The 285,370-nt window shown below is 48.4% G+C and overlaps 18 protein-coding genes and 1 non-coding gene across 21 annotated transcripts; 8 read left to right on the forward strand and 11 right to left on the reverse strand.

Annotated features, from left to right (window-relative positions):
- Positions 1–297: 297 nt before the first annotated feature.
- On the reverse strand, positions 298–96,355 carry LOC128723048 (nuclear hormone receptor FTZ-F1). The gene is made up of 13 exons (XM_053816752.1): positions 96,279–96,355; positions 92,616–92,815; positions 91,163–91,570; positions 89,946–91,126; positions 73,862–73,873; positions 36,411–36,611; positions 36,057–36,269; positions 9,638–9,885; positions 9,198–9,559; positions 8,143–8,341; positions 845–1,103; positions 637–737; positions 298–553 (listed from the first exon to the last, which is right to left on the reverse strand). Exons 3-13 carry the CDS (start codon positions 91,342–91,344, stop codon positions 407–409), a joined length of 3,105 nt encoding a protein of 1,034 aa, XP_053672727.1. The 5' UTR covers positions 91,345–91,570; positions 92,616–92,815; positions 96,279–96,355; the 3' UTR covers positions 298–406.
- A 3,920-nt stretch (positions 96,356–100,275) lies between these two features.
- Positions 100,276–103,161, reverse strand: LOC128723049 (probable medium-chain specific acyl-CoA dehydrogenase, mitochondrial). The gene is made up of 4 exons (XM_053816754.1): positions 103,019–103,161; positions 101,575–101,833; positions 101,406–101,506; positions 100,276–101,338 (listed from the first exon to the last, which is right to left on the reverse strand). The coding sequence occupies exons 1-4, from the start codon at positions 103,031–103,033 to the stop codon at positions 100,454–100,456; spliced, it is 1,260 nt and encodes a 419-aa protein (XP_053672729.1). The 5' UTR covers positions 103,034–103,161; the 3' UTR covers positions 100,276–100,453.
- Positions 103,162–103,955: 794 nt separating this feature from the next.
- LOC128723051 (brachyurin-like) lies at positions 103,956–104,861 on the reverse strand. Its single transcript, XM_053816756.1, has one exon. It carries the CDS (start codon positions 104,847–104,849, stop codon positions 103,956–103,958), a length of 894 nt encoding a protein of 297 aa, XP_053672731.1. The 5' UTR covers positions 104,850–104,861.
- LOC128723050 (brachyurin-like) lies at positions 104,740–106,585 on the forward strand. The gene is made up of 2 exons (XM_053816755.1): positions 104,740–104,753; positions 105,691–106,585. Exon 2 carries the CDS (start codon positions 105,692–105,694, stop codon positions 106,583–106,585), a length of 894 nt encoding a protein of 297 aa, XP_053672730.1. The 5' UTR covers positions 104,740–104,753; position 105,691.
- A 4,161-nt stretch (positions 106,586–110,746) lies between these two features.
- On the forward strand, positions 110,747–111,661 carry LOC128723234 (brachyurin-like). The gene has a single exon (XM_053816952.1). The coding sequence runs from the start codon at positions 110,759–110,761 to the stop codon at positions 111,659–111,661; it is 903 nt and encodes a 300-aa protein (XP_053672927.1). The 5' UTR covers positions 110,747–110,758.
- Positions 111,662–112,266: 605 nt separating this feature from the next.
- LOC128723233 (brachyurin-like) lies at positions 112,267–113,184 on the reverse strand. Its single transcript, XM_053816951.1, has one exon. The coding sequence runs from the start codon at positions 113,167–113,169 to the stop codon at positions 112,267–112,269; it is 903 nt and encodes a 300-aa protein (XP_053672926.1). The 5' UTR covers positions 113,170–113,184.
- Positions 113,185–114,895: 1,711 nt separating this feature from the next.
- Positions 114,896–121,728, reverse strand: LOC128723231 (staphylococcal nuclease domain-containing protein 1). The gene is made up of 8 exons (XM_053816949.1): positions 121,589–121,728; positions 121,220–121,385; positions 119,835–119,959; positions 118,624–119,751; positions 117,305–118,313; positions 116,636–116,817; positions 116,193–116,319; positions 114,896–116,106 (listed from the first exon to the last, which is right to left on the reverse strand). Exons 2-8 carry the CDS (start codon positions 121,292–121,294, stop codon positions 115,996–115,998), a joined length of 2,757 nt encoding a protein of 918 aa, XP_053672924.1. The 5' UTR covers positions 121,295–121,385; positions 121,589–121,728; the 3' UTR covers positions 114,896–115,995.
- Positions 121,729–122,395: 667 nt separating this feature from the next.
- LOC128724817 (EEF1A lysine methyltransferase 2) lies at positions 122,396–123,213 on the reverse strand. Its single transcript, XM_053818539.1, has 2 exons — positions 122,935–123,213; positions 122,396–122,868 (listed from the first exon to the last, which is right to left on the reverse strand). The coding sequence occupies exons 1-2, from the start codon at positions 123,140–123,142 to the stop codon at positions 122,396–122,398; spliced, it is 681 nt and encodes a 226-aa protein (XP_053674514.1). The 5' UTR covers positions 123,143–123,213.
- Positions 123,214–124,246: 1,033 nt separating this feature from the next.
- LOC128723232 (ras-interacting protein RIP3) lies at positions 124,247–172,657 on the reverse strand. The gene is made up of 6 exons (XM_053816950.1): positions 172,631–172,657; positions 170,401–170,656; positions 131,393–131,846; positions 128,570–128,707; positions 127,848–128,033; positions 124,247–126,643 (listed from the first exon to the last, which is right to left on the reverse strand). Exons 3-6 carry the CDS (start codon positions 131,844–131,846, stop codon positions 126,624–126,626), a joined length of 798 nt encoding a protein of 265 aa, XP_053672925.1. The 5' UTR covers positions 170,401–170,656; positions 172,631–172,657; the 3' UTR covers positions 124,247–126,623.
- A 27,229-nt stretch (positions 172,658–199,886) lies between these two features.
- On the forward strand, positions 199,887–207,564 carry LOC128725426 (uncharacterized). Its single transcript, XM_053819165.1, has 4 exons — positions 199,887–199,944; positions 200,806–201,093; positions 201,200–201,300; positions 207,415–207,564. The coding sequence occupies exons 2-4, from the start codon at positions 200,904–200,906 to the stop codon at positions 207,562–207,564; spliced, it is 441 nt and encodes a 146-aa protein (XP_053675140.1). The 5' UTR covers positions 199,887–199,944; positions 200,806–200,903.
- Positions 200,525–200,596, forward strand: Trnap-ugg (transfer RNA proline (anticodon UGG)). Its single transcript has one exon. It is a non-coding gene; the product is annotated as a tRNA-Pro (tRNA).
- A 36-nt stretch (positions 207,565–207,600) lies between the features above and the next one.
- Positions 207,601–207,774, forward strand: LOC128725427 (uncharacterized). Its single transcript, XM_053819166.1, has one exon. It carries the CDS (start codon positions 207,601–207,603, stop codon positions 207,772–207,774), a length of 174 nt encoding a protein of 57 aa, XP_053675141.1.
- Positions 207,775–212,375: 4,601 nt separating this feature from the next.
- LOC128727379 (PAN2-PAN3 deadenylation complex subunit PAN3) lies at positions 212,376–216,254 on the reverse strand. Its single transcript, XM_053821289.1, has 15 exons — positions 216,189–216,254; positions 216,027–216,119; positions 215,628–215,931; positions 215,435–215,535; positions 214,770–214,908; positions 214,511–214,657; positions 214,302–214,445; positions 214,104–214,220; positions 213,884–214,004; positions 213,683–213,805; positions 213,486–213,615; positions 213,254–213,390; positions 212,991–213,182; positions 212,748–212,910; positions 212,376–212,684 (listed from the first exon to the last, which is right to left on the reverse strand). The coding sequence occupies exons 1-15, from the start codon at positions 216,252–216,254 to the stop codon at positions 212,568–212,570; spliced, it is 2,094 nt and encodes a 697-aa protein (XP_053677264.1). The 3' UTR covers positions 212,376–212,567.
- Positions 216,255–226,147: 9,893 nt separating this feature from the next.
- LOC128727627 (G-protein coupled receptor 52) lies at positions 226,148–240,999 on the reverse strand. The gene is made up of 5 exons (XM_053821557.1): positions 240,883–240,999; positions 239,565–240,384; positions 231,430–231,920; positions 231,096–231,354; positions 226,148–228,493 (listed from the first exon to the last, which is right to left on the reverse strand). The coding sequence occupies exons 3-5, from the start codon at positions 231,596–231,598 to the stop codon at positions 227,917–227,919; spliced, it is 1,005 nt and encodes a 334-aa protein (XP_053677532.1). The 5' UTR covers positions 231,599–231,920; positions 239,565–240,384; positions 240,883–240,999; the 3' UTR covers positions 226,148–227,916.
- Positions 241,000–248,964: 7,965 nt separating this feature from the next.
- LOC128722969 (fibrillin-2) lies at positions 248,965–257,834 on the forward strand. Of its 3 annotated transcripts, XM_053816668.1 has the most exons (8): positions 248,965–250,002; positions 256,100–256,102; positions 256,671–256,766; positions 256,856–256,941; positions 257,014–257,235; positions 257,300–257,397; positions 257,459–257,554; positions 257,642–257,834. In XM_053816668.1, exons 1-8 carry the CDS (start codon positions 249,461–249,463, stop codon positions 257,684–257,686), a joined length of 1,188 nt encoding a protein of 395 aa, XP_053672643.1. In that variant the 5' UTR covers positions 248,965–249,460; the 3' UTR covers positions 257,687–257,834. The 3 variants fall into 3 exon arrangements, with proteins under 3 accessions (XP_053672643.1, XP_053672641.1, XP_053672642.1); XM_053816666.1 differs by lacking the exon at positions 256,100–256,102; XM_053816667.1 differs by lacking the exon at positions 256,100–256,102 and having other exon boundaries at positions 256,674–256,766.
- A 181-nt stretch (positions 257,835–258,015) lies between these two features.
- LOC128722968 (uncharacterized) lies at positions 258,016–259,825 on the reverse strand. The gene is made up of 2 exons (XM_053816665.1): positions 259,585–259,825; positions 258,016–259,214 (listed from the first exon to the last, which is right to left on the reverse strand). The coding sequence occupies exons 1-2, from the start codon at positions 259,761–259,763 to the stop codon at positions 258,050–258,052; spliced, it is 1,344 nt and encodes a 447-aa protein (XP_053672640.1). The 5' UTR covers positions 259,764–259,825; the 3' UTR covers positions 258,016–258,049.
- An 811-nt stretch (positions 259,826–260,636) lies between these two features.
- On the forward strand, positions 260,637–262,000 carry LOC128722874 (syntaxin-17). The gene is made up of 2 exons (XM_053816556.1): positions 260,637–261,086; positions 261,164–262,000. Exons 1-2 carry the CDS (start codon positions 260,765–260,767, stop codon positions 261,778–261,780), a joined length of 939 nt encoding a protein of 312 aa, XP_053672531.1. The 5' UTR covers positions 260,637–260,764; the 3' UTR covers positions 261,781–262,000.
- A 1-nt stretch (position 262,001) lies between these two features.
- LOC128722875 (protein LLP homolog) lies at positions 262,002–262,739 on the reverse strand. Its single transcript, XM_053816557.1, has 2 exons — positions 262,417–262,739; positions 262,002–262,319 (listed from the first exon to the last, which is right to left on the reverse strand). The coding sequence occupies exons 1-2, from the start codon at positions 262,585–262,587 to the stop codon at positions 262,023–262,025; spliced, it is 468 nt and encodes a 155-aa protein (XP_053672532.1). The 5' UTR covers positions 262,588–262,739; the 3' UTR covers positions 262,002–262,022.
- A 17,227-nt stretch (positions 262,740–279,966) lies between these two features.
- LOC128723237 (carboxypeptidase N subunit 2-like) lies at positions 279,967–281,408 on the forward strand. The gene is made up of 2 exons (XM_053816954.1): positions 279,967–279,992; positions 280,081–281,408. Exons 1-2 carry the CDS (start codon positions 279,967–279,969, stop codon positions 281,363–281,365), a joined length of 1,311 nt encoding a protein of 436 aa, XP_053672929.1. The 3' UTR covers positions 281,366–281,408.
- Positions 281,409–285,370: the final 3,962 nt, after the last annotated feature.

Raw genomic sequence — 285,370 nt, forward strand, 5'->3', positions numbered from 1 at the left:
TACCGCCCTGGATGTGTGTTCTTCGTAAGGGTTGTGTCTGTGTGTACACGTTTGTGTGTACCCCAGTGGAAGTGTATGTGTGGTGTGGTGTGTGTGTATGTGCTTCAAAAAACGAGAAAGCAGTAGTGGTGGTTTTACTTTACAAAACGAAAAAACTCCCTTCCGATCGTGACGACGACGCGCATCAAGGATCCTCCGGTGTTTGAGTGGGGCGTTCCAGTTTTTTTGGCGTACGGGCGAATGAACAAAACCAATCCAGGAAATCGTGTCCGTAGCTTGGCTGGTTCCACAGGATTCCGGTGGGCTCGCGAACGATTCATTCCTCCAGCACACCCAATCGGTTGCCACTTCCGGGGTGATGTCGTTGCACTGGTCGCGATGGAGGCGAGGGTTCAACCATCCAGCTTCATTTCCGCTTGGCGTGAAGCATCTCCATCAGGAGCGTCTGCGATGGGGCGCTGCCGGCGCAATGCTTGATGTACAGGTGCTCCTCACCGCGAGCTGCCATTCCGTGGATCTCCGGAATAATACTGAGCAACTTACTGAACTTATCCTGCAGGGTGGAGCGAAAAACCGGCGCGTTAGTATTTGGAAGCAAAACCCGGGTGCTTATGGGGGAGCTACTTCGCTACTTACAGGCACCGACGGATAACAGGTAAGCGTGTAGTCCAGCAGGGCCGCCTGCACGTTCTCGTAGCCCTCGACGACCGTCTTTCGGTTGGTGATCCCCCGGACATCTGCTGAAAAGCGAAAGCGTTAGAACCGGAAACGAATTAGACCAAAACCATCTCCCGATCAGTAGCAAAAAAAAAAAAAACTCGCCGTGTAGCCGACCAATACGTACCTGGATTCAGCAGCAGCAAAAACTTCATGCAGATGTAATCGCCGACGTCGAACTTGAGCTCCTGCAGCTTGTTCTGCAGCTCGTTGAAGTGCTCCGCCAGGCTCGGTACGCCCAGCAGCCCTAAACCTAAGAGATCAAACTTCTGCCCGTTGTGCAGGGTGGTGTCGTCCGGCAGCCCGTTGTGCAGGCGCTGGTGTATGTGATCCAGCACCAGCATGTCCGACCAGCTGTTCTGCAGCAGCTTCATCTGATCGTCCACCTGGAAGAGCGAAAGGGAAAGCGAACCGTTTAGTGGCCGAACGAATCGAAACCGGTCAAATTCGAGACACCGAAGCGATCGTCGATGTCCTTCGCGGCGTGGAAGAGAAAGACTTGAGAGCACGGCTTGCACAACAATCCAGTTCGGTGTTCGAAAGTTTCGAGCATCGGATCGGAGAAGACCATCTCCCCGCGGTAGGGACCGGAGATCGTCGACAAAAATGCTACGCTGGAGTTGTGCGATCGGTCGCACAACAATCACTTGACCATGGCCCAGATTTTCACTTCAATCTTGACGCTCAATCCCCGTTCTTCGGACGCGCCGGTTACGGTTGCCTCACCACGGAATTTCTTGCGCATCGAGTTCGGTTTTGGATTGCCTTTTTTTCTGTCTTTTCTTTTCTTCTTCAACTCAGTGCAGCCAGTTTGTTTGCTTTTTTGGTTTCGCATCCAAATGGCGGGTTCGCAAAAATTATACCAATAGTGTTCACTTATTTTGCTGCCGTTTTGCTACCTCTTACGGCGTTTGGAGGTTTTCCTTTTTTCGGCGAGCCAAATTTTCCACTCTTCCCACCAAGGTGAGGCAAAACTGCTGCACTAATGATGCGAACAATATTGGAAAGTCGATTGTAAAGATATGCAATTTTTACCGCTTCATGAAGCTAATTTCGCAACAAAAAAAAAACAAATAAATCCACTTGGCATGCCCCAATGTATGTGATTTTTTTGTAAGAAAAACCTCAACCAAATCCATCGAGTTCCCTTCAGTAGGCTCACTACAGCTGTATTGCGTCCTTGCGCCACCAAAGGTCCACCACACACCGCATGTCGATCCACTCAGCAAGATTGAAATGGGGAGCAGATTTAATCCATTGCACGGGTATTGAATAAAACCCCCCCCCCCCCCCCCTAGTTCCCACGCACTCCCAGTCCCCACAGCGGGTGCAGGAATAATTTCCCATCGAAGCATGCCTTTGTATGTCCTTTTTTGTTGCCTTTTTGCCTCCCATCCGTTTCGTCCTTTCTGAAGCGCCTCTACCGCGTTGACCCATTGACCCAGTTTAGACGCGCGAGGAATTTATTTTCAGCCGCACCCCCGTGGCGGTATTAGCCCTCCCGATGAAAGTGATATGAGTGCCTTGCTGCTTTGCTCCAAGAGCCCATGCCTATACACTTGCGATGTGCATGTCGCACAAAATAGCAGCAAATTACGGTGCATCTCCCGTGCCCGGTCGGGTGCTTGTTTGGAGAGCCGGGCTCATCAGCAGCCCCAAAAGCGATAGTAGCAGCAAAAAAAAAAAAGGATGCTAGAAAATAAAACAAAAGTGAAAGCATCCAGATGGGCGAGAACCGTCCTATCCTGTAGCGAGCCCAAGGGACGCACATTACGGTGCATGGTTCCGCTCCTTGTCAGCGGATATTTTGCGCCTCGTTTGCCTCGAGAGCCCGGTCTGTTCGGGGGTTAGCACTTTTTCACACTTCTGCCGGCCGCCCTTGGTTGCAAAAGCCGATGGCTATTTGTTGCTTGCTTTGCTGCACCATAGTCCTTTTGCACCATAAAAGCATTCTCTCCCAACGAGCTATCCAGCAGGTGGGGCGGGAGTTTAAGAAACATAATATCCTAAACAAGCAAACTCCGGTGCACCATCAATCTCGGGCATGGGATGATGGGCATATGAGAAGAACTAAAAATGGGGCTTCTACACACGGATGGCGGATGGCGACGGCAGCGTGTGTGCTACTTTCTGCACGGGCATCTTTTGTGGGTGAAGCCAAAGAATCTAAAACAGGACGACGGGCTCGGGATTCGACGCTGCTGCTGGCATTCGTTGAAAGTGGGCCGGTAGGAACAACAAAAAAAAAACAACAAGGATACACACAAAAACAGGAGCAAAACAAGGCTCTCGAAGGTAAAGTAGAACGAATTCCGCTTCGGTACGCAATGTAGGTCCCCGTCGTTTGGGGAAGGAGAGCACGAGCGAAGCATTTACTTAAGGTATCCTTTTACAGCAAAAAACCCGTAGCCACTGGTCGGTACGGGCCTGCCTTTTGAGGGTTCGCTCGTGCACTAAATTGACCGCTCGCTCTGGTTGGGTGGTATTTGATGGGAAATTAAAAACGTGACAAATTCTTTTACATTTTTATGTGAGCTCGTGCATCGTAAACGAGTCGGTTTCGGGTTTGCAGATGTGGCTTGAAGATATTTTTGAAAAAACAAATCCCTCAGAGACCACTTGCGACCTAGCCGATTGCGTTTGCTTTGCGAATAGACGAAACGAGGGATTATTTGCATCCACCAAACACAGAACACGCAGCACCACGTTACATCCTGTTTACGTCAGTCGGTCGCTAGTTCGTGGCCTGGGAGTAAGACCGCCCGATGTTCCTAGCCGTAAGTAACTGGCGGCACGTTGGTCCGTTTCTAACCTGGCCCGCCAATGAATCATCGCCAATGTCCCCGAAAGGTACCTCATCTCGAAAGGGATTTCCCGATGGGCGAAAACAACGACCGCTTCAAACCGGAACACCACCACAACCCGGCAGCGCGTGCACAGGTATTTAAAGTGTCTGGTTCGTAAACAAACATCGCGTTTCCCGTTCTACGCTCATCGCCGTTAATAGCGTCGCGTAAACGGTGGAACAAAAACCCTCGAAAAGGGACCGACCGGGTGGCCTTCGGTTGTCTCGAGACGGAGCGCGCGATGTAATGCATGTAATTATGCTGTCGAACCGGGCAGCGCTTTTAAGCGATCGCGCATGCTTCGGTCCGGTACCGATCGGTCGATCCGTACAAGGAACTTGCGCGCGTTTGTCGCAAACAAACCGTAGCAAAGCTCCAAATTAGGCCCGAAAAACAGCTCCGTCTGGATCTACGTCGGGAGCTGTGGCTTTTAAAAAGGCCATCCGGCCATCCGAAGCCAACTGCATTGCGAAACTGCAACTGCTTTTGAGCGATCCTGGGCGCGTGGGTTGGCTCTTAACGGACCACCCTCGGTGTGGTGCGCCGAAACACACGGGAAAGCATAAATCACCAAATCATGCGAAAGCAGGAGTTTGATTTATGCTACCCAGCACGTGGCTGAGGTATCTCTCTCTCTCTCTCTCTGTCTCTCACATGTTCACCAAATAAGATGAAGGGGTTATTAATAACTTTTGGTGATGTTTTTTTTTTGCACAAACCTCACTTCAAAAAAACGGACGCTTGCAAGCAAATTTTTGTTGATGTGTTTTTTTTTTGAGTGTGTGTTTCATCTCTCGCCAATTCCACGCTCCATCCCCTAACCAGGCCCGTTGACCCCCCGGTGGGTGATGGCTTAAAATTAGTCGAATTTGTCTGCTCTCACTCTCGTTGCGACATCGAAAACGAACGCGCCACGCCACGGGTTCCTTTTGCGTTTGCGCCACCGGTACCACGCAACGCACGCAGAAGAGGAGGGCAGTATAAATAAATATATATAAAAAATATATATAGCTGGTGGCAAGCGAATCAAACACAAGGAAAAAAAAAGGCCAAAGAAACCCCGCTGCGCATCGGGGCGTGGAAACGGCGCGCTCTCATCACGACGCCGCCGGTGGTGGTGGTGAAATCGTGCAACCTTGACACGGATAACCGACGGACCGCCACGCGTGGACCGGCGCGTCGAAAAAAAAAAGGGAAACCCGCGGGGAAAAGGTAACGAAACACGGGCGAGATTCATCGCCGGTTGCGTCTTTACGCATCTCGCGTGAGACGAAAGTCCAGCTCCGTTTGCGATCGTCAAACGGCACAGGATGGAAAGTGAAATTGGGTAAGGAACAAGTTCTGCTGGGAACAGAAGGAGTCGCGTGCGCCTCCATCGTCCCTTCTAATCGTAGGGGTGGTGAATTATTAATTGAACAAAAAATTCTCCACTTGATCTTTGGAGGGAGCTTCAGGGGACTACACAAATTTTAATTGGAATTTTATATTTGTTTGAAAGCTAACCCAAAAACCCGGCTATGATGGCTTTAAATCTCGATGAAGAACTTGATGCAGAGACCAGGCTGCAGTGACATGGCTGTCAGAGGAAGTGTACATTCGAAATTAGAACACATTTTTTACGCATTCGAGGTAATGTCGCTGTCAACCATTTTCCAAAGCCTACTAGCATCCATTTTAGTACAATAATGTACTAAACTTTTGAGATTGGATCTAAAAGCACATTTCAAAAGTATGTCACAATTTTTCCACGTTCCAGAAACGGGTTAAGTTCAAAATCGGCCATTCCAGTGGCAGTCAACAGGAAGGCTGCTTCAGTTAGCCCGCCCAAACCCTTCGCTGCCTGTGTGCGTTTGTGGGCCCGTGTGTCCTGACGAGGTACGAGGAAGAATGTGTCTGGTCCGGAAAGTCGGCCAGGAGCGGAATGTCAGTAGCCACAGCCAGCGGCCACTCACGCTACAGCACACGAAGCGCGCCATGAAATTAGGTTAAATACCTTCAATCGATTCAATTACATAATGTAGAACGCAAGCGTGCACACATGCACACTCCCGCGCACGGTAGAGGATTTACCTATTTATTCGTGTGCTGTTTTATTTTTTTGCGCCATTACAAACCATCGGTCAGAATACGTCGTGGGTGCTAGCTTTAGCACGAAGAAAAATTGGTATTAGTGTTTTTCGCTTCATTTTTAATCCATCCCCTCGCAACCCCGTTTCCAAGCGGGCCCAATACCCCACCCGCGCTGGTACTTCCGAAGTTCCGCTGGATTCCGGTCAGCGAAGGGCCTACCAACACACGTTCAGAGACCTGGGGTGCAATTGCAACCGTGCGAATTGAGCGGCGAATTTTTTTCGCTTTGTTTCTAGTGTGTGTTGCCACTGCGATCGCTTTCAATGTACGGGCGCTTTATTCGTGTGCGCACGCGAGTAAATTATCCGATGGTGCAAGCGATGCAAGAAATGCATTTTCCGCGCACCCATACCAGCTGTTCTGGCCCCGAGAAGCGACTTCGGACCGGTCGAGCCTCCGATTATTGCGGAAGGCAGAACGGTTGGGCCCAACACCGGGAGGAAATGGGCTTGTGTTTTGTGCAGTAGTTGGTTGGTTTTTTGTTCCTTTCGAACACATTTGCTTTGTCTTTGAGGCTCTAAGCACTCGCAAACGTGTGTGGGAGAGTTATGCGCCTCGAAGAACTCACGCTCCCTAGCGCTACAGAAGGAAATCGCCTCCATTAGCAGCCAAACGGTGCACTCTTGCCATCCGCACAGAGGCTCTGCTCTGTTGGAGGAAACATGAACAACATCAGCAAAAGGCATGAAGCAAAAACTTGATATTGCACTTGAACGCATTGCACCCGAACAGAGTGCGAGGGAGGGGGTGTTCAAGCAACCCCTACCACCCCCATGGTTCGAACCGCGCGGGTGGTTTTGGGTGGAATTGGGTGCAAACGAGGGCAAAACGTTCGGTTTCACGCTGCTGATGATGAACCGTGTCGGTGTTGCACTGAATTGATGGTTGCGAATGGAGCCTTGCCTTAGAGGCAGCCCGCGAACGCAATCCGGCGCATGGGGCAAGTTGTTTTTCGTGTTTTTTTTTTCAAATTAAGCACCCTCTCGGTCTCGGCCTAGAGATAAGTATTCGGTCAGCTTTTGACAGATGCCCACTCCTCTGGCTACTAGATGTATCCCCGTGGCTGGGGGAATTTCCATGACAATGGCAACGCAGGAAATCACTAGGGCAATGGTTGAGAGATGCTGTCTCCTTTCATCTGTTCTTTTCTATTGCTTGTTTTGGTGTGTAAATATTAATTTTTCTTTTGCTACCGCACGGGACACATCATGTATCTCATTTGACCTAGTTCGGTTAACGAGCTTACATTGTGAGCATAACGCGCTGACAATCGAATTGATTTTCTGGCGGGTTTCTGTAATGTGAGTGTTTTTTTTTGCTATTTGGAGCACTTCTTAAAACATGTGTTAAGGAAATTTTTCGGATCTTCGTCCCATTAACCTGTTGTGACCTCGCGCATTCTTTCCTCGCAAAAAAAAAAAAACAAGCCGATGGGATTGCAACGGTCGGTACGGAAACGCCCCAAATACCGACGCCAGAAACAGGTTAAGCTTGGCCACACCGACGGTTCTGGTTCTCCTTGCCGCCAAGGTGCAGCTTATAGTGGCCACCCCAAGTGCTGGTGAGCTGGTAGCCATTAATTGTGGTGTCTATGTCAACGAGTTCAACGGGTGAATGAAGTGTTTAGCAGTTGACCAAACAAAACTCACAAACCACCGTACGGGATTTTACTACGCAAAAGCGTAATAAACGCACACGCTCGCGTCCGTGGCGCAGCATAGCTCAGGCTGATTTGTTGTGGCGCGCATAAATGCGCCACCCCTTATTGCCACCCCTATACGCGTGGTGGAGCGGGAGAGAAAATCCATTCAATGTGTATAAAGGCGAGCTCTTATAAAGCAGGCAACAGCGAGCTCCTACTCTTCGACGGTGGGCAACATTTGGTACCATTTGAAAATTCACTTTTTTGCTCTCGATTCGACCAGCCAGCTCGAGCGTCTTTGGCGACGTTTATTTTCGAGCACAAAGCACGCACCCTCACGTGCGGTCCGGCCCCATACGCATTGGCAGGCGCGTGCGTAAGTGTGCGTTGACGAGTTGCCATTTTTTTGTGTTGATTCATTTTTTTTCCTTTTCAATTCAACCTCCTCTCGACACTCGTTTTCAGCCTTTTTTTCTCTCCCTCTCTCTGTCTCTCTCTCTTGTTCATTCATTTTTAATGCACATGTTCGGCTCAGTTTCACAAGTAGGTCAGCGAATGAAATTGAGAGTGAGTCGTTTGTGGGGTCGCGACTTTTTGCTGTCTCTTAACCCTCGTGCGGCTCTTGGGGCTGGAACAAGAAGGAGGCTGGATTTCCGAAACCCAAACCGGGCGAGCCGGGAAAGAAAGGCGATCTTCTCGATGCGATCGATCGTAAAAAAAACTCCCCAACCTGCAGTTGATCATGTTGGAGGATGAACGGAAGGCGCAGATCAAACGAGAGGCATACATTTTCACCTTTACACTTACCTTTAAATCCTTGAAGAATATCGTGTTTCGCGCCCAATCGACCTGGGAGAACAGATTTTGGTCTAATACTTTGCACATCAGCTCGAACAGGTCGACCTCGCACTGATTGTAGGACTGGCTCTGGAGCAGCGAGAACAGCGACGTCTGCCATTCGCGATCGTCGATCGACTGGACGAACTCGCGGATCATCGGCGATACCCTGGAGGTGGCGAATTTCACGGGTTCGGGAAGCACAATTTTGACGTAACGGGCCAGAACAGGGTGTGAGGTGGTGTGATTTTTGTTTTGTTTCATTCCGAGGCCGAAAGCGAGCAGGAAGCGGTTTGTTTGTTTGTCCAAGTGTTGCAGCATTTTGCCACCACGTGTTTCGCAGACGGGGGTTTTTTTATTTGCAGTTCGGTGCGGGGTCGGCATGAGGATACGGAGAAAATTGGGAGAAATAGAGAACACGAAGAAAAACTATTAATCAATGCTGCTCGTGGGAAAGCATGTTATGAGGTAATATGATATTGGGTTAGGATAGTTTGTATTTTTTTTTATAAAAATAGATAACGAAACGGAAAGTAAAAGGAAATGAATAGAATAGCTGATAGTTCAACATGCTGTTAAAAGTAGAACCAATTCTACGAGAAATGAATCGAATATTGTTAATGTTTCAATACCAAAGAGCAGAAAACCAGAGGTATGAAAATGTAACAAAAATTTCGTTAACTCAATGTTAAAAAAACTAAACAATGATGAAAATCGTAGTGGATCATTTAGAAACGTTGGATCCTAATATCCTGGCGTGGCTTAAAAATTCATATCAACATCTCTCATTCAAGCGTTTAATTTAAAAACACAGTTAATGAACTCCAAGCCACGTCGAAAAAAAATCCCAACGCGGCTCGCGTTCGGAAACCCGATCGGAGAGAATCATTTCCTTAGCCGGCTGTTAGTGGTGAGATTGCATAGATGCGAAGAAGGACGTTATATCAGGCTATATCAGGCAGGGAAAACCAACGACTTCGCGAGTGCCAGCCGTGGCTAATTGAAGGAAGCAAAACGACACTAGCCTTAGGGTGTCGGCCGGGTTGCCGGAATCGGCCGTGCTGGTGGGATTCGAGTCAAAGCTGAACGCCTTCGGGCTGAGCGAGTGTGGCGAGGCGGTCGTCGAGTTAGCGCTCATCCAGAGCTTCGAGTCGGACAGCGGATTCTGGATGCTGGTTGCGCTGGAGTTGGAACCACCGGTGCCTGCACCGGACCCATTGCCACCGCCTCCGCCATTACCGCCTCCACCACCACCACCACCGCCACCGCCGCCGTTGCCACCGACTCCACTGCTGCTGAGCGATATCGTCGTCTGCGGGTTAACCTGACCAAGGGCGATCGCGATCGGGCTCGGTGAGCTGTCTGGAGACGACGTCAGGGATGAGACCTGTTGGGGGAGATCGAACGAAAAATGGGTTTAGGAGCAGGTTCTGCGAGAAAGCGCACGAACAAGTAGCCTACGAACCTGTGGTATCTGAATTTCCTGCTTGATGTGCATGCTCGAGTACGGCTGGTGGTAGTCCAGACCCTGCAATTGCGGTGAGACGCCGTCCGATCCGAGAGTTCCGATGCCAACACCACCACCGATCGAGCCACGGAGGGCCTGAAGGGCGAGCTGACGTTGGCGCATGATCTGTAGCTTTCGCGCTCGGTCTCGCTTGTACATGGGTCCGAATTTGTTACGTCCTCCACGCATCCTATCGGCTCGCACGGCTGCGATTTGTCGGTAAGGAAATGAAAGAACAAAATGCGCTACATTAGTACACATACATAGATTGATTCGGTTTCGTGGGGTTGCATCATCTCTGCTTGGCGTGAGGGCAAGAAGAAGATTCGGTAAAATAGGTCATGAAAACAGAATGACGCCCTGAAGCTTTGCGTAACACGATCCCTTTCGGTGCGGGTCCATCTTTTCTAGGAAACGCGAGAGCAGCATGTTCCTTTCATCCTTATTCCGCCTGCCAGAAGAGATCTTTCATCAAATGTTTTTATTGGCAACAAAAAAACATAGCCCCGAGATGGATTACGATTTAGGCTCACAACCCTTACGATGATGCGATCGGTAAACTCAACGATGCTCGTTAACTGCTCGTAAAACTCAACGATGCATCGTCGGAAAGGCCTTCCCGGAAAGGGACGCTTACGAGAATCCTGACCATCCTGCCGCGAATCTAACGGATCCGCAACGACTCACGATCGGAATTTTGGGGGGGATGATGCCCACGTGCTTTCGTCGTCGTCTCAGCTAACTCTCTGCGCGCAGGACAACGTCGTTTCATTATTTTTTTGTCCATTTTTATGGTTGCAACCTGGTTTTTTTTTGTTGATCTTTCATCAGAGAGAGTTTACATCAAAGAGTGGTTGACGGATTTCAGCTCTACGCTCATCTGCACCGAGCGGGTTATTAAATGTCCGCCCTTTGATTCTTTCCCCAAAATTATACGGATTGTACCGTTCTCACGACTCTGCACGATGCAGTTGCTACCATGCGAGGCCCACGGGCTCGAATCGGAAAAGGATCGCCGCCAAACGGTCGCCAAGGACCGTTATAAGGGATGGGATCTCTAGCCTTTAAGCTTTTGCCGCCAAAATCCTCCTAGAGGAGAGTTTCGATAACATCCAAAATGCGTTATGATTCCCCCCAAAAGAAGAAGATATTCTCTTCCATCGTCCAGTACGTTTTTAAGTTAAGTTAATGACTCGCGACTGTCTTTTCTGTCGCATTTCGTTACGCAACTCAGAGCAGGTGATGATCGCTGCACGCTAATAGCGAGTTGTGCTCGCAAGCCTTGTGCCTTATTAATTGAAGTTCCATTTCCAGTGACCAGGCAGGAAAACAACTGGGACATTCGCAACACACACACAACACAATACAAGCTGCACCAAAAGAACGTGGGCAACCGACGATTAATCGACGATACTTTTCACTCTTTTTTCAACCATTTCCAGCCAACGTACGTGCGTGTGAAGAGCGTATTAATTTTTTACGGCATTAATTTTGCCACCACCAATTAACCGCACAAACGGTCGGTTATCATAATATTCGCGAACGTTGCGGTTTCATGCAACGGTATGCTGCAGCCGTGCGTTCTTTCCGGGCCCTTTCCTCTGTCTGCATCGGCAGCCAGCGCCCCAACCCCATCGAAGGGTAAGGTGCTTCCGGAATGAAATTGGACGCGCAGCATGGTTTTGGGAAAATATTGTTCGTTTTCGTTTCGCTGTCCCGTTGGAAACCGTTACACGACCACCCCACCCGTTTGGGGAGTGAGGGCTCTCGAAAGGGCTCTGCCGAAGCAAAGTTGTTCAATGTTTTGGGCAAACAAGGTTTAGCGCCCGTTGCACGCGACTGTGTGTTGCCAATATTTGAAACCGTTATAAGGGCTTGCTTGTTGCGGTGAAAAGTTCGTTCTTGTTGCTTTTACCACACGCCGCGGAAGGTTAGAGCGTGGTTAAGCCTCGCGGGAAAGGTGACTGTGTCAGCTTCTTCGTTTATTTTCGGTGCCGTTCCTGCTTTGTTATTCATTTAATCGCCTGAAGAAAGCGGACGCGAGCGGTCGCGTTCTTAGTGTCGCTTCGTGGTACGGCTTGAGCCGAAAGCGAAAGTAAGAATTTTTGTGTGAAAGCTGCTGCTGCCCTTTTTGGTGGCGGTGGTGTTTTATTTTTATTGTTCCAAGACTCGCGTTCCAGGATGACCTAGTTTTAATAAGCAGCGAGTAACAGGGGGAAATTAATGCGAAGAGGAAAACCGTGCACTTTCGTTAGAAGGTGTACTTAATTGTCTACAGGCGAGCAAAAAACAGGTGGGGAAAACGAACAGTTCATTATATGTTATCAACGCAAGGGTGTGCGCTATATATATTTCTGAACACGCTTCGAAGTTCGAAGCACACGGATTTTATGTATTTGAATGCTTTCGATTGCACACAACAGGATGTGACATCTGTCAAAATATCAATTATACAGGATTGCTTTGATTTACATATGTCCATGCAAAAAAAAATAGCGAAGTTGAGCTTTCTCTTTGGGTCTTGAATTTACAACCCAAAACGCTGAACTCAACACACACACACGTGAAAGGACCGCGACAAAGCTGGGTCACAGTTTTATGCTGCAAACCATGCATAATGTCAATCCGGCCTTTTTCCTTTTTTTCTCCCTCCACAGTGCTCATCTCCGTGTGGGGCTTTCGCTAATTTTATGATACTGTTTTCGGTGTCCTTCGACCGCTGGAGGCGTCGAAGTTTGCGTTGGCCCAGTTGTGAGGCGAACCGCAACGTGAGCTTCCCTTCTACCGAGCCTCGAGTGTGGGGGTCCACGAGGATGCATACATAACGGGTCTTTGAGTCATTAAATTTTATGCTACAGAACCCGCACGCCGACCAGGCGTCAGGGATGGATGATCGTTTGCCTTTGCCAAGAACCGATCGGACCGGATGGTTAGCAGCCTGGAACGGTGTACCGATGCCGTGCCCGAAAAAAGTGCCGTACTTGTTGCACATGCACTTCCCGTTTTGCTGTGTTCTGACATTATTTTTTTTTTGGGTGAAAGGGTAGTGAAACCCGAAAAAAAAAACACATTCCATTATATGCCCTCAAGCATCGGAGCCCTACGATCGCACCACCTTTGCAGACGAGCCGCGTTCATCCTCTACCCACACACACACACGGGCGTCACGGGCCCTTCACACTTCACGTTTGGTCTCGGTTTCGGTTCAGCGCGTGCTAATTCTGCACTCCCATTTCCTCGGGCAAACCACCCCTTTTGGGGGTTTTCCCTGAGCGCATCCTTTCATGGTGATGGATGCACGGGACAGCAAATGCGAACCGAATGGAGAGAAAGTTTTTGCCGAATACAACGTAAAAATATACTCCCCAATTGGCTCCCCAAAATGAGCTCACTTTGCGCCGTTCGTTTGAGTTATTTTCGCACTGATCGCTCCCCAAAAAGGGCCACGCATAAAGGGAGAGCAAGAGGTGGAGGATTTCCGGTGCGAGTTTTTTTTCTCTCTTTATATTCTTTTTTTATGCTGTTGAAGGGAAGCAAAACTGCATCGCATTATCTCGTGACAGTTCTTATGCAACGCGGGCCGAAACTCGGGACGGGTCCGGTAACGGAGCGAGAAAGCCAACCCCATAATAGAACCCTTTTCGGGGCAGTATCACACCACCCACACCCCCTATCGAGTTCCCGGAGACGTACTGCGATAAAATGCAGTGGGAAATAAATTTGGCACACAAACACTCGCCGACAACAAAGCGACAAGGGTGACCAGAATTGGTTGCGCGAGTTCGCGCGTAGTTCGCGCTTTCGCAATGCATTCTGCACTCGATCCAACCGTCTGGATGCAGCTTTCGTCATTTCTGTCGCCGTGTTTAACTGCACCCGCTCGAGAGTTATTGTTTATGAGGGGCGAGCGTAAAATGACCCCCATGAGGGACCGCCGGGTGGATGATGGAGCGTGAATTAAATATGACCCACCCCGTAAACAATGACCACCGCCAGGCCAATTCTCCGGTGGCGGATTGTTCCGTAGCCCACTCCCATCGAGTTCCCAACTAATGTTGCTGGTGTGTGCCGTAACACATAATCGAATTAGCCCCCCCGATGGACGTTTTCGCCGAGGAAAAAAACAATCCCCGTAAGAAGTGCCTTTGCAGCCTCTCCCACGTCGAAAGAGTGTGTGTGTCCAATTTGTTGTAGCGTCATTTTTTTTTTGGTCGCGCGTTTTTGTTGCGCCTTTGTTGCGAACCGCGGTTGTGTGGACACACGGGACAGCGTTTATGTTGGGCTCTGAGCCACGACACTGGCTGGCAAACGCTCATAATTCACACCGCGTCGAGTGCAAACCAATGTTTGTTGCTGAGCGAACGGCGTGGTGCGAATTGATTTCTAGTGCCTCGCACTAATCGCGGCGAGTGGCTGCAAGTTTGACAAGCTTGCAGGACGCGTCACTTGCATTAGTCTCGTGGTCGTGGTCGTGTCCTAATGGACCACCATCATTAGGGTGCGCCACTCAAAAGTAGGCTAAAGCATAAAAATTAACGCTCGAATGGGTGCATAAATCTGGCCGGGTCGACGAGTGGCAAAAGAAAAACCTAAGAATCAATTGCTAACGAACCACCCTCGCCGGTGGTGTGACAGGGACACCCTTTCCTTCCAATAGGGTAGTGCTTTTGTGCATTACCATAATCGTTAAGCCAAACGAATGGTGAGCGCGTAAAATCGATCGCATATCGTTTGTCGACAGCATTACAATGCATCCAATGCCCGATGTCCGACTTTCCGAATGCTTTCTCGTCGAGCTATCGTATCAAACGAACGCGTTCCACCCTCAACAACGGGCAAGGTCAGCATCATGCACAAGCTTCAGCAGCTGCAGCATCATTGCACCGTTGCAATCCGGTCCAAACGGGCGCATAATGCCGGTTTGTGGGGTGGGATTTTCACTTTCATTACCATCCCCATCTCCCCCAACGCTCCATGCTAGCCATTGATTCAGGGGCGCCGGAGAAAGAAACCACCCCCCTAATGCCCTCCTCTCCGGTTACCACCAACCATTACGTCACCACCAGGCCCCGGTCGGCTCGCGTGAAAAGCGAAAAAGAGGCCAAAAGGAAAACTAACGATGATTAATAGTTAACTCTATTACTTCATGCCGCGCGGTTTCGCTAGCTTTTTCCTCCGCTCTCTCTCTCTCTCTCTCTCTCACATGCTGCTTTCTAACCCCTTTTTCATTGGGGGGAACCGACAGACACACACACACACACACACACACACATATATACACAGCCCGCAGAAAGAAGCACAGCTAAAACGGTTCAATGTCAGCGGTTCGCTCCAGCTGCGGCGTCTCGTGGGTCGCTGCGTGTCACGATTTTTCTTTGCAACCACCTCCCATGGCCCTTTTCTGGCCCCTTGGCGGGAAGGGGTTTGGCACAGGCACAACGGGACGGTCGCACTGGGACTATTACCGTTGGTAATAGAGAAGAGAAATTGCGGCACCCGAACCACCGGCCGCAATCTGGGCCAATGTCAAGGCGGCCGTGGTTGTCTCGAAGGAAGCACGCTGGAATGGGAGGATTTTTGCTCGAACGCAGCCCCCTTTACCTTTACCGGGAGGGATGGTTCGCATTCCCCGGGGAGGGGGAGTTGGAAAATATAATTAGGTGTTATTTGTTTCGCCACGGACAAACGAACGTCGTCGAGACGCTTCTGGGTTGGGGGTGTTTTGTAGCGTTTTATCTTGAGGGAATAAGCGGGGGAAAAAAAGATGCTGGTGCTCTTGGACACTCTTGAGAGTACGAAGAAAAGGCTCTTAAGGGAGTTGAGGCAAAATAGCGTGTAACGTAAAGCAGCACATTCGTTTAGTTACATTTTAAACATAACCCTTTTGTAGGGCCCATATGAAGCCACGCGTAATGTAAGTCACTTTCGCTCAATATGGTAACGCTAGAGGCTGCGAAATCATCCCCCTATTGACAGCATCTCTTGATCGAGCGATCTCCGGTGTCTCTTCTTCACTCTCTTGTGCTCTTTCTCTTTCTCTCTCTCTCTCTCTCTCTCTCTTTCTGCCCTTTCGACTACCGGTTCTTCGTTGGCATAATGTTTCACAATTCACCTACCCCGTATGTGCAGCTGCACCCAGACCTGACGATGGATCGCTCGGATCGCAAGATCGCCTGCCAATTGCAACAGCGCCGTACCAAAACCAACATCTCGTGTGCCTTCACTCGCTCCCGTGGTTACGTTTTTAGCACCCTTCACGAGGTGGAAATGGACGTACTTGTTAGTGTGTGATCTTTTGCACACCAGTTCCTAGAGGAAGTGCCATTCGTCCACACCACCACGCGGCAGTCGTTCAATGTCGACAAATGCACTTGCCGGCACTCTCCGAGCATGCGTGACGCAATAGAGTTGAGAGGGAAAAACGCGCTACCCTTGTCCATGGAGATGATGTGAAGAGGAGGTTCAACAGGTTGAGCGGTGTGCAAACGGCTGGATCGGCGAGAAGTAGTTTAAAAATGCGTGAGGATGGCATTGCATAAAATATATCAACAAACGATGGTTGCTCAATCATGCGCCAAACCTAACATCGTCCAGCTGTTAAATGCTCTTTCAAACAGATTGTGTACGGGGATGTGATAAAAAATACTCTTTAGCGATTGGGGGAGTTTTCCCTCGATTTGCATCTATTTTAACATCTCAAAGCCGCTCCAACACGCTCCAACACGAAGATCGATAAGTTAAAGATGCGCCACCCGAATCGGCGACAAAATGGAAACCCAACCGTGGCGTCTTGCTACTCCGCCTAATGAAAGCAGCACGCGAGCCGCCCGAATTTGGGTCAAGGTGGCCAAAATCAATACCGACTGCCTGCTCGGTTTGGGGTGTCTTGACGGTGGCGTTGTTGTTTGGTTGTTTCTTATTTTTCATCCCTATCGCACCAACACCGGTGAATCTCCGGGCGAGGGTCGCTGTTGGTTCGCCTGGATGGGCGCATTATACATTATCGGTATGACATTTTCGACCCAACCGAGTTTTTCTAGCATGGTCACGCGAAGCCATCTCTATCCGACCGCGTGTTTTGCATTTGCATTTAGCCGCGTGCGGTATTTTTCCGCACTGGAAAACTGTTTGCTTGCCAAACAATTGAGGGGGTAAGGTAAAAAAAAGCATTAGCTGCACGAGAGTTGCAATAAATTTAATAATTCAACCGAATTGCGATCATCTCGACCGATGGAAAACACGATCAGCGCGATGAAGACAAACATTGAACTCAAATCAAGCACCCGCGGGCGGGATTGCGAAAGCGTATCGTTAATTTTCCTTCTTCTAGCGATGAAGGTTGCGAACTCTCTGGGAGGGAAAATATGTTCCATCGATTGCTCAATTACCATATTTCGGACCGTACCCGCACGATGCACTAATTCGAGCCCCCCTTCGAGTCGCCTTTTCCGAGTCGTGCGTGAAAATTTCTTCACCAACCTCTCTCGATCGAGCGCGCGCTCTCAATGCCACCGAAATCCGAGGAAAATCTCACACCAAAACCGATGGCTCGAGGGTGATGGATGACCAGCAAATTTCCCAATTTGCCAAACAAATCGACATCGAATGGGTCGGCACTGATGCCACGATCATCATGATGCTGATGATGATGATGATGATGAGCTTTCATGATGAATATGACAAACCTCCAAATTAGGCTGGCCTCCGAGATTGAGAGGGGAGCTTTTTCGATCTGGCGAACCGTTTGGTGATCTTACCGCTGCCTAGCTGCCGTTGAGCAATGGCAGATCGATCGAGTACGATCGACGTGGACACAAAAAGGCATCACCAAGAAAAAAAAGCCCAACAGAGACTGGCGGTGTAAAAAGCGTGCCAGCGCCAATCGGCCACAAAGTCAAACAAAACACGCTCTCGCAGGCTTACGTAATCGACTCCGGGGAGGGGTTTACGGTACCCAGACCAGAGGGTGGTCAGATGGGTAGGTGGTTTGCAGCAGTTCACGTCTCCGTCACCTCGTTCGGAAGCACGCACTCGCACGCTCTCTCACGTCCGGGCGGACTGATCGTACGAGCGTGCTGGCGGGAAATTGCGAGGGATCTTGGCGGGAGGTGCTTCTTCCAAAATGACAGCTCTCGCTCGATCGCTAATGTCATTAGCAAATGACCACACGCACACATGCACGCACGCGCCGTCACCAAACGTGATCGATTGCCGGATTACGATGGCACCGTTTACTGAATCAACAAACATGACAGCGAGTTAGCGCGAACGGCGTGGCTGCGTTTGTGATGTGATTCGCAAGTGAAGGAACAACGGAGGATCTCGAAGGTGCAAAGGACTCAACGCAGCCTAATGCCAGCATCTTTTCATTTGCTTGTAATTTCAGGTGATTCTTAACACCACCGAAAGTCAATTTAAACGGCACCAAAAAGCATACACCGCCGTCTCGATAGAATTTCAAATTGAAATTCGTGTCATTTATGCATCATGTAACACTAACCTAGTTGTCGCGTTACAAAACGCACACTTTTTGAGCCCATCATCAGCGCACTTGAAGCAAAGGCAACCGCAAAGGCGCTAAGTGCAGCTGTGATCGGAACAAGTCGACCCGGCGGCGCATAATTGCAAAACTGCAATCCATCACGCGGAGGTAGTGAACACTCTCGACAGGCTTGTCGGTGTCTTCTCCACGGTGCGATCTTCTTTTCGCCAGAGGTCGCAGCACACACACACACACACACGCTCATGATCGTCGCAGCAAACATTGTGCAATGCAGCGCGTGTCGCTTCTTCGCACCCATTTGCGAATTCGAGTGCACCGCCGAGGGGTGCACTTTCCATGCCTCATTAATGCACCATTGCATGAGCATAAGCCGCCCAAAGTGTGTCCCTCGCGTGCCGCGCAATTCCCTCGCCTCTAAAAAGGGGAAGTAGTTCCGCCGGGTGGCCCTTTTATTTTGCGCACGCAACCGTTGCAGCAGGCAAATATTGAATAATGCGCGTTCGATGAATTGATGGTGCCGGTGCTGTCAATGCTGCCATTACCCAAGAGCATCGGAGCGTGTGGACACATAGTTCACACCTCGCTGCGATGCCTAATGTCGGTGCCATGAGATGAGATGAAGCAATGGTGCTTTTTTTTCTCTCTCTCGAACGTGCATGCTGCTGCTGGATGCGCAAGTGAATCATTCGCAGCCGTTGTGAAAGAAGTCACGACGTCGCGATAATTAGAACATGCAACTTAACGAATGGAAAACAAAAGGCAAGAAGAGAAAAATGTTCGAGAACATCCAATCGAGAAGGTCCCACAACGGTGGGCTCATGAAAGCCAGTTAAATGCGCCTTACACGTGGTATCATGGAGCAGCCAGGTACTTTGTAAAACCCGTTTTCAGTACCACCGTTTTCGGGTTTTCGCGTTCTAATTGCTTCCGTGTAACAAATGCTAAAATAAACGATAAAATAAACAGCATCCCACCCATTCCACCGCATCGTGGCTGTTGTTTATCAACTCAAGTGTCTTCGATCGGGTTGTTGTCTCCGGAAACATAGCCGAAAGTGATCTGTGAGGGGAAAAGAACCACCACGATGGCAAGAAGAAGCACGACAAGGCACTCACAATAACATCAGCTCCCGAAAAGCCACCGGTTATGGAACGTACCAGTAACACCAAAGCAAAAAAAAACGGTCCAAAACAAAACGAATAAACAACACTCGGCTCCACGGTGGCGTGAAGGGGATGGAATTGCCACATGAAACGCGGGAGGAAAGAAATAGGAGACACAAAAAAAAACAAATACAAGAATGAACAGAAACCCGACGCGCCAACGCGCAAAACTGGCACAATCGCTAATCTTATCACCTAATAACGCTACGCAATGTAAACAAATTCAAACCGACGGGGAGAGAGAGAGAGAGAAAGAGATAGAGAGAAAGAGAGATGAAGGCGGCAAAACCGGCACACCACGTAAGAGCTTGCTCTAGATTTGGGGCTTTCGGTTCTCACGCCCTCGCCGACGGGTAGTGGCACAAGGTTCTGGATGCTTTTGAGCGACGAGTAAACAACACTCGATCGAGTTAGTTGCAACCAAATGCACCTTAGTCCCGTGACCTGAATGGAAATCCTTTGCGCTCTCGTAGCTTCGTTCGACCGATCGGTTGCGGGATTGGGTTTTTTTTCTGTCGGGAAACAACGGAAAAATGAACCTACCCACACTGAGAAGAAAAGCACAATATTCCACGAAAACGCGGTAATAATGCCGGCGTGTCGGCGAAAAAAAAATCACTTTGGGTCGCAGATAATGGTGCTTCAAACACGTCCCCAATCCCGTTGGTATGAGTGTGCTATCGGACCACAGATAACACACAGCCCCGCAGCACCGAGTGGTCGTATATTTTCATTTGTGAGGCGGCTTTTTTTTTTGCTGGTCGGGATTACTTTCGTTAGAGTAACTTTTAGACACACACACACAAAATGGCATCAAATCATCCACACTGACAAGGCAGGCAAGCAGTAGGTCAAGGTCACATTGTTCGATAGATCGCCACCACCCCGAGGTGTGTGTCTGTGTTTCCGTCCTAGAAATGGGACCACCGGTCGCATCTTCCACCCTCCCACACACGCACACAGAAAAAGATCGTGTCTCCCTCCGTGGACGAAACGTGGACAACAATGGGAGCAACAAGTGAACGGGCATATCTGGGACGCACCCATCCCAACCACGTCACCATCGTCAGTGACGTCTCGAATTCGACCCCATTCGGTGGGGAACGTCTGCAAACGCAACGGCTCGAAAGGGGGATGTGCATTCTTTCTGTCCGGGTTCGCATGCCTCGAGGCGTGAATCACGCTCTATCTCGCATCGGCGAGACGCCGCTCATGATTGCAGACGCTCTTTTGCGATTGATTGATGCAAAATGGCATCGGGAAACGGAGTGTGAGCGCCCAAACAAAGAAAGAAAACTGCCGACCGGAAGTGGAAGTCGGGAAGTTTAAAATTGGTGCACCGCAATTGGTACTCAACGGGTAGAAGGATGACACCACTCACGCATTTATTGTAGGACGGGGATTTAAACGTACCTGAAGAGGAGAAAAGAAAAGGGAGAAAGAAAAAAACGCACACATTAGTGTGAATGTTTCGATGTGATTTTCCGAACGTACTCTAGGGTCGATGAATGGCATGAATGATGATCTGATCCGATGGCGGAGTAATTTAATTTTATCCTTCGCAAAATTCAGAGGAACGGCAAATGTACTAACAAGCCAAACGAGAATGATGGAGCCGCCTGGTACTTTTTAAAAAAATCTCACTTAAAATCGTCTCGAAACGACAGTAAGCTTTAGTCAATTAAGCTTGCAATGAGTCAATAATTAAAATCTGCTCTCCCGAAACACGATCCCGTTCGTTTTCGGCTCTAATTTTGAGAATAATCTTCTCACGCCGAAACCATAATGCACACAAATACCTGCTCGTTAAGCTTGCAGGACTTGCAGTAAATATACGTTTTCCGGAAATCTCCACCGCGAGTCGTTAATCATTCTCATCAACCGGTTGCACCAGCGAGCGATTTATTGCAGCGAAACGACAGAGCAGAACAAAGACCGCGTGAACCTGACACTCGAGCTAAAAATCAGGTCAAACTTCTCCGGTCCGGAGTCGATAATTAAAATGTGACTCAACTTCCACCGCGCAGGTGAATCGCAAATCGGAAGCTCGACACAATCGCCACCGGCACGTGGTAAACACGAAACAAATACGGCGTGATGAATAAAAAAAAACAAGAGTACGGAATACCAAAAAAGAAAGAAAAGGAGGCACGAGAAATCAGGATCGTTACCCATCGTGGGGGTGAATAATATCGCGGAGTTTCGCAAAGCGCTCATTAAATTGCATTTGCACAAACAAACAAAAAAATAGGTCACGGTGGAAAGCATCCTGAAAGCTGAAACCACTGCACGCCAGCTGGAGCGGCAGCTCTCAAGAGGTTTGGAGAAGGCTTTTCGTGTTAAATCAATACACCACTAATGAGTTTTGATCGAAAGTTTTCACCGCAAGGTGGCAAGGTGTGTTGGAACCTGCAAGGATTAAACGGAACAGCTGGGTTCAAAAGCTCGCAAGGTTGCTAAAACACCCAAACCACATCATAAACCGATTGCAGTTAAGCTACGTTAAGTGCCGTTGACATCAGTGCACCTGCAGCAAAAGGTTGAAAAGTCAGTATTTTCAACTCCATCTTGTGTTGCACTCGCTACAAAGCCCACCAGTGGATGGGGCAAAGAACTCAACAACAGGTACTGGACCCACGCTAGCACGACAAACACGGCCATAGCTCGCTAGGAGCGTTTAAGCTTTCCTTCGTCGGTCGCTATCTTAGGCGCCCCCGTTCTGTGCTCGATAGCTCGAAACGCGATGCTCCAGTGCACCGGCGGGGAGGAGTGCACTGCACGGAATGCAGTCGGAACAACTCGAAACTTGCCCCTCGTAGGGTAGTCCAAACCAAAGCCGAGGCTGGCGCTCTCGCTTGCCTCACTAGTGCTGCCCCCAAAATGGTCATAAAATTCATCGACCTGATTGAAAGAAGCGGAGAAAAAAAAAGCAACACAACCACAACCACCCCCTGCTGGGGTTGGGAGACGTTGGAAAATTGAGAAAAAAAATGCCATAAAAACACTCCACCAGCCGTACGAGATGAAGAACGCAATGCAAAAAAAAAAAACAAGCAGCAACAGTTGCACACTAGAACTGCACCTTCCTCCCCATCTGGTTGTGAGTAGTGTGTATGTGTGTGTGTTTGTGTGTGCGGGCACAGTTGCACAATTGCATCGCGCGTTGCACTCGCGGTATGCAGCCGCAAAGGCGCGGGCAAACGGTTGCAAACCACTGGGGCCAATCCGGATGCACCGCGGGAGGGCAGGGTTTACCGCCGTTAATGCAATGGAAATAATATAAAAAAAACATCACAACACAACATCAACCAACCCTCTACCGAAACCAAAACACACACACACACGCACGCTCACAAGTGCATTGGGAGAACCGCAAAAAAAAATCACCGCAACCTAAAGAACGATCGCAGCCGGGTTTTGGAGTGGGGCTGACCGGGTCGTGATGGAACGAGATTTTCCCAAAGACCGGCTTGACATTCCAGCCGCCACCCTCTCCCATCGCGAGAGGGGTAGTTGTTCTTTGGCCAACCCTTTCCACCTGCCTTTTTTTCTGCTTGCTTGCTCGCAAAAAAAAACCTGAAACAGCACGTACGTATGCGCGAAGGTGCGCGATCGTGTCACCGATTTCTGCATCATGACAGGGCGCATTTGTTTTTGCCACTTGTCCGTTGTCTCGATCTCGTGTCGCTTTTTGTTTTTCTTTTTGTTTTGCTGTTGTTTCGATCGATCGATAAGGTGTAAAGCGGCTTTGGTCCCAGAGCAAGGTGCTACATTTCCTTTCGATCGATCTTTCTCGGGTTGGGGCGAAGAGAATTAGAATATTTTGATTTAAACATGGCTCCTTGGGGCTAGCTCTTTCGAACCATGAGCTAGGGTTTAGGCTGAGAAAACAATAGTTTCTCTTTAATCAATCACAACTAGCACAAAAAAAATCCACCCCTAGTGAAACAATGTTGCGAGCGGTTTGTTGTTCTCATTCTCAAACGGAAGGCGGCGGTTTCGATTTCACCACGTGCTTCCGATCGAGGCTGCAGCTCTTGGGCAACACACGGCCCTTTTGCTATCGAGCTGAACAACTATCGAGACCCGCCACCGATTTCGTCAACTGCGGTAATCAGGCGTGCAAAAAGCTCACACAAGCTCAAATCCATACGCGTCGGGTGCTGCATGCGCTACACGTTCTTTTTTTCTTCTCTCTTTCGATCGGAACCGGTGTTTGGTGGGTGCGTTTGCATCGCGCAATCGCACCACGCGAATGTAGGGGTGCAAGAGAAACCGCACAAAACAATCGACCGAGGGAAAGTGTGCAACTGCACGCCGGAAAGTGCAGGGGGATTCGGAACACAAGCGAGGTGACGCGAGGTTCGGCTCATTTCCTTCCTTCACGTTGTGGGGGTGCAGCATTAGGTAGCGGGAGTGACTTGGTGGGTGGTGGGAGAGTAGGAAACCCCTTGACATAACCTCAACCGTTGCGGTTTGAAGCTGGCAGAAGAAGGCGCCACCGGACCGGGGGTTCGAGAACGCGTTGAGTTATTGCTGCGGCAGCAACAAAATCTTCACCTTATCTCTCTCTCTCTCTCTCTCTCTCTCTCTATCTTTCACTCTCGCGCTCTTCTTTTCGCTTGGTATTGGAGCTACATTTCGCGTAAAAGTACGCAATAAGCAAACGCATCGCAAGCTACCAAATAATGAGAACTTGCGTTGAGGAAGTTTCCTTGGCGTGCCAATGAAGGTGAGGAAAATTGCACACGCCTCGGAAACGGATGCAGTAATCTAGCGGGGTGAGTTTGTGCGAAACACGAGAACGAAAGTAAATTTACTACACACAACACGCAAAGCATTGTTCTTCGGGTGCTGTCGAAAGTCTTATCCAGCGCAAGCTGCTTTTCAATCTCTTTTTTTTTTCGTCGCTCTCCCTTATAGCCGGCGCTGTTTGGCCACACCGAAGTGTGATTGATTGACACGACGACGCACGTCGTTACCGAAAGGGCTGGAAATGCGATCGACCTAATGGACGGCTCAATTTTCCTGCCAAACTTACACCGTTGGGGTTGCCGTTCGGTGGGGATCAAGGATGAACGGGGATTATTTTTGAAACGTCTGTTACTGCCAACAGCTTAACGTGGATTAGGTTAGTATGTTGGTTGGCATGGGGGAGGTATATTAAATCGAGCATTTTAAATCGAGTGCGTATTGCATACGCCCAAAAGTCTTATAACGAGAATAAAATTGGAATTTTTCGTTGACCACAGAACTTTTTAAACAAGAATTGTAGCTTACAGATCGTTCATCATCCTGTATGAATGCAAGTATTTCACCTTACCACTCAAATTGATGATTCATTTTACTAAAACTGGTCTATTTAAAAGCAATTTGTATCTGAGCACACAGCAGCCATACGATCAAATCTACGAGGTTGGCTTCCCAACTGACGTAATGTTTGTTTGAAGAAAATAAAACGAAACAAAACAAAACAACTACATACAGCCGGGGTTATAGAAGAGAACAACCCCCCTCCAAATCGCCAATAAACTCACCACGAACCTACCACGAGAAATAGTGCAAAAAAAAAGGAAGCGAACTCAAAAATAAACTCCCTCCGATAGCGAGCTTGTCTGCAGATCCACCCGGTGGTGGTTCCGTCGGTCGGGTGCAGTTTTCGCCAGCATGCGAGCCACCCTGTACCGTTGTTGGGGAGATGTTGTCATGGAGAATATGCCTCCCCACCGCAGGATATCGGGCACGCGCGCGCACAAACCAAGAGACGAAGCGCAGGGCGCGACAGTGAGGAAGGTCTTGAGTGGAGCGAGAGAACGAGAGAGAGAGAGAGAGAGAGAGAGAGAGCGAGAGACGCGCTTGTTCCTTCCGTTCGCGGTCTAGGCTTGAGGTGGCTTGAGCGCTCTCACTCTCGCATGACCTACTTGCGCGCCGTCCGTACACGATTAATCAATGCATAACTTTGAAAGCGAAAAACGGCGAGGAAAGAGCGACACCAAAAAAAAAAACGAAAAAGAAAACCCAACCCCTACCCGTGCACACACACACGTATGAAATAAAAAAAAAAAGAACACAGGCGCTACGAAATCGCGCCGCGTGTGCCAGTGTGTGCCGGCATTTTAGACTTCTCCCCCATCGGGCGTGCTCTCTCGCTCACTCGAGTGGGTTCTCGCTCTCGCATTCTCATCACGTGCCGCCGTTTGCCTCACGCACCCCCAATCCAAGCACTCCCCTACCCCAAAAAACTCACCCCTAACCGACACACTACCAACCCCTACTCAACTCGCCGTTACTCACGCTTGCGATGCTCGCAAAGCAACCGGTTTGTTGCACTTCCATGAGGAAAGTGAGGAAACACCGAACCCATTTCCACCTTCCTCACCCCGTTCCACCTGACCAGGTGCGGGCCGGTCCGTGTGACGGACGCAATAGCAAGGGTAGCAACATCAACAACAACAACAAAAAACCCACCCCCTTTCAGAGACGCCATTGAGAGTGAGAGCAATGGCGCGGCATGAGAGTTACCTCATCGTGTGCGCGGAGTGAGAAGCGGGCGCGATTTCGTCACACAAAGCTGCCTGGTGAGGAGCTGGTCCGTCGGTGAGCAGCTGTGAGTGAGCCTCGGTGATGAAATGCATCTTCGGTGGGCAATCGTTGGGGGAGGCCGTGGCCAAAACCACGGCCAAAAGTGGGAAATAATAACCGTTTTGTTGGAGGAAAAACTTCCTCCCGAATTGGTTGCTTATCGCACGCATGATGGTGAGACGTGACGTGAGATGAATGTCTCCATTTGCTCACTATCGAGTATGCAATGAAATCACTCTTAAGGACCTCCTTCGTGGTAAAGGGGTTGCTAATTTTGCTACTCCTTTTATTCAGCTGCATTTCGAGGGAGCTGAAAGGCAAGTAAAAAACAAACAAAACTCACCCCGCACACGGCTGTCAAATGGCAGGAAAACAATAACAAATCCCACTCAAAACACACACCCTTTGCTAAGGGGTGAGAGTTTGGTGAGAAGAAGAAACACAACACTCGTATCAATCCCACGCGGACCAGCCGTTTCTCGCCTCAGCGTACCGACAACGACGACGACAACGACGACGAGCGACCCGTTTGCAATGAAATCGAAAGTGTGTTGCCACTCTCCTTCCTTCCTTCCCTCCCGGTTTCCCTCTCCTCCTCCCGTCCCGTACGTCACCATTTCCTTACGTTCGAGCGCGGTGTCTGTGTGAAGGTTCGCGCAGCGCAACTCTCCTACGCGACTCGCGTTCGCGCGCGTATGGTGATGTCGACGTCATGTGCGCATGCATTGTCGTCTCGATAGGGGTTGAGCCACCCTTTTGGGTTCCCCAGCCCCGTACCGCGCCCCGGTGGCCCCCTTTTTGTTCGATGGGTTTCATTGATATTATTACTGTTATGATTCACATTTTTCACGACCGACACCGCTGACCAACAAGGGTGTGGGTGGGGGGTGGGGGGAGGGGGGGGAGGTTAGTCTACAATTTTACGATTTTATAAGTACACCCCTTCTGCTGGGTTCTGCCAGCTCCTCCTTTACGCCCCTCTTAGGGGGAGGGTTGAGCGTGCGCGCGTCATTTTAAATCGCTCCCATTTTTTTCCCTCAATGGCGGCGCACACGCGTCTCCCTTAGGATTCTTTTTCTTCGCTGTTGTTAGCTGCGTGTTTGGCTTTATTTTCCAAACAAACGAAACGAATGAACGCAAAAAGAGAAGCACACAGAAAAGGAAAAATGCCACCCTCCGGAATGCCCTATAGACACAGTTTTGAACAACCACGGCACGGGGGAGTGCGTTTACGATAATTTTTGTTTTCCTCTGGGGAGGGAGCTTCGCAGGGTCCGTGGGCGGTTTTCGGGTGGCAAGGCCCACGCGTGCGTGCGTGTGTGTGTGTGTGTATGTTATGTCACAGCATAACGGCAATCAGGATCGTCAAAGCAAGCCGTGTGACTGGCATGACAATGCGAAACCCTTCACGATGGGGAGAAAAACAAAATGCTACCGCTGCTGTCACTTTCCTGCGCGCCTACTAAGGGAGTGTTTTATTTTTTTTGTATTCGCGTCTCTTGAGCCGCTTCACCAATAGGCCATAGCGAGACTGCGATGTTATTAATGCATGTTCGTGCCTGTCCAAAGCGACCAGCCAGAGCCACCCTACCTGAGACACGCACACACAAACACCGTGCTCGGGTGATGGATTTGATGAAAGGGCAATTAAAATTCTTTCCCGCGAGGCCGCCAAAAAAAACCTCCCTCTCCCGACCGTGCTACTGGCCGGCCTGTAGGTGTGAACCTGTTGCGTGTCCACGCTGTCAAAAACGCGTTGAAGTGCAACGCGTCGAGCGAATGGAACTGGGCGAGAATTCAGCACGCTTAGAAGTCGATTCACCCGCTGCACCCCGGGGTTTGGTGGTTTTTAGAGGGCCCTCCACCATCAGCGCGGAAGAGGGAAAGGAGGCACAGCAAACAACACGAAATGGCGGCCTTTTTTAATTTTAATATCTCTCCTTTATCCGCCGCCGAACGAGAAACGAGTTCATCGCAACGAACAACTACAAAAAAATAAAAATAACGAGTTCATAAAATCCGCACGAGCACACCCCACATCGATGGAAGCCGTCCCCCCGTCGTGCGAGGGTGGTCCTCCCCAATCTCTCTCTCTCTCTCGTGGGGTGAAGGGTTGAGATGGAGGAGAATCTAGGTCACCCACACAGTGGCGAATTGCGCCAGTAGGGGTGGCAAACAAAAAAATTGGTGGCACTCACGCGCCCCGTGTCCTTTTTGCTCGCAAGCGCTCTCTTTTCGCACGAACGGGCGTGTTTTCTCTCGCTCCTTTTACCCCCAGCACTGGTCCTTCTTCTGTCCCTACCACTGGCACTGGCGGTGGTGCACGTTCTGATGCACTCGCCGTTTTCCCTAACCTCACACAATCTCGAAGGAAAACCGCCCGTAAAACAACGCACACAGCCGCACGACACGGCACGGTTCGTTCTTTGGGTGCTCACGGTGGTATTCTGCCTTCAAAAGGCCCCTCCATCTCCCTTGGAAATGGAAACACGCTGTGGCCGTTTTGGGGTCGAAACGGAGTGGAACCCTACAGTGCGTGACGGATTTTGGCAACCGGGTGGCACCGTTTGGTTGGTGAAATGGCAGGCACAATAATGGCAATTAAAACACGAGGTTCGAACAGGTCTAAAAATAAAGATTTAGTGCGGATTGCACTCCATCGGGGGCGAGTATCACGGCCACAAACAAGCGTGCCTGGATTCGAATTGGCGTGGAAATGTGCTCCATTGTCTCGCGATTGTACCGAATTAATCACCCCCTTCCTTGGTCGGTGTCCACAATGCCACAGATCGATTGTGGCGGGGGAGCGTTCTGGGTGACACCAATAGGCAGCCACAAATTGGTGCTGCCTTGGTGTCGGTGAAACCCTCCCGAAGAACGAAATTCCTGCTCAAGCAAAACCCACCCTTCCAGTGCCGGTTTGGTGAGCAAACGCCACCACGACCGTAGAAGCCAGCTAATGCACTAAGACTTGCCTCGCAGCAAAAGAAACTAATCGCAACATTGCGCCACCATTAGAACGCGCGCGTTCGGGGGCATGCTCGTTTGCGAAACTGCCCAGCAAGAACACGTACACCGTGGGCTTTGAGAGGCAACAAAAGCGACCATTTTGCTTGAGAAGATTGCATTGGTAGCAAAGAAGCGATTTAATGAATTGCAATGCAATGGTTCTGTAGGATTGAGGCATTTACTGTGGTTATTTTGTTGTGGTACAAATTTTCTAGCTAATCTTTATACCAATGAATAAATGAAATAGTCAGAAAGCATTACAAGTATTACAGCACAACAAAGAGGTTATGTTATCTTACAAGATTTTTGTCTGTGCTTTGTTACTTTCACAACACCTGCGCAGCTCTTCGTTTGCTCAAACGAAACCGCTTTCAACAAATAAACATCACTGTCTGGCGGCTTTGTCAATTTAGCTTTGTCTCAAACACGCACGCCAAACATCTTGCCGCCGTGGAGACAAAACGTCCCTCCATTTCCACCCACCCACAAGCGCGGCATTTCCCGGCATCCGTTTCAAGGTTGGCCGTAAAAGAGAGGAAAAAAAACACCATCACCACGAAACGGAAGCGACGGAGCACGCTCTCATTCAGTGGCAAATACGTCGCCAAACATTCGGTGAACGTGGCCCGAGAGTCGTCCTTTCTGCGTCGTTACGTTGTTTCCTTTCCCTTAGCGGAAGCGAAAAACTAGCGAGCTGCCTTGGGCGCGTGAAAGAGAGCTCGACGTTGGTCGGCTAATGTTTGAAAGTTTTTCTTCGCTCGCACCGTGACCTTGGGCTAGATTTCGGCTTCGACATCCGACCGGAGCGGAGCGAAAAGGCACCGCACCATCGGACGTGAGGGCGCCTTTTTTCCGGGAGCCGTATTTTTGGTGGGGTGCGAGATTTTCCGGCATCGATTATGAGTCGATTATTCGACAGCGAGTGGCGCCGTACGAGGATTCACAAATAAACACCAGATGGTGCAGAGTGACGAGAAGGAAGTGATGCTTATGCTTCTATTTTGTTGAGCCAACATAAATGCTAGATGATTTTTTGAATAGAAAAAGTAGCAATAAGCATGTAAAAGGTAATCGTAATCGCTTCCTGTTTCAGCTCGCCAAAAGAGTATGCAAACTCCCAAACGAATCATTACGGAGTTTTCCGACAACTGCGCGAAAAACACAACCCATTTCCACATCCCCAAACCATCAGCTTTATGCTCATAATTTTCCACTTCCGGCCGGCAGAGCGGCAAGAAACAAGTGCTCCCTTTTGCAAACCCGAAGCCCGAAGCGATCGAGGATAAGCCGTTAACTGGGGCAGCACACAAGAGGAAAAAAAAAAGGATTGTGCGCTTCCCTTTTCGGGCAGCAGCAGCAGCAAAACTACAGAAACAAACAACAAACCCCCGAACCCCGGGTATCCCTCGTTCGTGCGGAAAACGCCAACACCGGGGACACGTACCGGGTTGCGAGGGGATGGTTTGTGAGCGGCATTGCCGGTTGGCAAAAATCGATACGCGATGCAACAAACGATTGCCCTCGAATTTTCGCACAAGAAGCAAACGGAAACCGAATACCGTCGACTGGCCGGCTGGCTTACGGGAGCGAGCGAGGATTCGGGAAAATCGGGGTCGGAAACTTCGACCGGGGTTGGGCGAAAATCGCCCTGCCGGGAAAATCAAGGTCAAGCAAAGGGGACAAGCGCTTTCCCACTCACACTAGGGCGCACTTGTCTTGTGCCGTTCTCTTGCTGCACCCCCATCGGAATTGGCTCCACGCTTTGTGGCCTCTGTTGTAAAGAGAACGCACCGAGTGTGCTGGGCATCGTGAACGCTGGATTATCCTGCTTCTGCTGCAGCAGTCGCAGAAACCGGAACCGGCACGCGAAAAACAGATCGATAAATCGTCCCAGCAGCATTTCGAAGCGGGAGAGGATAAGGAAACGCAGCACATCCGGTGCTTCCGGACGGCGGTTCTGGTGGAGAAATGCGAACAAATCCCAGACTCCCGGACGGCAAACAATGGAGCCAGGGATGCAAATGGATGTATGAGTGTGTGTGTGTGTGTGTGGCGGTATGTGCAGTGGCTGTTTGCAGTGGGTTTTTGGAGAGGATAACGTTGTAATAAGTACCCGTAGCTAACGGGGAAGCTTCATGATGTGAGCAAAAAAAAAAAGAAGGACGCAAGGATGTACGACGACGCGACACGCTGGTTCGCTTGGTCTTGTTGACCTTGGACCACATTCACCGGCAGATTGTCCCTTGGTGAAGAGGACATGCGACGACATGTGCCTTGTGTGGAGCAGAACATCGGTGAAAATTACACCAGCTCGCATGAATTTACAAAACTTCCGTGGTTCGGAAAGACGAATGGCTCCACAGTGGGGCTGCTGCACCGAGCGTGGGTGCTGCTTTTTCCACGGATTTATTAGAGCCGCTCGCAGGATAAATAATGGTTCCACGAGGACAACGCGCCTTATTCTTTTTTGTTGCTGGAATATGTTCGTTCTAATGGTGGTTCAAAAGAGGAAAAAACTATGCAATAACTGCACTTGAAAAGTGTGTGTGAGTGTGTGTGCGGAAAATGAAAGCAAAATCCTTGCTTTGAAAAATTAGCGCACTGCAACGTGGCCAAGTAAAGCAGGAGCGTAAGGATTCTTCCATCTATGCAACACGATTTATTGCAACTCGTGTAGTTAGAAGACTGGTAAGCACAAAAAACAAACGTAAAACGCTGCATGATGCAGTGCTCTTGCATTCACTACTCCAACGAGCGCATTTCTCGTGTGATAAGAACAATCATCAGTATTTTCTTCAACTTCTTCTGCATCTCACTTCCTCGCAATCACCCTTTCGCAAACCCGTCAAAAAGCACAAAAACAAAACACATCCCGGTTCCTTTGAGCGCGAAAATAATGGCCTAGGTGGATGTTTCCGCCTACATTCTACGGCTTCAAAACTTCTGCTCGTTACCATAGCGACAGCGGCGTATTTGTTCCCGTCGTCATCACATCACACGCCTCGTGTGATGCTTTATTTCAGCTGCATTTATGACAGATTGCCGTGGAGTGAAACGAAGAAAAATGTTCTTCGATTTGTTTCAACGGATGGGGAGCGAGAAAAAAAACGCAACATAATTCCGTGCATTTTTTGTCCCCAACGTTTGCCTCGTTCGGATTATGAAAATACCACGTGACGGGTATATATTGACGCGCGGAATGTACGAGGTATGCAAATAGCACAAGCATTTCAAGACACCCTCGGTGCGTAAAAATTGCATTCTCGTTCGGTTTAATAAATCGGTACTATATAAATGAAAAAAAAAACCCTCATTTGCAACCATACATACCTCAAAGCGGCTGATAAAACGGGATCCGAATGAGTAGTGAAAAAAAAAAATCGCGGGAAAAATTCCATATGGAATAAATTAAAGCTAAACCATCGTTTACCAACTTAAACTCTCGCACGGCACGTCAATAAAAACGCACAACGCCAGAAAGGCAGTGGAACGAAAGGAACAAAACGAAAATGAAGGAACCGCACAGGACGAGCGCGAAAAGTGAAACAAAACCTCGAGAGAGAGAGAGAGAGAGAGAGAGAGAGAGAGAGAGAGCCAGCAATCCACACACCAACGAAGAACGTTGCCGCCATGGACACCCAACTCACCCCCCAAACATCATCCCCAATGGCGGCGGTAGAATGATATCATTCGACGCGAGAACAACGCGAACTAGGTCATTAGTGGGGCTCGCGTCCCGCGTCGGTTGTGTGTGTGCCGGGGAAGCAGCAGAACGTGCCGCGAGCGCAGAACACACGAGAGCAAGAATAAGGAGAAGGAGGCGTGTGAGAAGAAAAAAAAAAGAGCGTAAAATAAAAACACACACCCCATTCGCAGGACACAACCGCAACCTCAATCCGGGCCGCTTTGGGGTAGGTCGTGCCAGCGATGCACCAAGCCGAGTGGCATTGGGCATCCGTTGCATCCTCGCAAACGGACAAGCACACTCACACACGCGCGTTTTGGGAATGGGGGGAGTTCTTTGCGTTCTTGTGTGCATATTGAAATTTTTGCTCTGCGTGTGTAAATGGGCGAATGCAAGGAATAACGACGCAGCCGGCGGTGCATTCCGGTGCATCAAGATGCACGGCACGTACTCGTGGAAAGGAAGAACTGAACCACGAGGGTGAGGTGATTCGGTTTTGCATACATTATTGGCGTAGGTTCTTTATCACGGTTTGATTTTCCTGCGGCTGACGAATCCTGCCGTGGGGAAATTACACTAAAAATCATCCAGCTCAAAAGCTGCACTGAGCGTGTTTTGAACACCCAACATTTGCTAACCATTGCGGTGAGGGTGGTTTGCTAACATTTCACGCCATTTGGTTTGTGTCTCCGTGGCCTTTGAAAACGTTCGCTTGAGCGGAATATGCCATCTTCCCCCTGAGGCGCATTCTGCCTGAACACCAGCCAGCAGAAGTGGGGGAGGTTAAGGCAAAGATCGCACGCCTTCGTACAATCGAACGAATTAAAGCGCGAGCTTCAAAATGGGGTCAGAAAAATCGGCTCGATCGAAAATCGCAAGCCGGGTGGCGTTTGGTTGAATGGCGCCGGTCTAAGGTTGGCGAAAAATGCGGTGCGCGGTCACAACCGCCGGTATCGTGGTGGTTTCCTTCCTTGAATTGGCCGCGATCTCGGCATATCCTTCCATTCTTTTTCTTCCTTTTTCCGGCCCATCTTCGAGCCGATTCGATTCTCTGTCCTTGCTGACGCACTCGCGTCGGGTTCGTTCCTACCACTCTGCGTACAGCACGGTTATGACCCCAATAAGGCTTCACACAATTACCATAATTGCATCCAATCGGCAAGCTGGCCCTTCGGACTGCAGGCTAGCTGCTAGCGTAGTGGGTTGGTGTGAGTCGAAGGGATGATTTTCGAGTTGAAAACGAGCCGCGACGAGACAGAGACAATCGAAGGCAGAAGCAATGGGGCTCCTGTTCTATCACACAGTGTGCGGAAATGGAGGATCTTGATTGTACAAGAAAGTGCATCAGTATAACGAACTGATGATGTGCATTTAGATCGACAAAAACATACCGTTTTCAATTATTTTAATACATCCCGGCTCTTGCTTATGCAATCTACTAGCCGAAAGTAAGAACCCTCGCCTGTTGGTGTGGAATTGTACGCTTTCCATTCCGAAACCTGCTCCAGCAAAAACCAGGCAAGTGAGGCGAAATTATTGGCACCGAAAGTTTGACAACTCGTAAACGATCTCTAGCCATCGTCAGCGGTGGTGTAATACCAGCGCGCACTGGGAAACCAGCCAGCGAAGGGGAGCGTTTTCTTTGCGAGTGAAGCAACCGGCAGACCCCCGAAAAAGAGGCCCGAAACGAAAAAGGCAAAACAGGTGGCTCACGCATGGAGAATAAGGCAAGGAAAATGAGATAATGCACCGCAACTATCGCAAGAGGGAGCAAACAAAGGCGAACTACATCAAGCCATTCGCAGGGCGACCGAGAGAAAGAGAGAGAATGAAGCAAAACTGCAACAATCGTCAACGTGTGACAACGGATGACAGAGGTGAGCGCGAAAAAAAACCAACCCCCCAAAAAACCTCCCTCTCCAATTGCGGGGACCCGAAAACGGGGTCGCGGTTGATGAGAAAGCCAGCGAATGTGCGCGCTCGCTTTCTCACTCGCGCACACCCGTGATACACATTATTACGCCACAAACCTGTTCATCAGAAAATTTCGGCCCTCTCTCATCCCGTCCACCCCTTAAACTATCACAAATCACATCTCGTTAACTGGTGGGGTGTTCCAGCCCCCAACAACAACAACAACAAAAATCCACGCTCCCAGTGAGAACCAACAACCGCCATAGTGAGACACGATCGCTCACGCTCACGCACTCACTCGCTTACGCACGCAGCTCACCATGCCGATCCTGGCTTTCTTGGTTGCTGCAGTGTGCAGCCCTTGCCCTCGTTTTTTCTGCGCCACACGCACCCAAAAATGGCGGCCCAGTGCCTCCGTCAGGTGGAGACCGGTCTGCTCGCGCGCGCAACGGTGACCGGTTGCCGAAATTTCACTTTCGATTTCGGCAATCGAGCGGCTCGATCACGGTGGTGTACGGTGTAAGGGTGCATGCAGGGTTAGGCCACCACCGAGGCTAGTCGGGCAACTTTTCAACTCGTTCCTCGAGACTACACGTGCCCGCGCGTGTGTGTGTGTGTGTGTGTGTGCGTTTGTTTCCCTTCCTTCTTAATCGACTTTTGCCGCACGGTCTACCTGTCCTGCAACACTCTCAGACACAAGCGACTTTTGGGGTGGGGGGTGAGATTTGGAAATTTTGGCCACGCACGCACACCGTACCGTGGTACCGGTTCGAGAGCGTACCGACCGAAGACCCCTTCGATGATGGAGGATCAGGTGTTTCAGGCGGGTTCACGTCACACGGATTGTGCGATAACTGGCCGTACTTCGTAATCAGGCGATCCTCGGGTCCCACGAGAATCTCCTACCCCAGTATGGTTGAGCGAGCGGGTTTCGGGTGAACTCCGCGATCCCGTTGGGTCGTTTTACAACCGCAGGTTAAAAGGGAAACTGAGGTTACCCGTAGACACAAAAAAAAGGCCAGGCTTATTGCACCATCGTAGGAGTGTGCAAAGGCAAAAGGGGTTTTAAACATGCATAGAAATCAACAATAAAATATTCACACAAAAAAAAACACATAATTTAAAGTTAGTCTTATTTAGAGTCTGGGAAAAATGTACCGGTATGTTAACAGTCAACAGTAAGTTATGGATCGAATAACAAATAAAATCTGCCAACTTCTTGTACTGAGGTAGAAGTACAAGATCATCCTCAAATTGATATAGCTCGAGGATATTGTTCATTTGAAAGAATAGCTAACTTCTCACGACAAACCATTTGAGTTAACAACAGCTCTAGAGGTTCCAGCTAGAACGTTTGAACCACGAAAACGTCAAGTAAACCCTAAACCCACAACTGAGCAGTGCGTGAAATATTTCAACCTAGAAAAAGAAGGATCACCTTGAGCGGCCATGAGATGAAAGCGTGATGAGGATCCTGCGTGAAAAGGATGAAGAAACAACATCGCGTGATCGCGCACTTACCTTCTAGCTTCATGCCGACCTCGAGACACTTCTGGAAGCGGCAGTACGGGCAGCGCTTCCGCTGCGTCTTGTCGATGTGACACTGCCGCTCGGCAACGCACGTGTAGACCTTCTTGTTCTGGACGGTGCGCTTGAAGAAGCCCTTGCACGATTCGCACGTTAGTAGCCCGTAGTGGTAGCCGGACACCTTGTCGCCGCACACCGGGCACAGCTCTTCAATGAAATATTTCAAATCAGTTTGATCGCATTGCATGGCGGACACGACGCTCAGACTATTGAGTGCGGTTGTGTGCTCAATGAGGCTGCCGCCGGACGCGCCTCCACTACTACTACAACTACCAGTTGCGCTAGTACCTGAGGCCGGTATCGCCAGATAGGCTGCTGCCGCTGCCGCTGCCGCCGAGGATGTACCGCCCGTTGGTTGACCGCCACCAACTTGACCACCTCCGTTGCTGCTGCCGTTGCTGTTGCCGCCTCCGCCGCCACCGCCACCACCACCACCACCACCCCCGTCGCTTCCGGTGTGATGGTAAGGACCTCCGGCACCACCACCGCCTGTGGGAACGTGCGAGAACATTGAGTACGCGGACGTTGGTCCACCCGAGCCGTCATGAAAACCGCCATAGAGGGCGCTGTAACCGCCGCCGTTCGATTGCGAATGCGACTGTCCGCCATTGCCGTTGCCGGTGGTACCGCCTGCACCACCTCCACCGGTCCCATGTCCCATGTGACCGTGCTGCTGCTGATGATGATGATGATGATGATGATGATGATGACCACCATTGCTGCCCGTACCACCCCCATTATTGTTGTTGTGATGCGACGGCAGGTTGTTGTTGTTGCTGGTGCTGTTGTTGTTGTTGTTGTTGTTGTTGCTCGATACCAGCAGCAACCCGGTGGGCGTACCGTAGCCACCACCACCGTTTCCGGTTCCAGGTCCTGTTCCACCACCACCACCACCACCACCACCACCGCCACCATACTGCGGAGGTGGCATACTGGTGTTCTGGCCATTGCCACCCGAATTGGCCGCCGAAGCGGCCGCCGCTAGGGACAGGAGCTGCGTGTTACCAGCGGTTCCACCACCACCACCCGGTGGAGGGCTGCCCGGTTCGCTGAGCATCGAGTACTGCGACATATTCAGCGACATGAACACGGTCGAGTGCTGCTGATCCATGTCCAGTAACATTTTATCGCGGGTTTATTTTTTTGTTTGTTCTGTGTTTTTTTTTTTTTTGTTTTTCCGCAGCCTAGTTCACTCTCTCGAGAGGTTGCTAGCTGAAGAACCGGCGCCTGTCGTCGGTGTCCACTGTTTCGCGTATCCTTTGCGCTGCCGTCGCGATCCTCACCCGTCTAACGGTCGGTGTACAAAATGCCACACTTGTGGCAGGTTCTGTGTTTTTTGTTGTTGCGAAGATTTACGATTTTTCTTATGTACACAAAAATCGTGTTGAACAACGTTGTAGAACGCGGGGGTTTATTTTCTGTACAACTGCAGGCGTTAAGACGCGCCTTTTGTTTTCCTTCTTATCACGAAGGGTTATGAATAACTTTTTTTTTGTATTTTATTTTACAAGGATGCTCCCTTCTACACACTATCGATCACTGATGGGCCCGTTCTGTTCACCGTCGAGAAAATTGAATAAAAACCACACACACTCACGCACACGTTCACACACGCGCACGTTTTAAACGCGCCAGGATATACGCTCTGTAACAATTTCAAGAGGGGGGTAGTGGTTTTGTGGGGATTAAAAAAAAATCAAGCAAATATACGGACGGATCAAATCGGTTGGTTGGCGGTGGTGTTTTGTCGATCACACATGATATTCCCCTGCCGTATCTTCTTCGCGTCGTTGGCGCTTCGGTTATCCCGCGAGTGTTATCCTTTGGGTAAATGTTGCGCACCAAAACAATTCACAGCAATCGCGATCGCGATCGTTTTCGGTTTTTTGTTGTAATTTTTCAATATTTTCTTTAACACGCACAGACACACGCACAAAAAAAAACGATGATAACAGTAACCAACAGAAAAAAAACGATCACAGCTGTTAAGGCCCGGGTCGGGTTTCTTCTTGCTACCACGTACGGTTGGAGACAAAATTCGAAACAACAAAAATCCACAATCGCTCAAGTCAGGGAAAGGGGAGCTGTTGCTCGACGTGCGATGGGCGAAACACAAGCACACGTACACGCAAACGCACACACAACTCACATCCGTGCAGGAAAGCGCACGCACTTCCAAATTGGCGACACATTCACTTTCGTGGTTCCAGTAAAAAAACAATAAAATAACACGCTCGCACTCCTCGCTGAAGGATCCTTCCTTTTTTCAGGCTCCCCCGGATCCTTGCACGATCGCGATCACTTGAAAACGCGCGCGATCCTCCCGCATGGGTTTGTAGCTTGCATCAGTTCAAGCTTCTGCCGCTGACGGTGGTAGACGTTCGCCCGCTCGGACCACACCACGCTAATTGGATGCAAAGTTAAGCCACTGCCGCGCAAGTAAAACGGAGCTCGCAACCTATTTTCACGTTCCCACCGGCACACCGGAATCGGAACACCAAATGACGCGATAACAGACGAAAAAACCAAAAAAAAAAAAAAAGGAGTGCAAATCGATTCCCGGATCACGCCCGTTCGACCCGACAACAACACCGCGGTGTGTTAGTTTTGTTCCTTCGAAACCCGTGCAGGATGTCCTGCGAAACGGCGCCACTCGTTTGTCACGATACGCGTGTGCTCTACGCCAGCACGGAAAACTAGCTCTTGAGTATCCTTTTCAATGAGCTTCAGCACAGCGTTCTACTGCGATTGAGTTGTCAGTTTTCGGGGGATGTTCTCCCCCCGGAACCGGAGGATCGTCCTTATCCGATCGTTCTTTTCAAACTGTGCAGCTCACACACCACAACCATCCACCGGTGGTTATCGTTGGCGATCGTCCTGCGGAATGGGTGCCACCTTGGTGGACACATCGCGTTCCCAAGGAACACACACGCGGATGGGCTGGGCCCAAGGAACACCAGTGCACCTGGATCGTCCACTTGTACGGTTTCTAATGCCACTCGATCCTGGGTCGGCTGCGCGTAACTGCACTCGATTTTGGTGGACCTTAATTAATCCTTATCTAATGCGGCACACGCTAGAACAGCTGTTGGCTGGCGCGCGCGCGCTTTTCCAGGACAGTAGGTCACGGATCTTCGTCACCGACACAGTTTGCACAGAGAGCCTTTGCGCGTGTGTGAGAGTGCATCGATTTCGAAGCTCCCGGTACGGTAGCACTACGTACACGAAAAAAAAAAATAACCACCGTCACATGTATGGGGGCCACCGCACAACGTCGTCCTAATTCTCGTCCGCCCGACGAATGTGAACTGATACACAGCCTTTTTCTTGCTTTTGAATAGCGAATGCTTTGTTTATAGAACCGATGGGTCACACGGAAGGAGTAAATCAAAGATCGCACAAAACACCACGAACCACTGGGAACCGAAGAACAGTTCAGAGCGAAAGGATTAGCGCACCCTTAGTTTGACCGGGAAATGCTCCCTCGAAAACGAAACGACCTGCGAGCCTGGACGTTCCGGACGTCGCGGTATTAGCTCCGGTTGTGCCGCTGCAGCAGTCGCTGGCAAATGTTGCGGCCAGATCGCGACCACGGTGCTGCTGTGGGGCGGCGGTGTGAACCCAAGCCACAACGAACGTCGACGGTGTAGAGCTCCGTGAAGGCTCGCGAGGCGCGCACGATCGAGCGAGAATTACGACTTACGGCAAACATGGGCTACGATATACTAAACTGCCACCATTCGAAAAATACCAACAACCGAACGGCTGGCCGAAACCGTCCCAAAAACGCACGCCCCGCTCACACACGGGTTCTCGGGCTGTATCGTTCCGTCTCGCTTGCGCTAGAGGGAAAAAGGCCTGCCGGAGTGGCGTGCGTGGCCCGTGAGTTACCACACTTCGATCGGAACTGCACGGCACTCGGACACGTGAGCGCGAGAGTGAGGAGTTCGTGAGTGCGTTGAGATAGAGAGCGAGACAGAGAACACCAGCAGCTCGTGAAGGAGAAAAAGGACAAAAACCGTGTCACGACGTCGTCCCCTTTAGCCTACTAACACCGAAACCAACCAAAAGGGGAGCTGAGCGAAAGAAAACGAGAGCGAGAGAGAATGACAGAAAACGTGAGTGAGAACCCCCTCCGAAAGGGAAACACGGTTTCTTTTTTGTTTTTCTCTCGTCCCCAACCATTTTTCGTTAACTCTCGCTCTCACTTGGCCCAGTTTTGGATCGCGATGGTTCCCACCACCATTTTTGCGCGTTTGTCTCTTTCTCACGTCAATTTTTGTCTCGCTCTTTGGGGATCCCTTTGCGCACGAGTAGCACTCACGCACATGTTTGTGAGAGCGTGAGCGAGCAGGAGTACACCACAACGCTCTGCCTTCTCGCTCACTCGTTCACTTTCAGTTTCAGTGGGTGCGGAGCGTGCACTCACGGGTGGCAACGGTGAAAGAGATGGAGCGTGAGTCAACGTTTAACGCCACTCAGTGCGGTTCGAGCCGGTTGGCGATCGCGCGTGTGAGAGAGCACGATGTAGCGCGTGAGTGAGATGCAAGGTATGAAGTAATACCTGACCCTTGCTGGCGGTTGTGGCAATGTGCGGCAGTGGAAAAGGTAGCAAAAGGGGGCTCTCGAAACTGCCGCCAAGCAACGGGAGGATGAATTACCGGATCCTCAACCGTACAGGTACAGGTAGAATAGCGGGCAGGGTCAAACGCGGTGGAAGCGTGGAAATTTAACTACATTTTCCGCACGCCCGCCCCAAACGCCGCGAGAGTTTTCGTTTACCAACACATTATGTCACCTGGGCAGCTGGGAGATCTCGCTCAACATGACACACATAAACCGAACGTCAGGCTAATCCAAGGGCAACTTGGATTGATTGTGACAGAACTGTCAATCGATTAGTGTCGCCCTATCTATCGGTTGGTGTTTAGTCGATTTTCCCTTTCACGGTGATCCTCAACCTGATTTTGGTAACAGGATGGATGCAATGCTAAAGGTCTGTAAACTGCACACCACAGGCATAATGAGGATCAAGTGCATTCTGTCATCGGTTCCGGTCGTAATAGCCAAATTGTCAACAGGTCATTAAGCAGCGCGCTCACTCTCTCTCTCTCCTGATGAGATCGAAACCGTTAGGGGTTGCGGAAAATCGAACTTCCTTTCGAGCCCACGATCGGGCAAGAATGAACCTGACCGCGTGAAGAAATCGCCGCACCGGTGCGAAGGTGACGTAGTTCGAACACGCGCGCGCACCTCGCACATGGCTCATGTAATAAGTGAAAGTGGCGCGGTTCGTCTCGTTTAACACGCTCGTTGGTGGTAATAATCATCGGAAAAGGTAACACGGAACGACAATGCTGATGGTGGGTGCTGCCGGTCGTCGTCATCGTCATCATCATCGTAGTCGTCGTCGCCGTTGTCGTCGTCGTTGTGGCTTTGGTGATAGCGAGCGATGACGGCGACCTACTTTTGCAGCTTGTCTGTGTCTCACATCCCCCACTCTCTACCCCGTACGGGTAGCCAGGGTTGATTCAGGTCTATGTTAAACCGTGCCAACTAACCACCAACACCACCATCTGACGAACGCATCGCCCAAACCAGGGAGGGAGGTTGGAATCTCGATCCGCCGGATTTGGGCTTTTACATCCACCTCCGCGCTCGCGCCAATTACCATTGCGACGGGGGTTCTCTCTCTCTCTCTCTCTCTCTCTCTCTCTCGCTATCTCTCTCATTTGCGTACGATCGCAGGAAGAACCTCTTCCATTAGCCATTAGTGAGCAGAAGGCCAGCGATTCTGTGGATGGTGATGCACTTCGGTTTAGATGAATCCCTTTTTTCAGGGAGGCGTAATTAAAGCGCCAAATTGTACGCCTTCTTCGCTCATCCCGGAGACTCTTCTTAACGTCCGTTGGCGTTTGAGCAAGTCATCTTGTTCACGAACGCCTTGGCAGTAGCGTTTGTGCAGCATCATAGTGCGAGGAAATTAACATTAATAATGCTATGAGTGAGTTGTGGCTGCTGAGCTTCAAACCGGAACCCGAAACTGATCCTCGTTGAGTATCGTTGAACGGTGGATTGAGCTGGCAACACCTGGATAAGAGCTTCTGTCTAGAAGAGATGTTCTGTGGGACACGTGCGAGACACTTGGCAATATTGTTTCTATTTTTTAGCGACAGTGTGCGATAGTAAAGGAACTGAAAAGTGTTTTTTTTTCTTGCAATGCAAACACTTGTCAATAATAATAGCTGCAGGTAACTATCACCAGTGTTCATCGAGGGTGCGTTATTTTCCCCGACCGGACAACCTGATCGTATGCACCGGTCGTATCGTACTTTCGCGACTCATAAACCATCTGCCAATACCGTAAACAGCTGTAGTAACTGCTGGTGAGGCTCCGGATGTGTAAAATGGTCCCATTTGACACTTTTCCTTCCCAGACAGCCCGTCCGGGTGCGTGAGATCTGACACCCGAGATGGAGAGAGAGAAAACAACGCACGCACCGAGCCCCACGAAAGCAAGAGTATAGAGACAGACTCCCTTTTTTTCGCGAAACCAGCACGCAGGAGTACGCACGCAAGAAGCAGGAACGCAAAACCGCACGTCTTACGCGTGGTGCAAAATGGTCCCTCGAAATTGAACGAAAACTTCCAAAAAAAGCGAAGTGAAATGGTGCAGATAGATAGCCCACCGCGTACCGTGGATCGTTGCATAATGGCCGATGGTGATGGGGACATTTTGTTGGTTCTCCGTTTGTCTGCTTTTGTTCGCTTTCTTACTCTCTCTCTCTCCTTGCCCGAAAATTCAATTTTACCTTCCATCCAACCATGGGAACGGACGGTCCCTGGTGTACGGCGCGGAAGTGCTAATGAGTAACGAGGAAGCAAACTGCTGCTTTGGCGATTAGGAGGAGTTGGCACGAGTTATTTATGGAAGCAATCAGCGATCGGTGAGAAATCATTTTCCAGCTTCTTTGCTGACGGTTCGTTCATTTTTTTTTGTGTGCCCAATTGCCCCAGCAGGATGTGTGCGATGAACAAATGTGATCGCGATGCATTTTTTACTCATTTATGCTTTTACAAACATGCTGAAAATATAATCGAGATGCAGCCTTGTTTTTCGTAAAGGTGTACTAAATGTGTGCGCTGTATCTTCGACACAGAAAATCAACCAAATAACAGCTGGAAATAAGCCACATGAAGGAAAACTCGGGAAGCGACGGTTATACAACCAAATCACAGACCGTTTCCTGCCTCAGGATTCGTCTCGAACGCCAGTGCCCAAAATTCGAGCCAGACAAAACCCTAGACTGGTGACGTAACGACGATCGCCTTCAGGGTGTCTCCTGATTCCGAGCCCTTCCGTTGCTGCAAGATTAACCCTTTTTGGCCACCCGAACGTAGCGTAACTTCTTCCACCAAACGGCCCCATGTGATGGGAGATCGTTTTTTTGTTGTGGTCGTTTCTTGTCCCACCCTTGGTTGCGTCTTTCTGGGGAATTGCTGGGTGCATTTTCTGCGAAATCTACCAGGCTCGCCCTCGCGCGCGCGTTTCCGCGAGTTGGGCAGGATAAAACACACTTTCACGTGGCGCGGCAATCTGCTTTCTTTCGCATGCCCTGTTTCCACCGGCTTTTCCTTTTTTTTCTCCTTTTTTTCCCTCATGCAAGCCTCGTCTATAATTCCTGCAAACCACGGTCCTAGTGATGGATTTTATTTTCCCAATGTTCCCTGCCTGAACTGTTCGGTTGTGGCGATCGACGCCGCCGAGAATAGGCTGTTGGACGGACGGACCCCTTTTCGGGTCGGCACATCTTGATTTATTTTGATCACCATTGGATTCTCCCCCTCCCACCACGTGTTGCATCGTGCATGGTCGGAGGAAAAGGATCAAAAAAGCCCTGGTGCTGTAATGCGAAAAAAAAAGGCCACACAAAGAACGCTCAGCTAAAACAGAGACGCGAGGATTATGCGAAACCCGCCCGTTGAAGGCCCACACAACTGGGACCTTTTGGGGCGGCGAATTTTCGCTTCGCCCGACAGCAGTTTTTTTATAACGACCGATTTCATTTTCTGTATCTTCAAAGTGATCCTCCAGCCAATGCAACGAGCCGGCCAAAAGGGTCCAAGCAGCCCTCTGCCGACGCCAATTAGGGGCCACCTTTTTTTTATATCCACGTAGGTCCGCCGCTGGAGAAAGGAGTCACCGGTCGGATGGAGTCTCAGTTGAAAGTGGAAATATGTGAGTGAGGTTTTTGGTTTTCTTCTTCCCTTTTCTCGCTGTCGTCTGGTGGTTAAGCCAACGACCAACCCTTTCCCTCGCGGAAGGATTGCGAACCGACCGAACGGGGTTATTCGTTTCGCGAAATATTTAACGTAACTGTAAACTTCAGCCCTGCAGTATGCAGGTAGTCGCTGGCTCCAAAAATGCTATTCGGGGTTTTATGGTGCGGTCCGTTGCTCCTCATTCTTTCTTGGATAAAATTTCCATTTCGCTAAAACCATGTTCATTTGAGGCTATTAAAGGCGGCGCTAGAGCCACGTCATAATCTTTGCGTTTGTTTGTTCTGTTTCGGCAGTGATACATAGATCACCGCCGATCAAGCATCGCGGAGAAATTCAAACACCAGCGGCTATCCGCCAAAGGGGTCCGCTTTTGACGATCGACTTTGAAGATGCTCCCTTAAACCGCTCAACTCTGGGATTCGCTTCTGGGAAGGATTGCAAACGGAGTATTGTTTTAGCGTTAATTTTCGAGGAAACTGCAGCCATGACCCAGAATGGCATGAGAGATTCCTGCACCATTAACTGCGAAATGAGCTAGGGACTGCCCTTTACACACGGCGAGATCGGGAACCATGTTTCCAGTGCTCGTTCGCAGACTTCGGTTAGATCTATCATCGAAAAAGGAAATTATGAACGATCGTTAAAATGTCATTTAACGATCACGGTCCTCTATTTTTAAAATAGGTTTTTTTTATTGCATCAATAAACAACCCGTTCGTACGAAAAACTGCCTGAGAAGGCTTTCGCGTTTTAGGAAAAACAAAAATAAACATTCTTTGAAAAACGATCAGCGTCTCAAAAGAATATTTAAGCAAACATTTGTAAAGCTAAATTAGGAGAATAGAAATTAGGCTGAATATTTGTACAGGGAGAATGTGCAGGGATTTCATCTGTACCACTGATTCCCTACCAAAAACTGGGTATACCTCCTGAACCAGCTCGAAGCCACACCGACACGGCACAAAAAGCAGGCAAGCTAAGCAAAAAGAAAATAACCCACCCCAGTCGCCGCTTTCGCTTTCATTTTCAACGGAGGAATTGCGTGAAACACCATTTCACGTTTGCGCTTCACTTTAACCCACCGCCCCACGTGGCCACCTTTCGCCACAGCCCTCCCTCCCAGAGGGTGGGAGATTTCATTTCCGTTTGCGCGAATCACTTTCGGTTTCGTTTCACTGTCAGCAGCAGCATCACGGGAACATGAAAGCGATTGTGAGAGCTCTCGAAACGTGAGATGAGCTCAGGCATGCTTAGCTCACCACCGATAGGGAGGGATTCTCGCAGGCGTGAGAGTGAGCAGAACGGAAATCCCGTCCCACTGAGATCAAACGTAGTCAGTGTAGGGAAATTACAACACACTGGTCGTAAAACCACGTTTAATAGATCCGGTCAGTGATGTAGACTAGGCCAAATCGTCAACACACACGCAGTCGGATGTATGCGAGATGAGCGGAACAGTGAGATCACAGGAGGCGAGTGCCGGCAATCAGCGCGACAACTCATCAAGCGTCTCTCACCACGTGAGCCGCCAGCGAGATAGCATCTCACACAGCAGTACAGTGAGAGTGAGAGCGAAGCTGTTGTGGTTCGCATTCGCTCACACGCTACTCGCTGTCCTACTGACCTACTTTTTTTTCGAGGGGCTTCGTCGTTGGTAGTGGCGCGCGCGAGCAAACGACCAGGTCCGATAGCGCTTGCCAGAGCCGCATTGACGAGATGACGCTTGAATGACGCCGATGACGCCGAATGACGATGACGGTGGTGTGTCGTGTCTCGCTACTACCGCTTGCAAGCCGCCACGACAGCTGGACGATTCGCGTGACATTTAATTGATAAATAAGCAATAACCCAATCGCACTAAAAATGGATCGATTTAATTCCATCCTCCCGTGTGGAACCGCAGGTTTTCCCTCTCTATCCCTCTCTCTGTTCCTTCTTCGTTGGGTGGCTAATATCGGTGGGTACGGTCTCCTCCTGCCTACCGGTTCCGTTTTTACGCACGCACGAAATAACGCAGCAACCATTTCCCAATCGACGGCGAGAGTGCCCGCGTATGCCGCAACAACCGCGACCGCGAGACACGGAGCAGACGGTTTTCGATTTTATTTTCGACCCACCACGCGTGCATCCCTCCCGCTCTGGGGGTGAGCGAGGGTGGTCGTTCTGGGCAGGAGCCCTCCGCGCACCACCGCCAGAGGGGGAAGTTGTTGGTTTATCACAAAAGATATTGTGCCAGGGCAGTGATGTAAACTGTCCAGCGATGGCGCGCCCCAACGCATAGTGCGTATACGCACGCACGAACGGCTCTCCCGTGTGTGTGTGTGTGTGAGGGTGTTGGTGTGTGGGATGAAAGCTCCCACGGAGGGTGGTTTATTGGTCCCGCGAGGAGCTGAAAAGCTGTCGTCATGGTTCGATTTGCTGGAAGCGCGGACAGCGTGAGGGGAAAATTTACTTATCGGCTAACCTTTAGAGTTACACGTATAAACGCCTGGCCCGGTTTTTAGGAGCTGCTCTCGATTTCGAATCCCACGCTTTCGATCGTGACGAGTGAGTAAAAACGTTTTGTGCTGTGATATATGGCTATCGCAAGGGAGTTACGATAATTTGTGGAAAAGCCCTTGGAAGGGTTTTACGGAAGAGACATTTTCATGACTAAAAGTCTATCAACTGTTGGAAAGGTGTATAAGACGAATTCAAATACTTTCGTTTCAAAAATATCGAAAAATCTCAGGACTGAAACAAGTTGCAAAATCAATGAATATTTCCTCCCATTTCTGACCCCATCTCGAGCCTTTTCGGGTTGTTAATATTATATTAAATGATACAATAAAACTAGGCGCTTCGTGTTTGCTTTTTGCTAATCACTTTGAATGCCACCAGAATCAGAGCGTCACCGAAAGGGCATTCTTCGTGATCTTCTGACTTTGTGTCGCAAACAAAAACCCACAAAACCCCTCCGCTCCGGGTGACATTGATCCAATTAATGCTAAAACCAGCAACGATGCTGCACCGCGCAGACTCAAACACGAATGCGCGCTGATAGCCACCCATTACTCGCCTATTAAGGGTCGCTTTTCAGATGCTAAACACCCTAACCAAACGCCAGCAGTACCGAGTGTGGGATGTGAGATTGTCAATCCACACGGATCGGTGGTTCGGATTTCATTTCCAAACTACCCCTCGCAGCTCTCCAACTCGTATACCTGTTTGTTTTGATGCTGCCAGAGCAATTATTTCGCCCAAGCGCACCCCTAAACTGCGTTAGCACAAATAATCAAGCCCGTAGCGGTTCGCGGAGGGTGCGTATAGCGATTGGATCTAAAAACTCGCTCTAGCGTCAAACCGCCCCAGCGCAGAGCAAACAAAGGAAACTGCTCTCTTTGCGTTTTTGGTGGCGGAAAAATTTCGACACCATCAATCCGGTTTTGTAGCGCGTTGGAGAGGAAAAAAAACAACAAAAAGTGTCGCACGAAACGACGCCGAAATAAAATCCCAGGCCCATCTGCTCACGGTCGCGCTCGGGTTTTTGGTGGCGTTTTATTTTTCCCACACAGCACCGTGGACCTCAGATCCAGCGGAGAAAATTCGCTCGTTTATTAATTCGGCTGCTCTGTCCATCACTGGGACGACCCAAAATGTTTCGTACGCTTGGAGGCTTGAAGGCTGAGAGCCAATTGCAATTGCAACATGACAAAGCTTCATGGCGAGAGCTCAATTAATTTTGTTTGATTAAAAATACATGCTAGCGCGAAACAACAACTCCACCAGCAGCAGCAGCAGCAGCAGAAGCATCGGACTGGAATGAGGAAAATCCCTCGCCAAGGACACCGTAATTGCTGTGGCAGAATGAATTCTTCATACGAGCAAAAAATCACATATCTATGGGACCTTTTTTTGTTTTGGGTCGAGCACCCTTCTTTCGCAGCGGGTTGTTGAAATAAAACACGGAACTTCGAAGGGTCAGTGCATAAAATGCAAATGGCTGCGCAAAAAACCTAGTTGTGTGAGGTTCACTTGTGCTTAAAAATGCAAACGCTCTAAACCGATGACAACCGACCGCTTGTTTGGTAGCTTTTGGGAGAAAATCTATCGATGCTGGTGTGTCCCGCGTTTGGGCGTATTTCTCTCTTTCTCTGTCCCACCTTTGGCATTCACTTTGCATCCATAAATGTCCTTTCTACGGGTTCGCATCGTAAAACCGGGTTGGGTTGTAAAATCGGGGAACGCTGCCTCGCCTACACTTGGGAGTGAAATATTCAACAAGTCACTTTTCGTTGATGATCGGTTTAGGTACACCAACGATATGGAAAGGTCCTGCCAGAAAGAGAATAGCTGTACGATTTTACAGGTAGATTCTACGCGTTTTTTTTTGTGTTGTAAAAATATTCTATTTGCTTTTTTTGCATATCCACAGTAACAAACAATCGTATAACAAAACCAAGAAACAACCATTTTGAACATAAATATTCTCATCAAAGTAGGCGTCGTATACAATATATGTATTCCATCCCCGTAGCAACGTATACCGCACATAGCAATTCGAATGTTAGCAGAACACTTTTGAGAGCATTTCAAGAATTTATGTATAGATCCATTCGAGGATGATGTTAGGAAAAGTTCTCCGACATAGAAAAAACGAAGCATGAATCCAAAAATATTCTTAAAAGCCGTTAGGTTCCTGCAATGCTATCGATGCTAGGAAAGATCATCCCATTTCCTAATCGCCAGCAACCTGAAGCTATATTTTATTGCTTTACAATTCACGTATCGTTCGCTCTTCCGTGCTTTCCTTACCACCGAGGAGATTTCCATCCCCTGGATGTGTGTATCTTTTTTTTTTTACAACACGCATTATTCCATTCCCACCATCCTTCCGCTTACCAACGGACACCAGCGAAATGCTTTCTTCCAGCAATTGAACTAAACTCGATTCTATTCACCTTCCTTCTACCGGCACCGTCACACCGGTTCGGGGCCCTGGCTTCCCTCTAATTATCTCGGGGGAAAAACGGACCGCGGAGGATTCATAAACCGAACCCAATGCACCAATGTGCACCTCCGACCGAAGCCCCATAAGAAAGGCAAAGGCCTACGATGACTTTCAATCGAAACCCAGAATCCTGCAGCATGCCGGGGAAGCCAAAACCGGCAGCGTAGCGCCGTAAAAGGCGGTAATTATCCTTTTGCTTATCCTGCCCCGGGGAAAATACAACACACTTTCGGTCGGTGTGCCGGAGCTTCCCTCGAACCTCGGCAATTGACTACCAATTAGCGTAAATATTATGTAAATATTCTACCCACATCCAAGCCCAAACCCAAACCCGGAGAAGCGAAGATCATCCGCAGCAGACTCGGTGAACTGCGACTTTTTTCCGGGTACATCAATTCGCCCATCATAAAAGATTTTCCAAACTACCTTCCCAGGGGACGCGTTTACGCGACAAGGCGTGCAATATATTCGTGCGTCCAATTGTCCCCAGATCAAACGGGACCGTCCTGAAAGAAGGCGGGCGCGAGTAAAACAACGACAGGGGCTTGTACATGAGAAAAACAAACAAACAAACAAACCCCTGGTGGGTGAAAATTGTACCCCCGTCCAACAGAAAGCATCCCCAGGCCGAGAACGGGAATGAAGTCAAATCAGCGACCCATCCGCATCCGTCGTAAATGAAAGGGGAAAAAGAATCCTTTCGGACCAACCCCATTTCGACACACCGAACTGTGCTGGTCGAGTGAGTGTGAGTGTCTGAAGATCGAAAAATTAGAAACGAAAGTGCAACAGGACGAGCCCGGTGTTGATCGAATTGCTGCAAGGAAGCCGAAATCAATTACGAAAATCAACAGCGTCCGTGGGAGAGAAAGTCGATTTGATTTATGCCCCTCGTGCCGTTTTAAATTCACTCCCTTCGCGGCTACCCGATTACGACAGCAGTCGACAGTCTTTACCGGATCCTCGAGCCGCGATCGTGCGGGGGCCAGCAAAAAGGAACGGCCAAATATGTACCAAAACAAAAAACGTAAATCGAACCTCGTAGGAGGAAACTACTTTCATCCGGCGGCGGCGGCGGCGTAACCGCGTCTAGAAATCGGCCGAACGGTGGCACGACGCGGCTTTTGCAGGACCTTTCGCCTTGGACAAAAGGCTAATAATAAAGAAACGTGACCGGCGCGCGATCGCGCACACGCGCGGGCTCCTTGCGCTGATCTATGCGGATCCTTTAGGTCTTTTTTTGTTCCTTGTGGTGGTGGTTTCGTGGGTGCTCCTTTCGATTCATGGCCGCACATCGGACACAACTCGTCGCTTTTTGCCCGCCTTGCACTCTCTCGTGCGCGCTCACTGATTGCGATTGCATTTCGGTGCAATTTTCGATCCCCATTTGCTACCCCCACGATTGGGTGCACGATCGACGGGTTGGTTGGATGAAATCTGATAAAAAAATCCTCGCAACCGACGCGAAAGGCGGCGGACGTGCCCGCCTAGATCCCGCGCCACAGAATGGAGGGAAAAAGATTCCTCGAAATGGAGGCGTTTTTTTTCCTCGCTTGGAAAAAAAATACCCCCAAAACCCAGCCACACCAAAAGAATCGATCGAACCGTCCGTCGATGCCACCGAAGGACGACGTACCGGGAAAAAGAGACGGAGCCGGATCGAGAAAACTTTCCAAAAAACCCGCCCGTACTCCCGAGCTAGCGGGATTATAGGGCTGCACCAGGGAACCGTGTCGCGTTGCGCAATCGTTGCCGAGAGTTGAATTGAGTGAGCTGCAGACCGTGCTCCTGGCTGGGAAACGGGCACAGGACACCGAAACGAATGCGCATCGAAAGGAAAAGCCCTTCCCACGGATGCTGGATACGGAGGAGGGGGGGCTCGCAGGCCGAATGATCGCGCACGATCCTTTCCATTTGCACTTGCACTTTCTGCATCTACCTTTAGTGAGCAAGAAGGTTTACGTTACTCCTTTGAGTTCGTTTGTTCGATATGTCCTGAAAAAATGGCACATTTCTACACATTTTTCAAATACTCGACTACCTTTACCAGTGTCCCTTTAGGATCATTTTGAGAACCCACGATTTTGATTCTTTTTATCGCTATCACGTTCATCTCAGTCTACCACACAGTCGGTTGCAAGTGAAAGGAACGTAATATCGCATTGTGCTGTCCTTTCTAGTGGTTCTTCCACAGACTTATCGCTTCGTAGCCCCATTGACGATCGAGTGCCCGCCAGGACCACGGTCCGTCGTCAACCATTTCCCCCAGGCACCGCACGAGAAGTGCATAATTCGATTCATATTGTGCACACACACACACACACACACACTCACGATCCTCGCTCACCACCGGACGGATGGTGCGCCTTTTGTAGATTGAACGGTGTGTTGTGGCGAGTGTACGTTTTTTTTGTTGTTGTTGTCAGAGGTTTGTTTTTGCAATGCACACAATTGCAGCTTACATTCAATTATGGTATGACCCAGAAAACCAGACGCGAGTAGTGAGCCAACGTGAGCGAAATGAAACCAAGAGGAAAATATCCGACGACGAAGACAACGCGCGATGAAGGCGAAGACAAACAACAAAACAAAAAAGCCAACAAAACACGGCCCCGAAATAAGAGAGCAACAGCAGGAGTAGCGGCGGCGGCAAAAAAAAAGTGCACAGCAAAATTGCGAACCGGCTTGCATGCAGCAGCCGCCGAAAACCAAAAAAAAAATCGAGAGTGAAAACGCTGGCGAGTTGAGATAAAGAAGGCAAAAAAAAAGCTTAAGAAAACCCGCCACCCATTCCGAACGGAGCGCGAAAAGGCCGCATCCGATGGGGCTGGTGCGCTTTTGACTGCATTCACGTGTCTGCAAAGTGCAACGAGCGGATGTGGCAGGATGAGGACGAAAAGGAAGCAACAAAAAAAAACCACCACACGGCTCGGGCGGCGATCGTGCATGTAAGGAACTGTCGCGCAGGATGGCGGCTCGCAGATCGCAGCTTGAGACTGGCTCAAATGGCATCACGCATTGGCAAGGTGGCGCGCAACATTTTCCGTCCTTTTTTATTTGCTTCTTTTCCCCCACTCGATGCAAATAAACGCACCCATTGCTCATGCGGTTATGATGCTCGTATTTCACCCATCGACAATAACAAAAAAAAATCATAACCTTTACTTCACGCAGCCGTAAACGGGCGGCGACAAGCAAGGCATGGAAAATGGGTTCCCTCTCCCACGAAGCGAAAAGGGCCAGGCAGGACCACGATCGGACCGCCCGGTCACGATCCGCGCGATTGTGAAACGGTATCGCGCGAACATTTGTTTTAAAATGTGTGACAAAAATTGCGGCACGGCGGGTTATTACCGTGCAGAAGGCAAAAAAAAAGGGATGCGCTCGGAATACTTTAGGAGTCGAGCTGAAGAACCTTTTGGCAGACGGGGAGATCCGCACGAAATGGTGAAAGCGATCGTCTTGAAACGTTTTAAAGCAACACAACAAAAGCAGGACAAAAAGTAGAGCACTAAGCAAACCACCTTATTCGAAAACACGCCGGAAGGCGAGTGTTCGATCCGACGGTTTGGGGGGCTCGTCATTTGAGTGAGAAGAATTTTCGCACCGATTTGGAAGCAAAGCTCTAATCTCACATGCCTAGAGCTGGGGAACCGCGCCAAACTAATTGTGTCTAAATTTAGTGCGTACGGAAAAATACGGCTACGGCCGAAAGAATGTTTCTATTTAGGAGCCGGAAACACGACGAGGAACCAAATTAGATGTGCAGTTGAAATGAGCGCAGCCAGCAACAAAATCGTTCCTTCGGAGGAAATCTCTACCACCTTTTGAAATGCTTCATGTTTCTGGGCGGTTAAGAAATTCCGAAAAAAAAATTCAACTACAATTCCAAAAAAAAGCCCCCAACCCCCACATACGTACGCTATGGCTCATTAGGCTACGGAGCCTTCCGTCAGCACTCTCGCCACGGCTTCTTGATCAGCCACGAGCCTGCCGCTCGTTTAGAAACTCGTCTCGTCAAAGCGGCAACCACACGGTGCCCGATTGCGGCACACTTAATGAGCTACCATCATTCTGCATTATGCTCGCGATCGCTCGCCTCATCCTCCTCATCAAGCCCACCGACCAGCGATCGTCATCTTGAGCGCCAGCAAACCATCGAAAGAAGGCTTACAAATCGACGCGGGAAAAACGGTTGACCCCAACTGGGGAGGTTAGAGTTTGCCAGGCCACGTGCTCTTAAGTGAGTTGGCTTTTTTTTTATTCACTGCTAGTGGTAGGATGGCCACTTTGAGGTGACAAAACGATGCACATCGCGCACCGAACGCGGCCAACCGAATGTGCAACCGAAATTTGGATGATGCCGAAACGAAATGCGGCCCACCCCGGGGGTGGGGGCATGTGGCGGAAAAGCGTTGCGAAAATTGGCCTTTTTTTTTGGGGAGGGCCATTTGCCTCCTATTTTTTCTATCGACACGCCTCGTCGTGGATGTGCAGATGTAAAGTAATTTCGAACGTGCCAACCCAATTGCATTGACAATAAAACATTGATCCTGCGCGGAAGGAATGGGAGGGCGGGAAGGAGAGAGGAAGGGGGGTGACCTTTTGTTGAGCGCCAGCGTAAGTGGCTTCTTTCGTCTGCGGCCTTTTGCCGCGCCTTTAACGCCATCATAATTGTTTTTTCTAGGCTTCTTTTTGCTCTAACACGCGTAATACACGGCGCACGCGAGACGCACATGCACGCATTTCACAACGCAGCACGTGATCGTCGATGGAGGTTTTCTTTCCCCGCAGTTGTGCATTGTGATTTTTTGTTTTTCATTTTCGTTCAACCCTCTTTAACCCTAGCTCGCTTCCAGTGTAGGGGCTACCATTGTCAAACGCCCCGGGAGTGACAAATGTGAGTTCCTAATTTGGCTAAATGAATCAGTTTCTGCTTTCTTCACTCGTTGGCTGCTTCCTTTTGATGCTGACGAAAGTCGGTTCGTTGGTACAAGCTCGATGTTTCGTGTCTCTTTTGGGATGAAACGTGAATTCCACCGAACAGTATGGTGTGCTTGAGTTTGGATGAAAATGCCTTAAACTCACGAAACAGCAACGTTCAACAGTTGCACGATGCGTTTATGATTTCTGTGCGCTTTGGTCGGTTTTTTTTACACCTTTTGTAGGCTTACTTCACTAATCCCCGTAGCCTTATTCTATGCTGCTCTAGCTTAATCAATGAGCGGATTAGTCTAGAGCTGCAAGAAAAAAAAGGGGCTAGTACCCAACTAATCGACTTTCAAATTCAACGGCCCACCGTTCCGGTCCGATTGATTCGCGCGGCTCATTCTAATCACGTGCCGTTCGATTCACGGCCATCACCGTCGTGGTGGTATGAATTTGAGCTCCACCAGAGCGCGCTGTGGGCTGATTTAAGTTGAGCCTAGTTTACGCATGTGTACGCAGCACGAGGCTGAACTGGTCACAGGCCCAAGTCACCTTAAATTACCCCAATTTTTCGGGGGATTTGCGAAAAGAAATAACGCTGCGACAAAGTGCAAGTCAAAGACGCCAGGCTGAGGAGGTGTTAATTTGGAAGCTTTGCCGTTCGAGATTTGGTTACGTTTTCTGTCAGTCGTGCTTTATTTTGTCATGTCACCTGAGATGGGTGAAGACGAAAAAAAAAAACCTTAGCCATTCCCCACCCAAAACCTAAAAAGGGGAACACGCACACTACAATGCGCCTTGTGTTATGCAATGTTTACTCTCCGCGCGATCTCGGGCTCCAGGTTTTGAGGCAAATTTGCTGAAGATGAAACCTATTTGGGGAGTAACGAAATCTTCCAAAAGGAGTGGAAACAAAAAAGAAACCATCCATAAGGCAAACTTTGGACAACTGGAGATGGAAGAGAACTGACACTCGATCGGTTGCGCTTCATTCATCGAGCCGTTTTAACTGGTGCGTTAGAGGATTGTTCCTGTTTTTGGCAACGATCTCTATTTTTGGATGATCGGAGACCGAGATATCGGACGCATCGGAACATCTGTTAGTACCAAAAGAAGCAACTGTTTACATAGAGAACGAAACAACTGTTTTGCAGGCATTCTGAGAGCGAAAGAAACATTCTTGTTACCGATCATCTTGATTTGAAGTTAAAATTATATCTCAATTCAATGAGCTTAAAAACGAACAGAACTCTACTAAAAATTGGGGAAAAAAAGACACTCTTCTTGCTGTCGTTTATCATACACAAAATGTTTCTTTACCTTCCAATGATCAACAGCCCTTCAGGCGATCGAAACCCTTCGAAACGCACGATCGTACGCAATCGCACCCGTTTGGATGTCTCGAAGCAGAAGCCCTAAGGGCTTGGACTTTAAATTTATCTCCAACCTACCGTCTGGTGTCCTGCCCGGGAGCCCTTTTCCGTCGAGGTCTAGGTTTATCCCCGCCACAACTTCACATCCCCATAAATCCTCCCCTTCCTCTTGGTGCCTTGGGGCTCGGACTCCTTCTCTAGCAACACAACACCACACTAATTAACGTTCTCGAGCATTCGATTTCATTTCGTCTCCGTTCCATCTTGCGTCTCCTCGTATCTGCTCAATAGAGCGATCATCTTTCTCTTTCTCTCTTGCCATTCTGTCTTTCTTCTCATGCTCTCTTCACTCCGGTCCATCCATCCGGTTGAGAGTTAGCAGCACGTTTGGTTGCGGAATCGCTTGCAACATCGCTCGTTCGCGCGCACACACACATCACGCACATACACCGACGTGCTCGGACAGCTTTATTTCGGCAGTAAATAATCCGCAAATCCCACCGCCCTCCCATTTCCACCCTTACTACTAACCCCAACCATTAAATTATCTCAAATCCGTTGCAAAGTTGTGTGAATGTGTGCGTTTTTTAGTGATCCTAAAAAACGTTCAAACTACTTTGAGTTTAGATTTCTAGTTGAGAAGCAAAACAAAAAAAAAAGGTAGTATGAAGGACCATGCCGCCGCACGCCTACCTCCACCACACACTCTGCCACCGCGTCGTCTTTGCATCCTGAAAGCCATTTCCGAAAGTGTACGATTTCCAAACACCCCTCCCAAACCACGATCGGCCCCACCGTGTAGTGGTCAAAGTAAGGTATACTACGTTGGTTGGTTTTTTTTCTTTCTTCACTAGCCCGCTCTATTCAAGAAAGAAAGACGAGAATCCACTCCACAAGTGTCTCCGCGTTGAGGGTTTGGGGAGGCGATTTCACTCTCAATTTTACGCTACCAACACACCCGAACACGGAAAGCCACCTCAGCCAAAAAACTAACTAGCTCCCCCCAATTTTTCCACCCGCAAAAGGGGGTTTGTTTCCGAAACGGCGCCAGATGAGTGGCGATGAGATGCGAACATACGAGCAGGCTCTCAGTGTGCGATTCACGATCGAAACGCAACCCTCGCTTCTACAGCAGAAAGGGTGCGTGGAAGATCGAGCTTAGGGAAGGGTGCGATCTCACCCCCGAGAGAACCACCCCACACACATACCCGCTTTGCGACAAAACGCACAGCTTCAATCGCTTGATGAGGATGAGAAAGAGAGAGAGAGATGAGAAAAAAACACCCTCACACACACGCAGACTTGAAAACTCACGGCCTTTTTAGCATCGCCCGCGTGTTTCCCCATCACCACGGGCGAGTATTTCCCAGCTCGCTCACACCCAAAGAGCCCTCACGCTCAGTCCTGCTCACTCTCTACCTCTCATGCTCACGATCTCGTGCTTACTCGCTCGCACAATTCGCCTTCGCCTACTTTGTCTATGAATAGAAACGCTTCACTACGCGTCGCGGGGGCCTGATTGCGCAATCTCCATCGAGAGTGAAAATTGGCCAAGTGCAGTAGGCCATCGGCGGAAAGTGGGTCGCACACAGTGACGCGCGTTTCGTGGCCGCCTGACTAGCGCCGCCACCCACCCACCCACCCACTCAGCGCCCACCCGACCTAATGCTGCCCAAATAATCAGCAGAGCACGCCATGATGCCGTTTTTGGGGCCCTACGAGATTAAACGTTCGCGGGCACGGTTTGGGGTGGTGGGTGGGGTTGGTCGTGAGGTGTTAAAGTCCGCGGAAAGGCGCAGTTGAGTTGAAGCAGTGAAAAAAAAATGTAGTGAGTCTGTACACCTTTCGACGCGAGTTGGACTGCTAACGGATGTCCGATTGTCGGTTCGTTTCCTTTCCTTTTACATAATTCGTTCCTTTGGGGGCTGTTTGGGGGTTTAGCGATATGTGGGAGGTGCTGGTCACGTAAGTATTTGGTCCCTCGCGTATTTGAAAGGTGTGCCTGTACACGTGCCAGATCCAGGAGGGCAGCATTTAGTACCATTAAGCTTTTACCTTACTTTAGTATAATAAAAAAACATATCATGTAGTTACCCTTTTTTTACATATACCATTGGGACATTAACACTTATTCATTTTAATAGTTTGCTATTTTGATTAGCTGCAGGATTCTAAGAGGCTTTAGAAACCCTTTCATATCTTAAATGCATGACATTTAGAGGAAGCCAAAATTTTATTTATATGTATATTGTTTCCAAAAGAAGAGCAGTAATCGATTGCAATCCCATAAATTGTTATTTCCCATTCGAAAACTTGTCGGTAAATAAATTAACTGCTTTGCTACACACCATTGGGCATGGCAGATGGCAGCGCAAAAGGGAAAAGAAAAGCTGCCCATCGTGTTCCGATACGGCACACAGCGACGGAACATATCGTCCGGTTCGAGGCAGTTTCGAGGTACGAAGGAAAAAAAATAAAAACAAAATCGCCCATACACAGTGTCTCGCATATCTCCATGGCTCACTTTTTTTTTGTCGAGTTTCACCCCCAACGTTCAGCTCCATCATCTCGCGATTGTCCGAGGTCGGGGATTGGTTGCGTAAAAACCGTCCCCACCGATGGCGTGGCGTTGAAGAGGAAAACCGAAAAAAAAAGAACGTCGCCCAGGGAGGAGAGTAGTAAAAAAAGAAAACCACGAAGCAAACATATGGACTGGTCCCCCCCCCCCCTTTTTCGTGTCGCATCCGTCCCTTAAACGCTCACCATATGCTTAGGCACGTCCATGCCGTGCCGGGTCTTATCAGCGGAGAATGGCTTATTTCAGGCCCCGGTTGGGTTGTGGCTTTTATCGTCGATCTTAAAACACGTCGTTTAACGTCGCCGCCGTGATTCGGGATGGGCAGAGCTGTCATCGAACGCTGTATCGGCGTAGGGCGTAAGATCGGAAACACAAAGCGCGTTCAATTATCATCTTGGCGGTTGCGACATGGCGATATCTTTGAGTAAATGGGTCTTTACGTTTGAACGGTTTTGAAAGTTTTCAATTTTCGGTTTGGACGAGCCCACACTTTGAGTAGGTGGGGCAGGCAGCATTAGGTCTGCATCGCAGTTCCTGAGGCAACTTTGATGTGTTGAAAGGGGCAACATATCTCCCAGCTTGCTTAGGGTGGATAGAAATGAAGGAAATGAAGAAAAAATCCTCTCACGTTTAAATTCAAAGATGAATGTTTCTGTATTAAAATAAATCCCGATTGTTGAGAGATTTATAACATCAAAAATTTTACTTACATAAAGCATACTTCAAATAGAAATATCATGTTAACATGAAATAAAACCTTATCAAAACCTTTAAAATAACCAAATCTCTATTCAAACTCACATAATGAAAATGTAGTTTCACACAAAAGTGGGAAAATTAAGCTCCATTTCCCTCACACAGCAGCATGATTTACAATTTCCGTTTGCTAAGGGCAAATTGCAACCGGCGGAAGACACATTTTCGTGGCTATCTTTCCATCGCTCAAGATAGAGAACGACAACAACAAAAAACTGCACCGTAGAAGCTCTCCCACAATTAAGCACTATTTTTACCAACCCCAGCCAGAGCCAAAGGTCTAGAGCAATGAAGCCACCGCCGTTGCGGCTGCACTCGACTTAACGCTGCTCAACGCCACCGGTTGCGAAATCAGTCGATGCGGAACCGATTCTCCCAGGAGGGCTTGTGCCCGGAATTGATTTCCATTTCAGGCGGTGAAGAACGCGTGGAATAGCAGGAAGAAGGTGAAGATGGAACTTTCACCAGACGCAACGACGGACGTCCAGAGTCCTCAACCTGTAGACGTGCGAACGAAACCGAGCGCTGGCTCAGAACGGAGCTGGACAGTGGAAAGCCTACCAGACCGTAACCGAGTCGAGGTGGAGGATGAAAATGGTTCGACGGTACCGTTTTTTATTGCCGTCCCACGACGCCGATGCGCCGGTGGTCACAGGACCGAATCCTTCGCCAACACCACACACCCTTTGGAGCTTGCCGGCGGAGAAGCTCATAAAAATGAAAGCGTGTGCAGTTCCGGGCGTTTGGTGTTTTTTTTTCTCTTCATATTGTATTTAGGTGGTGCTATCCGGCGACACCGGAAAGAATGGAGCAATCACGATGGGCAGAAAGCTTCACAGGGATCATCTTTTGAGGCAGCCAGGGAGAAACTATCACACCGCAAGTGTGCCTCAACAATTGTGTTAAGGTGTTTCAGAAACACCTTTAGAGAATGGAAGCATTGAGAAGTTGTTCCTATTACTCCATTTAAGAATGACACCATCACTGCATTTTATGATTCAAAAAGAGACGAAAATTAGAGTCAGAGATCACGTTCTATGTCGTAGGAAACTGAAGACCCAAGAATGTTTGAAGAGCCATTGAATGCTTCTCGCTGCAATTGCAAAGAATCCAACATTGTATACGTTTAAAAAGCACTCAATCAAACAAGCCCAGAAAGCGCCTGTATAAGCCTCGCACACAAGATTAATCAATCAAAAATTTCATCACACGACTGTGCAGGAGGCTTTACGAGGCTTTTCATCGATGCGAACGAAAACTCATTACACCGGCGTTTGTTCCGATGCCAGCGAAGGGCAGGCACGTTTTTCTTCGTTCCTACAAAGTAATGCCGCACATCCACCCCGATGGGGATAATTTGACGCCGAGTGTCAAACCGAACCGGGGGGTTGGGGTTTGCTGAAATACAAAAAAAAACAGCCACGTCAACGCATTACCCCCCTGAACTGCGCGAAACCCAAATTGACACGCTTCACGCCGCACACACAAACACACACACGGCATCATAACGAATTATGATGATCGATTCGCGCGTCCACACGTTCGGCAGTAATAACGGCACAACTGCAACATCCAAATGTTCGTTGCATGGTTCAGGAGAAGTCGAGCAAGAAGAAAAAGAAGAAGGAAAAAAAAAACACCCCAAACCAAAAACAAACCATAAGTCACCACCCCATCCGCGGGCGGCCGTAAGGAGTTCTCGTGCGCGCCCGATTGCACCATGGAATAATAATAAGTTGCATTTTCGGATGCTTGAATATTCATGCCACATTTTTTTTCGCGTTGTTCTCTCCCCCCTTCGGTTTCGGAGGCTCGCACGTTCGGTGTAGGGTTGAAAAAAAAGAGCATAAACTGAAACAAAAATGAAACCGTAATCAGCCAGAGCGTGGGGTCGCCGGTTGAGAAAATGCCTCCCAAAAAAACACCAACTCCCACTACCAGCGAGGAGGCGGCTCTGTTCTTCTTTTTTTTCTTCCACTCCCACTAGCCGGTTCTTAGTTTTCTTCGCCGTCGGATTGTCAGCAGAAACCCTAAAACCAAAGTAGGTCAGTGGTATAAATTTTATAGCCATTGTGTTATGAATCTGTACGCCGGTTCTGCGGCGGGCAGTGTTTCATATTTTGTTGCCGTGTAATTTTTTGCAGTTGTTGTTGTTGTTGTTGTTGCTTTTCCCCTCTCTTTCGGGCGTTCTTTTCAAGCCGTTCGACATTTCCTTCGGGCGGCACGTTCATGCGGCTGCATTTCGTGCTGCAACGCCCGATGCACGATCCTTTGGAGCCCTGCAGCGGAATCGCCTGAAGGAGCAGCGTTCGTTTTGGGATGTTTAAAATTTTGGAACCTTCGCAACCGCGATACCGCAGAAGATTTATGGAGTGCGGGTTTATGCGTTTTGGTTGTAACGTTTAGCTGACTTTCCATTACCGGGACGATAATGAAGCAGGGCTGGCCGTTATTTTGCGCAAGCATTGCATCTCACGCACTGTGCAGATGAAGAAAAAAAAAGGCGAGCTCGAACGACACACGTGGGTTCAGCTGGAATGCAATTATGCTTCTGACACCCTTTGGGAAACGAAAAAAGCCACGCTCTGGGACCACACAATTTGCATTTTAAAACGAAACAAATAAATTTAATACGCGAAAGTAAACCAGTGAGCCATAAAAAGAAGCCCTGTAGCGTGTTCGTCTCTAGATCACAATTTTTGACACAATTTTTGGAAAAAAAATCATTTTAAAAAACAGCACACTCGTATTGTGTATACCGAGTAAACGATCGCTTAAAGAACATGGTAAACACAACTGGTACTGATTCGAATCTGCATCCTGAACGAGCGAACGAGCATTGTTCGCAACAGATGTTAATAAGGATTAGTGTAGCTGCAACCTTCAAAATAATCGTTCGTAATTAAGTGGGCAGCAAGAAAAGAGGGAAAGAAAAACATCCTCCCAAGGGGGGTTCACCAAAAGAGTCTGGCGCTTAATGAAGCCCGCGTTCCGTCTCAAGGGCTCGCCTTAATCACTCACACAGGTTGCACCGGCACACGCATTCTGTGACGCACAAAAATAGCCTACCCGCCGCCGTGGCCATCCCCGTTGCCTCTTGTCGACGTTTGTCGGTTTTCTTAAAATAGATGAAAAATAGAAAATCAAAAAAAGACACACACACACAAGGCACAGAAAGGTGGCCAGAAAAAGACGCAACCACGCGCACGCACCCTTTTGCAGTAAAAAAGGCAACACAAAAAACACGGGCAACAAAATCGCTCCACCAAACCCGACCGCCAGTGGGGTGGTTCGTGCGCGGTTTCACATTCTTGACGGGGCGGCCTAACCTCGGGCCCGTTTTCTAAACTAGGTCTAGTGTACGAGGGCAGCCACTTCTCGCGTGTGCCCTTCTCGCGCCCATTCGCGCTCCCGTCGTCTGTGTGCGCGATCTAATCCCGGCGCGATCTCTTGCGCGTCTCGTGACGCGCGATGGTGCAGCGAATGCACTGCCTCGCCAGCGTGCAGGAGATGCGGTTTTTTTTGTTGCTGCTGTTGTTGCAGATGCACCCTAGCTTAAAGTGTAGGTAGAGGAGCGCCTGGTGGAGTGCGCGTGCGCAGGGTAAGCCGTCAATGGCAGCGATTTGCGTGCAGAAATCAACAAAACGCGGCCCATGGCCCAGGGGATACACCGAAAGGGGTGCTGCTCACGTTGGTTGTCGAGGTGAGGCAGTTTGGTTGGGTACTTTAACTTAATTAAAGATGATTTACCATCGTAGGGGCATGGGGCCACATGGATGTGGTTTTTCACAGGGCGAGGAAATTGGAACAGTTTTGCTTTGGAAGGAGCAAAATGGCACTTTTCTACAAGACAAATGACATTGGAACTTGATGGAATTGAATAATATCACATGGAGTGCCGAATAATATTCTCGCCTACCACAGAAGTAATTCAGCATTCTTTCCAGCAGATTGATGCAGAATCTCATTTATTTTAATGTACTAATTATTTGCTAAATCGTTGCAAAACATAATGAAAGCTGCAAATTAAAAAAAAATACAATCCCAATTATGTGTTCTAACGAAGTTATTAAAGCCCAAAAATGAAGGTTGAATAAAAATTACACCAATGCTGTTTATAGCTCCATTTTAATTCACATCACCACAATATTTCCCCACGGCTTTGTCTTCAAGCTTCAGTTTAGTGGCACCAATAGTAAAAAAAAAAAACAGAGCGAGCTATCTCTCCCTAACCTTCAAAACTGATGCAGGCCATAGACGAATGTTAAACGAACGTTACACGACCGTTCTCTCTCCCTCTCTGTGCATTTTCCACCTCCCACAGCGAAGCTAAACAAATCGTCCATTGACGGTATTGTTCCATCGCTCGCAAGGTTATGCATTACCATTCGGAATAGTTGCTAGACGATAAAACACAAAACACACCAACAACACACATAAAAACAAAAGCAAGTAGAAAACGCATCCGGCAGCCGCAACCCCCTTTCGAGGCTCAAGTACACGCTGCAATCAGATGAACTTCGGAGAATGCAGCTTGTCAAACACGAACGGCGTTGTCGGCGGGAAAAGAGGCACTCACCCAGGGTGTGCATGGGGCAAGGGTGGTGGAAATAAACGATCATACAGAACTTGACCTAAAATTCAATTACAACGCCGAAGACGACGCAATGCCTCGTGGCATTGAGGGCGGCGCAGTTGGAACAGAATAAACTACTTTCCTCGCCCCGCAGGAAACGACTCCTTTTTCTTGTACGCAACGCCACCGCGTGAAGTGTTCTAATATCGCACCGAAACCACGCACACAAGTACTAAACCCACCCCACCCCCCTTAGCGTCGTCGTCGTAGCCTTTCACACCGAGGGCATCTTTCTAAGCCACGGAACGATGGCGCCATATGACGAGAGCCTGACATTGACCGCCTTTTGCTTTCCTCCAGGCACGCCACCCGGCACAGCTTGAACTGCATAATAATGCAGTCGCCGGAGTGGGGGCGGACTAAAGGAGGGAATTCGTGTGTGTGTGTGTCTGGCATTGCACCATGCGCCCCACGCCGGAGTGTGGTTCGAATTTCCACCCCGACGCGTGGTGTTGAGCTTTTCTTTTCACCCTCTCGCCGGGTATTTTCTATCGCTTTTCTCTCATGCAGCCACACTAAATTACTACGACTTCCGATGGAGCTGGGAAGTCGAAAAAGGGAAAAGCGTTTGCGTGCTCGTACTTTCACTCATTATTACGAAATCTCGTAAACGGGTTGTGAAATTAAAATCAAATAAAATCAGCTCCAATCGAAAAGTAAACCAATAGTTGTTCTAATAAATGAGCGTTAACTTTAAACGTTATGTCAAGGCATGAAATATCGTACAAAATTCTACCCATTATCAGCGTATTGCGTAAGCGCTTCAAAGTTCCAGCCTTTTAATAAAGTACCTCCAATTCCGGTTGGATTTTCTCGCTTTTCCAAGTGGGGCAAAAAGGGAGTAGTGCACAAAAACCAATCCGCCAATAAATCCAACCCGCGCGAGACCGTTTGTTATGCGACCCGGGAGGATTTATTTCCATTCACAGCCAATGCCATCATGCCGGCATTCCCCGGCTCCACCATTCAGCCAACGCAACGCGCACTCACACGTGAAGCAAAGCGCGCGCCCGTGTAGATGCAACGCTGCAACTGCAGGCGGTGCTGCAGCAACGGGGCAACCGTTTGGCATAGAAAAACAAACCAGCAACACACCCAACCCTGCCTGGGAGGCGCGCTTAAAGCGAAGAAGGACAAAAAAGAAAGAAACTAACAAGAGAGCCAAAACGAGCTCAAGTGCAATGTGTTTTCAGGTCAATGTTGTCAACTATTAGTCGCCGGCTAGTGCCGTGGTAGTGAAGTGCACGAGGGAGCCGTATTTCGTAGCGCCGTGCATTAGAGAGGAGAGGCAGTAAAATATTACTATATACCCATTGGAAGTTGTTGTTTTTGTCCCACCATATTTATGACTGCAATTAATTGAAGCGAATGTATTACAAAACATTTGCAGAATTTGCTTTTTTCTTTTAGTACAAACATATCCACTTTTTCAACCCAACACACGTGTGGTAAGTTCCTTTGCGTGGCTCATTTATCGTTAATTTGAATACGATGAAAATATTAACAGTCAGCTCGCTTCCAGACAACAGGCAGGCACGAACTGCCAAGGCCGGCGATCGAGACACCCAGCAACGTAGACAAACGTGTATCAGAAATGCCTTCCCAATTCAAAAGACGCTTCAATGGGGTGGGTTTCCCTCACAACGGCCATCCTCTTGCTGCTGGCGGCACATAATTAGTAGTGAACCGGTAAACCGGTACTCCGAGCCGAGAGGTCTATAAATATTTCAACCACCACACCGCACCGGGGGGATTGGGTTTGGATCGGGTTTTTGGAGGCGAGCTCCCGTCAAAGTCACAACCGTTGTTTTGAGAAGAAAAAAAGCGGACGGAGCGCTCAACTAGCCCCGGTCAGCTGGTTGGAAACTAAAAGTAGAAAATTATCCGTAGAAAAACGTAAAACAAAACACTCAAAAAATCCTACCACAGCAGGCGGGCCAAAAATACAGTCGCAAACGTTAAGGACCCAATCAGAGCTATGTAAGCCCTTCGTCAGGGCACACTCTGCCCTAAAGGTGGTGGACAAGAAACAAAAAAGGATTAAGTGTGTGAGCGGGACCGAGAGAGCAGAAACATGATCAATTTAGTAAACCGTACGCATCAAAAGCAGAGCGCCGGTGGCAAGGGCAGGAGGGCCGGAAGAAGGAGGGTGTCCACCGAAGGCGGGGGGGTTAGGCGCACCGACGGGGCGAGGGAAAAGCTTCGTTAATATGAATATAAAACAGCACGCTGGGCCCAAGCTGGGCTATTTGTGTCAAGGCCGCTTAGAATATGACAGCCCGCTACGAGTCCGATTGGACGCGGCCTCACGCGAAGGGCGGTGGGGAGGGGGGGAGGATTTGGGGGCGAGTGAGGTGGTGCCAACAACAACATACATCGAATCCACGGATAGGTGTAACGACTACGTAACTGAACCGTTCAAGAACGACAATTTTGCCACAATTCCAATAAATAATATTAATTTAGTACAAAGATGCACTTAGATTTGTCGTGACTTAGTAGGCTGTGAAGGTTGTGACAGCAAAGGTGTCAAATAGGTGCCATTTCAAACGTTTCAGCGACATTAGACTTGAGTTACCTAACTGGTAAAAACCAGCCAAAGTATGCATTGGAAAAACTGAAATAGAAAATGCTGCCTTGCTATGAAATAATTCTTTTTCACATAATATAAATTAGTATGTATAAGTATGTTAAAAACTAATGGAACCACATGACCTGCATTGATTATGGTGCTGCAATTATCTAACAAACCATCTGCATTACGAACGCACGAAATAGACGCACAAAAAAACCAGTCCCATTTCCAAAATAGCCACGAGTGACTTGAGGATGACATCGACGGGAAACCCGCGAGCCGTGTTTGCTAACCACCACACGGCGCTTCATTTCGATTCGCTCACGGATTCGCTTGATGAAACGCTTCATCCATGATCGATTTTGCAAACGATCGATTGGTGGAATTTTCTCGTTTCGTTTTTTTTTTCGGTGATTTATCACCCCAGCGTGTGTGTTTGTATGTGTGTGTGTGATCAATCAGAAAATCGATTTCGGCAGCCACTAAGAGGTGTCTGCCGTACGGATGGAATACGCTCGATGGTGACGAGAAGCCACAAACCGCTCTGCAGTGATCTTTCCAGCAACCCCTAACCCCAGCGGACCGTTTCGTGAGGTTTCTAGTAGCCCCGTGATCGCAAGTGATCGCAAGTGATCGTGCCGTTACAGGCTCCATTTGAGTGCACCAGCTCGGGCAGCACATCGTCACAACCGGTGGTGGCTGGAGTGGAGGTGATGGCGATGGTGCACTCAGGTGCTAAGTGTGCCAAGGACATTTTCTCAATCTCGGTTCGCTTCGCTTCGCATCGGGTCTCTCTGTCCGGTCGGAACCGGTGGTCTCTTGTGTACGTGCGATGCTATTAGGTTGATTTGGTTTTTACGCGTTTCGTTGCTTCGATGCTACACGATCGAGCTTCCATTCTTTCCCAAGTTTTTATTTGCTCTCATTGTTTCTTTTTGTTCATCGCTTGCTTTTGCTGCTTTCTGCGCTTCATCTGTTGCGTGCGAATTCACTTTTATTGTGGCGTTGCTCATTCTTTGCACATCTCTCGGGGATTGTGTTTTTTTTTTCGCGTTTTGTTTCAATTTTTGAATTTATTATTCTTTCAAAGACGGCCGCTTTTAAGGCAGTAAATGTTGCGCAGCAGTTTAGAAATATTTTTATAGTTTGCTTTTGTAATTGACACCACGCAGAAAAAAGGCTTCAAAACTTCAAACCAACACAATCACGAAAGAAGAAACTCTATCACAGTAGATCGATCTACCACGATAACACCATGCTGCCGCCGTGTGCCTTAATTCATCAACCCGCCCAGTTCGCGCGGTTTAATCAGCGATTCCAAGCCAGCGACAACTCGATACCGATACCGGTGGAGAAGCCGTTGTTGGTTGCGACACATTTCTTCTCCTTTAAGCACGGGCGCTATTTTTACTACCAGTCTCTCCACCGGACCACGGAGCCCAATTCGGACAGGTTCTCGAACCAGCGGACCTTTCCCTAGAGACCTCAGTCCTCTGCGCTCGGTCACTTGCAGCCAACCTGTCACAAGCGCGTCTAGGCCCCTCTCGGAGCGGACGATCCGCCAAGCGTCAGATGTGGACCCAACCGCGAGCGGATCAAGAGCGAAAGGCACGCTTTGCACCACCGCAGACGAAATGCTGTAGTGAAGTAGTCCATACAAGGACACCCGCCCCGTGGCAGGCCGACTGGAGACATATGTCCGAGCGTAAAATCACGCAAGCCACACCAAACTCCGGCTTTAGCTGCCATAGCGGTGAACCCAACGAGACCCCAACATCGGAGTCGCCTCTTCAGCTCAAGAGACTGACGCTGGGGCACGTGTTTTGCTCTGTCAACCTCCCCAATTGTGTCATAACGCATCTCTCGGCCGGGGTTTTCGTACGCCGTTTATTTGTTTTCGTATGTTTTCCCTCCCGTCTTTCCGAGCAACCGCACACCCTTCTGGTCGCGCTCGGTTTTGTGCTGGCGAAACGCACTTAACGCAAACATTACATGCATCTTTGCGCTGCAAAACAAGCGAGCCGTATTTGAATGATAATACGCGTGCAGGGCCTGCCTGCCGGTCTCGTAGGCGTAATTGCAATCCTCCGGTGTCGGTAAAATAAACAGTGCATTTGCGGAGGTACGTTTGGGCCCCTCCGGGGGGTTTTGCAACAACGTCCCTGGCTCTGAGCAAAGTTAAAAAGCAGAAACTAAAAGCGCGCAGCATTGACAGAGAGAGAGAGAGAGAGAGAGGATTGTTTTTCGTCAGTGATAGCGCTTGGATGCGACGTTTTGGACGTTTAGTTAAGACGAAAATGATGCGTTCCTTTTCCCAGCTACCGGTACGCTGAATACCACACAATTATCGTGTCTTGCGTCGTTTGAAACACGATTGATTCATCTCTCGCGGGGCCAGCGTTTGCCAACGAATCGCCAAAAAAAAGGCTCGTTACATCTTCGAGCTTCCTCAGCAGAAACCAACCCCCTCGGGAGGGTGGAAAATTGGGCCCTCCCCATGTCATGCGAGTGCGAGAGAAAAGCGCAATCAGATGATTGCCGTGATTGATCTATTAAGCCGATCGATCGCGACCCAGTACACGACTGATTGACGTCCGCGACGTCGATCATGGCACGAGAATGGGGAGGAACGTTAAAAAATTGAATAAAAAAAAGGAGTACGCACAAAAACCAACCCTTCGTATGAGCTCGGAACAGCACGCGCTTTCATCCACACGCGCATGCATCCCTTAGAAACGGGGCCAGACTGGGGTGCTGGAGCTGACCCAAAGGTGCCAAAGGAAACCCTCTCCCCCCAACGACGGGGACGGAGGAGTAACCCGGCAATTGTGAATGGCAAATCGGCTCCGGTGAGTGATTGGCGGGCGGGGCGAGGCAATCCGGCACCGGTTACGGCTCCACTCGATTAGGTTCAGACGTCGCGCCAAACGTCCAAAGGAAAAGGCACTCCAACTCGCCATACTTTAAACGCACGCACGCAAAAGAATAATCAGCGATCGCGAAGAGAACGAACGCAACCGCCGGTGGGCTTGGGAAAAGCGGGGAAATCGAAAGCGAAACCGGGCGAGGAAAGAGACAGACGAACGGACGGACGACAAGAAGCAAATCGGTGGCCAATGAAGAAAGAGCGCAAAAAAAAAATAGCACAAAATGAGGTCAAGCTCAATTAAAACATTAAAAGCCCGGCGATGATGGCTGGATTCGCCACCACCACCGCCGCCACCTTATGCAACGGTGTCTGCCTCACGCACCAACCAGCACACATACACACACACACACATACATCCGCAAACCCATTGGAGGTGGAGAAGCAAAGGGGTCGATCTGTCTGGGTCGGTGGGGCTATTGTTTAATGGCATCGCCAGGGTGTGCTTGCTGAGCCTTGTTTCTCTCTCTCTCTCTCTGTTTTTTCACCTCTACTGATGTTGTAGCGATTTGCAAATGATGTTTTTTCAACCCTCCCCTCTGTTCGAGATGGGGTTTATTTCCACCGACAGAAGAGGGGTTGTAATGGAGCTTTGGATATGGGTACGTGTGTGTGTGTTTGTTTGAAAATGAAAAATACCTAATGTCCGCCCGCGGGGCTCATAAAACTCACAAGTAATATCCGCTTGAGTGACTGTACGGGGTATTGGCAATTTCCTGGAAAAGCTATCATTTTTCTCTTGTGTTTTTCAATAAATCCCCACAGGTTTAAAACTTTCACAAATGAAGGCATAATGAAGCTCTCCCAATTGAGCCATAACCGTACAGGTTTAGATCGGTTATCAATTTGAGTGGAAAGTTGTTTTAAAAAGATGAGCGTTTTTTAATCCCGATCCGCGATCTACGAAACGATCCTCCAGGATCAAACTCTCTTTTAACCCTCATTTAAATCAACCTATCGCATAGCAGCTTTTATTTATTTTATGCCCAAAAATACAATCTGAAAAAACTACACAAATACGCACTGCGATGCGTTTCATTCGATTCGAACGCAAACCCAATCCTCTCCGATGGGTGGTTTATGATTTTACTGTGCTTGTAAAAAAAAATCACAGACACACACACACACCCACTTCCCATCAATCGATCGCAAGATTTGGCCCACCACCACCGTTCGTCTATGCCCTTGTGCGTAGCGGGTTGAATTTCGCAAAAAAAAAAAAACAGGCTACGCACAGAAACAAGACCTCACCGGCAGAGTTTCGCGGCACGTGAAGTTCAAAGTCCAAACCCCACCGCCATCAAGACGATCGTGTCTCTGTTGCTTTTCGTACGAGTTTCAAACATAAACACGCACGCTCACATAAAAAAGCGATGGGTAATTTCGATCAGTAGCTTTCTCGATTCGTCTTTTTTGTTAGGAAAAAAAAAGATCAAGTGCGGTAATCTCGCAAGAAAGAAAATGATCTATAGGATTTGTTAGCGTCCCTCTGCTGCATGTGGTGCACGAACAGAAAAGCCCTGCATCTAAAATGCATATTATTTTGTGCACCCAAAGCGAGCGTTCCAAAGCGATCAAATGTGCAGCAAAACATACGGCAGGAAATGTCCATTCAGCAAACAAGCACCGGGAGGAAGCGCAGCGAAATGACCCACCAAGCATTTACGCTAATGAAGATGCACTGCAACATTCTTCCTCGTTTCAGCGGCCACCGTGGACTTTCTTCGCCCCCAAAAAGCTCTTGGGCGGGAAATGAAGCAATATCACACTCAGCTCAGGGAAAGAGAGCAGTTGAAATAATAAGCAAATCTCGCCCGACCCTTGTCCCTTTGCGAGGGGCTCGTTTTGGTTTGGAAAGGAAAGGAAAAACAACACACAAACACGAGCCCCAAACTGTTGCGCCACGACGTGTGCTAAGGGATGAGTCAGCTTGAGAAATGTTTGCCACCCAACGGGGCGTGAGGAGCTTTCGAGGGAGAGAATCACAACGTACTGGAAAAGAAAAACATACACACACACAAAACAATAGCAATCCGGAACAGCAATGAAAGTGCTTCTGCTTTCTTTCAGCACCGGTGAGTTCTGAAGCGGCTTCTTGGGCTTCTGCTTTCCCAAACAGGTTACGAGTGTTTTGGAAAACATTTCTTTCACCCAAATGCTGTGGACAGAACAGCGACAACAACAGCGGCACTTGGTGCATGCTGACGAGTTGCTTCATCGGGGAAATGGGTAAAAAAACCTCCCGCAATGCTTTCATCGTTCTCGGGATGGAATAGAATTTTTGTTTCCTTATTTATGTTCTCACTCAGCCCGTGCTGGAGAAAGCTGACCAAATGCTGACCGTCAAGAGTGCTGGTTGTCTGGGCGGAGAAAGGAAAAAGTTTTCCACTCGCTTCGCCAGTTCCGGGGTTAGTTTGGTGATGTTATTATTTGAGCCATTTCATCCTCGCGCACGGTTGCACAAACGCGGCACGGAAGTTCGCGACGATCGTGAAGAAAAGTGGGGCCCACCCTTTAGAAGTGCTTTCATTTCTAAAAAAGCGAGATTGTTTTTCCTTTCAGCTCTTATTTTTTCTATGCCATTGTTTTTTTGTGTGTTCCCGCTTACGAGTACATAGTCGACGTTCTGAGGCGAACTGCAAGGTTTCAATTGTTCCCGTTTTGTGTTCCGTGTTGTGAGTCAGCATCAGTTGGAAGTGCAGCGAGTCACGAGTTGGGCACAAATGAGCAGCAACAATGCACACAGAACGACTAACGGGAAGCTTAACGAGCGAGAATTGTGTTGGGTAAGGAATGTTCAACTTCTATCGCGTCTTAATCGCAATTAGTGTTCAACTTGGAAACCATATACTAAGTAATCTTCTGACTATTATCAGCTATCTGATGTTAAACTAGAATTGCTCAAGTTACAGTAACAAAATGATTTTAAAAAAAAATCAAGAAACCTTCGATTGCGTCAATGGGCAATTAATTATTCCCACTCGCAACACGGACAGGCGACAATTTATCACCTTCAAACGACGTCCTCTCGGGTTGGTTGATTTATAGCTGAACTAGCTCCATAATCATGCCTTTTTCGAAAGAAATAGAGCGCAACCGTTCACAGGTGCCCATCATGATCGTGAGCAGGCTTTCGCTGTCTTTTAACATGACTAGTGTGAGAACGACGGAAGGTTTGTTTGGAATAAAGTCTCCGACTAACAACCTCCAAATAAATTTGGGGTTCCATCCCTAATTCTGGAACTACTCCTTTTCTCAAGCCTTACGTAACGTTCCTGCCAGCGAGGAAGATGGGATTCCCAAAAACCTACAGCATCGCTTCGATTGCCACAATCGAGCTCTTTTTAACGATCGACCGATCGAAAACCAGCCCGCCGTTTATCTCGATCCGTAACCCCACAAAAGGACACCGCGCATATTGGGGTGAGGGTGAATTTTGTTTCAAATTTGAAGCATTAATTTAGTCCACCTCGCCCCCCCCCCCCCCCCCCCCCCAGTTCACCAGGAATCGGCTCGGGAATCACCGAAACGCTCGCTGCAAGGAGTTGCGCGATCAACGGTTACGCATCCACCACGCGGAACCCCAGCGCGTGTTCCGATGCGTGTGTGTCTCAATAGCCCGTCCGGGAAGGAGTGGGGATGCGTGTAAATTATTGTCGCCAGCCGAAAATATATATCGCAATCGCAGCGCGCAATCCCCCTCTTTCATTCATCATCCTTTTTTCGGGTCCGATATTCGAGAGCTACGAGCGAGAGACAACAGTAAAGACCTCCTCCTGCAACCGACCACGCGGGTATCAGTACGCAGGAAGGGATTTATGTAACACGCGTCCATTTCAACGCGTGCCCCTTTGCGCGGTTGCCAGGGCACGTTTCTGTTTCGCGTTTGGGATTATGCTTTGTGTCGATTTTGAGACGCACCGGAACGAATCGGAAGGTGACAGCAACTCCGTTCCCTGACATGGTAAAGCGTATAATTTTTGGGAACCATGATCACCGGTGCGAGGTTGCCTGATGTATCACCAACAACATCAATTATCTGGCGCGCCCCCGGTTCGTAGTGCACTAATTGAATATGACAGTGATTTGGCAGCCTTTTCAAATGTGTACCAACCGTGAATATTTACGCGTAATTTTTTTTTTTCTCGAATGAATATCAAACTAGCTGCCGTTCTGTTTGCTTAAGCATTACCACCATGCCCCCAGGTAAGCTCGTGCACATCGTCGAGAACAATAGATCGCGGATTGTGCATTTGTTGCATCACCTCATCCTCACGTCAGGTGGGCAAAGTAGAGGTGGAAAAGCGTGCTGCTCTAAAATCAGCTTTCGCTTAAAACCAGAACGGAACTCCGACAAAGCGTGTGACCTTTAAAAGCCGCTGAAAATGAAAAGCAAAACAAAAACGCGAGAAAAATGATGTAAAGCTCGCCCACGATACGCGTTTTCCCAGGGATGGAAAACTCTCCACACTCGGCCACTTGGACAATGTTGCTCTAAATTCTAGCGCACACACGGCCAACAAGGGGTACGGCATCTCGTGAAAACTGGGCTACATGCAACACACACCGACTGCCGGATGTAATCGAGCGGATCTCGGCCGGTGTTCCATATCGTTCGCGACCAGCCAAACAATGGCAAGAACAGCCCTTTTTCACGCGTATCGCATTACGCAACGCAAAACGCCGAGAGAACCACCACCACCACCTACTAAAGCACACCGATAGTGCACGAACACACACACACACATACGTAATGAAACGGAAGAAGAGGGTGGCTAAAAAATCCCTACCGGCCCCACCTGCAACATGGGGCGCCTCGTTGTTGCGCGTATTGTAACGAATCATTCATGGCGCGGTGAGCTGGCGTACTCACGCACGCAAAGTGTTCCACCCCCACGTTCGGTAGGCTTCGCGCGTAGTTATTACATGCGCTCGCCCCTCGATCGAGAGCCCATCCGCTGGGAAAAGGGGTGGTTTGTAAAGTATTGTACGGTTTCCACTTCCGAATCGAATCATTTTCCGAAACACGCACCCGTGTGCCGTAAACGGGCACACACGCGCAAACGTTGCTAGTTTCCTCTCTGCGCAATCGACGCAGCAAGCACTAGTGAATCGAAAGTGAGAGTCGCTCTCGCTGCCGCTCTTGCCCATTGTTGGGGTGCTATATTACGCAGCTCGTGTAACGGGTGGATTGCATGTGCACCGCCCCCTTGTCCTTTCCGGCGCACACTTCACCGGTCGGACTTAGGAAAACGTAATGTTTCATATAATTTCGTTATTTATGAGGTGGTGGGACAAATACTAAACCCTTACCTGTCAGGGGGGCGTCACAAAAAGTTTCTTTGTGGAAAAATTTAAGTGATTCTGAAATAAGATGATTTATGCTGTCATTCTGTCAATGCAGTTAAGTAGACAACTTTTTAGTACATTTTTAGTACAAAAGTCAAGTGCCAAGCGTTACAGCGAAAAAATTTGACAACCACTCCATAGTAGGCTGCAAAATGTGTTCAAATTAGACTCACTTTTAGATGAAAAACACACGAACTGCAAGGGTTAATACTTCATGATGAATAATACCACGCAACCCGACCGCAATGGGCTACCTTTCCTACCCACTTCCGATAAGGCCAACACGCGCTCGTCACTTCCTCTACCACGGCTAAATGATTCCCGCACCGACCAACCCTTCCGACACACCAACGCCACCACCGAAGTCTGGCCTACTAACCTGTTGGCAGTGATACCGTTTTCACTTTCTTTTCGAGCCTCTCGGCAGGGAGTAATCGGTGATTCGGTAGGCTCTCGTAGCGGGTGGCGTGTGGAGGTGTGGCACGATACGGTGTACGGTAAGTGCATGTGGCCACTCGAAAAGGAGCGAGTGAAACCAAACACACTTATCGAAGGTACCGAAATTCCCTCCCAAAGCACTGCGTGACCTTCTTACGGCCAGCTGTTACACACCCTTTTTGGATATTCGGTGAAACTTTTGTTGGTAGCAACTAACTTTTTTCCCAACAGCCAAGTGTTGATGAAGGGTATGGTTTTAGGACCAGTGATGGAGGGTAATAATAGCGATATCAAGCAAGCTATAATAACCCCACTAACTCGTACTAAAATAGGACGAAATATGCTGGTAATGGGATGGCTATCAGAAGGAAAAAATTATATAAAAACCTAAGAACGTATAATAACAACACAGTGTAGATTTTATGGTAAAAATCAAGCAACACTTTAAGTCTAGCCATTCAAAAAAAGGCACACACCACCCAGACTAATGCTTTTCGTCCGTGTGCTTGACTTTCGAACCGGATGTCTGCGTGCGTTTCCATTTTGCTTCAACTCAGCTGCATCTCATCTCTCGGCGCAAGGAAGGAAAAACCCTCACTCAATGCGTGACTGTGCACCGCGCATTAGTCACTTTTGGCTTTTGGAAGCCCTTGAGTCTGCACGAAACGAGATTGCGATGAGCGGAAAGATGTTTCACAAACTCGCGAAAGGGAATGAACATGTCCACTGGAACAAAAAATTGGAGCACACATGGGCCACGAGATGAGACGATCGCATCCACAAACCCGTCTCGAAGGGATGCAACCGTGCAGCATATGCAACCACCCAAGGTCAGACGACGGAGACGTCGAAGAGAAACAAAAAAAAGGATACATTTGGGATCAGCATCCGCCGTCTGCAACTGTTTCATCCCGCAGGGCACTTGCATTGGGTTCACATTTTTACGGCTTACAAATATAGATTCCGACGTCGCCATTTCCGTCTGGCTTTCGCTTCCAATGGAGGTGGAAAAAAATACCATAGCTTCTGCTCTGGTGTCGTCTTCGGTTTTAAGATGATCTATTCCGGAGCAACTCCCCGAACCGACTCCATCAGCCCCTGCCATGCACGCGCAAATGTCACCCGTTGGGTGGGGTGTAAATGACGGCCCCGAGAGCTGGCTGGAAAATGCAAAAAAAAAAACGCATCCACAACCTCCGGAGCCAGCGCAGGTTGGTTCGAAGCAGAAAACTGCACCAAAGTCCACGACTGTACACGACGGTATTAGTACGAGCCCGGGCCGTGGTGTTGTGCCGCCGGCGAAGATGCAGAGTGAGAGTGGCTTGGCAAGAAGCAGACGAAGACGAAGAAAAGGCGCACACACTATGTAATTTATGTCATGGTCAGACGGTAAATAAAATGCATTTAATGGCACTCCGGGCTCGGCCGCTTCATAGGCTGCGGTGTGTTCTCCTCCGGTGGCTTGGCGTTGCTTTGTGGGGTTGTTTTTATTTTCCTTTTTTCCTTTTTGAAGCGATTTTATTTGTCTAGTACATTTCCAACACCCTTCTCGTCTTCTCCTTCGCTTACCTCTCTTTACCACAGTTTTCTCTTTTATTTCTGTTACTCATTGCGTTACGTTTTTTTTTTGCTTCATTTCATGCTGCGCCATTTGCGTCAGTGCGTTTTGTATGCACGCTTAGCGTACGTACCCTTGCGTTTTTTCTCCTCGCTGGTGATGGTCAGCAGAGGATTTTTTTTCCTTAATAAATCATGCGTAAATCTTCTAAACAATGGCGAAGCGCGTCTATTGCGCGAGGTGTTTGAAAACCGCGCGAGGTGGTGTTTCTTCCCACGCAATAGAAGAAACTATCCATCGACGTGGTTTCCACGCAGCGATGGGCAGCCCATTTTAAATTAATCTAATCTTATCAAGCTCCCAAATGCACAACGGAATTGATATGATTTTTTTTTCTTCTTCTGAAGCCCCGATTAAATGGTTCGCCCAAGTTATAGTTTTTCCAGTCTCGCGGATTCCAATCCCTACGCGTACAAAATCATTTAAATTTTAGATTCAAACGTAGGGCACTTAGATTAACTCATTCCGTGACACATCACGGATGCCATCACACGTTCGCCTCCCCCCCCTTCCTCTAACCCTCTCCCCACCAATCCACAACCTCGAAACGTAACACACCGTAACGCAACACTCAACGTCACCGGTGACGTAGCTCAAGCCACTGTAACGGCTCGAAAAGTCTGTCAGGGTCAGTCGGTTTTGGTGTCAATGTTTACCGAGCCCAGCAGCGGAGGGGCGGCAAATGGTTAGCGGGGGTAAGGAGGTGAATAAAAAAAAAGTACAATGCAAGATCATGTCGATTTTGTGGATGTGAAAACGAAACCCTCCCCATTTGGTGGATGGGTTTTTTTTGATGATTTTGTGCGTGAAACGCCCCTTCGGTAGCAAGTAAAGGGGGAGTTTATCCGTGCGCTTAACACGAGAAAGGACTCACCTGTAAAGCTTAACTTCACGTTAATGCTACACGCGCGTTCTTCGCGGGGGAGGTAGCCTTTTGGTAATAATTCCGGTGGTGAGCGAGTAAACGTAAAGGCAGGAAAAGCAGGTCCCCCAAAAGGATTGTGGAGCCAAAATACAACCCAATGTACATCCTGTAGCCTCATTTCTGAAGCGCTTTCTGGTACGACGGTGCTAGTTGGTCGAGTTTTTAGTTCCACCCCGACACCGCCAAACAAATCCAGATCAAGGGCCTCGCATACTCGTTAACGATTCCAATCATTCACTAACGGATGAATGGAGAGCCATAAAACGGGGCCGCGGCTAGTGGCTACTATTTTACGGCAGGTACTTAAGTGAACCGGTCTTAACTGGTGCTTTATTTTTTGTTGATTTTTTTTTCGATGAAGTAATTTTGTTGTTCCAAACCGAACTGATGCTATCAGTAGTGGGAGGGGATCTCAGTGCGGGTGTTTACTGATAAGAGAAACGCAATATGCCGCGGAGTTCGTCCGTTAGTGGACGAACCATGTTTATCTGCTTATACGGAGACGCAATTACTAGCATGAGGCAACGTTGCAATATTTTAACGATTTCTCTATAAAATGGGCATAAATCATCAATAAGAAATAATGTTAAATTGAGTTATAAATACGCACATATGATACCTTTTTTATTATTATGGTGCCCTATGACTTGGCTGTTTAACATTAACAGATTAAATTTACAAAATCTATGGGCATTTCCTCCCATTGCATGCCTTATCCCGGGCTAACTCGGTTGAAGACCTGCTCATGTTGGTAAAACATATTTAATGCACTTTCACTCAAAACACATTAGGCAACATTGCAATAAGAAATAATGTTAAATTGTGTTGTAAAAAGGTACATCTGATTATGGTGCCTTATGACCGGACTGTTAACCATTAACAGACTTACAAATTTACAAAATCCATGGGCATTTCCTCCCATTGCTTGCCTTATCCCGGGCTTACTCGGTTGAACACCTGCTGATATTGGTAAAACATACTTAATGCACTTAGACCCAAAACACATTAGCATTTAAATAAAAATCAAACCCATTTCGTCCACCTTGCAATCATCATCCAGTTACGCTCCTATACCTAACACCCGCACTGGCGTCACTTAATGGGCTAATAAACCGGCGACTTCTCACCATACGCCGTTAACTTCACCGTCATGTGGTCCACTGGAGCTGAGCAGAGATGTAAAATTGCATCAGAACGGCTCGATAAACGCAACCGCTGAACACTGCAAGCGCAAGTTTTGCATGTACCTCGATGCATTCTGCTGTGAGAAAACACGTTCGAGCGCAAATAAAACACGTCATGACATTAACTGGTAAAAAAAGGAAACACACAGTTCCAACAGTTGTATCATGACTAATGTTTGCTCGGTGCGTTAAGAACTCTTTCCGATTTGATTAATCCCAGTGAAGAAGCGAGTGAGAAATTTTCAAAAAGCATGAACTGTTGGCAATTAAATATAGTTTCTTTATGCGAGTGGAGAACGAAAAAAAGCGAGGAAATTTTTACTCAATCATTTCCACTCTGCTCATCCGCCGCTAGAGCTGATGTAAAATCACAAACCGGAGTTTTGCGATCCTCTTCAGACGCCTGCTTTGTGAGCCGTCTGCCCATTCCTGTTCGGTGCTTCATCGAAGGGAGCTTCTTTCTCGGTTCTTAGCGCTCTTGGCAAACCCGCGCCGGGTTACGTTTTCAAAACGACGGAACGCGTGCGTTCATCGAAGGAAGAAAAATCGAGAGTGAAAGACGCAAAAAACCGGTCCCGCCAGGCTCGGACGAAAGCGAACCTGCGTAAGTGCCGGCTACGGATGACGTGTGCTCATCTCGCTCTCTCATTGACGTGTTCTCTCTCTTTCTCTCTCTCTCTCACACATGCTCAGATCCGATCACACTCTCTCACTCTCCCTCTTTCGCTTAGCACGGCTGTAGTGCGTTTGCTTAAGCTACGCACCCGAAATGTAAATATTTTTTCGATGCCCGGTGCGATTCCACCCGTTTGTGGGGGGTTTCTCTCGCCCGTCGCCATCGCCTTTTACTACACACGCACACACACCACACACGGAACATGTGTTCTACCCCAGACTCCCCCAGTACTCGCTCTCTCTCTCTCTCTCTCTCATATGGTCCTCACAGCTCTCTCGCTCCACCACGGCGTGAGGAGAGTTTGGGGAGCCTCTCTCTCGCTTACGCACCCGACGCCTGATTGGAATGCGTGTTAGTAGGCCAAGGACGACGCGCCACCGTTCGGAAACAGAAAAACCAAAACCAGACACCACGGAGCACCACGAAATCGATTTACCGTTTGGTCAGCATCGGGAGGGTGATGTCCGGCTGGGTGGCTGTAGCGGGGGGAGGGCAAAAGGGCTTGGGGTGGTCAAGTTAGCACCGAATTGAGAGATTCTTTCTCCTTCTCGCACGTGCCGCGATTGTGTGTCCGCTCTCACGCACTGCTGGGGCTTTTTGGTTAGTTCCTCGGTTAGCCAACGCAGCGCGCTTCGAGGACACAGATTAGTGGACGTAGATTTTTTTTTCGTATTCTTTTACTAGTAAAATTTGGTTTCGAAACTACGCGATCATTTGACAGACCGGATTTGCCTCCATCTTATCAAAAAATCGTCAATTTAGCGCATTTATTTGATAGTTTGGGCACGCTTATCACCTAAGAATCACATTGTATAGCATGATAAACGTAACAAGTAGTACACAGACCAATCTCAGTTTGTTGTATTAATCAAATTTATGAGACGCGTGCATCCACTCGTGCTTTGTAAACACACACTCCCGATGCAAGTGCGGCAATGCACTTTTCGCTCCTTCCATCAACCGCAGTGTTACGTAACGGCTTATCAGCTTACACTCGCTGTGGTCTGCTGCTCTTTTTGATAACTCAACATTATTGTACCGCCATCGCTGTTATCACAGCTGTGAAATAAAAAGAATGAATGACGTTTTGGTCGTGCGGTTATTCTGAAGCATCCAAATCATGAGTTGAATATTATTCCAGTAGAAAGAATCCACGAAAAGATACCAGTTTCTATCAAAACAATGCAGAACGAACGCATAAATGAAAAAAAGTCGCTTCAAATTGCCTCAATGGATGTTTTCTGCCATAATGGAGAAGCCTGGTACTTTATGCGTGCTACCTGTCAAGATGACATTTGCGAAACAGGTGCAAAATATTGCCTTTCAGTCACCGTCCAGATGCGCATTATGCCCAACAGTACGTATGACTTGGCTTGGCCTGTAAACCCGAGCAACGGGCTCCAAATATTTCAATCTAGTCATCCACGGCCGCTATTACACCACGCTTACTCTGAGCACGATCAATAAAAGTGCATTACCGACGATGTGGCGTATTGTTCGGTTGCCTGTATTTTTTTTTGTTGCTTCTTCACAACATCCTTTCCACACACACATGCAAAAATCGTTACTGCAGAAATGCATCAGATGATGCCTCGCCTGGTGTCAGTATGCGGTATGAAAACGAAAAATTGAGTCCAAACCCTCATCAACGCGCTCACCTACCTAGCCCGTTCGTGCACTTGAGTGCGCCGTGGTACCGTGGTATTGGTGGCGTGCGAGCTAGTTGATAAACGTAGTTCAAAATAGAACGAACAAGCGGCTGCTGGCTGCGCTGCCGCTGACTACTGCAACCATGACCTAGTTCTAGAAAAACCGACGTAAACGAGTACCCCCCGGTGGTGTACGACGATGCGGCGTTGTAAGTCTCGCGATGTACTTACGATGCAACTCCCATACACACACACACACACACACACACACACTCATCCATCCGTGAGGTGGAAGAAAACGAAGCTAACCCGAACGGATGCACCCGAATCTGGCCCACGCGATGGCGCGGTGATTTCCCACGAACGATGCGGCACGTGAATGGAGCGGTTTTTCGCGTGAGCACCGGAGGGGATTTTCCGGATCACTCAATCGTCTGTCCCGTTCCCGTGTGGGCGCCATCTGAGAGGCACTCATTTTCCGAGAGAAAACAATCGCAAGTCACATGCTTGCTCGCTTGCTCGAGAAAAATCGACCTATCGAATTATGCTCCGAGTAATGTTTCACTAACGAGCGAGCGTATGAAGCAAAGAGAATGGAATGCTAAGTAAGCTTATAGCAAAGATCTTCTTAAGCTTTTAACGTTTAATCCATGCAGAAAAACAAATTCATTTTGTAATAAAATCACACATGATGTGTTTGAGTTGGAAATTTCGAGTCATAGTTGTGCGGTACCATGCGCCTCCATCACAGACAAATTCACGGTATGGAGCAAAAGCATAATAAGGAAGAAGCAAAAAGAAAATGACCGTGTCATCAACATCCGATACGCCCAATTTTTTATCGTAATTGCAGCTTTCTCACCATCGATTTCAATGCAGCACCGAAGGAACGAAGTTTTTGTAATAACTACGAATAAAAAAATTATGTTACATCATACATCACCCGTGACCGAATTGGGTCACAGAAAATTTCGTCCTTTATGCTGGGAGTATGCCACGCGATCGCTTTCAAACAGCTGGACTTTAGGCCCCCAAGGCGTCCATTATCATTAAAATTTCACATGATGTATTGCCTCCCGTACCCACGCTAAATGCGAGAAACGATAACGCTAATCCCACCCGAAAAGGACCTCCGAGAGAGCGCGAAAGAGAGCACCCAACGCAAGATTGACCAGCGGCCGATAAATAACATATCTCACAATTCACGCACCCCAGCCCGTGGGCCACCGATGAGAACTCACACGCCTCGACCCCTGGACCACACGGACCTGCCGAATCCTGCCGGTGCCGGTTTACAACTAGCGGATTCGTTACTAGTTCACGGTTACGAGGTGACCCACTAACACCGAAAAGGGGCCCGTTACACAGCGTGATGCTTTAATGGCGAGTGACCCTGGGAGCGTAGATTCTGCGCCTCTCCGTGACTGTAGCAAACCCCAAAAGCCGGACGAAGGTGTCCCCGTGAGCGGCACCGGCAGTTAATAACCACACAAATGGCAGTGTTTAGCATAAATCGTGCCCATTTGTTAAACACCAGATAAAATCAATTATGTATTCCAGCTACTGCATGCTTACCGGGGCGCTAGGGAAACTATAATGGTGCGTCATGAAATGACAAAACATGCGCCAGAAATGACCAAACACGTCGATTTAAAGAATGTAAAGGGATCAAGGTGTTAGAAACGTTGTTGGGCTTCCTAATGCATCTTGGTTAAATAACAGTGTGCGGATAATTAACACTTCTTCGCAATACATAAAAGAGAAGAACATTTACTACTATCTCAAGCATTGTTCAATGTACATGTGTCTATTTTGCATAAAACGCACAATTTTTGTGCACCACAAAAACTGAATGCGTTATGTTTATGCTACCACTAACGTACGGTTCGATTCTAAGCGAAACCGACCGATTAAGCCTTCCTCCGGTACTGGAACGAAATGAAGCCTTCGAAGTGATTACTCCATGTCCAACTCACCCCTAGCTCATCGCTTCACCCCTCCACACAACAGAGACGAATTCAAAATGAAGCTAGTGGCGCCATCTAGCAGAAACTACACGAACTACTCTAGCACGTATTCGAACCACAATTTTCAACCCCTCAGCGACCGGAAAACGAATCGTCATCCGGGCAGGGAGGTGGGAGCGAGGGAGAACAAGCGAAAGAGAGAGAGAGAGAGAGAGAGAGAGAGAGAGCGAGAGAAGAGCTTTACTGTCTTCCCATCGCTGGACACCTTGCCCCTTTGCAACCCCTAAAGTGTGCGCCACTCGTGGCAAATAAAATCAACCCTCGCCGTCCATCCACCGTCAACAACTACTACAATAACAATAACAATCCTCTCCCAACCCCACCGTTCTCCCTTTTGCAAACCAGTCAGAAGAAAAAGGGAAGCAATGGAGCATGGCAGAGGGTAGGGATGTTTTTTTTTCTCGTTATTATTATTGCTGATGTTGTTTTTCGACGCTCTCGCAGCAAGTAACTATTACAGTGGTGGTCAATCTGCGGGACGATGTTGAAGGAAAAAAAAAACACCACCCCTAGCAGTGGCTAGAGGACGAAGGGATGGTGCGCGTGGAGCTGGGTGAAATAGTGCCCGAATGCAGCGTATCTGTGTGAGTGTAGTAACGCGCAATGGTGGCCTACTCAGCATCGATCCGACGTTCGTCGTTCCTCGCCGTCGACGCCGTTGAGCTAGTGCACATTTAGCACTGGGTGCCTATGTCGCTAGCTTCTGGTTGGTTTTTACGTTAATTTAATTTCCATCGGTCCCTTTTTACAGCCCTATTTTTTATTCTTTTTTTGCGGGCAAACTAAGGGGCGTTTTATGAAGTTTACGAAGCACGCGTGTAAGGCGGATATACTTTATCCTTCTCCATCGTATCATTCTAGCCAGCGCTCACGTACATGTAATTCAACCCTATTTCCCTTATTGTCCAAATTCGTGCTTCTTGCTACAATATTATAGACCAAAACAATGTATGATATCAACAGCATAAAATGCCTCAACGAGAGACTAAAAAAAACTTTAATTGCAAATCATTTCAATGGATTTTCTAAAATTGAATGAAGAACCAAACATCATCTGGATAATTCAGCAATCAACCTCTACGATGATCGATTCTAAATAGAACATTTCATACCCTATGGGTATCCACGTCCGATGAAGCGATTTTACATGTAACTTACAACAGATACAATTACTCACTCGTACGTTGATTCTCAAGCTCCCACCATTCGCTTCAAACCCTAGTTGTAAAGCTGCCACTGTTACTCATAACGGCGGGAGCAAATAGTTACATTACTATGAGCCAGGAAAGGTGTTTGGAAAATATACAAATGTTCAAGAAATTTGCATTACTTAAAGAATAATCTAGCGACAAAATACAGCCTAGTGGCTGCTAGGATCGTACATACAATTCACGATAAGATCATACACAAATTGATTTGTTTACAGCGTTCCAATGGCTTGACCACGGGATGCATTAAAGACACATAAATATGGGGGCGACAATCGATGCCCTAAAATAAATTGAGCAAACCCCGAAACCGTCCCAATTGTAACGGTTCACTGGTGGTCAATGTTTGTACACCAGCCAGCCCAGACATCGCAATGTGGCGCATGCTGATCGCGAGCCCGTGTAAAATGTTACAACCCTGGGTTCACTTAACGCCTGCCTGCAGTTGGTGCGACCGGAGAAGCGCCATTTTTGGCCAAACAAGCAGCAGCAGATCGCACACTGGGTGTGTGTGTGTGTGTCTGGCACCAAAACGAGGAAGAGAACCGAAGCTGCAAAGAAGCATTGGACCGAACCGGCAAACAGCTACCGGTTCACCTTGAAATCGCTCGAGGGCTCGAGACTCGTCGGTTGGAGCGAGACGGCCGAACCTCATCGGTAAGACGCCTCTGTTGCTGAAGAATGGTACACCGGGTAAGGGGTAGCGTGACTGCATCCTTTCGGGGTGAGTTCTTCCGGTTTGGTGAAAACGCCACAGTGAAAAAATAAACCCCATAAACAAGCCATGTTGCGATTGAGGTGAAGAAATGCGACGAAATTTTGTCATAAATAATGTACCAACTATAGAACCTCGTGACGTAACCAAAAAGGCGTGTCGGAAATTGAAGTGCCTTATTTTACCGATTGGCATTAGAAGTTGCAGTACAGCTCTAACCTTCCAAGCCGGAAAGCCACGTATGACGCGCGAGCATCATTCGCATGCATTGAATAGGAAATTCGTTTCCCCCCTATCGGGCTCGTATTATCGATGCACTGCGTGTCTGGAAGGTGGCTTCATGCAAATGTATGAAGAAATAAACAGCAACCGCTGGACCACTAGCAAATCGAATCCGCCGACTAATGCACGGCAAGCACCAGCTGCAATCGGCGGTCTGCAGCACAACTCAAACAATGCACTAAAAATGAGTAACATATTTTTAAAGATTTAAAATTAGTTTTTAAATACCATATTATGTAGAAAAGATTCCTTATGAGAATAGTACAATTGCCCCTCTATTTCACTTCAACGTCCTCGAATAACATCAGAAGAGCCAATGTCGCAGACTTACATAACATTTCGATGGGCTAATGATACGTTAGCATGAAGCCCTCATCGCATCCAACTCCGGGCCGGTGTCGACGAAAGCTTTGAATATCATTATTTTAAGCAAGGCGAACGCGAGGCTCTCCTATTTTTGTCAATATATCGATTTATTTCCATCGAAAGCTACATTTTTCTTTTTGGGTATCCTACGGTCCGTTAGAGTATTGGCTTTGAACCGTTCGAATGAGAAACGAGCGAATTTTATCGGCTAAGAACATTTATTGCCCGGGAATGAGCAATTCCCGTGAGCATATCCTTGCGGTTGAATATGCGGGAAGAGTTCCCCAAAAACGAATTAACAGCAGGAAAGAAAAACCCTCGAAAGTGTAAAAATAGAAAACCATGCCACAAAAACCACGAGCAACATAATTTCGCCCTATGTTTTGATTCCCATTCCTCCAGAACGCCGTTAATTCCAACGATCCACCTTCCCAATACCCTCAAGGGGCACGTTTATGAGTGTGCGCTTATGTTGCGGTATGTTGTGTGCCTGTTTTCGTTCAATTCCTTTCGATTCGTACGCGAGATCGCGCTCCGATCCGAACAGAAAACTAAGAATCCGTGAGCGAGAAGAACATCCCAGACGGATAGCGGGGGGAATAACGCACAACTTCTGGAACCTCTGGAAGGTATGGTGCTGCTTCTGCATAGCGGAACGCTGTGTGGCAACAGATCGCATACGGTAGAAGGGGTACGAGAAAAACCGGTTCCGGTTCTCGAGAACCGGCTCGACGAAAGTGAATTCCGTGTGGCTCCCGTCGCATGTGGCTCACGGATTGCCGCCATAAAACCGAAAGCCAAAACAAGGAAGTGGTCGTTCGGTTCGAACGCGCGATGCCTTTACGAACAAAGACTTGCGCTGGAGTTTACTGGTTGGATTTATGAAGAGATCGCTGCCCCTGGCTCACTTCCGCATAGGATTCTGAGTTGAAGCGAAAATAAGCGATATTTCTTCTCCTAGCAATTAAAGGAGATTTATGACAGGAAATGAAATGTTTTGCTGTAGACATAGAAATCCTGAATAAAATGAATAAAATGAAATGATAGAAATCCTGAAACGTAATATATGCAACCATGCATGAGAGCAGGCATCGATTTTACTCGAATTAATCAACCATATTCGGTATGAAAGCAACTGTTCCTTCAACCAACAAAATACCACAAAGTTTCATCGAGTTTAGATTCCCTACAACATTGCTTATTGTACGAGACATTTCTGCCTTTGTTGAGATTCAAATAGGTCCGCTGATCTCCTACCAAATGATTGCATTTAAAGCCTCCAAACACCATGGTTTCTCACGCTTCAGCTTGGGTGTAGTAAAAAAGATATACGAAACTAATCTAGACATTAAATTCGATGTCTTTCTTTTTCTCCCATTTTCGTCCCTCTATTTTTCTAGCGTCATTTTACTTTGCCCGTTCCAGTCAATGTTTCACTTTCTCTCTGGCATCTGCCACGCGCAACAGGATCTTAATTATCCTTCGCTTCGGAAATTCAAATTAAAAATCAATCTACCTCACCCACCACCAATAATGTAGGTCATCGAATGGAGCTGGCTTTGCGTCATATCTAGGCTGCTCCTGCCGGTTGCGTGCGAATCCTTCCCACCGCGCAAACATGCCCCGAACGCATCAACGGGTGAGCCAAAAATTCCACCATCACGCCTCGCGTGGAGAGTATTTTCGTGCGGTGCCATTTTTTATTATTGCACACCCTTCTGCCCACCAACAGAGCGGCCCTTTCAGACCTATCACCCCCAACCCGCCAGCCGGAAATTCGAGACGATTGCATTGCGATACGAAAAGTAGGTCACGAGCAGGTGGACACCCTGCACCCTTCTATTGCATCATCGCGCGCCCTCCACGAGCAGTCCCTCCGATTGCACACTGATTAGTGCCACGCGCGCACAACCCGAGCTTGCTGCTGGCCAAATAGGCGGAGCCTTCGTGGCCCCGTGTGTGAGCGAGATATGGGAAAAGAAAGCCCACCACCGCAGGTGCTGATAACGGATGGGCTCCCTCACCGTGTTGTGGAGGCGCGTAGAGGTTGGTGGCGTTGCGAACGAGAACACCCCATGCGAAAGGTCCTTGTGTTAGGTCGCCGCTATCGTACGAACACGGCTCTATCGTCGTAGTAGAGGCACATGGCATCGTTTTGACATGCGCACAAGCTCTGCTCCTGGCATGGAAACCCGCAAGTGTTACACTCACACTACGTTCCGGTGGTTCGGAAAAACGGGAAAAATGCCAAACGTGCGGCCGAGAAGCAATATTGGTTAAGGTCAAGTAAGTGCCCTTTATGCGCTGGGTCTAGGACACCGAGCGCCGGGGTTTTATTTACTTCCTCGTCTCGGGCAACTCGGGCACTAACACGGTAACGCTGTCATTGCAAGCTGTCAAAAAAATAAACAGGCGTTACAGGCAAGGTTTTGGGACTAGCTTACTGGGTTACTAAGATGGAAAATCTTGCCCCAAAATGGGTTGATGCAATGCATGATAACGCATTTGAATAGTAAAGTAGATTCAACATGATAATAGTTTGTATTTTGCATCAAATCATGCTCATATAAATGCTTCCGAAAGATAAAATTTTCTAACAAAGAAAATAGGTGAACTCTTTTCAGCCTTCCAAACGGGCTGGGCCCCATTTAGCATAACCGCAAAACCGGGATAACGAAAAATTCCAAACTCCACACGGACGTCATCAACCTTTACCATGACCCATCCCTTCCACGTGGATGCTCGGGCAGGCCCAGGGAAGGTGGATAGCAAGGATACAGCGGTAGCGTCGCTGACCTACTTTCGGGTGGTTCGGTTAGCAACAAAGAGATACAATCTGGTACCGAAATTTGGGAGGGAAAATCTAAAACACTGTCCGTGCTCACTCACACGCGTTTGCTCTCTTTCTCTCAGGCAGAACTGCCGAGAGGAGCACGAAACCGCTTATGTACCAGCCACCATCACACTAGCATCCTTCTCGCATATCCCGCATTTCCCGCTCCGCATTTGAAATAACACTTTCCACGCAGGACCATTTCCATGGCAGCCCGGTCCCGCTGGAAAAGCCTTCAAACGGTGTGTCCCAGCCGCGTTCGTGTGCGTCCAAATCACGCTCGCACTCACACACCAAACCGTCTACGTTTTCTCGATCAGCAGGCGCACCACCTTCCGGAAAAACGCGACTCCGGGGAGGTCAGGAGCGAAACTAGAGCGTACCTAGACCCCGCGAACCGGTCCCGTGCTGCGACCGTCGCAAGTGTCAAGTTCAACGTTAGTATTGGGGTTAGGGTTTTGAGTACACTGCCACTAGGGCAAGGTTCGGTCGAGCGCTAGGGCATGGCTAGCGTTTGCTGGTCGTATCGATCTGTGAGCTTCCGGGTGTAAGCGTTACACACAGCGTTACGACTCCATCGTGTGTGCACGTTTTGCTCGCTCGTGCAGCCCCTGGGAAAGCGGACGGAGCAATTGGTGATGTCTATTTTCGTTTGCAAACCGATTCCACACTGGCCGGAAGAACTTCGCACCAAACCAGAGCAATCAATATGGAGGGGATGCGCGTGATTTCTTTTACCTATTTTTTGTTGTTGTTGTTATTGCTACACAGCGCATTTGTTTCGCTTTGCCCGTGATAATTTCATGAAGAGTCCTAAAAATATGCTCCCTCGTTTGCCCTCCTCGCACACGCTTTTTTTTCTCGGTGTCTCTAATCGAATTCAAATTTCGAATTTCCACCGATTCCATACGTCAGCACCAATTTTCACCCCCAGATTGTGGATGGTGTAGTGTGGCATTTAATTTAACCGAGCCTAGCTTACATCCGCCTTCGAGTGGGGTGGAAACTCACGCGCTCCCACACAAAAACACACATACACACGTGCATGCACGCAATCGTTTTGTATTGAGCACTGGAAATAGGATTTTCCAAACACCCTGGCCGAGGGAGCGTTCAAAGATGACATGAACATTCGTTGGCGAATGGAGCAAAGTGATTCTTTGGGATAAAACGCTTGATATAACATATTCATGTATGATATATGAAGTATGCATGTTTGCTAAAGCAACCCATGACTTTTTGACAGCAAATTAGTGACGAAATAAATAAACACATTCGGAAGGTTTCATTTATTATCCCTCCAGTCAGTACTCCTAACCGTTTTACAAGATTACTCTAAGAAACGATGGCTGAAATTCGACGATAATCTCGCAGGACTTTGCAGTCGCATTCGCAATCGAAACGACGAGCTACAGTAGTGGACAAACATTTCCTCGCTCAACTCGAGGCAGTACCCCGAAATGAGCAAAAAAAAACATTTAAAATAAAAACAAAAGCTTCCACTTACCGTCCGAATCCTCACCGAAGCTGCCACCGTCATCCTCCGGAATCTTGATCTCGATCGCCTCGGTCAGGTGTGAGGTGCCGTTACTCGCTCCCAACTCCGACATAACGACACCAGCCTCGGTACTAGCAACTCCTGCACTACTCCCGACAGCCGCAACCGCAACGGCCGCCGTGGCAGTAGTGGAAGTGCTGCCAATCGAACACGAGGACGTCGCCGACGAAGACGTACAGGAGGAGGACGACGACGAGGGTGCCGATGCTGCGGATGTGGTAGAGGACGCTGGTGATCGCGTAGTCACCGCCAGGACACAGGATGTCGTAGCCGCCGTTAGAGGCAGGATCGTCGCACCCGGAACGAGCGTAATACTGGACGAGGAGGAACTCGGTTGCTGCTGCTGGTGTGAATGATGAGGTCCTTGCAGAGGATCACCACAAAGGAGCGTCCCATCGGGACCGACGGTTGCGGCCACCATCGAAACTACATGATCCTCGACCTCATCCACTCCCACCCCATCCACCCCGACACTGGTGGCACCGGCGAGTGTGCTAAGGAGCGTGTCCTCATCCGTCACCACCCGACCATCGATCACCGATTCCACCACGTCGTCGGGGGTGAGAGCGATGAGAGTGGCTGCTGTCGTTGCCACCGTCGTAGTTGTGATTGGATCCTGCCCAAGGAGCAGATCCGAAACACCACTAGAGCTGGCCTGCACCAGTAGAGGTGATCCGTGACTCGAACCACTCACGATCACGTTCGTGGAGGAACTTGGCTGATGATGCTGCTGCTGTGACTGAGAATGATGCACGTGATGATGATGATGATGTTGCTGCTGGTGCTGCTGCTGCGACTGCTGGTGTTGCTGATGCATATGGTGATGATGATGATGATGATGGTGTTGCGGGTGCCCATGTTGCAGGTGATGCTGCTGTTGCTGCTGCTGCTGCTGCTGCTGCATAGTGTGGTGCATGCCTGCACCCGAACCGGTAACGATTATTTTGGTAGCCACTGTAGACAAGTTTGACGTTGCGTGCTGTAACGCTTGCTGGGAATGTTGCGGATGGTGGAGCTGCTGCTGCTGCTGTGGTGGTGGTGCCTGCAGCTGCTGGTGACCATGGAAAGCTGCACCGTGATGGCCACTCGTGAGAAGGAGATCCTGCTGCACCACCACATCGTACAGGGCGCTCGAAACCGCCGTCACCGAGGAGGAAGACGACGACGACGACGACGACGAGGACGATGCAGATGATGACGATGAGGACGCGGATGAGGACGATGAGGCCACTCCGGGACCGGGTGTGGGTGAGGTGGACAGCAGCATACCACCACCGTTCGCGTACACGATGTTCGAGGTCGCTTTGGGCGAGGACGAACTAGCCGTCGAGGTCGCTTCCTCGTGCATCCCTCGTGCAGGGTTAGTTTGCCGTGTGGTAAATGTTGCTTTTACTTCTTCACTTTTTTTTTTGGTTGCTTTTTACACACTTCTTCCTTTTCTTCTTCTTTCCCTCCCCACAGGGCCCACTAGAGCCCTTCAACTTCCTTTTCGCACTTGCTTTTCCGGCCGGGGCCACTTTTACACGCGGACGCACCTCACTGGATCACAAACGGCACGCTGTCACGGGCTAGGACTGGGATTTCGTCAAAAAGGAAAGAAAAACCGAAAATGAAACCACCTCCACGTGCACGTTACCATTACCACCCCCTGTCACGGGCACTGGAAAATCACGCACACAAAACACTGCAACACTCCGTCGAGCGTCAGGATCTAGCGGGTTTTTCCAGGCCGCTTTTTCCCGTGCGTCCAGCTTTGGCTGCAACTCGCATTCGAATGTGAACGGGCACACCTGAACGTGTCGAGTCGGTGACAATAATTAGGACACTTGCACGAGCCTCACATATTGCCGCGCTCGTTTGGGAAGTGTCCCGGAGTGCTGAGTGGAAAAACCAATTTCCCGATTTCACCCCCGCATCCGTTTCACTTACACACGGCACGAGAACCCTCACGAGAACCCATTTACATCGAACTTGGCTCGACTAAATCCCAGCCAGTACAATCTGCTTCCTGTGTGCCGTTGTCGTCGCACAACACCTCAGGACACATCCCGGTGTGCTCGTCCTCGTGAACGGTGTCAGCTTTACAATGCAACGATGGCCGATTGCAGCGCGCACCGATACACTGACACGAGCGGAAAAGCGTCGTTACAAGGTGGCTTCAAAATGAGGCCACCCAGAAACCACCGACACACACACACACACACTGGATCACGGACGAGCTGGATGCTGTGGAGTGCATCCTTTCGTGCATCCAACCGGGCCACGGTCAGGGTGCAGCTTTACAGCTGGTGTGCGATGACTGTTACGACGGACTGCGCAAGTATATAGTTCAAGGTCGCAGGCGAAAAAACAAAAACCTCCCTGCCCCTTCTGAAAGGAATGGGGGAGCAGTGTGGTTTGTTGCAATTTTGCACCGGTTCAGCACCGCGATGCAACCGTTACGGGTGCGTTACGCGTTTGACAGTTCACTCGCAGTAGCCCGGCGTAACGGGGGGAACGATTCCCTCGACTCTGCTAGTGTCACAAACGCAAGGATACAAGCATACTTATTTACAAGCAACAAGCATTTACAAGGAACAAGCATACTTATTTACTTAATTAACACATACACTTCCGTACCCATTTTGATGCCTGGTGGTGTTTTAAATAACACGCTCGTGACGGGATTTACACGCCCGTTGTAACACATCTCGGCTTGGGAGGATTGGTCTCGGATAAACACCACCTGCCTAAGGTATCATTTTTTTCCCCACACGCGCGCGCACACACACACACACTCTTGGTAACGGGGTAAAATAAGCACTTTGGTTCACTTTCAGCTGTGGAAATGAGGAGAGAAAAATAACCGATAAAACCACGAACACAATTTAGCGGCTACTTAATTCACTGATATAGATTGAATTTTGCTTAAAACTCTAGTTGCACGGTCGCACGCGGTTGCACTGTATACTATTTCCAGCACCTGGACCGACGTATTTTCGTTCACTTCACACTGCGTGAGACCCTGGGAGTAATGTAACAATGCACCACCACCGCACAGGGATGAGCTTTGGGGGGCAGTCACAAAATAACAGAAAAAAACACACATCCACCGTAAGGATCAAATATTTCCACTGATTTTAGATCCATCGGGGTGGCGTGTGCGTCACCCCATGGGCAGGTGTTCTCACTCTCGCACGCACTTCTAACTGGCCCGTCTCGCTCCGTCGGGGTGACACATTGAAACAGTGACCTACACTAAGCTAGGGCGGTGGGCGAGCTCGAGAGGGGTGGAACAAAATCTAAACCACACGCAATACACACGAAACTCGCTCCCTAAATTTCGCACACACTAACGAGCGTTGCGTACACGGCCGTTTTGAACTGATAACACAAGCAGGATAGCCTCGCTGGCAAATGTAATGCTCTCTCTCGTTCTCCCTTGGTGTAAAATGTAACGAGGCCTCGAAATTTTGTCACTTCACATAATCGAAACTCTCGTTACACGCGTTACAACGGCCATGCCTACTTGGATGCCGTCACCTCGCACCGATAGCATGGGTGGGGAGTTAGAAAAAAACCGAAAAACTATACGTAATACGCTGGGAAAACCTGAAGGGAAGTGAGTTGTGCACTTGCTGTTTTCGTAAAATTCGTCCCATGCACACTTTCGCTATCGTTTTTTTTTTCCTTTCTTGGACTTGGGATTGCAAGGAAACGTCAAAGATCCTGTAGGGTTCCTGTCACTCTCTCTCTCCCTCTTTCTCTCTCACTCACTCGCAGCAGTATGATCGCCCGAAACACGAGAGCGCACACCTCCGCCGACAGGAGCAGCACACGTTCGTCTGGCCAGTCCGTTCCAGCCCGCCAGGATACACAGCGGCGGTGACAGCGCGGACACGGCGGTGCTCGGCACAAAAACCCGACAGCAAACCGAAACACATAACGGGGATGGGTGGAAAGCGGATAGTCCCCCCCTTCTCCCAAGCGGAAAACGACCCCCAAAAACGCGAAGGCGAAGGCCGACACTCGCCCGTCAGACACGCGCGTGTGTCCTTTGCCTTACGCAAGGTGGCTCAAGTAAACAAGGCAACGCGAGGCACATGCCCACCAACACGCACAACACGAAGCCATACTCACGAAGGGATTCCCAACAAGGATGGAAACGGGAGAACAAAAAAAGCCACTCGCAAACAGTAGCAGCGACGGAATAAATAAAAACATACTGAAACGGCGTTCCCACAACTCGATGGCTGGAGAGAAAAAGAATTATTCGCGCGTGCGCACGCACTTGCCTTCCCCACCCAGAACAGGCGAGCCCCATCGTGCTATCCTGCTTCAGCCGCTTCATCCGTTTCTCTTCCACGGATGTGGCCGCTCTCACCCACGACCCCGGGGAGGATTTACATGCACATTTTTTCTTTCGATTTCGGGATCGCTGCTGCTGCTGCTGCTGCTTCCCGCCCAACCGACGAGCATATGTAGGTCTTTAGGCCAGAACCATCCCCCGCGCGAAAACTAACACACGCGCGCACATGCACCACAATCGCACGCGACACCCGGTGCACACGCGTGTGTGTGGCCGTTTTGGGGCACGTTCTTGGTGTCCGGTGCCAGGAACCGGATGCTGGGGAACAAATCCGCGCGTTTCGGTTTCGTGTAGGGGAAAAAGCAAAAATTGCATCGCACGTTGGCGGAACGATGACTAACACACACACACAGTCTCCAATGGGAACACGGAATGAAGTTAGAACGGCTTAGAAGTGTCACGTTTACGTTCACTGCGAAATTTAACAGGTGCCTAGCGTAAGGACGAACACTAGCGAGTGCTTGACAGATGGTCGCGTACACGTTCCAACACCGGTCGAAAGTACTCCTGCAAGCAAGATGAGTGTGCCACCGTCATCACCATCTGCACTTAGTATACGGGTGTCATTACACACGCGCCTAGCCTAACGAATAGTGCCGTGCCTTTGAGTGTGGTATTACGCATTCGCTATTGAACTTCACCGTCAGGCGCGTACGTTGGTAGTGGTACACTGGGTGGAAAGGGGCCACCCATAATATAAACAACGGCAGACTCCCTGGCCTGGCCTGGCCTGGCCTGGGTAGGTGCAAGGGCCTGCGACACGTTGGAGACGATTTCCGCGTCTCTCGAGCTCCACTGCGCGGATCATACACACAAACACACAAGGGGTGGCGCGTACTACCAACGGGGTGTAGTATCTCTCGCCGACTGGCGTGTATGCGTCATTCAAAACCCACAGCACAAGCCCCAGCCGCGGCGCGAAACAACACGCGGAAACGAATCCGCGACACGGCACTATTTTCGCACGAACACACCGATGGTCGGTCAGCTTAGCTTCCTTTACTTGTTTTTTTTTTCTTTCTCTTGCTTGTTTCTGCGAAGGTCCCACGTTTTTGTGCCAAATCTTCTTCCCGGTGATGCGAAACCGGCCTGCTCGCCTGTTGCTGCTTTGCCGTCACTGCTGGGACAGCCTCCCGATGGGTTTTGATCGCATTTTTGGATGCTGCCCGCTGTACTGTGAGGAACTGTCAAAACAATAAAAAAAAACACCACGGCGCCACCGGCTGTCGAGGCAGGAATTTGGCCAACTTTGATCACTAGCCGCAGCTTGCTGAGCGGCTGTCGTTTCGCAAAACGTCAAACATAGAGCTTGTACGTTTTCTTTTTCGTTTCCCCGTGCACGCGAGATAAAGCGAGAGAGCAAAAAAGCATGGACCATCACGGACACGGCATCTAAACTTAGTAGCATGCAGCAAGTGTGGGTAATTCGCATTCGCAAAATACATTTCGCATATTCGGCGCTTCGTGTGTGTCTTGTTTTTTTGGCGGAAGAATGTCACCGATCGAAAATAAACCCGCCATTGGCACGGACACGCCACAACCGGACACAGGAGCAGTAGCCCTCCAAAAAAAAGGACGAAACAAAAGCAAAACAATCACTACGGGCAGGATTTCCGTCGAGCGGCGATCGAACCAATCGGCACCATTTTGCAAACACGAATGCACGCACGCACGCACGCACCGACGAGGGCGAAAAGAGGAATGGCGGATCCGTTCGATCGAAAGAAAGGAAGAAAAAAAAACTTTCGCTCTCGATTCCTTTCGCCCGTGTGCTTTATGGTGGGTTTTCTCCACATCCCACGCGGCCATCGCGAAACCGTTCTAAAGAACCTTTTTTTTCCTCCCCCCACTCCGTTCTGAGCCGAGGTTTCGTATTGGTTCACTTTCGCGCACGCGAGCAAAAAAAAAACCCCGTCAATAAGTGCGCTAATTACACTGCTGTTACACCTCGCGACACCGACAACGGACGGAACACAGCCCCGGGACCGGGCGGGCGGACGTTTGTTTCACGGTCGCGCACTGACACATACTGACGATGGATTCTAAAATATTTAGATATTTTTTAGAACGCTACTCTCCGCTCCTCCCAACACAACCGGGTCCGCACGAAACCCCTCCCGTGTTGATCGAGAGCGCGACGAGTGGCGGACCGGTGAAGGGTAACGCGGAAAGAAGATCACCACATCGCATTGGCCGGCTCGCGATAGACACACACACGCGCGAGAAGGCGCTAGGGAAAAAAAAGGGGAGCCCGCGGGATCTGCGGTGCGCGAGAGTGTGCGTCGGGATGAGGCACAGAATTTGTAATAAAAATCGAAATGAAGTACAGTGCTGTGCGAAACGAGCGCACACTTTCGGTTTTTTTTTGTGTGCGAGGTTTCGCTTGGTGGAAAGTGCACGTGTGTTTTGCTGTTTGATGAAACCAAACACGTGCTGTTGATTCATTTGCAACGTGTTGCTGACAAATGATTGCAATTGAAAACTACTTTTAGACCACCAAAACAAGCATGCATTTGTATATATGCAAGGTACAGGCTTGCCTGTACAGTAAATAAATGTGAAACAAATGTAATTTAAAAAAAAACACGTTATTCTTAAAACGTACAAAGGAAAAATGGCCACAGCCTCATGGCGTTCAGCACTGTACGCTGCACACATTCACGTCCTTTGCCACGCATCCGAACCCCAAACCCAACCATTTGTTCGGGTAGAGGGGAGAGCGCGGAAGCGTTGTAGAAACACCACAAAAAAAAACAAATTAAAAAAAGAGTAAAAAAATCATACGCAACGAAACGCGCGCTGCGCGCACACTTGCGTATCAAAATGCTGCACAAAAGATACATGATGACGACGCGACGTTCTTACCGTGCCGTTTGTCTCGCTCACTCTATGCCCTTTACGCTTCTCTCGCTCTCGCAACTTTTCTCTCTCTCTCTCTCGCTCTCTTTCGTTCTCTCACGGGCTTTTTCCCACCACCGGCAGGATGTGGGGTGGAACACGTGTTGCTATTGTGTTGGTTGCGTGCTCCCCTTGCGCGGTTGCACCCCTCCAGCAACACCAAATAATCAACATCGGTGGAAAACAAGGTGGCTCAATGCGAGACGCAAAATGCTAAAAACAACAACAAAAAAGCGATGTCTTCGTTGTGTAGGTTACATTAGCGAACAGTTTCCGGGCAGAGAGAACGCACGCGGGTTGGGGTTGAAAATTAGGTAAAGGAGATTTTTGCACCGGTCTCTTCCCCTATTGCACCGGGACTAGGCGCATCCATCGGTGTTTTGCAGCGCGGGAAGTTGTCGTTGAATGGACCGGTTAATCGGGAGCTCGCCCGTGACATCATCGCGTGATTGTCAAATGTCAACAAAAAGACATCTAATTTCCATCCAAGCAACCCAAGCTAGCCGGTGCAAAGCAGTCTGAAAGCACCACAAGCACACCGATTGGGAGTTGCCTAATCGTTGGCCGCCTTACAAGAACCCAACCGCGATAATGCGAAACTGCATCCCGTTCGGCGACGTTTGTGACCAACATTTGAAATGCACAGCCAAAATGCACACCAGCACACGGACCAATCGGGACGGCGCGATAACGGACCGCAGGGAAACGTGGATCGAGCTCCACGCACACGCATCCAGGGGTGGTGGAGAAAAGCCAACCCCCCATCGCTTTGCTACCAACAACGAGTGAAGCAGGCGCGGTTCGACACATTGCCAAAAACTAAACACCCTGCGGCGAAGGGTATCGCGAAAATATAGCGCACACTTTTCCCACCCCTAGTGCACGTGTGTGTGTGTGTTTTTGTGTGCGATTGCGAAAAAGCGGTTCCAGTCCAGAGGGGTTGTGAGATTCGCTCACCCCCCATGAGGTACGAATACGCACGAATGCGCCGGTTTATATCTAATCAAAAGCCCGACAAATGGCACGCCAGAACGAGAGCGAACCCGGGCGGTGTGTGTGAGGGGCACACCAAAGGGGGTGGGTGAGGAATATGGGAGGGGTGGTTACGGAAAGGGGATGAAGAATAATTTTGCAACCCCGATTTGGCGGCACCCGGCTGTGCTCGAGGGGATGTTCTTATTCCCAACACACACAACCAGAACAAAGCAACCCTCCCGTCGGGGATGTTTGCATTCGTGTGCGTGTGTGTGTGTGCGCGCGTGTTATTGTTATTAGTATTATTTTTGAAACCACCCCACATTCGTACACGCTCGCGGAAGCATACCAAAACATATTGTCCTTCTCGCTTTCATTTCCCCGCGCCCATCAACTCATCACACAGTGGTGGTAGTGATCGATCTAAGCCTCTTCCGTACGCGGAATGTGTGCCCTGCTCCGCCCCAGAGGGTTGTCACGAACGGGGGCTGGGGGTTGCTGATCGCGCCGGCAATGCAAAGGGGGTTGAAATAAGCGCGTGTGTGCGTGTGTGAGAGGGAAAACGACAACCGTCTCGCCGGTAGTGAGAGTGAACGAAAGAGAAAGGACGCAAGAGTACGAGAGAGAGAGTGGGAATGCCGGCTGGCTGGTTTACAAGTCTCACAGAAACATACTGACACACATAATCTTGATCTTGGTCCCGACTGGCCTATTCACTGTCACTGTCAATGGGGCAAAGTGGGAAAATGGGGTTGGAATGGTGTTGTTGGTAGGGGTTGAGAACGCGGGGTGGGCATGGTTTCTTTTTTATGACGATCGTCAGAACCATTCGTGCGCGGTGGGAAAAGTCTTTAGAACAATTTCGTGTTTTCAACACGGCGGTAGTGATACAGCCAAGTATTTAAACGTGTTTTTTTTTCATGATATTAATAAATTTAAATTTTAAGGCATTAAACATAATCTCCATGATTTCATTTAATTCAATTGAAAAGATTTTTTAACTAATTCTTATCCATTATTCCAAGAAACGAGAAAAACACCTGTGATACTTGTTTTCAATATACCCGCGATCGCAGAAAAGACGAAAAGAATATGAAGCGTCAGAGCAACGAAAGCCACGATTCGCTAGAATGAAAATGCTGCAAGCGGAGAGGGATGGAGAAATAGTAAATAACTCCATAAGCGTCTGCTAAAACATCCCCAGGAAACCCAAATTGAGTACGTTTCCATTTGTATTAGTGCCATATGATCGCTTACACCAGTTCCGATGATCGTCGCGAGGTTTCCTGACGTAGTGATTCGATCCTCTATCCTTCCTCAGTCTCGTGTTTCGCGACTGCAACACTATCAGCGGCTATTTGCGAAATTCGCTTTCCGCATCGACGTACCGTTTTTGATAACTGACGGTGTGCGGAAAGTGCAATGGAGGCGCACGTGAAATTATGAATGAAATCACATGGGTTGCAGTTTGAGCCATGGCTGAACGCAAATCATTTTTTGAAGTTTAAAATTCATCATTTCACTACACTGCATAATTAACCAAAATAGTGAGATAGTTTAATCGGCTAGCAACATGCATAAATCCGATAAAGCGACTGAATCAAACGTGAGAGCTGCATGTTCTTTGCTGCTACACATGAGTATTTTCCCCTGGGAGACTTTGAATAATACTAGATTAGTTATTCAATATAATTTAATATAAAATCGTATATATATATTTTAACAAATAAATAGTAAAAAATGAATATAGTTAAACGAATTTCATTTAATTACAAAATGATCAAAATCTAGATTTTAATTAAATTGAAAATGAAATGAATCATAAATTCATCAAATAATCATATAAATAGTAACATAGAATAATATAAAAATTATGCAACTAAAATTTAGTATTGTTTGTTAATTAAAAACCTAAAAAGCCCTTTCTCAAATATTGTTTTTAGAACACACTCTTAAATGTTTACGCCTGAAAGATATGCAATCGTACAGCGGTAATTGCAAACCAATTGAAATATTTCACTGACCGGCTATTTAATGTTCTTTCGAGTTTTGTTAGTTTTATTTTAGGAAAATATACAATTTATTTAGCACCCAGTCTATGTGATGATAACTTTACTATGGTAAACATTTAACAAACCTAAAAAAGTCATAAAAATAGAAAAAGAATAATGCACGTGATAGATAGTGTTGATGTGATCGAGCCCACTGGTCCTGAAAAAGCAAGCGATGTCCTAGCTTACGCTTGCTGCTTGGCAGCCTCAATCATGTTGCGCGATATGATCAACCGCTGGATCTGCGAAGTGCCCTCGTAGATCTGGTAAATCTTAGCATCGCGCATCAGCTTCTCTACGGGGTACTCGCTGTTGAATCCGTTTCCACCGAACACCTGCACCGCATCGGTAGCGATCTTGTTCGCAATGTCCGACGCGTAGCACTTGGCAATCGAGGCGTAATAACTGTTCCGGCGGCCCTGGTCCACCTCCCAGGCGGACTTCATCGTGATGAGGCGCGCCGTCTCAACACCGATCGCCATATCAGCCAGCATGAACGAAACGGCCTGGTGGGCAGCGATCGGTACACCGAACGTCTTGCGTTCCAGCGAGTACTTTAGGGCTTCGTCCAGACAACGCTGAGCCAACCCGACGGCCCCGGCCGCAACCGGAGGACGCGTTTTGTCGAACGTTCCCATCGCGATCTTGAACCCTGCGCCCTCCCCAACCAGCACGTTCTCCTTCGGCACGCGCACATCCTCGAACGTGATGCCGCGTGTGTCGGAGGCACGCTGACCCATGTTCTGCTCTTTGCGACCGGGCGTCAATCCGGGAGTGTCCCGTTCGACGATAAATCCGGTGAACGCCTTCGAGGCAGGACACTTCGGGTCGGGATTGGTACGGGCGAGCACGAAGTACCAATTCGCAACGCCACCGTTCGTGATCCACATCTTCTGACCGTTCAGGATGTACTCGTCGCCTTTCTTCTCGGCGCGGGTTTTCACACCATTCACGTCCGAGCCAGCACCCGGTTCCGTTACGCAGTAAGCCGCCACCAACGGCTCCTCGAGCAGCCGGCCGAGGTACTTTTTCTGCTGCTCCTTGTTACCGGCGATGATAACAGGAGTTTGCTGCAAATGAACGGGGTAGCACTGGTAATGCACAGTGTCTTCAGATCGCAACAAGCATGCCGCTTACCCCGAGACCGCTAGCCTCGATCGCCGTCATAATTCCGGTGCAACCGTACGCGAACTGTTCCGCCACCAGACAGCTGGTCACGATCGACATTTCGGTGCCACCTGTAACGAAGCGGCGCATCGGATGAGCCGGTCTGCATGCCGCTTTGGAGCTGCCGTATTTGCCTTACCGATTTCTGCCGGAATGTGGCTGTTGGTGAGTCCGAGCTCCCATGCCTTCTTGATGACGGCCCACGGGTACTCGCCGGTCTTGTCATGGTGTGCCGCAACGGGGATGATCTCTTCCCGGACGAACTTCTTGGTGAGCTCTACAATTTCACGCTGCTCGTCGCTCAACGCGAAGCTCGGACCTGTCAGGGACACATCCAGGGCAGGGGCCGCTTTAGACGATAGGGCACGGCAGGCGGGCCGTGCAGCAAATTTCATGAACTGAAATGCATCGAATTTGGATAATGGAGCCGTTACTGAGGCGCTGGAGCCTGCTTCTTCGTTGGGCGAAAATGGCACACGCGATTTAGTGATATAACCATTCTTGGGTTTTCAACTGTACAATTTATATGCCCGTCTGTCTCCTTACAACAGTTGCAACAATGTATAGAGGTTCACATCTCATGTATCTCTCAAAAATGTGTCATAGAAACAGTTTCATAACTGCACTACATAAGATACAAGGCTTTAGTGACCACTTTCAACTCTGTACTCCTACCACTTGGTGTTGTAGTTCGGCCTTTTTCGTAGGCACGTTTACAGGACCCGATATCTATCGGTTTCACTTTGTTCCTTTTGGTTTCAGCGGGTGGCTTTCCCGCCTGAACCATTAGGTTCCGATGCAGCGATAATCGCGGACAGGATCGTTTTAGCCGGCAAATGTAAACAGTTTATACCCGTAGGTAAACAACAACAAACCAAGCTTCGTCTGTCAAAGATTTGTTTTGGTTTTGCTGCTGAAATTGCAAATAATTTGGAAACGCTTGTTCGCTTCTGCAAAAGCTGGATTTTTTTTACCAACAAAACGCTTATCTACAAAAACCGCGACTCATTGCGGTCGTTCGTTTACGAACGGCATGAAACCCCATTCTTCTTGCAGCGCACCTGGATCACAAGACCACCGCTCTGGTGTGTCGTCTCGTTCCAACAGATAAGACTACGTTCAACCGGTTTTTTATCAATTCCGTCGCACATCGATGGATGTGGGATTTGCAACGAAATCCCTCAACCACCTCAATACGGGCTTAAATTCGACTTACACGCTTTTGACGGGCTTACGCTTTACCGCAGCCGTATTGAAGGTACACTTTCACTGAATGATTCCAGCTCCCATTTCCGCAACCAGGAAAAAGGCAATCTATGGCCTACATTTGACACGGGCCAAACGTAACCGATAAGAACCAGCAAGCAGCGGATGATGACAAGCGATAGCGCCCGAGATGAGCGGACCAAGGGGTACCGGTTACGATCCAAAGTCCAAGTAGGCAGAAATTTGCCGACAAGCCAGCACAACAACTACACCCCTACCACAGCGATCAAAGGTCGTCGTACAAGTTGGGTGAAGGAGAAATCCTCGTGCGAATGGCCACGCGCAACTTGCGAAAACTATCGACTAAAAAAACATACCTGGGAAAGTGCCATGTTGATGCTGTCGTCGTGCTATGGTTAGCGTTGAAATCTGCGAAACGATAGGCACTAGAATGTTACCGGAGTATTAACGCAGCCACTTGCAGCAGATGTGGAAATAGACGAAGAAAATGATTGCGACTGTTTCGAGATGGCTGTATATTTATACGGAACTGAATGGTGAGACATGAGAATGAGACCCCGGTAAGACGCTCACTGACAGCTCTTGTCGCTCACTGTCGAGAAATGTCAAAAAGTATGACACTTCGACGGTAAGTCACAGTGAGACCATAATAATACTAACCGGAATTATTTAGCAGTGGAATTAAAGCAGAAAAGTATTGAAGTGTGTAAGTGTTTTTGGCAAGTTTTTTTTTTTATTCTTATGTGTACTGTTGGTTAATGATGTAAAAAAAAGTTGAAAATATAATTGGCCACATATTATGATATATCACAATACAAACAAACAATAAATCAACTAAATTTTTTACTAAGCCGAATGTATAATAACAGAGCTGTAAAAAGTATGTAAAATTTCAACGATCCGAAAAATAAGAAACAATAACATGCCTTCAGTTACAAGGTTACGATCATACTGTCGGAGAGTTGCGTACAAGCGAGTAGCTTATGCTATTGATTGTACGCAAGCTGCTTACGAATGCAATGCATGCAATGATAACAATATAATGCATATGCAATTTATGCCGTTGGAAATCAAATATGTTTTTATTATATCCTGGTACTGGAAATCAAATATGTTTTTATTATATCATGGCACATCCCCACCAAATTGAATTTTAAAACTCAAAATAGTGTATTTGCCTTTTTCTCAAGTGCACAACGTCAATGCTTTGACTCAGCTTAATTTGAAAGCGTAATAAAGACCCACATTTATTTCCTTTGAAGGAAAAGCTTTTATTCCTGCTAGATATAGATTTTAGGGAGCGGCAACGTAGTCCGAGTTGGCCTCGATGAAGTCCAGGAAGAAGGACACACGAGCGTACACCGATGGCATACCGATCGAGCAACCGGCAGCCGATCCGAAGGACACAATACCGACCTGGAGGCTTCCACCGTCCTGGACGGCGAGCGGGCCACCGGAGTCACCGTTGCAAGCCGAGCGACCACCTTCTCCGCTCAGGCAAATGTTCTGGGGCTGGATAAGGACAGTGTTCCACTGGGAAATGCAGTCAGCGTTGGTCATGACCGGGTTGCTAGTGAACATGACGACAGCCGAGGTGGCCGTGCTGGCATCCGAGGTACGTCCGAATCCGGACACGGTTCCGGTGAATCCTCCGAACTGGCGGGTGTCCGAGCGGGCAGGCAGGCGAGCTGGCTGCACACGGTCGTTGAAGGTGATCGGCGAGTTCAGACGAACGACGGCGATGTCATTGCGGATGTTGGTCGGGGTGTACTGCGGGTGAGCAGAAATTCCAGCGGTCGTGAAGTCAATGCGCTGCTGGGTCGGTTCCACCACGTTGCGGTTGTGAGCTCCGATGATGGCAGTTCCACTGAGAGCCAGAGTCGTGGCGCCAGAGATGACACAATGGGCAGCGGTCAGGATGTAGTTGTTGGTCAGGACGGATCCTCCGCACAGACCAGTTCCGGTGGGGAAGTTGCTCAGCAGAGCAATCTGGTACGGGAACTGACCGGGAGTGGCCTCCTGGCCGTTGGTGACACGGTGCGGGGGCTGGGCATAACGGTACACCTGCAGCTCAGCCGGAAGACGAGCCCAGTAGTGATCGAATTCCTCGATCGGGCGCACCTTCGACCAGTCGATATCGGCGCTGGCCACAGCGAACAGGGCAACTAGAAGCACGATTGATTTCATCCTGATGACTCTGATTGAAGTCCTTTGCCGAATGCTTCCTTTTTATACTACACTAGCAAATTTTATCAATATTCGGATTATCTCAACCGTGCTATCAGAGACCGGCCTTTCAGTTGGGTAATTCCGGCGATAACAATAATTGAAAGTCACTTGGTGAAAACTTGATTCGCCACAAGACACGTTTGATATCAATGCCGGCACATGATAAACGATCTTATATTGATCATGTAAACAGAATGACGCAAGGATGATGTGAAATTTCATTCACAACGAACTCCTGATTGGGTTTTAGATATTCGGAGCACGGTAAAATAGTAACCAACATCGCGGACTTCTTGATTCGGCAACGAAGTTCGCCATTGCTAATACCTGAGTTATGATTATTTTACATGGATCTAATGATACCTTGACTTTCAGATACTAATGACGCTGTGAATTCCCATTTCTAATACCAAGACTCGCTGTATCGCATTGTTGCTTTCGCCTTCTCTTATCTATGCCGGGTGATAAGTTGTACAGCACTCGTATTCCAAAAAAAGCTGACGTACTCCAAGGATTCACTTTATCAATGAAACCGTAGAGCCTTTCACTGCCGTTTCACGATCATCAATCGTGATCAATTGTGGTTGGTATTTCCGATACAATTTCCCATACGCTATCAAGACATGCAAGTACCGTACAATGCATACAGTCATGATCGGAAATACCCAGCACGAAAATGTTCGGAGGCAGGTATTTTGATAAAACTGCCTTAGATTGTTAATCTTAGTGATAAGCGTGCAAGCTGCGTTTGCTATATAAAAAGAGAGTCCGGAGGGATGTTTTCAATCAGAGTCATCAGGATGAAATCGATCGTGCTTCTAGTTGCCCTGTTCGCTGTGGCCAGCGCCGATATCGATTGGTCGAAGGTGCGCCCGATCGAGGAATTCGATCACTACTGGGCTCGTCTGCCTCCGTCGCTGCAGATCTACCGTTATGCTCAGCCATCGCACCGTGTCACCAACGGCCAGGAGGCCACTCCCGGTCAGTTCCCGTACCAGATTGCTCTGCTGAGCAACTTCGCCACCGGAACTGGTCTGTGCGGAGGATCCGTCCTGACCAACAACTACATCCTGACCGCTGCCCATTGTGTCATCTCTGGCGCCACGACTCTGGCTCTCAGTGGAACTGCCATCATCGGAGCTCACAACCGCAACGTGGTGGAACCGACCCAGCAGCGCATTGACTTCACGACCGCTGGAATTTCTGCTCACCCGCAGTACACCCCGACCAACATCCGCAATGACATCGCCGTCGTTCGTCTGAACTCGCCGATCACCTTCAACGACCGTGTGCAGCCGGCTCGCCTGCCTGCCCGCTCGGACACTCGCCAGTTCGGAGGATTCACCGGAACCGTGTCCGGATTCGGACGTACCTCGGATGCCAGCCAGGATACCTCGGCTGTCGTCATGTTCACTAGCAACCCGGTCATGACCAACGCTGACTGCATTTCCCAGTGGAACACGGTCCTTATCCAGCCCCAAAACATTTGCCTGAGCGGAGAAGGTGGTCGCTCATCGTGCAACGGTGACTCCGGTGGCCCGCTCGCCGTCCAGGACGGTGGAAGCCTCCAGGTCGGTATTGTGTCCTTCGGATCGGCTGCCGGTTGCTCGATCGGTATGCCATCAGTGTACGCTCGTGTGTCCTTCTTCCTGGACTTCATCGAGGCCAACTCGGACTACGTTGCCGCTCCTTAAAACATCGAACATGCAATAAAACGAATGCGTAATTGTTGCAATGAAATTAGGTTCATAATTTCATTGTAAGAATTGGTAAACAACATACAATATCATATTGTTCCTCATGATTCAAACGCTGGAAAGAAATTACATGTATAACATTGAAAGTATTAATCAAGTTAATATCTTGGTTTTTATACCTCGGTGGATGCAATAATTTAATTTATTTAAATGTATAACTCTACACACGAAAATAAAACTTGTCCAAAGAGGAGTAAAGAGATCTTTTTGGATGAGTCAACGTGTGATCGTTATACGCAACGATTTAATGTTCACCACACCACCGATCGATAAGGTAACGCTAGCAAAAAAGCAAAAGTAAGGGTGGCTTACATTAGTTGTAAAACTTTTTTTTTGTTGCAAAAATTAAGCTCAAGTTGACAGGGTGTATAACACGTTATAACGACAATTTAATTCTATTGCAGAAAAAAGAAATTCAAGCTGCTAACATCATAGCTCCATTAGCCTGATTGCTGGGGGTAGTGCATCGATGAGACTGCTTAATTGTACATCGACAGCCACTTTAAATGGCCATTCGTACGACAACATTCTATCGAAGAGTACTCTACATTGCAGATCAAGAAGCATACACAAATGAGCAGAACAACCGTGTTTAGGTAGTGCGAATAGAACGTAGTTAATCTAGCCTTCGTAAGAAGCAGTTAAAGGACCATTCGTTGAATTCCAGGTTCCTGATGCTGTGTATGTCTACCGTGCGTGTCACCACACTACAAGTCAAGTGTCACGCAACCCACTGTGAAATCATCAATCTAAAAACCATAGAAGAAGCCTTCGTCAATCGATATGTGCCAAAAACGCACTTATTGATGTTGTACACAAACTTGCAACTCGAAGCTATTGGGAAAAAGTTTATAGAAAAATTACCAAACTTTACCACCACAATTTACATAGAGCATTCGCTGAAATTAAGAATGATTCGTTTCCCTGCCGTTTCGCTACAAGAGCTTCATGTTAAGCATACTAGCTTAGAAGGTATTGCCTTCGAAGAGAATCACCATCTAACCGAAGTGATCGTTGCACAAAGTAGAATATCAAGGATTCCAAAGACAGTACGTAACTTGCACGCTTTAGAACTATTAGAAATCAGCCGTAGCAATATACGGGAATTGAACATAGCTGATTTTTGTGAAAACGATATGCTATCGTCCATAGTGCTTGATAGAAACAAGATACGATCTATTGTGAACACGGCGTCGGAACAATGCAAACTGTTTCATACTCTCGAGGATTTTTACCTTTCCTCAAACTTGTTGCTAACGGTGAAGCTGGATATGTTCAATCCATTTAACATTCTAAAAAAGCTCGATCTTCGTAGCAATCGGATAGAACAGCTGGGCGGTAGTTTTACTAATAACGCGTTGACGGAATTCGTAGCAGCTGGAAATGGACTGAAATCTGTTAACGTGTGTGACTGGAACCTTCCGAAGCTGAGTAAACTTACGCTCTCTTTCAACGCTTTGACCGCGATTCCCGATTGCTTGGGGCGTTTCAAGAATGTCGAACTGTTGTCGTTTTCAGCCAACAACCTTTCCTACTTCAACATTGACAGCGTAGCCGATATGGATAGTCTGACTGAGTTGAATCTTTCAGAAAACGTGCTCTCCTCTGTAGTGCTAAACAGCAGACGATTTCCAAAAATGCTTAAAGCCATCCATATAGACAACAACATGTTGACGGAACTGAACCTTTCCTACATTCCGGTGCCATCGCTACAGATTTACGCCCAGCTGAATCTCATTTCCAGCTTCGATATTAACAGTACATCACCTAATGTCACGGTTCTAACTTTGTTTGATAATCCAATGGATTGTACGTGGAGATCACCGTTGGAAAGGGAACGGGTACAATGCATCGTACAAGTTTATACACCATCGACAATAGTGCTGAACATTAGCGCGGGCTTGAAGGCAGTGTATTCAAATTAACTACAAACATTAGTGCGATGCTTTTTATAGCATCGATTCATTTAATCGAAAAAATTTAAAAGAGAAACAATTTTTGAAATGTTTCTTTACTAATTGGTGAAAGAAAAACTTCCCACTGACATAGAAAACAATTCTCATGGATCAGATTAATGAGCATTATTCTGCGGCATTATAGGGTTGCGTTTGCAGCACGACTTCTTACGACCGTCGTGAATGACTTACAAGCGCTTCGATAAGTCGTAGTCCTTTTTATAGAACTACAGCTTTCTCACAAGACTTAGAGACGTTCGCAAAATAAGAGCTGTTTCATTTTATGACCCGATAAACGGTCGAGTAATCTATCAAATCTATACCACTGCGTATTGCGTTTGCCACTTGTGATAACGGAGATGTCGCTTAATCGAAATAAAAGAAAAAGAATGCTTCTTCTCTAGCGATTGGGTCTTCGGTGATGAGTGTTTCACGCGATTTAAGACGTAATCGCTCAGCTAGGAAATTCCCGTGTTTTGTAAAAAACAAATTGGGAGGCGGTTATTCTTGATTTACCCTGTTATTATCGGGGTTTGTTAAGGATATTCCTTATCGGTCATAACAAAGACCGGAGCGTCATAGAGGGAGAGGGAAACGACATGATGACGTTTTTTATAGGCCAGGGTTATGTACTTCTGTAGGCCTGTAGTAGTTCGTTCAGCTTTATCATTCATAATCTGTAAGGTCTGCTTTTTGCATATTATAACACTATTAAATTAAATATACCTGCATATTATAACACTATTAAATTGCTTGCTAGGTGTAGTGAATCGATGTGGCTACTTAATTTCATATCAACAGCCACCTAGAAAAGACATTCAAACGGAAACGTCCGATCGAAGATCATCTGAACATGCTACATACGGATGAGGACCCTGTTTCAAAATGAACAGAGCATCCGTGTTTAGGTAGTGAGACTACTTATATGATCGAGTTAAATAAAGGATTCGTTAGATTCCAGGTTTCTGGTACTATTTATGGGTACCGTGCGCATCATCAGACTAAAAGCCAAGTGTCATGAAAAGTACTGTGAACCAGTACGTTCCAAAAACGCGCCTTTTGATTATGTATACAAACTTGCAGCTTAAAGCCATTGGCAGAAGGTTTATAGAAAAATTACCAATTATAATTTAAAATTTTGAATACTATTTGGAGAAAGAAAAAATTTCTCCTTGACCTAGATTACAAATGTCATGCATTTGAGTAATGACTTGTAATCTATCTGGTACTGTCTGGCTAATGTGCATTATTATGCGACATGGGATTAGCTCTGCAGGACTTTTTACAATCGTCGTCAATACCTTACAAGCGCCATAGACCTTTTAATATAACTTGACCAACAGTTCCCTCACAGGACTTATCAATGTCCCCAAACAAGCGCTATATCATTTTACAACCCCATAAAAGGCCCACTAACCTACCAAATCTATACCTCTGCGTTTGGTGTCTGTCTTTGCTGATAACTGAGCTGTCGTTTGATCGAAATAACAAAAAACAGTACTTCTTGCGTTTGTGCGTTCAATTAAGGAAGCTTATCGCGCTGTTCTCGGTAATCACGCAACTAGGAGTTTCCCGTGTTTGCAAAGTCAAATTGGAGAGCGGGTATTTTCGATTTACCCGTTTATCGACGGTGGTGTTTTAAGGATATTCCTTATCATATTGGTAGCATTTCCTAGGCTGTATCAAGATTATCGCCCACAACAATGACCCGAACGTCATAGTCAGTCACAGTGATATGACTTGATGACGTTTTTGATAGCCGAGTTATGTACTTCTGGAGGCCTGTAGTAGTACGTTCAATATTATCATTCGTATAATCTGTTTGCTCTGCTTTTGGCATATGCTTTCAAGGCACATTTTACACCATCATGCATTCATTTGGCATCTGGAACCAACACGAACTGCGAGTCACTGACGCAAGAGACTCGTATTTTTGCTACTGGCACTCCTGTTGTCCTGTATATGATGCCAACAATGTGTTATGGTTGTATTTATATTATCACTGGCAAAACCCCGCGGAATTCTCGGCTTCCAGATTAAGGTTTATCGTATCGCAATACCACCGGAGACGTAGGACATATCGTTAAGATTCCCTTGTAGCACCGTGTATATAAGGGGCGAGCTTAAACGATGGTTTACTTCATTTAGCGTCAAGATGAAAACCATCGTGCTTCTAGTCGCCCTGTTCGCTGTTGCCACCCAGGCATGGGTCGACATCGATTGGTCGAAGGTTCGCCCGATCGAGGAGTTCGATCACTACTGGGCTCGTCTGCCGGCTGAGCTGCAGGTGTACCGTCATGCTCAACCATCGCACCGTGTCACCAACGGCCAGGAGGCTACTCCCGGTCAGTTCCCGTACCAGATTGCCCTCATCAGTGAGTTCATCATCTCTAGTGGCTTGTGCGGAGGTTCCGTCCTGACGAACAACTTCATCTTGACCGCTGCTCACTGCGTGGTCGGTACGGCTGGCATTCTGGCTACCGGTGGTACTGCCATCATCGGAGCTCACAACCGCAACGTGGCTGAGGCGACCCAGCAGCGCATTCGATTCTCGGGCCCGGGAGTGTTCCCGCATCCGCTGTACAGCTCCGCCAACATCCGTAATGACATCGCCGTCGTGCGTCTGGACTCGCCGATCACCTTCAACGACCGTGTGCAGCCGGTTCGCCTGCCTGCCCGTTCGGACACTCGCCAGTTCGGTGGTTTCATCGGAACCGTATCTGGATTCGGTCGCACCTCGGATGCCAATCAGGCCACCTCGGATGTTGTTATGTTCACGACCAACCCGGTCATGACTAACGCCGATTGCATTGCCCAGTGGAATGCTGTTCTTATCGAACCCCAGAACGTGTGCCTGAGCGGAGAAGGTGGTCGCTCGGCTTGCAACGGTGACTCCGGTGGCCCGCTGGCCGTTCAGGAAGGTGGAAGCCTCCAGATCGGTATTGTGTCCTTCGGATCGGCTGCCGGCTGCTCGATCGGTATGCCATCGGTGTACGCTCGCGTGTCCTTCTTCCTGGACTGGATTGAGGCCAACTCTGACTTCGTTGTCAGTGCCTAAAGCTGCGATAACAATACGGCATGTACATAATAAATCTGCTTTCTAACAATTAACCTGATCGACAAGAATTCATTTCATAAAAAACTTCTGCTGATGATCTTCCTTTTTCAATTTCGAAGAGGTATTTTGCATCAACGTTCCGTTTGGACTTAAAAATGTAACAGATTGGAAAGCATTTTCCTCGGTGCTAGCATTTGATCCATAATAGGTTAAGACTTCGAAGGTTTGAAGGTTCAATCATCTATCTGTAGCATTGGCTAGTTTATCTTCAAAGTCCCTACTGTACAAGTTGATTCTCGAAGTCCCCAATCTTGCGTGTCAGGAGGCTCTCTCTAGCACTACATTATAAAGTGGATAACCCTTTGGCAAAGATTTTTTACAGAACCAGGCGTGTGCTGGTGCTTGAAATCAACAAAGCAATGCATGAACGAGCTTCGATATCATCTCCGAAATGTGCTGCTAGATTTGGTAGGCTGTTTCACGTATTCCTAATTTGATTGCGATATATGTAACTACTATCAACTGATTTCATTCGTATCAAGCTAATTTCGTTTGCTTTATGTTCGAGTAAATGTTTTATTTCAGGTCACATTATCGATACCAGTTTAGGGACGAGCCACGAAGTCAGAGTTGGCCTCGATCCATCCAAGGAAGAAGGACACACGAGCGTACACTGATGGCATACCGATCGAGCAACCGGCGGCCGATCCGAAGGACACAATACCGATCTGGAGGCTTCCACCGTCCTGGACGGCCAACGGACCACCGGAGTCACCGTTGCACGATGAGCGACCACCATCTCCGCTCAGGCACACGTTCTGGGGCTGGATAAGGGCGGTGTTCCAACGAGCAATGCAGTCAGCGTTGGTCATGACCGGGTTGGTCGTGAACCTGACGACAGCCGACGTTGCCTGGGTAGCATCCGAGGTACGTCCGAATCCAGACACGGTTCCGGTCATTCCTCCGAACTGGCGAGTGTCCGAGCGGGCAGGCAGGCGAGCTGGCTGTACACGGTCGTTGAAGGTGATCGGCGAGTTCAGACGAACGACGGCAATGTCGTTACGGATGTTCGTGGTGGTGTACTGCGGGTGACGGACAATGCCACCGGTCGAGAAACGGATGCGTTGCTGCGTCGGCTCCTGGACATTACGGTTGTGGGCTCCAATGATGGCAGTACCGCCGGTAGCCAGGGTCGTGGCACCAGACACAACACAGTGAGCAGCGGTCAGGATGTAGTTGTTAGTCAAGACGGAACCTCCGCACAGACCAGTGCCAGTGGCGAACTCGCTGAGCAGAGCAATCTGGTACGGGAACTGACCGGGAGTAGCCTCCTGGCCGTTGGTGATGCGATGCACGGGACGAAGCTCACGGTACACCTGCAGCTCAGCCGGCAAACGCTCCCAGTAGTGATCGAAGTCCTCGATCGGGCGCACCTTGGACCAATCGATATCGATCCATTCCGCGCTGGCGACGGCGAACAGGGCAACTAGAAGCACGAAGGTTTTCATCTTGACGCACAATAATGTGCTTCAGGGTTGCGACTCGCCACTTTTATACCCAAAATTCTCCCACTAATTGGCAGTGTTTAGTGCGGTGAGAAAATAGGGAAATCGTTCGATAAGCCGTCCGATAACTCGAAACTAACTCGAAAACCGGTACTGCGTGTCACTGGGGCGAAGGATCTGAATTATGTTCATTGTTTGATAAGAATGTCCCCATCAAAACACAAAACCCCGGTAAAGGATTTTGTCGCGCGACAGCGTAATCCTGAGATTCGCGATTAATGGCATCTGAAAAAAGTTTAGATAGCGCATACACCAAGATAACGGCAGGTTCATGCTAGACTAGCTGTATGTGCTTTTGCTATTTGACGTGAATAATTTTTTTCTCACGTTGAGTGTATCAGTCGCCGAGTGTATAATAAACCAACGCTGATAACATTTACAAAAAAGGTTTTACAACCCTGTCGCACTTGAACGAATCGATAAGATAGTTTTAAGGAAGTGGCAGGAGTTGCTTTGCCGAAAAACCATAAATCTTCCATAGCAAATGGTGTAATGTTTATTTCAACATCTGCTACTTCCAGGGTTTTCGAGATTTTATGTTTGACTTTGTAAAATCAGTTTGTTCAAGACCATCGATCGGACAGGACTTGATTAGTATTTTTCATCCATCTCAAACGTGTGTTCTGCCATAATGTAATTAAACGCTTTAAGTTGCTCCTGTTTTTGATGTTTTATAAATTTCAGCAATATCCCAAACAGAATACGTATTATTGTTATTGTTATTTACTTAAGAACGGCCTGGCCGTATTTAGATTTGGACATTTTTTTGTTAACTGAAAGGCATTTCCTCCCAACAGGCGCAGATAGCCTTATCCCGGGCTGACTCGGTTAGAATACGTATTTGTGGTATAGATCTTTTTCAAAGGTTTCCATCATCTTGGAAGGTCAACGGACCAACGGTGGCTTGTGTTCTAAGGCTGAAGATAAAAGCATCATCGTCATAAAGATTTTATCTAGAAAGAATTTCCCCGCACAAAACCGTTGATCGTGAATTCAAGAACTCACAGGAATATACATTATCGGTTAGATACACAGCTCTAAGGAATGGAGGATCACATACTGAAATAATGTATGATTACAGCTGCAAAAGTAGACACAGAGGCTAGCACACAAAAAATTGCTTTATGATGATAGCTTTTTCAACAGAATGGCTCGCTTAAGATAGTCTCTTGAGCTTAGAAAAAAATGGGCAAATTATTTTGCTAGTTAAATGCTTTACAGCATTATAGTCCTCATATTTATAGCATTCACAAATATGTGTTTATAGCACATGCGTAGCGAATATAATTTTATGGTACTTTATGGTGGTTTCAGTACCAGCTAAGAATGCACTTTTATAGGTTTGGTTTCGAAATCGAACAAGGAATGTGTTATTTTCAGAAAAAGTCCGTGATTAAAATTAATATTAATTAAAACCATACGATAGAAAATCAATACTTCTAAGGATGGAGATCAAATTCTGTTCAACTAAAACATATTTAATGCAAAACACGCAACTGAACGCAACGTGTTGACACTAATTTTTTTTTTGCCAGACGTTGGGCCCGATAGAAATTTCGATCTGGAATATTGATTTTCTATCGTCTAGGGTCTAAAATTCGGACAAATACAGTCAATTCGATATCATCATCAATCGATACGCAAGACAAACACTTTAACGCTAGGTTAGTACAGTTTTATAATGTCAGGATAAATTTTATTTCCACCATGAACTGAACCAAGACAAAAAAAAGTAATGTGAAAAAACAGTTTAAAAAGATTCTTTATGACAATCAGGCAAATGGAAGATATAAGGCGTTACGCGTAAATCGTAAAAAATAAACACATATTTGTGAAAACTAATGGCTAAATGTGAACGTCCGGTAAGGGGCTAATTCATTGCTGCCGGCGGTTATATGCTGTAGGATGGATCACCTCCTCGCGTGTTGGCTCTTACTGTACACACATCTCAAGATGATCGACGAGGAGTAATTCATCTTGTTTTGTTGTATGTGCTGGATATTCTCACGTCGCCACGATCGCGAGCAACAGCTCTCGTCGTTATTGGACCGACGCAACCGAATTTCGGATCGTTGTTTTCCTCATGGTGCTTTACACAGGGGGTGTGTTGGTGGTTAGTAGATATGCAGTAGGCGCGAGTATTAGCATTTGCCGTCCGACCACTTCGGACGCAACGTACGAGGGGATTGCTTGCTGCCGTTGCCTGCCGTGCTTGCTAATCAAATGGTGGTTAATGGTTTTCCGGCCTCAGTTCTATCTCGCGCTGCTCTGCACCGGTATAGCGCAAGGCAGAGAGCACGTGCGAGTGAATTGCTTCGTACGTTCAAAAAATGTTTTTGCTTGTTTTTCTTTTATCTCACATTATATAGTGTACTTTTTTTTTACTGAATATATCGATAGGCAGGTGTGTTATGTTTCATTTTTATGCGCCCAAAAACGATCTCCGTCCAGTCTTGTCCATGTAGTATCAATTGCCGAACGTGAATCTATATAAACGGTTCAACCGCGTCACAGCTCACAAGCGACAACGCCACTATAGACTCGTATGATCACATGTACCATGTGCCGAATTGAGGTGAAATATTTCCGCCAGTGTACTACTGTCTGTACTCCCACCCTTCAATATGCCGAGGAACATGTACCGAACTACAACACAGAAACAGAGGAGAATACGACGTACCTGGGAGGACTTGTACGGCATGGTGACGTGATCGTGACTAGACAAATCTCGGTTCTGAGCAGCATTTGGCAGGACGGAAGACCATCCCGTTAACGGCTAAGGCCGAACTCGCCGGCCTGATCCTCGGTGCTGTCACCGTACTGCCAAATGCCCTTATGTTCTTTGCGAGCCTTCTGCTCGGCGTCCTTATAGTCCGCAACCTGCAACAATAAAAGACGATTGCATTAGTCCAAGACGAACTCGGTGAGGTAATACAAATAATAGAAAATCGTTGCCAGGTACATACCAGCTTGGCCACCCTGGGATCCTTCTTGTTCTTGTCCGCGATCAAGTAACCATCGGCAATCAAATCTTCGCCGATGTCGGCTTTAGTGCTGGGGTCGGCCAGAGTCACGTATTCCGTGCCAGACACGCTGAAAAGAGAACAAGCAAACGTTAAAATGAATGAAATGAAGAGCAAATTAGTACTTCAGATTCGCATATAAAGCAGTCTGATCTCGAACGTATTTTGTAAAACCTATTTAAGGCAGCACACAGTACTGGCATGAGCTGTATGCGCTTTCGAAGGTCGGTTCGGAAACAAGCACAGCTCCTTCCCTTTCGTTTCTATTGGCAATGATCTAGAAGATTTGACTAGGGCGCTTTGTGCTTAATAGCCACATCTTTGGCATATCATTGCCATCAGGTTTTTTATCCTTATCATCATCGCAGCTACGCTTATAAACTTACCGATACTCCACGTTCATGTTGAGCGTTCGGTTCAGCACGTCTTGAGAGAACGCCTTCACGGCCTCGGTGCGATCGTCGGCGTCAACCGGCAGGAGCAGCAGCGCGGGTACGTACAGATGCGCGAATGGTTTCTCCGAGGTGAACGTCTGCGGGAGCATTGCAAGGCGGGTTGCGGGAACAGTCTGTGATTGTAATGTGAGAAAAAAAATTATAAACGAATGAAGTTTGATATGTTCCATTCATTAAATCCTTAGATAATTGATGTGTAATGCTGTCCGAGACGAGCGCAGCTAAATGCTGATGATCGCAGGATGCAATACACGGCACTCTCGCAACCTGAGAGTATACGTTCCGTTGCCGTACGCAGCACCATGCACAACCCATGGTCGAAAGGAAAAAGCACTACTTACGTACGAGTAAAAGAACATTACCGTAGCGTTCATGCGTTCAACCGATTCGGGTACGGCTTGTGCTACGTGCCACTGGTTCCGGAACCCCTTAGGCGGAGGTTTCGCGTGCGGTAAAGCATCACTAATCCAGGGCTCTCTCGAGAATTCTCTAGCAAGCTTATGACTCAAGCATTTCTTTCGGGATCGTAGAAATGGATCTAAGGAGCTTGCGATCGATTGCACATCGACACCCGCGCGGGGTCTCATCTCTCACACTTACCTCACGATTACCGTAGTCGATGTAGAAAATCGACACGTTGCCACCCTTCTCCACCTTCTCGACCTTCGCGCGGTACCATTCATTGTCCTCGGAGAACTTGGCCGCGCAGAGATCGCCACGTCTCGGTGCGTACGAACCCGTCACTGGCGGCATCGCCTTGAAGTCCTGCCGCAGCTTCGTCATGAGCTCCTCTAACTTGGCGCCTTGGTTTGCATGCTGAGCGTAGAACTGCAGATCAGGCGTGACCTCCGTTACGACGACGCTCTCGTACTTGACCTTACGCTCGACGGGTACGTTGACGTCCGGCATGTCATCGGTATCGTCCTTCTCCTCCTCTGTTACCGTCTTTTCCACGTAATCCTTCCAAATGTTCTTCCTCTGCGCCTTAGCCTTGGCTTCAGCGTCCCGCAGTGCGCGATAGTAGTCCGATTTCTCCGCCGTAAAGTGCACCTCCGCCAGACCCTCTTCGACGAGTGCCACGGACAGGTTGACGTTGTGATCGGTAAACAACCAGCCGATCACACTCGTCGCCTGCTTGTCGGTCGTATCGATCTTGACGCTCACATCCCGCTGTAGAACACGTTCGCGGGTGAACTGCAGGGCATCGTCACCGTACGGTTCCGCTTCCTGGGCAGGCGCGCTACCGATCGCGGGACGGGACGAGCGACGACAGCTGATGCCAGCGAGCAGGAATGTAACCAGGCAGCTTTCCTTCGGGCAGTAGAGTCGCAGGCGCGATCCGCTAGCGACGAACTCAACGATCGCTTCGGTGCGGAGGGCTCGCTGCCACGACGGCAGGTAGTGGTGCTTGATGCGGGAATGATCCGTCGTCAGATCGTTAATGCGGTGCGAAGGTGTTTGCTTTTTCGCGTGCATACCCTTCTGACCCTTGATGGCCTGCTCTTGGGCGGCGCGCAGTTTGTCGTACTCGGGCGAACGCTGCTCATCATCCTGCCGGTAGTTGATCACCGTCGCCAAGCCCTTCTCGAGCATTGCCTCAGCAACATTCCTTTAAAAGAAACATGTTAGAAAATGATGAATGATATTAAACATTCGGAAATGGAATTGGAAACTCTTAAATCGGAAATGGAATTAATGTTTGAAATGCTAGTCAAACATAGTGATCAACGAACAGTTGTATCGCAAAATCCTAGTGATAATGCTGCTATTATTAAAGCAAGAATCATTTTTCAGACCATTGCGACGAAGTTAATGTTCCACCAACTAATCATATCACTTCCCATGGGTTGTAGGGGATAATGTATAACCTATATGGTGGTTACCTAAATTCGTAAGTATTAAAGAAAACCGTTACTTACTGCTCATCCAGACGAACCGTGTAGCAGTACTTCTCGGGGTAGTTGTCGCGGGCGGGAGCAACATAATCCAAAGTACACGTCACCCGCTTGCTGATCAGCTTCTTGCGCAGGAATTCGCGGGCTTCGAACATGTAAGGAATGTCGTACAGAGGGCGTGAGTTCTTGCCACGGGGACCATCGTCCTCCTTCGGGCGCGGGGGACGAATCGACGAGAAGAACACCTTCTTCGTCACGGTGCCAACCTTCACCGAGATGGCGTCTCCGTTGTACACCTCCATCACGGTTCCGACTAGCTCCTTGTCCTTGGTGTTGGCCATCGCCGCCGGTGGCTTGTAGTCCTTCCACAGGCGCAGTCGACCCATTTTGGCCTCTCGCTCAGACGCGCGTAGCCGGTCGATACCTTCCTTCACGTACGGTATGCTCCATTCGACGCACTTCGCGAAGCCATTGCGCAGCAGCGACTCGGCGATGTTGCCATCCGGGTAAAGGATCGTACCGAGGAAGTTCGTGTTGCTGTTCGACTCGAGGCGAATCTTCACGTCACGCTGTAGCAGTCGGCTCTCCACGTGGAACCTCGCTTCTTCCGCGTACGGTACATCGGTCGTGTTGTCCGGCTTACCCTCGGCGTCTAGTTTAAAGCCCGGACAACGGATGCCGGACATCATAAGAGTGATGTGCTGGAAAACGCGCGGGCTTGGCATGAGGAATGCACGAACCGTCGAACCATCGCGCACGTGTTCGATGATGGCCTTGATCAGGTGCCCACCGTTTTGGTCGACAAACTGCTTCGGGTTATCGATGTTCCAGGTAATGTTACGAACATGCTCGCCCTCAGGCGCATCGCTCCAGATGCCCTTTCGCGCCCTTCGCGCAGCATCCTCCAGTTCGACCAGGCGGGCATGCTCGGGCGTTTGGCGGACGTTGTCACGTCGCACCGTCACTAGACCCTCGGAGATGATCGACTCAACAATGTTCTCCGAGTTGGGGTCCTTGCCAAGCTTCACGTAGCCATAGAAGCGGTTCGCATTCGGAGGCTTCTCCGAATAGAACCACACCTCCTGTCCGATCAGACGCTGGCGCAGGTACTCACGGGATTCCCAGGCGTAGGGTTGATCCTTCGAACCGTCACTGCAATTAGAACCGAGATCGATCATAACCTCACTGCTCCTCCACGTGGCTTAAAGCAGAATTTTCGATCACGGGATACTCACTTCGATCCGTTGGCTGGTCGGCGGGCAAGCTTGGGTGCAACGACACCGGCAAAGTTAAGCTGCTTCTCACGCGGCGGACCATTGACGGGTTTATCGCGGAGAATCAACGAGTCACCGGAGAGGATCTGATGTGGAATAAAAGAACACGCACGTTTCGATCAGATATCTAATGGCGCCTCACACACTTCCGATCCGCGCGCTGCAGGAAGCACAAATGAAGGATATTTGACAGTGCGACGTGTGGGCAAACATATTTGACGTCAGTGGTGTTAAACCTGATCCAAAAATTGTTTACGATCAAACAACATCAACAATCATAATATAAGTGCGCCAGCTTTGAACCGGAAAATAAATGTTTGCAATCATTTACGAACGGCAAAATCGATAGTCATCAATAACGAGTAAAAAACTAGATATAATTGAAAGAAACATAATTCAGGTTAGGTTGCTGCACGTGTGCTTCCACCAAGTGTCAAACTAAAAACGATTAAACCTGGCCTAAGCTGAAAATAGCCCAATTTCAGCGCATCCCGTGCATTAAACATTGTGTCAGGCAAAGATGAGAATGTTACTGTAAACTACACTTCGTCATTGCAATAATAAACATTTTTTGTGCATAATACGATTTTTGTTTGAATAACCATCAAATATAGAGAATTAGCTATGAATAGTTATATTAAATCCGTATAAAACGTACACTTTAATTGAACAATGTATAAAATTTTTATAAACCATTACGAAATATTTGAAACATATGGAAATATGTATACAAAAATAGTTTTCCAAATTGCTGCATAGGAACTAGTTTAAAAATTAATATGCGTTCACCGTTAACTCATACCAAAAGTCGTGGTAGCTCTTCCCCGAGCGATGTGCACGAGGTGCCTTTCACCATACGTAAAGTCCAGTAGTGGAGGGTTTGTTTCTATCTTGGCGATACGAACATATTCCTTCCACCGTGGCAGAGACGGACACGGCTAACATAAAATTAATGCCAACTTGGCACCAAAACTCACTGCAACATGCCCAGTGAGACGTGAGATGGTGAGCGTGAGAAGTTCGGCCACATCACACACAGCATGTCAGTGAGCCAACGTAGCGTGCAGGCGATAGAAATGTTTCAACGAAGGAACAACGTGAGAAGCGAAAAATTCCTTCATTGATTTTGGGAGCCACAATTTTTCTTTTAGTTTTTGAACGGTTTTCCACCTAGAACCGCTCCCATAATGATAATATTATGTTGATTGAGTTTAAAACTACACAGCCTCTAATCTGAGAGGCCGTTCGATTGTCAACTTCAGTCATAAATCCTGTCGTAAATCGTGCCACATAGCCGTTCCTGCGGGATCACATGCAATTGATAGCGAATAAGAAATGTACCATACCTGCTTCACAATGCCTTTCTTCAATACAGGAGGTGGGGCAGGCGTAGCGGCGGCGGGGGCTGTAGCGGCACTCATCTTGCGGGTCGTTCAGCTACGTTGTTCAACGAAACTTTCTTTTTTTCTCGGGAGTATCACTACGGGATTTACACCAACTTCAGATTCGACACTATTTGATAATTGGAAAACAAGAGGAAAGCAAAGAAAACTCCAGATAAACCCGAATCACAATCTCCACGGCAGGGGGATGAAAGTATTCCACAAATCCAAGGGGAGGCAACAGCGCTCTCTATCCACCCAGCCTGGATTCTTTATCCTGGGCGAGGGTCGAGAGGTGTAAGCGGAGCTCTGGGATGAAAATGCTCAAAATACCTTTATGCTAAGAACGCGAACAGTTCGTGCGTGATGCTTTCGAAACGGATGATCGCACCAAAACCGCGGAACCGGGCCACACTACCAGCCGTAACAGAGAGAAACGAACCACCGGATTTAGGGTGCACTGGTCACCAAGTCACCACATTGGTACCGGACGGCACCGAATATAGAAAGTGGCGAAGAATTCGGAAACTTTCTGTGACTGAACGGCACTAAAGCCTGAAAGCAAATATCTTCTTTTTTGTGCGAAGCAATACGATGGGCTTTAATTAAATGGGCTTGATTGGAACGAGAGAATTGTCAAATCACACGATTCCGACGTGGCATTTGACAGCGACACTGTCAACAATCGCACAAAGGGATGCTCTCATGATTATGCTATAATGGTTTTCATAGCACGCATACTGCATTTAATTCAGCTATGGATTTCGACTATCTCATGCTAATCTTTATCAAAATTAGTTACTAAATCAGAAAATTTGAGTATTTTCAGAATTAATGATCAGCTATCATTCTGTGTTGAAGTATTTTAAAACACTAAAATGATAGATGACGCTTTGGGTTAATTGATGCCTTGACAATATGTTTATAGCAATAACATTAGTTGGCAGCACTTCATTCAGGAAGTGCGGACATTTTTTATGAGCCAAATTTAAACACACCGTTCTTCCGCTAAATTATAATGTGAATTCTTTAAATTGACTATAATAGAATATTACGATAACTTACTCATGGCATGACTTACCTTCAAGCTAAGTATATTAAAATAGCATCAACGATCAACGTGAAATCCCACGAATCATATTATGCTAGATTTGTTTTTTTATTCTTCGTGAATACTATTGACGTAACGACACTACCCACTTTTCCGCCAAACTTAAACGTTGGTGTTGGTATCACTGTGCGAAGGGTGAACTGTTCACGGAAACTCTGTACTAACTCGCTCTCAGTCCAGTTGCAGGACGTTAGAATAAATAGTCCATCGTCCTGCAGCATTTGATGCACGTTGGCAATGTAGTTTGTTCGCATCGCTTTTGTATCTTCCGGATGTAAGCTAATGGCATCGTACGTACCTTTATCGTGTACGACTTTGAACTGGCCCAATGCAATCACTTCTGATTCGGACATTAAATCGACCACCTGGTAGTCGATGGCGAGCTCCTGATCCTTGCAAATTGCTCTCGATAGCTCAATTGCCTTAGGCGAATAGTCGATACCGGTCAGATTCGTGTAGCCTTCTCGGGCCAGCTCGATTAACATCATACCGTTACCGCATCCTGCAAACGAATGTATCAATCATCAATTTTCTAAACGGAATTACCCTCAATTTTGCATAAAAATACCTAGATCAATGATAGCATCGTCCGTCTTAATCACATCCTCCTGTTTCGCCATCCAGCAGATGATACGGTTTTGGCTATCTTCATCAAACCACACCTCCCCAACGTCCCCATGATCGCGATAGTTTTTGATTTCCCGCATGTAGCTGGATTCCCAAAACTCTTTAGTTCCTAGTTCGGATCCTTCTAGCTCCTCAATCTCATCGCTCATTTTGGCAATTGCGGAATTCTGTTTGTTTGCTTCAATCAACTATGTATAGCACGTATCACACGTATATACTGTATATTTGCGACGGATAAAAATGATTAAATACGATTTTAATTCCACAATATACGACGCTTTGCACGTTGTTTCCACTTGCAACAAACTGACCAAAATAAACTGTCCGGCATTCACAAGAGCACACAGGCCTCTTTGACAATTCACATGTGTCAAATTTAACACATTTCGAAAAAGTCCTTGCTGTCAAAATTTCAACGGTTAGAGTACGTATATATCTCTTTCTCTTAAAAATCTAATTACTAATCAGGATAAAGCAAAATCTCCCGCGATTGCGCGCTGTCGTCAGTCAATAAGTAATTGCGTTTTTTGCAAATCAATCTAAAAGGATCTTATGGTATGGGACGATCTAAATTGAACTTTTGGACTGCATTACATTAGAGCCTGACGATTTTAAAAAATTGCTCAATAGTGAAGCTAATGAACAGCTATCCATAGGTCTATTCATTGTAGCATATTCTTGGATGCTTATATCTACGATACAACCATTACACAAAAACAACGTTTCAATTTCGGATTGAACTGAAATACGCACAAACGCCTCCGTGTACAACATATCACAAAAGAATATGTTTTATTAAGAAATTTGATATTTGAATTTCATGTTTCTGCTGCCGGCCGACTTGCTCGATCTCTGTAATATGGTTCTATTGTTTATGCTACAGTTATTGTATTTTTGTTTTCTCTATATAATTTATACCCAATGGTCAGTAATGAGCAATAACTGATGAGAAAAACTGAATCGACAAATGCTGTGAAATTAGGCTGTGTTCGTCAATTACGGTTTGTGGTAAACCGAGAGTTAAACCATATGAGAGGAAACATTGACAAATGATATCATTCAATAGATTTGGAAATAAAAATGAAAACCATCGTGGACCACGTGGCCTCTCCAATTCCAAACACATTGTACAGATGTACTCTCCGAACGTCGGGCACGCATCGAGAGAAACACGGAAATGGTTCACTCGAAAACACAGCAAAACTCAGAATTCCAAAATACAATCAAGACAAGAGTCATTACTTTTAAATGGATCCTCTTCCTTACTTTGAACTGTCCTTTTTTTACTGTTAAATTGTTAAATACTAAGAATATCTGTATAAGTTTTTCTCTTTTCCTCTTTTCTGAATTATGTGTGAGTGTGTGTGTATGTGTATATGTTTTTAAATCTTCCTTTCAAACATTTTCCTCGCACTATCTCTCCTATCATATTTCCGTCTCTCCCTTTAGCCCAACCGATTTAGCTCAATATCTGCTTAGCGTTTCTTCTATTTCCGATTCTTTTTTACTCAAGTACATAGCATTTGGGTTTTTCCTTGCTGGCTGTGTGTGTGTGTGCATGTGAATAACTTTTATCTGATCCAAGTTGGCCTTTACAAGTTGATGGTTTTGGCTATTTTTTATGCGACCAAAGTTACGTTATTGCGTTTGGCTGTTTTTCATTTTGTTCGCGCTATTTGTCACTATTGGTTTTTACAGTTTGATTTTTTGGCTGCGCTTGGCATCGTCGTCGGTTTGGAGTCGAGGAGCTTCCTATATTGTTAAAATGTGTATGCATTTACCTCCTGCCATTTACCATTTGTTTACTATTACTGTTTTTTTCTTCTTATTATCCTTGTTTCAGAGAACAGCTCTAATGAACCACCAGCCCCTGGTTTTACAATGAATGTGAATACTTTTGTTTACTCTTGTTCACTTCTTTCTCACTCCCCTATCAAACCATTATCATTCCCGTTCGCTAGTGTTCCTTAACATGTTATCAATAAAAGGTTTACTTTCGAGATGAGAACATCAAACATACAAGATAGATGACCACGGCTTTTTTTCTTCCTTTACGACCACTAGTAAGATGGAAGGAATGCACACAATGTATTTTTTCTGTTTCCTTCCCATCCCCGCTATCCTTCCACTGACCGGTTGGCTGTTTCTTGGCATGGTTTAAGGATTCCTGATGAAGGATCTGTTCAAGCAGCACGCCCTTCCTGGACAGATTCCATCCATAGAAGGATCTGTTTGCTGCTCGTAGGATATTTTTGTAAAACATAGCAAAAAAAATTACAGGAAGTATATTTACGCCGTGCCTCACGAAATGGAAGTAATTCGCTTTGGGTTACTTATCTATGCGTCACGCAAAATGGTTTGATTTTTTTTTGTCATTTTAATTTCGCTCAAAAATGCTCTCTACGCAACCACTAGTTTGCTCTAACGTTCTTGAATTACTTGAACCGGCAGCCGTTGCCTGCAATGCTGCAGCTGCTATTTGCCGTTGCAGTGAAACCAGAAAGGACACACACATTCTGAAGCACCCGCAGCGGTAGGACGCTGGAACTTGTCCCAACGTCCCCAAATGGGTTAAACCTTCTTTCGAGCAGCACGTGCACGCCTGTGTTAGCCATTCTGATTTTCTGCTAGCAAAACGTAAACGCCTTAAAAGTCGACAAGTTTTCTACAAGGAATTACGAAGGAGCCCTGGATAGAGTTCTGTATTTGTGTGTGTGCATGTGTGTATATATAATTTGTTTTCTCTGTTTGATGTATGCTATGTTACTGCCCCGCGAATGCTCTCTATTTTACACCATTAATCGATTACGCGTCGTGAACCCGATACAATGCATGTTTATTTGCTATTACTTCAATATCTCGCTCGTCCGAGTAAGGGAAATTAGATTTATTTGATGCAAATGATAAACTGCTTTCCTGCCTTTTCTTCCCGTTGCACTTTTTTGGATGCACACTCGCACACACCCACACACGCACGCACATTAACACTAGGACCTCAAGGGATTCATTTGAGTCCCGTTCTAGATCCACTTGTAACCAACCAACTGTACCTGGTTAGTGTGTTGTGCAGCGTGGAATCGGTGGAAACTGCCGCAGACACGGATAATCGTGCTGTGTATATGCGTTTTTCTTCACCGATCAGCTAATCGGTACGCGAATCCACTAGCGCGTACGTGCGTGCGTGCATGTGCCTGTGCTTGGGTTTTCCGTTCCTTATCTTATGTGTGCTTTTCTCGACATGTTATATAACGCAACCGTACCGGGAGGATGCTCCAAAAGAAAAGCTCCGTCCATCGGATGCCGGCTTTCGAACAGAAACAGGCAGCCATTCGCCTCATGCAAGAACCATCGCACGAGAAGACGAGCCATGGAAAAGAGCAGAAATGAGAGAAAAAAAACAAAACACTCGCATGATCGTGTGCGATTTGTTTGTCCATTTTTTTTGTTGTTTTGTTATAGCATTTTAAGTTTGATTTTTTTGTTTGCTTTTTTTGTTTGTAAAGGAAAAAAATGCTTCAGCTGGTGGAGGCCGATGTGCTTCAGCCGGGAGGATAGAGGTTGCCGCTTTGCCAGCTGCTAACCGCTTCAACCAGCGGAAAATGGCGCCGGTGGCGGCTTGCTGTTGCTCATTTACTGGCGGCTCTTGCGAACTAAATGTGGGAGGCGTGGAAAAGAAAGACAGAAAAGAAAACGAGAATTAGTAAATACGACACGATGGAGCAGAGTGCAGTTAATACATCATTCGAGTGGCTTGAAAATCAACGAGTAGTGTAATTAGTCAAGAAGGCGATTGAAATGCGCACGTGTTTTGATCGCACATGTGATCGTTTGCCGTTGGAGTATTTATTGATGAGGGGCAGTGAAACAAAATTCAATCGAAACCAGTGTAATGGAAAACACGCTGTGTGATCTGTTCGAGAAAATGATGGGATGATCATGATCGTGATGCTTGATGGATCATCTCTGGCTACAAAAGATTGCATTCGCCAAGCTTTTTGTGTGCATAGTGAGCATTTTGCGCAAATATTAATGGTACTTCTCGCCCATTTTTGGGTTGGAGACAACCGTGCTGCAAGATAAACGAAACGGTGCCGCTGGGAGTTGCCTCCGAAATCGCCCAAGCTCGCACACGGTGCCAAGAATGCGTGGTGGTCGCGCTTTATTCCTCACCAGATATAGTGGGTTGAAAGAAAACGTATCTTTAAGAGCCGACACTCGGAGTACGTAGGGAGCGAGAAGAACAACAGAAGAAAACCACGGACACTGAATCAAAATAAAAAAAATACGCATTCCAATGGTACATTTAGGACGACGGATGGTGGTTTCACCGCATGGCTCTCACGGGAACACGCGAGCACTAGAACGCGTTAGGGTTGCTTCTGCTTGTTGTACAGCTTCAGGAACCGCTTTAGCTTCCGCACTGCCCACGCGCAGCAACGTGGGTGATGTTGGCCCCGGGAGGACCAGCAAACAGAAAATATACAAGGAGCAAGAAAACGATAAAACGAAGCGAGAAAAAAGGAAAATTGGGAGCACAAAGATTAAAGACCAAACTGGGACGAAAACTGGCCCGGTGACGCACATTTTAATACAAACACACGTACGGAACGAACGGGAAATGGCAATAGGTGGACGGGGAGGCTTCTCGTGGGTGGAGAGGTGTATATATTTTTGTCCTTATTTCGATTTTTTTTGTCACTAGAGCGCACACACGAAGCGCCATTTTCCACCCACACCTGGTGGGTGGAGAGACTACAAAAAGGAAGGGTAGAAAAAACAGGACGCCTTCCAAAAAGGACGAAACATATGTTGGTGGGAAGGGGTTGCTGTGGGTTGATGGGACCGGGAACTTACCTTTCTCCTTCTTCTCGGCCTTCGGTGGTTTGTTCTGTTTGTCTTTGGACTTGCCCTGGTTGCAGTTTTTGTTGACCACTCTCGTCGTCTGGCAGGTGGCATCGCTGGTCTGCTTCAGGCTGTCCGTGCGGGACATCTGGCCATTGTTGTCGCACTCGGACCAGGCACCCTTATCGTAACGGCAGGCTGCACGGTTGTCGCATAAGAGAGAGAGAGAGAGAGAGAGAAAGTGGGAGTGAAATAAAAACGCAATCATGTAAAGGTCGAGCGGAGGCATTAAAATAAAAATAATAAGATAAGATCGTTGTCCCTCGGGCGGGGTGATGCGTCCGGGGCCGAGTCAATGACAGCGACAATCAAAATTTGAAAAAAAAAACGAGAAAAGGAGAGAGGCCAAGGAGCACTGGGGCAAAAAAAAAATAAAAGGACACCGTATGGTACGGTAATAGTCCTTTTATTGTTGCTCCCGTGCACGCGGGACGGATTTTGTCATCCTTTTTGACATTAAATGGCAAGGATTGTGATTCAAACCGTGACCCTTTCACGCGGGTATGATTTGAGCTCGTTTTTTTTTATGGGAATTTTCAACTCCCCCTCGCCCAATCCATCATCTCGGTTTTCACACAAAAAGCGTCTCCTTGATGTAGGGACTGTGGGTGCTGGGCGGTTAAAGGAAAACAAATCTGACCCCTTTTGTTTCGACCGAGCCAACGGGGACTGACCTTTTTTGCATTTCTTCTGGATGGTGCGGGTCTGGACGCAGGACGATTCGCCCTTCTTCAGCGCGAGCGTCCGGGAACGGGTGTTGGTCTTGGCGTCACACTCGGTCCACGGGCCCTTCGTGTAGCGGCACTGCGAGTCTACGGTCCGGAACAAGGTGTCGATCATTTGCCGTTCCAAGCGCACCGATGTGTGTGTAGAGTTGGGGTTGATATTTTTTTACGTTTCGTTTTGTTTATTATGTCGTCATTTTCGGCATGCCCCGCGTGTTTTTTGAAATAAGGGATCCATGGTGACACGGGAATGACGACGAACGGTAGAGAGAAAGAGATTGGCGAAAAAAGAAAGAAAGAAAGAAAAAAAGACAACAAGGATGTTAATGGATTTTTGAGCACTGTTCCAGCTGCGTTGGGTTGACGCTTTCCGCCATCGTTTGTTAATGTTACCGTTTGTTAGTATGCAACCCTTGTTAGTGAAGGAAACATCCTCAATCAAACGGGTATATTTGTGTCAAAAAAGAAACATACATAAATGAAGGGGAAAAAAACTGGTGAATGATATTAAAAAATGAAAGCACACACGCACACGGAAACACACAAGCTACACACACACAAATTATGGTTGGGAGTTTTTTATTGATAAGTTTATAATAAACTCAATAGTTCGTCGATTAAGCGTAGCGCCGTTAGTAGTTGGAATAGTCCCAGAAAAGGCATGTCATCAAAATAGCTTAATTTCTTTTTGACTTAAATATGATATTGTTGGTTTGCGGTCTTGTCTTTACCTTTAGACCTTTGCCATTTGGCAAATTCAACGTCGCAACTGCTAGCATTGCGAATGATTGTTGAATCATAAATGAAACAGAACTGACTGTTTATACCTTCCATTTTGCATTGCGATTTTTTCAATTAAAACTTCTTCTATCCTTCTTGGAGGATGGTACAAAAAATCACCCTTCATCTGCGTTAGCATACTCTGCACTGATAAGCAATTGTGCCGCAGGATGAACAAGACAAGCGCATCTCGGAAGCGTGCCATTTGTAGCACATTTTATGCATTATTTGCACATTGTACTGCTTTTGTTGTTGTTGTTGTTGTTGTCGCTGCTCCACCCACCGGCTCGTTCGCACCGTCGTACCACAAGTCAAGTGCGGCAAAATAACGCCTCCAACGTTGAACCTCGGGCCGGGTCGGGTCGTTGGACAAACACTTGGCCATTTGGTGCATATCGGTCGTGCCGCTGGACTGGCTGGACACGATGAAAAATGAAAATGGTAATCACGGCGCTCGGATGCACCGGTGCCCGCAGCAGGACGATTTGCGAAAGCAATTTTCATCCCGACGCTGGTGCAGCAAATGGCCACTCTTAGGATGCATTCGTTCTCCGAGAATGAGTGTGTGTGTGTGTCTGGGTGGTTGGGTTGAATTGGGACACGGGTAAGGTATTATTCTGGCCGGTGGACAAACGCAAACAGCGCAAGCTGAGTCGCTATCTGGCAGGGATATTGTTGCATGCTGCCAGGCTCACGTTCTCGTACACTGGTTTGGCAAAGCACGGTAATGTTTGTGAGGGACACTACCTAATTTTGATTAAATTCATTCCACGGGCTTTCAGCGTGACCGCGTGGAGGAGGCGGCTACCCCGGGCATGGGAGGTGTTCTAATACCGCAAAATACACCCACACGCACACACACACTCACATCGAAACATGATCGTTTGCAAAACGGCAGCACCACAAATCGTGCCGGACTCGGACAATTGTTTGAGGTGTTCAAGGAGACCGCTCACGACCCGTCGTGAACCCACGCTCGCTCGTTTAAATGCGGCAGAATTAGGCGTGCAAGCTGCGTGCGTCTAATTAGTGTCTGATCCTTGTGTACGACCGTCGAATCCTTCCCCAGACCGACATGTGTCCTGGGTCGGGTTCCCATCTGTCCCTTCGCTGCAATGGCCACGCGGAGCAGGGTTTGTGGTTTGTTCGTCCCCAGGTTCGCATGTCCTGTTTCGTCCTGACCGAGGTCGAGATCGTACCGACCGGAACCCGCCCCAGCCGATGGGTCCGTTTTTGCACCGTTGGCCAAAAACGAGGGGTCCGTTGTTTGTCCGTTGCGTCCGCTGTCGAATTAGGCGGTAATAAATTAACACGGCAACATGGGTTTTCTTCCACCAGCAGGGTCACACACCCACCCACTCACACGCACACAAAACATGCATACGAAGGGACGGAAGAACTTGCTGCTAATAAATTAACACGAGTGCTGCCCTCGAGCAGGTTCGCGAGCCGTTTTCTTGTTTCACGAGGATACGCTTCCGCCACGCTGCCTGCAAGTGGTCCGTTATGAGGCAAGCATTAGTGTTGAAGCGGAGAAAATGGTACCAATTTGCAAGGAACTCAATTAGCGAGGCGAATGAAGTATGGACCCAGGGAGCCTATGGGAACTTTGGAACCTGCTGTGGTCGATGGGCGGATGTGCGAGAAAGACAATCAATGGCGGTGCTTCAGCTCAGTGGTGATTCTACTCAGCGTTGTGTCTGTTAATTGTCCAATTGTGGTCTATTAATTGTTAGATTTCATACTGCACACTACCGACCACGGCAACCAATGAGCAACATAAACGATGCGACATGAATAAATAAAAAAATAAGAAAGCAAATAACATTTCTCTTTGGTTAGTCACTCCACAAGCGATTAGTAGCATCCTCTCTCCAGGTTGGTTGCGTGCTGAGCGACGCTGATCCTCACGATCGTTGTTAGTCGGTGCATGCGGCCACTCCGAAGCAAAAATGGGGTTCGCACAAACAAAAAAGAACTTTCTTCACTTACTCGGGGCCGGCTCGGCTCGGGTGGAGTCGAGCGCCGGTTTCACCTTTTTCTGGCCCTTGCGACCAACAACGGGCTGTTCAACAACGGGTTGCGGCAGTTGCTGCTGCTGCTGCTGCTGTTGCTGTTGTTGAAGTTGCTGTTGCTGAAGTTGCTGCTGTTGCTGCTGCTGCTGGCGTTGCTGATGCGTGCTGTAATTAGGAACCTTCTCTTTCTTGTGGGACTTCTTACCGGCGGCCGAGCTGCCTCCATTCTTGGTGCCACGCTCGTTGCGGATCAACACCTCCCGATCGTCCTCCTGCCAGATCTCCTTCAGCCCGTTATCGTTGACCGGTAGGGCGGCTTCAGCGGCAGCAACCGACTTCTTCGAGTCGGATGCGGCCGGCGTGCAGTACGTTTGCGTCGGGAAGGTGGACAGCGACACCACCGCCAGGAATGATATTACCAGAATGTTCATCTGAAACGAGTGAAAAACGAGCGCGTTTGTTGTAATATATTCTCGGTAGTGATGAAGCTATGGCACCGTGGTGTGATAACGCGAAACACGTCAGGATGCCAACCAATGGAAGCCCGCTTCCCCAGATGTACGATAAGCTCGGCGTGTGTAACTCATCATCGCAGGCATGATTGAATGTTGTCGAGATATCAGCCTTGATGGGCCCGTTGAACGCACCGTTTTGGTTCTAATTTCCCACCAGGCCCTACGTTTGGATCACCAAAGTGTATTTCACCGCATCATCCATCTTCACCGCAGCTTGACCAGCGTGAGTTGCACGACTCGTGTCCTTAGGGTGTCCCTCCGCCGGAGATGAAAAGCGGACGGAAAGCCGACTTCCATGAGCGATGGTGGTCATTGGCTGCATGATGGATGAATGGATGGCTTCGTTTGCTTGCGCGGGCTTGCTCGCGTGCATGATGAAGGTTTTTGTGATCCATCCGGCTATCCATCCGTGTCGGGGTCTCCAAATCCGTACCACCCGCACACCGGGTGTAATAATAAATTTTAATTATTTTCCGAGCCACCTTCGGGCGCATCTTTTCGCGTTACAACCCACCATCAGAGCGGTGGTCTCTTTCACTCTCGCGGTTTAACATGCCCGGAAGGTGACCGACACACGGGACACGACGTCGCGAACCGGATGTTGGCTGGCACTATGCTTTATTAGCCACCCACACTGCCCATCCCGTGTCGTGGTTGGGATAAAATCTGAAGTGCTGATCTCGGCCTGACCGGATCTAATTTCCGTCCCCGCACGCACGCCCGCTTTTCGAAGGGTAAGGGTTTTCCCCGGTCCAAAGGCTAGTGCATAATTAAAACTGATTGCCTGCACCATCCGTGGTGGGTTCGTGACGCGACCGGCCACCGGTGGAAAGTTATTTTTCTTCCATCGCCCGGCTCGGGGTGTGGTCCTTGGACAGGACGGCAAATGGACGCGGTCGCGTGGAAATTACATTGACCCGTTGTCGCCCGTTGTGTTCGCGTTGGCATTTTCCTGTCCAGCACCACCCACATCTTTGGAAAGCGGGAAGGGATTTATGAAAGTGCTGAAGGCTAACCCGCTAACTGAGCCCGCACGAGCGATGGTGGGAGAAAGATAATTAATAAAAACACAACCACCGATACTGGGTCTGCTGCGACGGAGAGAGCCACATTGTGTTCGTTAGCCTGCGGCTGCGCTTACGGGCGGGAAATGTCAATTAAATTTTAATTCCACCGCGGCTGCAACGCGCCCCAATCTGGTTTGGAGCATTTTTCCAACCCTATGCTACCACTTTGTAGATGGCAACAACTTCGCGATGGACTCGAAAAAAAAAATGAACGAATATTTACACTTAACAGTTGGCCATAGAAAAATCGATACAATGGCGTATGGTGCAATCTGTGTTGTTCGTGGACGAACATCGTAAATCTCGTCCAAATCCAAACATTGCGCCATTTGTAGCGATCGGTCTGGCTGCGGCTAGCCAAATGGTCAAATTTTATGGCCCTCCAAGGCAAAGAGTCGAAGTAAATTGCGAGTCCTCGACGGGGTTCATGTTTACAGAAGGCGCTTTAGTTTCTTTCGAACTGCGGCGCCATCGTTTGCAACCGCCCGGAGCGAGATCGGTGCTCGACTGTTGGCGCTGGATTTATTTGGCACCGTATTTTGAATGCCGAGTGCGAACGGTATTTCAATTTCGTAAACCATAACAAACGCTAAAAGCTCCAATAGCTCGAGGACGTGGTGGATCGCAGTACGAACACAATGCCACAGGGATGCACCGGGACGAGATTCGCATACCGATTTCACTCAAGCTCATGCTCAAGGTTTCATTTATCAGATTTAGCCACAAACTAAGCGAATTGTTTATATCGCATAAACATTTTATGCTCATCTTTACAATTAACTTAAGCTGAGTGGCCACCAGGGAAACCGAGAACAGATGTACTCTGCAGTGGTTGTCATGTTTAATAAATGAAAAAAATGCAATAAGATACGTGCCGCAAACGGTCACGCTTGTGTCGGGTCTGCCGTCGACCTTGTAAATGATAAATAACATCGAATGAAACGGTTCATGTAATTGAAAGCAGAAGACGAAGAGAGGAAAAAAAACAAATGCGAACCGTGGCGTATTTGCTTGCAGCGTGGAAAGCAACCGGAGCAAGAAATAGAGAGTCACAAATGAGAAGACTCGTGGTTCTGCAACAAATGGAACCGGTACTGCGGCACCGTGGGCGGCAGTCGATAAAGATGGTACGTGAAGGGCGAAGAATAATTGCTTTTCTTATGCAAACGGCAGTGTGTATTTTTCATTGCCAATGTTTTACGGGCCTCCGGGCGAATCTTCCCTTTTCTGGAAGATGAGGTGGCCTCGTAGCGATTTAATAAAAGCGTTGATTCAGGCCCGCTCGCTTCTGTCCGTGTCGGGTGTGTGTTTTGTGGGAATTGGAAGCGAAGGAGGATTGGTTGCTGTGCAATCAAATCGTTTCAATTAAAGGTTCTTTAGATCATTTCCGCTATTGACATGGATGGTGATTCTGCAAATTATGCTGTTTGCGTTATGTGAGCTGCAAAACGTTGCGTGTGCGTTAATTAGAAATGGCAACAAGTTCACCGGTTGGACGGTATCGTTCACTCGCACGATCCAAACCTGATTCATCAGCACTCGTTATTGCACCGAGCCGTTCCGTTCCGTTCCTACGAACATCCCAGGTCATTAAGCGCTGGAACTAAATTAATATCCACGTTTGCTTTGCGCGTTGCAACGGTGCGGAATTTTATGGTGGTTGCGCCATTGTTTTCCTTCGGCGAAATGTTTCCCTTTTTTGGCACAAAAAACCACCGGCCGAATTGCGAGTATACGGCGTTCCGATGGGCTCATCACTCGCCCGAGCACCCATTTCGTGCAGCAAATAAAGTTGCTTCACCTAATCAAGCGAAGCAAATCGCAGAAACCAATTTTACGACCACGTAACCTCACGGTTTTATCATCATACGAGCGGGTAAAAGGCTCCGAGCAGGTCCGAACCGCCGAAGGATAAGGGCCATCCGGATGTGAGGCGTATGCGAGCGTCGATGCGGTCGATATCCGACCGGTCAGTGGGTTCCCGGGGTGCCTTGGACCATCGGTACCGGTGGAAATATCACTCGGTCACGTCCTTAATTAAATTTCAACAGGCGCCACCAGGGCGGCGTGCTGTAATCGACTCGCCGCCTTGCTCCGACGGCCACCCATGGTGCCGGTGAGATTTGTTCCGACTCGTTTGCTATCATGATAATCACCACTTGCAATCGTGATTATTTGTGCGCTTTCGATCGTTCGCATTCGAGCGCATCCTAGCCGATCGCTCGAGTGCACCGGATGCTGGACTGTAGAGTTGGTTCACGCGCGTCGTTGGACTGATTGTGTGCTCCCTGTTTGTGTGTATGTGTGTGTATTCCTGTGCAGCCATTTCGCTAATTGATTTGTGCAAATTTGTATGAACTATCAGTACGCAGCCAGTTGTACGGTGTAAACGACTGGGCGCCTCCATTAGAGGGTCGGAGAATTTCAAAAATAATACATATATGAAAAAATTGCGATTTAAAATGAAATAAAGCATTGTTAATAAAAAGCAAGCAAAACTACTTGCAAACGAATCGTAACGAATACGAATCCGTATTATACCTTCATTTCAATAAAATCATCATTTTAATAAAACAGTGGTTGCGTACATGATTTAAAAGATAATATTCAACCGCCATTACGAGAAAAGAAGCTTAAATATCTTCGGGTTAAATTCTCCACACATAATTTTAACGCAAAAAATGAACTGAACTTTTTCCCATCTCTCTGCCATTTCAACTATTTTCCAACACCACCAGAAATCACCATTTCCGGATGGTGAAGCTGGCCCCAAGCGATAAAGAAGGTCCCCAAACGTGACCTCACCTCGGACCGGAAGCGTTTAATTAATAAATCCCTTATAAATCATGGCACTTTTTGCACTCCGCAGCACTTCCCGGCGGTCGATGGTCGATAATGTTCAAACGGTATGAAACGCCGTTGTGGAACTTTGCCGTTTTCTGGACGACCTCGGGTGACTTTCCGTACCGCTGGTGGGCATCGGAAAAGGTGGCCGAATTCGAGTACCGGATCGTCCCTTCTCATGCCCGGGTGCTCTCCAACAGATTTGGGAGGTGAGATTTTTTTTTGCACAGAAACTCGAATGAATTTCCGTAACGTTCCACCACGGTTTGGTTCCTTTTTCGTGAACAAGGTTCGTTCTCGGTGCCTGAGTCTACATCCGTTACGCCCGGCGTTCGCAAACCAGCGGAAAGGACGCACCGGAAGGCGATAGCCCCTCGAGGGGGCAACGAGCAGAAAAAAAACATAGAGAATGTGACCACGATAAAAGGGATAAAAAAGGCGGCAGGTCGGGCTCTTATCCGTTTCCGGTCCGATGGATGATGGTACCAAGGCGGTCACATACATTTCGAGCCTGTGTCCCAGTTCATCGGCTGTGGGCGAATTGAAAATCCGTTCCTCATTCACGGAAGGTCAAAACGAAACGGGTTCGCAAAATGGAGCCACCCATGGTGGGTTAGCTTCTGTTACGTGCCAGGCGCAACCAGAGCTGCGGTAGCGGTAAGTCGAAAAGGTCCGGTAAAGAAAAAAATCGCAGCGAATTTATGCGCAATAAATGGTCCGGTAAGCGAGCACCAAGGTTCTAAATGGAACGCTGAAAGCTGCGAACCGAACGCATGGGAACGAATTCCAGCACCATTCGGTACGGCAAATGAATGGTGTAGCGGTGTCTGCAGGCAGCTTGTGAGAAGAGAATTTTTATTCATTTTCCTCGCATACATATATATATCACCCTTTGCGGGAGTAGAGATAGTGGCTCCGGTTGGCTGGGTATTTCCTTGCACCACGGAACAGATCCAATGGAGACGCCTGGTTGTTCACGTGGCCTTAGATGCACGGGAAGGAATGCAGTCTTGCTTGGGAGGCACATTCCCCACGGTACGGTGAAGAATAATGGCTATCAAATTAGAAACTTTTCCGACCACGATTACGCGACATCCATTTCCGGTTCGTTGCACGTGTTACCTTGACCGCTCGGGCGGAGGAATGAACGTGACTAAACCGGTTCGCATAAAAGAAACGAGTAATAGATTATATTTCAAAAATTAGAAGAAAAAAAAATGCAACGACCAAAGCGCAACCAAAGGTGTGTGCGTGGTGAAAAATGGAGGCATTCAAGGGATAAAGGTGTGTCGCTGCTTCGTGGCGATGGTTCCGTAGACGAGCATCGTTGCATTTGAGACAATATCGGCCGGTGTCACGTTCCATAAATACAGCACACGTTTCTTTGTAGCTGGTTGATAAATGATGCTTGAAATAACATGACATTTCGGGGCCATGGCATGTGAGCAAACGGTAGCGCATTGCAACATACCGATTGTTTAACTGTGTCCGAAAACGTCACAATATATTATGTGATGTTATTCAAGTGTGTATTTTGCGATCTAGATGAGTAGTCAGCTCCGCCACAGAAATAATCAGAAGACAGATAATATGAATTTAATTATGGTTCAGCTAAACAAACAACTTCACTCATTCTGTTGATGTTTCTGCGCAATATTAATCCACTTCTCAACACCAACATGTGCCGCTGTGCTGGTGAACGGGAAAGTTTAATCGAGTTTCAGCTACAAAATTCCGCTTAAATCCTCACCGGATTTTTTCCCTACCAGTTCCGCTAATCGAAATCCAGCGCGATTTTGTTTACTTGTGCTTGATTGAATTTTAATGCAAACAACTTTCCAGCAAAATCACTCCAGCGGGAGCATTCCCGAAGACCACCGGAGCACTGCGAGCCGTTCCGACCATGGTCCCTCCGGTCAGGGACCATTTTCCCGGTACGCAATCGATGCTGGGATGGTGATGATGATTGCCGTTTTGTTATTTTTAATCTATCCTCGCGCTCCACAAGCTCGGTCCGCTCCGGCAACGAAACCGAGCGAGCGTAAACACGAACGCGGCCCCGTCGAGTGGCTAATGTTACAGTTTTTCCGGTGTGCCCGGAGTGCTAGTGGGTGGCCTGTTGGCAACGGCCGATGGAAATCTTTTACCAAACGCCAGATGTTTCTCCGGTGCACACAGACGATCGTACACCGTCCCAGTGATGCATCGGTTGCCATTGTCTGTGTGCGATGAGCCGATTAAAACCGCTGGTTCCCGGAGCGTGGTAGAGCAAGCGAATTGCACCACAAACCCTGGCACAGTCCCGAGAAGCATTTTGTCATTATTATCCTTGGCGTGATGGTGTGCTTCCGGATGCGGTGGCTACGTGTTCAGGCGTCGTTTATTATGACGGCACAATCTAGCGCTTCCGCCGGGGGAAAAGATGCACGTCGAACGCCACGTGAAAGAGAGAAAAAGACACCATTTCTAACACACCGCCGCCGGAGTGGAAACTCGCAAATAAATGACTGTACCGAAGGAACGGCTTCGGATGCTGCAACCGGCAAGTTATCGCAACCGGAACAACAAACTAATCCGTTTTAACGGAGAGAACATAAATAGGTATTTGCTGTTTCCTGCCCGCCTCACGCTCACGGTCCGGAGCCTTTCGCCCGGATGCTTCTCGTATGCCCGGTATCATTTATCTTTCGTGAGCGGGAGAAAGAAAAATGAAGTCAAAAGAAAAACCTCCTTCGGTACCACACAAAAACTCTCACCCCGCCACGGCAGGATGTGGCAAAAATAGACTCATAGGTACGATGAAGAATGTGCATCCGGCTCTGTCCGGGCACCGGTGCGAGTGCCCGTAACTCATCGTGGCACTTTGTGAAGTGCATCCGTTTAGTGTAGGCGTTTTTAGTGGGGTCTTTGAAGCGTCCCATTTGACCAGCAGCTCAGTTGACGGGTTAAAATGGGCTGATGAGATGAAAAATTCAACAGCTTGCAACCCAATTGCATTACATCCATTCCATGACGACCAACCACGTGTGGAGCGATAAAGAAAGAAAGCTTTTAATTATGTTCATCCTACGGCTGGGATGGGATTACATGGCGGCTTATTTGACGCATTAAGGTGAATTATAAATTTGTACGAGAAAACGCAGCGCGCCTAAGGCCAATTCGCGGAAAACAGCCGCTCATTAACGGGCGGGGCAGCAAATTATTCAACGGTGTTTGCATTTGGGCACAACACATGTCGACGCTATTATGTGCAATATGACATCCCAGCAATGTAATCATGCTGACAGTTCTCATTTGCAAAACAAGCAAGCTTGTGTTTTTTTCTGTTGCGGTAATATCGTAATGGTAATACCCATTTCAACGGGATGCAGTGCAATGGCTCGTAAATGTTTGTTTTTATCTTCACAGCTCCCTGCATTCGCCATTCGTATGTGTTTCGTTTCGCTATTGGAACGTTTGACGCTCCACGATGCAAAGTCTATCGTATGAAAAAGCATCATTTGTTGTAGCAGCACTAACAAAAACAACAAAAAAGCTCATTCCCTTTGTAACATATTTCATAAGCCGATTGTTCGGGCAAAACAAACGAACCAAAAAAAAAGAACAATAAAAAGGACACACCAACTTCGAAGGAAAACGGCACGCGGAAACTGTGGCACAATTTTTCACTCCCTCCGAGCCCACATGACCGCAGTGATGCACCGGCATTTCCCGCTGACATGCAGCTAATAGGAAAAGTATTGCGATCCGTCCGTCCGAGCTGTAACGTGGTGTGACTGGTCACCGGTTCCGGTTGTGGGCGATCCAACCTGGGAAACCCGGCACCCCGGGAAGGGCTCTTTCTTCCTGACCAAACCTCCACACGTCGCTGGCAGATGATCGAACGGACATGCAGCCAATTGCACCCTTGGTACCGAAAAGCAATTTCTGCTACTTTCCCTGCAGGATGAAACCCACCCACCCACCCATCCCGTGCATCGTGTGCCTTTTTCCCGATGACAGGCAAAATTTCCCATCGGTTTCGGTCGGTGGGTTGCGGTTTGTCAGTGTGGGCGGAAAGGAAACACGAGCACCAACAGACAACATATTTGGCCCCGGGAGAAAACACAGACATCACACATGCATACACACACACACACACGCTACCTGTGTGCCGGGATGGATGTGGACGTGGATGCACCTTGCGGAAATTGCATCCTTCGATTCGAATGAGCCCTACACCGGTGATGGTGCAGAAATAAACAAGATCAATGATATGAAACCGGCAGCCCTTTTGGTTCGGGGAAAAGGCGCTCCCGGTGGCATTTCGAGATCCGGGATTTCGAAGGGTTTCCTATATTATTGGATTTGAATTTTTCATAAATCTCACCCCAAGGTCTCGGGAGGGCAAAGTCCTCCCCACTGGGATATGCGCGTGGTCACGCTTGTCGTCCTCGAAGTGATGAAGCGGATTTGAAGAAAAACGGATGAACCGCCAGTCTTCCCGTCCAGCCGCGGACCATGTTGGTGTCAAATTTTGAATCGTTCGCCTCACAGGAAAACGCTCCCGCATTTCTTTAGCGTGCGGAATGAAAAAAGTGCAGCCACTTGAAGCGGAATGAAAAATGATGTTCGTTTTTTTTTGTTATGCGAATGGGTTGCGCGTTTCAGCCCCCGGCGGTTGGTGGCTGGTATTTCGATCACCCGAGAGCGATCTGTCCGCGAGGGTTTGTCTAGAGTGGGTTTTAGAGAGTTTTCCATTTAAATAACGCCACTCCGCCGGTCCGCCGCATAGCCATCAACTCGAGCCCCGGTGCCCATTGTGGTGCCGTCCAAAGTTCGTATCAGGCTCGGGAAGATCGAACAGCTCGAAGGAGCTTCATTTGAAATTCAATTTATTTTGAACCGATTTAGATATGTAGGAGTGTATACGTCGATGCCGTCGTGCCCTCGTGGTGCTCGTGTTTTCGATTGGTTTCGCATCGATTGTGGCTCCCAGGTTATCTTCTGCCAATGCGAATGGGTGTGCATGGTTTTTTTTCTCTTCTTTTTGATCGAGAATCAATGCGACAACATCCTCTGATACGAAAATGGCATCCTGCCACGGTGCGAGAGTTCTGCATCAACTTCTACCCCAAAAGGGACAGAGTGGCTTTGCTGCCGTAATGAAACGTGCTCGAACGCTGCGGAGACGGGACTCTGTCGCTCTGTAAAATCTCTGAAGCTAATTTAAAGTTTGTCGGTACGAGACGCTCCAGATAACTTGAGACTAGAGTTTTGTTTAAGAAAAGGAGCCGAGGCAACGCCACCGGCAATCAAATTGATAGTCTTGGAGGTTCATTTTTGGAAGAAATCTATCAATACGAACATTTAAATCTATCAATTTGAATAGTATGATGGTAAAGGTTTGTTAAAAACTGTATAAAAATGTTATGCTGCCTTTTTATGTGCCGAAAAAAGTTCATTCAAATATAAAGAAGTTTTGCATGAAGTTTGCATCGAAATTCCACATGCATGCTTCCAAATCTACCGACCGTACCGATAGAATGCATAAACCGATTCATGCATAAACCATAAAATACGTCGCAGTATTATGGCAACTCCCCTATCAAAGCGCATGTCACTATAATTTATTTCTTATCGTTCCCCGAACCAGCCGGCGCAGTTCGTACGAACTGCACGGTGCATTATAAATCAACCCCGCTGACGAACGATCGAGACGAAATGGAAAGCGCCCTCAGGCAGCGAGAACCGTCGCAATCAAATCCGAAAATCACCCCAATGAAAACGCCAAACACAACCAGCGCCCATAGGGTCGGGATATACGTCCCGTGAAACCATGTTAAGCGTACCCCGGTAAAAGCTGACAAGTCTTCGTTAGCCTGGCCACAAATTAGATGCGCACACAAACTTTACCCGTACGCTCGATATTTCGTGACGGTTATGATTTCATTGTGGCACCGTTCGATGACTGGACTCTGACCAACGAGCTGTCGTACTGTCGTTGCCCATTCTGGTCAGCTTCCGGGCTGGTCAGCAGCACGTCGTCCTTCATCCAATAAACCAAAAGGTCTCAAATAGCCTCGGGTAGGGTTTTGGGAGCGCACTTGAAAATGCTCGCCTCGTCGAATAGCCCTCGATTGGGTGAATGTCGAGGATACCCAGACACGTCCATCGGTAAGCTGGTGGACCGGGGGGAAGCAATCAGTGTCGGAATGAAAAATGAACCGTATGTCTGTTATAGGCTCGGATTATTACAGTCATTTCGATGGTCCCGTCCAGTTACGAGTGGACTTTCCGTGTGACTGCAGCCGCTTTTCGATCGCACACGCATATTAATTCCCCTCCCACGTAGCTGGTTTGCTCACTCAGACACACACACACACACACTCACATCCACATGCACCGTTGGCTTTCCAGCAACCCGATGCGCATGTTAACGGTGGGCATAATTTTGCATCGTTCAATCAAATTGAGCCGAATAACAAAAAATAACGATGACATTCATATGGCGGCTCGCAATCGGGAGCAAATAACGCGCCTGACGCTTTGCCGCATGTGAAATGCGAAATTCAACTGTCATTTGTTTTGATTTGTTTACGCTCGCTTTTTAGCAATAAAAATTACGCCTACTGTGTGCGGCACTCGGTACAGCATGGCAGAGCGACCGGGCGCCTCCATCACGGTTGTCCTGGAAACCGATTTCGCATCGAGGTTCGCCTGTAGTGGCGGGTTTATGGATGGGCTTTTTGTTGTGTAATTGGGTTCGTTTATCTCTTTTATGAGCCGGAAATAAATTGACATCTGAAGTAGCACATCGAACCGGCATCACCCGGACGCCCGGAGGATCGAGCATCTACCATTTTGAATGGTGCCTAGACGCACGCTTTCAGTTGGTGTGAGCTGTCGTGCCGTGAGAGGATGGGGTTTGGATTATGATTATAAATAGATTTATAATGCATACGCATGAAAGTGTAGCCGGGCTTTAATGCAGAGCGTGTCATGCTCAGGAATGTGGAAAGGGATCATAAAAGCGCATGTGGCATATAAATATGATTTAGATTTTTTTGGCTTTCGTCATATTTCACTCTCAGTTCTCAACTAAGAGGAAATTTGCTACTAAGTTCACATTTATATAACATGCTTTGCCACACATTGTTGTTTTTTATTGTAAAAATAATCTATTTAAGAGTTTGATGATTTTTACAAAATAAATGTTCATACAAGTATAGAAAAATCAACATTACCGCATGACAAGCGATGACAAAAGTAACGAAAAAAAATATATATACCATGACAGCAGAGCACGTTTGCTACCAAACGATCTCCCAGTCATGCACGATCCGTATTCGTTCCATGAAGAGCTTTTGCAAGCGAAAAAAAAACAGAACGAAAGCTGAAATGTGCTCACACCGTGTCGTGATTGCGATTTAAGCTTCCGATAATTCCGCGGCAACACGACCGGGCATGGCGTCAGTCGGACGCGCTTCGGAATCGGGAAAACGGGCTCCCGGGGCTTCGATGCCGTAAATGATTCCGATGGGCCCCGGCTGCTCGTTGTCTCGAATGTCGATTGGCAACTATCGAAAGGGATGCCATTTTCTCGGAACGGATCCGTTTCCGGCCATCCAAGCAATTGAACTAACCCACACGCACACACCATGTATGCCGTTTTTGTGCGGAATTTTCTTATCTGACGCCGAATTTTCGGAACTGTTTTGCCCTTTCACGTAGGAACGCTTTTTTTTTCACCAGCTCTTCTTGACAGTCCGTGTACGTGTGCGTGTTTGTGTGCTGGCACGGGAAAACGAGTCAACTCGATGCTCATAAATATTCAATAGCCGCTCAGACGCCCGGCACACAAACGGCAGCCAATAGACAAATTGGAAGATGAATTCCTTTTAACGAAGAACAATCGTGGAAAAGGGATCCCATTTGCGATCTCACGCTCCCTACCGGGTGGTGGGAAGCAATTGCGGGTTCAAAGAATGCGTGTGACCGGTTTTGTTTGTCACCTGGAAACGTGCCGATCGGCCTGAATCTCACCCGAGCAAACCCGGTTCGCTTGGGCGAGATTTCCCAGGCAAGGAGATTTATTTGTGCCCCAAAATCAGCCAGGTAATCGTTCCCACCCGTCGTTTACCGATGGCTGGCACCAATTGGTGTCACCACGCGACACGGTGCTGAAATGTTACGGTGCTTACATCCGAACGGTGTGACCAAATGAGGCGATGTGACACGTTCCGTGGTATCCTCGTGGAAACGGAAGCCTTTGGGCATTTGTTCCGTGGGTGAGATTTAATTTTGTGATGCGTTTCCTTTTTCTTTTTTTTTCTTCCTTCCCCAAGCGTGCTCGTACGGTCGATTCTCGTGAGGACAATCGCTTTTGGCAGAGTCGAAAATAAACTTGAACGCCGGTCGTAATTGCCCGAGCTGTTATCATTAGATTACCGGAAGCGTCCTCCAGCTCGGGTAGGTTGAGGCGGTATACGTGCGTGTGTGTCTGTGTGTGTTCCCCAAGTCCAACCGCAAGCCTCCAATTTCGGCACGGTTGCGACACATTCACGTATCCCGAATCCGTTTTCCGTCGAACGAGAGCCCCGGCGGGACCCGTACGAGGGCGCTCCAATCCAATTCATTACACCCATTGTAGCCGAGGGAAAAGTTTCCATCCGGCGACCTAACGTAATCCCATTTCCCACACACGGAAGCCACGCACACACAAAAGGACGCAGTGTACGAGGGCAAGAAGCGCTACCACTAACATGCGAAGGGAAGAAAAGCTTTCCGTCTTAGCGGCACCGGCTCCGGGAGCTGGATCGCAAATACAGAAATTTTATGCACGTTTCACATATCTATAAATATTTATGGAGCACCATGGGCTACGAAGCCATGGTCGGTGGCGACGACGGAAGGCAAAAGCATCCATTTTGGGGGTGGTGAATCCGATGCTTCGTCCTTGCAGGCAGTGATATTGTTTCCCTCTCGAGCCTAAGGACATGCGGAACGTCAAGCACATGAAGATGGAGAAGCAACCGTTCGAGCTAATGGAAGCCGAACTGAACAACCATGAATCTTGATACCACTGCTGGATGGCATCATTATTAACAGAGACACGAAACCGAAGTTAGTGAATTGAAAAATGTTTCCGACAATATTTGCGCCGACAACGCGCGTACAGTGCCTGTTCAATTAACTCAATCATGTCTCTGAGCCCGGTGGGGGTTGCGTACCTTTTTTTCTTTCTTTCTCTCTCTCTTCTCGAGCTTGTACGTTTATTATAAGCCCCTGGTACACGCTGCCGAAAGTTAGAGAAGGTTAACAATCTAACTTTTTCGTGCTACTTTTCTCTTTGCAGTTCGCGCCCTTCCCGGAAGCGAAAATTGAACGCAAATTACCCATGAACGGGTCGCCATTTTTTTTCTTCGTTCGTGGGCGACGGAAATGTTTAGCGAGCATAAAGAGAGCGCGAAAAAAATTGCCATTACGGCCGTGTTTACCAAATCGGTGGACCGTTTTTCCGATGGCGCTTGGTTCGGATTGCGATTTGGACTCATTTATTGCGCGAGTTTTGTGGCTGCGTGGGCGGGTGTACTTGTTTTATTTTTTTTTCCTTTTCCCATTTTCCACTCGTCGCACTTGGGACGGTCGATGGTTTTTCGTGGAACGGGAAGTAATTTCGAGCAGTACACTCTCGAAGCATTAAAACGCGCGAGGACACAGCGCGGCACTCGAAAGCTCCCAGAAACGGTTTGGAGCGGGTGAAACGAGCGCTTATCCGTATGAAAATTGCGCCAACGCGTAACCATACCGATCCGGACCGGAAGCACGACAAAAGCGTTCTCTCTCTCTTATTCCCGGGAATCGATCTCCGTGAAGTTGTACGCCACCACGCCTTTTTATTGCGTCGACTTAACGTTAATGCGGCTCGTGCGTTTGTTGGGTCCCTTGGGGGGAAGGAAAATCGGGCCGAGCGCTTTCCCACTCAACTGTGGGGAAATTTATGATTTTTCCCACCTAATCCCGAGCTGGAGATGTGCCATGCGCGCACCTTCTCTTGGGTGGCTGAAACAAGCAGCTGAAGGAGCACTTCACGTGCCGCGAGGAACGGTTTTATGTTGCGCCGATTGTACGGTGATGATGGTGATTTGGTTTGGTTGTTCGAACCAGCACCAGCAATTGGCTGGGAAACCAAAAAAAAGGTGTTAATCCCCGACGTTCGAGCGCTTGCTGAAATTCTGCGAACGGTGGAAAGTTCGTGCGACGGTCCCATAATCGACACTCTTACCACGAGCAACACCTCGCAATGACAAATGAATAAGAGGCTCATTAGTAGGTTCTGGGGGACAAAGAAAGCAAGAGAGAAAGAGAGAGAGTAATTTGGAAGCAATCTGCAGAATTTAACGCTACAAGTTTTCCATCAAATACCAGTGCTAAAGCAAAGTTAGTTTTTCCCGGAATTTGAATGCTCTCAATTTGCGGGATGCAAATTGGTATGAATAACACATGCAGAGAGATTTCTTGCCCACGAGCTATACCACATCCGAGTATCACCGATGAGGCGAGAAATTACTTGCAACTTTAACGACGACGACGAGCCGCTGTCATCGTTCTCTCCATTCAAGCAGCTCGACTTGTGGCCTTGTAATTTTCTCCCCGATGCCATTAGACGCAAGAAGTTATCTTCCTGCAACCGGTCCAGGCTACAGTGCCGTCGGTGGTTGTACTTAAAAAGTCGTCCGATCCTGTGCCAACATTGAAGCCGTCTTAAAACCTTCGCCGGATCTGAAGAAAACCCTCGCAAAATGGATTCCCGCCAGCACAGAGAACGGCACCTCGGGGAGGACATAAATATTTATGAGCGCCCAGTGAACGAGCCAAAGCACACTAAAACTATATATAATCTTTTCGTTTCGTTGCCCCAGGCGGCCCGGTTGGTGCATCAAGCCCACCCTGCCTCGAAGCGGGCAGGCTTTTGCGGAAACGCCACAGTGGACACTGTTTACCATAATCACGGCTTTGTTTATCTTTGACACCCGGCCATCGGGAATGCCGAGCACGCAAAACCGGAGCGATGAATATTAAGTCGAGTGGTTCGAATCGAAATCGGTGAGACCTCAGTGAGATGGGTGCTGTGACAAGGACCATAACCGTGTCACGATCGCTGCACGTTGGGTGCGATTTTTCCCAATTTTAATGAGAGCGCCTCCGGTGAAGGCCGTTCGACTACGAGCTCTTTTACGATTCGTTCGCGCGCGCAGGCCTTATTATCGCGAACTTGACAATGGAAGGACCTAGTGCCGAAACATCTAGGTCGAATGGCGAAATTCGGGTCCATTATAACGAACGAGGATCGTTCACAAATGATTATGGGTTGTTAGGCGGGGAAGGTTAAGAAATAAGCGCTATCGAGCTGGAATTAAACGACTAGATAAGCACCCAGTTCTCACCGCTTACAAGGACGAAAGCAACGAGCCAGTTATTATGCGAGACCGAACATTCTTCACCGGCTTCATGAACCATGTCCAAGAACCATTTGAGCGGTGCTAGTGGGAGAAAAAAAACACCGATCCTGATTAGCTCCAGATTTAATCACCAGGAGTTTTCCGACCGTCCTCAGAACCAAGGGAACGCTTTAATGGAAGGACGCGTTTTTCCTTGGCGTGTTGTAATTAGTATTAGGCGGAAAAGGCAAATACTCAGGGTCGTTGTAATTGAGTGCGTGTTTAATTATCGATACTCAACCGTCCCAAAGCTTTAACTAGCCCTGTGCTGAACGTGCGCTTGCGTGGAATGCGAGCGAATTTTAATTGCTCCATTCGCGCACGATCCCGCAGGATATTGCAGGGAGGAAAATGGATTTTTTCCCAACCAAAAAATTGCCACCCCAAATGTGGTACGAACTCTCTCCACGTTCCTTTAATCTACGTTCGGGGTCGGAAACAAGAACGCTTTTGCGAAGGTGTGCATGTAAATGAGGATGACAAAAAAAAACACACCACCACCTGCAAACAAAAACAACAACAATAACAGCAACGCTCCACTCAACCGTCCTTTTCCGTGATCCAGAACACTCCAGACTAGCGCCCTACGATGTCGTTTTCGAACGTGCACGGCATAATTGCGAAGCATGTTTGGCCGCCGCAAAAACTTTCCTCGAACACGCCGTCGAGCTATTCGCCACCACCACCATCGAAAGCATGGAGGTAATTTGTACGTTCGCATGGGAGGCGTGATTTTTATTTCGTGCGCTTTCCACCCCCACCCAAACGCGGGGATGGGCCGCTTTTCCATTACTCGAGGGTGCCCTCCAGCAGCCCGTTTGGAGCGTGGAAATCGTTGCCTTCACCGCGTTCGAGCGCCACTTCCCACACCGGTGGCGCTATTTATGTGCTCTCAGACCCTTGAAAGGGCTCCCGTGCACTTGGGCCAGCCTCCTTTCCATCCCAATGTGCGGCGGGAAAAAAGAATCCCTTCGCGTTTGGTGTGAGGTTAGTGACACCACTTCAACCGGAAGCCGACAGGATATTTCACCAGGTGTAACCGCTGCCACCAGAAGGGGTGCTGGCGATGAACGCGTGCATATTTTGCTCCCTTTTCAAGGCCCACTCGAGCTTGGAGCGGGTTTCCATTTATTTGTCGATTCCATGGCCCGGTCGCGGGTTGGCGCCATCTGAACAGGCCCTCCACGGTCTCTGAAACCTTTCCATTTGCGATCCGGGTGTTGTTGCGAGTGCAACAAAGCCGCCTCCGAAACGCACCCCAGTAAGAGCTCACGCGGATAATAATGGATTTTCTTCCACTTGTCGCGTTTCCACACACGATTATGTATTTGTGCGTACGTACGCACAGGTAGGCTTAGCATTTCCGGTACGAGCGTGCGTGGATATTTTCACGCCTTCCTGCCAAAACGCACGAGTGCGGCGTTGCGTAGCTAATGCGTCATTATCTGAATCCGGTAGAAAGGCAGGAGAGAAAAATAACTCCCAACCTTCCTCATGCTGGAAGCTTCCACGCAGGGGGAAGCTCGGGAAAATCCCCCCCACGGGTGTTTGTGGGGGCGTTCGGGAGCGACAAACATTGTTCTGTAAATTGAAATCACCTGTCTCCCGGTCGTCCCGGAAGTACACCATCCCCTTCCCACAGGGAACGAGGGTGCCTTGGTTGAGGGGTGATTAAATATTTGCCTAGGCACGCTTTAATCAAGGCGCGCACATATATTAGACATGTAAATTGCGCTGTGCGGTGCACTTTCACCTTGTGGCGGGAAAGCTTTTCCCACCGGGAGGAAGCCATTTTCCGGTGTCTTACAACGAAGCGATCGTGCGTCCTTGTCACGCGTCGGATTTATGCTCACCTGCGGAACGGAAAGCGAAAAGAGAAAGATGAAAGGAGGACTCATTTTAATAACTATTAAACTTTTCACCGCGCATGGTGATGCCATGGTTGGGAAGAAAATTGCGTCGCAAGCGGTAAGCGAAACGGTGTGCCAGGGCGGGTGGAATTATTCATGAGTCAGGCAGTGTGGTGTGCGGCTGGAAGCGCTAAATAACTTCTTCGGATAAGCGAATTACATATGCGCGCGTTGTTGGAGGAATCTTCCCACCACAGGGACAGAATTCACTGTTGCGCGTGTTCGAGAGGGGCCAGGTCCTTCGATGTCATTTGAACGAACAACTTTTCCGTTGCGGGAGATTCAGTGTCGAAAAGTTGCGTACCATCGTGTCACGGCACGGTGCTTGAACGTTGTAAGTGAAATTCCAACCCAACCGATATTGAGCATCTTAATGTAGCCAAATGTAAACCAAATGTTTTACGAAGAATCAGGTTACAATGAGCGAACAAAAAAAAACATCACATCCCATGGGTTGGAGTGGCGTTTTCCGAGCTCGGACAATTAAATTGCAACTCACCGCAGGGCAATCATTTATATCGTCTTCCCATAAATCACCGATAAGCGAGTACCCGGGCTTGGTGAGTGAAATTTAAATTGTGATCGCACCCATTTATCGCGGACCCTCTGTTCCTGGGTCCGGACAATCCGTGGCCCACTCCCGAGCTAGGGAAATATCCGATTTGTCGATATTTATCGCACTATTTAATATCGCTTCAACTTTGTTTAATCAATCGCGCTGATTTATCAAAACCCCTTTTTTTCCGGTACGCCCCACCGGAGCTCCACTTTGTGGCGGAAAACGAACCTTGGAGCTTTCGGGCAGCTGACCGCACCGGGTGGGGTCGGGTGGATTTTTAATTAATTTCGAGCAATAAACAATAATCGTCGGTTTTTGGTTCTAATGAATCGCATAAATCACGCTCCTCTCGTCCACCGCGGTTTTCCTGAGTTTCCCGAGCTCGTTTCCCGGCGGGTGGTGGGTTGACGCGGCACGCACCAACCGTAATCTCAACTCATCTTTAGCGGCACATAAATCAAGCCAGCGTGAAGTTGTGCGAGTTGTGGCACCACTTCCGCTAAGCGCCGTCCTAAGGATCGGTTGAAAAGGGACACGATGCCGTCACCGGAGAGCCTTAAATCCAATTAACACATACTCCACGGGGCCCGGGAAAACGCGCGCAGGCGGTCCGTTTGCTTGGACCATTTTCATTTTCACCACTTCCGGCGGACATTCCACGTGGGTGCGTTCCGGGGCCGACCAGTGACCACCGAACGGAAGACACCGGCAGCAAGCCTCGACCCGACTCGACGATAGGAATCTTTTCGGGGTCCCTTAATTGTATTTATTTTATTACGCAGGCTCCTAAAAGGTTGGAGCCATTTTTCGCACAAAGCTCCCTGCAAGGGCCGCCTGTTGCTTCTGCGGGCAGCGGGTGAGTGTGGGTGTGAAGCTGCGGGGAACCACCTCCATCGCCAGCCGTCAATTGGCCACACATCGATCGATCCAAGTGCTTCCGGTGTTTGCCTCCCAGGAACATAATCAATAATCGAGCGCGAACGATGCGGTCCGTCGGCACTCCCCAGCGGCTCATTATGCTTTCATGGCGTGTTCCGCTGGGTGGGTCGGTGTTTTGGACCCAGTCCTTCGTTCTGGTGCCCTTTCCCTTAGACTGAAGACCACGGCCAATAACGAAACGCTTCTTCCCAACCGGCCAACGCAATCGAGCGCCAACACCGGAGATGGCTTCGGTGACACGTGCCACGAATGGAAGAAGAACCATGAGGCCAATGTGGGTGTCTGATGGACATCAATTTGCTACTAATTCAGTGCCGAACCAGTGCCGGCCAGGGCCGCTGTTCTCACGCACCGGGCACCGATAAAACGCAAAATTGTTTACGCCATTCGGTGGCGTGCATTTTTATGATTGGCTGCGGTTGGCTGCGTGCGTGCTCTGCATGCCGAAGTCGTGTTTGATCGCGCTGGCCCACTCACGCTTAATTACGCAAAAATTTCATTAGGTAACAGGCTGAGCTTGGGAAGAAGGAGAATAGATCATAACCACAGAGTGAACAACCCACACACACACCGGAACTGAACGCGCGAGGGAACGGTAAACGAATGAGTGCGTTGCCTTGTTTAGACGCATCGTTTTTTCTAGTTTTCAGTGGTACTGTCGGGTCTCTTCCGGTGGAACACGAGGGCCGGATGTGAACGAAAATAATTCCAACGAAACACAGCGGAAGACAAATGCGACGGGTGAAACACAAATGGCTCGTATCCTCAAAACACAAAACCATCGCGGTTTACCTTTTTCGGGAAAATTCCACTCGCGGGAACATTTGTAGCGATCCGGGGTGTGAAACATTTGAAGTGCTCCGCTTCCGTGCAAAGGATTCGTGCAAAGAAAGCAAAACTCAAAGTAGCAACCATCCAGATACGGATGCCGAGGATAGAATGATAAGGGTACGCGCAGAAAATGTCGCAGCTGTCAGGTGGAAGATGATAAATTATTCTTTAAATTGTTTACCTCCATTAGCTGACAATCGGTCCTGGGTGTGGGCCGCTCGAGAACGGATCTTTCAGCAAGCAACAATACCCGAGCACCCGGGCGTAGCCCATTCGGCGGGGAATCTTTGGCTCCACGCAAGCGTAACGTTAGCTCATCATCCGTTCCATTCCTTGGAGGCTGTCAAATTCTATCGGATTTGCACGACTAGCTGCGTTGAAAGCGTGGAACGTTTCGAAAGGTGATAGAGATACGGATACGGATTCGTTTGGGGTTTTTTTTATTTTCTCGCTCACTTTCACATCCGTGGGTTGAGGAAAATTTTCACCCTCCCAGGTGGCAAGCAAGGGTATGACAGGGTAATCGTATGACAGATGTTGGTCATTTGATGGAAAGCTTCACGCTCGGCCTACTGGACCATTTATCACCAAGTTGAAACAGTACCAAGCAGGCGGGTTTTGTTTTGAGCAAGGTCAATTATCGACTTGTGTCGTCTTATTACTCCCAAGGGTGCAGCAAGCTCGGTTAAAATGATGACAGTCAAGGTCGTATTGGGGTATTGGGAAAAAAAGATCCACCAAGACTTAAAATTCAAAGCAAGTCCGTGCTAACAAAGCCCATTTTGGGTAATACGTCTTCGCGCTATTGTGCACGCATCCTGCATTTCTAATTCCGAATTCGCGTCGAGTTGCCTCAAACAACCCGTACCGTACGGATCGTGCAGCCCGCAGAAGGTGTTAATGCATGAATCATCCATCGTCAAATCTGCGCAGCGGCTGTGATGAATAAAGAAGTAGTATTACCAACCCCCGCTCGCCTAAGTAAATCGTGTGTACACACCCCTTTTTGCGATTCGCCGGTGCCAGACGGTTTTATTGCGCCGCCATAAAAATCGCCATTTTCGATCCCATCGAGCTAATGGGAGTCGGGTCGCCTCCAGGACGACCGGCACCAGGCTCACCAGCTCAACACTCCACCGTACACCGTCATCAACGCAAATTCTCCCGAGTGAACGATTTCACGACGTACTTTCAAGGCAAATTGCGACGACGACAACACTCCACAGCCGATTGATGCCCGGGTACTGGCATATTTTCTCAGCTCCCGATGTTCGCTTTTTTCCCCCCTTTTATTTTTCCTCTCACTCCAGATTACAGACTCGCGCTGTTACAAATGCCGATGATTTTCCCGTCCCAACAGCAGCGTGCAACGGCGACGCGAATCCTGTCCGTGGCGTGCTCCCTGACGTCAAGGCGCAAGGGAAACAAGTGGCACAAATACCGGTAACGGTTCATTAGGTTCACCCGACGGTCTCGCGCGCACAAACCGGGGCGCGCCCTCATAACGGGGATTTTTCCCGACAGTTTGCGCCCTGGTTTTCCGACGCCCCGGGGTCTCCAACGGCAGCTGGAACTCGGTGACGGGTATTGCAAAAAAAAAAACTGATGGGCGCCATTTCGCGACCATCCACAACTCGGGAGGGAATTCGCTTTACCGGGAACAGTGTCGAGCGCATTTTCCCTTGAACAATGGCACCGGTATTATGGGCTGCGAGAGATTGGGAAATTGGTGGCTCCGGGTTGTGACGCACGGCGCACTTGTCATGTCGCCGGCAAAGCGGGCGACGTGAGCTTCGCAACATTTTTGGGCAACACGCAATCAACTTTGTTACGTTCCGAGAAACATCTCGAAGCCGGGACGCGGTAACTCGTGATGGAGCCAAATCGTCGTCGGCCAAAAATGATAAAACACCAGCCAAGGGTGGCCACTATCTTGCGCCCTGTCGTGATGAGTTCGCCTTTTTCCACGTGTGATGGGGATTTTCTTACATTTTTGTTTCACATGTTTGTCCCTCTTCGGCTTTGTGCTTCCAAAGGAGAGCGGTTTGTTTCTGGAGCAGCTTCGCATGTTCGTGAGCGTTCTTATTTTAGGCCAGCGATCCTGAGATGGGCGAGAATTTGTCAAACAGGCCCAAGTATATTTTGTCAGCTTAATGCTGCCCCTTATTTGCTTTTTTTACTCTCTTCTTCTGCTTCTTTGGGGTCCTTAGCACGCAAGACAACTGCGCCCACGTACACCCGCCCCAGAGGGCAACCGTTTGCGATGGACTTAGCGCGTTCGGGTGCGCGGTTGGCGATTCCTTTGGCAGAGATTTATTTTGCTGCAGAAATGATTTATGGTACCGGACCACGGCAAGACCGTGATGGTGGCGTTTTTTGGGAGGATTTTCTGCCCCCACCACTTTGCTTGTTTTTGGTAGTCATGTGCTTCGTGGTGCGATATCTTTAGAGCAAGCCGGCAACGCTCGAGCGAATTAACTTTTGCTGTCCCATTCGACGGACCGCTCAGTTTCCCGGGCACCAGTGTCCGATCTCTGATCGACCGGTAATCGGACCTTTAACATCGTGCCTGCCAGGAACTTGCCACGGCAAACGGTCTCAACATCCGTGTCTTGCGTTGATAGGCGAGCGTAAGACAAATGATCTACAATTTTATGGTTCACTCGCCAGCTCGGTGGAATCAGATCCCTCGGGAAGGTGGCATGTCGGATGCCTAAAGTAGCGATTCATTCGAGCTTATGTAAGTCCGTGCGGATGGAACACGTATACGGATGAAGTGCGTTACGAAGCCGGTGCGTTGTGTGCACGGTTAATTAGAACTAATAAAGGCCGGATCGTTTCGGTATTGCGTGTCAGTTACGCAACCACTGGAAGGCGAACGCGAATGAACGATTATTCATCAAAAGGATCGGACAACGTGCTTCAACTGGGCTGCAGCAGCCAACAGGCAAGCCGATAATTAGCCGACAGACGGAGATTCAGCGGACGGATTCAGTTTCAATAATTCCGTTTTCAAAGGATGGATTAATTACTTGCCGTTTCCCTTTCCAGCTGGTCGCTCGCAGGATGCAGGATTTGATCACCGTCTCCGTTATGAGATCATCCGAGTGGACAGGGCCGTGCATGGATGATGAATTTTTACACTCCCCCAAGGAGACATCTGTCAAGATGACCTTTTCATCGCCCGTACGTCCTCACGACCCGTGCGCGCCATTTATATGAAACGTCCTGGGAGAGTCGGCGTCTTTTAAAAGACATCCGCCCATTTGGCATCCGCCCATCGGCGCGACCGTTTACGGGAAGCGAACCGGAAACTTTTAATGAACCTCGCGGCGCCACGTTCCACTTCAGTGTTCTGTATGTCCTCTTTGGAGGTTGGCGGGGCCGAAGTGTCCGGGAAAACTAAAGTTCATTTCCACATTCATAGGGCCCATCGAAGAGCGGCAGCCCATTCTTCCGGATCGTTGGTTCGAGGCGTGCAGTATTTTTTTCTCTACCCCAACATCCCGACGGTCGGGTGCTAGTTTTTAATCTCTTAGCGCACGTTCGAAGCCGAGCACGGGGTTACATCATGATCGCCGCCCCTACCCACCCACTATTGTCGAGAGAATGCTGATCTCGAGGGGGAGCTTTTTCTCTTTGCTGAGGCCGCGTTGTTGCCATTTGTGCATTGGCTTGAAATGAAAAATCCATAAGCATGTCAAGCATTTTAATTTCAATTTATTACCACTCGAACGAACGTTGGCCGCTACCCATCACGCCCCTCCTCCCAGGAGACCGATGTGCCACTCGCCCTCGCATCAATCCATCCGGCTCGTTAAACAGCTGGCACAAGCCCGAGTTTGGAGCAGGAAAAGCGGGAGGGTAGTTCCGACTCCCGGGAAAGCGGTGAAGCAACAAGAAGTGAACACAATGCTTCAACAATGGGCTCACCAAGTGCCGGAGGCACGTGGTGGTGGCACGTGGGTTGTTGTGAGCCTGCCGAAGGATTTCGAGCTTTGTTTTCGAGGCAGACCGGGGACTCGGAATCCTTCTCTCCTGGCAGGTGCTGCTGAAAGGTGGGCGGAGGTTTGGCCAAAGCGACAAAACTTTCCACCCCAAAGGAGCCGGCTGAAACTCGCTCAAACCCCTTTTGTTTTGCAGGCCATCGTCGCGACAACTGTGGCATCAACAGCAACAACAACAACAACATCAGCGACGCCATCTGCCAACTGTTTTCAGTTCAGGGTGAGTTTTTCCGAGACACACGGCGCCAGGAGCAGTGGAAAGGAGTGAAAAGCGAAACGTGAAAGGCTTTCAACCATGGTGGAAATGATGAATGATGTGTCGTAAGGGGTGTAGAGGATGTACTTGGGGGTGCGTGTGAAAGCACATACACACACACACACACACGTACACTCACAATAAGCACCAGAAACATAGCTGTTGTGTGTTTTATTTCGTGCTTTATTTTTTGCTCGTATCGTCAACTTCGAAGCTCGATTTCCATTCGCGTTCGGGGAAACGAAACGTAAAGGACATAGCCCCGAATGGGGGTGGTTTGGGAAGCAAAAAGGAGGATTCTATTCGTCGGGATGTTTGGAACGCCAGCAAAATAATAATCCCCGCTGAAGTGCCGCTTAATATGCCGGGCTTTGCTCGTCTGGCACGGAAAAGCAATTCCGCGCCCGGTGAAACCGGTGCCCCTGGAAAGGTGCGGCAGTGTCAATTGTCTGTCTGAGTGTGTCGAGGACGTGGTGGTTCGTGCCGAAGAGAAAAAGCAACGGAGAGAGAAAGAGAGAGTGAAGGTTTGAGTGAGTTTCTGTTGCTTAATTTATGCCCGCCTGCCCTTATTCGGCTGACGAACACGTGTATTGTGTGCGCGTTCGTGGGGAGGCTGTGTTTTGTAAGGAATTAGCGGAAAGTTTTTCTCCACCCATTGGGTGGAATGGGATAAAACACCCACCGAGGAGAGGATCTTATGCAGGTGGTGTTGCTGTTTGGTGTTTGGTCGCAAACGGAAGGGCTCAGGTTCCGTGAAAATCCCACGTAAAGTAGAATGGTGTGAGTTTTTTCATTTGTTTCCCAATGGCCATAGAAAATGCTAGCCGTTTCTCGTTTCCGGTTCGATTGGATTTTGCTGCAGCAGTGCTTTGTTGTTGCGAAGTTGATTACTTCGACACTCGTGGCCACTTTCCCGTGAATCGCGCTGGCACGCTTGAGAGATATTTATTAATCCCTTTTCTTGTTTTCTTTTAAAGTTCCATCAGCGGAAATGGAACTTGTTTGTTAGCGCTTCTTCTGCTCAGAACTGCTTCGCTCGAGGATCGAGTTCCATTCCCGAGTGGCGAAAGTTAGATCCCGTCGATGCAAAGACTAAAACAAGTGTCGAAGAAGAAGAAGAATCGATTGTCACACGGCGTAGAAATACTGGCAAATAACCAAACCCTTCGTGGGCGCACCTCCATTGCACCGGAACTGAACGACGACAACCCGCCCTGCTGGGACGATTCCATCTTTCTCGATTCTCGTTCTCCCTCCATTTCCCGGTTCTTGTGAACGAGTTTTCACCCATTCTGTCGACGGCAGATTTACGGTAACTGACGAGGGTTTTATGAGCGGAATCATGCAAAAGGATCAACGCGCAAATCGGCACCGGAAAAAGGCGGGCGAAGGGACACACGCCTGGCGCCGGATGCTCGTAAGATGCTTCCTCCGAAGGGACGCAAAGGTGACGGCTGTCATCGTTGGGACTGCACAAAGGCAAGCCCCATTGTTCTATGGCCCGGGTGCCGTTAAGCAAAAAGGACACTTTCACCACCGGTCGAAGGTGAAAGCGACAGCACCACCTCGTCAGTTCGTCGTCGGGCTTTACGCTTCACAATGGGTGGGATGCTTTTCTTTTATGATCGGGCGTTCAGTGGGAAATGGGGCCGAAGCACCGAATCGACACAATTTGCCGATATAATTAACTTCCACGCGTGAGGTTTCCCGAGTAGCAGGTGGAAGCCGTAGGGCTGCCTGTGTGAATAGATTCCGGCTGCTTTCGACAGCAGCCCGGGTTATGATAGGTACCGACACGCTTTTGTCAATGTTCTGGCAGGTTGATTCGCATTTACGTTTATTCGTTTCTTTTTTTTTTGTTGGTTGAACCAAAGAAAACCGATCGCACGCGCATGTCCTGTAGCCACAGTTGCCTACATTCAGGCGCGCTAGAGTGCCCCATTTTGTTACTCTTGCTGGCATTTTTCCTCGCTCAAAATGATGCCGTTTATGGAAAGCACATCCAACGGCGTAAAGCCTCACACATGGATGGCGATGATGAAACAACTATGAGCCCTCTTTTATGTCGTGCACATTTCCCACCCGAGCCTCCTTCACACAAGTTTGCTTTTGTTTGCGTTGCCAACGCACACTTGTTGTGGTTCACCGGAAATACCTTTTCGCGGGAAGGAAGGTAGCATATATTCACGTCGCATTCGGCACATCCCGAGAGCCCGGCCATCTATCATTCAAAACACAACAGAACCTACGCTTGCCCTTGTGCCACCTGCTGAAAGGGCGTATTGATTGATGCTGCGCCCAAAACACAACCCAAACGAAGAAAAAAAAAAGGAAGCACGATAGAAAACAACAACCGAGCGACCTTTTCCATGTCCATCAGTCACTGGCGTACGGCGTGCTGGCCCATGATCGGATTAGGGAAACATATATTCGCCATTTATATTTATTGTCGGGCTTTTCGGCCGCCCGAAAAGGCGGCCTTTTGACGTGCTATTTATCTGGCCCCCTTTTTTTGCGAACCAACGCCGGAGACTTTACGATCGATTGATTAGCTATTTATGATCCCGATGGAAACGGCGAGCAGGCGCCCGAGGAAAAGGCGCTACAGGCGGTTCTAATGAACGTTTCGGCTCCGTGCAGCCTCAAATTCAAATAAAGCCTAAACGGGCCTGGGGTTGCCCTGCCCGACCCGAAATAAGGGCACGTTGGCAAATCTCGGCTAACTTTCAAACTGCTGACCTAATTTGGGCTTCCAGGCATCATCCGTCCATCTCGTTGCTATTGAGATAATGAGCCCCTCGTAGAAGCGTTCTACCAGGTTTCGGGGGAGTGAGTTCTGTAATTTACGACTCCATTCCCGTCTCGCTTTATCCAAAATATTGCTTCCTTTCGGTCGGCATCGCTGGCTTCGCCCGATCGGTTTCACTTTTCCTCGAACCGATTGCGAGGGTGGAAAAGCCTGCGAGAGCCACCAGCACACGGGGGTGCAAATGGGAGAGAAGAAAAAGAGAACCAACAAATAAAAAAAAGCACAGTATCGTAAAATAGCTCCAAGCAACACCAAACCGAGCGTCCTCTTTTTTTGGGGCTCCGGATCACCAGGCTGCCGGATTCGTGCCGAACTGACAGGCTGGTAATTAACTGAATTTTCCCAGATCGTTAAGTTTTCCCAATTTGGCCCACTCACACTCACGCGCAAGGTTCTGCTGTTTCGCTCGTTGCCCATCAAGCAGGCCTTGGAAAATTTTGCATGTAGGTTGTTTATCCGAATGTATGCGTGTATGTGTGGTAGGAAACGAGGAATAACAGCAAAAAAAGTGAACACGCCTACGAGAGATTCCTTCAGCAGAAGGGCGACCGCACGGATTCCTTTCCGGGCTTGGGTTTTCCACCATGAGCAGGAGCCCTTTTGGTGGTTGCGTTTTTGCGAGAAGCACAACTTTCACGCGAGTGAAAATGATCCGAAAATTACATCATCAGCTCGTCTTCATCGCGCGCGCCCGCTGTGATGTGGGTGGGCAATACGATTTCCTTTTAGAAGGGGTTTTTTGTGCGAGGGCTTTATGAAGCAAACCAAAACCCCCGGACCCAGCTTCCGGGAAAAAGCCCGACGACGCGCGAGGGCGGCGGATAAAAAAGCGAAAGACATAAAAAAGCCACAAAAAGAAAGCGGCAAATGCCACAAAGTGCCCCACCCGATGGGTTTCGTTTCGTTTGGAGCCATGGGACTGGGACTTTCGGGAAACATCCGGCCGCTTTTCTCTAGCTCTCTCTTCCTCTCTCTCTCTCTCTCTCTCTCTCTCTCTCTCTCTCTCTCGCACGCGCATCTTCCCTCCCGAAATGAGTGCGTTTCCGGTGCGGTGCTCCGGGCGGAACCGAACAATCCCGGACCGAATCTCGGCGCCTTTGGACGAGCGAGCGGAAGCCTAACAAGGACTTCCTCGGGCTGCTGCCTCGGCGTTGTTGCCGCGGGTTTGAAGTTGATAGCTTTTCCGAGGAAGTAACCTTGCGGGCGTTTGTTTTGTTGGGCGTAGCGCGTTCGGCCCATCGGATGGGCTGATTTGTCATGACGGTCGCATTACTGAGGCTTGTACCTAGTCCTTTTTTGGTGTTGGGTTTTTGTTCTACACTCCGGCGTGGTGAGTTTCTCGACTGGCGGGAGCTAATGCACTGATTTGATGTCCCGTGCGGCGCCACGAAGGGCCTTGGGTGGGGTTTGCTAATAAAATCGTTGAGCAACGCTTGGGCCGATTTTAAGACGTAAAACAGCAGGGCCGTTTTATCTTTCGCACGCATTGGAGGTGGAAAACTTTGGAGGTTGTTACACGAGCTTCCGGCACGGGCTCGTTTGGATGAGCCGTCATAAATGGCGTCTTGGCTGGATGGGCCTGTTTATGGGTCATTCGTAGGTTTGGGAATTTCTGGAAGTGTCGCTTGGAAAAAGCATGTCCACTAGTAGCTGGGAGTGTGCTCCTGATAAAACCACATCAAGCCTTTTTTATCATGCATCATGAATCGTAAAATTTTTCCCATAGAGGTTTTTTGTTTAAAAAAAATCCTATCATCACCACCCAAACGAGCGGCATTATCACGTGACAAAATGTAGAATACCCTGATTAAGGTTGGGTGAGACAAAAAAAAAGACAAGGTAATGGAAACCCACAGAAGACCGATCAACGTTTGACATTTAAATTCTCAATTAAACTTGACTGAGTGATACGGGCTGGTGCTTTATCCGACAGTGAACCCCACTCGAGGGAAAATTAAAAGTAAATGCCGAACGCAAAAAAGGGAGAGATCGACTAACGCATTACCGTAATGGAGCGGCTTGGTTAAACTTTGCTCTTACCCCTCGTAACCAATCGATGCGATTCCATTATCGAGCGCAGGGAAATTTAAGTAAAACGGCAAGGGAAAAATGAGAAAAACACCAGCACCGAAAGCTCTTAGTTTTCCAAATCAAATTATCCCCGGCCCACCGCCGGTCGGCGTTTGATATTCCAATATTTGTTCTCGAAACCCCGCGTCGCGTTTGATTTTTGATCCTTCTCCCCCATTTCCAGGCGACCATCCATTTCGCGCGTATCCGTTACTAATTGCTTCCCCGAAAACTTGTCCTTCCCGGTGTGTGCGGGTTCTGCGCTCTCGCGGGACAGATTCAGCCCGAAATTGACTTTTCGCGCCACTTTCCGCACCACTCGTCATCTTGATCGATCGATGATGGGCGATGTTTTTTATTCTATTTCCCCTGTGCACACACACACACATCCACACTCGCGCGTGCCATCCTTGAAGTTCGTTGGCGTCTTTGGCCACCGTTTCCGTGGGGGCCTGACAGGGTGGGTTGGAAATCAAAAGTCCCCTAAACTGTCGTGTCCCGACGATTCGGAAACAATTTCGATTCGATTATATTACGGCCACCCCGCCCTGGTTGACGACCGAGAAGCGATAGAGCCATTGCCCGCTTTTGGCTGTCAACCGAGCTGTCATCCAAAGGGGGACGTGTTTCAGCATCAGCGAGCGAGCGATGTTGGCAAGAGACCGAAGCGATTGGGTATGATCTACGGGGAGGAAAACATTCGCATTCGTTTCTCACACCTTCTCTGGGGGGCTGCGAGTGACAATCTTGGATGCTCTAGAGGGCGATTCGTAGCGTAGAACGTCTAATATGATAATTTAAAAAACGTCACTGCAGCCATTCGATTACTTAGCACTCAACCTTAGCGCTGGGACTGAGGGTTTGAAATCTACGTCTTTAAAAAATATGATAAATGTGTTTTTTCGGAGCTGATAATAAACTGTTTTAGGGATTGAATTGATTTTTCTGTGATACGAACTCAACTAGAAGCAATACGAATAGGAAATTTAATATGCACACATACGATATCGGGAATATTTCCGCAAAAAAGAATGCCCTCATCACACGAGGCAGGCTTGATCTTGAAGAACCAAGACAAAAGAGCTGGCAAAGAACGCTCTAAACGAGCGCTCAAGAGCAATAAAACCTACTACTCATAGGAGCAGTCGGGAGCAGAAACCGAAACCCTGGCACGTAACCAGATGCCGTCGGTGGGATTGCGCGTGCGAATTTATTTATTTTAATATTAGTTGCCCTGTTTCCCGGCTGTCCCGTGGCGGCAGCGACGTCAATCGGGCGCATCGTTCGGAAAATTTTCACCCCCCCCCCACCCAGACACCCATACAATTGGCAATTCAATCGAAACCGGAGAGCGTGTTTCGTTTTGCGCTTCATCACCAAGCACAGCAGCTGTTGAGCCGTTTCGTCGAAACAGCGGCAATGAACGACATGAGGGCACGAGCGTTTAGCGACCGTTTTGGCATTGGCCATCGCTTCCTGGCGGTTGACGCCAAAAAAAAAAAAAAGAAAACTGACTCTTCGGACGAAGTCCTTTCGACGCCGCGTGTAATGGATACGTTCTCCGATCGGGACTGGCATGGTCACGGGCACGCTATGGGTAGCTATTAATTTGCGATACTTTGGATTCGAATCGATCGGTTCGGAAAAAAATATCCTAGCCTTCGCGCAGATGACTCACCGTCGTCCGTTGGCGCTGTAAAACGCGCCAATTACACGCCATTTTTCTCCCATTTCGGTTTGGTTTTAGGATCCACCGGTCCAAACATTCCCGTTGATCGAAAAATTGAAATTCCGCCCATCAGATGCGACGGGTTGGTCCTCCCGTTGGGAACGTGTTTGGCCGCAACACACGACACAATGAGCCGCTTTTTCAATTTGGCAGCCTGCCCGTCCGCGGTTGTGTCACGTAATGCGATACCCTTTTTGGGGGGAACCCTCGGAGGAAGGGTGGTTTAATTTTTGAATAATTATTAGACTTTTATTATTTTTACCGTCCCACGTCGCGCGTTGATGGGAATTTGGCCGTACTTTGGGTCGTTTTCTGGCCGGGTTGTTGGGGGTTTGGAAACGTGCGCATTTTATTGAAAATCGCACAATTGTCTGTCGGAATTGTTGGACCACAATTTATCCCAAAACCGATCGACCTCTTTTGGGATTGGAATTTGTATTTTGAATCGTTTTAGGTAACAAATTCATTCCCCGCTAGCTTGTTGAACCTTTGCAAATATTTATACCCGTTGACGTCAATTGCCCGTTTTGGGAAGTGATTTTTTTTTGTTTTTCACCGTACTTCATCGAACCCACTATGGTACTGGATTATTTCTCAAAAAGCGAACCATTTTTCAATCCTCCTCCTGCCAGCGAGCTCGATTGTCGAGTCCGGTGTTTGATGTCCGTGGCGGGTTTTTTTTCCACCAGATCGTGTGAGGGATTTTGCAACGATCGGGATCAATTTATCACGATCGAAATACCATTCCGCTTCGAACGGAGCAGTTGGAACCGTGCCCGTACCGAACCGCACCGGACAGTGTCGTAAATATCGGGCGTAATCATGCTTTAATGTTTTAATTTATGACGATGTGCCGCGGAAAGCGGAACCGTAATTTATGATGATGTGTGGAGTCAACAAAGTTATGTGCGAATCCTGGTGCGGATGGAGCGCGTTTGTGTACGCCCGGAAAAGCGAACACGCGCGGCACAGCAAAAACGTGCGAGCTAATTCCGCTGAGTGGTGTCGTGCAAAAAGAAGGAGAAGAAGTTTAGTGAGCCAAAAAAAAATGCTTGAAATTTTAATCAGATTTGGGGAAACGCGCCGAAGCCGATGAATTATTTCGTGCCGTGTTGTAATGCGCCCGCAGAAGCTGACCAGCAAAGCTGGCAAAAATCAGCCTCCAATGGTACGGGATAGCGAACAGGCTACGAACAGTGGGTAGAAAGAAACGCCAGCTCCTTGTCGTCGTCGTGCGAACGAAACACGGGGAATCGCACGGGCGCGCGTCGATTGGCAATGGTTTCACCGAACGAGCATAAATTATGTCCCGGTGGAAAATTAGATAATTTATCATCATTAATAACGCATTCGTTATTATACTAATGTGCGTACGGCTATGTCGACCTGCTGCTATTTCCTTCATCGCTTCCTTCCACGACACAGGGACACCGCACAACGGTGCGTTTTTGTGAGCTAAAAAAGCAAAAGCCGTTGCTCCCGAGGATCGCTCTTCCAGCAAAAAAAAATGCATGCAAAAAAGCCGAGCCATTCGTTCGAAACCAAGGAACGATAGAAAGACCCCTTTTTCACGCGAACCAGAATCAATTTCTCCCACACGCATCTGTGGCTTTCCGGGCACCGGAGATGGAGTTTAAGCCACCGCATCATGCATACACAAGCCAGGCCGATAAAGACCCAGCTCCGGTCGGGCAGGATGATGGCCCCATCGCCGGAGGTAAGAATGACCGCGTTGTGATGAAATGGATCGTACGGTGAGCCAAAAAAAAATACAAGAGCTACCTCCTCGGGTCCATTTTTCTCCACCATCATCGTGGATGGCCACGGGCAAAAGAAACTGGGCCACATGCAGGCATATCGGAGGCCAAATGGAGAGAACTTGTCGCCTGCCAGTTCCGAAATGCCATCAGTCGTTCGGGAAAGTCCATTCGATGGGTGTAGTTTTCCAGGGCGCACTCAAAGTGCTTTTCTTGTTCGCTTTCAAACGCACCCGCCCGGGCACCATCTGGGGACTTGTTTTTGTGACCATGACGGTCTCAGTGACGGCATTTAGTGCGCTTCCCAAAAAAAAGAAGAAGAAAAAAACGGAAGAAGGCGAGCCTTGGCAAGTAAAAAAAAAACTGCAACCACAGAGGACCCGTATTCGTCTGCATAAAGCGTGTGTGTACGCTCCATTGAAGCCGTTAGGTGATTGGAGCCTTTCCGTTATCCTTGTCCCGGGAAAAGGAGGCCACCCACATCCCCTCTCCCTCCTGGTGACCATTATCAGAGCGCCATCGGTTCCGTTCGGTGCCACATGCTAACAAGCGCCACCATCGCTTGCCGTTAAGAAGTGTCAGTTAGCATCCTTGACGCCAGCGCCAACGTGACTGTGCATCTTGACGATGCACGATCATGGTCACGTACCGTTAGGGGACGTACTCGAGATAAGGAGACAAAGGCAGCCGGGTTTCGGTTAGTGTTCTGGTTTTGGCACCGGAAGCGGGCTCCGAGTCGGTTAAAGTGATTTAGAGCGCAACCCATTTGCAAGTACCCCATCGCATCCGGGGAAACGTCGGTTTTCCCATTGCAATCGTGCCACAAGGACACTAGGGGGTGGGGGGCAAGGACCTTCACATGCACCGAACGTTCAAGCGCAAGAACTCGTTCGTTTCGGCAGCTTCGGGAAGGAAAATTTGGTTAAAATAAATGTGGAACTGTCTCCGGCAAACGAATGCGCCCCAAAAACCGCCATCATTTCTTCCCCCATTTAATGGAGTGCTGGAGTTTTGTGTGGGTGTGTGTGTGTTTTTTTTGCTCTCCCACTCTTGTGCCGAGTGTGTTTGGTGGAAAAGTTGCGCAAGAAGGTTGTCCTCTTTTGCCAAGCCACGCGTTTCCGAGTGCTTCCAATGATCATAAATAAACCCACCCTCGGCGCGTTCCACGGTCGGCGGTTTAACTCCTTCCGAGCCGCGGGCATCGAAGGAAGATCGGATAAAGTTTTCCATTTCCGAATCGATTGCAATCGCCACCACCCGGAGCGGTTCACCCGAACGGTGATTAATTGAAGAGGTGAATAAATTTATTGTTCACTTCAAAGAAGTGCGCCCATACCTTGCGTCTCACGCTGATAGTGCTTTCTTCACAGCCCGCCACCAGACTCCAGGCGTGACGATGATGATGAGTTTCTTATCTTGTTGCAAGTGTCGGTGGAAAACCACCACCCGCCAGCCCTGGCCGTGGTCGCGCTTACAATGCTCTCACCGTCTTACCTGCAAAGATATTAATGGAAGAATTTTAATAAATGATCTGTCACTTCCATTTCAGTCACGAGAATTGCGAAAGATGGCGCGGATTGGCGAAACACCCGGCTGCCGTGGGGACCGATGAGGCTGCGGGGATCTTTTCCACTTTGATGGAGCACTCTTCAGCAGCTCATTTAGTATGCACCCTTCACGCGAATGGCCACAAATGGGGGGCGAAGATACGCCACCCTACGCCAGACAAGACTCGCAACAAATCGATGGCGAAGTAAACAAAGGGGCCCCGTTAGCACAATATTTAATGCTTCACCGGCCAAACCGTGGGTCTCTTTGGTGGAAAACTGATGGCGAAAGATGGCCACCATTTATCGACCGCTGGTGGCCAACTTTGCGTGGGCATGGGACGAGCGATGGGATGAAATAATTCGTCGTCTGGTCGGTTGTGTCGCATGTATGAAGTCTTGAACCACCGTGAACCTGAGCCCCGGGCATTCGACGCGAGACCAGCGCGGTTTGCTGGCAACCGTCTGCTTTTTGGCACAGTCCACTTTACGGCGCAACTTTTCCCAGCAGAGCTTTAGCCGGGATGGCTCGTGGATGCTTAAACTTTGCACCATGCACCATGTACACGAACGGGGCGGAAAAACATCGAGCCTCGCAAGTGGAACAAACAGCATCACAACGGAAAAAAGAGCCCCACGACCGGACCTGGGATGGCTTTAAAAACATAAAGCCATAAAAGCGCCTCGCCAGCATCCACTGGAGATAGCAAGGAGAAGCAGAATGAAACCAAAAAGCCACAACACCCAGATCCCACTTTTATAACCATCACACACTTTGGCTAAGGAGGAGGATTTTTTTTCCTGCTCGGTCGAGTTATGGCCGCCCCGAAAAGGACAAAAACAAAACTGGGCCGCCACGGCCATCGCCCCGGGGGTCGAGCGATGTGTGAGTCTCGGAACATGGCCAGAGCGCTGGAGCGAGCAACTTCAAAACCGAGCCACGAGATTAAGGACGGCCAGATCAAAGCAATCGTCCAAGCGCTCAAGGGGTTCTTTTCGCGGCATGCTAGATGGAGTGAACGAGTGAGAACGAGCTCGAGAGTGAGAGTGAGAGCGAGAGCTAGTACGATGAGCCAAGATTGCGTCTGGAGTGGATAAAACCCCGGGACGGATTGGTGGTGAAAAATGCACACCAAAAGACGAGCAAACGGAAACACACTTTTCCGACGCTGGCCAGAACGAGAAGGCACGCACACAAATGGAATGCAAGACAACAACAACAACGAAAAAACTACACTTTCTTCCCTCCGGTGGGGTGGAATAAATGAAATTGGAAGAGTCAGGCCAAAGTTTGCCGCGGGCTCAACTCGGCGGAAAACTCCACCCGAGAAAAACGCGCCGGTGACTGTGAGACGCCGTAACGGGCTCCCTCGAGCGGCGTGACGACGAGAAGACGCAGATAAAAAGCAACCAGGATCCTTCTGGTGCTGCTTACCCGCGCCCGACGAACAAGGGAAAGCGCACTAACGGAGGGAAATCTGCCACTCACCGTCTGCCATTTTTTTTCCTTTGCCAGCACCGATTTCCCGCTCTCGAGCTCGCGGCAATAACGGATGACTTATTGTGCCTCATTGATGCGCAGAACATATGCTAATGCCGCGAGGGAGCCAGACTGGGCGGGTAACACGTTAAGCTGCGTGGCTTTATTTTCACCCGCTCGTCCGCTTCTGCAATATCATGGTAATTTTCCACCCACCCCATCCCCGAGGGTGAAAAGCGAATAATTTTCGAAAAGGCATCGCGCGTTCGCTCCGTTAAAACCGTTCCTAATCCCACCCGCGCGTAGGGTCTCGATGGGCACGGATGCTAAGCCTAATGTGGTTTCGCATTTGCAGAACGACGAACCAATTGCTGGGGCTTTTCCGAGGTGGGTCGGGTGTCGGTTTACGTCGCCCTTCTGAAATGGGATTCGAATTAACTTTGGAACGTAAACAAAAAACCAGAAAACACTGGCCGCATTTTGTCGCGATCGAGGGGCACGGTTAGAAATTAAAGCTACGACGGGTTGAATACTACGAAAAAAGGATACCGCCGCGAAGGCAGCCTTATCAGCCACGGCTTCAACCAACGACAAGTTGGCTCGTTCTTATCGTGCAAACCGATCTCGAACGCTCCGAGCGCCGGCGTGTCCTTAGACGGGGGATAACCTTTGCCAAATCTCGCCTCAAAGGCTCGTTACGGTGGAGCTTGAGGCCGAAAAGTTTTTCCCCACCAACAAAAAAAGCCGCGTTGGAAAGGATGAAAGTGGTTATAAAATATTGAACATTCCGCCAACGGATTTCATAAGCTTTCTTTGCCACTTTTGTCCGTCGTCTTGCGCCGGTGTCTTGCGTTTGAAAAACCCCTTCTGTCTCTCTCTCTTTCGCTTTCGTTGTGCTGTCATGGTTCGGAAAAATGGAACCAAAAAAAGCCTCCTTCAGTTGAGGCAAATGTCAAATGACGTCATGAACGAAAGCCGAAATATTCGTGACGTTCAGAAGATTGAAAATCGAGGCGCACTTTTCGTGAGGACGAAATTGCGCCACTGCCGTCACTCGAATCGAGCTGGAATAATTTTATTGAAGCCGATCCGATGCCACCACCCGCAAAGCGTCTTCGCCTTCGCGTGTCCTGGAAAATGAACGAATTTTCCCCACCGGCGTTGGCTTGGGTGGCCTCTTCGTGGGCACGTGGGTTTGTGCTTGAAATCCGATGCCAGTTTCCTCCACTCAGACAGGCGGCTTGGCATGGATTAATTTCGCTTTTCCAGCTGGGCCCCGGGAAAATAACCCCCTTCCCCACGGGTAGCTTAAAGGAAGTGTTGGCCCACACTCTTGCCTATTTGTCACCCGACGGGACTCGGGAAAACCTCTTCCACAGGCGCGTGTGTTTGAAGACAATCGAGCGTCAGATTTCGTTCAAGCTTCCCGGCGTTCCTAGCCAACGAGACGACGGGCCCTTTTGCTTCGAAGGATGCTTGGCCAGATGAGCTCGCACACCCGTTTCACGATGCCGTGTGCCATCGAATGGGAGAGTGTGAAAAGATAAACTACACTTAATGCCTTCTTCACCGGAAGCGTCTTCGCGCGAGCGATTGCCTCAAGCAGTCCCCGGTGGATTACGTCTACTCGCCGTACTCGTGGAAGACTCCTGTCCCGAGTCCCGCTTCGTCGAATCGATTTTATGGACAATGGCCACCATGAGCGAAACGGACACGGACCAACGCAGGACGATCGGTCTTATCGGAAGCGTTCAATCGGCGTTTTCCCTCGACGCTTGCCGACACATTCGCCTCGCCTTTCTAGTTCGGTTTCGATTCCGGGTGGTAGTTCAGATTCGGTTCGTCTCCACACCCACCCATCCACCCCACTCAATTCCCTCCACCCCCCGGGTTTCCAGGGGTGAGTTTTCTTCCAACCATGCTCTCGGCCGGGCGAAGAAAAAGGGGTAGTTTTTGAAGTGGCTCGATTCGAAAAGCTAATCAGATTTATTGCTTCCCTGCGGCCCTTGTGACCCGTCAGTCGACCCCTCCCCCGTGTTCTCGAAGGACACACTTCAGAGCCACCAGAGTCAGCCGGCGTTAGGCCCGTTCCGGCGTTGCGTCGAGTGAAATTGAAATCGAAATATTGATCCCACTTCGGTGCCCCTTCGGTGGCGATGCAACCGGAAGGGTCAAGAAAAAGATTCTAATCTCGAAGTGGAAAAACCTCTCCCACCGAAGAGCTCGCACCGACCCGTAACCCCTCCCAGGGGGCGCCCTTTTCGCCCCGGGACAGATGCCACCCGGACGGAAGGACGGATCGGAAAACGTCTTTTTGATTAAAGATCCTGCATGCGATTAACTATTCATCACGTTTGCGATGGCGCAAATATTGACTGCTAACTAAAGAAGGGTAGAGGTAGGGGAGCTCAATTTTCGACACGATCATGGCGAGGACGTTATCCTGACACACGGCCCAACACACACATATGCTGGCAATACTTATTCGAGTCTTTCGCACAGCGCGTTAAACCAGGTCGAGTAAATCTCCCACTGAGTCGGAGTTGAGCCCGGGAAAGGGATTTCCGCCTTTTGGTGCGCAAGCTCCCCATTCCGTTGGGGGAGTAGCATCCAAAATGGCGTCCGATGGGTCGCGTTTGTGTTCGGTGGAGAAATTTACGGTACCACAAGGCTCGTAAAATTAGCCACCGATTAATTCCGCGTTTCGGTGCAACTGGGGGATGATTTTTTTTTCAACTCCTTTGAACCCCTGGTAAGCCCAAAAGTAGGTGCCACACATAAACGCGTCTTTCTTTTGGAGGTTCTACCACCCCCGGTAAGCCTACACGCCCGCAAGAGATAAGAGAGAGAGAGAGAGAGAGAGTGAGAGCGAGAGAGAGAGAGATAGTATAGAAACAAGGAGATCGTTGACGTCCATAAAACACATTTTATGGCCTGCTGTATATTTATTAACACCCAACCCAAGGATGCCGTGGCCGGTTTTTCATCCCGCGCGGGCGTCAATCTGTGCGGGCGTTTTTTTTTGTCATCGCCCCCGCTACGAGTCTCTTTCTTCTCACCATCGATTCGAAAAATGGAAAGCGCCAAGGTACGAGCGAAAGGCCCACAAACAGGTCCAACGGAAGACCCACGGTCCCGCCCGGACGAGGAGAAGAATTTTGACATTTATCCTTTCGGCTTACCTTCGTTTTTCGATTCCTTCTGCTCGTTCCGATGTGCTGCGCGATAAGAACGTCGTACAAACGGCAAGATGAACGATGAATCAACACCAACGGCCCTTCCGGTGGAAAGGTCAGCCTACAATAACTTCGCTTCGCTGCGGTGGAAAAGCACACTTGCAAGTTTATCGTTCACGGGAAACACACGGTTACGGTTGGCTTTTTTTATTTATTCAGTCACACTTTTGTAACACAACAGATTGAACCACCGGAGCAATTGCTGAAAGTAGAGAAACCATTAGCTACCAGTACCAACCGCGGCCGGATTGTCACTGACGTCGTTCCGGCGCGATCGCAGCCATTTTATCCGACTGATGCGCCATCACAAATTTCACCAGGAGGGGCTCCCGAATTTGGCTCAAATTTACCGCAACGCATCACTGCGCCGGGAGCTGTAGTGCGTTCGTGATTTAATGGGATAGTTAGGTGCTCTGGTTGTTTTACGCCGTTGTCATCGTTACCATCGCGGAGAAATGCATACGTGATGGGTCTGTGAAGCGATTATTGCGCCGTCTGGTGGCGTTGCGCTGCGCCATACTGAGTCAGCCTGATTAAGCTTGTTCGTTCGCTTACTCGCTTTCTAATCGCAAAACGGCATGTCGAGTATGTCGCTTCGCCACAATTGCTTCCGACTCGATGTGACCGGATTGAGCTGGGTTATATATATATATATATTTTTTACTTCTTTATGGGCAAAACGTCAGCCTCAGAGCTGGTGGCACCAAGGCGAAACCAGTCCACCACGTATCAATCTGCACTGCGTGCTCTTATCACGCTTTGTGTTGGGTAGAAAGAAAGCAGAGCAAATACATGTGTACGAACGAACCCATCTAGAAACCGTTACCATGACCGGGATGGGGTCCTGAAGACCAGCAGGGAACCATCTAACACATCAGAACACACATACACACACCAGTGTTTGCGTTCTTCCCTTCCCGGTTAGTCAATTTTCTCCATTGACATTAATACACCCAATTAATGGACCGTTCACGGGATGTGGAATGGTTGCGACCTACTCGCCAGGCCGTTGGGCGACATCGGTGAGTTGAGTTTTCCATTTTCTTCATCTTCACGCAACCACCACCGGGACAGGGAGTCCGGGACAGTCGATTAGGTTGGACGGACTGCTCGCCAGAGGCAACCATTCAATTGAGTGTATTTATCCCTGGGTGGGGTGAGCCAGCGATGCTGATCAGCGGTCAATGGCACCCGTTTCCATCACCCCATGGGGTCTCAGGGAAGCTTACACTAAGAAGAACCTGATGAAGCAACATTAAGACATGGCGAGGCACACTTAAGCTAAAAAAAGCCCTTTCGCGACACCAAAAAATGGTCCATTCTATCGCCGATTGCCATCGATTCGACGCCCAGCCCATTCCAGAACCCGGAACGGGACCAAACGAACGAACGAACGTCGCAGCATCCGTGGCATAGAATTTATGTGCGTTTATGCTTTCGACTGTTTTTCTTGCCCTTTTTGCCACTTCACTCGTTCTTGGGTTTTGCGGTGTTTTTTCTGCGCTCCGCTTTGTGGCACATTCGCGCTTATTTACACACCAGCACACACATACACACACGCGCGCGCACCCGTACACTTCACATCCAGCATCCGACCACCCCCTCGCCACCCCTTTTCGTGCCCAGCATCACTCTTCCCCGGGGAATCTCGAAACCCGCGAAGGAAAAGGAAATACAGCATCGCCGCCAGGCCAATTCTATCTCCGTACGTGGTAGGGGCAAAACGACTCGGGCCCTCCACGGGCGGCCATTTAAAGGCCCGTTGTTTAACCTGCTTCATCCGGATACTCTCGTGTCCCGTGATTGCGTCCCTCGGCTCGCATGAATCCCGTTTGCAAAATGTTGCCTTAGCGTTCGCGATGCCACAAATCGCGCGTCTTCCATCTAGCGTAAGAAGCATGAGGTTCTTTCCCTTTGCGCCGCTTTTTTCTTCACATTCACGCACACGTACACACACACACGCACGAAGGCACGCTTCTGAAGTAGCGAGCGAAAAAAAAGAGTAAAGAAACTATCACTTCGCTGGCCAGCCAGATCTCCGAGATGGTTTTCTTAAGCGTTCTTAGCGTCCACGGTTCGAGAGGTGCAGAATTCTTCAACTTTAACTGGGCACAAGCTTAAGGGTGAAATGGGTGTAACCGCCCGTGTTGGGAGGAGTGGGAGGGCAGTTTCTTACAGCAGCCAGAAGGCAGATATCCTCCAACGACAGCGACACGCAGACCGACCCAACGGACAGGACGAAGATATCTCACTCACTGAATCGGGCTATGCTGGCAATAAGTATGCTCGCGTCGGAAGCCCGTCACCGCGGATCCGTCGTGGGAGGGATAGCTGAGAGAGCGAGAGAGTGCGAGTGCGCGAGAGAGCTCAAACTCTCCCGCGCGCACTATGCACGGATGGCGAGTAGGCCATGATTTGTGGCAAAAAATGGTGGCCGCGTGTTTTCACAACAGTTTTTCTCAACGAGTTTTTGACGTGTCTAATGACTGGTATTATTGCACCAGTTTTCACACACTATTAGGAAATTGTAATAACTCTCTGGCTAAGGACGACTTGCTTCCAATGTCGGTGCAATAAGGATCCTTTGCGTTAATAACAGTCGGGAAAATTATTGGTTTCTTGAACAATTACCGGTGGAAAAACAAGAAAATCCCAAACGAAGTGTTTCTGAAATAAATCAACAGAAAATTGTGCGTGTCCTTCATCCATAGTGCGACTAGATTGCTCGCGAGCTGGTCGATCGCCAGTCGAGAGAAAGAGAGAACACTCAACGCAGCAGTAACGAGAAAAGCCCATCACCCAATGCGTGAGAGACGCCCTTTTTTGCACTCTACAGCATCCAGTGCGAGTGAGACCGACCACTCACTCTCCCAGCGCGAGAAAGAGATAGAACAGAACGTCTCAGTAAGGGCTTCCGTGGTTACTCTCAACCTCTCACTCTCTCTCTCTCTCTCTCGCTTCGGATTCTGCTTCCCGGAGAGATGCTCTGGAGGTGCGCGCTGGCCCGGGCTCGAAAGGCATCCGTCGAAAGCATAATTGACAGCCACCTTCCTCCCACGCGCCCTTTTTTATCTCGCCCACCACCTCACGGTCGGTGTAGGCGGTTATGTTGAAGCGCACCCCCCAAACGAAACCTACCAACAAGGGCACACGCGTGCTGCATGCCGCCTACGGCTGGCTACGGCTGGCATTAAATATTTAGCGATTTTGGCCGCTTCCGAAACCTGCAGCACCGGCAGCACGCGGCCACGGTTTGCGTCGTAGCGCCGCAGTGTGAAGGTTACGCGTGTTGGCTGCCATGGCCGTGGCCGGGGAGACATCGCTGAGAGCACACGGGAGACGTGTGCCTGTCTGGAGGTCCTTTTCCACGGTGGGGCCGGTTGTTAAACACGTGTTTGGGAAATGCGTACAAAACTGCCGGTGCTGCAACGGTTCAGGGTGGTGGTTTTTTTTTGTGTCTTGCTTGTCTTTCCATGCGCCCAGGTGGCTCATGCGGTGGCTATCGATTTAAAGTACGCTTTTTGAAAAGTGCAGATGATGGACGGAAAGCTAATCCAGTGGTCGTTTGCTTTTAAGCAACATACAAAGTTACGTTCCGAGTTTCCTCAGTATGTGGCTAAATGATTCTCGTTCTATAGTTACTTCCCTAGCAGGCCATGAGATTAAGCGAAGACATCCACGCTGAGCCGTTTGCGTTCTCTTCACGCTTTCTAAAACGACGTTCGACGAACGCAAACACCACAGCTCGCAGAGCGTGCTGGTAATAAGACAAACAAATAGAAAGAAAAACGCATCCAACACCGGGGCCATGTGGAATCGATTGCAGCTCGAGTAGGAAGCGATCGGTCCCAAAATAGAAATAAATCCCGTGCCCTTATCTGGCGGCTGTTGCTGCTCTGGGCTGCTAGGGACGGGACTGGGAATTAGAATGGGAACGAGCATAACCCCATCGGGCCAACAGAGTGCTCCGGTGGGGGTTGAACTCCGTAATCGAAACTACCTCACGGTCATTTGGTGGCAAATGAGCCGGCGAGCAGAGCGCATTACAGGAAGCGAATGAAATCAACATGTGGAAAAGCAGAGCCAGCCAACGATTCCGCTTTTTCGGGGAGAAATGCTTTCACTATAATTAAAACGAGTTAGACAACTGTTGAACCTTGATGAGGGCGCCTCGATGGGCAGACTTTAAACCCGTCCACTGTTTGGCAAACATTAGTTTGGGAACTAGTCAAACACCACTCGAAAACCACCCTCGGAGGGTAATCGTGTCGAGTAAAACTCAATTTAAGGATTAATTTATTTTCAGAACCGTACTCGGGCTGAGCTGCGAACGAGAGTACCTTCCAGCTTCACACTTCATCATGCCTATTAACGGACGGCGGCCAGTTGAAAGGAACGCCCTCCATCAGCGGACGCTTGATCCTTTCCCGACGCTGCACTGGCGCACTTGGAATCCAAATGTAATCCGGATCCGAACCACAAGACGAGCTCCAGTTGCGAGACGAACAATGGCCTGGTGGCACAGATGTGCGCGTGGTAGGTTCCACCAAGCGGCACAAGTTTTCCGCTAGTCAGGCGAGCTTTGGTGGTGAAAATGAACCGAAGGACGACGGCAACTAGAAGTCCATTCCGGGCACCGGTTTCCCGAGCTTCCACCGCCACGGGAAAATGACCGCCCGAAGAGGCCATTGTTGCAAAAGTTTGCACATTGTTGCGACCGTGTGGGAGCGTCTTATGAATTCTTGCCCGAAAAACCGGTGCCCTGGCCAATTCACTACACCGGGTGCCAGGCCGGGTGGAAAGTCGCTTGGCGCGGGCAAGCGCTCTTGACGAAAATTATGTTCGCATACTTACGGTGGTTCGCTTTCGAGCGCGACTCCTTACATTATCCTGCCACGGTGTACGGTGCGCTTCGCTCGAGTGCTCTCGCCTTGCGAGTTTTCCCGCCAGGATGCGGTGCTTTTCTGGGCCCAGGACACGCCATCACGGGATCGCCATCGAGCGTAACGCGCCCGTACGGTGAAGTGGAAACAAATTGCTGTAACATTAAAACCTTTCGGCATGTGCTGGTGGAAACGTGCGTGGTCACACACAAGCGCCGGGTGGGCCTATTGTGCCGTGTGGGGTTGGTGGAACCGTACGGGGATAAATTTGGGATGATTATTTAGCAATTAAACGTGTCCCCGCAGCTTGCCGTAAAGAATAACCTTGTTATGGGTTTTCCGGTGTGGCTGTTGGGTTTCGGTTACATTCGGAAAGAGAACGCAACTGAAGCGCGTCGAGAACACGCAGCGATAAATCGTTTGATAGGTGTTATCAATTGTTTATGGCACGCCGTGGTGGCCAAGGACAGCACATGTTTGTGCATGGTGATTTTCAGGGAAATTTATCTACAGGATAATCAAGATGTGAAATTTCAGGCCGAAATTAGTTAAGTTTAATGACAGGCAGAAGTTTTTGACTTGTGCGTATTATATGTCCCTGAAAATTTCACGATACTCCACGAAACGATTTGCGTGATATTTTAATAATGTACAACTATTTTTAGACCCCTGCCTATTTGTTCATTATTGCATGATAGCCTTTGATGTGCTAGCTGTGTAGAGATATGCTTTGGCTATGGTGATTAGTTTTATGCTTATGCTTTATCGATCGGAAAAGGTTAATTTTGGAGCGAGTGTGTCTGGGCAAGAAGAAAAACGAAGTGGGCTGTCATTGAAATTAATATATTGATGTCCCTTTTTTCGTTTTTCAGAAATTTTCAGAAAGCTTTTTTACACGTCAGCATTGAGATATAGAGCCCTCGCTTTAGATGTAGCAAATGTTTTGAGCTAAGACATGGCCTAATGAACTCTGAACTTTGATTAATCAATGTGTAATCTATCCACTCGCGTATCGTACCAAAGTGCACATTTACTTCATCTCGCGGAAGATCCTCGAACACAACTATTCACTGTTAACATCAATTAGCGGCCACACTTGAAGATGCTCCGCACTCTAAACTCGTCGAGAGCCAGATGCCGTTTTGTGAAAACCCACCCGACCGTTTTCCTAGCGCTCCATTCTATCGCAATTATACCCTACTTTGCTCGTCTCGGTTTCTGAGGTTTCCTGCTCGGATAATCACACGCCAGCAAGGATGGTACCATCTGAAGCGAGCATCACCATGTGCACTACACGTTGAACACCGGCTGGATGAATGAACAACGCGTTTTCCACCGTGCAAGGGATGCAAATCGAGCAACCAGAATTTTCCCACCCACTAAAGCTCTTCGACACACTAAGCTCCCGCACGGTGATGCGATTACACCGGTTTGCATAGTGACATTTAAAACGATTGAGTGTGCTCGTGAAAGAGGATTAAGAGGCTCGGGATTAGCGTGGGAGCTTGAGACGCGCGAGACACACTTCTTGAAGACGTTTAATTAAGTGTCACCTGCCGTTTGAATGCCGATTGAGAAGGTGTACAGTCAGTTGCGGACAAGTGTGTGTAGGTGGAAAGGAGGAACTGTTTGTATGTTTTTTTTCACAGCTTTATTTTTATTGAATTTCATATTAATATGTTCATAAATCCTTGAACAAAGCTGCGACGGTGATTGCCCAGGTAGCGTTGAAAGCACTGAAAATAGCAAACAGTTCGGCCATTTTGAACACGATACCAACCGAGCAGCACAAAATACACGATACAAGCAACCCTCCAGAGGTGTGTACAGTTTTGTGGAAACGAAACCACACCGCACCTTTTTGCAACATTCAATTAACGCAATTTTTTGATGAAAATCCAACGAACCAGCAGCAGAATAGCTGAAAGGTAGCAAAAACATAACGCAACCTAACGCATCCCTGAAATGTGGACCGCTGTAATGTTGCCTAGCAACCGGGTACGGTGGCGACTACAATTTAATTACAGTGTGCAAAAATAGGTAACCATCGCAAAGCCGACCGCGCAACGCTGGCTCGCGAAGGAGTTTTTTGTGACCGGATGGGAGCTGAGGGAAATCGCACGTAACCACGAAAACACACGCCGGTCTGGTCCGGTGAAAAGCCTGCTTTTTTTTCGTCCTGCAGATACATCTGCCCGCTGCGGCACTGCTGCTGCTACAGTGTAATCATTCATGGGCCGCAAGCGTGAGCCCCGTCGGGGTGATGTTTTGCGTAATTTTTTCGCCACACCCACGGGCGCATCGTCCATCGATTGTTGGTCATTAATCATTCGCTTATTTAATTGGAGCAACCCTCACCGGTCGGACACACGCCCGAATCAGGTGGCGTAGGTTAGTGTGGGTGATTGGGTGGAAAATGAAACAAATTACCTAACAACCGTTTATCGTAACCGTGCCCGGTACAACCGCACGGTAAATGTTTGCTAAAGTACTACCGAACCCGAACGGCACCTGCCTTTATTGCATGAGCGAGTTGGAGTTGGGAATTTTCCGCTTCAATCTGTCCGCTGTTCCAGAAAAGGACAAAAAATTTGAATCTAAAATAAACGAGAAAATAGCTCCACTTCACTCATATTGGTTTCTAAATCTCTCCGAAACCTTCTCGCCGGCCCGCGGTTGACAAATTTACTATACCTTGAGACAAAAAAATGGTCCTGGTTTGGCACTGGTACTCCTCGCCAGCTCAGCTACCTGTTCGCTTCCGGTAGGAAGTGCATTTCAACGGAGAACTCCTCCACTGGCTGCATCCATTAGATCTTCATTTGCTGTATTGTTCGCGTTTTCAGCGCAGCAGCGCAGCACTGTCAGCGCAGAACCCGGCCATCCCGAGATTAATGCCGCCTGCTCCCGGTGCCAGGACCATCTTTCCATCCTTTCAACGTTCCTTTTTTGTCCACCCTGCCTTCCCTGCCGGCATTCAATTACATTGTCCGCATTGTCTGCACCGAAGGTTTGCAAGAGTGTGTGTGTGTGTTCGGTCGTTTCGCTGCCACTGCAAATCTCGGTGCATTGCGGTGCACTGCCGAACTCCGGAAGGCCTGCCAATAAATCCTCGAATATAATCACCGAAAACCCCACCAGCGAGGTTCCAAGCGAAACTAGCTGGCAGAGAACGGTTGATAAATGTTGCTCGACCTCGAACCGAGCCTGTGGGTTGGGTGAGTGGGTGAGCATTTCCAACGCAAATGAACCGAACCGATCCTGCCCCGGGATGGGGTTTTTAAGGGCGTTGAAAGGACACGCGGTGGCTCGGTTAGGGCTCAAAAAGTAGGGCGACAGTGTTTAGTTTAAGGGGATCTATTTGAACCAGTCTGATTACGGTTCCGTTCTCGTGCAGGTATTACGCTGCTTGTGGTAACGAATTTTGAACGAACAAGCGATAGAAATAAGGCTCGATAAAAGTTTTAACATCAATGCTTGTAATGAAAGTTCTTTTTTTTTTGCACCGCGTTCACGAGGGATTACATTCTTGTTGCGAAAAAAAAACAAGCGAATTGGTTCGTCCATGTTAACATTGCTATTTAAGGTTCGGTGAACCATTGCTAACCACAACTCGGCAAAACATCCCCTAGTTGACCTATTTACTCGTGAATATGAGCGATTTTTGGTGCGGTAGTAAGAAAAAACCCTTCCGGCGATTGGAACAGACAAAGTTTTTGCAGTGAAAAAGTTCGCTCCGAACGAAACGTTCCATTGAAAACCAATGCAAAATTGCGTACAGCTCTATCGGGGGCTCGTATTAGCGTGGCTTCATGTTCACAAATTCGACGAAACTAAGCACAGCCAGCGGAAATTATTGCCTTCTGTGAGATATAAATACCAAGAAGAAAAACTAATAAACGAATGTCTAAAATTAAATCCAACGATGCGTTTTCTCGTTATTGAAACTGTTCGATTTAATTCCGAGCGCTGTAAGAAAACAGCGAATAAAGATAAAATTTTAATAAAAGCGATTGAATTCAGCAACCCTCCTGCGGTACTCCCGCTACCGATCGTGTGCTTCATCACAGCGAACCTGCGGAATAAAAATTAACGATCCGTAAATATATGATCCGAGTCTTCCATACGTTCTCCCGCCGATTGCTCGCTCCAGCGTGCTCCACATTCTGCGTTGCATGCCGTTATGGTGCAATCTTCTAGAAAGTCCATCCACATGCACGTCACCACACCGAATCCTTCCTTCGTTCCATGCCTTCGAAAGGATACGATCGTTCGGATGTGGCCCCGATGTCCGAAGATAGTAATCCTTTTTACTACCGATAAATGGGTGCGCGCTTCTCGTAAATTAATAACTTTCTCCCCGTGTGTTCATTTCTGCGATTGCTTTCATCGTTCCAGGGGGGCTGCTCGCTTTTCCGTTGTGAGCCATCGAAAGCGCCTGAATGCTGGCAAATGTTTCCATCGCAAGGATGCAAGCATGTACCGTGGTAAGGATCGATCGTCGAATCACCACGACGACGACGACGACGGACCTAAACTGGAAGATGGTCTCTCAAAAAAATAAAAAGAGGACACAGTTGGGCTGCAAAAAAAAAATCATGCAACATAGAACCAACTACTTTGGCCTTAATTAAAAACTTTCTTGGCACCGGCCACTCGGCGCGGGCTTCTTTTTCCGGTTCACCTTACCCGGTGGCATGTCCGGAAGGCGGTAACGCTGCCAAAAACCGTGCTCCTGGAGCACGTGTGATACGGTTTCCCCGAAGGAGGAGGTGGAGAAGACCAACCAAACGACCCAAGCGACCGCCTTGGCCGGCTAAGTGGCGGCACTGGTTGTAAAATTGGCAAAACTATGCATAAACTTATCTATACGTTTTATTAACGATGGCAGTTTTATGCCCTTCTGGATGGGTTGCATCTGCGAGCGACAGAGCCCTGTGTAGCTCTCGGCACACCAGGTTTTCCCCGGGCTTTGGACAAGACGCCGTTTATCTGGCGCACGGTCAAACGCTGCCCTAGACGTGGCTTACCGGCACCGACGGGCAAAAAGCAGATCATCCCTTTCGCTGTGCCCTTCTTTGGTAGAACTCGGCTAGACTTCGTAAGCTCTTGCAGACCTCGCAAGCTGGTCGTTCTGCCGCGGGCCGACAACCTGGTCCGGTTTCTCGAAGACGAATCTACCGGAGCGTGGAGTATGTAACGCCGGCCGTCTGTGTGTGTGTGTGTGTAACGGGAAATCCTAGGCGTGGGATGGACGACCTGGCCTCGGGTACCTTGGGAGAGGCCCCCAAAGCAGCAGGTAATTTATGCAAAACGAGATACTCGACGAAAACCCGGGCGAATTTACGATTCGCCCGGCCAAATGTACCGTGACCGTTGGCGTTGACCGTGCAAATAGCCCAACCCCCAACGAACCGGGTTTTGGGGTTGAAGGGATCTGGCGCTGGCTTCAACCACCTCCGTTCGTCTGCTTTTTCGCTCGGGTTTTGTCCTCGGTGCGCTTCCCCGTGAGTTTACCTATTCTGTATTCGTGCGGCTATTATGCTGTAGGAAAGTGAACAATTATTTTCTCGTTCGGGACGATTTGAGCGCTGGAACTGTACATTCGTTTAATTCGGTTCTGCCGTTACGCCATGCTGGGCGCCTCGAAGGACCGCAACGTTGTAGGCTGCAGTGGCTGGAGTGGAATTCGAAAAGTGTAAATATTTGCATATAAAACACCAATTAGAAGCGTTCTGGAATGCGTTGGAATATTTTCGCTTTTCCATCCCGGGGTTTTTTTTTTGAGAACTTTTCCCTCCATCGCGATTGATGCCTGGTCTAGACCAGAGGCCAGAGCACCGAGAGTAAAAAGGATATGATTGGAAAAGTTTCTCCATTAGCATTAGATGATTAGCTTGTGCTAATTTTAAACATATTATGTTAACATAGGCACCGTGTTCCCGGAACATAGAGGGTTATTTTTGGGAATGCTGTGTTGATTTTACTTTGGTTTTTGGAATAATTAACCGTTTCCACACAATCGTACGTGGCGCAGTAACGATCACAGCCGTTACAACCGTTACAACCGTTACTAACCTATTTCCATCCGTAACGATTCTTGGATTCCCGGGCCAAAATGGACATCATGAAAGGCGCTCCACCATCAAATATGCACTGCACACAAGGTGCACCTCAATCGAAACCCAGTGTATCTTGTCGATTCAATTAAATGCCTGCATCAATATCACGAGCAACACGCATCACCGTGTTTGATCTTACAACCGGAACGGCACAGATGGAAATGGAGTGTCCCCGCGTGCCCAACTGGTCCGATATATTTACCTCGTTTACTGGCACACAATGTGGCACACTCGACCCGGGTGCCCGATAACGGCCAGATCCGAGAATGGGTTTGCCTTTGACAGGTAATTTCGAACGATCCGAGCGGAACAGACACCGGAATCCCGGGGACACATTTAGTTGCTACTCATTAGAGAAATATCCGAGAGCCGATGTCCCCGCGGGAGGAATACACTCGATGGTTTGTGCCCGGTGCTGTAAATAGAAATCGGCCTTCGAAGCGTAGGAAGCATACGAGTGGTCGTTGTCAATCCGATTGTGTGGTTGCATTATTGGAGTAAGATGCCCAAGAGCCTTTCCGGGTTGTGGCAAATGCAAAGCCCTAGGATGTCAGCTTCTGATTTCTGTGCTCGATTATCGAGTGGTCCGTTGGGCACACTAACAGTCAGGATCACGACTCTATCTTCGGCACGGGTGGGAACCGAACGTAGCGTTGTAAAAGCGATAGAAAACAAGCTTTGCAATTAGTGCAGCTTTTGCTGTTAAAACTTCCATAATTTAACTCTTGGAAACATGACCGCACACCGCTCGACAGCACGGTACAACGAGAAACAGCTTTAAAATCAGCTGGACGAGCTCATTAATAAATTAAAATTGAGCATCTGCAGTGTTTCCGGTTCACCGGTGGCTACCGTTATCGTACGGTCACCTGATTCCCAACGCCAAGCAGCTTACTTTAGATTGAATGTTGATTAAATTATCGTGTAGAAAAAAAATCACCAACGGCTCTCAAACGCCGAAAAAAAAAACAACACCAAACATCGCACCGTTGACGGTCGTTCCCCCTCAGGAGGGAAGATTTAACGCGATCCGTAAAATTTAAGGCCCCATTAATTTCCCGACCGTGGCGCCGGAAAATTATTAATCTCTCCTTCTTTTGTGGACGTTTTTGGCACGACTCCAAATTGATTGTTCCCTGTCGCCGCTGATTGCTTCATTCGCATTCGCGCCATTTGCAGCGTACGAACAATTCGAGTACCGTTTTGGGAGGTTTGTTTGAAATCACGGCAACGGCGTTGAGGACGACAACAAACAGCAGCAAAATGGCGTTGTAGTTTTGCAGCCATCGCGCTCGAGCAGCGTCACAGACTGCTGTTATTCGGTAGGGAAGTGTTGGTACATTAATGGGGCACGAAAGCAGGGCGAAAAAAAAGAAGAACAATATAAAAAAATTTAGTGTTATGTTTTCACCCATTATGCGCTTACGAAAATCAGCAACCATCACGTGATTATCCCGGAAACGTTAATGTATAGGCGCGCGTGGTCACGAGCCCTCCTCCCACAACCGTGGCCATTTCCTGCGGCACGCTTAACCGAATCCCGGTTTCGAAAAGGATGTGTGAGTTTTAATAAAATTTAATTTAAATTTCATAAGCGTCAATAAAGATCAATCAGCCGGATCCAGCCGGGCGCTGACACCACGTGGGCTTTTGCTGGCGCGATGCGCAATCAAGCTTGGCAGGGCTGATTTTAATTTTAATTTTCTTGTTCCACGACCGCGTTTGCTGTTGCGCCTGTGCGCGCGGTTGTCTGTTTGCTATCATCGGGCCATCAATCGAAAGCACAATGATCATTATATAACCGGGATGTATATACGCACAAGAGAGAGAGAGAAAGAAAAAAAATTAAATCAACCAGTTATTCAAACCCAGCCCCTTCGCTGCGTCGTTATTCTAGAAGGATGCACGGGGAACCTGCACGGGGTCAATCGACCGTAATTGTGAATGCGATTCATTATTTACGCTTATCGCACTGCAAAGGATTATCTAGTGCGGGGGTGCACGGGACAGGCGAGCGCGGTGGGATGATTATTCCACGAGCTCGACATATCGGGCACTCATAAATACATAAACAGCAATGCAAACACTCTGTTGCCAATCGCTCAAGGGCCAAACCAAAGCTGGCATCGGATAAAAATTGCTCCACTCGTTTCGTTTTGGTGGGCGGGAAAGGGTCGATTGCAGTTTTAGTGAATTTCCACCCAACTGCACCATTAGGATTGTTTTCGACAGCCAGATGCCAACCGGGGGGGTGGGGAGATTCACGGATTTCCGGATCAATCTAATGTTTGCCGTGTGCAAATATTTGCATCCATTAGGCACTTGCCAATAGATCACATTTACACGTGTTTTCACGCGCGGTACGTGCAGGTCCTAAAGTTCACTGTTTGAGGTGCCATCCTCGCATCGTTTTCAGTTCGGAGTCCCCGCGGGGGCATCGATCGTGAAATTGATGCATCGCAAAGTATTAGTTTTTGTTATTTGATCAGCAGTGTCCGCTCGGGTGAGCAAAACATGAAACAAATTAGCACAAAATGCCATGAGGTATCACCAATTAGTCGCCGAACTGTTGTCTTGTTCGGATTGCAATTATCAGCGATCGTTTGCAAATCGATTATGCCCTCTGAAGTTGCCTCCGATGGAACAGTGAAGTGTTCGTTTAAGCGTAATTCAACGTGCAATCATTTAGACACATAAATCAAGTGCATAATATAACACTTTATTGGGCAAAGTTGTTTCAGTATAAACTGCTATAGGTATAGGCTTTACTTCGTACAGAATGCTGCTGTAACGTCACCCAAAAATCGTGTAAAGAAAACGCACAATTTTCTCGCTCCATTAGCTGCAGTGGCTAACAGATAAACCCAGGGCAGAGGAAGTTTCCATAACTTGCTCGATTTATCGTTTTCCTGTCGCCCATCGGTTCTTTCTCTCACCCGCAACTTCCAGTGGAAGAACCGAAACAAGCATTAAATCTGATGTAAAATTGAGATATACCGACTCGGGCTTGCTGGCCGCCTCAGAAGAACCGAACCGTCCGGACAAGGCTCAAACCCACACACGTTACGGGGCGTTCCCGTGGACAGCTGAGTCATGCGAATTTGGCACTAGCTTGGCGCATTTTTCCATCAGTGCCGGATTGCGGGGAAGCCACGGTTCGCAGACAAAACCCACCAGGCCCTTGTTTGAGGGAAATAAAATACTCACCGCCAGGAGCGCGTGTGAGCTGGAAGGTAGGTAAATTCGAAATTTACCATCTTACGGTCGGTGGAGTTTGGCTCTGGTTTATGCCATGTGTACCATCCGGGAACGTACATGCCGAGGTGCATAAATTCTCGCCCGCTGGAACCGGGGAGGGCCAAAAACCGAGCTGTGGAACCGGAAGCAACCTAGCGGTCCCGCGAACCGGTGCTAGTGGGGATTTAATCCGACCCCATCCAGCTTCGGGGCCGAATGCAAATGGAAGGAAAATAAACTAATAAACTCCAAGGGAAGTTTGCGTATTTTTTTTGCGCTTTGTTTTCCACCTCTTTTCGCTATTGCAGAAGGCAACATGACTGTGGCAACGCTTTCACACTTCGATGTGTCCGAAATGTGGATTACGCATGGTGAGGCTTGTCTTTTTTTTCATTTTCCTGTTTTTTTTCGCGCCACAAGCACGAAGAAACGCGTGCTCAAAATTATGCAAGCACAATCAGTGTGGGATAATGTCATACCGCAACAACCGAAACGGGGATGATCGCCGTTGTGGCCTCGATTTGCTGGTCATTTTCCACCCCCCGGGCGTGGAAGATGAGGCGAAGAAAAGTGTGTGTTCTTCTGCTCTGTCGATGACCGCCACAGTATGCGACGCGTGAAGTGAAACACGGGTAACAGTATTTTGTTAATGCTGTTTTTATTTAATTCGCACCCGAGTGGTTCAAATTGATTCCCATATTAATACGGCGTGAGCTCGAACGTTGGTGCGGTCGTTCTGCGGAGTGGAATTAATTTTCGATTAGGACGGTGGAAAAATATATGTTTCAATATTAATGCCCCGTAAACGTAGTGTTTTTTGCCAATTTAATGGCGTGCGGAAGCGGTCCTCGCTGTTTCCAAATAAAAATGGACACTTTTTTCGGGGGGATTTATCAGTGTGTGTATTTGTTCGCTCGCAGAAACATAGTAGGCTGGGCGTGGATGGCGCCCTGACAAGAACCTCGCAAAACTGTTTGCCAAGCGATGCAAACTTGATCAGCTGAAATGGATTTCCTCCCATACAAACGCACACGCTGGTGCGCGACAGTTTTCCCCGAAAATTCCGCTCGGCCATTTCCGCGAACGCCAGCACTCGGCGGGTTCGCGCTCCACGCGAAAAAACAGATCATAACGATTTTCCACGTGCGGCCCGGCGCACGGGCCTGCAAAGTAAAAATGAGAAAATTATTCATCCTTGAAATTTACTTTACGCTCCGTTTCCTGTGACCGCCTGCCACACCGGTGGAGGTTGCCGTACTAGGGCTTGCTGGCGTTGCCTGGATACGAGTCAGATTTGGCGATCCATCAGCCTGGCAACCTGCCTCTGGTGGGGAGTGAAACAGCTGGCAGCAGCAAGGTAAAAAAACACATCCCCTGGTGAGGACGGAAAAGCTTCAGAAAGCGACCAAAAAAACGAGACTAAAAAAACGTTTCTCCCTCTACCCGTAGCGGTAGGAATTAATCCGATCCGGTGCTTAACAGGATCATTGTCAATGTCCACCGAGGCTTAGTCAACGATGGGAGAAGGACGGTGCAAAGACATGCTCCTCCAGGACGTGTTTCCCGGGTCCTTCCACTATCGGATGCGCCATTTCGGCGTACAATTCGCGCCAACGAAACCATTACCATATTTCGGATGCGTTTCCGGTGGCGTTGGAGCTGCAGCTTTTCGGGGGCTCGCGTGCTCGAATGAGGGAGGAAAAACCCCGTCATCTAAACTTGAGCAAAACGCTACACCTTCAACCGAGCGTGGTCCGAGCGACGGAGCGAAATTAAATCGCTCCCAAAATCAAATGGCCGGGAGGCGAATTTTTGTGCAAAGTTTCACAAAATTTAGTTTTCGCTTTGCGTTCCTTCCGGCCTGGGAACACAAACGCGGTGCGCTTTTCAACGCGACTGGCCAACGGAAAACGGCCCTTGCGTTGGTTGAAAGCTTCAAGCTTTAGCGTGGTGTCCCGCGTTGATTATGTTTAACGCCGGTCGGGAGCGGAATTGCTTTGGAGACAAATTTTGTTTAACTTTTTGTTTCGAAAGATTCCGATCCGTCCATCAACGCGCTGGGAAAGCGGAATCCTTTCAGAAGCCGGACAAAAGGCTGCGGGCGACAAAAGGACTCGCGTTCTACTCGGCACGCTAGCACTACACGCATTTCCACTCGGGAAAACTTTCCCAAAGTTTTGATTTAAGTTTCATCCACTGCACGGGAAAGTTTGGTAAACAAACGATTGACCACCAACAGTGAGCAGCTAGCGGAAACGGACCAACCCATGCCGGATCGGACACCTTTTTCCCCTTGGCCACTGGTCAAGGGATTCTGATTCATTCGCAGATGAGTGTTAAGCTGATTTATGCATGAAATAAATGACGTGTAACGAATTTACCTGAACACGTCTGAGATGTTAATTCGCAAATGATTAAGCTAATGCGATCGTGTTGAAATGGCCGGTTCAGATGAAAGACGGGTTGTTGCACCCATCACAGGACTCATCTCGACCGTGCACACATCATCCGGCATGAAGGTTTAAAGGCCCTCGATGAATATGCGATCGACCTAATCACGTGTCCGATCCGGTCAAGCAAGCGAACCCGGGCCTCGGTCAACCTTTAATCTAAGAATCCGAACCCGGACTGCTGGGCGGAACTCGCTGCAAATTTAATTTCACCAGTTCAAACAGAACCCATTGCTAGCACCGGCAGCAAACCGGCCCCAGGAATGGCTCCGTTTTTCCACAAGGTAGGATATGAATTTTCATTAACTCGGTTTGTGGCTTTCGCTCGAACTCGGACACAGGCTCCAGCGGCACGCGGAGAAAGCCTCGGGCGGTGGAAAACCACACATCTCACATGCCTCGAGGTCCGGGCGTCTCATCTGCACGAAATGTATATACACCATTATTGAAAACCCATAAACCACCGGCGCGGAGATGAAGCACATGCAAAACGAAAAGCAATCGGTTGCATTATCTCGGCAAAAGGCGGATTCGGTCCGAGGAAAAAGACCATCCCTCTTTCTCTCGATCATCCCTTTCGGTTTCCCGGAACTCGCCAACCGGTGGCCTGAATTCTTAGGGAACGCTTGGCTTCTCGGCTCGAAGATTTATTCACCGGCATTTTCCCGCCGGAGCGCACCAACGGCAAGGTGTCTGTTGCGGTTTATTGTTTCAACCATAGCCACATGCTGTCGATGCTGTGGGAAATGCTGGACAGATGTTGGAACGTCGTCGCCGTGCATCGGTCTTGGCTGGTTGTGGTGTGGAGAAAAACCCGTGTCGTGAAGTCGTACAATGTGTGGAAACTCAAGGAAAATCTCCACGATGAAGCAAACGCCCAGCATGTGTCAAGATTTGTGTCGAATTGGAAGGGAGTAAAAAATAAAACGCTCACAAAAACACACACTACCAGCACAACTGAATGCATCATTTCGTTTGCGATCTGGTGGAATTGAATTTTTTCCGATGATCTAGCTCGAGGAACGCTCATAAATGTGCTCATTTTTTGATTGGAACTGTTTCCGAAGCGATCATGATAAACCCAACACGAAATGACACCGGCAAAGTTAAGCTGTAAACTTCGTCATAAAATCACGACCAAAAAACCCCCCAAACGTGGCGCTATTTCCGACGCCTTCCTAGCCAGGAATCTGGCTCTCTCGGTGGAAAGCCACGGGATGGCTTGGTTGTCGTTTCCCAGACCAACCTACCACAGACAGCACAATCAGCCATTCGGTGCTTGCGAGCAGCAGAAGCAATTGCATCGCTTCAAATGCACCCACGGGATTGCACGCCGGTTCCCACCCCCCCCAAAAAAAACCCAACCCGGATGTGGTGCAGAAGTACATTAAAATTTTATTACACCTCGTAAAAAGCCCGCCACACACACTGACCATCGCGTGTCGCGACCGATGCTCTGTCGTGCCAAAAGCTGCAAACAACACTCACACGCTGAGCGAATGTGATAAGCTTTTCTGCTGCTGCTCCAGTGGGGGAGTGCATCCGTGAAAAAGCGACCACCACCGTGAGGAAGAGCCCTTGCATGTGTTGTGCATTGAATTCCTTTCCGATGGAGCGTATTTGTGCGCTTAATTTTCACCCCACCAAAGAACCTCGGCTCCCGGTGGTTGGTCATCGTGCGGAGAATGTACACTCGCTCGTAAAGTATGCTGCCTGTTCTCCCGCTGAACCTCGACCTGAGCTCTCTTCGTCCCCGGCAACGAGGTCGTGCAACCTGCCCTTTGATGATAATGATGACGATGACGACTTTCCCACCGCACACGAGCCGAGGGAGGCGCCGCCATCGGTGACGGGGTCATTTGTTTTCCCGGGGGCGCAAAATGTTTCCACTTCGCTGGAGCCTCGCCGGGGCCGTCCGTTTTCTCGGACACGGCGTTGATCCCACGGCTCGTGTTGCAGGTGCATTCTCGCCCTGGCTGCAGCAACTTTCTCTCGCGCCAATCTCGAGCGTTTCATCTTTGCCATGCGCTTTGTTGTCTGGCGCCATGGGTGCAGCTATTAGCGCAACAATGGACTCGTTTAACCGTACGTGAATGCACATGTTTCAGTGGGTTTCAGTGGTGGGAGGCGTGAGACGGGTCTCTCTGCTGCCTCGATGAGCTTCAAAGGCGAAACGTATCGTGACTTTTGTATTGTTTGCTAAGAACCGAGCGCAATGATGCTCGCTCGTCGTCTCAGTCAGACGACTCGATTATGCTCTTATGAGGCTTTTCCTTCCAATACCGCAGTGGCGTGGACTTTGACTGCCCACGGGACATTGCCCTTCGATGTGTGTGGGCATGTGTTTGTGTCTAATTGGATTCGATCGCGAATAATTACCGCAGTAACTGGATCGTCTAGTGCAAACTGGCTGCATTTAGAAATGTCAAGATTGCACTCTTATATAGGTCCTTGGTTGGTCAATAAATGGAATCCAGAGACCCATCAGGAGACTAAAAGATCACCTGCATTTCCCGGTAAGTCCATTAATATACGTGTAAAAAACGAATATCACTGGTTTCAGTTTAAATTGCACCATGATGCACTTACGCCTCAATGTATGCAATATGCTATACATGTCAAGCAAAATGCATTGCTTCAAAATTTGTTTGTTGCGGAAGTGGAGATTCTTCAGATCCGAATATTTGAATTTAATTCACAATGAGCCACAAATATATGGAACAAAAATTACGCCTTGAAAACTCGTAGCCACACAACCCTAACGTTCAATTATGCTCGGGCTTAATTGAATACATTCCTTTAGACGAATTTAGACCCAACTCGACTTGCAACAAACCGGGACACTTTCCTTAGCATTCCCAGCAGAAGTGCAATCAATTATGGCAAGCAGCAGACGAGAGTTTCCAGTCTCAAGCGAAAATAGAACAACATCAAGAAAAAAAAAACTCCTACCATCCCATGGGTTGCCCAGGCGAGCAAACACCGACTGTTGCCCTTCGGAGTGCGATCGCTTCGCAGCAGCATGTGGCCAAACCACCAGAGCCTAGCCTGTGGAGGATGGAGCTGAAAATAGATGGCTTCATATGGTGTATGAGTATTTGTACACATAGCAAACAAACAAAAAATATGGAGAATATTGAAACCATGCATAGATTATGAAAACAGTGCAGCATCGTCACACAATGGCCACGTCTCGAAGGCACGGCTCTCCTGGTGAACTACCGCTTGTCGCTGGAAGGCGCGGGGATGGACAAAAACTTTCCCACCAACTCCTACCCCTACACCACCCTTTCTCCTTCCACCACACGCCCACACTGCGGGAGCGGGAGCAAAATGATTTGTTTGTGTTTGCTAAACTTCTTAAGTGCAGTCTCGCCCTGCGCTCCGTTACAGCCACCCGACTGCCAATTCCGGTTCGGCCCAGTTCACGGCTGCAGCACGGGTGCTCGTGGGGGTGGAAATTTTGCGGCCTGCCCGCCCACTCGAGCCCCCACGGAATGAGTGTGCAGTTGTTGGGGCCGAAAAATGGAGCATAAAATAATAATCGCACACGGAAAGCGCACGGGAGATTTGTCGCCCGACCCCATTCGGTGGCATTTGACATCGTTCTGCGGCGAAACCGTGAGTGCCCCTCAGCACTGGGGGTGGTGTTGTTGTTGATGCAGTTTTTATCCCACCCCCTAGCCCCTCCCACCAGCTCTGAGAAACTAGAGATGTATGCATTACCGTCCCTCGGTGGGAAGGATTGAAAGAAAAAAGCTACAATATGCCACAATGTAAGCGCATTTCCGACTGCGCTTCTGTGCGACTGCATCGATGCACTCCCGGGTCCCGGGAAGGTTTATGACCTTCTTCTCTTCTTGTTTTTCTGCTTTTCTTTGCTTTCCTTTCGCCCTTCCCGTGCATGTGTGCGCGGGTATCTCGGAATCGAGTCCAGGTCGGATATTTATTTTCCTCCCATCGTTCCACCCACACCCACAAGGAGAAGGTTCTCCTTTCAATGCCACGGTGCATCCCATTTATTGCGATGCACTTGCACCTCCCCCCCCCCCCCCCCTCCCGCACCCCGGTAGACGGTGTTATTTTAGTTGCCTGCTTTGTTATTTATTTCCTTCGTCCGCGGCGAGCATAGCGGCATAAGTGAGGTTGCGCGAGCCGAGCATAATTCACCTCGCCGGGAGATCATTAGTTCGTGTCGCTGCGCCCCGAGATGCCGCGACCACCCCAGAGGGTGGGTGGTGAGAAAACGGGAATCGGGCACAATATGCCGGCACTTGTGAATAGATTATTTAGAGCACGATTGCAACAATGCTAGCAGCGCTCCCCTTGTTTTCCGGCATGCTTCACTCGAAGTCAACACGCCACAGACCTCGTCCCGATGGTGGAAAGACGGTGACCTGGAAGCAGGGATATTTTTCACCAGTTACAATAAGCATACAATGGTGGTAGGACCGTCTGCCCTTCAGGGACCCACCGGACGGGCGCATCAACTCACGACGGGGTCGGGTCGTCAACTTTCACATTAACGTTTTATGGTGCGATCGCGACGGGAGAGGATTATTGTTGGGATTGGAGGCCACGATTCATATTGATGGATTTATGGAGCAATAAAAAATGTTCCCCCCAAGCCAAGCCGCGGGGGAAAGTGCGTGGAGGCGTGAAAAAAAAGGATTGAACCACCCGAACGGGTTTGGGGCGTTGGGCTAAAGGCGAAATAATCGCCATTACGTTTGGTTTAATGGGTGTAATTTGAACTTCGGCTGGAACGGCTCACTTGAGCCCGGGCGCGATTTACAGCGTGGCCGAAAATTATGAACCAGCCTTCTGACGAAAGGGGTGCGTTTTTCCTTCTGGCAGGCGGCATTCGCTCAGCACCGACTGAAGCTCGTAAAAGAGAGTGCTGGATGGTTTCGGGAATTGAACGAAAAGATTAACAACCGTGTTGATGGATACAGTTTTAAAACAGCAATCATTGTAACACAAACACAAACTGCGATCATCTGCCGGGACATTAATTCCTGGCGCGGCAGATATCCAATGCCGTCACGGTTATGAAGGCGTTTTATAAGAACATAAAATATTGTGCGCAATTTCCGTGTACAATTCGCTCATGGCGCCTCCATCCACATGATGAACGAATGGTGTTAAATCCCTCCAGGGACAAGCAAATCTCCCGTTGCATTCATGCGGAAATGCATACCCAGTGCATATGCATTTAAATCCCCTTTGCCACAATCAAAATCTCCAACTCGTTTCTCGTCAGCCGGGTGCGGGTACCAATCAATCGGGCTCTCCCGGTGGATATCATGCAGCTGGTACGATTAGCTCGACGATTGCACTCCGGTGCACCAGGATCCAGGATAATCGGTGCTTGATTCAATTATTTAACGGCAAGCAAAGCGGAAGTTGCACCGGAACGGACCCTTTCCGTTTCGGGGTTTTCCCTTGAACCCAACGCCCTTCACACACACACACACACTGCAAAAAGGGAAGATTATCAATTCTTTGTCTGAAACATGAACCCGTCAGTCGACCCGGCTATCGTTAGCTGGAAATTGGCAGTAAAAAGCGAGATAGAGCGAGTGAGAAACAAAATGTGTATATTCCAATCAGTAACACTTACATTTTACGATCCACAGTTCCTGCACCGGGTGCCACATTTGAGTGGGTGTCGAAGGGACCACCCACCAGGCCCAGCAGCGACTGTTGCACATTCTCTCACGAAGATGCGCCCACACCTCTCCCACACACACACACGGAAGTATCGATTCGCTCCACCCTTTTGGCATGGAAAATGAACAACAATCGAGGTCATCGCTTCTCGTGCTTCCAACCTTTGCCCTGCACCAACCGAGCTCTGAATCGTGCACGAAACGGACACGCAAACGCTTCGCAGAACGGTCAAGGAGCGTTTCCACCCACCCACACCGACGGCTCTTGCGGTGGTGTTGATGCGAGATGTGAGAACTTAAAAACCGAGCACCCTTTTCCTAGGGTTCAGGTCCCGTTTCGACAGGCGTTCGTCCCCGAACGAAAGGGGTTCTGTCGGTAATCCGCGTGCCCTTCCCTGCACCACACGGGAGCTGGGAAAACAATCAAGAATGCGAAACACTTATCAAGAGGCAGGCGGGAAGGGGGGGGGGGAGGAACGGGGGCCCTCAAATGGCGAACTCCACCGAACCGTGGCATGATCGCTCCACTCGGGCGAAGTGTTTTGCCATTTTTTTTCTGTTGTTGCGCCACGTGTGGGTGGGTTTGAGAATTTCCTCCAGGAAGACGGTGGAGTAGCGAAAGGAGCCTCCCCCCGCCCCTCCCCATAGCAGTTCTCCCGGAGGCGAGCGTGCATGTAGATCCTTGCGGACAGGACCTTGCGGTCGATGGTGTCAGTTGATGGTGTTTCGGTGAATGAATGGCCGGCCTTCGCCGCCCCTTTGCGTGGAAGGATTCGCAATGGGCCGGCAGGACGTGAGTGTGCTGGAACCGAAACCTCCTTCTGCTTGGTCCTGCGAGCTCGCACCGAGTGTTCGTAATCGAGCGGGCCTCAGTTGGCGTCAATCGCCAGCTCACCCAAGGTAGGGTGTGAAATGAAATGGAAAATGAAAAGTAAGGCTACTTACTGGCGGGCTGCGATCCGATCAACCGTAACACTTACCCAGCCATCGTATGGTTTGGTCTTTTTGCAATGGCGAAACAGCACATTCCCGATCGGTTCACCTTTGTTTAGTTAGCGCGTGGGAAAGTCGAAGACCCGTAGGAGCTGGGGGGCTGGAATTTTGCTTAAAAGCTCACCAAGCGAGGGAAGACCGTTTGTTCACCTCAAACGACAGCATATGGCGCGAAGGTGACGAAGGATCCATATCACGTGCAATCGAGCGCAATAAAGATGCTGTACACGTGGGTTTGGTGACGTGGGAATTAGTGAAACTGCTCGCTCGCAAGCTGCATCAACTAATAATTAAAGCCGTCAAAAGCTCGCACCGTAGCTGTTGAAAGCTCGTTTTTATTGAACCCCGTGTTGGAAGGGGCGCACTTTACTCCATTATTCACCGGGCGCTCACTGCTGTCCAAACAACATCCAAAGTGACTATCAAATTTCTTCTGCTCGAAGGAAACCCCCGCAAAGGAACAAGCCAAGCCGGACGACGGTGGAATTTTGCGGAGATTTCGCTCCATTGTTCCAAACCATGGCAGGATGCGCGATGCCGGGAGCCATCCCGGGGGGAATTGTTTGCTTAACCCAGACAACAATGGCGCAGCAGCAGCAGCAGCAGCAGCAGCAACCGTCCTCCCACAACCCCCCGGGGTGTCATTATCAAATTAAATGCAGTCGCTCGCCACCCCCACCGCCTTCAAGGACTGCCGCGGATCGCGAGGAAACCGGGGAGAACCGACCTGCCGTTCCAACTGTCACTTTAGAGCCGAAATTTTCGAACGGTGCGGAAAAACTTATCCCCCCCCCCCTCCTCCCACCCATACTGCAGTCCATCCTGGAGGGGTTTAGAGTGGAAAATTCCACCATTTTTTTTGTTTGTTCATATTTCTTCGCGATCCGCTCAAAATTTGAAACGTTTCACGCCGACAAAGGCCTGCTAGGTTAGTGTTGTTATTTTTTGTTTCCCACCGTTCGCTGGCTGTTGGCCCTTCAGTGTCCTTTCAGGCCACAGTTACTGTTTTCTTCACCCCACCGACTGTTGACTTTTGGAGCGGTGGTTCCTTTTTGCCACTTTTGTTCGCATCGCTCGCCCGTCAACTTCCCGTCAGCTCGCAACCATGGCAACGTGAACAGGGCATGTGTGTGTGTGTATGTGCATGGTTGTGTTTGCCTTCGGTGGCCTGTGCAAGTAAGCAGCCTCCTGTGTTCGGGGGCAACACACAAAAAAGAATCACAGTAACCATAGGAATCATTTTTCTTCCACCTTTTTTTTTGCTTCTCGCAACACCCCAAGGACACCCCGGAAAGGAGGAAGTATCCGTTGGGAGGAGGGCAGGGTCGTTGGCGGAGAATGTGGGTATGGCCGCTTCCTTTCCGCATGATGGCAATAATTGTGTTTGTGTGTTGTTGCAGCACTCGAGCTTTTTGTTCGGTGGGGGTGTCCTTTTTTTCACCCTTCTTGCGCCTCATCTCGCTCGCTTCCTTTTGCGTGAACCCTCACCTATCTCTGACGAGGTCCTGCCGGTCCGGCCGGGCTGCCCCGAGGCCTGCGTTGAGCCACGAAAATCCGAAACTGTCACTACATCACCGGAAGCACAAGAGTAGGAGCGTGCGCGCACCGCGCATGGAGGAAATGAAAATAGATCAAATGAAATGAAAGAATAGCGAGAGAAAAAAAAGGACCCATCCAAAGTTTCATCCGTTCCGTGCGAGGCCGGTGGCGCTTCCGGTGGCTTCCGGTGGCTTGTGGAAAACTGTCAAGTGCCGATGAGAGCAAGAGAGAGAGAGAAAGAGAGAGAGAGAGAGAGAAAAAATACCGAAACCGACCACACAAGCACGCCCACACACACAGCACCGCACGGATGCGAGCTTCCACTCAAAGCGACAAAGATTAACTTCTCGGGAAAACTTGCCGCCGGCCGAAAGTTTTTTTTTTGCTCCTCTCCCTTTGCGGCTGATAATTCCGGAAAACAGCAAATGGCACCCAGCGTGCACCGAGGGCGGATGAAATAAAAGGATCGTGGTTTGCTTTTTGGATGAAGCTGTTTGCGAACCGCTCTGGTGGGTGAGGTGGTTTCTTCGAGGGTCCTGCCAGTTGGTGTGATCGTATGTCATATATATATATATACGTGTGGGTGAAAAATGATGTCGAGTAACCCCCCCGAGGGCGAGAACTTCCCACGCGCCTTACCGACCGGAAGCGCTCCCGTGCCGGAGTCTGTTAATTAAGTGCTCTTTCTTCGGTGTCTAGTGGCGCCCGGTGAGTGCATTCGAGCTGCATCAATTATGCACCGGCAGTGCCGTTCCATCAGTGCGCCCAGCAGTAACAAACTTTGTGGTACAAATGCGCAATCTGCTGAGTTAGAGAGAGAGAGAGAGAGAGCGAGAGAGAATAAATTATCGCCGCGAACGCTTTCTAACTTTGCGAATGCAGGCTTACTAGCGCCTGCATGGCGATGGGTTTCTCACAAAATAATAATCAAGGTAAAATAAAGTGATTTTTTTCATTGCAAGAATTTCATCTAAAGTGTTAGAAAGCTCCCCAAAACGCGTTAACTTTTTGGTTTCTGAAGTGCTTACAAAATGTCGGTGGGGTTTCGATATCGAAGCAAATTGCCTCCTAGTCACTTCCACGAGCGCTCAGCCAACAATTAAGAACACCCATATCCGTTATCGGGACGGGTGCTCGAAGTTTTCCTACAATAAAAATGAACACCAGTGGAAAATGAGACTCCACCGGAACGATTATGTAGCGGCGATATTATCTACCATTCTTCTGCACCACTTACTACGCGCTGGTGATACAAAATGAGGACCTAATTATGGAACCTTGGCGGGACTGCTGCTAGTTCCCGGGTTCGTTCGTTCGTTCGGTTCATTTAAGCGCTCGAGGGGCCGCTTCGAGAGGCTAGTTAAAATCAATCGGTCCTCCATCGGCTGTCGGATGGCAGCAAACTCTTGCTGAACTCCTGGTAAACGGGCCATTCTGGGCTACAACGAGCTAACCATGGAATCAGGGAGAGTATGTACGCTTCTACCTGTAATCACTTAAATAATTCCAATTTAATTACCGAGCGCATCGGTTGTCGGTACGGTTGAGGACATTCCAAAGCCTGCAAATATTCGATCCAGCAGACGGGATTGGGTTCGCCTTGCTAAAGGATCAGAGGGACTATGCAAAGGCACGATGGAGATTTTACAACCAAAAATCGAAAGCAAGCTTACAGCCTACGAGAATCTCGAACAGATGCACCGAGAAAGCCGACCATCCAGGGGCCGGCAATCTGATTTCGTGCGTTGAAGCTCATCATTTCGCCTTAAAGAGAAACTTTCACCATTTACCGCACAGTGGTGAAGTTTTTTTTTTGTGTTGCAAATCTTCTAACCCCACCAGCGACGTGGTTTGGGAGTACAATAAATAGCATTTTCACCCGTCGTTTGACTTCCTCTGAGATGGAAACGAATGCTGCCTAAGCATGAGAAAACCCCAACTGGTACGATCCGAAACGAGTAAAAGCACATGATGAATTGCTTAGCAAATGCTAAATGATGCATGCCGTGGAATGACGATAACGAGCGATAAAGGATAATGGCGGGGCGGGCGATTCCACGAGCTTTCTATCCACCATCGTGCCACGTGATGATGTACATTTGCAGTAAGTGTAACACACATTTACCGGAATGTTTCATAACAGTGACGCGGTGTACTTGCGAGATTACGAGTTTAATATATTATTGCTTTTAAGCATCACGTTATGCATCGAACGAATAGCGGAGTTTTAACTGAACTATTTCTGCAGTGTTGTTCATCAACGAACTGCATCTTCATAAGATTTTAACACTTGCTCTTCACTTTACCAGTGGGTGATTAAGACAACTGAACAACACCGTTCGCGCTCCATGGGGGTATCTCGCATGAGAACGAGCCGCACCACTCAAGTAGTGCAATCAACCGTACAAAACGGAGGTTGCAAAACTGCAAGCTCACCGCAACAGCGGATGCCGTGCCCGACCTGGTGCAATAATAGGCGTAATCAGCGGGAAGAGCCTCTTCACCCAAGAAGGCACACAACCGTGGCTTCTGCTATGGTTTTCCCGAGCTTCCCACCAAATGCGACAAGCAAGCAAGTGCAGGACCACCCGTGGCCGGAACCACTACGCCAAGGAATTAGCCGGGGCTTAGCTAAATACCCGGATACCGCAAAACCCGGCAACGACATACCAGGACAATGTTCACATGCTACTGCTCCCGTGCTGGGTCGTGCTGTCCTTCCCGGCGAAGGGTCTCGCAGATTATGGGCAAAGGAGGCATTAAGCGCCCGCGATCGGGCCACCAAACAATGCAATCTAATTAAACGCACAATGCTCGTTGAGCGCATGGTAATTGGGAAATTTATGGGCGAACTCGCAGGACGATTCGTGCAATGCCGTTTGCATTCCGCGCTCTGCACACAGGTGCGGTAATAAATTTTATTGACGGAATGGAGGGTATGCAAACCGACCCGGTTTTGCGAAAAGGTGCAGTGAAATCAATTTAAAAAAGCACCGTGCGGTTGAGTGTCCCGAATCACCCGGTCACGGAGCGTCAAAAGACGAATTATCATCTCGCGCCTGGGGGAAAAGCAATTCAATCATAGGACGAATCAATAAATGATGAAATTTTAATTATTCTCTTCTGCTTTATTTATGGCCCTGATGGTCGGAGATCCAATGAAGGCGAGTTGCTCATTCCGTTGGTAATGAATGGTGTAGGTTTGTTTTCCATATGAAACGGTTGCCAATAGGGGTTTGAACAATTAAAGTTAAATAAATGCATGTACAGGAGCATACAAAAATAAACAAAAAATAGGTAAATTCTTACAACAAGTAAAGAATTGAACGAAAGGTAGTTCTTAACGACATTTTAAGTACTTTTAAATTAAATCAATTACCGAAGCGTCATGGTAATGTGTTTTGCAACGGTTTTGAACCAGCAGACAGTGCGGCGTCAATAATTAGCTTTTGAGACAAAAAGTAACGCGATGGTCCTTATTTCACCAGAAACACACCAACGGACAGTTCTAGTCTTGCTGCTTGTCTTGGCTTCGTAACAGCTCCCATAATTTGATGTTCAGATACGATCAATATAGTCGTTTAATTTTTTTAAATTTCATCTGAACACTGGTATTTGAATGCACATCCAACATTTCGTGACTGAATAGTTAGTTTTTCGAGCTCAGGTTGTTTGTCGTTGTAAAATTGTTATAGAAAATCGAAGCCACAGAGTTTTATATCAGAAAGGTAAGTATAAAAAGGAAATGGTGCGTCGTGTCTCAAGAATGTGAACAAGCATATATTATTCGTACATTGTTATTGATATTTATTTAAGGACAACCTGGCCGTATTCAGATTTGTATAATTATTTGTGAGCTGAAAGGCATTTCCTCCCAACAGCCGCTGAGAGCCTTATCCCGGGCTGACTCGGTTAATTCGTGCATTCCTATTCATATAATTTTTTTTGAAAACATATGATGTGTTGAATTATATTAACCACAATTTCAGAGAAATATTTTCTTTATAATTGCATCTGTTCTCTTTGCATTTTGGATGCATATCCTCGTTTCTTACAAATCGTGTTGCATATGCAAGTGCATTACAGCAGAGCATGACAACAGTCGGTTTGCTCAGTTTGATACTCCTACCTTTGTAGTGCTTGTACTGAATGAGAATTTTAAATTTTTGATGAATAAATACATAAAATCCAAGTAAATTATCTTATGAACATCATCAAAACAAAATAACTAGCTGTATTATGATGCCGCAATACATGTATGATTCCTTTTGTTCCGTTTTCTATCATGATTTTAAAATATACCAACATTACACTCTACCCCGAAAGCACGGCATTTAATGGAGTGAATATTCATGTTTAATAGATGTTTAAGTTTGAAAATAGTCTAGAAACTATTGAATTATAATAGATTATATGCAAAACGAGCTTTATCGTAAACGATCGTTTCGAAAATACGAACTGTCAAATGCTTTTCTTGGGGTGAAACGTCAAACCATTCAAGACGCACCCTTCTTTCACTTACTTTTTTTTTGGTTCAACGCGTTGGCATAGTGACGGTTTGCGCTCGGAAGTTTTGGGTATATTTTTATCAAAAGTGAGTAAATAAATTCAAAATCAGTGTTGGATAAAAAAAGTCTGAAACTCGTAATAATTTAAAAAAATGTGATGTGACACCACAAATGCATTGCTAAGCTTTACGCTAGTGTTCTGGAGAAATCGGTCGATCGCGTACCACACCCTTAACGCGTGAGGCTAGCGTTCCTCTGCATATTATTCTATAATAATATTTCTAAACATAAATCTGTGCCAGCAGCTTATAATACAGCTTTCCAAAGTGTGTTGGATATATTTTCCGTTGATTCCAATGGAGATTCCTTCTCCTACGAGCCCATTATATTCCCGGTAACAGCACGATCACGCCCTTACGCTTTACGCAGCAACCCACCCCCACGAAGATATTAAGGGTTAAAGTGATCGTTTGGATCATGCGATCAAGTTTATTTAATTGAGTTGTTGTTTTATAAATTGCATAGAACGCATTGTCACAGAGGTTTCAGTGATTTTCAGGGCGCTTGTTTAGGTGGCGTTTGTTTGCTTAGTGGCCATCGGGCACTATTTAATATGGGTGCGTCCTTCCTAGCTTTTAATGCATCGAGGAAGAGGTTTCAACAGGTGGCTCAATGGTCTAGGGGTATGATTCTCGCTTTGGGTGCGAGAGGTCCCGGGTTCAAATCCCGGTTGAGCCCGTATAAGTTTTTTTGTCTCCATTTGCGCTAGCACCACTATTTATGATATTTTCTATATATGCATTATGTAATTTCATGATTTCAAGTAAATAGTATTTTTAAAAATTTCATTGAATAGCTATTGATTATTTGTTATACCAAAATTCCACTCAAAAGTCCATGCCAGCCTACGTTATTGAATATTTCTTTATCATTTTCCCATATTTTAGGGGCACAGTCCTTGTTGCTGCTCATCCGTCATCCTCACTGCATCACTGGTTACCAGGACTTCCACCAGGGCGCGCTGAGGCAGGAATGGTGTAGTATCATGTCCACTATCGAGGAGCGTACAGCGTATCTGGATAATCCTTACTTCAAAGGGCACATCTACGGCAACTTCAATCCGTTCTACGTGACGATCGCGATCTGCACCGTGCTCGGGGTATTCATATTCGTGCTAAATATCGTGTGTGGCTGCTGTTCCAAGCATAAGCAGTACTGGCAGGATCGACACACAGGTAAATGCACGCAGAGGACATGCTCATATATCGATGAGGTTTTTTTTTCTAATCACAATTCCTTTACTAACGACCGCCGCTTATTTTTCTTTCTATCCTGCCAAAGGTAACCGGTGGTTAGTATCGTTTTGGTCGGCAACACCTCATAAGCAGCCACCGCTCGATCTCACAGAACTGAAAGACGCCAGTCACTTCCAACCGGTCAATGTAAGTCACTGATTGATTTTTACAACCTATTTATTAGCTGGATTGAGTATATGCTTTATTGTGATTCAATGTGCAATCGCGTTTTAAAAGGTGATGATAGCACAAATATTCAAAAGCTATCGCATTCAATAGGCATTTCGTGATGTGATAATCACAGCCTTTTTGTTCGATGTCTTTCGTTTCGTCATGCGATCCCGTATAAACTTATGTGCAAGTTCTATAAGAAACACACAAAGCGCAATTCCGTATCCCGTCATCAGCAGGTACCGCAACGAAATTAAATCCGACAGGTTCAGCGTGAAACGTTGATCGCGCCATCGCTTTTGAAGAACGTCCATCTTTCCCTGGTATATATCGTTCCAGTACGAGTACAAGCCAGCCTGTGCGATGTAACCGGCAAAGTGCTGCATTTGGGGGGCCGCGATAGAAAATTTGGACACCGTCAATCCATTCATGCGCCAGCCCACGAACTCCGTCAATACATAGTAACGTGCATTAGTTATTGCATTATGAGTTCCGAGTCTTAATTCGTGAAGTAGCAGCTGAGCGTTGCCACAATCCATTAGGTGAGCGAGGCGGCCCTTGCGAACATTTATCACGTACGTCTCTTTCTCCCAGATCACCAGATTTTTATGCAGTTCTTCGTAGAACTGCACGTGCGCTAAGTCCGTCACCTGCAATATAATTCCTGAAGCGATAAATTGCTTGATGGTTTTAAGATGCGGTTCATTTAAAAACATTATGAACATGGACAGTAACTTGGCAGAATAGGCTTCACTAAGGAAAAACATAATAACAACTGCAACAAAGAGCAGCGTTCGTTCGCAAAAGGAGTACCGCCGATCGGACGCCTGGTGGCCAAATAGCACCGTTAGTAAAATGTTGTGCTGGAAGCGATCAGGCCATTTCCAGTTCAGCAGGATGATGGCCCCAATAAAGCAGCAACACAAGCTCCACAGTGTCACAGAGAACGGTGAGAGCAGAAACTGTATCAATCCTTGCGGGGGTTTTTCCGGTATCAAAAGACAAGTGCCCGTGAAGCCACCAATCGCCACCAGCGTGATTATCTTATTTTGTCGCATTATGCCTACCATCGCATGTCTATTCGTCGTGCCAAACGTCACGTGGGCGTTAAACTTTTGCCCAAACGTTTTAAAAAAGTGGTAGTATATACCTGCATAACTGTTTCCTGAATACAGCAGAAATGGAAATACGAGAATTTTTTCCAACACTACCTCGAATTGGTCTAAGTTCTTACTTCTGTCACGCACTAGCAGCGGATAGTGCATGCTACCAGGACGCGCAAAACCGATCGTGTTCCTGTAGTTGCTAATCATCGCCACCGATTCGTTACGGTTTTCGTTTGCCAACAGGAGCACCACGTTTCGCATTCCAATCGAGGGAAACAAATTGAAAATCATCGCCAGCTCGGTTGTGTTCGATATCCAGTCCGTCGTGATGATAAGCCTAGCACCCGGGTTCCAGTTCATGCTCGCAAAGATGTAATTCATGGATCTGAGGATGGCTCGTGCGGAGTTGGTGGAGACGAATACTAAGTAAATCGAGCACGGTTGTCGGCTGATTTCGCTCAACAGTGTGTTGGCCAACAACCGCGGGTACATTTGAAACTGCAACAGATAGCTCTCTAACACATCGTTCCAGTGGTGATCATCCAGCGGAGTTGATATGCACAACTCATGTCCAGCCGCTGGAATCTCGATCCTTTCCGCGCTGGTGGTTATGTAGCGGAGTATGTCTAGCTCCGATTTTAGACAGAAGTACGCGTTTGGTACACTGGCAGCTATAATCGCGAATGCAAGGATTAGCATTCTTTCGCAATAGCATCACATTCGAGAAGGATTTTGCTACTGAAAGTATGTGTCGATCATAGCCGTGATTCGTTCTGGAGTATGGAGACGGAAACTATGCTTAAAATTAATATTGTAACAGCATGAAGGTGTTAATGGAATGCACAATTAATGCTATCGCGATGCATGCATATAGAAGGAAATCAGTAAACGCCTATGGTAATGATCATCCGCCATGTTACACAAGCTTGTACGATTCCAGCGCTTGCTTGGGTGGAATTTTACAGAGTAATTATATCTTCCCATGGTGACATTTATAATCGCATGTGTCAATTTAAGTGTTTTCAACACAGAATGAGTCGGAAGTTGATTTTGCAGACGCTAGTGACGCTAGAATACGTGCAACTATTGGAACGTGTCGTATAATTACTGTTTTTTAATCATGAAATGTCAGCTGTTCAAATTTTCATTCACAAGCCACAAGGTGTTAGCTTTACATCCTTCCAAAGAAATAACGATGCACTTTGCTCCTTGCGTGCATCAAACGAGACGCGTATGCTATCAGCAATTCAAAGGCAAACATTAACGCCGCAATTCCATAACCTACAGCAAGCATGTACTGCAGAGACATCAGATCGTTCATATTCAACGTTTCTCGAAGCGTTCGCTCCCGTACCAAGACGTCCTGTAACGTCCGGACGTAGGACTGTCGCCAGTGTTCCCACAATCCAGCCTGAGACACGAGGCCAATAAAGTGGTGCAGATGCAACGTGACGGGGCTTTGCTTCGAAACGGTAAATCCATTCATACGCCAGCCCACAAACTCGTCCAGGATGTAGTACGACTCGTGAAGCCTCTCAGTTTTCGATCGCTTTGCCACGAACATTAGCAAATCTGCGTTCCCGCACTGCAGCATAAAGGCGTGCCGGCCATGTTGAAGATTGGCGTCGTACTCTGAGTCATCGACGAGCATTAAATTGTGATGCAGCTCTTCGTAGGCTTCGATGGTTTCGAAATGCATAACGCCAACAGGGATATCTGAAGCCGCCAGTGCCTGGATCGTTCGTATGCGCGGTTGGTTGAGCGACTCGATGAACGTGGACAGCAGTTTGGCTGCGTAGGCTTCGCTGAGGAAAAACATGATCACCACCGCGACGAAGATGAGGCGTCGTTCGGATAAAGAATACGCACTATCTTCTGCCTGATCTCCGAACAGAACCGTCAGGAGAATATTGTTCGGAAAGCGGCGGGGCCATTTCCAGTTTAACAGAAAGGTGACACCGATGAAACAGCAACACAAACCCCAAACCGGCGAGGAGAATGGGAACAGTAGATAGTGCACCAGACCGTCCTTTGGGATTTCTGGCACGACCAGGCAATCGCCCGTGAAGCTGCCAATCGCGAAAGGCTTGGCGAAAAATTCGCGATTTTTTATGTTAGCCACCAGCTGGGTGTCACGATGTTGGTACACAATCCTACAGTTGTACTTTTTCCCAAACTCGCCGAAAAACTTGTAGTAAACACCACCTATCATGCGTTGGTCAAACATTAGGAAAGGAAAATCTGTCTTTTTCGCAATCACCACCTCGGTTCCACCTAGACCTTGACCGCTGAAGTTCGCTAGCAGCTCGGGCAAAAGCTCCAGATTCAGGACGTAATCCATACTACCCTGGTTGTCGCTTAGTAACGCGATTGTGCGTCCATGTTCCGGAACACACATGAGGACAATGCCATCCCGGATGCCCAGCTGTCGGAAGTTCTCGAACTGATTGTATAGCTCCACCACGGTTTGCTTGCGGTTAACCATCACTGCGAACCGGGCCGCCTGGTTCCAGTTGCTGTTGCTCGAAAGGAACTGAATTCGCAGGAAAACCTGGCGGGCGTACGCATCCGCTTCGAAGATGAGATACAGCGAGCACACGTGCAACGGCACCTTGCCCAGTTTGGTCCTGCTCAGCACTCGCGGATGCATCGGAAAGTGCTGCAAATAACGCTCCAACACATCACCCCAGAAGTGATCGTTCGTTGGGGAAATGCACAACTCCTGACCCGCTGCCGGACGTTCCAGTGGTTCCGTTGGGTGTGTAGTTAGATATGCCAAATATTCGAGGGCTTTATCGGCACTGGGGGAAGCGAACATCCCGCAGCGAACGAAAAACAGTGTCAAATTGAGGTGAACCATTGGGTGGAAGGTATCGATACGAACTGATGCTGAAAACGCTCTCGGCACGATGGTCAAGATATGGGAGGTGTGTGAGCTCCTGGGACCTATTGGAAATCGTAATATTCAAACGAAAATTGGCCGCGAGGGAGAGCGAGTCATCGCACAACTGATAAGTGTGTGGTGGAGGTTTGAACTAGAACAAAAGCCCATTCGTTAAAGTTCGCATTACTAGTCTCTTTTGCATAGCGGCCGTGATCAGATTGAAACTTGCTGTTCATGTCGAAATTTGTATAATTATCAAAGAAATCCTACTTGTTTATTGCTCATGGATCAGCTGGTTGTAATGAATTGCAGCTAAAAAACAAACAGAACCCCTTAAATGGATATCGAAACCAACAGCTGATATAATTCCTTTATCGAAACCTTGACCGCACGAACCAAAACCAATGCATTTGCAAGGATAGGAAAATGATATCGTGACATCGACACCGCCGCCGTCGGGTTACCAATAATTGATGGGAAACATTATTTAATTAAAATTCTCATCTTCTCCAGAGCGCGTCGATCGCTAACGGCGTTTGGGATGAACCATAAGGGGTGTGAAGGCTTGCATAAAATAAATCCAGATTGAAACCCACCCCGCTACGGTGGGTAGCCAAAATGTGTCACGATTGCATTGGGGTAGTGCTGGCCAGCGGGCACCGGTGGTCGAATTATGGTCGTTGACACTAGCACCGCCCTGCACCATTATAGGCCGCATCGATTCTCGAGTCTCTGCGGGAAGAGTTGTTGAAAATTGGTCACCCTGCCAAATGTGATTGCGATGCGGTTCATCGAACCGGTGGATGACCGGGGTTTTTTGGATCATGGATGGATATTGCCCTGCTTGGATCGATTGGCTGCTGATGCTGTGACCGGCTGCTGGGAACTGTTATCTGTTGGTGGCGTATTGTGGAACACTTCCTAATTCTAATGCATCCTGATATGCAAAAAGAAATACAATAGCTCTAAGCTAAACGATAGCTTTATCCTTCCGCACCTGTGGCGTCGTTTGAAATTGTACTATTAAAAGCCGGTCAGCATGATGGGGGTGCTGTTTGGACTGGTCCTTTGGGCATGCGATTTCCCACCCTATGGGAGGGTTCAATTATGCCAACACATTTTCTCTCCGACAAAAAGGGAAACAGTAGCAACCAGAAATGCTTCCCTACGCAATTGTTTTTGGGCAAAAGTGAGGTAATTTTTCATTCGCAAACACGTGCATATTTTAATAGACAAACAAAACTCATAAAATTTAAATTACCGAGTATATGTTGCACAAAAACTTCAACGTGCATTCGTTGAACCATCATCACGTGTGTCACTGTAAAACAAAATGTCTGCAATTGGTTCGGAATGCAATCGTGTGCATAGCAATTACGGGCTGGGCGCTGTCCACAAAGACCAACTGCAATCAGTGGGTAGGAAAATAATCGGCGATTTTCGGACTGAAATTTAAATTAATCCCACACGACAAACGGCGGGCGTGCAAATGGAACGCCAATTGTGGCAGGTCTCCCCCAAAACCCAAGCGTGGAATCCTGGGGCCCGAAAACTAGCTAAATTGAAATGCATAAAGATGCATAATTGAACACAAAAACATTGGCGATATCGCCTGCGCTGGCCAATAATGGCATGGATTTGAAGGGAACGGATTGAGGCAAACGGGGCCACAAATTTCGCACAGATTGATCGCATCGGTGGTCCATCGCTTCGGGATGGTAACGCGTTGCAACCGGTGCGAAGAAATGCATATTGCATGCGCGTTCTGCAACGGCATCCGCGATGAATGCTGTTTTTTCGCCATCGACCAATTGTTTCTGATGCTGAAATCTGTGCCAAGGTTTTATCTGCTATCGGTCAGAAGGCGGACATAATTTATGCACGTTTTGTCGTTTGTATAATGGTGATGGATTGGCATTTTTAAATGGATTGTTTTTCAAGTGTTTTGGAAACTAGAAGCATGGATGATTAATACATTTTCAAATATTTAATATGCTGTTTTTTTTTTATTTCGTTAATACTTACTTACTTCAATTTGTGATTCCCCTTAGTAGCTTCTATTGATTTCCTGTGTTTGCTTTTGCTCTTTCATTTTTGCAGCCCGACGTCGAACGCCCAGTGGAGTATACCGTGTCTCATCATCGTCCTCAGTACCAGTATCCGCCGGCGACCGGTCGTGGAGCTTCACCTCAAGGCTATCATCATCGCGAGGAGTACGTGGAGTTGCAGAAACGCGAAAGTGACATCTAAATAGCTCCCGAACACACCGCTGCTAGCAAGGAAACGATGGCTTGGCTGATTGTGTACCCGGCGGTGGCCATGCTGGCCATGTTTATCGTCCTGGTCATCATGGTGATCCTGCGCTTCGGTGCCCAGCTGTGCCAGCTGCGCCACCATGCCTTACCGGACGAGCAGGACCTTCAGGATCAAGCGTACGATCAAAAGGTCAGCTACGCTTGACAGGAGGTCCATTAGGATAATAGCATTCTCTGGATGGTCGCCATTTTCGACACCAAAATGCAGCTACAGGTGTAGCTATGCATAAGCTAGATTCTTCTTTGATAATCCAACTCCATTCCATTTAATCATTCCATTCGAATACGTCTCTTTTACGTAAACGATGAACCTCTATTATGCTGCATTAGGAAGGAACTAGCCGCAGAAGTGTTGCTTCTTTTCGAAGCAACACGTAGAATAGGTCGTCCGCGTTCAGACGCAATCGTACTAACATTAGTTTTTACAAGTATTTTTCTACCTTTTTTATTAACACATATATTTGAATGCAATTATGGCACGCATTAGAGTAAGACTGGCAACACGTTACGCAACAAGTTCCGTCCACAGGAAGACTATTCCAATAGTGTTAGTCCACTAAGCAATACCAGTTGTGCCTCGGGATATGGTTGTACAAAACCGGTACAATCTGTCCCACTCTGGATAGATAACATCGCTTTACATGCCATTTTGAGCCATAGAGAAATCATTTTTTAACGAAAAAAAAACTCAAAAATTTTCTAAATCAGCGTAGATCGCATACAGAAATAGTCTTTTACAATCAACCGTTCCGTGGGAAATGAAATGGTGTTTTTATTTAAATTTTACCCTTTTTCAACCATGCACGTGTACGAGCAATATGTAGATGATAAATAAACTCTGATTTTACCCAAAAAAAGATCACGTTTGACTATATGTAACGATTGTTTTAATAAGAAAGAAAAACGAAGTTAATAATCCATTCATTTTTCAGTAAATATAGTTTTTCACATTTTATTTCAACGTTGTTTTTTGTTTGCATAATTTTACGCATTTTCTTTCCTACAATTTTCTTCCGTTTGCTTTTTTTCTGTCAAATATAGTTTAACCTTGTCTGTGTTTCATCTTTTACCTTTTTGCAAGTCAGTGGATGCTTTTTCTCTATCCTTCTTCTCGTGTTTAATGGTTATTTGTAGTGTCTAGGTTACGTTCGTTTTCATTATAATCATATGCTGTATTGGTTCGGTTTGTTGATTTGTTGTTTTTTTTGTTTCATTATATTTCCAACGAAATTTAGCGTTTCCCTTCTGCCCTTCTGCTTGCCTGTTTCAAACCGCGCCGAAACGGGTGTGTTTCAAGGGAAGGAGAAAAAGGACGTCTGTCTCGATTGTTGTACCATATGTTGTTTAATTTTGTTACTTTTACCCGTCCACATGAGGAAGTTTTTTTTTGTTGCAAAAAAAGGAAAAATCGCTAAAAGCCGGGAGAGAACCGGGCACGGTTTTCTGTTTGGTTGGCAACAAAATTTTTTTTGACTCCAGTTCATCCAGAGCCAAGTAACTAATACAGTGAGATCTCGAGTGTTTAGGTTCTTGCTATCACAAGGCATGGTTTTTCGGTTGCTGTTTGTGTATGGCATACGGAAACGGATTCATATGCCGGGGAAAAATATGCTATCGTGGACGAGCCAGTGGATTTCGTGTCAGGTTTAGTCGCGAACGTTTTGTCCTTCGCACCACGCGAGGGTTCACTTCTCCGTGATGCCTTCAATAGAATCTACGGCCACATATATTAAAAGTAAGTAGGCTACGCGTTATGCTAGGTAAATAATGTCCCCGCCGAGCACTGGTACCCGCGGAGCAACGCTTATCGTTGCGCTAGTCAATAAAAGGAGTACAAAAATTATTTCCTACGCGGCAGAGCACAGGAGAATGTACGAGAAACATGCGAAACAGCGGATCGATGTGGTGATAAGTAGGAAGATCGAAAAAGATCACATACAGAAACCCATAATAAGCCTCCATATTTTTTTAAGGGCAACACTTGAAAAATACAATAACTATTGCAACAAAACAAAATGCATTCATGCAAATTATATGTTGTTTCAATAAAACGTGATTCAAAAAAATAACTCGATGAATCAATTTGTGTTCGAATGAACATAATCGCAAATATAATAAAACGTTTGTTCCAATCGCTAGGAATTTGTAATAGGAAAAGTTGCGCCAATTTCTTAAGGCGCCGAATCCACCTGAGCCAAAGGTGCCGTTTGTTATTATCTTTGTTTTTGATTGCGAGGACATGGATAGGATGGCAATGAGGGCACACTTGCGAAAAATATCCATACAAAACAGCACGATGTGTAAACAACGAGCATTTAAAAACAGGTTCGTCCTTTCGTCCTTTTTCACAGTTCGTCGTCGTTTTGTGCATTTTTTCCTCCGCTGCTCTTTTCTACGCTTTTTTACAAATATATCTCTGGTAGCGTTTTTTTTATTCTTTTTTTTTGTATGCGTTATTTTACTTTTCCCTATATATCTTTTCCCCTCTCTCTCTCTCTCTCTCTCTCTCTCTTTCTCTCTATCTGCTTTTCCAGCATGTGTGATCCGTGTGCTTCATTTGAATGCTGCCCACCGTTCAACCGTTCTCGTTTTAAACATTATTTGTCACAATAAAAAGTCTTTTTTTTCTTCATTTAATAACCAACCAACGGTGCCCGAGCGACGCATGTATTGCAGCCGCTTTAAACGTTACTGTATTGTTCCTTTTCCATTCATATTTTAACATAGATCATTCCGTACCAGTGATCGACTTATTTTGAGAGTATGGTTCATATAGTTCTTTCGCTGTTCTGCTTCTACTTTTTGATTCTCCACGCGAACGAGCCCAATAGTTCTCCGGAAGATGGTGAAGTTCACATGTAAACGTTGTTGATTCTCGCCCTCCCTGATACCGCCTAAGTATATAGTGTTATATTGATAGTACATAATAGTAATCGCCTTACTCACTGCACTTGCACCTGCCTCTTAAACGTCTAACCCTGCTGCCCATTTTTTCTGACGGCCCGTGTGTTCACTCTCGTTGGAACGAAATAACAAAACATACTTTTTCCCGTCTCTTGCGAATACAATTCGTCATCACCATCGATATCGATTTAATTTTAAGCTGCTCAACATTACGGTAAGTGAGTCTCGGTACTAAATCTAGGCGTTTTCTTGCCATCTACTGCATCCTGGCGCTTATTTTTCAACGCATGCATCCCTAGGCATTTTACGGAACTGATTCCAGTAACCAGTCGCTCAGATTAGTTAAAAATTCCTTCATTTGCCAGTTTTTTTTTACCGATCCATATCAACTAACAAGTGAGTGGGCTACGCAGAGCATTTCGGGTGCTTTTCCACTGAGCCGCAAGGCTTTTCAGGGCATTTAAATCGACAGGACTCCAACGTAAATTCCATCGCACTACAAAACCAAAAACCCTTGCATAAGAAAAACGCTTTTAGAAGCCACAGTCTTACGTTGAAATTGTACTAAAAATGTATATATTTACGAAAAAAGAAAAAAAAGTATGTGAAAAGAATACACGCCTAATTGAACAGTAAAAAAATAAGAAAACAAATGTTTCATAGCAGATCCTTTTGCATTTTCAACCGGTTTTTTAACCTCATCAAGTATCGAATCTCACTTTGCGTGATTTCACTGCTCCCTATCTCACTTTCGTTTCTTACAATGCCTAAAAAGTACCTTCTTACGCTAGCAATATGATCATCATCATCGTTGATGGTAAACAGCAACGTTATCTCTCTTCCTACACAAATCACATCCGCGGGCGGGTGTTTGTGAGGTCCTAGCTTCGCATACTCTGGAGATCTAATATAACAGAAAAGAAAACATTCCAAATACTTATCCCGTCTCATCGCAATATTCTTCTCCCTCAGGAACTTTCACAATTATTCCTTCGTAATGCAGGATTTTCAGTGGTTCGCCTATGCTTTATATATATACGCAGGACCTTGCCGGCGGATGTGGCTTCACTAACTGATTGTTGCTGATGCTACCCTGTCTCGTCCTGTTCCCCGGTCACCGATACGTCTTGAAATCAGTCCTCTCTCTGTATGCGAAGCACACGACGGTGGTTGAAGTTCGGAACACTTCGTCCGACGTAAACGACTTACATTCGGCAAGGCCAATCAGAGAATGTACATTAAACAAAGATGCAAAACAAAACATAATAAGGACATAAAAGAAAAGATTGCCTTTTCTTCCAAGACCATGCCTTTGGCCGGGAAGGGGGGCTTGTTCATTCATGCACGATGATGTTTTCTTATGAAAAAAATATATATGAGTTGTTTAGTATATTGTATCACACATGATAGTCACACATTGAAGTCGTTGTTGTACATACATTTCCTAATGTTTTTGTGTTTTGTTTTCAGTCTATATCATTTTTTGAGGGGGTGGCTCTTGGGAAAGGTCCTTGAGAGAGGATGTAGGAATTGTGTGATTCAGTTTTGTGTAGTTCCTTCGATTTTCCATTATACGCGATTTTCATTTGTTGCTGCCGGAAAATGTGTTTCTCCTGACGATGAAACATGGAAAGAAAACGAACTAAGCTGAGCATTCATCACGGTTCCCGTGCCCCTGTTTTCCGATGGCTCCTACTATACGCATCTCGTTCGTGCTAGCCCCACGGGATACGGGGAGGACACGATTTGGACAACATCACATTAACCCCACAACAACCTCAACCGATCGAGCAATATCCGACCGAGCTGGAGGGTGTAACCGGCCCTATAAAACAACGGACGGCTGGAACTGGTAGGAAACATAGTGGCACCGTACGCAAAAATCAAGACGACAGTAACATACACACGAGCACGCCTGGAAATGGGAAACCCGGGCGCAATCGCGCCGACGAAGAAAACAAACAAACAAACGAAAAAAAAGATCATGCGTTTTCATCCAGCACCCCGCGGCATTACGGAGAAGTTCGTTGGCCACTAGACGGATCCTTCGCTGGCTGCGACCAGCTCGGAAAATGCCTGATCGAGACAGTGCTTCAGCTCAGCGTAGGTCACTACTAATACTGATTGTTCGTCACGGGACATGAGTTGAACCTGCAGGAGAAGTGAGAGGCATTAACAAGGGTGTTTGTGGCGTACGGACGGACGCATCGATACCTTTTCCATCGTGCCAGCGTCCAGCTTGTTGAGGCACTGTACGATATGAGACTGATTCAGCCACGGGCGGCCATCCTCGGTGACGGTGTGGAAGAGGTAGTCTCGAAATAGTTTCAACATGTAGCGATCCCCCGTTTCGGACCACGTCACGTCCAGGTTTAGTCTACGGATGAATGATGTATGTGGATATGCAAGAGAGATTGCTGGGAGGACGATAAAGCGAGCTTACGCTTCCCTACTTACTCAGGCCGTTCGTTGATACAACCAAGTTTCACGAGCAGCCGGTATAGCCGACCGTTTTCCATCTCCTTCGCCAGCTCGTCTTCCTGAATATCACATTGGGCTTGGAGGGCGTCGAGCTGCACGTAAAACCGGGCACCGATCATAGGCATGATTTCCGTCACGGAGCGGCGGGCATTAGGATTCAGGAGACATCTACGGTATCAGCACGAGAAAAGGGTATACATTTGAACCACGTGTCAGTACAACAACCCCGCGCTACTTACAGTATAATATTCCTTAGATCAGACGAATAGTTTCGGGACACCAGCTCTACGCTACTCTGGATTTGATCTCGCTGAACCGATTGTAGGGATCGGCATGCCAGTGCAAGTATTAGTTTTCCAAGTGCGGTAAGGTCCTCCTGCGAAAATGCGTGAACGTTTTAAAAAACATACATTAACACATGATCTTTCTCTCTGTCTCTCTATGAATCGAGTGCGCTCGAACGAAACATACCAATTGATGATGATTCACCATACTCAGTGGGTTCTGTTGGTTCGGATCGAACGTGGCAACGTCCGATATACCGACGCAACTGTATCGTATCCGTTTCCCGGTCACGATGATCTTGGTAGGATCTAACGTTCTGTTGAATGGGATCCAGAGAGTGTTAATGCTGATTGCTCCTAAAGGCAGTATCTCATTTTTCTTACCGGCACGCCAAACCAGCCTGGTGTATCGCTCGTAAGCCCGCACTTAGCTGAATGATAATTGACCATATTTCGTTTTCTGGCAGCAGCGATGTCGATGCTGAGCGATGGAGAGAACTTTTGTGGCTGGTGTATGCGAAAGGATAATAAAGGAAACCAGATCAGTTTCTAGTACGAAGCAATCAAACTAGTCTGCAGCATTACCTGAAAGGACGTGCTTCTCCGGCGAATGGGTCGGTGTAGCCGTTCGTCTCGGGTACAGAAGTGAAGTACTTTGATAACAGCGTTTGCGAGCCAGCATGATAGTCGTACACTAATACTAACGCTGCAGACAGGATGCATTGCGGAAAGAAAAAAGAACGATCAGCCGGTTTTCCCGAGAGTGGTGTAGAATACTGGCAAGGTATGGCACCATCCCACTTACAATTATCACCGAACGTTTTCGTGGTAAACACTTCTCGCAACTGCACGACATTCGTATGTTGCAGTTTCTTCCACATATCCACCAGCTGCATACATTTCGTGGACTGAAGACGGAAACCTGCGGTAGGGGATACATGAAAAAAAAAGCTTTTAGTTCAATTGTTACGCCAAAAAAGCGGCATGGGTTCGTTTGAGATACCGTGGAGACGTCGAAGGCAGTATTTAACACCGGTAACGCTGTGTGTAGCTCTGTACGTGGACGACGGTAGTGGAAGCTTCGGATGAAGCGGTAAGGACTCGAGCAGACACAAAGAGTGATAGTTTTCCACTTCGAGAGGTATATCTGCAACGGTACCACAGCTGCATTAGTGCCAGCTTTTGCCCCTTTTCTAATGCCCTAAATGCTACCTTGACCGTCGTTGTCGATAGTGTTGACAATTTCGTTCCGCGCTAAAATATCATTCCTCAGCTCGTCCTGCACGAAGAATGCGGCCGATACTTGTGCCTTCGATTGCATATTAATAACGTGCGATGCAGGTCCCGGGTAAACATGTCCTTGGAAAACGAAAGCGAAGCGTTAAATCCACGGAAAATGAAAACAAAATTACAACAACTCGGGATGTTTTGTGGCACGTTATGAGAGAGACAGAAAAATACCCGCGCTTACCTGGATGTGTATAACTTAGATTAATTTGTGAGCTTGCTATGTGGACAAAAGAATTATCAGTCGTGTTAACTGTACTGCTCGGCGTTAATTGATGGTTGGCTGCCGTTGGGTAAAAGTACGTTGTGCCACCGACATTTTCCTGCGAGAGTAGACAAAGCGAAAAAGGTAGCGGAAAGTCATGCAACTTTTCTCGTTTACAGGGCCCACATGGTACACAGGGTGAAAGGATAAGACGCATTAGCATGACCAAGGGACGTCAGAAGATGGGCGAATGGATATGTGCAGTTCGTTTGTGGGCGTGGGAGTGTTTGAAGGATGTGTCCTTGTCTGTGAACTGATCGATCGATCGTTTCATGTACGCACGCAAATGTTTCGTTTTGAATAATTTAACATGAGCAATGATAATTTCCTCTCAAAAAGAAGTTGACAGAAAAGAGAAAACAAAAATAGCGAATCATATCAAGTGATCGTTGGGATAATGTTCATCAAAAAAGATTTAACATTGAACCTATTCGAATCAACGATAACATTGCAGCATGTCAAGAGATTTCCCTTTAAGGCAACGAATCCTTAAAGCCCTTAAAAGCCACGAGTAGTGTGAAAGACAAAAAGCGCGATAGAGACGAAACGTGGACAAACAGCAAAAGCAAAAGAGAGTAGTTTACTTGATGAATGTTGGTGGTAATTGGCGGTGGTGAAGGTTGGGGCGTAATACGAGGGGATGTATTAGTACTTTGCGGTGATTCGTTTCGCAGCAGATTTCGTCCTGTGGGCGAGACGAGAGATAGCAAAAAAGGAATACATTAGTGGCTCCGGTTTGAAGTGAACCGACGGTTTGACGTTCCCAAAAACCCTTACCCTTGATCGGAGTGACCGCAAAGGCGGATGTGCTGCTGAGTGCACCGGCCAGTATGCTGCCGGTAGCGCTAGTGCCACCTGGCCCGACGTAGCCCCCGTTGCTCACCGCATTCTTAACAACCGAGGACAGAACCGGTGCCACGACGGACGACTGCTGGGACGGTTGAGCGGTGGCAACTACCGTGCCGTTGCTGCCGGCATTTCCGTTGTTGCTGCTAAGTATCGAGTAGGACGAGTAGAAGTTCGGCGATGAGGACGTGCTCAGCCGATTGTTTGGAATGAATTCTGGCGATTGAGGCGTCACCTGGTGTGGGGCAGAAGGACGATTATTAAGCAGAGCCTTTTTTTGCCGAACACCAACTGTTGCGTCGTGGGCGTGTATGATAGTGGACGTTATACCTGTGTTTTCTTGAGCGATATGGGAGAATCAAGCGAGAGCTTTGACAGAGCGAGTGGCATCCCGTACGTGCTAGTCGTGCCATTTTGACGACTCTGTGGAAGCGTAAAGGAGGCACGTTAGTGATAGTTTACTTCCCTGCTAGGGGGTTGGGCCCAACTTACCATGTACGTAGCCAGTTTGCTCTCTGAGGGCACTCCATTGGAGGGTGGAAAGAACATGGGATCCATAGCACTGCGAAAGAAAGGGGAGAAGATGTTAATCTTTATTCTACGGAATTGCAATTAAAATATGAAAAAAAACGTTGTGGAATGAATCCTTACGACTATCTAACCGAGAAAAACAATGCGAGCGCTTCCTGCAACAGCAAATTATGTTCCGTAATCCGACTCTAACATTCCTGGACGTGCTCCACAACCATCCAGCAACTGTTTCAGTCACGTTCTCTCTTCTCCTTCGGCCCGTAGATGGGCACCAGTTTCGGTTTTTATGTTTCCGCTTTGGCCGCACATATTTTTCGCAAAACCCAAAGGCCATCGGATCATTTCGAGCTGATGCAAACATCTGCCGCCTGTGGAATGGAAAGATAACGATCCCCACCATCACAGCCGGTGAAATTGTTCACCCAACAGATGCTGCAGGATCAGCCGTCTCTCTCTTTCGTTTGTTACTCATCCACTCACATTTGGGGATACCTAATACCCACATGTGGAACATAAAACGAAGCTCGTAACGAGTCGCGCTGAAGGAGTTAGGAGTAAAAATTGAAAATTCCTCACCAGGTTGGACAGAAAGAAAGGACACAACCATCTGAAGGGGGTTCTTGCAGCGAGATGAAAAAAGCAAAAAACACGCCCAAAATTCGATCTCAACAGCAACAGTGTGCAGGTGCGAACAGGTCGACGCGAGCATAAACCCAGCACGACAGGAAAGAAGCAACAAAAGCAAAAAAAAAAGAGAATGTCGGTCAGTAGCAGCTGGCATTGGACGGGGTTTGCCCCTTTTTTTTGCATTCTTCCCCATCACGGGCGGGACGAAATTGACCGTGTGGGAGGGTGCAACGAGGGTGTTAAAGCTTCCAACGAACGGAAAACCCACGCAAACTAATGCCACCAAATAGGTGGGCGTTTTACGGCTCGATCGCGAGCCAAAGAGAGGACGTCCAGATTTATGCTTCCCACGCCTATTGGCCAAGGATCTGCTAGGTGGTGGGTTTCACGAGACTGCTCGGTTCTGCAACACAGAATGGCGCGCAGCATGCGCTTAGGCTTAGGCAAACCGCTGGCTCACGCGGAACAATGGCACCTACATAGAGCATGGCTTGCTTGGATTTCCGTTAATTAAAGCAGAGCAATCGAAGTAACCCGCGCGCTTTGTGCCTGGGAAATGGCGAGTGCCGAGTGAGATCAGCTCGTTAGAGCTGCAACAAAGCGACAACAGTGAGATTTCGCTCTTTGGCTTGGTTTCGTCGTCTACACCCGCACAATCGCATGCAACCGTTAGCTTAATTCGTGCGCTATTTTAAGTACACGGCGGAACAAAAGTTATCCATTTTGTGGATTTACCTTTTTTTGTTTGCCACACTCTCTTTTTTTTCTACACACAACATTACCTCCAGCAAAGCAAAGTCCCACCTCAATCACCAGTCACTCATTAGCCCTACCCCTCCCTCCTCTCGTCTCCCCTTCCTCCACCATCGTCGTAAAATGTAAACAACAAACAACCGAACCCCGGAGTGGATTCTAATCACACTCGCTTGCCTCCTTCAGCACGTGTAATGCTCGAGGTTAGACAAACCAGACACACACGCATGCACATGCATTACACTCGTTCGAGATCGCTGCACTATGGGACTGCACGAGGTGTCGCTTATATCTCTCAAACAACAAACAATTACTTCGCGCTACGATTTTTTGGGTGCAATGAAGATTAATTTCACCACCCTACACCTCTTGTCACCTTGCGTGGGACAGGAGGGCACAAAAATGCACAAATTCAGGGTCAACATTTTTGGCCATTTTCCCAGCACACCCGGCGCAACTGTCACCTGAGCTGATCGTGACGCATAGCCACAGAGACAGACCTACGTTAGCAACGACGAGCAGCAGCAGGGTTTTAGAAAATCCTCTCGTATAAAAGCCGCGCTCACACACACTCGAGAGCTGGGGAAGGGATCGAAAACAAGGTCAATGTACAAAGCATACCTGAGCGTTTCGGTGTTGTTTTACTATGCTTCTTTTTCCCACTGCTGCTGCTGGTGCTGCTGCGTTCGCTCACACACGGCGCTATGTCGAGGCGGTGGAGGATCGCCACTGTGCGCGATCCGTTGGAGATGTTCCAGTTCGCCTGGTCCCCTGGTTGGCGTGCCGTGTCCGTTTCCAGCACCCACCGCCCGGCACCCGTGTCGATCGAAGAACCGGGTTTTGGGGCCGGGTTTTGAGACACGCGAAGACCGGTGTGCACCGGGGATTGGTGCCTTCCGCTCCACTTCGGTCACTTAACGCCACCGGGCAGACGTCTTCCACCCTCACTGTTGTTCGTGTTGCTGCTACTGCTGCTGCTGCTGCTTTCTCTCACACCGTGGAGCACCTCCTGTGCAGCCAGAAACGCGCCAGCTGTGGTGGTGTGCCGAACTTTCCTTCACTGCACTCTCTGTGTCTGCCTGTCTCTTCAGGTTTCGTGGCGCTAAACCGCTGATCGTGCTTCACTACTTTCACACACGCGCGACACCGGAAACGATACACCGCAGAAAGCAAAGCAAGTTAAATAAATAACAATAAACTGACGGGGTGGGATTATGTAAATAATGCAACACGGAACCGAGTTCACCGTCAACACGGAACCGCGTTGCATCCCTCGCAATGGCTATTGTTTTGCGTTGCCCAATGAACCCAACCGGCGAAAGGAACACACGTTAAGGATGCGCTTCCACTGATCCTGTAGATCATCCTGCCTACAAACACACTCGCAAGAGACGTCTTACATACACCAAGACACACCGTAAGTCCCCTCTCGCGGGCTGCGAAAAACGGTACTTTTCGTCAAGCCCACCCTTCTTGATAGGGGTGTGGAAAAAGAAAATCGCGATTCTTCTCCTTTCGCGATCGCGATCGAGGTGCCGCAGGGAGCGGACACTTGCGTTTCACGTCTTCCCTGTGGACTCGCGCTCGCGCAAGCAACAACAATCGAGATGACCATCAACACGGCTTTGGCATCGTAGTAGGCTGGCAGGCCCGCAACCAAACACACACAACGCGCGCAAGGGGTTAGCGAAGTTGATGAAAAGGGGTGAGAACGACCGCGAGAGAAAGAGAGATAGAGAGAGAGAGAGGTCACATTGCCGTTTCACTGCACTTTTGCGTCTATGCTCGTACAATATGCTGGGGCAGCGAGTGGGGTGAACCAACATCATCATCATCCGAGTACCGGGGTTTGGGGTGGAATTGTTCTCATTTCGCTTCTAGCCCCGACCGTCCGTTCACGCACACTCGCACGCAACATCAACAAGTCCACGCGTAGGGGGTGAGTTTTTTTCTTATTTTCCTTTGTACACATCAACCCCGCGCATCCTTACACGATGAGTGTGCAGACACAGCACACGCACACGCACACCGAAATGGTACCCAAAACAACAACACGATCGCGAACTGACGATTTTCACCTTTGCCACCCCCATTTCCACACGCGCGCATATTTCGTTCACGGTGTCATGGCTACCACCCCCGAGGTTAAGGGTGCGAGAAGGCGCAAGGATGCGATCGAAGCAGGCGGCCGCGCGCACGAAATAAAAAAAAACACAAACTCACCCCCACCGAGAAGGTGTTCGAAAGACGAGTTGTTTTTGTTTGTGTCTTGCTCACGAGCATCCGGCCGATGCTCGCGCTAAGGGCGCAGAATGTGTTGTTGGGTGGCGTTGCCGCGCAAGCTAGCAACCCCGCAGCATATGCTCGAGCAGCAAAGGAGAAAGCAGCTGTTTTCGTTATTTGTTGTTGCTTGGCAAGCGCGCCGGAGTGCGTGCGTTGTTTCTCTCTCGCGTGCGCGCTCTCTTTTTCTCTATCTCTTTTTCACTCCTGTTTGATGTTTCTCACGGGCATCCCTGCGGGCGTTCTGTTGCCCTTTCCCTATCTCTCTGTTGCGCTCTCTCGCTCTCTCTCTCTCACGTGGATTTTTTGTACACACAATAAAAAACCTCTCTGGCCTAAACGCGCTAGTCTCCCACGTCGGCTCATTTTATCTCACCGTTCGTGGCGTTTCATACGCAGCAATTTTCCAATGTTTTCCCTTTTCCGAAAAGCCCTTCTAGCGTGCTCGCCCCTTGTGATGGTGACACGGAACGGAAATTGCACGTCAATATTGAACCATTCCCCGAGAAGGAAGTCCTTCGTCTTATGTCCTCTACGGACGCGTTCGTGTCAATTCTCATCCCGTGACCGCACCGAGATGGGTTACAGGTGGCACTGAAGCGTAGGGAGCAGCAACTTCAGCCTTCCAACAGCGGGGAGAGAAGGAGATAGGTGAGAGAAGGGAAGGTTGTAAACAACGCGTCCACCCGATAGGGGCCACCCTCTACCCTTACGAGATAAGTAATGGGCAAAAAAACAACAACCCCCCGGTTAAGACGACTAATACAACGGGGAAGAAAATAACACTGATTTTCCGACACACCATGCCGCCTAGGTTCAGAGTTCAGAGGCAATTCCAGGGCGCAGTTTGGGTAAAAAACGGCATTTGGGTAAAACCCCCAACGAGTTGAGAGTGACGTTTCTATCGACGCGCTAGAGATGGATTGTTTACACAGAAACTGGAATGCTCCCGTGGCTGGTTAGGCTCTCCAGGGGTCACGACGCCATTACTAAATGATGGCCGCTTGCCGCGTTATGCTACAACTCGCAAGGACATCCGATTGAATAAAAAAAAACCTGAATTCCTGATTCCGAGTATGATCAAACACCTCATCGATAGTATGCAACACTCAGCACGCACATTTTGAGACGAGTTTCAGCTAGCTTGTGTGCCTATGACGACCATCGCCGCCATATAACGAAGGCCTTCTCTACTGCGCGTATGTTTTCGTCAGAGTCGGCGGCTCGCGCTGGAAGACGCAATAACCCGTACGCCTCAAACCAGCGGGTGCGCGGTTCTGGGTTGCTGCGTTCGGCCGCTGTTGCTAGGCTTTCCACTTTTGCAAGGATTGCTACTTTCGACGCGCACTTCATTCATGCAGCGAAATTGGACGCAATTACACACAACACACGCTGGCCTAGAACGTGAACGCGAGCGCGGCTGGAAAAGCGAGCAAACAAGCGAGAACACACACCAAAAGAGGACCCCCTGCTGGTGACGCTGGCTGGTGGCGTGTGGACGTTTTTCGCGAGTTGTAATTTGTGCGTCGTCGTTACTTCGCACTTTCGCGGAGAGATACGCGTTTTTTTTTCACACCGAAATGTACAACATCGCAGTTTGCGACTCGCACTGGCGCGCGCACACACATGGGCTCGCGCGCTACACACTGCCAGCAGTTTCTCCCTGGCTTGCGTTCGACCTCCGACACTTCCTTTCCCGCACTGGCAGCGCACACCTACGGCAACGCGACGCTCGCAAACAACAAAACGTATTTGACCCGAACAAAAAAAACCACACACACGCAGCTTGCACACAGGGTTGCAGCGCAAGGACACCCTTTCCGAACGCGCGCCCTTCTCTCTTGGCGAGCATTGGCGATCACAATTTGCGACGATCAATGCTCGGAATATGTTTGTTTGCGAACCAGGAATGTAAATGTTGTTGAATTTTTTCTTTTTTTTCTTTTGCCCCCAAGGTCTAGCGAGGTTATGCCACGGATTCGTCACGAACGCCCCGGGGGTGTCGTGTTAATTCACAGGTAATTTGGCATATTTTAAGCACTAGCAAACGTATGGCAGTTGCACAAGAAATAAGGCACAACACAGATTTATTTGGGGCGAAAAGTTAACGGGAAGAAAAGTAATATTGTTCGGACGCCATCACTCGCATCACAAATGGTTCACACGTTACAATCGCAAACGTTTAACGTTCAAAATTCTTCCGGACATAGGGCAGAGTTTGTTGGCACTTAATTGCCTTCGTTTGAACTACTAATAAGTTATCTAAATTATTCGTTAAGTATAAAATTTACAAATTTCTTCGCTAACAACAATGCCATCCTAAACAATCGCGCACGCACACTCGCTCACGGACGCCCCCTGACGTAGGGCGCAAACGTCAAGTTCAGGCTGTCAATCGGGATTGCGATCTCATCGCTTGCATCAAATAGTTTCCGTGAAAACAAGGTTTAAACTTAGAAACACCTAGCCTGCAATGATTTTTGGTACAACTAAATTATATTAGAGGTATTTTTTTATTGTTTTAAATCGACTTTATCTCCCAGCTCTCGCTGTTTCGTTTGTTTTCTGAATGACAATCAAAGGGCCTTTTCACGATGTCAACCCAGTAACACTGTTCAACGAAAGAAGCTATGAAATTCAAAAATTTACACGAGACATACTAAAGTAGTATAAAAGTAGTTATATATTTAAATACGCTAAATGCACTAAAGATTCATTCAAAAAAGCTTAGGTTTTTTATTTCGTGCATCTAAGAGTAGCAGAATGTTAAATTCGAATGTAATTACACTCATCTGAAATAACATTCCGTGATCACAATTTTTTGATAGAATTTTTTGAATATGTTAAGGATTTACAAATAAAGTCTATGTGAATCGATGAGCGAAACAGGAGCTGAACATAATTGTACACAAAAAATCATACATTCTTTTTTTATTTGGAAATGGTTTATTATAAATTAAAAAAATCTGGACATTATTCGTCACATTTTCTTTCTTTTTCGTGTTTTCAATCATACTATGATGGAACAGCCAGTTTGCATATTCTAGGTTTTGAATTACATGTTTCCTTTGCTGCTGCGTTTTGCAATGCTACATTTTTGTAGTTTTATTCCCATTTGTAATTGAATATACGGAAGCTTCTACAAAGTGTGTTTGTGTGTTGTTTCTTTGTTAGTTCATTTTCTGCCTCATTCCTCTTGTACATGCTGTTTATTTTGCAATTCTATGCCGTTCGCCTCCCAACCAACAAGCGATGTCTAAGTACAAGAATCTATAGCATTGCATTCGTATCATAACGATCGATTTATGTTTTTTTTTCGACGGCTCAAACAATATTTACTCAACAACTGTTCTTCGAACTTTAAACTGTAATTAAACGAAAATCATCGAGAGGCTTATTATATTACTTTTTTATAGCTCGTCAAATTATGTTCGAGACTGATGAGCGTGAAATTTTGTTGAAGAAACTACAAATCATACTCCTACTATTACGCTTTCGAATACGGGCTTTCTCATAAAAGAGAAAAACAAGTTGAAAATTACATTGCACAAAAGAGGTATGGAAAATAGCGTTAGCGTTTTATATGCAATAGAAGCAATTGTCGATTGGTGTAGCAGCACTAGCTTAGCCTCACTACTACTGAAATATTTTCTTACAGTATCAATAGCCAATGAGATTAAATTTTCATTGTAATGTCATCCATTGAGATTTTAAAAATACCCAATTACGTCCACGCGAATCCTCCTAGCCTGCCCACCCACGCCTTCTAACATCGTAAACGTGAACGAAGAAATTGCGAGCAATTCTGGGTTAGTGAACACTAGTCTACGACTGAAGCGGAATACGGAATACATATTGTGGGAGCGCTGCACGGTAGCCTTCCTGCACTGAAGCACTCGAATGCTTAAAAAACCACACAACCACTCCTCGATGCACTAGACTAAGTTGGGATAGAACAGTTCCTTTCTACAAGCTGCAGCTCAACCGTCTGACGCTTGGCCGTGTAAAGTGTAAAGGTTGTTATAATTCTGGTTTTGCTGTATGCGTTTCCATTTTTGTTTCGATTATATTTCAATTTCAATTGAGTCGTGAATGTGAATTTTTAAAAAGATGACTTCAAACACGTAGAGTACGTTCGTTTTAAATGGCAGATTACATGGGGTTGCTATAGTTTGACTTAAAACATCCTCTCCATCCTCGTTGCTTTCTCTGATGACTGCCCAAAGATGGCCCTGGCACTTCTGCCCTTTCCTTCTGGTTCCTTCAACAACACTACCTCCTCTCGGGCCGTGGTCATCGTACAGCGGACCTAAAACCTGCTATCAGGACGCAAAGCAATTGCCTTGGCCTTACCCCGTCCGAGCGGGTTCGCTCACAAATAACTAGCTCCTTCAAGGACGAAAGGAGCGTAGTTTAAAATCGATTCACCTAGAGCCCCCAGGAGCAACGACATACGAACGTGTCAGTAGCTATGACAGTTAAAAGTGTTAATGTCATGATTATATCCATCAAAGATGCCTTTGGTTTTTTAACGGGTGAAGGCTGATCGCCATTCAAAAGGTTTTAAGTATGTGTCTGACTTAATTATCGTCTACATGCCGCTACATGAGAGGCAGTTTAATTCATTACTATTCAACAACCTGTTTGATCTCACATCGAATTTTGCGTTTGAGTTGCGCTTTGGTTCCTACTAAACTATGCCCTGCTTCCACGGCCTGACGGTGCCCTGAGAGCCACCGGAAATGGAAATCATTCGAAACACATATATGTTTACGGTGGTCGATTCAATTCTCAGCTGGAATCCTTGCAATACCCCAACAAGGAGCTGTCTAGCCTGCGTCCTTGTCTCCTGTTCCTGCTTTGCCAACGAGCCGGGTATCGTGTAATTGTGAGTAGGCCTTATGGAAACATATATTGCCAAAAACATGACAGTACAGATTGGTTAATGGTAGGCGCGATTTCAATGGCGATGATTACGCTCAAACGAACCGTGGAGGAGCGTGGCTTTCTCGTGGATTGACTGGGGGCCAACAAACGAAACGCACCATCAACGTTAACGCTATCAGATGTCATTCCGTTCCGGGGTTCTACGGTGTTCGACTTAGCGGTAGCAGTGCGGTAGTAACCGTAGCAGGATGGCTAGTAATCGCATGGAAGGACATCGAACCCAACTCGGTTGGATCACGCGCGTCGAAGCGGTTACGGTTCCGCTGGTTCCCGTGCCCCCCTTCCCCCCTCACCCTTTTACCCTGCTTACAAACAAACGTTTAAAGGAATGCTTGAACCATTTTCTAAGGAAATGTCCCTGTTTTGCTTTGTTACTATTGGTATGACTATTTATCGCTTGACGCTTTCGCAACACACGCTTAACATACACACGCACACACGCACACTTTCACATCCGGCGTCGTGTCCTAACATCAAACCGTGTTTCGTACGTCCTGTAATCCACTCTCGTTTACTATCTTCTACTACTATCAGTAACATGCCAACATTTCTAACCACCTGTTTATAGCGCACCAACTACGTAACGTTGCGATTCTGGAGATCGTTAATTTGTTCGGTTGCTGACTTTTTTTTTCCTCCCCTGCCTGTCCGTCCTGTTTCTGCCTACCGAGTGTGAACAAACTTTTTGTACGAAACGTTAACGAACTTACGATTACATAATCCATTAGCCTACGTTTTGACTGTTGCCCACGAAGCTGCTTTCGATCGGGTTCCACGGGACAGAAACGGAAAAGCTCTGCATGGCGAACCGGGCTTGAAAATTCGTTGTTTCTCCGTGCCTAAACTACGTGTGTGTGTGTGTTCTTTTAGAATTATATTTCTCTGAAACGAACCATCCGATCAGCCGTTTGGTGCGGCTTCGAGGGATTCGATTCAAATACCAACAGAACAAGACATATTCATTCGATCGGGAAAATTGAAAACCACGCACACGCGGTGAGCGTGATAAGAAACTAGTAAACAAATACCGCACAAGATGCTGGCACAGGACACGGAACCATAGACCCGGTTACTAAATCATAGGCTATATGTACAACTATTACCAGAACCGAGACCGATTGCTGCCACCAAGAACGTAAACAATGCAGTGAACATCCCCTAAAACAGCACTCTCTTCGCTGTGAATTGTTTTGTTTGGGTGTTCAAGTGGCAAGAGGGTGGAGAAAATTCACCACCAACCTTCAGCGTGCCGTTAGCGCAAGCGGGCACGTGCGGTTGGTGGTGCGTATTGCTTCGTGGGGAAAACTCAAGCCAGCAGCAGCAAAATGGTTGCGGAGCTAACGGATCTGCTCTAACGATGAGATCGTTTTTTTATTTTATTTTCTTTAATTTTTTTTCGAAGGTAACACTCCTTCGCGGTGGATGCATCTACGATCAGCACATCGAGTACTAAATCTGTTCTAATTGAAGCAACGTCCTGCCGAGTTACTGAACTCCTTGTGTTGCCTACTGTAAGTCGCGTCTACACGTCGTACTTCTCTGGTTTTACCCTAGTGTTTTGTTGTTGTTGTGGTTAATGGTTAAACACGCACCCCAACCGGCGGTTACTTCTGGAGCTGCAGTTCGTCGCCTATTTGTGGTGGTTTTGCTTCAGTCTCCACGCGCGGTTGAGCCCGGACCGGAGCCTGTCGCTTCCACGCGTTCCGGTGCACGTTGGTTACGTTTAGCTTACAGTTTGTTGCTTGTTTAATCTCACTCGTTTAAAAATCTACAAAATATAACCTTGCTTGCTTGCTTCGCTATCGGTGCCGCTTGTTTTTCGCCATCACTTCATTCCATTGCGTTTACGTCAGGTGGTGCGTTAGCGAGCGTGCGAAAAGCTGTTGCGCTCGTGCCCACCCCCAACTGTTTTTCGGCCAGTGCGATAGCGAGAAGCCAACTCAACCCAGCCCTCTACTATACTATAGCCATTGCTGGGGGTTTATTTGCATTTTTTTGGTTTCATTTTCACACATGTTTTTTTCTTGCTTCCTGTTTTGGCATGTTATACTCTAAGTGTACCGCTTCGCGCTACGCCACCACCCTACCGGTGGCCATTTTGTTTTCTCCCATTAACCGAGGGCAGGAGGGCGGTCGGTACCATTCGTCCACCCCGTTCAATATGTCTACGGTGAGCCCTGAAACTGGTTTTGTTAAACATTTGGTTTGCCCTGCAAGCGCGCGCATTATCTATTGTTCATGTTCATCTTTGCTCCTGCCATTTTTGTTTTACTGCTGCTTTCCCACGCATCCTTTTTCATTTCTTTCCTTTTTTTTGCCGGCATGTCTCACTCGAAAGGTTAGTTAGTTTAGCTAGCGCAGAGAAGGGGATCCTCGCAAGTACACCCCCCGAAAACACCCCGGACACCCAGCGCAAGCGTGTTAAGCTTCTGCACGAGACAAGATTGATGATTGTTCATGGTTTTTAAGTTTCTCTAACGGATTTCCACCGACTCCCACTTGGTTTCTCTCCCACAGCCCGGTTTTTTGTAGCATTGTAATTGAAATTTGTCGGCTGTCTTGAGGCTGTTGCGGAGCGAGAAGAGCGAGCACAATCAGCACACCGCACAGAGCACATTGAATTGTCGGTTTTCGAGTTTTTTTTTGTGTTTGCACATTTTCGCTTTGTCTACTAGCTCTAGCAAATGGGGAGGACACTGCTCAGTTAGCTGCACAGCGCGTCCTAAGGTCTACGCAAAGTGAAACGGACAACCGGGTAAAACAACGCTTGCTTTAAGTGTGTTTGTACACCGGGTAAGTGCCCGTGGAGAGTGTATATTCTTATAAGTTTGGCTGCACTTGCGCCTAAATCCTAGCACGAGAAGCTTCGCACAGCTTTCGTTAGAGTTGTTCTTAAGACTTCCTCAACTCAGCACACGCCTGTGGTGGAGTCTTACCCCATGCAATTTCCACGCCGCTGTAATAGCACAAACATTTTGTAAACTTGATTGTACGATCGTTCGATGGTGATCGCCGCGTGGATCAACGGCACACCCTTCCCACACCGCGTCATTGATTAGTCGTCCAGAACGAGATCGTCGTCTTAGTCGTCCGGATCGAGCCCGATCAGCTCGGCCTGCAGGCGGCCCTTCGTCTTGCAGCAGATGGTGAGGAAAAGCAACCGGACGAGCAGCCGGAACTGCTGCGACATGCTCGTCATGATGATGATCTTCCAGAACGAGTTGAGGATGCCGACCCAGACGGCACCGAACAGCAGCAGCGGATTGTCGATCATGTCGCCGGACACGAGCTCGTAGATGCGCAGCCCGATGTACGGCGCCCACGAGATCCAGAAGGAAAACACCAATGCGAACGACATGCAGTGACTGGGGTTCGCTAGGTTCTCGGCGAGCGCCGTGGCGTACTCCTTATCATGGATCGGTGCCCCCGATCGCACCTTGCGCATCATCGTGAAGATGTAGCCGTAGTTGTAGACGATCGAGATGACACTCGGCCCCAGGACCAGGATTGCCAGCGTTGCGCTGTAGGCCGCCATGTTGCCCCACTCGAGCATACAGATGTTGGTGGTTTTACTGTAGTTGGCCTCGTTGTAGCCGAGCAGCGGTGGACAGCAGAGCATGGCCGCCGAGATCCACGTGAACGCCATCCAGCATTGGCATCTTTTGGGAGGTTTTTGGGGGTTTCATAATTCATTTTTTTTTTGGGAAAGAAGAAAAAAGAGTAACAAAACAAAAGACAGAGCGTTAGTCAGATCCAACCTTTGGCGGTGAGCGAACAGGGGACTTCGAGAGGGTGGCTTCCTACACAATACAGGGTGGCAGCGATACGACCTCCCCTCCACCCATCCATTCCACCCATCCACTCACACCCCTTCTCGTCGACGGAAGGGGTCAGAAGCCGGTGGTGGTGGTGGTGGTGATGGTGGTGGCGGCGAGGAGACAAAAGAAGTGTGGCACAATTTCTACGCAGCGCACTACTAGGGAGTGTGTAAGAGAACACGCGGCCAGGCTGCGTGCCTGCGTTACCGGGGCGAGTGCGCAAGTTGTTTTTTGCTCATTTGCGCACAGGTGCAGCCGCGTGCACGTGCGCAAGCCCGAAATGCAACAGGCACCGGCAGTATAAACAACCGTACACATCTAATCGCACAGCAAGCAATGGAGAGTGCGCGCAGCCGCTGCTCCGTTCTACGCCGAGCAGTTGTTAGATAGAAGGCAAGAGAAAGATTGTATGCGTGTGGAATGAGGTTGAGTGCGAGAGGAAGAGAAAGAGAGTGTGGCGAAAGTAGAATGAACAGCAGATGAGGGTGGAGAAATATTACACCGATGGGGTCACGATTTGATAAACGATGAACAATGTTAGTAAAGTGGTAGAAAATAAGCTCATAGATAGCTTGCTTGCTGTATAATTCGTGATGGAGAAATACTTGGATCGGATCTCAGAATTAATCGATAGTATAATATCCTTAGAAGAAGAATAAAAGCCTTGCTTGTTGCAATATTAGGATTATTTTAGGGACTGGAACGTAACTACAAAGGACTGTTTGATGATCGCTGAAGTGAATGACGGATGATGTGTATATTATATGGTACATGGTGTTGAACGTGTTAAAGAGGATATCTACCGTACACGTGTTTACTGATGCGATTCTACTTTACACTCTAAGTTGACTACGTATGCACAAGAAAGGAAAGGCTAGTGAACTCTACCAAAAAGTGTAAGTAACTACTTGGGAACGCAATCCATACTGCTAGATAAACAGAAGAAGAATCGATCATACAAAACACTACCGTGGTTTGCGTTTATTTACACAAACAAAAAAAACGGCACGCTACAAAAGTGTGCAAAGTTAAGGATAAGGACCAAACAAATAGCTCAAAATCGCTCGAAAAGGGCTTAAAAGAGGATGTATAGTAAAAAATAAATTAAAGGAAAAGTTCGTAAAGGAGAAAAAAACGTATTCAACGGGCTAAAGTATTCAAACCTTCCATTCCTAGAGATTAGTATTTATGGGGGTAGAACATCACACACCAACAAACATCGATCAATAAAGGGTTCTTCCGTTCTTTCGTTTTCTCTCTCCCGTACGCGCACACGTGTTCATTGGCCCGGGCAAAAAGAAAAGGATCACGGAAATGGGAGCGGAACGAGGATCAGGTGCAGTTGTCGGAACGATCACGACACGGTGATCGCGTTGGGTGTGGACAATGAACGGGCGGAAGGACATTCGGGGTGGATTGGGGTTGCCATAAAAGTGTGCCATAAACGATCGGTGGGCCGGTGGTTGAATAATAAGTTTCGGTGCGGAACCGACCGGATGAAGCATGGGAGCGGAACGAGAGAAAGAGAAAGAGAGAATGAGATGCGGAACACGGTGGGTGGTGATGAATAAAAAGAAAACAAAACAAACACAGAAAGAGAACAGAGAGAGAGAGAAAGAGAGTGAGAGAGAGAGAGAGGGAGAGAAAGACCAAAATGTAACATGATAGATAAAAATGGAGTACATCAGGCTGGAAAACGCAAAATGATACGGGCCGGGAAAACAAATCCATTCTATTTCCCTTCCAGCCAACAGCATCCAAAAAGGTACATGGGAGGGGGGGGGGGCAACAAAAAGGAACTCCTTGTGGGGGGGTGGGAGTCCAATGAAGTGAAACAGACTGGTGAGTTTAGTTTCGTGGGATTTTCGATACAGCCCTCCTTCCCCCAGCAAACTGGACACGCACATGTGCACACATACACATTCACACGCACACACGCAGCATACAGTGAAGCATGGAAGAAAGGAAGTATGATCGCGTTCGCGCTACAAAACGACATTCTCGTGGCACAAACCGTGTCGAAGGTTCGTTAGGGGCAAAACCAGAAACACCACACAAAAGGATCTCAACACAGTGTTGCTAGTACGTTTGCACAGGCTACATTGGCACACAAAACACAAATCATATGCACACAGACACACACACACACGACAGCGAAACGGTCACACCAAAGTGCGATGGTGTTTGGCGGGAAACATCGGAACACGGTCCCCGTAAGGACGGTAAGATCGGGTTACTGTGCATGGGCATGTATGAATACGCGTATGTGTACGTGTCTGTTTCCGTGTGGGTGTTGAGCTGTACCTCACGATCAGGACGGATGATCATGAGAGGGTGGGAGAGTTTGTTTGTTTTGTGTTTGCTATTGTTTTCGTGATCGTGATCGTGATCTTCGCGATCGTGTCCTGTCCACGCACAGCGGCCACGGAAGGGCAACATTTACCTGGTTTTGGTTTGGATCGTTTCGTAGCGCAGTGGCTTCCGCACCGCCAGGTAGCGATCGACCGAGATCCACATGAACGTGTAGACGGAGATGGACCAGAGCGTTACCTCGAGGTAGCCGACGAATCGGCACACGACGTCGCCGTAGATCCATTCTCCACTGAACGCTGGATACACCGAGAGTGAGACGATGAACAGACCGCACAGCAGATCGGCCACCGCCAGGGATAGTAGATAGTAGTTTATGACCTCATGGGGACCTGCCACAACGAGACAATTGAGAGGGGTTGGTTAGCTTGAGCCTCGAGCTGAGCTGAGACGTCCTTTTGGCTTACCCTTAAAGTTAAGATATGTGGCTACTACGATGAGGTTCGAGATGACGATGGCGACCGCTAGGATGAGGATGATCGTGGCCTGCGTGAGCGCCTCCAGGGTTGAGCCGGTTTGCAGGTGACTCAGCCCATGCATCGTAACTCCTGAAACAGAGACGGGCGAGATAAGCATCGCACCCTCGCCGCATCACTGCGTCACCGGATCCGGGGTTACTACCTCACATCCGGTCATGACGTGGCGTCGGCGAAGGGCAATGCGTACTAGCTCGAACCGTCGGCTTCTTCGTCGCCGTGCGTGGTTTGGTGCGCGTTCGCCGGACGGTGGTGCTGGTTGCTCATCTATTTCAACGCCAACCCTCAGTTCTGTCGGCTCATCGTCCGAGGGTTCGAGCGAAGTGCGGTGGGTTTAAGCTGGATGGTGGCCGGTTGGGCTTGTGATGGAAGAACGAGTGATTTTTCTGCCGGTTGTAACGAAGTTTTACACCATACGTTATCTATAAGTATACGAAGTGTGAAATGTAATCGGTTTAATAAAGGATCGGTGGTGACGAGTCCTTGTAATTTAAATCAATTTGATTTTAGCGAGTCATATGAGCTAGAGCCTTAACAAAACGCCCATTTGATAAGGCGGTAAACGATCATAAAACATATTTTACAGATGGCCGGCTATGAGTATGACAATTTGTAGTTATTTGACATCTGCAAGGAGTAGTATTTAATGAAATAGGGAAATAATGGGGTGTGTTTTTCGGGACAGGGCCACCAAACAAGGGCTTCGTGTTTCAGAGCCGGACTCATCGGGGTCACTGAGCACATGTTTGCATGTTTGGTGTCCCCGAAGACCACGAACATCTGGCAGCTTTTGCTATTATCCTTTTTCGCTACTATCTGTACCATATACCCCTAGGAGGTGGTGAGTAGAACCAGAGATGACCCAATTAGCAGCTGGTCACACACATCGTTCATGGTTTAGACAAAGCTCCGGTTAAAGCGACCCATTATGAGCAAGTAATCATTATCATTTAATGAAAATTTCCCGACTTACAAGCACCTTACTAAACGCCTGGGAAACACCTCTCACCGGTGGGTTTAAAGATTCGCTCCAAATCATCACAATTACGGGCGGAATATATCGCTCTTCGCACGATCAAAAATCGCCAATGTAAGTCCTTCGAGGGTCCACTTACTAACAACCGTCGCGCACGGTCCCACAGTTACTTCTACACCGGCCGGAAGGGCGCCGTTTCCGGTTTAAAAGCACTTAATGAACGGCCGGCATTAAATGCAATTGTATAATTGTTAAATTATTCATGCCGACATGCAGCAGGCGATGGGGGAGGCATCCTTTCCCACACGAGACCGATTTGAAATGCAGCGCGTCTTGGGTCACCCGTAAACGGTGCCACCCACCGGGTGCTGGTTGGTGTTGGTTTGAGCGAGTGGTGTAATAAAAAACCGGAGCAGAAAGCGGTGAGAGTGAGAACGAAACAAAAAAAAATCGTGTGTTCGATGTAAACGCACGCCACCACGCTACGTGCATTAGCTTACGTGCAAAGGACTCGCAGAGCACGCGTCGGTGCCGGTGGAGCTCGGCATCGATCTGGAGGTATGATTTTATTGCATTCTAACACGCGCATGTAACGCGACCGCGGTGTAGATGGGTCCGGAAAGTTCCCCGGGCTTGATGGAAACAGCTACGGCGCGATTGCAAACCGGGCGGAGTGTCATAACGAGAATGGATTACATTGACGCTTGTTTCGCGTCGCTTCAGATCGGTGGGTATGAGGGCTTAGTGATTCAGTTTTTACCAGCACAAAAAGAGGACGAAATTGATTTTCGTTCACCATTTGGCCGTGATTTGGGTTTCGTCCGGGGCCATCGTGGCCATTTGGACACTGCCAACGAACCAACTCGCGACACGGATGACGTATGAGGCATTGGAAATTGTGCTCCCCGGGGAAAATGAAGCTAGCTATAAAAGCACAAAATCATATCCTGCCCCCGAAGGATACAGCTGATTTAATATCCGTACCACCGTCAGTGGTAGAAACCAGCTAAAAAATAAAAAAAAACCATTCTCACGGCTTGCGCGTGAACCACCAGGCGCCTCCATCAGACATTGCGCTAAGGAAGAAAACGCAAAGTGTCGAATTTTTCTCACCCTTCTCAAGGTCACAGTGCCGTGGGCAGGTACCGGGCCTCACCCGAGGACCGGTTGGTTTTTCCAGGTTAGCCGAAAAAAGAAGAAAAAAAAAAACGCCGCATCACTTATGGACCAGGCGTCTCCATTTTCTATTTCACCACGCCACCCGTCATAAATAAAGCTTCGGGCCGCTGACAGGCTCGTTTCGAAATGGGATTTGGGAATACGGTCGCGTTAGGTTTGATTGCAATCGCTGGGCCGGTTGCTACGGGCTGGGCCAGCAAGGACACCAATGCTGTCGAGTTACATCGATATTTTCCGGGCCGCGCGGAGGTGTTTCGGGTGGGTGGGCGTTCTGTGCTTGTCAGCCGAAAATCGTCCTCGCTCTCGGCGCATGTGTGTGTGTGTGTGTGAATCTCGCTCGGTGCAAATAGCGTGTTGAAATGTGCCTCCCCGGAGGAGGAGAGTTTGACTCTAATTTTGCATATGATATTCCCTTGCCGACGGCACGCCCGCATCGCCCGAGATGTCTGGCCGTTTCGAACGAAGCTGGCAGCACCGATGGAGGCACCGTTTCGATCGATTTGGCGCGCGTGGGCTAGCGAGAACATTTCGCAACGAACGAGCGCACCATCTGGGCCAATATTTAAGCCCAATTTTAACACACCTGCGCTGGTCTGTCGAGGACGCGTACCCATATTTAACGAGCTCTGGTTGGCCAGCGATGGTCCGATGCTGATGCAGCCATCGTCCTGGCACTGGCAGGATCTATCGATTTCGCAAACCGGTCATCGTGGGGCGGAAAGCGATAAACGAAATCGCCTGGGAACATTAACACGTGTTTGGATTATGCCAATTGGCCGATTGGCTGCCAAAGGGTTGAATGTTTAGCGTGCTGTCTGTTGTATTTGTTTGAATGCGGAGGTGTTTATGGTAATGCATGCACAACTTGCAAGGCAGAAGCCATTGGTCGTGTGTTGGTTCACAGGAAGAGATATTGGCAATAAATTCTCGGAATGTGTAATTTATGAATGTTGATTTTGTGAATGACAGAATGCCCGAAACAGGTAAATTAGGGGTGATGAAACGGTGATACATTTATTCAGCTTTAAAAATGGCTGTAGAAAATTGATAAAATATCAAGAGCATTAAAAAAACTTAATAAAATGTTCGCCCTTATTTCCGTAAACATTAAAAAATACCTTCCCCAACCATCGCATTGCCCGTCAATTGAAAAACGCCCGTCCAACAAACAAACACACTTTTCCGCATGGTTTGGTTTGCGCCTCATCAATAATTTCGAAACAATCGGCAGCCTATCAACATCCTCCGATCGGGCAGGAAATGGAAATGCTCACGATCCCGTCTGGTAATCCCTCAACCGTGCGCTCATCTGCAGAAACCTCCGGAAGAACATTACCACACAGCTCGATGACGCCAAACGCCGGAGCCACATGGCCCATCGGTTGCGCTATCGTTGGAAAAACGACCCGCAATCGGCTATCGGATGTTGCAGCCACTGCCTCGCAATCTTCCTGTACGGTCTCTACCGCTCTCCCTTTCTGAAGAGAGAGAGAGAGAGAGAGAGAGAGAGAGAGAGAGAGAGAGAGAGAGAGAGAGAGAGAGAGAGAGAGACATCCCAGGAAGTGCTCGGAGCCAGCGCCAGCGTTCGAGGCCGCCCCGTTTTTCTCAATGAAGCCCAATGACATGCGTAGCACGTGACCACTCACCACCATCCGGGAGGCAGCCGCAGCAGCAGCAGCATTGACCTTGGCCTGAAAATGTACGTTATCTCGCGTACAGACACACATACACTGGTGTGTGGGTGGTGGCGCACTACCACCACACGGGGCAACATTGTTCGGAGCAGTGGGCTACATAAATGCATAATCACAATACACGACTAAAGCTCGTCCTTAAGCCATCTTCCTTTGGCCCACCTCGTGGGAGAGCAAATCCGAAGGCACAGCATCGAAAAGGTCGACCGCGTTGGCGTATCCTTGCCTGCGATCCGGTAGCCCCCTTACCCGGAGGCTCGGAGCCTGCACAGGTGCAACAAATGGGCGGAAATGAGTTGCGCCATTTTCTGGGCAATGGGAACGTGAAAACCCCCTAACAAGTGGCCGTTGGGTTGCGCGTGTGAGAAAGCGCAAGCGAGAGAGCCTACAGAAGCGTTGGCTGGCTGATGTAGGGGATGGAAAACAGAACGTCCTTATCGGGAGAGCGCCTACAGCATCCGGTGGGCGAGAGAGAACGAAACGTATGACGTCAGCGAGGGCACATTGTTAGCGCTCCAGTGAAAATTCCCATCCGCCCGTAATGAAACGAATGGGGCTTTTCCGTTACAGTTGCCGGTTTGCGCCTGTGGTTCCGTCCGGAGAAAGCGCAAGAAAAAAATCGGCGAGATAAACGAACCAAGGACTCCCGGGACGAGCTCGCGACCCGTGTGCAAAATAGTGCCCACGCTTGTGTGCCGAAGTTTACTAATTATTTTTAATTGTTCTGCTGGCGTTTCTTGTTTTATTTTTTGCTATCTTGGCGTTCTTTTTAACGCTCTAGCGCCCCGCTAGCGTTGCCATTGGGAAATGGGATGGAGATCCTTTCAATTTGACCGTTTTTCGCGCACTCTTTCTGGTTTGGTTTGTCTTTTGTTCGTTCGCGGTCATTGTGGGGCGCTCTGAATGGCAACTTTTCGCAGTTTTGCCTTGCTTGCACGGTGACAAAAGGCAGATTTTCGTCCGTTTTTAATTTCTATAAGTTATAAAACATAGTCGATATTGTTTGTGTCGTGATAAATGCCTTCTTAGTAACTGGAAGAGCTTTCGATCAGAAGAAGTTTTTGTAAACCAATTTTAAATAATTTATGGATATGTAATAATGACATATAATGGCTCGAGATAAATGACTTCTTGGAAATAGAAAGAACTCTCGATCAGGAGAAGTTTTAGTGGACTAATTCGACGTTTTTATGGAAATGTAACGACGATATGTAATGGCCCAAAAAAGAAAATTTAAAAAAAGGCTATACAATACATGTTCTCTTAGATTTTTTTTTCTTTGAGAAATTATTTTGCTATGCAAAGTTCTCCTGTACGATAATTATTAGAACGCAACTTGTCGGAATAATTCCCATGCGGTGCACTTCAGCACACTCCAGCATCGATCCGCTCGACGATGAAGTCATCTGCAAAACGATAGACACCTCTCGCTCTCTCGCTCTATCTCGCTCTTTCTCTTGTGAAGGACAGATAGGTGGGGTGTGGGAACTGCAGCAGTGTCACGATCGAGCGTGATGGTCGGGAAAATGAACCGAACCACCTCGTGAGCTCGATGGTCTCGTCCGGCTGGCTGGCACACAGCCAACAAGCACCACCGGGCGCACCCAGACGACGTGCTTTGCAATCGATTATGCACGTGATTTGTACAATAAGATGTCACCAAGTGTCTTCTCCCACCCACCCACAGGATGCACCACCACAACCAACGTGTCCTCGTCGAGGCGGCCACTTGCGGACGTTCGGATGTTGGGTGCTTCATTTATCAATTATCTGCAACCCGACGACTTCTGCAACGGACGCCATTGACGTCCGGCAAAAACGCCCTCTCACGGTTGGGGCAGCTGACACGGTGGGTGGTAATGATTTAATTTTCCAAATTACCAAAAAATCACACTCGACGTGGAGCGAAACACACACCCATACGTTTGATCGATACAAGGGTCAGGTTGGGTTTGGAAGATGGCCACCCGGTCTCGGGAAGTTGTCCATGTTTAATGGCGACATCAAAATTAATTTACGGAAAGCATGCGTCCGTTTCCGTATCGCTTTCAAAATTGATTACCGCTTGCGTTGATGAGACCTCCTAGGGAAGGGCATTTTGGGGCCTTATGATGAACTTGATGACGAGTTCCCATGGATGGAACTGTATGCAGGGTTGGAATGTTTCAAGCCCAATTCAAACGAAGAGCCAAGACAAACGTCAAAGGATCAAACAACTGCTTAAGCCTGTTCGAAGAGTTTAATGATTCAAACAATTACGAATCTACACGATTTAATGATAGTACGAAAAGTACTTCGAACGGTTTTTGAACCCCAGCTAATCAGCATTGATCGGAAGGCTTTTTTCTGTTTGCTTTCTACTCCTCAAAACCGTCGTCAAACAGACCCCAACTACCCATAATGATAGTGTTTGACTGCGCAACTTTGAACGTGCTCGTGCATCCACGACCCCCAACGACCTCGCGGGGACAAATAATGAAGACATCGTTATGTCACACGGACCCACCCGCCTTCGAACGAAACTTTCCGAACCGAACGGTGAGCTTTAATAACATTAACGTTCCCCAATTATCGTTACAGTTTTATCATGCAAGCGCTACCTGCCACCGACTCCCAGAAGGATCGGAACTTTGCCCGAGCGAGGGAACGATCGATGCAACGCGGCCATCCAGCAACTAAGCAGACGGCATAAAATTATCCACCCTTGTGGTATGAGCTTCCGCACTGCACTTGAAACGACCCTTAGAAGGTAGGCGAGCAATCAACATCACTTGGGGTCCGTAGGCGCAATTGGGGTCTCCGTGCCGGGTAGGTGAATGGGAAAATGCGAGCGAGGACACTATCAACCAGCGGCAGCACCAGCGACCGGAATCGGTAACAAAAAGTCAAACAGTTAATTTTGACAACGCCTTGGAATGGGGAAAATCGATTTTCCCACGGCACGCAACGAGGACCGGCTGCTCTCGTGCCGTGAGCGGTACTTTTTTTTTGTGCCTAGTTGTTGAGTTCGCTTTTGTTGCTTCTTGGATTTTCTTGGAAGCGCGAGGGTTTTCCGACAGGGGAAAACCGGGTTTTTCTTGCTTCCGAAGTGGGTTCATGGGTGGAGAAATGAGTTTGTTTCTGACTAACCGAATCTGAATCTGGTTGTTGATTTGTCCTGTTTTGTAACGGATTAATTTGCAGTGAAAAATCCCCCAAAAGTTGCAGCGGAAAATCTTCCCAAAAGACTGTGGCATCGTTTTTTTTTCAAGCAACGAGGATTTATTGTCAACCTTAAAATCGAAACTGTTCGTATCCTTGCAAAAGCCCAACGAGTCGGAGGGCTTCCGTTTTGTGCCGGCGGATGTGTTAGTGAAATTTCCGCCGGCACTCGGAACACAGGCATGGCATTTCCTCGAGTATGGTGACATGCCCCGCGGCTGGATGGCGCATTTACATAACGGTCAGGAGCTGCAGCAAGGACGACGAAAAAAAAAAACGAAACTGCAATTTTCCCTCCCATACCATTCTGGGCATTTCTGGCAGCGGGCCAAACCCTGGCAAAGGCTAGTCTACGAGGCCTACGAGCCTGGAGGAATGTCACGCCAGCCTACCAGTGACCAAGGTGATGACGTCCTGTAAAACGGAATGTAAATTCACCGCACGACAAACGTTCGATGTCCCGGCGTGCCAGCGCGCCACAGGCGACCGGCGTGACCGTGATAACGAAGGCGGTTGAAAAATATAATCAAACAAATTCACCCCCAACCGGGCTGCCAGAATGCTGCTGCGAAGGGTAATGAGAAAAGTTTCCGTTTTGCTCGGGCGTGCCATCTCGTGCCCAATTTTAATTAAACGCTCCGAAGGAAGCCGTGTCCTTGTGCAACCAGCCCGCAGGGCAAGAAGGATTGCACGGTGCGAACACAGAATGGCACGTTCGTTCGCCTACGCCGTACTGGTTGATGTCAGTTTTGCAAAATTAACGGCCATTTGGCCCGAACGAGAGCGAGAGATACCGATCCATTCGCTGCTATTTTGCAAGCTTGTAAAATTTCAACCGCACTAAGCAAAGCGACGTAGAAAGAAAAGCTATCTATGTCCCTGCGAGCTAATCACCACCCCCATTCACCTAAGAAGGGAACCCTTTTCCCGACGGAGGAACACTCTCTGAAAGCTCCACGCCCTTCGAGCCCGAAAGGACGAGTTTTTGTGTGTGGCACGCGTGTTCCGATACTTACAGTGATTGCAGAAATTGCTGCCACAATCTGCTGCTAATCCGTGAATCTCCGACCAGCGCGAGTACGTGGAAGAGCTCCGAAAGGGTGACCCACGGCTAGGGCTTCGAATATTTCGTGTTCCGTGTTACCGCACTTCACCACGCCGAAAGAAAATATAACCACAACCACGGCGGCGGAGAAAAACGCGTGTGTCAGAGTGATTTCCACGGAGATTTTCACGCTTTCACGCACTGACGTTTGGGGCACTTTGTTTGTTGGGAGTGTGTTTTTTTCTCTTTGTTTTCGTTTTCGACTTATTCCGATCACTTTCCGGGGTGCTGATAACCTTCTCCAGCCGTGCCAGGGAATCTGCGTCCACGCTTGCCGCACACTGCAGCTGCTGGCTTGCTGCGGGAAAACCACCGGGAATCGATTCGGAAAAGCGCGAACAAACGCACCGACCAAAATCGAGCCCCAACGGGGAGCGTCACTCTCTCGCGGGGTTTTTCCGAGCGAGCAAGCGCTCTCTTTCTCTCTCTCTTTCTTTCTCTCTCTCTCACTTACACACACACAAACTTTCGAGCACTCTTCCGCGTGGCTTTTCCAGCCAGGACCTGAGGTTTTGAGCGCGGATTCTCTTTCGCTCCTTCGATCGGTGATCGGATGCTTTTCCTTTTTTTCGTTTTTTTTTCGGTGTACTTAATCACTCTCACGACGATTTTCCTCTCACAAGCTCCTCTCACTGTAGTGTGCTTACTCTCACTCACACACTCACTCGCTCTCTCACTCTTTCTCACCTCTCTGCACCGCACTTTTTTCCCGTACTCGATATCAGAGTGTGCTGTGGAAGGATACAGAAGATGAAAAAAAAATATAGACAGTGTCGCTGGGATAGCAAAAGAAAAACGGAATCAAGGCACCATTTTCATTCACGTCTTTGCCGTTTTCAATTAACTACTTTGGCATGTTTTATACGTGCATGAAAACAGGGAAAGCAATGAAAATTCTTCCTTCACTGTGTCGGGGGCGCTGGTGACAAAAAAAAAGCTACAGAACGGACCTCGTACAGGCATTGATTGAGGCTTCGTCCTGTCTGAAAAGCAACACCATTCCCACACGTTCACCAGATGCTTCACCTTGGGGAAAAGGGTGTATCGAAAGCATTCAACGGGTCGGCCCTTTCTCAGCCCATTCACACAACCCGTACAGCTCGCTCCACTGCTCAACAGATTTGTTCGATTTGTGAACTAGCTTTCTTTTGCCACCGCAACGCATTGTTCGTTTTTCGTTGCCCAACCGATTTTCCCTTCGATTCGCTTAAATTTCTAGCTCCCTCAACCTCTCGCACGCCTGCACACACCCACACGCTCGTTCTCTGCAGCAAGCACTAGGCGGAGGCGAATCCTGCGTACCGTTCCAACGTCCGACAAGCACCACGACGTTCACGCTCGCTTCGCACTCAGAATACTGGAAAGCCCCAAATGGTGGCCCTCGCGTGGAAGGCCAACGGGCCCGCTGCCGGCTGGCACTCACGAACGGGACACTCATACTCATTTTCCGAGCCGATCAGAGGACCGGCGCCGCGTGCTGTGAAAAGCTTGGGTTCTCATCGCTAGTGAGCTTCTGGCAGGCGAGGGCTCGTCCTGGGGCGCGCGCTTGGAAGCTTCGACAGTGGCAGCAGTTGCGTAACAGGGCTCCAGCACCCAATGGAGGCGCCCACCACGTCCGTTACTGATGGGAACACTGACCTCGGATTATGCGATGGTGATGGTGATTAGCTTTTAGATAACCGTACCGCGGGTGGAGCGCTGATAAAGGATTCAGGGGTTGTTTTCTTTTTTGGTTTGAAAGGATGAAGCATGGGGACGTACTACGTTGTGGAACTTTCGCTGGTAAACTGAATGCCGTGAAGTCGTTAAGAACCGAGGGTGTATGAAACAAACCACGACTTTGGAGCGTGAATTAAGCTTGAAAAACGAAATATTTTCCACGTCATTTTCACACACATTTAACCGACAGATATAAGCAAGTAAATGGTGGCTTATACGCGACCGATTCATATGCGACCTATATACGAATTAAACGCGCTTTTCTATCACGGGCGCTCGCATTGAGCTATTGAGGCTTCCCTTATCGATAGCATGCATTCAACGAAGGGCAATTTCCGCACGATAGCGTGCATGTAAACATGTGTTCCGTCGCCTCAGCCTTTCCCGATAAGTGTGGCTATAAATAGCTCACAACAATCTACCCCCCATTCATGTAACAGAGACACGGAAAATACTTTACAGCATCAGGAAAAGCGAACTGCGTCGTGTATAATCGAGGCTAGTGCTTTCTCCCCCAGTGGAATGCTTTGAAAGGAGGTGCTATTTTCCTTGCGAACGGATGGCTCGGTGTGGCTTTGTTGTGCTGTAGTGAAAGAACGTCACGTATGTAGGTCCTTTAGTGGGTTGTTGCCACCGGATTACGGTGCAATGGAAGGATTAGGACTCGTGGGAACGGCTAGAGAACGTTGGGTAAGCGTATCTAAAAGTCAACATCAGCTAGTGTATCGATGACGCTTTGATAAGCACACGCCAGGAGCTGAGAATGGAACTGCTAAATTTCCCTCCAGGGAGCAAAAAGGGTGGTGTGAGGGTGTTAAGGGTCGTGTTACGAAAACAAGCCACAAGCAGCGCGGTTGGAGCAAGTAAATTCTCGTTCAAATACCACCGCTTGCTGGCCGGGAACATCCGCGTCCGGAAGGACGAAGCGTTTCTGCCAACCATTCACTATAACAAGGACCAAGATTAACCACGTACCAGCGAGGAAATACTTCGCCGTGCCCCGGGAGGACACGGAGGACATTCCGAAGAAAAAAACACACTCACACCCATATACACCCACTCTGGTCGGGGTTTTATCGTAACGTTTCGTCACGGTTGGCGAGAGCCGACGTTTGGTGTGAGCTCGTCCTTTCAGAACCTCTCAGGACATCGCGTGCGGTCGTGGAGAGCACCCGGTGGTTCGGACAAGGACTAAACCAAATCGATGACGTCATTCCGTCCCGGGGATTGCAATCCATGGTGAAGACGGGTGAAGAAAACCATCTCTCACCGAGGGCTAGAGGAATAGAAGGTTGCCGTATCTCTCTAACACATCGATGAGACGCATTGAACGAACGATTTGGAGGAAAATTTCGGCCCAAAACGGGCTTCGGTCGTTGTTGTAAATAGCATGGAAAACGGGACAGTAACTCAGTTGCGACAGTTGGCCGATGCTTGGAAGGCAATTCAAATTAAGCGCCTCAGTAGGCTTTGGTTTTATGGCGCAGGAATCTTTTTGTTATAGACAAAGAGAATGGAAACCCCACCCCAATCGAAGCAGCCAGAAATGATGAAGCATAAATAAAGCAAAAACAAAACTCATTTGGAGTATTCCTTTCCGGCAGCGAACTGTCAAAATTAATAGTAAAATCCGTTGTTTTTCCAGCAGTAGAAAATCCATCCATTGTAGTGTAATAAAAAACCCGGAAATCAAGCATGAATTCATTTTTTTTCTACGGCTATACGACAGCTGGTATCGGTGTGCTAATCTCGTTGGTTTACTTTGGCCTGTTCTCGATCGTGCAGCAGAGACACTTACGTATGGTCATGGAAAATGCGGTTGTTCAACTGTACGAAAGGTAAGGATGACCAGCAATCGAACTCGCATCCCTAGCTTCACTTACTTACCCGTTCGATCACCCAATAAAGCCGCAGGAATCAAATGATAGTTCGCAAAAACAGGAACCGCTACCGGATCAGGCTTATCACTCGCCGGCTGTTGAACAAAATCAATCAACTCCGTTCGAGGGTCCATTTGCAATCGGAAATGCCTCAGTGGAAGCTGATCTACACGTCAACTGGTGACCTGCGAGCGATTCCATTGCCATCATAAGCTCGAAGCAAAGACTCCCAAGTGAATCTGCAAATCTGGTGCATCGAATGGTACGCTGCAATAAATCACTCCACGCCCGATAACTGCTACTCTAGGGAAATAAGCTACGTGCAGGGCTGTTTTGCTGGTCCTACGATGGTTTTCCCGCAAAAAAAAAACAACTCTAACCGACGAACATCGTATGGTGAGTGTCGGGTTATATCTGGAAAACGTCACCACGTCTCTAGGGTAGATCATTGATCGCCTGCCTGTAGTGAAATGGAAGTTTTATTGCATTTGCTACACCATTAACGGATGCATGCTACTACCCAGCTTCATTTGTGACAGCCAGCCGTGATTCTGACTATTTCTCAACCAATAACGCGTGCAATGGCTGTCAATCTGCATCTTTCATACGGTGATTTCATTCGCACTTTACATCCATAAATCACTCGTAACCAGCAAAACCCGTGGCATCGTGGCATGTCTTAATTTTTCGAGCCGTAGCTTCCCGTTTGGCTCGCTCCACATGGCGCCCAACTGACATTGACAGTGACCGGCACAGAAGGGCAAAGTATCGTTCGGAGCGAGACATCCTTCAACGTCGCATTTAAACCTTGCTCTTGCGTGCCCTCGCGTAAGGGTTGAACCCAAACGCAGCAACCACCCCGTCGACGAGCAGATGCATTCTTTCATTCGAACGCATCTTGAAGCTGGTCGCGATCGCGTAAGGTGTCACCGTGGCGGACGTTTTTATTAACCACTTTCTCGTTCGCAATGTTCGCAATTTATTCGTTAATGAACATACCGGCCACGACGACGTTAGTTCAATGTTCCAGCCACCCCAGGGGCGATGTTTGTACGGTGCGAACAGACCAGTTGAAGTGGCTTCGAGTGGGGGACCCTTGGACTTCCGGTTGATGTTTGCCCGTAAAAGTGCATGTGTTAGACGGTCGTTCTTGCGTTGGTTTATTGTTGTCTGGCGTAAATAAAACACTCCCTGGGTGACGGAATGATGTGCGAAGCGCTTTCTCGATTGATTTGTTAAATTTTTGAGTGGTTTAGTTGATGATCCTTTGATGATCTTCGGCGAGAGAATATTTGTATTATAATTCAAGAATCCATAGACGTTCTGAATTTTCGTTTCATTTTTTTACTAATGGAATCTTGTTAAAACATTGCTGGCATTCAGAGTAAGCATTTTCGTGATATAAAATACATTGTTACGGACGATCGACCTTGCTTACGAGATACAATCGTAAAACTGATTGCTACAATGATCATCAAAACGCCATAAATGTGAAGGAAGAATTTCAGAATCAGACTGCTCCGTTGTGCGACTCTTGCGTGAATCGCACAATCGCACAAACTATGATCAACTACAGCGCCTATTAAAGGCGGTCCACCACTTCGTGCTGTAATTATTTACTGCTTCCAGACCAATCCCCGCACCAGACAGGCGCCAGGCAGCGCCTTCGCCAGCATAACGAGACCGTGGCATAACGTAAACAAATAAATAAATCCACTCCTTCGGGCGCCTCCTGGCGCTGGGATTTTATCCGTGGCTCCGTGGGATGTTGCACTCGTTCCCGTACAAAAAAAAAACCAACCCTCGGATAAATCGAGGAGTGAAAAAAGAAACAAGCCCACCTCGCGACGAGTTGCATGCAGCTGCATAACGAGACACAAGTCCGTCAGGTCGCTGGCGTTGCAGTCACATATCTCCCCAGTTCACCACGGCACCTTCGCGTCATATTTGTTCACCCTTCTGCGCGTGGACACCTCCGTATAGACAGCCTCCGGCTACCGGTTTTCTGAGGTGCAATCAAACGCACTCTCCTTTGTTCCGCGTGTGCCATTCGTCGACGGACAGGTGCACACTCGGTGGATTATTTAACTTTCGAAAAGGTGTGGAAATGCAACGGCGACGGCACGGTAGCATGGCGCAACGTACCGAAAAACGTGCTCCAACCGCGGGTGAAGGAAGGTGAGTGAGGGAGTAAAAAAAAACCTAAGGGTAGCCAGGAGTCAATTGGCAGCCCCATTCAGGCGGAAGGTCACCGTGCAGGTAGTTCCGCCACGCGCAACACGCTAATTTTTCGGTGCCTTCCATTTCTGGGAACGCTCCTCGACAGCCGGTCTTGCCCTTCTATGGTCAGGCAGTTCTATGGACGGTGGCCTCCCGTCCAGAAGGGAGGGCACGATGTGATAACACACCCGACGCGGCACCCAGAACAGGTTTCTGAGGCGAGTGTATTTTTGTTGTTTTTCATTCCAACCCTTACTCTGCAACCGCGAGCCACGTCGTGCAGCATAAGTATCTTCGATCTCCTCCGCAGCATAGCGTGACCGACGATCGTATCGGTTGGCAGTGAGAAGGGGCCAGCAAAAAAAACGGGCGAGAAATGAAAACAAAAAAAAATCCACGGTTGACTCAGCCAGGAAGTGGTCGGTGGTTTCGTTCGACGACGAGGGTGAGACTCCCTGACTCAGGAGCGTGTGCTGAACCGAGGTCAGTTCGCTTGGTGGAGAAAAGGGCGATCGATCGGTGATCAGTCCGTGGGTTAATCCATTCCGGCGTGGCCACCAACACCGCCCGGGAGAACCGAGCACAACCCGAGAACGGTGCTCGAAGGTCAACATCCGGTGCGTCTCAGGTCATCAGCTCATCAGGTTCATCCTTTCGCGGAGATGCTACTCTAGCTTGCGAGTGCAATGGAATTGCAGCTCGTAGACATGGGTTTGGTGTTTACGAGCGCACACGTACCCGCCCGCGGTTTGCCCTTCGCGATGGCAGCCCTTGACAGTGGTCGTTTATTCAAACGTTCTGGCGACCTGGAAAAAGATGTGGCCCCTCGCGGTGGGGTGGCATTAGGGTTGCTAATGGGAATTTGCAATATGAAACCGTTCGCACCGTCGCAGACCTTGCCTTTTCCTGTGTGACTCTGCTTAAGACAACAAAATATAACAAACGTCAGTGCGAGAGGGAAATGATCAACCCTTCAGTGGGCGAGGGTTAATTATATTCTCGGAGCAAGATTTGCAAGCTAATGAGACTGTGAAATTATGAGAAGTTAGTCAACCATGAGGAGCTTTTTTAGCTGAAAACATACTAGCTTAGTTCATCTTAAACTTTGGCTAATATTTAATTCAAATAACACAATGAATATCCCATTACCAGAGCGGCATTTCTTCTAAGGAAGATGTTAAACTGGTTTATGTTTGAGAGTTAAAAATGTTTCCGGCGATAACGACCCGATCGTCCGGGGGGAGAGAAAGAAAAAGATAAAAGCCCGCCCGCGAATAGCGACACCGAAGGATAATATCCCGTCCAGCGGCAGTCCTAACGATCGCCTCGTACCCACCCGAATAGGTAAAACAGAACGACATCGAGTCCATAAAATATGCTTCGAGTTGTTGTTTGTTTAATTCCCTTCTTCTTCTTCTGCCTTTACCCCCTCGATCGCGATCGTGGAATAGAACGCGACCCAGAATGGGATCGTTTCAGCAAAGAGCTAAAAAAAGGAGCTTGATGCAGCAACAACAACAAAAAGGAGTGAGCGCAAATTTTAAAATGCCTGCGCCGGTGACTCCACATGTGAGGAGTGAGAGAACGAAACGAAACGGGTTAGTTATCCATGCGGTCAGCACCAATCAGCATAGCAATGGCGGAAATAAAAACAAAGAAACGATCGGTACGAGAGCTTACGAGAGCGATGCGCACATAAAGGGGGAGAGCAGGAAAGAAAAAGTAGCAGCATATGGATAATGCAAGGATGAGTCAGGCTTTAATTGGTGCTTGAGGAGGCCAGGCGTTGAATGGCATGCGTTAAGTTGAGGTGTTGATTTAGCGTCTTGTGAGCAAAAGGGCCCCGGAGAGTTCATCGCGCCATTACGGGCACGAGCGACGTATTTCCGGCATCATTCACTCCAAAGTGTGTGGCGGAAGGTTCGTGTAGTTTCTTTTGGCAAGAAAAAAAGCCTTCTTAATACACCGGCAACTAGGTGAAACAATGTAGCTACATTTAAATGGTATGATCAATCGATAAACCAAACGAAAAAACAACCAATCATCCTTAAATCAATCAAATTGAGATAGAATAAGACAATAAGACGTGTTTAGATCTCCCAGAATAACGCTTCAACACAACACAGCCGTCGGCAAACGATCTGCGAGCTGTCTATGTCACAAAGCCATAAACAAATGGCTTAATTGGTGCATATTGTTCTCAGACGGTGTTGCTTAAATGGTTCAGAACGCGCGCGGGATAAATTGTTGCCGCTGGCTCATCCAAGTCCACAACAGGGAGCACTCGCCTCTAATCCGTGAATAAACGCTCGGCAGGTCAAACAAAGACGCTTCCTCGGCTGGGTGACGTGATAAGATAGCGGGCAACAATTGCAGATTGTAAGAACGAGAAAAAGATGACTCTGCAGCACGCACTGATAGCAAACCCGTGCCCTTAAGCTGCATCGGTGGAGAAGTTCAAAGTTGACGCTAGGAATGAAATCGTGCAGACATACCGTGGAGGTTCTTGGGCCTCTTCAAGGGTCGGATATAATTTCCACGTAGCCCCACGAGCGTGGTCTGTGTGTGTTTGTGTTTTTTCGCCAGCCTTATGAAGGTCTATCAGTTCCCATGTGCCAATTTCTCTCCCTTCGATCGAATGACGATCGTGTTCGTAATTCAAAACCCCCACTGGAGTCCGGTGAAGTCCGATCGAACGAAACAACTGATCCGCGATCGTGTCGTTGGGTTACGTCCTGGATTGGAAACATTTTGTAGCGATCGTCTAAGAGTGGAACGAAAAGCAAAACGCTAGTTTCCGCAACCGGACGGAGCTGGTGAAGATGGCGAAGAACCTGGGCTGGGATCGTGGGGGTTGCTGCATTTCTTACGAGCGTACGTTTCTGCAACGCACAATGGTCAAGGAGGGCTGAAAAAATATCACACTATGTTATACTTTTATTTTGTGTCAATTCTTAAACCCCCATTAATAATGTTTCTAGGAAAAAAAACCACAAGAATCTAGCGAACCAATGCTTTTTTTTCGAAGCATTGTGCTTTTTTTCTCCGCCACTACTCGATCTCCATGACAACCCATAGTGAGCCGCAAGGCTCCACTTTATGACCAGAAAGAGAGAGAGAGAGAGAGAGAGAGAGAGAGAGAGAGAGAGAGAGAGTGAGAACGCGAGAACGATCGCGCGCTTGTTCGAAACGAAATAAAACAAACCAGGCGAGCGCAACAAAAACAACGGCTGCAAAATCACGCACGATCGTTCTAGCGTACGGCCTCCCTTCCCTCATCACAAAGGATTCCGCAATGGGGCGCGCATGAAAGAGCACGCGAGAGTGAGCTAGAGCGAGCGAGAGCACGATCAAGCGCCCCAATGGGGCTAAGCAGGAAGAATCCACCCGATCAGGTCGCGCGCGTTTTCGCTCGAGCTCGGTTCGCGTCGACAGAACGGCGCGCACACGAGATTAGTTCAACCGAGAGCATCGCGCAAGCCGGTGTGTGACCGCGTGTTTGCGTGTTTGGCGCGCAAAAGAAGCGGTTTCTCGAGAAGATTGGAGTCCTCCGCATTAAAAAAAAAAGAAAAAAACAGGCACAGTGCGAAACGCGACCACAAAGCGCTGGTTGTGTGCGTCCTTGCGTCCTCGAAAGCGATCCTTAGTGTGTAAATTAATTGCATCGCAAATTAGCGTCCGCCAAAGGAGTGCGTAAGGAGCGCGCGAGCGAAACCACCGTGCGTTCCAGGTGCGCGAAAGATCCTGGTCTGTCAGAAATTGGGTGCGAAAGAGTGAACGAGCGCAGGTAATTGCGACCCCCGTGGCGCCTTATTTCCCGACGAAACCGCGCGTATTGATCGCGTAATCTCGCACTAACGAGGGTTCGCAGGAACGCAGGATTCGCAAACAGGAGGCAGCAAAAGGAAAAAAAAAGTTAAAAAGCGAAAGCCTCACAAGGCGCCGAAGGGTTTAAGTGCAGTGCTAGTAATAATAGAGGTCGCAAACGATGGGTCGGAAATTGGCGCACCATCTGGTGCTGGGGGCCGTTGTGCTGACGCTGGCTGTCGAAAGTTTCTCGCGGGCATCACAGGAGCACGGTGATTATCCCGCTCAGCACCATCTGAGAAGGCAACACCAGCACCAGCAACAGCACCAGCAACAGAACCAACATCACCGGCATCGGGGAGAGCTGGCTCGCACTCGGAACCAAACGTCCGCCGGCTACTCGCTAATAAGTGGCCCCGGGAACGGTAATAGCTGGACCGATTATCGGCCACCGGTGACCCAACTGCATCAGCATCACCATCGAACCGTGCCACAACAGCACTGGCCTCAGCAGCATCACGGTGTGCATCGGGAAACGCCACCTCAACATCGGCGCCATCGCGCTCAGGCGCATCCTCAACAACCCGAACAGCCGGAGGTGTGGCGAAGGACGTCCAACACCGGAACTGCATCAACTGGATCTGCAGGTCGTCCAGTCACCCGGATGCTAACACGCAGTGGTACGAGTTCCTTCGGAAGCACGCGCCACGGCAACACCACCAGGTATGGGAGGTCAATTTTTCATCGTTGTCGCGTTCTTTGTACGCCTACATCTCTCTTGTGCTAACTAGCGGACTTCGATCGGGGTGGTCGTCTGTTGGTAGCAACTTCTGATCAGCTCAGGCACGTCCAGAGACTCCTCTGCTTGTTGCGATCAGTTGATGTCATTTTTTGTGGCATCGTGCGTCAAAACAGCGCCGTTCATGGAGCGCCGTTGTCTTGGAAACGCTGATGGCGACATCCAGCGAAACCCGCGAGCCCGTCACGCTGTCTGACACGATCTCGGTTACCTTCTTGTAATCATTTTTCTTTGCATTCCCGCCTGCGCCCCTTCTAGATGGAGAATGGGCGATGAGAGAAAGAAGACAAACTTTAAAAAAAAAACCGCACACACAGACCCCACTCAATGTCTGCAGAACCACCGATCCTATTTCCGACAGCTTCGGCCTACGGGTTTTTTTTGCGGATTGAGAAGATTAATACACGGCCTCGTCGACTTCTTGCTGGGTGCAGTGACGTTCCGCAAGGCGTTCCGTCTGGATCGGGGTGCATTTGTTTTATAATACCATGATCTTGAGGGGTTTGTCTTGCGCTACGAAGGCTTCATCGCTTGCGGAAGGTTTAAAACACACCCGCGAGGACGAAGCCGGCTTGTCCCGGCAGTCAGCGGATGTGGTGTAGAACACACGCACGCACGAACACAAAAAATCCCCCAACGCAACAAGTAACAACGGACGGATCAGACAGAAGATCGGCTGAAGATAGGCGAATGATTGGCGAAGGGGTTAAGGAGGGTTTTCTTCTGCTTTTTAAAATTAAAACCACATCCAAAATGTGGTTGCCTGCGGACGCGGATTTAATTCGGCTTGAACGGCGAAGAAAATGAAGCAAAAACCCCATTCCCCATCAACCACATCCATTGTTCGGCATATTCGGCGCATTGCTGCAGCTGTTGTGCCGGCGAGTTTTATTTATTTTATAATCTGATAGAAATCTAAATTGGTTTCGGCGAGGACAAAGTTGCCCCTGCTCCGAAGACTGGAATGCGAAAATGCATTTGCAATGGGGCAACATGCACCGAAACGCCGGGTTTCGCGAATATATTGCGGGTCTTTCTTTTCGTCCTGCTTTTTAAGCCTTACAAGACACGCTCATCAATCCTGCGCCCGACGCAGCACAAATGCGATTGTGACCTCCTCCATCCAATTTTTTCCTCCATTTTTGCATATGCTCTATTTTGCATGGAAATGCATTTGTGGGCCGTTCGCAAATGGTTACGAGGCGTGAGAAACTGATCGATTGCTGTGGTTACTTGTTCGAGTAGGAGTAAATCTCTCAATACGACCTCACGGACATGAATAATGGGCATGAAACATGCGCTGTTAACAGGACAATGAAAGTGCATCAGCGATCGTGTTTTGAGTGTCAAAGAAATGTTGAACGATCTTGTAAAAAATGCTTGCTAAAAACCCAATTGTTGGTCAAGCCAGGTGTCAGAGCTTTTTTATGCTAAATCATCTTATAACTGTGATGAATACTGGCATGCAATTGTTCGTACAACATATATATAGTGCCCATTGTAACTCGCAACTTAAAGAACATTATACCATTTTCTTAAACGACTGTTTGTCGATCAAAGAGCACAAACACCACCGCATCCGCTTCCCTTGGGGCGTAATTCATGAATTAACCACATGCCAGTAGCCCGTCAGAAATAAATCATTAAATCACATAAAAATTAACTCTCCCCTTCACGAATGGGCCCCCCTTGCGCCACGACGCCTTCTCCCGAGTGGGGAATTTCTCAAGCCTCGATAATGGCACTCTACAACGCATCCATCAGGTCCCCGGCTCCTTCGGCGCGCTCGAAAACGATATAATGACAATTTCCCTTCGTACTAATGAATAATGGAGGTAATAAGTCACGAAAGATGGGTCGGATTGCGGTGGGAGGGGACGCTGGTGCGCGTCACGTTACGTACCATTATCGACAATGAGTCAATAAGTCATTTTTCGTCATCAGACAGCGATTGGTGTGAAATGAGTTCCCCACATGGCCCTTTATTTACGCCCTTAAGGGCGAATGAATTAACACAAGTGCGTTAGTGCAACGCGCAATGAAGTTTTTAATCACCCCGATGCAGAACTTGGCAGAGCCAGATCTGGATGGGATATGGATGGGAAGAGCCCGCTTTCATGAAGAGATTACCATCCAAGCTATGGTTAGAGTAGGTGTAGAAGTTCTTTACGATGAATGTGTCTTTAAAATGCATCTTCCTGATGTCTTACGTTTGATTTCCTTTTCACCCTTTTCGGCCACCTAACGAACCGCACCGAAAGGCAACGGGTTCAGATTGCATTCAGAACATAAGTTACATCCTGCCTCGACCGGTGACTCATGGGCTTCCTCGCTCGTTGCCAGACACTGTGTTTCCTCATATTTCCGTGTCAGCCGTTTTACGCACCCCTTCGAGCAGACCGTTTGCCCTTTTCGCGTTGTGGTCGCGAAAAACTGAACGTCGACACTTTCGCACGCGTCCGGCTATTAATAACCGTCGGTTGGTCGTCCTGGTACGGATCGTGGCCCGAGACTGAAGGGCGCACCCGTTAGGTGGGGGCGAAACATGTGTTTCGTATGTTCCGACCATTCGACAGCCAACAAGTTGGCCCTTTCCTGGGGATCGGTCACGACCGATCATCGGTGGATCGGTGGTGCATGTTGCCAGACCTGCGTGATGATTGCTTACGGTGTAAATCTAAGCTAATCGCCTTTAAGTAGTTTAAACAAAAATCCCCATTTGGTGGAGTTAAATTATATCAGGCCACAGATGGATTAAAAGGGAAATGAGGTTGCCTTAGTGATGGTTAAAAGCTACAAGATTAAAAAAACACTTCCTCGTTGGTATTCAAAAGGCGCAAAATGTGTGTGTTTTTTTTAAATTCCATTGAAAAAGGACTCTAAATTACGAGATTTATATACCGTCTGCAAAAGACTACTCCCCATTAATCATACCCGTGCAAGCATCCTTTCATCGAAAGCAGTACACCCGCCGAGTTTATGATCACCGTGGCATATTCGCTCATCTTTTCACACCGCATCCGCTCGTTGGCGGATTTGCATGAAGCATATTTACCCCGTGCTGGTGCTCGGTTGAGTAATTTTGCTCACGTAGCTTCCTCATTGGCCCAAGGTGAGAATGAACCCTTTTACGGTGTTGGGCCAACGTACCGCGCGCACGTTCACGTAAAAAGATATCATCCGTAACGGAGCGTGAAGCAAACAGTGCTGGCAGTTTGGCTGGATGCTGCAGATTTTTTGGGAGGTGGCAACAACAGCACCCGGTGCGCCATTTATGGTCAACCCACTCCATCATGCTGGCGGAGCTATGGCTCACAAAACAACCAGAAGCTACGAAATCTGACGGAAGTCCCCAACAGACTCCCCACGGAACCGTGAGGCAGTTTCTTTCCTTTTTTCTCTCTCTCTCTCTCTTTCTCTCAATTGTTGCTTTATCTTCTCGGCTCACGACGGGGAATTCGCATTTGCATATGCTACACGTTATCATCCTCCCAGGTCGGTGCATATTTGCCATGCGAATGTTGCCGCTTATTTTATTGCCTTCACCGTTGCGCCGTTCCAGCAACCTTGGTGGCTGATTAATTGAGTCAACACCAACGGCAACGGGTGTGTGAAGCACCCGCGTTCTTAAAATAATCGGTCATTTCTCCCGCACACGAGGGACCCCGTGACGTGAGCGTTGCATCCGCGGGTGCATCGGTTGCAACGGTGCATCGGTTGCATCGGAGAGCTCCCCTCCCGCGAGCTAATCGGCACGGACCTTGATTGATCGGTTGCAGTTGTGAATCATTACCAGGCACACGCTTGGTCGCCCTTTTTTGGGGTGCAAGGTCTGGCAGGCACCGAGGTAGGATTTGATTTATCGTTGGATTCGATGCAGGACGTCCAATCGAAGGCTGGTGCAAATAGCCTGCACACGCCGCGCACCGTGTCGTGTCGAAGGGCAATGGAAATTCGAATTCGAGGCACGCCGGTCGTGGATTACGACTTAATTAAGATTTCGCCGGCCAGGCGAGCGCTTTGAAAGAAAAGGATACGCTGGTGCCGAGGGTAAATCACGCTTACACCGTGCCATAACGAGGCGACGGGTGCTCGTGTTTTTTTTAAGCAATTTAACCCGGTAATTGAAGCGATTAACATTCCTTCAAGGTTTAATTTCACTGCCGGAACGTGCTTCAAGGGGAGGGGGATTTCAATATTCCAAGGGAGCTGATTTTTTTTTGTTTTACAGCCATATTAAACACTTGACGATTTAAAGGAAAACTGTGAGTTTGTTTTGAGATGAAAGTGGGCAAAATAATGCCTTTTTGCTCGTAATAAGAGTGTGTGGCATTTCAGCCAGATCAATTGATATTAAACAGTTGCTGTGTCGGTCCTTGAAGAAATGCATCGGTAAAGGTTCTCTTTGGGGGGATAACACCCCGGTCCGAAAACTGCATGGCCCTAAACTTTAAGCAAAGCCCCCTCCCCCCCCTTTCCTACTCACCAGCCACACGTGCGGCCAAGTTTTCCCGCCAAACCAATCCTGCCAATTGTCACGCAAGGCATATTTGCGACCGCGCTGAACTTCAAATGCTTCGCCTCCTTTGCCATCGGGCTCGCGCAGAATGCCAGGCAGAACCGATGCAAATTTATTGTCTGTCATTTGACAAGCAGGAAGAGAGAGAGAATGAGAGAGCGAGGGAGGGTGGCGCCGCTTCCCATGAGGGTGGTCCACCGATCTGGCAAATATCAGTGGCGCGATTGGCCACGGCGATCGTATTTCATTGCAGTTATTAATAAACACACGCCAAAGAACAAACCGACCGGAGTCGTCGATGTCACTTTTGGGAGCAGGGTGCGAGATAGAGAGAGAGAAAAAGAGAAAGGGTAGCTTGGGGTATGACTGCAAAAAGGGTGGTGATATTATTTTCCGATTGCTGCTTACCGAACTCGCGGTGGCACGTTGTTCTGTTTCACTGCACAAACCACCGGAAAAACTGCACCGAAAGGCCCATCAAACGCGACAAGGACAAGGAATCACTTTCCTGCTGCAAAGCGTCGGCTTAAAAGATCGACATAAACACTGATAACGGCACGGCAAAGCAGCATACCTTCAATTGCTTTCCCGCATGCTCGGGGGAGGACAATTTTTCTCAACCCCTGCGGGGTCGGCTTCTTTCGGGGCGTTTTTTCTTTCTTTCTTTCGTCAAACTCTCCCCTATTGGTGGCGCTACGCGGTCGCTCACTCGATTAATGATCACGATCGCACGTATTTTCATAAAAATAAACACACTTCACGCGAACTGTGGCACGCTTTGCTCGCCCGGCGTATTTCACGGCGGCGGGTTCACGGAAGTACGCGATTGGGTGCGAAAGCAAATTAGCGCAAAGCATCGCGACGCGCCTCGATCGTGCACATTACGCGGAAAATTCCTCCGTGTGCCACTTTCGACCGGACAAACACTGCCGGTGTGGAAATGGGGCGCATCCGATCCCGATTCAAACACACGCACGCGGTCCGATTTAATTGGCGATTTTGATAAAACTAACCCGCCCAATTTGCGCACCTCAATTAACGCATCCTTCGGGGGAGAGTGATCGAGAAAGAGAGAGAGAGAGCGACCGCGTGTGGACAAGAGAGAACTATTCGCGTCAGGATCGAAGTCGATCGGGCAGCAGCACGAGTGCGCTCCTGAGATGCGAGTTGTGCCGTTAATTAAACAGAAAAGCGAAAAATAAAATGGTTCTCTCATCGGGCGTAGGAAAAGAAGACGAAAAAAATGTCACCCCTCCTGCAGCATCCTCGACGAAAGTGCAATTTCTCTCGCGCTCACGCGACGCCAGGCTACTTTGATCGCACTCACACACGTGCTCGTTTATCAGGTGATTGGCAAATTGATCCATTCCTGTCGCCATGATCGTTCCGCGATCGGTGCTATTGATCTCATCTTTAAATCCGATCGCTGCTTATCGAGAGAGAGAGAGAGAGAGAGAGAGAAGAAGAGAGAAAGAGCAAATCGAAGACTTGAAATAGGCCAGGAAGTGGCCGTTTAACGATGTGCTGGTGGTATGCACACGAAGGAGGAATTCGTCGAGGCGCGGGAAGGGCACGGTTTCGATGTGGAATTATTTATTTCCTAAAATTAGCGAGCCAATTTTAGCGTCGCGCTGATCACGGTGGGTTCGTGAATGGATAAGATTACGTTACCGATCGATGCCACGGTGATTAGGGGTGTAATTTTGAGGCGGATTTCGTTCCTTTTTTAGCGCACATGCTTGATTGCGGTTGCAAGCAAACTCCTCGCGATAACGTGGAGAGAAAATTGAAAGGATCAACCTAATTAGAGCCACTTTGCGGTCGGTCGTTTGACCGGCCGTGGTGTATGATTAACTGCAGCCAGGAAGTTCATTTTTCCTGCCACGCACTCGTGGCGACACAATGAATGTACATTTGTAGAAGTCATTTGCTGGGTGTTTAGCGCGATCGTGGATTTTTTTCCAGTCCTTATGTGGGTTTTTTTCTCGCACCCTCGCGACATCGTATGAAACGTGCCTTAACGTGGTTGTTGTCTTAACGGATTTTGTTTTGTTTTTTTTTTGTCGCTTACAGCAGAAACGTGTGCATCGTTTACATTTATCGGAAGTCGGTGATAAAGACGCACCATCACGCGCCTTGTACGGATCCGGCTAATTGTCAGGGACTTCGGTAAGCGCGTGCACGAGTTCCTCGTTAAAGAAGGGTTAAAAAATGGAGCAAAGCGTGTGTATATTGATCTTCCGCTTCTCATTCCGCAGGACGTATTCTGCCCCGGTGGCCAAACGGGAGGTGTGTTGTCGCGGCTGGGACACAACGACGACCGTTTCTGACGGCTGTTTCAAGCGTAAGTGTCTCTTTGTGATGGAAGGTTGATCGAAGAGTACTGATTTGTGGACCTACATCCCTTTTCCAACAGCCATTTGCCTGACGCCATGTCGAAATGGAGGCCAGTGTAACGCACCGGATCAGTGCTCCTGTCCGGCCGGGTTCACCGGCAAGTACTGCGAGCAGGACGTGAACGAGTGCAAGGAGCACAAACCGTGCGACCAAACCTGCTACAACACGGAGGGTTCGTACTACTGCACGTGCCGCGACGGCTTCATGCTGCAAAGCGATCGGCAAAGCTGCAAAAGGATCGGTAAGTGAGGCGCATTTTTCCAATTTCGCCCGGATTGATTGACCTGACCAACTCTCGATTGCAGATGAAGCGAACGACCTTGCCACGGAGGCTCGTGACATGGAGAACGATCTCGATGTGGACTACGACAGTCTAGACATTCGGTTGAAGAAGCTAGAACAGGTAAGCTACTGCGAACGCTTGCTCGAATGAGACTAGCCAACCGTTCGCTTGCCTCTTGCAGATGATGAGTTCTCGCGACGACAGACAGGAGCTTAACAAAAAGGTTCAGTACACCATGGACGCGGTGTCGGTGTTAAAATCGCAAGTTGCGCGATTGGTAAGCAATAAGCATCCTGCAAGAATGCTGGCAAGCCCCTGACACTCCTCAGAGCGCAGTTTAACTTTGCCTGTTTTCTTTTTCCAGACGCAACGGTTGTATCCTTCGGACTACGGCAATCGGGTTCACTGATAGCGCATCGAAGGGATTGACCACCGCGAGCCATGCGTGCCCGCGAGAACTGCCGATACACAGCTTGCAACCTTAGTTAACCTGCCGCGCTATGTACTGTAGAATGAAAGTCTTACATTTATTGTCCTTAAAACGCTATTGCTCGAGTGTATTTGTATATGAGTGTGTACGTGTGTACCTGTGTGTGTGTGTGTGTGTGTGTGTGTGTGTCTGTGTGTACGTATGTTGTCAAAGAAGGAAGATTAAAAATAGACTAAAACTAAGACCAAAGTGTCCTGTCCGGCTGTTTTGCTTGCGTGTCGCTCCTGATCGAATTTCGCGGCGCATTTCGCTGCATGCGCCCTGACGCACCGTTTCAGTCACCTACTCGGACCAGCTAGCCATCAACTCGGGGAACACGTTGTTCTCCCAGTACTCGAGTGCCTTCTGGAGCTTCTTCATTACGAACGGCTTGTTGAGATTGAACGAGTGCATGTACAGCTCGTTGTTGATTTCAAAGTCCGGATCGGCCACGCACACGACACCTGACGTCATGCCGTACACCAGCATGTGCACCTGCATCTCCAGGTAGTACTTCTCGTTCAGACTGCCATCGACGGCGACGTACTTCTTCATGCTCTCGTGCGTGCGCGGGCATTTGATCTCCACTACGTGGTGGGAGCAGATCCCGTCCGGCACGTTGAAGATGATGGGAAAGTTGGCGTTCATGGTGATGTTTGGGCTCTCGTACACTCGCTTGGTGTACTTCTCCAGGCGCTGGCGGATGGCCAGCTTCTTGCGCTGCAGCTGTGTGTTGATCTCCTTGTTGCAGCCGAGTATTGTCTCGTGCAACAGTGTGGGCGATACGTTCGGCTTAGTGCAATCGTACACCTTTGCGCCGGTGATGCGCCCGTAACGTAGCTCTTGGAACCACGGGTAGAATCGAGCCTGAAACTTCACCTTGTCTGCAAGCACGGATGAGGCAGATGCTATCACGGCTTGCGCGTGCTCAAAGAATTGCGATACGGTGTACCGATTTTTGATGGCACATATGATCAGCTCATGGATCGAGATGTTGGAGAACTTCTTGTTCACCGACGAGAAGTTCCACCGAAGCGGACAATCGATGTCCTCCGTCTGCAGCCCGTGCACGATCTCGCGGATGAAGTTTTTGGTCTTGGTCTTGTTCAGTGCCGCCCTGGGTGGGATTTGCTCCAGGACTGTGGCGAGTGGGGTGCGAAAGAAGCACTCCTCCTCCTGGTGCGTACCGAGCTGGTCCTGCGTGTGCAACCACAGCAGAAAGCTGATCGTGTGCTGACAAAAGCCCAGCTCGGCGCAATCGCTGCACGCAACCGACTCGACCTTGCGGTGCTCCTCGTCTATCACCACCGTTAGCTGAATGATTTTAATCTCCGTGCTCTCGCCATCATCGCTGGGACCGATCGAGTGGATCTGACCTTTCACCGTACAGTAGGTGTCCTCGCGTCGTAGCTGCACACATCCGATCGAATCGTCGCCACATTCCGGATTACTTTCCGCACAGGATTGCCTACAATCGAAAGGGAGCGATTAGGTGAAGTAAAATAAACACCAAATCCCATCCGCAAACTCCCGGTCGTGCCAACAAGCTTGCTGGTCTACCTTCATGGCGCTAGTGGGTGGCGACACGAAGGGCAATGGCACCGAAGGGGGGGAAATACCAAAACAAATGTCGATTACGGAGTTACGATGTTAATTTGATTTGGCCCGCCTGCGACCGTCAGATTAGGATGACGGTCGCACGAATGACAGACATATCTGCCATATTCAGATTGACGTACAGTAAACGACAGTAGGAAATCCGTTGACCCGCGCAATAAAAGCGACATTCCGCGGATCCGCGCCCGCCGGTCGCAGCCCGCTTTCGCAAACATACTTACAGTGCCTTCAAGTGGTTGTCGTTGCCAGAGACCACCTTCATCAGGTGCAGCATGTAGTCCCACACCATTTGTCGCGTTACCATCGGCAGGTTGCACGAATAGCCCTTTTGGTAGCCGAGCGACAGCAGCTCCTCGAGATCGTTCACTCGATCCAGCACAAATCGCGCATCCCCTTCCATGATTGCGTGCTCGTTGTTTGTTCTTTCCGGGGTGCTGCTTAGTCAATAGAGTGCACTTACGGCTGCGTGGCGAGTGGAAATTGTATCAATAAATAGAATTTATGCTACAGCAAGGAGATTTTATTTCAATTTGTTTACTTACGAGGGTCGCTTGTATATTGACGGCGTCAAAGTACGTAAGAAAGGTTCGACCCAAGCGTGTCCTTTCCGCCATGTTGTTGATTCGTTTGACGTTTGCACGGGTCTCATGAACGGCTCCCGAATAGCACGTACAATTATTTAATTCATAATTTATGCTCAAAATGATTCTCTAAAAATGATATTATTCATTGTTGTGAAAGAAAATTTGTTTTGAAAATATAAAGCAAGATTTCAGTGAAAACCACCGGGACAATTGTTAGAAAACATAACTAAAAGGATGCAATTTCTCTACCTTTTTTTCGTTAGGGTTCTCACTCTTGATCTCACCTCTCATTTTAGGTATTCAGGCATCTTCTCTTTCTTTTTTCCCTCCATATACCATACGAGAGAGCGAGAGCGATTTCGCTTCATGCAAACATAAAAGTCATCGGCGATCTCATTTGAAGGGGCACTCACGAAAAAGGGATATTTCTCAGTTATTAAATGAATAACAATAAACAATTGGAAAAGAACAAATTGCTATCACTTATTGAAAATTGCAGTAATGCAACGAAGCGCTATTTTCAAATTGCAATAGATTTACTAAGCAGAAAACATTCAAGGGCAAGCACAGGGTGCTTCGAAACGGGCTATGTCGTCAATGTCAACCAGCAGGAGACAATAACAAAAACAAAAACAAATCCGTGAATCATCTAATCACGATCGATTTGCGTTCTTTGTTGTTAACTTTCGATTTTGATAAGATTTGACGTTGTTTCGTTGTTTTGATTGTGCCACTTGCTGCGTTGTGGGGTCCAAAGGCTCATTACATCAACAGTCGTCACACTTTACATTTCGAGACATAGTTTTCCAGCACTGCCATGGAGTCGAACGAGGTGGACGATAAAATCCCGCTAAAGCTGGCTCAGATATCGATCGACAAGTTCAACCAGACTATCCCGCAGTACTTGACTGTGCTGCAAAATCACAAATGCAACATTGAAAAGGCAGGCTCACTGAACGACTGGGAAAAGGTAAAACGGGAGCAGTTGAATGCGACACGCATTGTGAAACAGATCAAGTTCCTGTTGGTGGAAATAGACAAAGTGCGCCAGCGATTACGAACCAGCGATTACGATCGCTTTGACGATGGAATTGAAGATACGAAGAAAAAGGCATTCAACAGTATGGCGGAATACCTGGGTAAGGATGTGTGGGAAGTTTGAGCTCCGTTGGATACCATTTCTTAACGAGACCTTGTTTTGTTTCGTAACTAACAGCCATGCAGAACGCGATACGTGCACAATCTGCAAGCAAAAGTTACCGACAACAGCAGTACGACGAGGATGGTGCTAATGGCGATTCTGAGTATCCCACTGGTGGAAGGCTGGCGTACGTGCCCCAGATTACCAGTTCCTACAACATGGAGGAACACGAGATACGACAACGAGAGGAATGTCTACGCCAAATGGAGCATCTACAGAGCGAAATGGAGGACATCCAAGAGCTCTACCAGAAGGTGCACGAGTTGGTCCACGAGCAAGGGGAAACTGTGACAAAGGTGGAGGAGAACATCGACGCGACGCAGATCCATGTGGAAGCGGGCGTTACTGCGTTACAGAAAGCTTTGGCGTACAAGAAAGCCGTTTACCCGCTGGCGGGAGCGTTCCTGGGCACCTGCATCGGTGGTCCAATAGGACTGGTAGTGGGACTAAAGGCAGGTGGTTTGGCAGCGTTGGGCGGAGGTTTGGTCGGGTTTGCGAGTGGAAAGTTCATCAAAGACGTCGACGCGGTGCCAGAAAGCGATGACGCTGTACCGAGCGATAGTGCCACCGAGGCCTTCGCTAACACGCCCACCGAACCTGGCGCAGGCCTGCCTATAGCATCGAGAACTTGACAGTTGCTCAATCGCTGTTCCATTCAGTAACTGTCGAATTCCGATGCGCTACCTTTTAGTGTCGATCGAGAGATGCCTAGGTGTTAAATGTTGTATATTATACTTTTAGCGCTAACCATTTCATCATAATCGCGTGCGATGCTCTACGCCCAGGGAAGGCCTATCCCCAAACTAGTTGCTAATGTTTCGTTACAGCATAAATATATCCTATTCCTCTATGTTATATCCAAAGAGAGGCCTTTTTATTTCACGATATTCTTCCAACCGCTTGTTCTGTCGATGAAATGCAAGCGTCTGCCGCGGAACTGTCGTAGTTTGGTGGCTTTGCCTTCGCGTAATTTCTGCTTTCGCCGTTCCTTTCGCACATTGTACCACACCGGATACTGGCCGAACTGATCCCGCTTCGTTTTAATGTTGTACACGTGCTTTACCTTCGTTTTCGGATTGACAACACTGACGTACTTCTCGTGATTGATTATATCTTTAGTTTCCTTTTGAAATATCTCGGCCTTCGTTTCCTCCTTCACAAGCTCAAGTTCCTTTTGTTATTGATGAAAAATGTATTGTTATTAGCGCATACCTTAACGCAAATAGCAATAGCGTCTAGAGTAAAGACTCTTCGTAATTCCTACATACCTTGTCGGGTTTCTTCTGTTCCGTGATATCCTTAATCTTCTCCATTAGTTCATCGGCATCTTCTTCGATGAATCCTAACATTTTCTTTAGTTTCTTTACCTCCTTCACCTTGTTTTTTGCACGCCGGATGGAATTGTTCTTGTTGCGGCGTTTCTTCGAACGAGCAGTCATTTTGTTGGAGTTTGAGAGATTTTACACACGCGCAAGAGGGAAAACTTTTTGGAAATAACAACTTAAACTGTTTAATGGTAAAAACAGATAGGTTTCCACCTGTTTTTAGGACGAAAACTAAACAGCAACACAAAAACGTGCTACCTTCGCTTACGTCGCAATGAAGAAGAACCTGTCAAATCCGTCAGACTGCATGCTGTCAAAACAATCAGTGCGTCGTTGTTTTATTTGGAAAAAATATCCAAAATTCGGATATTTTGCCTCTTTCTTTCGCCTTAAATGAAATAAAATAAATAAACTAATATGTGTGAATTGTAATTTTACACGAAATAACTTGAATTAAATTTAAAATGAGAATTTCGCTCGATCGGGCGAAAAAGATCCTGTTTCGCTCGGTAATGCTGTCAAGCCATTCGGTTCTCCAGGGGTTTTCAAGTTACTTATGATACGAATAATTTGTTACAATATTTCAAATCAAGCATTGAATGGAATTGTTTCATAAACACTATAGTTTTGTTTAACAAATATTATTAAGTTTCTCTTCACTTGTCATTTCTTTGAAGTTTGCACCAGAATAACGAGAATGCAGATTTTTTTCAAAGTATATTTGATGTTCCAAGATGAGCCTTAAAAGCTAGCATGTACAGATTATTTTAAACTATAATTTAATAACATTTGACGTCGTGAAAATTGCATAAGAGATTGATACCGTAGCAATGTTCGAAGATGTTGGTACAGTACATTCATTTTATTTTACCAACTGCCAAAGTTTGCTGCAAGTACAGAGTTGAAATCTTATATATATATATATTTTTTAATCCGGTTACTTTAGCACACTTCCAGGGTGCCCGTCAACGCCCACTCGGCCATCTGCAGCAGTCACGGATTGATGGATGGATGGGTGTTGGTTTCCTTTTGATTTTCGCTTCACTTTGATTCCATTCGTCGGTCCGCTAGACGTTATGGCCGGAAGCAGCAGACCGTGGACAGAGAGCGCTAGTGCTACATAATACCCGCCCTCGGTCGCATTTCTAGGGGTGCCTTTGGCACCCCTCACTTGTAATCTCGAGTCCCGTGCCCGCCACCGTGGTCTTTGTGCGTGGGGAGGGTTCTTGGTCGGTAGGAGAGCGAAAAAAACACGCCACCCCCTCATGCGAATGAAAAAATCAATATGGCCGCCTTTCCGCTGGAACTCACACAAGCACGAGCCGAAGCGTCCATTAGAATTGTCAGCACACGCGAGAGGGTGGGAATTTTCTTCGCCAACACTTCGCACCCCTCGGCAGATCGGAACGATCCGGGGAAATCTACTTTTTTCTTTCTCGCTGCCCGTCTCAGCCGGCCGTTCGTCAGCCCGACAGCCATGCTGGTCATTCGCACGTGCTAGCGGGCACTTTGCTTTGAGATGGTGTTAGTTGGAGCCGTGGAGAAAATGAAAGAAAATATCCTTTCCAGTGTGGCGAAGCGGGGTCGGCCTCAGGTGGAGAGTACTCCATGTTTCTAAGGAAATAATGAGGTTTTTCCGCAAGCGTTTTCCCTCCTGCGGCTTGTCCATTCCTCGGACGACCTACGTTGGGGGCGCGCAGGGATAAGGTGGGACGTAGGCCACCTCCCTGTTCTGGGTACATTTTTATTTCACGCCAAAGTGCGCGAGTGAGAGGTGCAAGCGGGAAAAAAGCGGTTCTACCGTTGCAGTTGATCCCGATGGCAGCCATATTTGCACACCGCAGGCTGGTTGGCGAAGGCCGCACTAAGAAGATTTTTATTAACGAGAGAAGTTTTCCCGTTTCCTCAGCATGCCCCGGGTGGCAGGGAACCGCACTAGGTTTAAGTTTTTGCCGCGATTCGGAGGACCGCTTGATGGAGTTCGGAAAGTGTGTACTCGCTACTAATTGAAATTAAGTATGATTTTCAATTAACAAGAAGCTTAAAGAAATCCTCCAAAAATCGCCTTATCTGAAATGCTTATCTACGGTTGAGAAATTGACTGTACGTTGAAATCATGGTATTTACTTCCTTCTCAAATATCTACATCGTCCTGTGCTCCTGCTCAAGTATACATGGTTCTAAAAGTTAAAAATACTTTTATTAATTTCAAAAGTGAGGGAAATACAAATATTGTCCTAGCATTTCTTATCATTTCATGTTAAAAAAACTTCCCTTAACTCAACATAATCAAGTCAGATCAAATAGGGAACCATTCGAGCTGTTACAAACATCCCGTCGGCAAACAGGACGCGTGAGCGGGAATCGCATCCGCCTGCTGAAAAAATGGCCCGTCCGCCAGACTGGCCAGAAGGCTTCGTTCGGAAAAGGGCTACCCTGACATCATCCCTTCAGGTGCGGCCCTAAGCTGCACTCCACAAAAGCCGACCCGCCGTTTGGGCCCGCTCCAACCAATTCCGACCCGTTAATTGCATTCCAATTAAGCGCGGTAAATTGAAATAATTTGTTATTATTACACCGACTGCTGATGGGATTTATAACGACGTTGAATGAGATGCAATTAGACGAACGATGACGCCCTCGGTCCCGCCTGTCGTGCGGTGCGGTTCTTGATAGTTTTCCAATCGCACCCGCTGGCCTTGGCGTCGGTGTGGCCTTGGGTAGGGAAGCTGGCGAAAAATGGCGAAAGGAAATCCACCCTTTGGCAAAGCGTGTTTGGATCGTAGAGCCCCTTGGAGTTGAGGCTTTTGGTGCTCCACCGGTACCATGACAACCAAGTATGAACCAAGGCGAATCCTTCGAACACCGTGATGTGATGAATCACATGATGAGCGGGTTCCCGAGCACCGCGACGAGGTTGGGGCAAGATTTATGGCGCACCGTCGACTTGATTATGGATTAATAAATTAATAGCCCTTCAACGTAGGTGGGTTTTTTCGATCCCGCCAACCCTTTTGGCCATTTGGATTCCCAGCGGATGTGGCCGTTTTCGCGTGGCGTGCGGGCTTGGCATCGGAGTGTTGCGAAAATATATGGCCCTGTAATGAAGTGTACGTGCGTCCGGTCCGTCGCGGAAGGAGATCGATCGGTTTCGATCACACGTGCGCCTTCCTGGGCTTAGGGGAGTGTTGAAATGTGTTTTTTTCCCACCTCGAGAAGGGTGTTTGTTGGGGTTGCTTGGGCAAAATTGTACTAGATTTTGCGCAAAATGGGCCTAATCAGCAGCTTAAGAGCCGCTCTGTATGTAACTATTCCTCATGAAAGTAAGGTCTTATGCTGGTCCAGCTGTAGGGCTTAAATTCCTATCAAACGGCTTTCGTCGAAGGGAAAGCTCCACCATAACGCAAATATCCCACGCCAGAGCTAATGCTTGCCCCAAGGTGCGGTACCGATTTTCTTCCAGCAAAACTTCCCTGAACCGTCGGTGCATTTTCGAAACCAACGGTCGTTAACGAGAGATAAAAAAGCGACGTCTAAAACCAATCCATTTATCTTCCCTCCCGTCGGCGCCTTCTCACAATTCCCGGCCGCGGACATTGTAGATGCACTTAAAGATATGTTCACGCTATCAGCGAAATCCGACGGCTCGTGGTATGAAGCTGTTTTGGGGTCAAAATTACACACCCCACTCGGTTCAGGTTCAGGTGATTAGGGTCTCTCCTGGAGGCCGCAGGGCACCGGCAAGCGCCCGCAAATTTGTCTAATATTTGCAAGTCCGATCGGGCGTTTATTTACATAGTTTTCGCTCCGTTCGAATGGCCACGGTTCGCGCGCAAGCATCCCTTAAGGGCACGGACTCGCGCGATGGCGTGACAGGTTGACGGGTTGGATGCAACAGACACAGGAAAAAAAACCCCTCAAGTAGGAACAGGAGTGGCGCGTAGGGCCGGTTTTCGCTAAACGCTCCCTTTGACAAGCGAAGGGAATCGAAAACCACCCCCCACCCCCATGGGAAGCGGGAAGCCACTGCTCGTCAAAAAACGCCCATGGTCTGCAAAAGAGTAGGGCAAAAATTATTACCTTCGCGATCTCGTGGCGATCGTTTTGATTGAAACGCGGCACCGCGTGTCCAAACACCCTACCTTGGGCTTGGGCATTAGTCGAAAAAGCTCCATCAAGAAGAGTGTGGGTGGAGGGGAGGGAGTGGGGGCACAATTTGTCCATCCCACGCGTTTCACGTTCGCTGCGGATGCAAAAATGCAGAAGATTGCAGCACCAGGTGGGCGACCGCTCAATCATCGCTCAATCAGTAATGATCGGTCGTCGAGCGCTTTGGCGTATATACGCAGGGCCGAAGGGCTCGCGCAAGACGATGCCATGCATAGCGCAGTAAGTGAGCTGTCAGTGAAGCCGTCTCCCGTTAAATGGCGGGACGTTGGGTGCATTTATTTGAATTATCCCCATGCACCGGACCACGAACCAACGTCGGGTGCAACAGCTTCATTCAACTGCGTGTAAAGCCACACGTTGCCGTCCGCGTGTCCTGCTGCGTGTCCGGTGCGATAATAATCGACCAACGTGTACCCGGGACCATAACGGGTGTGTGTGTGCTGGCCGTTAATCGGTGGCCTTCTTTTTTGCGTCTACCCGATGCCCAGATGTGGCCTCCTTTTATGGCCTTCTGGTTTTTGGCAGGCGATCAAGGATGGGATTCGCGTGTCGGTGCGCTTAGCTTCACTTTTACTTTTTTTTCATGCCATCCCACCGTTCGTCCTTAACCTACCGGACGTCCGCTTTAAATTCTTTTTCTCTTCTTCTTCTTCTTCTTCTGCACACTCTCCTTGAACTCTCCACCTCCGGGTGTGCGAAAATCAAATTAAAAATGCACACATCCAGCACAACAAAAAGGGGAACCGGAACCGCGTCAGGTGTTGCCTGTGTGGAGCAAACCGCGATGATAGGACCGCACGGGCATGGGGCGAGTCCTTGGTGAGCGAAATAAGGGCAACATAACGCAAACACGCCGTGATGCTACCGGTGCGCCCATTGCAGGCCCGTTGTTGTTATGATAATTTGTACATCGACAGCACGAGAAAACACGCGACCGATGTCAGCTACTGCAGGTTGATTAATCTTGCGCCTGTGTTTTAAGGGCGTTTTTTATTCCGTTGTTTTCCGTTTGGTGTTGAAAATTGCGAATTAGTAAACGCCAAAAGCGATGTCAGAATTGAATATCAGACGAGCGTATGGTAACTTGCGGGAGCAAGTTGCATTCGTTTGTTTCGGTCTAATTTGTACTTCTTTAAAACAATAAAACAGCTCCATGCTCCCCATTGTTCGGCATATTTTCTGTTGGTTAATTCGTGTTTTTTTTTGTTTCAGAAGCTTTCCCTCAACCCCATTTGCTTGAGAGCACTACATGCAGCTTGTGCCAATACACGATCGCTGCAACAGCGCACACTTGTCGGTGAAGGCTGTTCGAAGCATCAGGAACATCTAATCTTCTCGGAGATAATTACTCGGCGTAGAAATCGGCACCACACCGTTTGCTGCTGTCGCGCATCTCGATGAAGCGTTTCTATTTACTAGTGGGCCCTTTTTTTTGTTGTTGCTCGCTCTCGCGTATGCTCCTGCAACCAAAACGGCCACGGAAAGGGCCGCTTACTCGTGAGGCAAATACCACGCGAGGTGCCGAGTGGTGCGAGCCCAGCGTGCAACGGATGGGGCTAATGTTTACACACGATCAGCGTATTATAAATGCAAACATTTGCTGCGCTCCCGCGCACTCGGCCCACCCGGGCCCTTTTTTTTGTATTCGTGCCAAATCCGAATGTTTGCTTCATTACGGCGCTCCCTTTGCGCGAGGCGCGAGAGTTTTGGGTTCGCCAGGCCTTTTTGACCTTTTTTGTGTCGCGTTTTTTTTCTCTCTCGTCTGTTTGTATTTGCCTACCGAACGGAGCCTTCTCAATGCCTTTTCCATACGGACTCAATGCTCGTATGGTTGTTGGAACAGCGAGAAAGGCTCCCAGGTTGGGGTGGTATAATTTGGCCTGCTTTGATGAAATGTTTCAACCATCAAGCAGGCGTTGCTACGAGACAGCTCATTGGAAAAGCCATCCTTTCTGCACTAACTCATTAAAGTAACGATTGTGACGTATTTTTGAACAATTTTTCCCCAACTTCATTCAGCTAAATGTGTCCTTTCTTTTTGCAGGTATGCATAGTGCCAACTGGCCACGGTGGTGGATCACGATTTGCACAACCCTTGCCTCATGGGGGGTGCATCACCACACGACATCCGACCACGGTTCTGCCGGCGTGATGAAGGGATTTTTATGATTCCCTTCGCTAACTTAATCCCGCCTTCGAATATGTTGCGCAAACGCTAGCGGAAGCCTTAACGCCGAATTCAACGACACGATTTTTCCACCAAACCCCAGCGAATCGAGCCCACACGATCACACACCAGCCCTGGGGAAGCGAGCCCTCCATGTGAAGGTGTTGCTGGTGGGAGGGGGAGGATAAATTGTGCAGGATATATCAATAGCAGATTCAATTATGCTGCGCGAGCGCGTGCGAATCGACGCTCCACCGAATATGCTGGGTAATTTGTTTGGCACACGGCACAACGGTGAAGGGCTAACCCAAAGGGAAAGGTAGATTCCCGTCGCTAGTGTTTAGGATTGGGGGAGGGCCTTTTTATGGGGTCTTTGCGCCATCGCGATGGTGTCCCGGTGTCGTGGTCGTGTCGATGTCAACCATCCGGGGCCTGGATGATTCGGGCGACGATTAACCGCTTATTTATCGTCCTGGTTGCTGTTGCTGAGGCTGTCGCGGCCACGGCTGGTGCATTTGCATGCCGAAGATAATTAGAAAAGTACAGCTTCGTTACTGGCGCGCGATCAGATAGCGCCGGTAATGTCTATCGCGAAGTCATGCTGCGGTCGAGCCGCTTTGAAGCTGGAGTGTTTTCTATTCCCTACGAGATCGTTGCCATTCTTCCGTGCCTGGTTGACCTGGGTGGCTTATGGGAATGGAGTGTTTTTTTTGCCCTAAGCAAGAAAGCCAGCCAGCGGACCTAAAGGTGGTTGTTATCCTCTATCTTGTAGAGGAATTTATAACACAAACTTTCATGTACCACGGTGTGTTATTGTGCCGCTGAAATGAGCTCAAAATGGAAGTAAAAATATTTGATTAATCCAAACCACGCATATGATGAATGTCGTTTCAATGAAGCATTCTTTCCACGAGCCCGGAGGGCTCAATTTGCGCGACAGTAATTGCCGGCTTACCCGGAATCTAATTATTTTATTATTCATACACCCTGCCGGGACGATTTTCCAATGAAACAAATCCAAAAGAAGCTGACCCCACAGTGAGTAATTAATTTCATCAACTAAGCCTTTATGTTGCGCAAAAAAAAGATAAAAACAAACATGAAAAGAAAAACCCCCGGCTGGATCGGGCGCAACGATCTCTCTCTCCTCGGAACAAAAGGCGGTACGAAGATCACATTTAACCCTCGCTGTCGGTGGAGCAAAGCCACGAAAAGTGGAAAACCATGCGGAGACGACGCCGAAGGAGCACATGTATGCGAAGAACAGAGAAAAGGGTAAAAAATGCGCAGTATTAATCTTGATGGTTACAGTTGAGTTACATTTACTTAATTAATGTTTGTAAGTAAACTCCCCTTCGCACGAGAGAGAGAGAGAGAGCCGCAAAATACGAGGAAAACCCCACGATGACTGGCCAAGTCCTCCGAAAGGCGGGCTCATTCTTTCTCTCTCTCTCTCTTGCACTCTCTATTTCCCGCTGGAACGCGATCTCATTCCGCGACCCCAAGGAGTGGCTTGACAATCCTCCGCCAGGGAGGAGTGATTGCGAGAAATCATTATCGACGGATGTGCTTTTCATTATTGTTACAGCTGATATCATTATTATAACTGCAAAATAACCGCAGCGGGCCGGCGATCGGTGATCGTTACGTGGCGCACAAGGGCTTTCGGAGGGCAACGAACCCGGGAAGTGGACGGAAAACGCTTCCCGCTTCCCGATATCCAAGCGCGGTGGAATGCGCTCCTCTTCGCGGACGGCTTCTGCGAACTTTCCTGGCTCGTTCCCTTCGCTGTGAGGGATTCCCTCATCAAACCATGGCCGCCATTGTGCCGCCGACGGGCCCACCCGGATGGTTTGGGGAGTTCTTCATTTTTTTCTGTTTTGCGGAAATATGATGAGATTGCATTTCTCTTTCTTCGCACAAGACCCGCTTCCTTGGCTAGCGTGCGTGTGCACGGTGCATCGGGTGGAGGAGATGATGCTACCCGAAAACAAAAATGGGCAACACAATGAAGAAAGAAGAATAAAAAAACCAACAACCCCACACGCACACTGTGGGACGGCGTTCCCTGGAATGGGGAGGGCATACTTTCGACACGAAAATTATCGGTAGGTCAGCCCGGACGGCCGGGAGATCGGCCAAAAAGTGCAACAACATGCACTTAATTTGGTGGCGCTGCAGTGAACGACCGCAGGGTTTGGCCTCTCGGACCGAACGGGGAACCGAAAGCTGGGGCTCTGAGGTTTTTGCGCAAATTCATTTTGACAAGTTCGTCAAGCTGGCCCGGGAGGTGCAGTTGTGTCCAGTTTTTGATTCATGAAAAGGGGCGAATTTTTCTTTCACTTCGGCCAGTGCGTGTGTGTGTGTTTGCTCTGCCGCTTTTACGAACGGAGTTCGTTCACTGGAGACAATGAAATTCAAATCTCAGCTCGTCTAGGAATAACAGCTTGCAGTCTGGTTGAGGTCGCTCCCTTGCCGACCATATGGTGGTGGTTTGGATGAAAAAAAGAGCGTTAAATTGAGCTCAAAAACCACCGATACAATTGGAACCATCGAGGGGGTTGGTTTTCCAATGGAGCTGGGTTTTTTTGTGGAGATCCATCACAAAACAAACTCTCTCGGCAAACGGGAGCGTACAAACATGGAACATGGTTTGCTTTAGGTTGACATCTTTGAAGCGGAGTTTCCCAGAGAGTCAATACTGCCAGCTGTATCAAGGGTTTACACTTCAAGGGTTTACCAATTTATTAGCGCCATTGTTACCCACATGAAAGTTTAATAAATTTTCTTTTCATGCCTCCTCTAAATTGTAAACTCATAGAATTCCACACAGAATTATCAGATGTACAAAAATCGTTCACTCGTTGGTTCCATCGAACTTTGGCGTGTGAGAACCTCGTGGTTCCAAAACCCACCACGAATCGTAGCGTAAGGGCTCACACCGGTTCAAACGCCAAAGGACCCCGCCAATGGGCCAACGGGCGGCAAAGGGCCAAAGGTTACGGTACAAGATCAAACCGTGTCCATCGGCTTGTTGCACAACTTTATTACGGCAAAGACGTCGACGACGACGGCTGGAGTGTGTCTCGTGTTGTGGCTGCATGATTTACGGACCCATCCCAAAAGGGCCCATCCAACAAACGGCCTGCACGGCCCCATTTCCAGCGTCGGGTTCCCGTTTGCGAGCTTTTTCCTTTGGCACAGCAACCCCTCAACCAACAAACCATGGGGCATGTTGGGAGTTGGCAATAATAAATGCAAACCGTCACCGGGCGGCTGACCTCTCTCTCTCTCTCTCTCGCTCTTGGCCGGTATTTGGTGGGAGGAACCGCACCGGGAACCGCTGTCAAGTTTGTTTTTCCTCATCCGAAGCGGCCGGAGAACTGCATCCACGACAAACCACCACGGCAAACATACTCCAGCCCGGACTTAGCGGCCTCGAGGTGGCTCGCGCGATCGAGGCCAAGCCACGAGTAACCATGCATCACCGCGTGGTGGTGCTTTTTTTTTCAACGAAATCGGTGTCAATTGAGCCACAACCTGGCATCGTGGACCGCGTTGGAGGTGCATTTTCTTGCGGCTCTCGGTTGATCGCTGATGACATGATGCCATTGCCGCGTGGGTCACGTGGGTTGCACGCGGGTTAACCTAATGAATCAACCCGGGGCCACCCCGTTCGGTCGGTGTGGATTGTTTCCTGGTGCACCGTGAAGCTACGGTGTTCATGCGATGGAATGCATCAACCGCTGGAAGCGGGCTGGTTTAAGCGTGGTTTGAAATAGGTGCGGGAATCGCCAGAGGAATTTTTCACCAGGTTGTGAAGTTTCCGGATGTTGGCGTGGTACAATAATTGGGAAAATGAAACACCTATGTCGCAGCTTGTTGAACATGATCACGATATTCTGCTCGAAGCGAGTGAAACGTGTGCAAATTCTGCAAGCAATTCAGCATCAAAATTCCTGCACCTGTGAATAAATTACTTTCAGCGAATTCAACGATCGCCTTTTGCTTTGTGCTAAGCGTGGCGTCTTCCTTGAGTCTTTCAACAAACATAATTTTATTTTAAAGATGCTTCCGTAGCTTCTATAATTCCTTAATGTCACATAAATCGGAAGGGGCTTATAAGGGAAAATTCCGTTGAATAAGTGAACATTTTCCTCACGATCACCGCGAATTATCATCACTTAATTGCTCGCAAATAACGATCACTCGTTCGATCGCGACGTATGGGGAGCATTTTTTTACATCAAATTATGCCAACCATTTGAGACATTCAAAAACGGCTTCACCACCCAGATCGTTACCGCGTCTCGTCGTGTCTCATCTCGATAATCGGTGCGTTTCGCGATTCGAGCTGAAGCGCAATTGGAACCATCGGGCCGAGGAAAATGTCGCTGTTGCTGTGCGTAATTGGACGCCGCGATTCGACCACGGGCGGTAAATAAGCATCGAAACGGTAATCATAATTTCTCCGAAACATGATACATGTAATTGATTTTTTTTCTCCCCCCACCCCAGATCCACAAACTGACCGTTTTCGGCCCACTGAAACCTGAGGACGTAGAGCCCGAAACAAACCCCAGCTGGGACGTGCGCGCTGGAAGGCACGCTGGAACTGGTTCGGGCGGAAATAAAGTGCAGAATTTCAATGACCTACTTTGGGCATCGAACCGGGCGCCATGTTTGCTCGAACCCGAACCATGGGAGTCCTTTTGGGGGCCGCACCACTCGCCCGCTGACATGACAATTTCGCAATCTTCTCGACAAAGTGCTTACTCGATGGGTGATTAATATCCTGCGTGCATTCCCGGTGGCATTCGAGCAAATGGTCACAGGGCTTGCTGAGGCGTGTTCCTTTCGCCCGGTGGAAACCTCCAGGTACAGGTGATTCCTTGCGCTCTCCTTGGGTTGGGCCCACTTTTATTGGTTCGTGAGTTAATTTATCATTTTCCGGCGCAGCACAGCCGCGGGTGCAGTGAGCGGTTTTTATTTCGCCCTCTCTGGTCCACTGGGAATGGGTTAAATAAAGCGCCTCGCTCCATTCGCGTCTCTTATCGGTGTTCCATTATCGATTGCCGGAATTTAAGGGCGCCCAGAGAACGGGGAGTTGGATGAGTGAGCAAAAAAAAAAACAAGGAGCGAAGGGTAAGAAAAAGGACGCATTCAAGAGGGCCGCTTTATTCGCGAAGGGTCCCACTCCGAAGGGTCAAAGATGTTTTCCGTTCGTCATCAATCATGGTGCTACCGAAAAAAAAAAATAAGGCAACCGCGAAAGAAAAACAACAACAACAGCAGCATGAAAACCAGACCCTCCCGGGGATGACCTTCGGGGTTTGGGGGGAGAAGCGGGTCCTTCACTCAACCCGCAAGCAGCTCGGGGTTTTTGTTCGCTTTCGTCGAGCAAATTATTAACACGTCGCCTCGGAGCACGATCGCGGAAAAGGAGAAGCGACTCGCGGAATTGAACAGCCCAGGTAAAAGGTAGACAAAAGAAGAAACGAAGCACACACACACACACGCACACATAGAGGTCCGAACAGGAATAAGAAAAGCCAATCGGCAGGTCCTTTCATTATGTCGTTTCGCCCGAGAAAAAGGCTCCGAAAGTGCGATCGTGACGGGACCGTAAAGCGAACGCATTAGCAATGATAACGGGCTAACGGTTTATGATAATAAGGTTCAGGATGTGTGCCGTGGCGTGTATAATCAGCATGCATCGGGGTAATGATGAAGCTATAGCGTGCACGAAGCCCGACCCCGATAGGGGGTGTTGGGTTTGTTTTAATGTCCCGAAAGTGGCGATCGCTATTTTGTGCCGTGTCTCTGTCGTCCCGGCTGAGGAAATCACAAGCGCCCAATGGCGTTACAAAGTGCACGTTTGCAGCCGCCTCATGACCATTGCGTGAGGGTTTTTGAAAGTGATTTTTGGTCCTTTAGCACCGACGAAAATTCAGCTAATGAAACAGGTGTCACTGACAGGGCTCTTTGACGAAATGAAGCTGTACGAAGATCACGCAATTTTCACCACTCGTTCCATCGCTCTGGGCACATCTTAAAGGGCCGCCATTTCTCAACCGCAACGGCAAGATAAACTCATCCCGCTTAATTCGCCTTTAATTACCCACCCAACGGGAAGGACACCCAAAGACAGCGGGAAGGAAAACTGCACGGTCAAAAGGCCAGCAATGGCCGTGTGAACTTGCTTGCGGAATGCTGGACATTAGCCGGACTTTATCGAAAGGTGTTAATGCCGCCCTTTCGTTAGCCGCTATCACATGGCAATGATCGTGCGTGTGTGTGTGTGTCTGTGTGTGTGATGATCAGTTTAATGCCGCTCTTAGAAACGGACGGTACCTTAACAGGACGATCAGGCACGCCATTTCCACACGGTACCGAAGACGACACACGGGCGGTTCGATGGCGGTTAACCTTTTGCCTGACCCGCGTTCTGGCCGAAGGGTTTCAAATCCTGTTCGGTAAACAGTTGATCTCGGTGCCGGTGCCTTTTGCGGTGGCTGCACCTACCTAGGCTGATGCATGGTGCCGTTTCGTTTAAATTAGAAAGGGTAAGACGCATACACGTGCGCTCTCTCGCTCGGGCTGTTGAAGGAAAATGGTCGGCTTCTAACCCGCGCTAAACGATTGCGATAATTCAAACACATGTAGACAACAAATTATCGTCATCATCGGTTTATTGCGAGCTTCTCCGGGGCAAGGAACGCGAGGGGGGATTCGAATGGCCGGGACTCCCACGCGGGACTTTTCCTCGTCTCGGAACACTCACAAACACGAGCGGTCTATTAGCTGCGGCGGCTGATTGAAGCGTCGATACGCGGAGCAGAGGATCGAGAAGGCGGAAAAAAAAATATAAACGGCAAACTAAAAGCCTCCTTAGTTTTTCAGCTCGGTCGAAAGCCACGTAATGTAATTGCCATATGGTCCTGGTGGTTTTTAATGGCGAGCGCCGCGGATTAGGGAAAGCTTGTAAGGGGGCCGCTTTTCATTGGAATTGAGAAAAACGCGTTACGCCGTGAACGATCGGTTCGCGATGATTGAAGCGCAATTGCATTTGAAGTGAAGGTGGTTTAACCCTCTGGCTTGGATGCACTTTATCCGTTATTGCGGCGCAGCTCGAGCGGATGGTTGGACGAACCGGTGAAAGGGTAATTTGAAGGGATTGGTTAATTTATCAACACACTTTTACGTCAATTTTGAATTTTATGAGTCAGTTTATTTTTTATTTATTTTTCGTAAATGTAATAAGCCTTTCAGGAAATGGCGTATCAGAGACGAAGCCACCTGCACGGATCATCTTATCCGAGCCCTCCGTTCGGGTTCGTCTTTACCGTGATTTGTCATCCATGTCCAATGGCCTTCCCGGATAAAGCCCGCTAAGCCCAGCAGAGGTGCGCATCTCAACACGATGGTCGTCGAGCCGTCGCGAATCAATTCCAACGTAACGTACGACATCGTATTGCACCGTCACCGAATGCAACGGGCCCTAGAAAAACCGCCGGTGTACAGTTGGCGGAGACTTAAACACGCGCGCCGATGACGAACCTTGCGTGGTGGCGCAATAAAGCACCATCTGGGAGCCCTTCGTGCCCAATCCAAAGGGATGCCACGAGTCGCGTGTGGGACGCGGATGGTGTATCAGGAATCGAAAGCAGGAGAAAAAAAAATACATACGCCCTCCATCGGCCGATGTGGTCATTACGGGCCACTCCGATGCGGTGTGGCATTCATTCATAAAATTCTCGCCGTGTCCCGGGGTCGTCGAGGTCGTAAAGCCCTGGTGGGTGTTGACCAGCGGGTTTGGGTGTTGTAAATGATCGTTCCGAGCGCGCTGGGGATGTAGGTGATCGTATAAAGTTTTATGGCGGTCTCGGAATGATCGCTTCGAACCGGGCGCAGGTCCTGCTCGTGTGTGACCGGGCGGTCACACAAAGTTGCACCGTTCAGGCACCGGTTGTTTGGACGGGTATCGGTGCTAAAAATAATTCATGACACTATTAACCTTCGCGTGGTAGCAGCGAATATATATGCCCGGTGGTTTTTGCATGCGATGGTTGAATTGTACGCGGGTAATGCGTCCCCAAACCAAAATAGGGGAAACCAATCCTGGTGCGAAATTGAATCGCAAAGGTAAATTATTCGATGCACTTACCACGGCCAGCTAGGTGGGACATGCTGACCGCTTTATGGGTCGCTTGCAATGCGTCGCGTAATGCGCTTCTCGTGCATGGGTTATTTACGCTCGGTTGATTTTACCATTTACACAAACTGTTGGGGCTACAGGTTGAAGTTGGTGTCACAATAATTGGCAGTGCGTTGCGTTGAATATTCAAATTCAAATTCTATTAGCATTGTTCATAAACTTCGACCGGGTGATGATGCTGCATGACTTCAACAATCACAGCAGAATAATCAGTGTAGCAACAGAGGGAACTTAATTACACCCGTTCGATCGATGAGCTGCTGAATGCAATGGTTCCGGTTTGCTTGGAAATATATATAATCCAAACAAACCTTCAACCCTTTGTTGAGATTCTGCTGTTTGATTAGTATCACAAATGGCGTGTTTGCTACAAAACGATGGCAAATATGAATCAGCACATTGAATTACTGTTCCTCTGTCAGGGAGCAAATGACAGCAAAGGCAAACATGGCCACCTGAAAAGTAGGCTTTGAATTGGGACCGAGTGCGTGATATGCGCGTGAGTGTGACAAAGCGTTGTGACAGGATATTAAAACAACGGATTAAATTGTATGCTTATCATACGGTGATGCTTACAAACTTTGTATCTGCCATTCTTGGGATGTCACAAAATTTGTGACTGTTACGTGATGTCTCGCAGGGCTCACAAAAACAGATCCTGTCAGATTACAGCCCCAGTGAACCTTTTGGAAAAACTACAAATTGGAAAAATTGAGCAGCTCTTCGGAATATTCGGCAGGTGGTTCTGAGGATAAATGGCGAAGGCATTAAAGCGCCTTCAAGCCACTTCCATCACAGTTTGATATGCTCCTTAACGGTACTTCCCATGTTGTACACCATTCTTCGTGTGCCATTAGACACTCCTCGCTTGTTCGGCTTATTTTCCACCTTTTTTCTTCGCCTGCACAGTCGAAGGATTACGTGTTCGTTCCGCACTCGATCCTCAACAGCTTCCAGGTGTTCCGGTGAGCACGCGTTTATTTTTTGCACGCGGAACGATCCCCAAGCCTCCGCTCGGTGTAACCTTCAAATTTTGCACGCCTGTCGTACTGTCATTCGCGCCCAAAGCAACCCCAGGCGGCTCTCACCGCGCTGGCCGGAAGAAAAAGAAAAAAACCAGAAAGGTGCCAGCCTGAGCGCTCCAGCTGAGCGAGGCTCTGTAATTAAGCAGTTTATAATAAATGTTTTCAAATAATGATTATTAAAGTGGATGTTTATGGTGATGCTGCCGCTGACGGGCAGTTTGCCGGTAATGGACAGCTCCGGCCGGCTGTGGCATCAACCCATCACGCCGTTTGGGACTTTGGGGCCGTTGCGATGGGCTGGGGCTGTTTATTTCCTTCCCCAGTATTGGTTTTTGGGCCTGACGAACCCATGGGGGACTGGTGAATCGGTTCGTCCTCGTCGAGAAACGCTATGCCCCTCAGCTGACGCGAAGGATCGGGCGAAACCGTTTTGACTCCTGGTCCCGGCTTTATTTGGGGTCGTTCCAAGGGGTCAATCGCCCCACAGCCCGGAACCGTTGCTGCACTTTGATGGGCTTTTGATTGACGCAGTAAGTAGCGATCGTCCGACCGGCTAGCGATGCGTTTCGAGTGATTTATACGGTTTTAAGCACCGTAACCGTGGCGAATTAGCGGACAACCAGCGGAATGCAACAGGCTGGATTGGGCATGAGACCCGAATTGTAGTGCTGCAAGGTGCGAAAGTGAGCGGTGGAGGTTTTCTTGTTTGATTAATTGCTCTCATCAGGGTGAACAGAAGGGCACTATTTGTCTTCCCCCGGGGACTGCGAACGAACGGCAGCGAGAACTCGCTCTAATGGATAACTTCATCTATTACGGCTGCCATTTGTTTCTATTACGGTGTCAATTGGGCCCACGATTAGGTGCTCGACCGCATCTAATTCATTTTAGGAGCGCCTGCACGTGCGTGTGTTTCGAAAACATGATGAAAAATGTGTCAAAAACTACCGATACTACAGTAAGGAGTTGCACTCAGTGTGCATAAATTACAAAACAACCTGCAACAGAGCTAAAATTGAATGCACATAATGATTGCGAAGCTGACTTAATTTGTTTTGCCCTACAACTAACATCATGTCGAGCCGTTTTTGTGTTAATCTAAAATGCCACTCAACGGCTTTTCGTTCGCTTCATCAGCGCAAGCACGAATGAATTACTGTAAAACCCAGCGAGCGAGCGTATCGACACAGGAATCTCGGAATCGCGCACCCGATCCGTCTGCCGACGGCCAAGCGCGTTCCGCTCGGAATGCAGTTTCCGTGTACGGGACCAAGCGGTTTTCAATTCCCATGGGCGCGATGTGACGTGCGTAGAATGCAATCGTTGCGTTTGTTTCGGGTTTTTGTTAACCCAGCGACATCAGGTGTGGCGAACAAATGTGCGGGTTTTGAGGTGCAAATGGACGCATTCCCATCATTGTGCCGAACCGGTAGGATGGCTCAATCGCGCACACGACGTACGGTTGTAAGTCGCTCATTACAATAAAACGCTCATTAGCCACCGAGCTGTGGGATCGGGCTTGAATTCCATGCTGCAAAGGATGGCAGTAGCTGGTGCGAGCATAATGAAGTGCCATATAATTCCAGCCCATTCCGGTTGAAAGCGTCATCTACCGCGCCTGTTCGAGCGGAGTAGATGAACCTATGTTTACGATGCTGTTCGCGGAAAGTACGTCCCGTTGAGGCAAAACAAATAAACAAGTTACTCCGGCTCAGCATCGCCAATCGTTGGAGCTGATTCTCGTGGCGTGGCGATTAAAAGCGATCGTTGGGTGAAAGTTCGAGGAAAATAGAGCATTCGCCGGAGATTCCTTATCGCCAATGACGCTTGCCTTGAGTCGGGTTGCGTTGGGAATTCGATGAGACGGTTCTAGCTGTGGAGTTGGCTCAGTTAGCTCCTGTTCTCGCTTCAAGATGGTCAAACTTTGGGTAGTTTTCGTGTGAGTATACGAGTGTGCATTTTTTTTTTGGGAAAATGTCTTTGCAAAAAAAAAAAACCATAACACTAACGCACTCGTGCCATTCTAGACTGGTGGCGATTGTCCTTCCCAAGGACTCGTACTCGCAGCGGCTCCGCTGCATAATGGAGCCCGATCGAAGCTGCAGCCTCTTGGGTGCCAAAGTGAACCCGGACGAAATCATGTCGACCGTTTTCATCACCAGAAACGCATCCACACTGACCACGGTGCAGTTTAAGCGATCCTCCCTGACGGCGATTCCACCGGGCATGTTTCAGGATTTCCCCAAGCTCGAAACACTCAACGCAAGCTTCTGCGACGTGAAGCAGGTGCTGGCGAACAATTTCGGTGATGCCAAAACCCTCCAGCAGCTCCTTCTCAGGGGCAACAAAATCCACGATCTACCCGAGGAGGCGTTCTTCGGTGCGAACCGGCTTCAGTTGCTCGATCTCTCGGACAACGCCATCACCATCATCGAAAGCACGGCATTCAAGCGGTTGCGTGATCTGAAGACACTTCTTCTGGCGAGGAATCAACTCACCGAGTTGCCACTCTCGCTGTTCGAAGATCTATCCGAGCTGGAGACGCTGGAACTGCAGCAGAACAATCTGGGTGCGATCGACGATCAGCAGTTCCAGGAATGTCACTCACTATCGAAGCTGAACGTATCGCACAACGCGCTCAAATCGTTCGATCTGATGCAGTTCGAGCGTCGCTGGTCATTCGACATCATCGACGTGAGCCACAATCATCTCGCTTCGGTGCAGGTCCCTTCGAACCTACGTCAGCTCGTGGCCACCGGAAACGGTATCCGGACGGTTGAAGGAATTGGTGTTGATGCTGAATTGATTCTGCTCAAGATGCCCCACAACAAGCTGGCCAGTGTGGACAACCTCCCACCGTTCGAGAAGCTGATCAGCCTCGATGTGTCGTACAATCGGATCCGTGAGTTTGATTTCCGTTCGGTCGCGTGCTTCACAAGGCTAATCCTGCTCAAGCTCGACGGCAATCAGCTGGAGACGGTGAGCAGCAGTCTGACCGATGCCATCCCCCAACTGAAGTACGTACATCTGGCGGATAATCACTTAACTCGGCTCGATCTGGACATGTTGTGGCTAGTGCCACGTATGCTGAAGCTGGATCTTCACGGGAACCGACTCGAGCAAATCGACGCTACGAATCTCTCCGCTTCCTTCCCGCAGCTGGTGCGTATAATGCTGGAGGGTAATCGATTCCGGTGTGAAGCGAACCAACCGTTGCTGAAGCAGCTCGAATCGTCCAATACGGCGTACGCGATGAACCGCGCCGATTGCAGTAAAAATGAGACTCTCGTCGATGGACTCTGCTGCTCGTAGATCGTGCGTTTTTGTTGTGTGCACCTTTAGTAAATTGTTCACTCCAAGAAATCCAACCGTTTACTGCTTCATTTACCCGAACTGCTTTCGAATCGCCGTTGATGTTTCCTTGCGGACACTTCGCTCACGAATAGGCTCTCCGGGGCTTGCTGGCTGTTTGTACACCTTTCTAACAGCCTTCCTGCATTGGTCTGGATGATGGTGAAGCCGAACAACGAGCGAAAAACTACATCGAATTGTGTATGGGCTTTTCCGCGAAGGAAAACTGGTTTTTCCCGGTGAAACGGTTCGCCGTGGAAAAACGCACCAAGAAAGCCCACCTCTTGCGAGTTCTGCCCCGGGAAACACCCAGGCCCAGTCGAAAGGGTCACAGCCAGGGTCGGAAATTTGAATAAAAGCAATACCGTTCGCCGTTCCGCGTGTCCTTTCCGTAAGGACGATAGCAACGGGAAAGGGTTAATGGGAAATTGAAGGAGAGAAAAAAAAAACAACTCCGTCCTGCCATCCGGATAATGGTGGCATCGGGCATGAGAAACAAACGCACGGCCAAGTCTCCTATCGCGTTTTGTTTGACCCCTTCGCGCAAAGCACGCTTATTGTGTGACCCTTTCGATGCCTACACCCTTTGCCTAGGCTCCATCTGTCGCGTGGTGCGTCACGAGAAACGACCTGAAGGGTTTGCAGCATCCGAAAAAAAGGGTTAAACAAAACAAAGCGGCTGTGGCCGAGAACGCCGGAATGGGAAAATTGAATAATATCTCGATTGATAATAATGCAAACAAAGATTTCCTTCGTCCCTCTCAAACGTGCTGGTTCGTTCGGATTGCATGTCGCTCGTGTCCTTTTTTTTACCAGCGCATCTGGACGCGATCGGAATGCACATCCATCCGGAGATCGAATGTCCAGAAGCTGGAAAGGGGTAACTGCCGAGAACGAAAGGGGTGCAATGGATTTGAATGTGAGGCGTAAAAAAAAACGGGATAAAATAATTCACCCGTTCCCTCCCGGAAGGACATTCCCCGTTCGCTGGACCCAAGCTTGGTTTGGAAGTTTGCCTAATTTTAGGCGATTTTCGGTCTCGCTCTAGCGAATCCTTTTATTCCGGCGGGGAAAAACGGTCGCACCGGACCTTGGTTTGGGCTAAACCGGCCGTCACGGAGCCTTGCATCACCGTGGGGAGAAAGAAAAAAGGATACCAGGGACGGTTCACAACAGCTGATTAGACTGAACAGCTGCCGGTTAGTGGCACCGAGATTTTTACGGCCACCGCCGGCCAACACCGTTGGCTACCACAATTAGCAGACCGCACCGTTTCGCACCGTTTGGTTTGGATGTTTTTTCTCTCTCTCTCTCTCTCTCTCTCTTCGTTGGACCTCGATCCGGTTGAATAAATTAACAAACCCGATCGATGCTGGGTGGTGGTGTTGCCGTGGATCGTGGCGCTCAAACATACGGACCGTTATTGTCGACCGAGCATCCCTGCGGTGATTGCCCGTCCGACAGCTGGCCGGTGGAAATCGGTATTGCAGTGGCGAGCTGCGGCAAGGACACGGCTCTACATAATCGCGTCTTTGCATATAAACAGCTACAGCAGTGTTGTTTTCCCCTTTCTTCCTAATTGAATGCCCATTTAACGATCGTTACTTTTAATGCTTCCAAGCGGCTTATCAGTGGCAATCATCGGGTTATTCTGGACGTACCTTCCGGCGGTCTGTAACTATCTGTCATCTACATGGATATGGTCTGTTCGACATTTATTGCTGTGGCAGTTACATGATGGGCACTTTCACGCTTTCCCAAAGTTTGTGCTGATATTCGAGGGGCAAAAAAGGCGCACAATAAAAAGAAGTTACACTTTATCGATTGTTGTGCCGCAAGGCGATTGAGTACGATGAAGATGTGTATGCCATCATAAGGTGTCACCTGTTCGGTTCATGTTCATAATGCCTTTTTTGGATTCATATTTGCATGAAATAATATGCCTTTATTAGTTTGTCTAGCAATCCTGTCAGCCTGTTGAGGTTTGGCTGAAAGGATTCAAAACTGCATAAAGCCTAAAAACAAAAAAAAAGATAAGTAACATCAGTAATTTCAATTTTCCGTGGTTTCCAGGCCATTCTCTCGCACCATTCGAGCGGCTTTTGTCGTTATATAAGCCAAACCCGTGGAGCAAAAACACGTAATGATCTTTTAAGCTTCATCGCCGCCGTGTGCCGTACATGACTGGTGCATAATTGGGATTCCGCTTAGTGGTGGAATGAAAATCAACACTACTACTGCTGCTACGCTTCATTCGCCCCACTGTCTCTCTCCGGCGCCGGGCGTGTCCGTTTGGCCTGGTGGTTTTATACATATTTATCTATGCGGGCTCCGGTCAGCTATCTGTGCAAATTAAAAAGCAGCATCTTGTAGCACTTGCACTCCGGTAGCGGTGGCAATAGATACTCGAGTGCACGAGCACCCGTGATGATGGAAAGCGCACCTTTCGGAAGGTCTTTCTCAGGTGGATACCGGGCATGGGTCTACACCTCTTGCAAGGGAGGGTTTTCCACGTCTTCGTGTGTGTGTGGGGTGGGAAATGAAGAATGAAGAAGCAGAAGAAAACCATCCGTACCAGTACACACATGTCACTCGAGACATGCCCCTAGCACATGCATTAACCATAAGTGCAAATTGCAAATTCTTCCGGCGGGTATTTTAGGGTTTCGCTTTTTTTTTCTCTCAAGCTCCCTCCTCATTTCGCCAGCATGAGTTCACCAATGCAATGGCGGCCACGTGTGCCTGTGCGTGTGTGTGTGTGAGGAAAAAGTAAAAAGTAAACATAAAAAAAAAGAAAACACTCCTTAGAAAAATGTGCCTCGGCGTTCACAAGGCTCATAATCAGCAGCCGTCGGTCGGATTCCCATTTTTGCCGCGTTTGCGAGGGGTTGGGTTTTCGCCAGGGTTGGTGGTTTTTTTTTCTTCTTTTTTCCACCTCTACACGGTCGCCGGCAAATATTCGCCATTTTTTTTTATCCTGTCCTCTCGGTCACTCCGCACCGTTCCGTTCGCCCTTCATTCGCACTTGCCAATTTGCGGACGTATAGGGAACCCGGTAGAGCGCCCTCTTCAAGGGGCATATATCCTTCGAGGACCCTGCGGGGTTGCACTGCCCCGATGCACCCGGGAAGAGGGTCGTTGGTGCGAGCGAGATGGCACCGAGTACGTGCACCCCGGAATGTGCCCCGAGCGTCACTCTAGCGTGAAGTGCAAGGAAAACCCGTCCGTCAAACGGTGGACGTGGCGTTTTCTTTATTTCGCTTTTGGCACGGGGAAAGAAAGCTGCAAATGAATCCGTACCAAGTTCGGGCTAGGTTGGAGGGCACCTTTTTCGCCAGTGTTGGCCCTTTGCGAATACGCCAACCCGGGCAATGGTAGAAAGGGCCTGGCCCACTCGTATGACGTGCCTAGATCGCTCATGTTCGCGTAAACGATGGGAGGGAGCTATGCATGTTTGTTCACGCGCTACCACTTGAGCCGCTGTGCCGAGCCGGGCATGGTAGAGTTGGTATTTCGCATCTTTTTTTCCACTCTCTTCTTTGCACATGTAAGTGTGCAAATGTACGTGCATTTGGTGGAGGAAGAGAAGAAGGAAGAAAAAAAAAGCAGCCCAGCAAAATGCAAAATGGCAGCAAAAACGCACCAAAGTGTGACCGAAGAACGAGTGAGGATTTTTTTATTCGTTTGTTTGTTCGCTTTCTGTGCTACTCACTTACAAACTCCTGCACACTATCGGACCAATCGATCTGGTGATTCCTGTAATAATGAAGAAAAAAAAACTACAAGCAAACCTACCATCACCGCATTACGGGTGAGTTTTTCTTGGGTGGCAAAAAAAAATGCATCACACCAATTACTGCATTTCGCGATGGTCGTGTGGGTCGATGTAGGGATATTAACGGTTTTGTTTAATGCGCTCATAAAATGGCAATTGCAGTTTTGCTAGTGCCAACCGGCAGTTATGAT

Source organism: Anopheles nili, chromosome 3 (genome assembly GCF_943737925.1).
Source record: "Anopheles nili chromosome 3, idAnoNiliSN_F5_01, whole genome shotgun sequence".
Lineage (NCBI taxonomy): Eukaryota > Metazoa > Arthropoda > Insecta > Diptera > Culicidae > Anopheles > Anopheles nili.

Coding starts and splice junctions, on each gene's coding strand:
- LOC128723048 (XM_053816752.1), bottom strand. CDS start 91,344: ATGCACGAGGAAGCGACCTCGACGGCTAGTTCGTCCTCGCCCAAAGCG. Junction 91,127..91,162: donor TCGTCCTCGTCGTCGTCGTC/GTCGTCGTCTTC, acceptor GGCGGTTTCGAG/CGCCCTGTACGATGTGGTGG. Junction 1,104..8,142: donor TATTCTTCAAGGATTTAAAG/GTAAGTGTAAAG, acceptor TCGCTCTTCCAG/GTGGACGATCAGATGAAGCT.
- LOC128723049 (XM_053816754.1), bottom strand. Junction 101,507..101,574: donor CCACATTCCGGCAGAAATCG/GTAAGGCAAATA, acceptor GCTTCGTTACAG/GTGGCACCGAAATGTCGATC. Junction 101,339..101,405: donor TCGAGGCTAGCGGTCTCGGG/GTAAGCGGCATG, acceptor GTTCATTTGCAG/CAAACTCCTGTTATCATCGC.
- LOC128723051 (XM_053816756.1), bottom strand. CDS start 104,849: ATGAAATCAATCGTGCTTCTAGTTGCCCTGTTCGCTGTGGCCAGCGCC.
- LOC128723050 (XM_053816755.1), top strand. CDS start 105,692: ATGAAATCGATCGTGCTTCTAGTTGCCCTGTTCGCTGTGGCCAGCGCC.
- LOC128723234 (XM_053816952.1), top strand. CDS start 110,759: ATGAAAACCATCGTGCTTCTAGTCGCCCTGTTCGCTGTTGCCACCCAG.
- LOC128723233 (XM_053816951.1), bottom strand. CDS start 113,169: ATGAAAACCTTCGTGCTTCTAGTTGCCCTGTTCGCCGTCGCCAGCGCG.
- LOC128723231 (XM_053816949.1), bottom strand. CDS start 121,294: ATGAGTGCCGCTACAGCCCCCGCCGCCGCTACGCCTGCCCCACCTCCT. Junction 119,752..119,834: donor CGACCAGCCAACGGATCGAA/GTGAGTATCCCG, acceptor TTCTAATTGCAG/TGACGGTTCGAAGGATCAAC. Junction 116,818..117,304: donor TCGACTACGGTAATCGTGAG/GTAAGTGTGAGA, acceptor TTACAATCACAG/ACTGTTCCCGCAACCCGCCT.
- LOC128724817 (XM_053818539.1), bottom strand. CDS start 123,142: ATGAGCGATGAGATTGAGGAGCTAGAAGGATCCGAACTAGGAACTAAA. Junction 122,869..122,934: donor CGATGCTATCATTGATCTAG/GTATTTTTATGC, acceptor ATTCGTTTGCAG/GATGCGGTAACGGTATGATG.
- LOC128723232 (XM_053816950.1), bottom strand. CDS start 131,846: ATGAACATTCTGGTAATATCATTCCTGGCGGTGGTGTCGCTGTCCACC. Junction 128,708..131,392: donor CCGAGCCGAGCCGGCCCCGA/GTAAGTGAAGAA, acceptor TCCGGACCGTAG/ACTCGCAGTGCCGCTACACG. Junction 126,644..127,847: donor GGCCGAGAAGAAGGAGAAAG/GTAAGTTCCCGG, acceptor TCCCACATTTAG/TTCGCAAGAGCCGCCAGTAA.
- LOC128725426 (XM_053819165.1), top strand. CDS start 200,904: ATGTCCACTATCGAGGAGCGTACAGCGTATCTGGATAATCCTTACTTC. Junction 201,094..201,199: donor CTGGCAGGATCGACACACAG/GTAAATGCACGC, acceptor ATCCTGCCAAAG/GTAACCGGTGGTTAGTATCG. Junction 201,301..207,414: donor GTCACTTCCAACCGGTCAAT/GTAAGTCACTGA, acceptor TCATTTTTGCAG/CCCGACGTCGAACGCCCAGT.
- LOC128725427 (XM_053819166.1), top strand. CDS start 207,601: ATGGCTTGGCTGATTGTGTACCCGGCGGTGGCCATGCTGGCCATGTTT.
- LOC128727379 (XM_053821289.1), bottom strand. CDS start 216,254: ATGGATCCCATGTTCTTTCCACCCTCCAATGGAGTGCCCTCAGAGAGC. Junction 216,120..216,188: donor GCAAACTGGCTACGTACATG/GTAAGTTGGGCC, acceptor ACGCTTCCACAG/AGTCGTCAAAATGGCACGAC. Junction 213,391..213,485: donor TGGTGAATCATCATCAATTG/GTATGTTTCGTT, acceptor GCATTTTCGCAG/GAGGACCTTACCGCACTTGG.
- LOC128727627 (XM_053821557.1), bottom strand. CDS start 231,598: ATGCTTATCTCGCCCGTCTCTGTTTCAGGAGTTACGATGCATGGGCTG. Junction 231,355..231,429: donor CACATATCTTAACTTTAAGG/GTAAGCCAAAAG, acceptor TCGTTGTGGCAG/GTCCCCATGAGGTCATAAAC. Junction 228,494..231,095: donor ACGATCCAAACCAAAACCAG/GTAAATGTTGCC, acceptor ACCTCCCAAAAG/ATGCCAATGCTGGATGGCGT.
- LOC128722969 (XM_053816668.1), top strand. CDS start 249,461: ATGGGTCGGAAATTGGCGCACCATCTGGTGCTGGGGGCCGTTGTGCTG. Junction 256,767..256,855: donor GCTAATTGTCAGGGACTTCG/GTAAGCGCGTGC, acceptor CTCATTCCGCAG/GACGTATTCTGCCCCGGTGG. Junction 256,942..257,013: donor TTCTGACGGCTGTTTCAAGC/GTAAGTGTCTCT, acceptor CTTTTCCAACAG/CCATTTGCCTGACGCCATGT.
- LOC128722968 (XM_053816665.1), bottom strand. CDS start 259,763: ATGGAAGGGGATGCGCGATTTGTGCTGGATCGAGTGAACGATCTCGAG. Junction 259,215..259,584: donor GACAACCACTTGAAGGCACT/GTAAGTATGTTT, acceptor TTTCGATTGTAG/GCAATCCTGTGCGGAAAGTA.
- LOC128722874 (XM_053816556.1), top strand. CDS start 260,765: ATGGAGTCGAACGAGGTGGACGATAAAATCCCGCTAAAGCTGGCTCAG. Junction 261,087..261,163: donor CAGTATGGCGGAATACCTGG/GTAAGGATGTGT, acceptor CGTAACTAACAG/CCATGCAGAACGCGATACGT.
- LOC128722875 (XM_053816557.1), bottom strand. CDS start 262,587: ATGACTGCTCGTTCGAAGAAACGCCGCAACAAGAACAATTCCATCCGG. Junction 262,320..262,416: donor AACAGAAGAAACCCGACAAG/GTATGTAGGAAT, acceptor CAATAACAAAAG/GAACTTGAGCTTGTGAAGGA.
- LOC128723237 (XM_053816954.1), top strand. CDS start 279,967: ATGGTCAAACTTTGGGTAGTTTTCGT. Junction 279,993..280,080: donor AAACTTTGGGTAGTTTTCGT/GTGAGTATACGA, acceptor GTGCCATTCTAG/ACTGGTGGCGATTGTCCTTC.